This window comes from Perna viridis, chromosome 2 (genome assembly GCF_037379345.1).
Source record: "Perna viridis isolate PV_CMFRI_1.1 ecotype Kerala chromosome 2, ASM3737934v1, whole genome shotgun sequence".
Lineage (NCBI taxonomy): Eukaryota > Metazoa > Mollusca > Bivalvia > Mytilida > Mytilidae > Perna > Perna viridis.
In genome coordinates this window covers 8978676-9218362 of record NC_142446.1, presented here as the reverse complement: position 1 = coordinate 9218362, position 239687 = coordinate 8978676, and the positions used below count along the sequence as shown (strand labels likewise).

General features: G+C 34.3%; 10 protein-coding genes and 2 pseudogenes across 19 annotated transcripts; 6 read left to right on the top strand and 6 right to left on the bottom strand.

The window, feature by feature from the left end:
* Positions 1-7248: 7248 nt before the first annotated feature.
* On the bottom strand, positions 7249-9223 carry LOC148623556 (uncharacterized; annotated as a pseudogene).
* A 1212-nt stretch (positions 9224-10435) lies between these two features.
* On the top strand, positions 10436-50477 carry LOC148623555 (protein Smaug homolog 1-like). Of its 4 annotated transcripts, none has more exons than XM_088565439.1 (13): positions 10436-10591; positions 18693-18924; positions 23026-23427; positions 25175-25414; positions 25927-26036; positions 29138-29224; positions 30764-30923; positions 34979-35067; positions 38855-38967; positions 40007-40202; positions 41253-41328; positions 44422-44511; positions 46747-50477. In XM_088565439.1, the coding sequence occupies exons 2-13, from the start codon at positions 18723-18725 to the stop codon at positions 46761-46763; spliced, it is 1782 nt and encodes a 593-aa protein (XP_088421565.1). In that variant the 5' UTR covers positions 10436-10591; positions 18693-18722; the 3' UTR covers positions 46764-50477. The 4 variants fall into 4 exon arrangements, with proteins under 4 accessions (XP_088421565.1, XP_088421563.1, XP_088421566.1 ...); XM_088565437.1 differs by having other exon boundaries at positions 10458-10591; positions 46520-48473; XM_088565440.1 differs by lacking the exon at positions 10436-10591 and adding an exon at positions 10592-10715 and having other exon boundaries at positions 46747-50025.
* Positions 50478-72042: 21565 nt separating this feature from the next.
* On the bottom strand, positions 72043-79809 carry LOC148623554 (small ribosomal subunit protein uS12m-like). Of its 2 annotated transcripts, none has more exons than XM_088565435.1 (3): positions 79718-79809; positions 74772-74841; positions 72043-72512 (listed from the first exon to the last, which is right to left on the bottom strand). In XM_088565435.1, the coding sequence occupies exons 2-3, from the start codon at positions 74839-74841 to the stop codon at positions 72094-72096; spliced, it is 489 nt and encodes a 162-aa protein (XP_088421561.1). In that variant the 5' UTR covers positions 79718-79809; the 3' UTR covers positions 72043-72093. The 2 variants fall into 2 exon arrangements, with proteins under 2 accessions (XP_088421561.1, XP_088421562.1); XM_088565436.1 differs by lacking the exon at positions 79718-79809 and adding an exon at positions 77227-77264.
* Positions 79810-83643: 3834 nt separating this feature from the next.
* On the top strand, positions 83644-110726 carry LOC148623553 (mitochondrial 2-oxodicarboxylate carrier-like). The gene is made up of 8 exons (XM_088565434.1): positions 83644-83946; positions 91973-92105; positions 92656-92785; positions 97302-97409; positions 98984-99148; positions 102280-102461; positions 104708-104760; positions 106489-110726. Exons 1-8 carry the CDS (start codon positions 83856-83858, stop codon positions 106548-106550), a joined length of 924 nt encoding a protein of 307 aa, XP_088421560.1. The 5' UTR covers positions 83644-83855; the 3' UTR covers positions 106551-110726.
* A 7028-nt stretch (positions 110727-117754) lies between these two features.
* Positions 117755-118675, bottom strand: LOC148623552 (uncharacterized; annotated as a pseudogene).
* Positions 118676-126885: 8210 nt separating this feature from the next.
* LOC148623551 (RNA-binding protein 25-like) lies at positions 126886-158391 on the top strand. Its single transcript, XM_088565426.1, has 19 exons — positions 126886-127004; positions 130261-130327; positions 133007-133047; positions 135140-135220; positions 135829-135921; positions 137892-137949; positions 138816-138907; positions 140659-140944; positions 142009-142073; positions 143543-143623; positions 146438-146682; positions 150101-150206; positions 151363-151452; positions 153346-153419; positions 155116-155266; positions 156183-156459; positions 156725-156990; positions 157195-157341; positions 158023-158391. The coding sequence occupies exons 2-19, from the start codon at positions 130264-130266 to the stop codon at positions 158113-158115; spliced, it is 2310 nt and encodes a 769-aa protein (XP_088421552.1). The 5' UTR covers positions 126886-127004; positions 130261-130263; the 3' UTR covers positions 158116-158391.
* On the bottom strand, positions 153103-182352 carry LOC148623550 (uncharacterized). 6 transcript variants are annotated; one of them, XM_088565429.1, is made up of 14 exons: positions 182187-182352; positions 178771-179769; positions 178081-178122; positions 177384-177722; positions 176945-177037; positions 176631-176690; positions 176328-176378; positions 175993-176016; positions 174456-174518; positions 165072-165122; positions 164668-164826; positions 164402-164461; positions 162778-162834; positions 153103-153269 (listed from the first exon to the last, which is right to left on the bottom strand). In XM_088565429.1, exons 1-14 carry the CDS (start codon positions 182311-182313, stop codon positions 153238-153240), a joined length of 2157 nt encoding a protein of 718 aa, XP_088421555.1. In that variant the 5' UTR covers positions 182314-182352; the 3' UTR covers positions 153103-153237. The 6 variants fall into 6 exon arrangements, with proteins under 6 accessions (XP_088421555.1, XP_088421553.1, XP_088421559.1 ...); XM_088565427.1 differs by lacking the exon at positions 153103-153269 and adding an exon at positions 159839-160815 and having other exon boundaries at positions 182187-182350; XM_088565433.1 differs by lacking the exon at positions 153103-153269 and adding an exon at positions 159839-160815 and having other exon boundaries at positions 182255-182345.
* Positions 182353-191844: 9492 nt separating this feature from the next.
* Positions 191845-197672, bottom strand: LOC148623549 (uncharacterized). The gene is made up of 5 exons (XM_088571142.1): positions 197583-197672; positions 195650-195896; positions 194636-194931; positions 193251-193679; positions 191845-191920 (listed from the first exon to the last, which is right to left on the bottom strand). The coding sequence occupies exons 1-4, from the start codon at positions 197641-197643 to the stop codon at positions 193252-193254; spliced, it is 1032 nt and encodes a 343-aa protein (XP_088427268.1). The 5' UTR covers positions 197644-197672; the 3' UTR covers positions 191845-191920; position 193251.
* A 7718-nt stretch (positions 197673-205390) lies between these two features.
* LOC148623548 (uncharacterized) lies at positions 205391-206599 on the top strand. Its single transcript, XM_088571141.1, has 2 exons — positions 205391-205451; positions 206175-206599. Exons 1-2 carry the CDS (start codon positions 205391-205393, stop codon positions 206573-206575), a joined length of 462 nt encoding a protein of 153 aa, XP_088427267.1. The 3' UTR covers positions 206576-206599.
* A 4468-nt stretch (positions 206600-211067) lies between these two features.
* LOC148623547 (uncharacterized) lies at positions 211068-211928 on the bottom strand. Its single transcript, XM_088564862.1, has one exon. The coding sequence runs from the start codon at positions 211926-211928 to the stop codon at positions 211068-211070; it is 861 nt and encodes a 286-aa protein (XP_088420988.1).
* A 9188-nt stretch (positions 211929-221116) lies between these two features.
* Positions 221117-222281, top strand: LOC148623546 (uncharacterized). The gene is made up of 2 exons (XM_088571140.1): positions 221117-221197; positions 221937-222281. Exons 1-2 carry the CDS (start codon positions 221149-221151, stop codon positions 222269-222271), a joined length of 384 nt encoding a protein of 127 aa, XP_088427266.1. The 5' UTR covers positions 221117-221148; the 3' UTR covers positions 222272-222281.
* Positions 222282-228611: 6330 nt separating this feature from the next.
* LOC148623545 (uncharacterized) lies at positions 228612-230668 on the top strand. Its single transcript, XM_088564861.1, has 3 exons — positions 228612-228660; positions 229032-230235; positions 230413-230668. Exons 1-3 carry the CDS (start codon positions 228612-228614, stop codon positions 230666-230668), a joined length of 1509 nt encoding a protein of 502 aa, XP_088420987.1.
* The last annotated feature ends 9019 nt before the right edge of the window (positions 230669-239687 follow it).

Genomic DNA, 239687 nt, shown 5'->3' with positions numbered 1-239687 from the left:
ACGAAAATAGGCTATGTTCAGACCCCTTTTGGTAACAAGAGCAAGAAGATATTAATTAAATGTATGCATGGATGTGTAGTAGGTGCTCTCCACTGAAACATATCAAAAATAAAAATATGTAGCATATCTTTGTTTTTGGCTCATCTGCACCCAAAATCACACCCTGTAAGGACTTTTCTTCTTCTTAACGTTTTTCATACAAACTTTGTCCAGACCATAACTTGTTTGTCTTTTGACCTAGACTTCTAATATTTGGTACGTTGGTATATCCTCTCAGGGTAGATTGTTGCATACCAGAGTGGTAGACTTTTGACCTTGACTTTTAACCTCAAGGTCAAATAACACAAATTTTGGCAAAATACAATACATAATTTTATCTGTGTCATTATTATTTGGTCTTTTTACTTAGATACATGATCTTAGGCATTTAAGTATATCACACCAAGGCAGGGAGTAATGTTTTAGGTGGATGACCTTTGACTCTGACCTTTGGCCCAAGGACAAAAAAACATAAAAGTTTTGGCAAAATACCATAAAAAAACTTTGTCTTGGCCATATTGTTTCCTTTATCTTTTTACCAAGATATCTGATTTTTGGTATGTAAGTAAATCACATTAAGGTAGAGCGTAATGTTCAAGATAGGATAACTTTTGACCTTTATTTTCTTTTTGAAATATACAAGAATGTCAGTTAATTGTTCCTTATATAGATTTATAAGAAAATAAATTCATCTTTTATACCATTTTTTTTCTCAATAGTACCTGCAGTAGTGAAAACTTCCAACAGAATTCATACTAAATGTTGAAAAAAAACTGCCTGTATCAAGGTTTAATTACATTTTGTACCTCGAAATCAAGTTATCTTTGTTTAAATATTAAGTTTCTGAAGTATGTTCATTCAAAGTCATCTTTGAGAAAATCTGGGATAATCTATTTACATGAGCTACCTTTATATACATAATGTAACACAAACTATTTCCTGCATGGGCATGTGCAGATCCAGTAATGTATTTAAGGATGTTCCGGTCTAGTTTTTGCTCACTCTGTCCACATGTCGCACAAAATTAACATTATTTCCAACAGTGGAGGTTAAGTCGGCCCCGATCCCTTTCTCCTTTCTTCCTTATCTCTATACCACACTGTATTGTGTTCATGCGATAAAAACTTTTCAGCTAAAAGTTTTAATTTTTTTTATTATTTGATTTAAACCATATTACGTTTTATACAAAGTGAAAAGAATAGTCAGTAGACAAAGCCTATGTAAGCCCTCTCTCGGTAACAAATTTCTAAAAGAAAGCAATATATACATATACAAAGCATGATAAATTATTGTGCAACAGATAAAGAGAAGGTCAAATGACATACAAAATTTTGGCCAAGTACCATACCAAAATTTGTCTGGGCTAAAATTGTTTTGTCTTTTCACTTAGACATTTGATATTTGGTATGGGATTATAAAACCTGAAGACAACTGATATTTGGTATGGGAGTATAAAACCTGAAGGCCAGGCATCACATACTAGGGTGGATGACATTTGAACTTGACTTTTGACCTCATGTTCAAATAACATACCAAAGTTTGACGCCATTCATACAAAATTTGTCCATACCATAACGCTTTTTGTCTTTTTGACCTAGACTTCTAATATTTAGTATGTTGGTATATCCTCTCAAGGTGGAGTGTTGCGTACCAGAATAGATGAAATTTTACCTGAATTTGACTTGTCAACCTCATGGTCAAATAAGATACACATTTTGGCAAAATACCACCAAAAGTTTTGCCTGTGCCATAACTTTTTTGTCTTTTTACTAAGATATCTGACATTTGGTATGTGTGTATTTCACGCCAAGGTTGAGTGTCGTGTACCAATTAAGGTGTGTGACTTTTGACCATGACCTTTGACCTTACGGTCAAATGACATACACAATTTTGGCTTAAGTTAATGACTGATTTCATGCAATATTTCACCTCACAGTATGTCGTAAATGTAAAGAATCACTTGCCCTTTATCACCTGATTGTGCGTAACTCCAGTAGCAGTACTAATCTTTTACATCTGTTATGGAATATGGGTTCTCTTAAATTCAAAGGAGAAAAACTCTGAGCTTAAATAATTATACCCCACGCAATGCAGTTGTGCAGGGTATAATGTGTTTGACCCGTCCGTCTGACCGTCAGTCCATCAGTCCATCTTAAGTTTTCCGAACTTATTTTTAAACACTTGCAGATATTGAAATATTTTTTTGGTTAATTAGTTCACCATGATAAGTTAAAGGAAAAGTTTACTTTTCAATAATTTTTACCGAAGTTACAGGCTCTGTACTTATCAAAATTCACAGAAATAACCGTTTTCTTGACATTTTTTTTTTCTGAACATTTGCAGATATTGACATGATTTTTATTATAAATTAACCGTGATAAGTTACAATACAAGTTTGTGTTTGGTTTCACTTCAATGATTTTACTGAAATTACGGGCCTTGAACTTAGCAAAATTTACAGAAATAATCATTTTAAGGACTTTTTTCCTAAACGCTTGCAGATAATGACATGATAAGTTCACAATGATAAGTTACAGGTCAAGTTTACATTCTGTACCAATAGATGATATTTAATTTAGATTAATTAAAACTTAAATTAATCAAAGTCTGGCGTTTTAAACTAACATTCTGAATTTAGTTAGAAGAGGTTGGTTTTCTCATCGTATATTTCAGCTCATCTGGGACGAAGGTCATTGTGAGCTATTGCCATCAATTGATGTTCGTTGTAGTTGTCTGTTGTCATTGTCGACTTTTTCAAAAAAAAAAATTTTTTTAATTTTATTTTGTTGCAATCTTTTCTAATGGCTATAAAAATCATTTTCAAAAATCTTTTTTCAATTTCATTTTTGTTGCAATCTTTTCTACACCTGATTTAACACTCTAATTCCTTTTTTTCATCTAGGTCCTTCTAAATGTATTTCTCTTATCAGTCTACCTACATGTTTATGTCTGTGTTCCAGCATAGTTGAATATAGGAAAATATATAAAGGAATATGCCAAAGAAGACAAAAAAACTTATTTTTTAGTAAAAACATCACGATTTAGTACTTTTGGTATCATACCTCATTAAATATAAATGACAGGATTATATAACTGAAGTCATATACAGATACATTAGGATATTGAATCAGCATCCAAACAAAGTATGCAACCTATATTTTACATTTCATTTATGTATTAAAATTTACTTCTGATCTCATGTATGGGCAATAATAAGTAGAAAGATCATGTAAACTTATTGACTATAAATTAAAGTAGTTCGTATTTTACAATTATGCAATTTATTCTTAAATGCCAATACAGATGAAATATAAAATTTTAGGTTACCCATGTTTGGTTCTCACATAGTTTCTAGACAGCTACAAGTAATAGATGTAGGGTAACAGGCCAGTAAACAAACATTTGTTATTTTTAGCTCTCCTTGCCAAAGGCCATGTAAGCTTATGCTATCACTTGGCGTCCCTCCTCGTCGACAAATTTTCGAAATTCTCCTCTAGATAATTGTGCACAAAATGACTGTCGGGATTTATGATTCGTGAAAAAAACAGCCACCGTTACTAGAAATAGAACATAGCTGTCTAATGGCATTTTTTTTTTTAAATTACTCCAAAAACCGTTGCCTTTAGCGTAATTCTGGCAGGGGATAATATTGTCCAGGATTAAGAGAAAACCTATGCCGAAATTCTGCAAACGATATTTACAACTAACGTAGGAGTTATGACCCCTATAAAATTTTTTTTGGCATTCCTCATATGTACAACTTTGAAAATATTCTCCTCTAAAACAATTGTTCTGTATGGTATTCCACAAAAAAATAAATGTTGGGATTCTTGATCCATGACAAAAACATAACCCCTGTTACTAAAAATAGAACATAGGGGTCAGAAGGCAATTTTTTGTAAACAATTCAAAGATTGTTGTCCTTTTTTTGGAGGATTATATAGTTCAGCGTCATAAGATTGACCAATACCAGCATTTCCGAAACGATTCGTTTACTAATGTAGGAGTTATGGCTCCTGAAACAATTCTTAATTTTTCCACATGTGTATGTGCAATTTTGAAAATCTCTTAAACCATTTAAAATCAGTTAATGGAAATGAAGCATATTAATTCTTTAGTGTATTGTGCTCGAAATGACTTGTGTTTTTAATCCATTAAAAATGTATATGGCTGCCTATACTAAAAATGGAACATAGGGTCAGAAGAGTTTTTTTTAAAATAATTCAAAAACTGTTGCCTTCAGCAAAATTCTGGTTCAGGTCATAAAATGCTATTAAAAGCGTTTCCTGCATTTGACTATTCAGTTAATTTTAACTTAGCCTGTCTCATTGCCATTTTTATTCTAATAAGAAATTGGTAAACCAGGTGAACGATTCAGTCTCTCTTAAGCCTCTAGTTATCCATTTATAATTTTTCTATAATATATTATAAAATTTAATGTTGATTTTCCAATTGTTTTTATCTAAATTTCTGGCACAAAATGTTGAGTAAGTCACAGTATTGTGACATTATGTTTAAACAACAAAATTATAAAACATTTTGAAATATTGTGTAAACAAGAACCTACATGTTCATGTTTTACAAGAGTAAACATAGGAATCAAGATTCTAGAGGAAATCAAAAGAATGTAATCCTGGGACATTTTGATAAGAAGATGTGCATTTCAGTAAAACAGGAGTTAAAAAATGAAAATGGGATATAATGTCAAGAGTTGATCAACAAAATCAAGAAATATTATTCTTGGGTCTGATTGAATTCTCTCAAAATACAGAAATTAAAAAAAAAAACAATTTAGTATCAGTTATATGACATCTGTCCATGACACTCATCAAGTCAAAAGTTGATATGTTATTTGACCATGAGGTCAAAGGTCAAGTTCAAATGTCAACCAATCTAGTACGAGGCGCCTCACCTTGAGAAAACATAACCCCATACCAAATATCAGATGTCTAAGAAAAAAGACAAAAGAAAATTATAGCCCGGACAAAATTTGGTATGTCATTTGACCTTGGAGTCAAAGGCCAAGGTCATTCTAACTTGATATGATTTACTTAAATGTCAAACAGGTCAGATATCTAAGCAAAAAGACCAAAACGTAATGGCACAGAAAAAATTGCGTATCGTATTTTGCCAAAATTTGTATGTTATTTGACCTTGATATAAAGATCAAGGTCAAAAATCACCCACTCTGGTACGCGACACTCTGTCCCGAGAGGATATACCAACATACCAAATATTAGAAGTCTAGGTCAAAAGACAAAAAAGTTATGGTCCGGACAAAGTTTGTATAAAAAGCGTTAAGGAAAAAGAAAAGTCTTTATGGGGGTAATTTAAGGCCCAAATGAGCAAAAAACAAAGATATGTTACATATTTTTATTTTTAGCACCTACTACACATCCATGCATACATTTGGATAATATCTTCTTGCTCTTGTTACCAAAACGGGTCTAAACATAGCCTATTTTCGTATATTTCAAATTGTCATAAATTAAGAATTTTGGTTGCTATGGTAACCAGATCTTAACCAATCAGATTGATTTGTACTTTATTGTAAATTGTTTTCCATAATACACACTTCACTAATATAATTATTTAGTTTGGTAAATTTCCACCATTAGATATAAAAACATACATTCAAATTGTGACATTTTTGTGATTATTAGGCCCTAAATTGGTGGTTGATTAGGAGTGGTTGTTGCTATGGTAACGGTGTAAACATTTTTCATTTTTTTCATTTTATTCATTGCTTTTCTAATATATCCAAATGATGTAAAGTCAATTTGGATAAAATATCTGACATCAATAAATCACTTTCAGTGAAAATTGCATGATTCTTAGGCGGACTGCTACTTAAAATTTTGTCGTTTCTTCCGGTGATTGGATGTGTGCATTTCTGTCAAGGACGCGTACCATCATTTCGGTCTTTCGAGCTACCGCGGATACTCTAAACATGATGCAATTTCCCAAACATAAATTCCAGACATCCTGCACATCTACATATGATAATTTAACACAATCCATTTGCACCATGAAAACTGATTTATTCAACGGGTCATAGTTTTCCTTTCCTCGTTTGTCTACCCCGGACTTGACTTTATGAGCAACTCGGCGGGTGTTTCTAGAAAAGCAGAGGATGCTTGCCCTACTGGTGCACCTGGTCCATGCTCCCAGTTTTTAGTGGAGTCCGAGTTGCTCATTTGCTTTTGTTATTTTGTGTGTATGATTTTAGTTACTTTATGTTCTTTGTTGTGTATGTCTGTTTTTCATGTCTGGTCTTTGTCCCTGGATTACATTCTTTTGATTACCGCTATAACCTTGGTTCCCTTGATTACTCCTTGATTGAAAAAAAGCTCCCTTTAATTTTACATTAATTTTGAGCATTTTATTTTATGAGCTTTTGCATTTAAAAAAAAAGCGGGATGTTTTTTTTCTGTTTTAGCGGTCTAACTGAAAAACGCTTTCAGCGAATGCCACGAAACTTTTAGGATATTCTTTGTATCTATTGTCATAGGCTCACTTTTGTTTTCTATATAGTTTTGATTTCGCTTTATCCATTTTTGTGGCACTTTTTCATAAAAAAGGCAGGGTGGTTTGCCTGTTTTCGAGCTCATATTAAAAAACGCGATCGGCAAATGCCACAAAACTTTCAAATATTCGTGGTATCCATGGTCAATCATAGGTTCCCTTTCTTTTTCTATAAATGTAAACTTCTATTTCACATTTTTGATTTTCTGTGTGTGCACTTTTTCATAAAAAGGGGGAGTTAGACGGGCATTCCATGCACATATGGTATAGCTCTTTATTTCAATCAGAATATCGAAAAACGCCACATAACGTAACATCGCGGTTGATTGTTTTAGACAATGAAAAAATAGATAATAATGTTCTTAAGTGGTGTTCTTTGTAAGAATCATAGAAATTCTGTAATATGTGATACACCCCAAAAAGGCTACACATTTTTATTTTTGTTATTAAGTTGTTTTAAAGGTCTATATATGAAGAAATGTATAATTATTCATTATAATCTGTCTGCTTTTAGGAGATAATACACACAGAAAATCTAACAGTTTCTATTGTATTTTAGTGTCATTTACAGAGTTATCACCCTTAATTTTTAATTCTACAGTACATTCTACATAATTTGTATCTCCTAAGAACAAGCAAGCATAGACCTGTAATTAATTATTTTAATCATTGGTCAAAGACCCCTTTATGTTGACGCTTTGAAAAAAAATGACTTGATAGAGCTGCTATATGAAAACTTAGATTTAGTGCTCATCCTCTGATGAATGAAAGAGGAAGACATATAAGCATACCTAAACAGAAAGGAAATATACAGCACATTTATAAAAGTTAGCTATTTATATTAAAAAAGACATACAAAATAGTATAGCAGGTTTTAGCAGCTAATTGACATAATTCTTCACAATTAAAAATATAAATAAATTTATCGTTATCAGACAATGCATAAAAAAATTAATTATATTTACACGCTTCCTCAAATAATAAATTACGAAGATCTGCATATAATGGACTTAAAACATGTTTTCCATCTCCGATAATACCACAACAATTCATTGACAAAATATTTAACAATGAAGTTTCTGAAGCCACATTTGAATTGGCTAATGAGACAATAGACAAGTAATACTATATTCATCTTCTTGAACGTAGGAATAATCAGACACAACACTATTATCACATAAAGTTCTGTTTTGTTCTACAGTTGGACAACCAACATAATCATTAGGTTTATTTACAAATAATTGACCAACAATGTTACATGAAGAGTGTTCTCCCAGACTGTTCTATTGGACTGTAACATCTTGTCGCGGGGATGAATCCTGAATTGCTCGTTCCACTGGCCTACCAGGTGTTTTGTACAAATTTGGCACAAGCTGACTTTGATACGGAGAAGAGTCGAACACGACTTTGCTCACATGCGTAGATTTAGCAGAGACTTCCGTTGGGCTGTACAACCATCGATGTAAAGACGATCACGTATTAGTACAACATCCCGACGTTGTTGTTTTGCTTCTCTCGTTTTTGGCTAAAGATTTTTTTCTTCTTTCAACAATTTCAGCAGGGAACAGCTCGCTAATACCAAAAGGCGGACATTTTAGCTTGTATGCATTTTGGAGTACAAGTTTTAAGTCACTGTAGTAAATAAATCGTGCTACAATAGAACAGGCATCGTTTGTATTCCGTTTACCGAAACGATGAACGTTTCCAAATTCTATGTAGTGGTCAATTTCTAATTCCTGCTGTATGAAGGCCCTTAGTTTATTTTCACAATTTTCATATTGGATGTGACAAAGACCACTAAACACCAGTTTGTTCTTCATGCTTCTGTACTGGAGGTCTAATACTTTACTTTTGAGCTTCTCAACCTCTTGGAGAGTTCCCTGGGTTTGTAACTTACCCAAGTTTTCAATTGACTGTTTATTTTTTTGTTTCATTATCGAGCCATTAAACTTTTTTGCTCATTTCATTTACTTTTACTACAAGATGGTTTTTCTCTGCTTTACATTTGTCATACATGTTGCTCATAGCTTGTACACTGGTCTCGAGTTCATTTATCTCTTTTTCTACATTTTTTTTATTTATAGAAATTTCGTGAAGATCAGCTGACAGTAAGTTTAAGGATTTTTTTTATTGTTTCAATGTTGGTCATCCCAACAGCAATCTCTTTGATACTAGAATACTTCGAAGATTATCGCTAATACATCGGATTTATTTCCTTTTTCGATAACCGTTCGACTCTCTGCTATTAATTTTGACGTTTCGATTAATGACATCCTGTAAATTTACAAGGTAAAGTTTTGAGAATGTTTATCGAAGTTCTTCCGTTTCTCCACAAATACGTGTCGTAAATTCTTTTTGCATAGGGTTTTTACACTTTCGCCACTCGCCATCGGCTTTACATACATCGTTCCAAAGTACTGTCAAGTTTTCGTTCCACCACGGTTTTTTCATACGCCCTGCCGTTAATACAAACATATGTTCAACATAACATTGAGTGATCGGGTATGTGTTGTGGGTCAAAAGAGCCCACCGTTGCAATTTCGTTGAATAAAGTCCTCGCTCTTAAGACCTCAAAATTCTCAAAACATTGAAAATGAAAAACATTTTCTTTTGGAATATGAAACATATAATTCTCAGAGAACACTAATCAATGAGTAAATAGAAAAATATATCGACTAATATAAAAGTTATGTATATGGCAAGCTAAAGTGGACTTATTCATTATTTTCTACGTCTACCTCTGATAATAAACATTGGATGTAAAACGTTTGTGGACAAAAACAATGTTGTTTTGGGCTTTGTCTGCTGGTACGACAACATATTTGTCATGTATAGTGGACAATGTTTTTGCTACATCGGGGTCTTTGAAAACCGATGTATCCTTGGCACTCATTGACCTACTTAAAACTTTCATTCGTTTCAAAATTAAAAACCTCTGACAGAGAATCAATGTATTCTTGTTCTCGTTTTACCCATTTCCTTGCATAGTCCTCCACTGCATCCATAAGAACTTTAAAGTTATAATTCCAATTTATGGAGCGTGGTTCACGGTACTTTGGACCTTTAGAAAGGATATCGCAGAGATTCATTTTCGGTGATGGTTAAATCTTCTCTAAGGACGTGACCAGAAGGACCATATTTGAATGGAGAGTTTTAGCAAGAACAGTCAGGTGGTTTAGCCTTGATGTCCACAATCTCTAGGTTCTGCAATAGCCTTTTATAATTGAAAATTTTGGATGCAATGGGTGAAGTATAGGAATATGAAATAATTGGTATGGATTTGTCTTTGAAATATATTTAAAAAATCATTTTTTAATTTTAGAAAACACTCAATTTTGTCCACTTTGGCTTGCCATAATAACTGCTATAAAATACTAAGATTGACTTCCTCTTTCATCTTAAAATGTTTGAGCATCAGAAATAATCTATTATAGATGATGATGTACATTGTATCATCATGAATGTTTCAAATATGCATTTTCATGCATGTTATATGTCGTTAATTATAACTGTTCCTATGATGCTATGTACAGTAGGTCTCGACCATTTATTGTTTGTGTGTCAGTCAATAAAATACTGAATATTGAATATATGAAGGATACCGTCAGAATGTTTTGGTGCAAATCCGTAAAAGTCCGAAACAGTGCTAATAATGTGTAAATTGGTCGCCAACAGATGGCGTATGCTAGAGCACTTGTTAGGTCAAAGTTCATTGTAATTAATCTGACAACTAAGGCTTGACCTGTGTTGTATTAATTGTTTTAGTGAATTAAAATTAGATCCAAGTTATACCTATGATTATACTTTATAAAGTCTCGCAAAAAAACTATATTGTTACACATAGAAATGTCCGATTAATCCCAGACTTCTGTTTCTAATGTTATTACCGCCATAGTTGCAGTATCATGACGTCACTCATTTGTGTATTTTCGACATGTGGGATGTCAAAACAAAAAATTCCTAAGACTTAAATATTGAAATATCCTGGTGTTAAGTTTAGACGGTGATGTAAATATGAGAGTTGTTCGTAAGTAATGAAATATTTGTGTTTAGAAGATGAAGTATTGACGTTTGTAACCATTATGTCTCATGTAAACAAAATGGATGGTCCTCCTTGTCAACATACATGTATATAGCCTGACATATTCTCTGTAAGTTGTAGAGATTGTATATTTGCAAAGTGAATTGATGTTGAATGTGTTAAGTACTTAAGCTGTCGATTTGGATATCGCTTGACTTTAAAACTTTGACTCTTCAGACGTGCCTATGTGAAGACCAAATATTTTTGATGCATGTACATTAAATAATTGTATTCCTGTCATTTGCAGACAGGATTATTTTTGAAGGAAAGTTTTACTGTTCAGAAGTAGTTATTGCCAAAATTGGCAGAAACACTTTATTGGATAATTATGAAGCTGAAGTTGGTTGTCTATATAGAATAACTGAACTACATGTAGTAATCAACATGTGCTCAAATCCAAAGTGTTTTGCTGTGAAACTTGTTCACCTACATGTACCAAGTCTTCGTTCACCTATAATGGACCCACTAGGTACATGTTCAGTCACTACAATGATTATATTAAATAGGCATATTACCATGTATCACAAATTATAATACGAGTTAGGCACAGCCTACAACATACATGTAGCATGGCACCTATGTTAAGTCAAAGATGTGGTGAGATAGGATAGGTAAACAGTAATCCATTAAAAAAAAAAATAATTCAGCAACTGAGGGCTCGAGCGTCTTGAGAAAAACCTGGAGAAAAGTGACTTCTCTTTCAGAGAGACATCAGGAGTCTTGGGGGAAAAGTGAATGCATACACGTATTATTCACAAACACTTTTTTTTAAAAAAGTTATAATACAATGTATTTGTTATGTGTTGTTACATAGATGCACACAATAAGCTAGCATTTTTTATATGTTCACTTTTTAAAATTGAGACATATGTTACTTTTTGTTTCAGCTACATGCTTGCTTGTATGTAGGTACATTTGTTTGTTTGTTGGGATTTAACGCCCGAGCAGCAATATTTCAGCTCTATTCAGGAGATGAACATGAAGTGGATGATAAAATGAACACGAAATGATGATGAAATGAAAAATGGGTGGGACTCAAAGATAATGGGGTCGACAAATTTTGATTGCCACTGGCAATAGGGAGAGGTGGGTAGGGTCGGGCAATTTAGCCTCCTGTGGCGGAGCCCTATGGTTCCTACTCCGGGAGAATACCACAGTAGGATTCTTTAACATGCAAGGAACGTGGCATCTTTCCCAACACGGTGCATCAGTATGGTTTGTGGTCAGGTTTTCCGTATTATAGCCTGACAACTCCAGCATGTAACACGCTATGGGTACCCCATTCCACCACCTGGGGCACACAACCCAGTTGCTATGTTGGCAGAGCTCCGTAGCCCCCGGCTAAGGTTCTGAGCACTATTTAGTCGCCTTTTACGACAAGCTTAGCGCTGCTGCAGGCCTATTCTTTTGACACCCGGACCGGCACGGGGCTGTAGGTACATTTGTAAGTAACTAAATATCTTGGTCAAGATGAAATCAGCCTGCTGATTGAATGATTTACTGTATTATACATATATACATGAAATTGAATTTCTATACCTCTATCAGTTGCCAAATTTATTACAGCAAAATTGATATATGAATGAGCAAAGCAAAGCTTCTTGCAAAGCCTTGGGTATGACCTATTGGTTTTGCTATTTTTAGCAGCACTGTGCTTGTTGTTAACAATTTCCTCAGACACTACTTGACCAATTAAAAGCAAATTTGAGTATGAATGTCCATGGGCTTTCCCGGATAGAAATTAGGTGGGGATTTTTGATTAGTCAAAAAACATGGTCGCCATTACTAAAAATAGAACATAAGGGTCAGACAAGTTTTTTCGCATACACCTCCAACACCATTTGGTTTAAACAAATTCTGATATATTTAGCACGATGAGATCTACATGTATCTGTGGTCAAATTTTTGTTTTAATCTGCTAATGGTCTCACTAATTCTAATGTTTCCTGTAGACCTGAAAAAAAATGTGTGTTTCCGGTAATACCCTTTTCGAAAATAGGGTAGGTAGGTTTTTTTTTTTTGCGAACACTATAAAAAAGTTAGGGTTGTGAGGGGGGCCACAAACTAGGGTCGGTCGGGTTACCAGAAACATAATTTTTTTTTTTTTTAGGCCTGAAGAAAATGATAAATTGACACACCCTAGAACTTAAAATACTGGCCTATAATGCTGTGGTCCTTTTCACAAAAAATCGTAAGAGTAAAATTTGTCGTAAGTTATGATGCCATAGTAAATAAAAGTATTGTGACATCATAACTTACGACTAATTTTACTCTTACCTGACTTGATAGGGTCAGGGTTTGGGGAAACAAACAGTTATTTATTTTTGGCCTTACAAAAGTATGCACTTAATTATAAGGCCTATAAAAGTCTGCTAGGGATCAAACTTGTTGTACAACTTGGAAACCTCAGAAGTTGTTCAGATGAAAAGAAAACAAATAGGATGCCATCATTTGATGACGTGAAAGGTTCAGTATTTTGAGGAGTTGTGGATTAGAAGTTGCCCCTTAGTTGACCAATGACATAGTTAATGTTTCGTATGAGGAAAGCCAAATATTCCTTATGGAAAAAGGAGGTCTGTTCACAGTGACATCATGTGATAAGGAATTCGTGAAAGTTTCATTAAAGTTTATTCAGCAGTTTAGGAGTAAATGAGCCACAGATTACAAGATAGTTCAACATTAATCTATTAATGACATAGTCCATGTTTTAATTAAGAAACCCATTCACATAGAAAACAAAATAAAGGATGCATCATGGCATATAAAGTGCATCAGCCATCTCTTTATACACAGAAAAATTTCCATTACCATTACTTTAAGGGACAATACTCAACATTTAAAACCGGCCTAGCATATCTGAATACCATCAATTTACAAAAACATGTATGCATAAATCAACTTTCTTTTTAATAGAAGATTTGTACTAATGGACTTTTGTATTTGGCACAATTTTTCTGGAAGAGATTTAGGAACCAGTAACTAATTTGATAGCTTTTCATGTTGTTTCTTGTTTCTTTTAAAAGGTCTGAGGACTTACGGATAACAGTTGCTGACTAGCTTGTTATCAACAAGACTAATTTGTTATATGTCTGGCATAAATGAATTAATCTGTCTTTCCAATATTCCTTAAAACTCTTGTTGACTAAAGTTTTCCAGACTTTTTTTTATGGATTCTATAGTAGCTCCATGGGCAATGACAGGTTGTACATACTGTAGGTAGTATTTTCTTTATTGTGACAAACCAGCTGGTTCTATTCTTATCTTCCATTAGTAACTGGTGTGGCATAATAATCTCAATTGATACATATAAACACACTACATTTTAGCCCAGCGAAATTTAAAGTATTGAATATGTAGATCCTTTTTTCTAACATTAATTTAGAGGTGTAAAGTAGGGTTCATATAATTTTTTGACATACAAAATGAGTTAAGGAGTTTTGAAATTATTTATTTTCAGTGTGTTGCAAAGTTTATTAAGGCTCTTTTTGTCCCCAGTGATATGTCTGTCCAGGTTTCCACACTTTAATGCTTCTACCGAATGAGTTTTTTGTATGTAGCCTTATTATGAAGAGTTACAGATTAAGTTCGACTTTGGTTATGGTCTCACTAACCACTTCTAATGTTTTCAGTACTTTACATGTTAAACAAGTAATTTTCAATGTTTCATTGTGAATTCCCAGGACAAATGACACCTTAATGTTACATACCATTACAAAGCTTGGAAAATAAGGCTTTCAAAATAATTACTCAAATGGTATGATTTCCGTAGAAATTCTGCACAAAATTTACTTGGATAAAAAATACTGAAAATCAACATGATTACCTTTTCTGCTAACTGACAGCATGGAGGCAAATTAAAACACATTTAAACAATATTCATACACTTTTGTAGTAAATTACATATATGATTTTAAAGCACACATTCTCAGCTTTATTTTGACTATTTTTAATCAGAATACACACAAATAATGCACTTACAATGCATAGGTCTAGGTTCAGTATGTTTTTGGTACTACATAGGGGGAGTGGCCATTAGACCCGGAAGTGGTTAGTGAGACCTATGGATGAATGATTTTTACAGAAGTTACGGCCCTTGGACTTTTCCGTTAATTTGAAGTTTTCCACACTTTTTTTATGTACTGCTTTAATCAATTGATTTTATCTTTTGTATGTAGTCTTACTATGAGAAGTTACATATTAAGTTTGACTTTGGTTATGGTTGAAAAATTTGTACAGAAGTTACAGCTCTTGGTCTTAGAAAATTTCAGTGAATTTTAAGTTTGAAAAGTATCTTTTTACGTGGGGACATTGGAACGCTGTTCTTTTTTTTACAAAAAGGAGTGGCAAAGTTTGCCTAATATTTAATTAAAAGACCTTTGGGGGAGGGGGATGGTTGAGAGCCTTTTCATTATTAGAAGAGTCTAAGAATATTAACAGTCCGTTTTTGAAAGACGTGTTTTATGCTTTATTATCTAAACCAATACAAAAACTTTCAGATATCAATGAGTGGTTAAGCTTAGATATTTTAAATTTTGTGCCTTTACAAGATTTATCTTATTTCATTAAGTAGGAAGACTCGGATGTCAAATATCTAAGTGATCTAATTGACATAGTGGGGAAAAAATTCATCCCCTTTACAGAACTGAAATGCAAGGTACATACACAAAACTGTGAAATATTTCTCCTTACAATCATGTATTCCTACTGATTTGAGACCATTTATTAAAAAAAAAATATTTAGACAACACAGTGATACACACTGCTGAGGATACATTTTTGATACTGCTTGGTAATATTTATTTATTGTCACTTAGTAAAATTACAATGTTATCTTCCTGATGAGAAATTTTTGAAATGGGAAAGTAAATTACATACTGAAATTCTAGATTGGAAAAAATATTTGTTCTGAATAAGAAGTGTTGTAGTAATGCTTATCTTGGCAATTTCCAGTACAAGTTTTTACATCAAATATGTTTTTGCACAAGATTCATATAAAATATTCAAATTTGCGTTCTTTTTGTAATCAGAGCATAGAGACTATAGAACATCTGTTTTACCCTTGTCCATGTGTCTGTGTTCCCGTTCACAATGATTTTTTTCCGTCTCGGTTCTCTCAGCAGCTACTCTTCACAGTGGCTTGACATTTCAGGGGTGGAAATTAACATAAAATTTCAACTACATGTAGCCCGCAGGACCAGTAGACTTAAAAATGTACTGGTCCTGCAAAAATTGGATGTGAGAGAAGAAATGATGAAAATGATCATTTACTACTGCAAGTACATATCTTTTTAACAATCAATAACACATTCAGGATCTAATAAACTGAAAATATCAAGTTTATCTGTGACCTCATCATTATTGTCTTCTGTTTTACCATAAGGAGCCTTACTAGGTCTCCTTGGTTGTTGCCCTGAAACATTCCTGAGTTAAGCAACACTAGTGGGGTTGAAATTCTGAATGTCTAGGGTGTGAAAAATAATAAATAATAAATCGGATAACACATGTGGGCATGGCTTTGATATTCCAGGAATTCACGATTTTTTTTCCACAAAGTTTGGAATAAATGTTTCCGTTACTCCATATTATAGATCTTATTCTAGGTATGTCCATGGATCTGGAAACGGTAAAAAATGCAGGTCATTGACCGACAAATTTTGCAAATGACGCATGACAATTTTCCAATATCGGACATAAAAAATTGTCAACCCTTATAAATTACAGTCTGTGTGGTTTTATTAGTGTATAAACATCCTGTCTACCAGTCTCCTAATTGTTTATTAGAAATTAATTGACAGGTATGTGTCAATTTTAGCCGATGTGCAGCCACTTGTGACTCTGATTTACCTGTAACTGATTAGTTGATTGGATAATTTAATTAATGGTACATGTGCAGCCCCATTGCCTATATGAATTAATTGAAGTAACTCGGAGAATCCACCATTTTCCTGCCGATCTTTCAGCGGTAATGAAAGCGCGTGGAACTGAAACATGTAGTTAGTAATTATTAATTCGTCAATTGAATCGTTTTAACACAGAAGTCAACAGACCGTATAAACCAATATACAAAATGTGTTCGCGATTTTCTTTATAAGTAATCAACTTTTTTTTTCATCACTCAGAAGTTTTCGGCTGTTAGCCTATGTGATGAAAAAGTCTGAGAAATATGATGTTTTGTTTACATTTTAGAAAGTCCACGTGTGGTAGAAACCGAACACGTTCAATCGCTCTGATATTTTGTAAAAGACAGAGTATGTGATGAAATTACACACTTTCTAATATTTATTTTAAATAACTACATACAAACGTTTTTTAAGTTTATTTTCGATCTGAGCATGTAAAAGATGATGAAGTTTGATAAAATGTCCGGCATGGGCTATCAAAATTTCCGTACCCTTGGGTATGTCATATGGTTGGATACATTGTGGGAAAAATCTGAAAACAACTTCTTATTTACCAATAATTTATATCCTGATTTCTAGATCAACATTCCCCATAGATAAACTGTATGAATGTAAAGACTAGTAAATACTCTGCATCTATAAAAGCAGAACCTAATAAAGAAGTTAGCATATAGCCAAAAAACTTGATCTTTGAGTACAATTTATATTGGAAATTAAAGTTGTATTTTACATCATATAATCTTTGAAATTGACTGTGTATGCTTGTATTTTCACAAGGACCAAAAACCTCCAGTGCTAACAGCACTTTGATTTGTGAACTTGTAGGGATTATGGGGTCAATACATGTAAGTAATCTCTATATATCAGAAAATATAGTACATGTACTGATGTACATCTGTAACAGAATGTTTGCTGAATTTAATTTGATATTGGGTGTTGGCAAAGATGGGGAACATACTTTGGTAAACACTATCAAAGCTCTTTTTAACTGACCAATGTTTTCTTTCCTTAACAACTATAAACAACGTACTACACTATAAACGGTGTACTCAGCAAAATCTTGTGGGTCAGAATAAGGTAACAAAAAATTGTATCTTTTAATTTACAACAGTCTTCAGGATTTCCCATAAACCATCACTCTAAAAATATGTTTATCAAATTTCCAAATACATTGCATTGGCTGTGTCACATATTTATCTATTTTGCAGAAGTTACGGTAAGGGTGGCAATGTTTCAAGTTGTTTTTGCATTGCATAATATACAACATGTATGATGATTTTCCCCGGTCTTTCAAATCCAGATTAACCATTCCATTTCTTTTTTGTTCCCTGTCACAATGCAGAAGGGGACATATAAATACCTGTGTCTGTGTGTCATTGTGTCCGTCACACTTTGTGGATATAACTCCTCTGAAACTACTCAACAGATTTTGTTGAACTTTGTAGGATTGTTAGTCAACAAAGATGTTGATCATATTGGGCTGTCATTTTGATTTGGCAATTTTTAGATATGGGACCTCACCATGGCGGGGGACATATGGCTACAAGTAGCAATCTTGTTTACATATGTTACTTCCAATTTTGATAATTTCCACTTTATTGTTGGCTTTGTAATAATGTCTTGTAAACATTAAATCCCTTTGGGTAGTTTTCTCAATTTTTATAATGCATGTCACAAATTTTCATTTAAAGTATAATTGGGGAGATCATTTAAAAAGTATAAGAAATTTGTCCAACTGGTCAGATGAGTTGAGTTTTGTCTGAACTTAAATTTACTTGACCTAATGGGTTGAATAGAAAAAACCCAAAACATCCAAAATATGGTGACCCAGTTGCCAAGGTCTGTTTGACTTGCCCATCATGAAATTTGCCTGTGAGCCAGCTTGAGAGTGCTAATTTTAATCCTTAGGTAATAATCTAACTACTGACTGAACATTCAAGTGACACAGGTCTTATCCTTTTTAGCTTGATTGCAGTATTTCTAGTTTGGTTTGGATGAAATTACAGCCATGAAATTTATTTCAGCTTTTATGCAGTTTAATACATGTACTTAAATTGGTATTTATGTTTATTGATACAGTCTTGCATGATGTGAATTTAACCCCCAAAAAATTAATTGTCTATGTTTTGGTACCTTTTTATTTTTAGAACTGAATTGATGAAAATGTGACAACAACCATGAAGTCAAATAATATGTTTCGTGATCACATGAACACAGTATATAATTGGTTTGAGAACTGGAGTGAGTGTGAACAGACAGTTGCTCTCTATTCTTTGTTAATGAAAGCAACTACAACACAATGTAGATTCCTGTCACAAGTATTATCCCAGAGAAACTACACTGATATAATTGAACAAGAAAAAGAAGCTAATGAGTCAGGTATGTACTTTTTTAATTTTTTTTTTTTCTGATGCATTTAATATATATCACAGTATGATTGGATCTTCTCTTTTCTAGTTTTGTTCTCAGAGATGTTATTGGTTAATAAGCCGCCTTGTACCCATGGAATTGGATGGAAACTCATAAAATTACGTTATTGTCTGAAAACAGAAAAATTTAAGGTGGCTGGACAGTGGTGCAATGCGTCATGAAAAACAAATTATCCTGCTAGAGATCTAGAGATCTGTCAAACAGAAGAAAAAACAACAAATTAAAGAACTATTAGAGATCATATGTTGTTTGTCACAAAAATGTCAAGATTCAGACATAGTTAGAAAGTAGATTAAGTGCATTTATTTTAGTTCAACTGGCCAAAGGCCATGTAAGCTATTGCCATCACTTGGCGTGTGTCAGTGTTAACAATTTTTCAAAACTTTCTAAGAAACTACTGGACCAATTTTTACCAATCTTGGTATGAATGTTCCTCAGGGTATTCTGCATAGAACTGATTTTGGGATTTTTGATCTGTCAAGAAACATGACTGCCATTAGGCCAAACAAAAAATATGTGTGTTTACTGTCACATGCTGAAAAAAAAATAGGGTCGGTAGGTTGATTGTAGTTTCTTGACTAATAAGCTTCATAGAGAGAAACAGAATACACTAATGGTGCACATGCTCATCTGTCAGCTAGTTTTCTTTTTAAATTGCTGGCAGTGCTGACACTGGAGGCCGCCATTGTTGTTTAATAGGATAAATACCACTACCAGTGACGGAAAAGTTCAGAATTTCTGGAATTTCAGAAAATTGCCAATAAAAAAGTTAGGGTCGCGGCGATAAAATGAGGGTCGGTCTGGTAACCATAAACACACACATTTTTTTTTTCGGCCTCACTGAAAACAGAACACAGGTGTCAGACAGAAGTTATCTCACATATCTCCCAAGTTATATGGTTTAGGCAAATTCTGACATAGGGTGAAAGTGTTCAGTATGATGAGATGTACCTGTGGTCAAAGTTTAGTTTTAATCCATTAAGAAATGTTAGAGTTATTGCCCTTTTTCGACATTTTTGGGCTATTTTTAATGTTATTTCTTTCAAAAATCTCCTCTGACACTATTTGACCAATTGGAACCAAACTTTGTATGAATGTTCCTTGGGGTATCCTGCATAGAACTGATCTGGAAATTATTGATTTGTCAGAAAACATGTTTGCTGTTACTGAAAATGGAACATAGGGGTCAGACATAAGTTTTTCCCATATGTCTCCAAAACCGTTAGGTTTAGCCGAATTCTTCGAATAGCTGAAATGATCCTTAGTACTAGGACTACAAAAGTCTTTGGGATATAAGTTGTCAAAACAACTCCTTGTGAGTGTTATTGCCCTTGAAAGGGGGAAATGACTTTCTGAAATGATCCTTATGATAAGTCCTAACAAAGTGTTCTTGAGTCAAAATTGTTTGACAACTTCTTCTTTAATTTATTGTCTTTGAAAGGCAAAATTCATCTAGGTGAGCGATTCAGACTCCTGGGAGCCTCTTGTTTTGTCCCACCACTACCTATTTGTGGGGCAATTTTATTGGGATGAATTGGACTGAAATTGTGGTCTCGATAGTGCCTTTCATATCTTTTATGGCAAATTTAAAGCTATGTTTTATAACAATTGCAATGGACAAATAAAATAAAGGAACTAAAATGGAGAGGCCGAAGTGCTCTCCCTTGGAAGAATTATTGGAGTTAACAAAACAAAACTGGGCAAGAACAGCATAATGTTTGGAACTTATAAAGTAGATCATACTGTGATAAACAATTCTCAATACTGCACATGTAAAAATCCTAAATCATATCATATATCATATCAACTATCTTCAAAGATTTTTCAAGATTCATTAAAATCCAAACTGAGGTAGAGGTAAATAAACTGATCTAATTCTTACTGTACTTCCCATCAGTTCTGAAGGAAATAAAAATTAATGATTCAGCTGATTTTTTTTTTTGTATAGGCAGCCAGATTAAGGACTGTATCAGGGATAGTTCTGTGATGCAGAATTAACACATTTATTATTAAATGCCGCGCTGTCAAATTTACAATGCATTTCATGAATGCTTGATTTTCTGAAATGCCTCATCAGTAAGTCTGTTTAGAACACTTGCCTCCATGAAATTTGTATATGTTTTGTCATTGAACAGTGACATGCTTTTATTGTTGTAATTAGACTGGTTGCTTATTGATTCTCTTTTATGATGTTTGTAATGTAGCACATCTTGGAAACCAGCTTTGAATTTGTGGCAGTATTTCATACATTATTGAGTATCATCCGGACTTGTCTTGCACATTGTTTTAATGAACTCTTAGCTATCTTAAGTTATAGTTATGTAAATCTGAATGTTTTTTTAATTAAAAAAAAAAAAATAATTTAAAACTCTGCGTTTTACAGTGTCCCTCTAATCAAATAAACATGCCACAGAAAAGATAGCTGACACAGTAAAATTTGTTTTTGAACTCCACTAAGTTTTTGGTATTTGGCCAATCAGGAAACATAACTGCGATCAGGTGACTTGCATTTCCATGGAAGTAAGTCTTCAAGGTCAAAGGGTAAAAGTGAAATCATACTGACTGCATTGGAAAAAAGGAATTGTGTGGACAAGGATTTTTATAGTAGTAACCCAGTCTTTGATATCTAAGTTACAGACAACAAGCCCTACTCTTCATCTGAAAAAAATTGATACAGGATACATTGGCTTGGAAGCAAAATTTCTGCAGACCCGCCACTATTTTTACCAGCATTGGCTGGTGGGCTGGTCCCAATTTCCTAGGCTTGTAACCAAGATGAATTTGAAAGCTTTTTTTTTTTCATGACCATGTAAACTCCTGACAAGGATAAAGTTTTCAAATTTTCCATAACAAAACTTAATAGATACAGTAATCAGTGTTTAAAAAAAGCCCCAAATAATCTCCACCATAAAATAGCAGCCAGGAAATGGCTTCCAATCCCAAGAAAGAAACCTTGTAATTTGTATATAACTTCAAAGCTGTACTTTAACATTATATGAATTTGAATTGCGTGTATGGTTTTGCGTCCTTCAAGTTTGTTGTTGAAAATTACTACTATAATCTTTTTCAGTGAAGGAAGTTAACATGCATTTATATTCAATTCAGAATTCGAATTCAAAATCTTTATTTCTGATAAACGAGCCACAAGGGGCAATGACAAATATGACATTCCTGATTGAAATAATACATAACAGAACAAATTTTTAAATATGTTTCATAATTATAACCACATGTATTGTATTGATTGTTGGGGTTTAACGCCCTAGCAGCAATATTTCAGCTATATCCAGGCGATGAACATAAGTGGATGACAAAATGAACATGAAATGATAATGAAATGAAAAATGGGATAGGACACAAAAACAATAAGGTCGACAAATATGATTGCCAATGGAAATAGGGAGAGATGGATAGGATCGAACAATTTAGCCTCCTGTGGCGTAGTGCAAAGGTTCCTACTCTGAGAGGATACCATAGCAGAGTTCTTTAACGTGCAAGAAACGTGGCATCTTTCCCAACATGTTGCACTACTATGGTTTGTGGTCAGGTTTTCCGTATTATGACCCCATGTAGGAGGCCAGGGGTACCCCATTCCAACACCTGAGGCATACAACCCAGTTGGGTAGAGCGCTCTGGCCAGGGCCCAGGGTTCTGAGCACTATTTTGTCGCCTTTGACAACAAGCTTAGTGCATCTGCCGAACTATTTTTTTGATACCCGGACCTGCACGGGACACATGTATTTAAGAATCAGTGTTTTAGGATTATTGAAAGTTATAAGTTTACACAGGAAAATAAGTTGCCCACAATTAAAACCTACTTTCCATACCTAAACCATCCTTTCATATATTCAAGTTTTATACTTGCCAAGGGGAATGGAGGACATATCAGGTAAGTTTACCATACTAAAATTGCTCTTGTCACAGGTGATTGGAAAGTGAAATCCTAGAACATATAAGATATTTATATTATCTATAATGTTAATGTATCTGTTTATTGAGTAGCGTGCTAAGAAAATGAACTTCATATTTTCCTTTTTTTTTATTTTACAGCATACATTCAAAATCTTTGCAATGAGAGTAAGGATAGTGCTATTAGTAAACTGTTGGCTCACTGGCCTTTATTACATACAGGCAATGCAGAAGCCAAAAAAGAGTATCTCAAGTTGATTCCTATTATTTTGTCATATTCCAAAGAAAATGGAAGTCATATTGAAGATACAAGACAATTATTATCATACTCTTTAATCCATCCAGCATGCACAAGTGAGGAGAGGTCACAATTTACAATGTGGATTGGACAACTGGAGGAAATATTCACTTATGGAATTCATCAACAAAGTAGTGAGAAATCTGACACTAATAATTGGCAGGAAAAACAATCAGAAGAGAATCATCACACACCATTACATAGCACATACTCTGCACCAGCTAGATATCCTACCAAACCACCATGTAAGTACTCAAGTTAAAACATATCAAACATGGCACATACTCTGCACCAGCTAGATATCCTACCAAACCACCATGTAAGTACTCAAGTAAAAGCATCTCAAAGCACATACTCTGCTCCAGTTAGATATCCTACCAAACCACCATGTAAGTACTCAAGTCAAACATCTCATACAAAGCACGTACTCTGCTCTAGTTAGATGCCCTACCAAACCACCATGTAAGTACTCAATTTAAAGCATCTCAAACAAAGCACATGCTCTGCTCCAATTAGATATCCTACCAAACCACCATGTAAGTACTCAAGTCAAAACATCTCATACAAAGCATGTACTCTGCTCCAGTTAGATACCCTACCAAACCACCATGTAAGTACTCTATTTAAAGCATCTCAAACAAAGCACATGCTCTGCTCCAGTTAGATATCCTACCAAAACTATTTAAACCTTTGATAAGCTATAGGTAATTTAATCAAATTATGTAGATTTTACTTCTTAGATTATTTAGTTTATTTATGAAATACATTATTTTAAAATATTTAGACAAATATATTTTTCTTAAGTTCTGAATTATTTAATGTCAGTGTCAGCCATATATATAGCTTTTGGTGTACCCATTTTTAGCTCACCTTGCCAAAGGCCATGTGAGCTATCGCCATCACTTGGCATCCATCGTTTGACCAGGATAAAATTATTCAGCATGAAGAGATCTGTCTGTGGTCAAATTTTGGTGTAAATTTGTTGACCCATGGTGGAGTTATTGCCCTTTTTTGGACATTTTTTGCTGATTTTGATGTTATTACTTTAATAAATCTGATCCAGAGAAACTATTCTGCAAAATTCAATGAAAGTTGGCATTTTTGTTTCATAGGGTATCCTTAACGAAATGACTGATTTTTGATCGCTGAAAAAACCTGGCTACTGTTTCTAAAAATAGAAAAATGGGGTCAGACAGCAGATTTTTGCATACATCTCCAAATCTGTTAGGTTTAGCCAATAGCTTTCAATTGCTGAAATGATCCTTATTATAAGGCTTACAAATGTGTCCAATGAATCAAATGGAGTCAAAATTGTCTGACAACTCCTTATTAGAGTTATTGCCCGTAAAAGCCAAAAATTTAACCAGGTGATAGATTCAGGCTCCTGGGAGCCTCTTGTTGTTTCTTCACCTTTCCACCATGAACTGATGGCGCATGTGAACGTGGCCACTGTCTCATGTAGCAGTAGCAATCACCAATTCATTAACAAGAATTTGGACTTAAATTTACCTCAGCTCATATTATTGGAAGCTTAAAAACATCAATTAAATAAAAATTACTGCACTTCTTCTTCACAGAGATATAATAATACAAAGTCTGTACGCACCTGGCCCACTTATACTGAACATGACAATGATGTCTGACAGTCCAACTGACTTCGGAAATCTTTGTTGATTTCGAAGTAAGCACAAGGTTATTAAGGGTTGTCTTATTGTCTAAGAATTTTATTTATTTATTTTATTTTTGTTATTATTATTATTTTTTTTTTAACCATGAGTCTTCTACTTTTTCTGCTTTTTAGTTACCTATTGCCTTATTGTGCTTTCTAATTATGACTTCCTAGAGGAAAGTTACAATTTATTTAAGTTAGTGTTTTAAAAATTGTTAATGTAATTAAAGAGTTGAATTAAAATGCATCATTGATCAATAGCAATTTTAGGGGTTCTGAATTTATTTTTGATATATGATATGAACTATTGATTTTCTTTTCAGTAAGAAGAACACATGCCCAGTTAACTCGAACCTCATCTTTAGTACCCCCACCATCAACCTTAAATGTCACCATCAATGAATGGTTATCATCAAGTGACACACAAATTAGTCGCATAGAGCATGCACCATTATCTCCACAAAGTAGTATTACATCATCTGGTAGTAGTAGTGACACGCATCAAGAAGATGGCCCTCAGCCTGTCAGGAACAGCTTCTTAGAAGAGGGCAGTGGTATGAGAGGTAGGTGCATATCATTTTTTAAGTGTAAACATCATGTATTTTCAAAGAAGAATATGTGAATAATTAGGATTATTTAAATTGCAAATTCACAGTTTTATTATATTCTGCTATAAACAGTCCAGGGTGGGGTGAATTTATTTACCCTATCCTCAGTTCATCAGTTGGTTTAACTGTGTCCTGCTATCTATGCAGTGTATGGACCTTGTTGACAAGTTGATAAAATTTTAGGTTAAAAAATTAATTTTGATGTAAATAAAGCTCAGTTATTTGTATTTTCTAAAAAGACTCTATTCAGGTTAGAAATTCTTTATGTTTGTTTGTTTGTTGGGGTTTAACGTCCGAGCAGCAATATTTCAGCTATATTCAGACAAAATTCTTTAAAAGTTTTAACTAATTTCAGGATTGTGTAAGATTGGCTGATGCATTTTGAAAATAGTTCACATATTTTGTTTATTTTTTGTTCAAGGAAAATTTTATTTACATAATTTCTTTGATAAAATTTTCAATTACAGATGTTCCCATGTGGCTGAAGACTCTAAGGCTACATAAATATGCCTATTTATTCCAACAAATGACTTATGAAGATATGATGTCCCTTACAGAAGAATGGCTAGAAAGTCAGGTAATAAGTTGATATAACCCCTAAATTTGTTGGTCTGTGTACAATGCAGAATCATGTTTTACATTGTTATATATATAGTGTAATCCAGGTCCAGCAGTTGTAAAGATGGAATAAGTCCAATGTATAAAATCATATATATTATAGCTGCATCCACAAATCATCACCATCAGTTTGACATACAAAGTTGTTTATATTCTCCAAACAGCATCACTATCAAAATACAGGTATAGAATACAAATAAAACATAACAAATACGTAGACAAAAATACAAATTCACAACAGTCTGTGAGGGTAGGTGATAGTCGAATTTTAATTTAAGTTTAGCTACAACTCATATGTAGCTGGTTTCTTGTTTCCATAGCCTTTTAGTGTACATATATCTCCATTAACTGCAATGTTTTCTTGTTTCCATAGCCTTTTAGTGTACATATATCTCCATTAACTGCAATGTTTTCTTGTTTCCATAGCCTTTTAGTTACATATATCTCCATTAACTGCAATGTTTTCTTGTTTCCATAGCCTTTTGTGTACATATATCTCCATTAACTGCAATGTTTTCTTGTTTCCATAGCCTTTTAGTGTACATATATCTCCATTAACTGCAATGTTTTCTTGTTTCCATAGCCTTTTAGTGTACATATATCTCCATTAACTGCAATGTTTTCTTGTTTCCATAGCCTTTTAGTTACATATATCTCCATTAACTGCATCAAAACTTAAACTTGATCAAAGTTTTTAGATGTTTTGTACTCAATAGATAAATTATTAATATTCATTAAACGAGTTCACCAAGAATTACATCTTTTTATGGTATTGCAGCATATAAAAAAAAAACAAATTAATGTAAAAGTTTAACTTACCTCTTTGTTTTACTATTAAAAAAAAATCAGTGTTCTCCTACCAAGTACCTCCATACTCCAACCTTTCACTTCTGTCTCCTACCAAGTACCTCCATACTCCAACTTTTCACTTCCGAGTGCCATATTGCAAAATGCATGTTCCAAAAATTTTGACTTGGGGAGAATTATAGTAAAATATTTAAAGCTTGTACAGTTTTTTACTCATAAGTGTGGAAGTGATGAAATTAAAGGAAAATTTATACCCTACCTGATCAGAAAATTTTGCAATCATGGAAATCCTTTGCAAAAACAGTTTAAATAAACATTATATATACTTCTTTTTTTTTTTATGACAGCAAAAAAAAATTGTGATCACATAATGGTATTGCAGTTTAGTTATCAACACTTGTAGACTTTTTGTTTTCGTACCATGACTTGAATATTATTTGATTGATAGTTTTATTAACATGGTTCTGAACAACAAAGGAAGGGTTTTTTTAATTTAATTTTTTTTTTGGGGGGGGGGGGGCAATGATGTTATGTCCTCCAACTCTTTTTAAATCATTGGCCACAAAAGGGCAAAAGCAAGCATTTTTATTGAATTTAGTCCAATAAAAGCATATAAATGTCTATGATATTGCTCCACAATATTCTATACCAAAAAGGATAAACTGGGATGGATTTTGGGGGTTAAGATTGAACCATTTGGCAAGCTTTTTTATGCCCAGACAATTACTTGGGACTCTTTGAAAATGCCATACCATTGAAGGAAGGGTGGGAATTTGACTTAAACACCAATTAAAAACTATGGGCCAGAAACATGCTTTTCCTGATGCCCAGATCATAAATCGACTGAGTAAATACATGTAGATCACTTTTAGATTGTACTACAAGGTGCCATGCCACAACAAAAGAAATCCTGTAGTAAGCTTTATTTCATTCATTTGTCATGTCAAGTCAGCTGTGAATAAATATAATACTGGAAATACAATACCCAATGAAAGAAATATAATTATAAAAGTAATAGGCAGAGTAAATTAAAGATCACAATATAGTATGACAGGTGCCACTAAACTTCATAAAAAAAATAAAATGAAAAAATTATAATTGTTTGCACTACCCTTCCTGAATTTTTTTATACCCCCATGTAATACAGAGGGGACCCATCTCTTATTTGTTACTCCTCCTACACAGCTTAATGGAATTTGATGAATCTTTATTCCATATTCCCATTGTGCACCTCCTGTTTTAGATTTTGATCCAAATCAATTTGGGGTTTCACCTAGCAAAACAGGGACTTGGTCATTAATGAATATGTGGAATCCATCTCTTATCTATTACTTCTCCTAAACCACTGAAACTTCCACTGAACCCTTATTACAAATTATATTTGTGCACCTCCTGTCTTATTATACCCCTACTCAAATGGGGCTATATTGCAATCACCTTATCAGTCTGTCTCTCTTACACTTTTCTGGAACAGATTTCTCCGCTTTATTTGGGGGGAATGCTTAGATATTTAGAACATTGCTTTTGCATGATGTGTCTTTCCTTTTCAGGTCTGTTTTTCATCTACTTTCTGTTTACAGAACTACTTAGTAGTTTTTTGGGCCATATACAACAGATTTCTCAGCTTCTTTTGGAGGCATTTCGTAGATATTTCATATATTGCTTTTGCTTGATTACTTATTCTGTGCTTCCCCTTTCCAGGTTTGTTACTTTTCTACTTTCTATATACCATAGATAGTTGACTGGGGTATTCTTAGCAGGACGTAGCATGCAACATCTTGTTAGATTTTGATCTGGCTTTTTTTTTTAGGCCTCACATCGGCAAATGTGGATTTTATCATTCCCTAAAATTGGGTACCCATGTCATATCTGTAATGCATTCAACCAAACTGACAGAAATTTTATGAAACTTTTATAGAAACTTTATTACATACTTCATTGTGCACCCTTTTTTAAAATTTTGATCCAGATCAATTTATTGAACATTGCTGAATTTTTTTCTTGCCAAAAAATGATTTGCCTTGTCAGTCTTTGAAAACCTTGTCACAAAATTATTAACAGAATATTTTGTTCTCTTGAACAACCTCCACTCCTGATGAAAGAACCACATGTATGGATCACACTTACTTTATACTTACTTTGAAAATTAGACCATAGACCTGCAATTCAATATCATTGGAAATCATTGTAAAAATACATTTAAAGAATTGTTAAACAGCTGATTACTACTAAATGTGTCACTTACTTTTACAGAATGTTACCAAAGGTGCTAGAAACAAGATTGTGCTAAGTATTTCAAAGCTAAAGGAAAGACAAGCAAGGTTAAGGGATATGGAAAAGGTACTCTATTATGGAAAATAACTCCAGCTATTGTTTGTTTAATATGTTTGTGTATTTAACAGAGTAGCTGGTAAACCACTTAAAACAGGGGGTGATGTATCACCTAGAAATTTGACCTGCGGGTCAATTAAGTGCTGTTAAGCTCTTTTGAACAGAATGTACATGTGAGCTTTTCCTGTCAACAGTGTTTGTCAGTAGCATTTTTTAAGTTGATAATAATTAGCAACTTCTTGCACTCGTAAATTTCATTACTGATGAATGAAAATTGTTAAAGAAAAATATTCAGGAGATTTTCAACAGGACAATCATTTTCCAATTCAAATACATTGAAACCAACTTGCACTTCAAGAAAATATAACTTGCATTGCAATATGAAATAAGGCTATGTATGGCATAAGCATTTGCATGTATTTCAATAAAAATGTGGAGTGTAAGTTATAGATGTACTGGTCAAGGAGTAGTTCTCTCTCAACCAAAAACTGTGAGTTCTACTCTGATTAGTAATCATTTAGTTTATCGTTTTGTGTTAAAAACTGATTTCTTAGGGACAAATTTTAGTGGTTTCATGAAGCACAAATTTTTTTTAATTGGAATGCACTTCTGATGCAAGCTCTCTGATTTGCCATATTTTTCTGTGTAAACCATAAAGCTTGTAATGGCTGATAATCTATTGAACATAAAGTAGTATTGTTTGCTGAAAGACAAAGTATTTTGAATATTTGCTAAGCTCATCAATTCTGTCTCAATGTTATCATTTCAATATAACAATTGAATATCTGTCTTCCAAGCCCACGGCTGATTCTGATGGATAGGACTGGCCTACAATTATTTATGTTCTTATTATTTCAAAGTATCTAACAAAGATCCAGTTTTTCTATTTTCTGTCAGAAGTTATAATTGACAAATCTTCTAGTTATTTCATTTCTTTTCTTGTTATTTGTGTATTAGTTTGATTGTCAAATTTGACATATCAGAAAAGGTGGAATAAATCTATTTTGTACAAAATAATTTTCCTTGGCCCATTGTACAAGGTTAATTTGGATTTTACTTGTCCATCCGATTTTTACTCTGGTATCGGACAAGCATTATTTGCCAGTCCTGTTTTATATCCTCCATAAGCAAATTTTGGAGATGTAGGAATCACTTTGTCTCTCTGTCTGATTGGTCTGTCCATGCAATTTTGTTATGAATGGCTAAAAAAATTCCAGAATGAAGTGAAGAATTTTGTTGACACAGAAGTAAACCATTGCGCAAGAGTGGAGGGGTTGTTTTGTCTGAAATACGACAGTTACCTCCTTTCATCATAGACATAGCCTTAAGTCATATTATAAATACTACAAATTTAAATTAAGGCAATGGTAAGTTTATGCTTTTTTTTTTTGCAAAAGTGAAATGAAATATAACAGTGTCAGAATTATTGGCAAACAGTATTCATAATTGCTGCTTGGTATGCAACTTATTAGTGTTAACTAGTTGAACTTGAATATCTGGGCATTTTAAGTAGTACCCATTTGATTAATTTAAATTGATTATTTTAAGGAAATAATGGATGGTGCTCCATTAATAGATGGTTTAAATGAGATGAAATCCATGTTGAATACACCTATTAAAGCCTTCATTCATCAATCAGATGTTGACAGTACTCTTGCTATAGCAGAGAATGACATACCATCTCAGTTTACAAGAACTATGGGAAAAGGTAGGTTATAAATCAATGAATGTTTGCGTACTAGTATTAGGCCATCAAATGGCACTGTAGTAATGCCTGTTACTAAAGGCCTTAATTGCTATATTTTTGCAGTAATCAGAATTTTCCTATTTCTATTCTTTTTAGCTCACGCTGAAGGCCACGTGATCTATTGCCATCACTTGGTGTCCGTCATCGTCAACAATTTTTCAAAACTCTTCTCCTGTGACAATACTAAATCAATTGTAACCAAACTAGGTAAGAATGTTTCTAGGGGTATCCTGCATAGAAATGATGGTGGGATTTTTCACCGTTGAAAAACATGGCTGCCGTTACTAAAAATAGAACATATGGGTCAGACAGTAGTTTTTCACATATATCTCCAATACTCTAAGGTTTAGCCAAATTCTGAAAGGTTTAAGTGTTCAGCATGATGAGATTTATCTGTGGTAATTTTAATCTGTTAAGCCATGTTTGAATTATTGCCTTTTTTGGCTGTTTTTAATGTTATTGATATCCCAAATCTTCTAATCTGACACTACTTGACAAATTCAAACCAAACTTGATATGAATGCTCCTAGGGGATTCTGTCTTCTGGCAGCCTATTGTTATCAATAAAAGATTTTAAAAAAAATTATCTAGTATTTTGTGTCAGTTTCAATATATTGTTGATATATTGTAAAAAGTTTGTTTTCTTTTTTGTATGACATCTTTTCATTTTTGCCGAAAAACGTAATTTTTCTTTCACAGTGGTAATGTACAAAATTTTTGTCACATCTTTATGTGCCCATCAAATTTGACAGGACATATTGTGTCATTTGTATACAAATAGTATACAAATATCTAGCCTCCATCTGTCAGTTGTAAACATGTCGCACCATAACTTGAGAACAACTTATATAATTGTTTCTGATGATAGTTAAACAGTCTGTATACTTTTAGGTAAATATCAGATTAAAACTTTTTGAGTTACAGGACTTTGTAATTAAAACCTGGAGTGGGGGGTTTCACCCCTCACAGCGTATCTCAAAAACAATTTATGATTTTTTCTTAAAACTTTTGTTAAAACACATTTGTTAGTTAAATTATTCTAAAGTGTATATTTGTATACTTTTTGGTTATGATTTAATATTTTATTGCCTGTAACCGATAGTTCAATAGATTTAGAAAATTTTTACAATTTATTTTCTCGAACGGGCACCATTTTTGTTTGAATTGATGTCAGAAGAGAGATAACTCAGGTCAAACACTGCTAAAAGACGGAGTACATCATGGGCAATGTCTGAAAATGAGAGGGCGACTTCACTTCGCTTTTGGTGTCGTCTGAGGGCGAAGTTAGCAACTTCAGGGCGACTATTTCACCCGAATCACTCTGTAGTGTGAGCCCTGCTAGACCAATCAGAACTGAACTTGGTATGAATGTTCCTTGGGGTATATTGCATGGAACTGATGTGGGGAAACATTATACCATGAACAATGAAACATGTAACAATTTTTGTTTCTCTCTTTCATCAACTTTCTGTTTTATGGACTTTGCAATTTATGTATTGACATGGAAAATTTTCATTGCAAAACTTATTTGCTCCCTGAATCAGAATTATTGCTTCAATTTAGTGTCATATAAAACATGTTGTTAGCAATTTTTGTCTGTATTTTATATAAACTTGTGGCATTTGCTGTTGTTACTAATCACAGGTTACTGATAATTTGTACTAAGGGTGCACTATACAATTACATAAAGGCACACTGTTTCGCACACCAAGTTACCCCTGTCAAATTTTGTAAAACTCAAAATTAAAAATTGAAATTTGGTGGATATATTGTTTAAATGTACAGTCTCGGGTCAAAAGTATTTCTGCAATATGGCCGACGTCATTCAACGTCATTTACTTTATACCACTAAATAAATCAATAAAAGGGCATTTTAAAGACAAAATAAATGAGATACTAACTTTAATATTTTGTTATTGCACCATTGGCTCTCAATACACGACGAATTCTAGTTGGAATAGAATTATATAATGTCCTTATATAGACTGGTTCAATGTCCATCCACACACGTTTAGACTCCCTGATCAAGTCCTCCTTCGTTTTGATCCTGTGCACCACCTTCTGTAACCGGATTTTAATGTACCTCCAAACATTCTCAATAATGTTGATATCTGGGCTTTGCGCAGGCCACACCATTCCTTCGATATCATTGTCTGCCTTCCATCGAATCGTGTGTCTAGATCGGTGGGGGGTAGCATTGTCATCTTGGAAGATCCACCTCCCTGTTGGAAAAGTTTTAGCCACAACTGGCCAAAGATGTTTATCCAGAATGTCTGTATATTTCTGTGAATTAATTGTCCCATTCACTGGTACAAAAGTTCCAACACCGTCAAATGTTACACATCCCCAAAACATAACACTCACAAGGGGACCGGCTGTGTCGTCACCCTTCTCTCCAAGGCAAGAATTAAACCACTTTTCATCGTCTCTCCGCCAAATATGAACTTTGCTTTGCTTTACTATACATATTTGAGTCTCATCAGAGAAAATTATATTCTTCCAGTAATTGTTCACAGTCATATGAAGCTTTGATCGACACCAAGCCCTCCTTTTGAACCTGTTTCCATCACTGATCACAATTTTCTTCTTCACAACTCGTTTTTTGAATCCATAAAACTTAAGCCTCCTCTTAACAGTTGATTCACTTATCTTAACTGGTGTTCTTTCATTCAAAAGGTTAGTAACATCCTTTAAGTTCTTTCTACGCTCCGTTTTCACAATCCGTAGCAACTGCCTGTCCGTCCTGGCGTCACATTTTCTGGGTCGACCACTTCGTGTCCTGTTCTCTTCATTTTCACGGATCCGATAACGTTTTAAAAACTTTTGAACTGTAGAGGGATTCAAACCCAACATCTGAGCGATTTTTCGTCCACTATGTCCATCTTCATCTAATTTTACAATGCATTTTTCGTATCAACACTCATCTCTTTTCCTCTCGGTGCCATTTTTTAGCAGACGACAAGTAAACAAAAGAGAGACAACTCTATGCATCCCTTCGATTTCCGGAAAATATTCTATAAATAGACCTTTTAAAAAAACCAAATCTATTTTCACTTTGTGACAGGTCATGACCAAAATATCGGCATTTGGTTCACACACCTGTCGGGCACGGATAACGTCGGCCGCCATTGTGCGGAAATACTTATGACCCGAGACTGTAGTTAAACGTTTATACATAGACATATGTAATATGTGTTGTGGTAAACAGGTGTAATTTAAATGGAGAATGGTGTCCGAAAGTCTCTTGCCGTATTAGGTTCTCTCCTCAGCATCAGGTGGCTGATTTTCAAAATACCTTATTTCGCACGGACTGTTGAAACTAAAAATGCCAGAGAATGAATCGAAAAGATTCTTATTATTATTACCCTTTTTCCACCTACTCCATGCATGCTCTCATCCTGTGGTAGTGTCTAAGTGCCTGATATTTTATAAAACATAGTATTTATCTGTTGGTTTTGGAAAGGCACCCCTTAAACTTGGTAATATTTTTTCAGTATGTTACCTTGGCTACTGGATTTTAAAACAATAAATACTAAATTACTTATAAATGACTTCAATGTCACTTGAACCTCCACACACCAAGGATTTCAAAAATATGCACTTTTTTTATGACAAAACACTTGAAATTTCTGTGTGGATTGCCTCAAAACAGCTTTATTTCAACAAAATGCGACAAAACTTTTCAGAAATGACCTAACTGTATTGTACTACCTAAGCTTCCTGTGGGATGTTGTATTAGCTTCCTGTTTGCCAAAATAAAAACATGAAATTTCCATATATTGTGATGGATGGAAAATTGGGGTATTGCAAGTGAGTCGTCACTCAGATTACTTGCAAAGGAAGATTCTCAAATTTATTTGTTTTATTTGTTAAATTTTCCATGCAGGTGAAATGAAAATTACTCACTTCATAAGATTAATCACAATTGAAAAGTGAAATTTTTTTGAAATGTATTGAGTCATGAAAGCCCTTAAATCAAACAGACACAGCAATTAATTATAGTTTAAATATTTCAGTGTGTACTCAGTTGTCAGTGTGCAGCCATCCAGATGACCAGTGTTGTAACTCATACATGATTTTAATAGAAAAGTGTATAAATCATGAAGTAAGTAACATTAGAGTGGTTGATTATAAATAAATGGACTAAAATAACAAGCTAGTTATATCTGAAGACGGCCTGACTGTTAGGTCATAAGGAGACAAAAAGTTAAAGATTTGATAAAACTTGCAATAAAGTGACAATTTCTATGTAAAGGTGTATGTTGGATTTAATTTGGCCCAGTACTCAAACTTCAGTATGGATATTGAATATTATTATATAGATAACAGTGTTTTATCGAATGTTCCCAGTATAATAAATTTCGATAATTCAGGCCAACATTTTTTTATAATCTGTTTTACGGGACAGCTGACCCTATTTTAGCCAAAAATAAAATAAAAATAAAAGAATGTGAAGGTCGTTTTATTTTTGTAAATTACGCTGACTCCAGGAATATTTTTCGAGAAAATCCCATGCTAAAAATAAAAGAAAATAGAACGCAAGTTTTCATTGGACAAGTAAAAAAGAAGCGACCAATCAGCGATCGTTTTATTTTAGTAAGCTATCGGAAGCTCTCGGCATGTATCATTAGTTAATGAAAAACACTGAAGGTCAATGGCTGGCCACAACAACAATGCGTTTGATTATTTCAAACTCGTTATTATTGGGGAATACAGGAAGGTGAGTCTTTCTCTATCTGTCAACAAAGTAATTGATGAGATTGTCAATGAGAAAGCTGCGGTTGTCATAACAAAGGTGTCCTGCCATGGTTCCATGAACATTTGTATTATGCAAACAGCTTCACAAGTATTAATATATTTAATATATATGATTATGAAATAATTGCTTATTAACCAAACAACATTCTCGTACACTGCCCAACACACCAGCGAGCAATATTAGTTTAAAAGTTATGTCTAAATCTCAACATATCACAGTAAAAATGTTCTGCACATAAATTATTTACATTTTTCAAAGCAAGAGCTGTTCAACATCCCACCTCTACAATTGATACTGATGTAATCAACTATCTCAATACCAATTGCAAATTCAAAATAATCATCTTATCTAGAAAACACTCCTATCTAACCACCAAGTGATAAGATTATCTTCTATGGATAAATTAAAGGAATCACATATATATATACTGTACTGGATAATCATCTTGACTATAAATTACCATTTTTTTCATTGTGAAAACAGTATCATAATTAAAGAAGTGAAATGTATATCAAAATTGTGAATCAAAAGCTTTTATTTTTCTCACATTTAGAATATAGCAAAAAAAAAATTTTTTTTTCCATTGACTCACCAAGATTTTGACTTTATTTTTATTTTTATTTGCTCCCCTCCACCCAATTTAAAAAAAAATCCTGTAAAGCAGATTATAAAAAAAAGTTGGCCTCACACTGTGAAATGAATTTGATGATTTCACTCTCATGCTTTCTCCTGCCAAAACATCACAACTTTGATATCAATCCCCCAATTACAGAATTTAAATTTCATATTGAAAATATTGATAAATTATGAAGAAAATTTATACAATAAATAGAATAATCAATTGGTTATCGTGAATAATCAAAATATCACTTTTGCCAAGAACATTGGAGGATTTAACTCGTGCACAGTACAAGTTCCACACACTCGTAAAATCAAGGCGTTCTTTGGCACTCGTGATAATATTTTTTATCATTCACTTTTTCTAATTAATTATCCTATTAATTATTTATAGCGTTAGTTGTGTTTATATTGCCAACCAAACATTTTTCTGTAGTTCATCCACACCTAACAATACATTAGTGCAAAATGAAGCCAAAATTTGTAAATTCTGCCAAATTTGGGGAAAACATTTGATTTCATTACACTTTTTTTTTGGAGGAGGTTTTGGCCACGTTTCGACAAATTAAATTAAAATATTTAGCTTGTTAAAGCCTGTGGCCGAAATACTGCTTGCATACCTTCAAATTTTGTAAGAATGAATGAATTTGTATAAAAACAATATTTTTGTAACTTGACTTCAACACATTTAAATGTTGTAACAGCTTGTACAGCTCATTTGTCTGTGTTAAGTAATTGTTTTTATATGACTGCATATTTTTTTCCCGTCTTCTTTGATTATTTCATAGTATTAACCTGTTGTGGTCCATTAACTTCTGTTTATTTCAGTAATTTGTGTAGATCTTTTTGAACCTTTATCACATTGTTCCTAGGGATATGTTGGAGGGCCCAATAGTTTTCTTTGGTTTTCGCCCCATCCCTTTTGAAAATAAGGGAGAAAACAGTTTTTATCACTAGAGTTAATAAAAATGATAATTGTTAATCCAACTTTAATGATTCAGATGTCAATGTGTTTCTTTTTAAATTCTATTATAAATTTTAAAAGTATTTTACAAGGTAGACTTTTCATGAACTGTTATGGAGTTAAGGAAGAAATTGGGCCATGCCCCAAAAATTTTACTTTATTTTTTGTCGGGTTTTAATTTTTTTTAAAATTAGATTCCTTGTGAAAATTACTGCCTGATGTAATCTATCTGATTATTACTCTGTAGAGAGATTGAAGGTCTTTGATTAGCACCCAACAGCAGAACTATTTTCACCTTTCATTGAATTTCAAATTTTGTGCTACATGTATATTGTGTCCAAACTAGTTGTGTCCATAATGAACTGTGAGTCCCTTTGCTTAAGTGTATCAAAAACTAAAATTGTGTCCACACTTGCCCCAAAGGAAATGAGTTCCACATGCTTGGTCATATAATGCTGAACTCTACAAAGCTTTTTTTTTAATACATATGCAAATAAGTTTTTTTAGTGGGTAAGCTAAAATTTTCAGTAAATAATAGGGCCAGAAACGGGACTGCTTTAATGCAGGGGGAAATAACTCCTTGGATAAAAAAACAAAAAAACATTTGTCAATGGAATCAAAGTGAAGCCATTTAGAAATTTTCATGCTCTATTGGTCACTTTGAAGGGCCTATTGGTTCCCTTGAACAAAAATTTCAGGACCATAGTAAAGAATACCCCTTCCAAAGTGATCTCTGTAATGGGATTTATTTCAAAATCTTGAAAGAAGTATTAAATATTGATTAAATATTGGTCTGGTTAAATAAACATGAGACTTGATTGGGCCTGCAATAGAGTCTACATTTAGGTGCAGTATGAAATATCAGTGAATGTAAAATTAATATTTAAGGTATCTTAAAGTGTTAGTTGCTACTATTTTTATTTCTTTGAAGGACGGTTAAAAAACAGCTATTATCGATGATAATCTTTAAGAATGATGACTTGTCAAGCTATAAACATTCACACATTTGTAAAATAATATAAATAAAAACTAATGAATCCCTTGTAGTTTGCCTGATCATTTTATTAATAATTAAGTATCAGCTTCTGAAAGAGCATGTGTAAAATGCTTTTTGAACCAAATTAATATAGTACTGTATTACTTGAGAATAAAAACCAAAATGAACAAACAAACAACAATATAAGACTTGTTGACAGTAGTATTCATTTCCTGTTCTTTCTTTCAGTGTCATTTTGAATGATATAAAATACACTTGCATATCAGCTTAGTATATACACAACTGTTACACATGTGCCAGTGTCTTCTTAATTCTTGAAAATTGTTTAAAATGTCCTCAAGATGTTCAGATTCAATCATACAATCAGTTTTACACATTAATATTACTCATAAATAAATTACACACACATATAAACTGGACAGGCTTACTTTGTTGCAAATCTGAGAAACTGTAATTGTTTCTTCAGAAATTAAGCAATGAATAGTATTGGAATAGTAAAACAGCAATATAAATAGGACCATTTGATGGTGTTCTATGTTACAAATATTTTACAGGCTTTCACTGACAAACAGAAGAAACTTTTGGCTTCATGGAAACTACAACTACAGAGAGTATGGCAACCACAAGGATATGGCAAATACTGTCATGACAGAAGAAATAAGATAGGGTAGGTACTATAATTAATTAAGTTGAATTTGTTAACCAAATTAAATCCCTTGCTGAGAGATAATTTAGAAAAAATGTGCATTGTGGATAAGTGCATTGCTATTTTCATTTAACATGTTTAAATGCCAGCAAACATGACAGTTATATAATATCATTGTTGTTGCCCAAACACATTTGGATTATTGACAATAATTTGTGTATTATCAGGTTTTTCCCTAAAACAATGGTGTTGTGTCCGATTGTTTACAAAAATGATGTTTAAATTTACCAAGCTCGTGTATTGATATTTGATATCTGGAAACTGTTCATCAAGCGGATTAAAGGATTAGTGACAATTGTTTTCACCTTTTAAACTGAACTTTTGTTATTTGAAAATTAAATGACAATGGTCCCGAGGACAGGTTGGCACTACCATCATTGTGTATTTTAATGCTCCACCGCACACAGTTGAAGAATCTATAATTAGGAGGGAGTGTGTTGAGAGAAAAATAAGAAGCCAGTCATGGTTTTTAGTGCAAACTATTAAATGCAAGAAAACGGCATTGATTGATAAAACAACTATTAAATAGCAGTAAAACTTTATTTGTTTATTTCACATAAAACTGTTCTCAAAAATACAAAATGGCTTGATGTTGTCTTGCGTTGACGCCTTCTGTTCTGATTCCAGAGAAAGATCTAGAAACTCATGGTTTTGGTGTATACCACACACTCCCCTCCTGGAACAAAAAAATGTTGAAATAAAGTGTGTGGTATACACAGAAGAATACAGTGTGTTTAGAATTTGAATTTTTAATAGCCATTTTTGTTGGCCAAAACCAGGTCTAAAATTCAAAATTGAACTCTATTAGTGCTGCAGTACATTGTATGTTGAGTGTAACTCTTAGTTCAGGTTTTGTTTTTGATCCCTGGTTTCAAATGGTTTATTAAAAAAAAGACTTATAGGATGGTTACTAGGCTGCTGCATTGCTAGCTAAATTTAAGATGATTTCAATCATCACAACATCATGTGAATAAATTCCTTTCTTTTTTTTTTAATGCAGGTGGGGAAACACATTTCCTATGGCAAACCGTGGAGGGATCGTCCAAAAGCCAGTAGTAAGACTTCAAAAGACTGGACCTCAGTTTACCATTGGGCCAAAGAGGTCTATCGTAGGTGGTACAACAAGTGGACATGCACCTTTACAGAGAAACAGTTCCTTGAATCCTGATATGTTTACACAATCAGTTTTACTAGAGGTAAAAACTTACACACAAAAAAACTGTTTTTCAGGAGATTTCATATAATTGATTGGACAAAAAAATAATATCAACAAAAGTTTCTTGATAACCTAAATCTATATATATATAGTCAAATGTTCCAGTGCATAGTAAAGTTTCTTGATCATACAGAATCTGAAATGCATATTCCCATTATGCATCTGTGTTTTAAAAATTTATTTCAAATTAATTTGGAGGTTTCATGTAGCAAAACATAGACATTGTCATTTGTGAGGGTACAGAAAAAAGTAATGAATTCATGATTTGACAAGAAGCTGTTTGTTGGATACATTAACTTTTTTATCAATTGAAATCATGTTAAAATATTTTTTTTTCTTTACACCCAATACATTTAAACATATTTATCTCTTGTATTTAATATTGAATTCAGACTTTATGATGATAGCATTTCTCTCATTTTGGTACATAATTTTTAAAATTGAAATTCCTCAAAAGCTCTTTACATCTATTTAAACACTATGTAATACAAGGTATATATCAAAGGAAAAAAATACACTTCAGCTGAACACTTACTGGTCCTTAACTCATTGTCAAGTATAAAAGGACCAGCTTCATGCAGTATTGCTTTTAAACCAATACAAAGTATTCTGCACTACATTCCAGTATCAGACTTGGTCACTGACCATTTTATCTAAGTCATAAAATTATGAAATCATCTAATTAGTAAACCTTTGTCCATGTTTAAACCATGATGAAAACCTAAAATAAGCTAATACCTTCACATGTGTTACTCATTTGTTATTAACTTTTTTCATTTTTTTTTATATCTGTTTATAGACCACATGACCAATTTAAATATAACTTCCTTGTTTATGTGTTGTCCTCTACAGTCATGTTCAATTGAACAAGCAAGTTTTTATAGTTAACATCCATGGAACTAGAGACACAGTTTCAATGCTATTGAAGGTTCTCCTTGGGTGACCTTTCTAATGTTTCATTAACATTCTGGATATATCTGGAGTGATTCAGGCTCCTCTAAACTTTCAACTCTTGTTTGTTTTATTTAAGCATGGCAAAACTCCTGTGACAAGAACTTATTCTGCTCCTCTGCGATCAGCAGCTAGTTATGGACTAACTATGTCAAGTAAGTAGGATATATTAATAGCGGTGTTACTTGTATTTATAAACTTAAGTAGCAGACCAGGAAAAAAAGGTACATGTCAGTTATTCATTGAATCTGTCTTTCTATCTGAAAAGTTCAGGTTTTTTTTTTTTTTTTTTGAAAAGTCTTCTCTTGAAAGTCACTTATGCCAATTTTGACTGAACTTGGAAGGTTGATGACTTGGTGCCCTTCTATTAATGTTTAACATATGTTTTTTTTTTCAGTTTGAACAAATAATTGGCAATATATTCAAAGATCTATTTCACTAAAATTACATACTGTACAATTTTGCATAAAGTCATTTGTGCACAATCCACCCCAGAGAACATGAAAAAATCTAATGCTTTTAGGGCAAAGGTTGATTGCTTAGGCTGAATAATGAATAGTCCTGCAAATTTTGACACTGTTTAAAGCTTGATAAAGCTCTGATTTTCTATGGCATGGCACAGCATTAGATTGTGACCCCCAAAAAATCTTAAGAATTTTTCATTAGACATTTACCTGATAAGTATAAGGAGAATAGGTATACTGTATATGTCAAAGAGACAACAACCCCACCAGGATGAAAATCTAAGCCCAAGGCCATCCATTGATCTTCATTTAACAACTAGGAAATCCTTATACCACAGGGCAGGCTGCAGCTGGCCCCAAAAACATCGTTACACACAGGTACAGCAAAAGAGTTGTCCCTTTATACTCAAGGAACATAAAAAATTAACTAAAGATGAAAAGGTAACAAAATGTACAGATGCCAGAAATTCCTGGCTTGTGGCAGGTGCAACAATGTGGCTGGGTTAAAGTAGCTATTATCCACAACATAGAGGTAATGTAGGAATCACCAAGTCTAAATTTATCAATCTATTAACTGACTAAAAATATTCAAATTGGCCGTAATCAAGTGCCAAAGGAACCGAATGGAAACTTTTATGCCCTGCCCTTCTAGTGTTGTCTTTACTTGTGTATGTCTGTCCTATTAGTTTTGTGGCAAAACTTCTTTATTATTACCTCACTGCGCCAGCTATTGCCATCACTTGGTGTCGTCGTCCTCATTAACAATTTTTCAAAACTCTTCTTTTCTGACACTACTAGACCAATTGGAACCAAACTTGGTATGAATGTTCCTTTTGGTATCCTGCCTAGAACTGACATGGAGATTTTTGATCCATCAAACAGTAGTTTTTCGCATATATCTCCAAAAGCGTTAGGTTTAGCCAAATTCTGACATGGTAAAAGTGTTTTGCATGATGAGATCTATCTGTGGTCAAATTTTCATTTTAATTTGTTCAGCCATGTTGGAGTTACTTCCCTTTTTCAACGTTTTATTTGCTATTTTTATTGTTATTTCTTTCAAAATTCTTCTCTGACAGTACTTGACCAATTGAAACTAAACTTGGTAAGAATGTTTTTTAGGGTATCCTGCATAGAGCTGATGTGGAGATTTTTGATCCGTCGAAAAACATGACCGCCTTTTCTTAAAATAGAACATAAGTGTCAGACAGTAGTTTTTCACATATATCTCCAAAACTATTAAGTTTAGCCAATTTCTGACATCAGGTAAAAGTGTTCAGCATGATGAGGTCTATCTGCATTTAAATTTTCATTTTAGTTGGTTTAGCCATGTTGCCCTTTTTCAACGATTTTTTTCTATTTTTAATGTTATTTCTTTCAAAAATCTCCTCTGACATTACTTGACCAATTGGAACCAAACTTTGTATGGTGTTCCTTGGGGTATCCTGCATAGAACTGATTTGGGATTTTTGATTTGTCGAAAAACATAATACTGCCATTACTAAAAATAGAACATAGGGGTCAGACAGCAGATTTTCACATATAACTCCAAACAGCACCACATCAGTTCTATGCAAGATACCCCAAGAAACATTAAATACAAAGTTCCGTTCCAAGTAGTGTCCGTAGCAAAAAAACGTCGAAAAAGGGCAATGACTCCAACATGGCTTAACAGATTAGAACAAAAATTTAACCACAAATAGATCTCATCAAAATTTGGCTAAACCTAACAGTGTTGGAGATACATGTGAAAGACTACTGTCTGACCATTATGTTCTAATTTTAGTAATGGCAGCAGTATGTTATTTGACAAATCAAAAATTCCAAATTAGTTCTATGCAGGATACCCCAAGTAACATGTTCTATTTTAGTAGCGGCGGCCATGTTTTTCGGCGAATCAAAAATCCCAACATCAGTTCTATGCAGGATTTCCCAAGAAACATTAGTACCAAATTTGGCTTCAATTGGTCAAGTAGTGTCAGAGAAGAAGATTTTTGAAAGAAATAACATTAACTCCAACATGGCTTAACGGATTAAAGCCAAAATTTGACCAGAGATAGATCTCATCATGCTGAACACTTTTACCCCAGTCAGAATTTAGCTAAAACGGTTTGGAGTTATATGTGAAAATCTGCTGTCTGACACCTATGTTTTATTTTTAGTAACGGTGGCCATGTTATTTGACAAATCAAAAATCCCCATATCAGTTCTATGCAGGATACCCCAAGGAACATTATTACCAAGTTTGGTTGTAATCAGTCAAATAGTTTTAGAGGAGAAGAGTTTTGTACAATTGTTAAGGACGGACAACGACAACGGACGCCAAGTGATGGCAAAAGCTCACATGGCCTTTGGCCAGGTGAGCTAAAATCGGAGAAAAATTATTAAATTTGTTTTTATAATTTCCTTGATAGTTGGAAGTATGAACGAAATGAAAGCAGTTTTTTTCTGATTGCATGTAAATGAATATCATATCAGTAGAATTTCAAGATAATCGTATATTTACGGTATCAACGGAAAAAATCTACTTGATAGTCAAAGCATTTCAATGAAGTGCAAAACAAAACTGCACATCCTCGTAGTGGCCAACGCATTTATGCATTGCTATTGGCAGAAAACAATCATGTCTAACCATCGCAGTTCAGCGTGATCATATACGCACTTCGGCGCGACCATCATATCTCCGTGTCCCATCACAGTTCTAAGTCTTACATATTAAATCATAGCTCTTTCATAATTATGATTTCCTACAATAATCAGTCAAATATTAATTGTTTTTCTTTACAGACTTTGAGCAGCCCTGTGACAATGCTGAAAATTATGCTCAGCTAGACTCATTGTGTCTCAGTGTAACTGAACATGCCCTTGGCAGTCTAGGTAAAAATTAAAAAACAAAAAAAATGGTTTTCTTTTTTGGAGAAGTTCTGCTCTGTAAGTAGCAGTAAGAGTTCGAGATCTGCAACAGGTTACCATATTCTTCTGTGTATTCCGAGCACTCCCCTCTTGGCAAGGGAGATCGGCAAAAAAAGTTAGTTTCTGTGTAAAACACGCACAGGGAAGCGAGGAAAAAGCACCAGCAGAAGACTACATTGATATGAAAGGATTCTGGTAAATTCCCCGAAATGCGTATCTTTTCATCATTAATTTTTTAAATAAGGTATTTTATATGTTTCCCTGCGTTTGCAAGCCATTTATTAATTAAAATAGTTTATAAATAGCAATGTATTGGATCTGAGTCGGCTGAAATGTTTTTATCTCCTGTTCAAATACAAATCGGGTAATTCACTAAAACAATGGCATTAAGTCCAACCGTTTATAAAAAGATGTTTTAATTTGCCAAGTTGTGTATTGATATGTGACATCTGGAAACAGTTTATCAAGCGGATTAAAGGTTTAGCTATAATTGTTTCACCTTGTAAATTGATCTTTTGTTATTTGATAATTAAATGACAATGGGCCCGAGGACAGGTTGGCACTCCCGGTATTGTGTATTTAACGCTCCACCGCACACAGGTGAAGAAGTTATAATTAGACAACTTGATTTAAGAGAACAATAAGAAGCTAGTCACGGTTTTTCGTACAAACGATGACATGCAAGGAAACGGCATTGATGGATAAAACAACTATTAAATAGCAGTAAAACTTTATTTGTTTATTTCACATAAAACTGTTCTCAAAAATACAATGGCTTGATTTTGTCTTTAGTTGACAACTTTGGTTCTGATTCCCGAAAATTACGGACCTGAAAATTATGTCTCTAGAAAAAGAAATCTAGAAACTCATCGTTTTGGTGTATACCGCGCATCCCTCTTCTGGAGCAAACAAAAAGTCGAAAAAAGTGCAAGGTATACATGGAAGAATACGGTTTATTGAAGTAAAACAAATGCACATCTGAATAAAATATTTAATTGATCAATGTATGTGAAGTAAGATCAAGACCAGACAAATAATTTATAAGTTAACTCATCAACCTTTACAGTGTTCTAGGATATTTTTTATTTTCCATTTCCATTGGAAAACTTCAAATGAAAATTAACTTTGCCATGATTAAAGTCCCCTAAAGTTTCCAACTCACAAATCCTTTCAGAAATTCAAGTCAACTACATGTCAAAAGGAAAGTGAAACATACTAAACAACTTTCCTGCATCAAAACTGCATTTTCTCTGGATGAGGGAAATGTGGAATCCTAGAACACTGCATCTATTGAAAGGTTGTTTGATGATAAATACAGTCAAACTTCACTTGCTCAAACTCTGATGGCTTGAATTCCCTGGATTTCTCTAATACTTTTTAAAGTACCAACATCTACTAAGGCCAAAAAAACAAAATATATGTGTGTTTACTGTCACATGCTGAAAAAAATAGGGTTGGTAGGTCAGGTTTTTTTAATAAGTGTCATATAGAGAAACAGAAGACACTGTAATGATGCACATGCTTGTCTATCGGCTAGCTTTTTTAAATTGCTGACAGTGCTGGCACTGGAGGCTACCATTGTTTAATATGATAAATACCGGTATCAGTGACAGAAAGGCTGGGAATTTCCAGAATTTCAGAATATTTCCGATAAAAAAGTTGCGGCAATAAAATGAGGGTCAGTCAGGTGACCGTAAATACGCATATTTTGTTTTTGTTTTGGCCTAATATGTAATTGATGTAATTGACTCAAGATTTCTTAAACTTCTATTTCTTGAATATTGGAATGAAGTTGTTGGTCCCCACAGTAATTAATCATAGAAAATAAACACTTGCTAATCTTCAAGCTTCAGTTTCATGAACTACAAGTAACTCAAAGACAATGTAATAGCCTCTTAGAGAAAGAGCTACCAAAGTTTGACTACATACCAAATGTGTGCTGGAAAAAAAATTCAAAATATTTTATTTTTAGAAAAACAAAACAAATGGGAGACAAGATTGTCAAGGGGTGAATGGGATCGATAAAGAGACTGGGAGACAAGATTGTCAAGGGATGAATGGGATTGATAAAGAGGCTGGGAAACGAGATTGTCAAGGGGTGGAATTGGATCAATATAGAGCCTGGGAGACCAGATTGTCAAGGGAGGCTACTGTTTTCACTTAATTGAACCTTCTATATTTAACATTTATTTTTTGCAGATCTAAATGACCGATGAACAAATAACAGTTTAACCACAGGGTAAACAAAAGAGTGCTCAATAAAGGTGCATATAGTACCAAGTCATTACTGTTTAACAGGTAGTTAAACTGATTTGGATGGTATTAATGACCAGATTTTGCCAAAACCTTAGCGTCCTATTTTGTATGGTTGTATTTTGTATATTGTATATACATTTTTGTTGATCTCATGTGCCTTTAAATCAGTCTGTTAAAAAATCAAAATATGCAGTGTTGACTAACCATGTATTTTTACACACCATGTTGTTTTGCTTGGTTGGTGCATATCGTAACTCAGTAATGTGCTTAATGTATTGCTCATTAATTATATTGATTTAGAATTGTAATTTGTTCATAAAACCAGTCAAACCATGTTGTGCCATTGTGAAATAGTTGACATTTTTGTGCCATTGAAGCCTTTTCCATATCAGTGATCAAAATGTTCTGTGAAAGTTGCCTTATGATATTATTATATTTTGTGTTGTATTTTAAACTGAAGTCAATTATCTTCTTACATCAAGGCAAAAAATAAATTTCTTTGTAATTAAATTTAAATGAAATTTGTTTGTTTTTAAATAACGTATTATGTCAATATACTATTATGCATTTAATTGGAATCCATTTAAAATATGATCTGATGATAATTGTGCATTTCATTCTTTTCTCTTACTATCATATCAATGGTCTTATTGCTGCAAAAGAGTCCACCAGTATTATTTTGGAACTTGTTTAACATCAATTCAGCCACTTTCTGCGAATTAACATGAGTATCAGTCATTTCCCGAGAAGAGTACTTCAGAAATAGCTTGGTATCTGGACAAAATGTCAGGAATAGCTTTTAACATTTCATAAAAGTAAAGACTACTAAAACCTCATTGGGTACAGTATGAAATTAAAATTCATTGATCCAAAACCACCCCAAAAATTATTGAAAGTTTTGGTTAGTCTGTGTCAGTATGACAAAAGGCACAAATAAATAGAAAGAAAACTAAAAAAACTGCTGGTTCAGTTTATCCTGGTCAAGGCAGCTTTATATGTGTGCCTTGATAGGCATTTCAATCAAACCTAGTGAATTAGATATCTGAATATTTGTACTGGAAATTAAATTACTAACATATTTGTATGATTGTAATGGGTACAACTATCTTGTTTTTGGTGTACTGCACTATACATATAGTGAACTGTTGAAACTTTTGCTGAATTGTTTGCCTTTGATAACAAATTTTGCAGTGTTTGTAATTCCTGTTTATCTTATCAGGAAAAAAACCCTATAGGTTTCAGAAGATTCCATCATTCTTTTTACACCCAATACAAAAGAGCTTTTTATATATGGAGTATACAGTCGAATTTCACTCGCTCAAACACTTGGGATTTCTCAAACACAATTCAAAGTACCAATATTTTCTCCTATATAATCAATATAAATAACCTTGGATTTCTCAACCTCGATTTCTAGAACACTTGAACTGACTAGTCGGTCGTTCGGTAATGAATCTTGGAGAACAAGCCTCACTAACTCGAACTTGTCAGCCATTTGTCAGCTTGGGTAATAAAAGGTGTGAAAAATTTAAACCCTTATACTAATCAATGTCATTTTAGATAATAACAGGTAATATTCAAGTCATCACTAATTAGGTAGTTTTGATCTTAACATAGTACTGAAGTTCGATAATGTTCTGAAGTCGGCATGATAAAAGCATCAAAGAAAATCAAATGAAAATAAATTATTGACCTACGTTTTTGGAAAGCAAACACAGCATTTTTAATGTCCACAAGTCAACATAATGTTTTGAAAGCAAATGAAAAATATCCATGAACTTAACTTCGTATGAAGTAGGTAATTTTCTAAAGATAGAGTTGAACTCAGACCGGCCATGAAAAAAAAATTCGGAAATATAAGAATTTCAATTTCTCAAACTCCCAATAACTCGAACACATTTTAATGGTCCCTTGAAGTTCGAGCTACTGAGGTTTGACCGAAGTTTTGTTTTGTTTTTTTTTTTTATTTTCGCTGCACTGCCAACAGTGAAAGCAGATCTAATAAACTCCATCTGTCAGTCCGTCATGCTTAGGGAGTATCTGCTTTGTGTAATCTGTAGCTCAGAAAGTATTGTATCATTATTATTACTATTCAAACTTTGCACATTTTTCATTATGCATATTGAAGATATGCACTTCATATCATGGAGAAATTTGACAAATGTATTTTTCTACATTTTTAGTAAGTTGAACTTAGCATATTATTGGTCACTTAATGTTGTGAATGCTACCTAGTACTTACTGTAATCAGAAAGTCAAAAATCATTCATCCAATAATATTCAAACAGTGTATATACATATTGAAGATATGCACCTCCTTTAATGAACAAATTTTACGTATATAATAAATACCTGTAGAACTATGCGATATAATTTTCAGCAGTAAATGCTATCATTGGTACATACTTGTGGTTATATGTAACACACTGTAGTTTTTTTTAAACTTGCTTAGTGTTTTATACATATTAAAGATATATGTGAGTGGTGACGCAGGTCCAGTCATGTTATGGTCTTGTTTTAAACAATCACATTTTTTTTCTTTTTCTGGTCAGCATTGAATTATTGTAGTTGTTATTTATTGACCAAATAAACTGAATAACATAATTAAATGTTTTCGTTTGTTTGGATTTTTTTAATTGATATTTGTTAATTTTCTTTCAACATTGGTACATGTATCTTATCTCAATCATTTTCTATCAAAAGAAAATATTTATGTATAATATTACTAAGTGAAATACAAGTCAATGAGATTATTAGGAAAGCAAGAATAATAAATTAACTGTCATCAAAACTGAGTCATTGATTAAGAAGTTGTTTTTTTTATTATTTATTTTTCCCCAATTTTTCAAGAAAAAAATTAAATGCAGGACTTCATTGTACAAATTAAACTTTAGTCCTGAAGAAGTAATTCTTGATGTTTTCCTGGAAATGAATTTTGTTTAATGTTTTGCTCAAGTTTTGAACCTTTTTTTTATTTTAAATACCCCAAAATGTATGGATGTATTGATAAGACATGTAATATCTTAGTTACTTTTTATACTGATTACTATAACAACTGCATGCTTTCTGATGAAATCATGTTCAACAGATTTAGAGTGTACACTTATTTATAATACCTTGTAGTACAAGTGTAATGAGATTTGTATTAATCATTTAATATATGAAACGAAAGTGACTGACTGGCTCTCATCAGTTATATAATTATAGTTATATCACAGAAAATGCTACAAAAGTTATTTATTGAGAAAAGCTTGTTGAAGGTTTTGTATGTAATTGATCAGTGATCTTGATAATGTCCAGCAACATTATTAGTGAACTGTGCTATTTAATAGTGAATTTATTCATAAACCTGTTAATTTCTATGTTCTGTTTTAATTTAGTGAATTTGAAGAACTAGGGAGTAAGAATTGCTATCATCATACTTCAGTACGTAGATATCAATCATTTGACTATACCTTCATGGCCAGTTTATTATGTTCCCTTGAGAAAATGGTTCTACTTCTGTTAAAGAATTGTAAGTTTTCTGTGTATTTTATAATTATCAGAAGGATTTATGCATTACATTCAAATGTAAAATTAGAAGTCGAACAAATGAGATATTGAGTGGTTTCATGTTAGTGTTTTTTTTTGTCTGTTAGTTTTGTTTTGTTCAATAAGACGCACATGAAAAAAAATTTGAAAATTAATTATTTTATAGCCATCTACAACAAAGTGTCGTGTAGGAATTGGATAGGATATTCTTTGTAGCTCACCTGGCCAAAGGCCATGTGAGCTATTGTCATCAGTTGGCGTCCATCGTCATTAACAATTTTCAAAAATCTTCTCCTCTGACACTTACAAATTGAAACCAAATTGGTATGAATGTTCCTTGGGGTATTGTGCATAGAACTGATGTGGGGATTTTTGATCTGTTGAAAAACATGGCCGCTGTTACTAAAAACAGAACATAGGGGTCAGACAGTACTTTTTTACATGTATCTCCAAAACCGTTAGGTTTAGCAAAATTCTGACACGGTGTAAAAGTGTTCAGCATGATGAGATCTATCTGTGGTCAAATTTTCATTTTAATCTGTTAAACCATGCCGTTACTAAAAATAGAACACAGTGGGCGGACAGTAGTTTTTCACAAGTGTCCAAAACAGTTAGGTTTAGCAAAATTATTTCTATAGCTGAAATGACCCTTATTATAAGGCCTTCAAAAGTCTTCAGGGATCAAAATTGTCAGATGACTCCTTGTAAGAGTTATTGCCCTTGAAAGATGAATTTTTACAGTTTTCAGCCAATATCTTGAAAACTATAATCGATAGAAACTTGCTATTGCTGAAATGATCCTTTTGATAGTCCTACCAAAGTCTTTTTTGAGTCAAAATTGTTGGACAACTCCTTGTTAAATTTATTACCCTTGAAAGACAAACTTTAACCAGGTGAGCGATTCAGGCTCTTGGGAGCCTCTTGTTTGTGATTGGTAGTTACATATTTAATAGGATTGCCACTGAGAACAATAAAAAAATATTCTTATAAAGAATAGCTTTAAGAAGATAACATAGAGTAGTAATTGAAAGATTTAAGAAATATTTTCTAAGTCATCAAGTAGATCATATGTAAAAATGTTTTTTTTCTTTACTTGTTATTTAGTTCTTTGTATGTTTCATCAGAACTAAATGTGGATATCCTTTGTACATATGGTAAGTGGATGGTATCTTGACTCGAGAAGGTATCTTGATTTGTATCGGTTTTTATTTTTATCTCTGGGAGATCCTAATATCAAATTTATAGGCTGAAATAGGGATTCAGTAAAATGAGCCCAGTTGCCGAAGTAGTGTAGACTTTCATAATATGAATACACATACAAAATAACCGCACACAAACATATTTATATAAAACACATTTATTTAATTTGGCCTGTGTAACATTGTTCTCTTCTGGTTTTATTTTTCTTATTTCAAAATCATCAATTACTAAATTTTGTTGAGTGTTAAGAAAATTATTCATTGGGCAGATATATTAAGAAATAAGTCACTGAGATTTAAGTGATTGGTTAGTTATATATAGATACCAATGATATCCACTTTTCTGATGATTTTGTTTGTTGAATCTCTTATTGTTAATCATGTTTAAGACAATTTGTTTGTTAGTTTTTTATATGTAGGATCATTATTAGCATCTTTTTTTTCTTTTTAACTTGGAACATTTTCTACGAAGTAGATTTTTTGGAGGGGTAGGGAAACATGACAATAATGATTCTATTATTTCAGTCCTTCAGTTTGTTTCTCATTAAATAGTAATATATATAACACTTGTATCTCTACAATATTGTCAGTTTTAGGCCTTGATCAGAGTGCCCATCATCACCACTCACGATTCAGTTAAGAAACTTGATTTAGTATATTGCAACTATGATATAAAAAGTTAATTAAATCCTGTGAATTAAGATTATATACCAAGTGTTATTCTATTTGTTCCTGTTTTTGTTTTTTTGTTTTATTTTAAATGTGTATGCACCTGTTGGCAATGAAATTGTTCATTAAATAGATCAACTTGTATTTTTTTTTTTTTTTTTTTTTTTGTCAGTCAATATCAGTATTTAGCAGACATGATTTTCTATCGCTTTATAGCAGAACTCTGCTTTTTCAAATCTGGATTTTATCATTACATTTAATTTTTTAACTTAATGTTTACTTCCAGTATCATCAATTTCCACCTTTTTTGTCGACTTAGTAAGATCATGTCTGATCTGTATTTTTTTCAATGAAAAAAAAAAAATCTTTTAGTGAAGTAGACTGACATCAATTTTTATGTGTACCCATTTGTGTGTATATTACCATTGCAGTGGTCATAAAAAAAGTAGTTGATTATGTAAAAAATTGACATTAAAATGTTACAGAATAGATTTCACTGTTAGAGTGTCCAAAGTTTGCAATGCAGTTAATTGTTTTGTTTTTTGTTTTTCTTTTGAAGCTTTAATGTGAGAATCTGACAATAATGAATAGATACTTGTGTTTTAAACATGTGTGTTATATCAGTTATAACTGATACAGATATCACTTAGATTTATACATGCAAAGCATTGTCTTAATTTGGTTTTTGAGGGAAATAAATAAAGAAAAGACTGGAGTATTTTTTTTTAACTAGAGTTGTGTTGTCTTGATTCTGTAGTTATTAGGCAGACAAGATAATAGCTAGGTCATTTCCAAAGGGTTCCTGGGAAGATGAGATTAAAGCAAGGACATTTCCAAAAAGGCATGGTCCTGAAGCCACTGGGAGAACAAGACAAAATCAAGGTTGTTTCCAAAAGGTTCTGTCCTAAAGCTACTGGGAAGTGGGCTATTGACATGTAAAAGGGCTTTGAGTTATCTCCCTAAACATTGATTTGTCATTCTAACATCAAGAGCAAAAACTGCAAAAAAAATTGCAGTTGTATAATAGTATCGTGCTTGTTGTTGACATTGCCTGTAGATATTTCATGTCCAGACAACAGCTTGAGAATAAGTGTTTAGATCTTTATGAAATTACACCAAAAAAAAAATTCAAAACATGTTCATGATGTCGGACAGCAATTTAATTATATGGCTTAAGCATGAGGACTTGTACCATGTCTCCCCTTTCCAGCTTTCTAGGTCATCTACTTCCTGTTTTTCATATACTTGCGTGCGGTCTTGGGAAATTTTCTCAGCACCCATAGGAAGGAATGATTAGTTTGGTGATACAGTGATTAGATGAGCCTTTAAGATATTTCTATATACAAATGACACCTTTTATAACATACTATTTAATTTATTCAAAATTATAGATAAATTTGGAATGGATCTCTTTGAAATTGTTCCACAAGTGCCATGACCCCAAAGGGAGGCTGGAATTGATTACAGAGTTTGTGCTTTTTGAGGAATAAGCGGCCATAAAGTAGCCACTGTGATTCTGATCTAATTCTTTTCCTGTGTCAAACATTTAATTGCACTCAAAATTCATAATTGTATCAAGCTTGAACTGCATTTCCATATTATTTGCCCCAACTGTTTAGGGTTGGACCTCTGCAGTTCATACAGCAGTAAAGCTGGGCCCTGCTCACCATCTTATTTCTGAATAGAAGATTTAAATGAATTAAAGATGAATTTTCAATTAAATTATTAATATTTATGATTCAATTTTAAATATTAATAATTCAATGATTAATATGTATTAATTTGGCAATTATAAATATTTATAATTCAGGCCAAAGTGGACAAAATTGCCTATTTATAAATATTCATCAATAATTACAAATATTTACAATTGAATTATAAATTTTTATAATTCATTCATTAATATTTATAATTCAATTATAAATATTTTAAAACTGAATTATAAATGAAATAAACATAATTATTCATAAATATTTATAAAATAGGCATTTTGACCACTTTGGCTACTAGAGGGCCTGAATTGCTCACCTAATAAGAATAATCTTTTTAGCTTTCTGAATAGGTCAACAGATATTATGAACATTTCTGCAATGGTGGGTCTCAAAATGCTGGTCAATTTTACCTGTCAGAATTTGTTTTAAGAGTCAATTCCAAAAATTGTCAATTTGACCCACTATGGTCTATTTTAGTAACATTGACCAAGGTTTTTGCCAAATAATAAGTCCCCACATATAGATTGTTAAGGATATTTAAGTTTGGTAACAATCCATCCAGTGGTTTGGGAGAAGATTTTCAAAGTTGGAATTACAAAAATTCTGGAAAAAAAATCATTTCAGGACCCACAACTCATTCATCCATCACTGGATCTTTTTGAAAAATTTAGCATTTTTCCAACTCATTATTTGAACAATTTCAACCTTTGCCAGATTCTAGCTAAAACCAACTGTCGAGTTATGTACAAAATTCTGCAATTTGAACCCTATGGTCTATTTTTAATAACGGCGGCCATGTTTTTCGCAAGATCAAAAATCCCCACGCATGGATTGTTTACATGTAAATATGTTCTACAAAACATTTATATTAAGTTTTGTTACAATCCATCCAGTTGTTTCAGAGTAGAACATTTTCTAAGTTGGAAATGCAAATTTACAGTAAAAAAAAAGAACAGCGTTCCAATGTCCCCCGCGAAAAAAGTGCAGAAAACTCTAAATTTTCTGAAATTTTCTAAGTCCAAGGGCCGTAACTTCCATAAAAATCAATCAACCGTAACCAAAGTCGAACTTAATCTGTAACTGCCCATACTAAGACTACATACAAAAGATAAAACCAATTGGTAAAAGCATTACCAAAAAAGTGCGGAAAATTGTAAATTCACTGAAATTTTCTAAGTCCAAGGGCCATACCTTCTGTAAAAATCTTTCAACCATAACTATAATCGAACTTGATCTGTAACTTCTTATAGTTAGACTACATACAAAATATAAAATCGATTGATAAAAGCATTACAAAAAATTGCGGAAAACTTAATTCACTGAAATTTTCTAAATCCAAGGGGCGTAACTTCCGTACGCAGACTTTTTGTATCGCGCTAGAACTCTAACGAATAGGCTTCTGGAACAGGGTTATGTTGCCACAAGATTGAAGTCATCACTACAGAAGTTTAATGGTCGTCATCATGAACTCGTGGGTCGTTATGGTGTATCCATCAGCACCATGAGAACTGATTTATTCAACGGGTCATAGTTTTCCTTTCCTCGTTTGTCTACCCCGGACTTGACTTTTTATGAGCAACTCGGCGGGTGTTTCTAGAAAAGCAGAGGACGCTTACCCTACCGGTGGACCTGGTTCATGCTCCTAGTTTTTAGTGGAGTCCGAGTTGCTCATTTACTTTTGTTACTTTGTATGTATGATTTTAGTTACCTTATGTTCTTTGTTGTGTATGTCTGTTTTCCATGTCTGGTCTTTGTCCTTGGATAACATTCTTTTGATTACCGCTATAACCTTGGTTCCCTTGATTACTTTTTTTATTCAACCGTAACCAAAGTCGAACTTAATATGTATCTTCTCATAGTAAGACTACATACAAAAGATGAAATCAAATGGTAAAAGCATTACAAAAAAGTGCGGAAAACTGTAAATTCACTGAAATTTTCTAAGTCCAAGGACCATAACTTCCGTAAAAATAATTCAACAATAACCTCTGTCGAACTTAATCTGTAACTCTTAATAATAACGCCACATACCAAAAACAATCTTATTTGGTAACAGCATAATAAAAAAATTGCAGAAAACGCGGACGGAAGGACGCCCAGCATTTCCATGTCCCCTTGCGATGCGTCGCGGGGAACAAAAATCAATTTGAGGACGTCTAACTCATTAATCGGTCAACGAAACTTTCTGAAAATTTCAGCATGGGTCCATCCCATCATGCTGAACAGTTTTATTCTCTGCCAGATTTTAGACAAACCTTACTCTGTTCATACTGGGGGAGGGGGGGCTGGGATTTTCAATGTTACTAAATTTTTTTTCTACTCTTCTTAAAAGTATTTTATTTTTCTTCAATAGCAAAGGAATAATAACTTTTTTTTAGGAATATGGAAGATTTTTTTTGCCAGTCAACTTTACGATAAACAATAAATAGAAAATATTATATACATATCAAAGGATTCAGTTCAATCAGATGGTTATTCTAGATTTGCATCCCCTCCCGCTCCTAAAAAAATGACAATCCTTTAAAAAAATAGGACGGGAATTTCAAAATCAGGATTTTTGTTCGTCAGTTTCTTGTATTTAGACTTTATATTGTACAAATATTTCAATTCTTGTTGACCAAAATAATGTTTCTTCCCTGAAACCGATGTGGCTATGGATTTAATACATGTCTTTACATCAAATAGCTAAAATTAGGATTGCAAACATTTGGTAAGGAGTAAAAAACAAAAAAATAAAATCCTGCCAACCACCCAATATAGTTGGTGAGGGTTGGATGAATTTTACTTGGCCCAAACAAGACAATACCTTGTCTGTAACAAAGAATTGGACAAGGAGCTGCTTCTTTTTTATAAACCATAACAAAGCACGAGAAAGTCTGTGACTCGTGCAATCCAGGAAGCTTCCCATGTGATAGCATGAGAAAGTCTGGGACTCGTGCAGGTGCAATCCGGGAAGTTTCTCCTGGCGGATTCCACTCCCGAGAGTGTTTGGTAATATTGCTATCTGTGCGTCTTAGTATGTGGCCTATCCATCTCCATTTACGCCTCTTGATGGTGTCAGTAATGGGTGTTTGGTCGGTATGTTCCCATAGCTCTAGTAATTTATCAGGCCATCTGATCTGTAGAATCTGTCTGAGGCATTTGTTCACGAAGACCTGTTGGTCATGTTTGGTTTTCTTCGTCTGTTTCTAAGTCTCCGATCCATACAAAAGAACTGACTTAACATTTGTCTCGTATATTCTGATTTGTGTTTTGAGGCTGATGTTTCTGCTCCTCCAGATTGGTCTTAGGGTTACAAAAGCTTGTCTGGCTTGTCCAAGTCTCGCCTTGATGTCCTCATCGGCGCCTTCATTCTTTGAAAAGACACTGCCAAGGTAGGTGAAGTTGCTAACGTCTTCAATTGAATCACCATTGAGCATGGTGGCTACTGTGTTATGTGTGTTAACTCTGAGTGACTTAATTGGTGTTTCTCTCTAGACCAGTTGATTTGGCACTTTCGTACAAGGCCAATGTCCTCAGTTGTATGTGCTGGAACTGGTGGAATAGTAGGCTCACATCATCAAGTCAGTGTCTTCTAGCTTTGTATTGAGTGACCATTGCATTCCTCTAGGTAGTGACAGCAGTGTTCTCATAATCCAGGCTATGACTACTGAGAAGATAAGGGGTGACAGGAGACAACCTTGGCGTACTCCTGTATGTACATTGAAGGATGGTGAGAGTGTGGAATTGTAGATGACTTGACATTTGGTGTTTTTGTCGAATCCTTGGATAATATTTACTATATGACGGGGATTCCATAGTGTCTTAGTATATATAAAGTGTATTTCTGTCAACTATGTCGAAGGCCTTTTTGAAGTCCATGAAGTTGATGTAGAGGGATGATTGCTATTCTATTGACTGCTCGATGATAATCCGTAACATGGCAATATGGTCAGTACATGATCGACCACATAGTAATCGTGCTTGCTCATCATGGAGATTTGTATCTATTGCTGCCTTGATTCCTTCCAAAATTGCCAGGACTTTACTTGGAAGTGTAGCTGAATTCTTCCAGTTTTGGCAGTTGCTCAGGCTATCCTTTTTGGAAGCTTAATGATGTAACCCAAACTCCACTCCTCAGAGATTTCCACTGTTTCCCAGATATTGTAAAACAGTTCATGCAAGATGCTTTAGGGCCCCGGGCGGGTGTCAAAAGAAAAAATAGGCCCCCAGCAGCGCTAAGCTTGTCGTAAAAGGTAACTAAATAGTGTTCAGAACTCTAGCGGGGGCTAAAGGCATTCTGTCTACAGAGCAACTGGGTTGCGTGCCACAGGTGATGGAATGGGATAACCCTGGCATTTAACTTGCTGGGGGTTGTCCGGCTATAATGCGGAAAATCATAGTAGTACAACGTGTTAAGAAAGATGCCACGTTCCTTGTATATTAAAGAACCTTTCTCTGGTATGCTACCGGAGTAGGAACCATTTGGCTCAAGTGGAGTTTGGTCCGGTCTAGGGCCTTTTCCAGTCCTGATTCTCCAGAGCTTTTTTGATTTCATCCTTCGTGATTGAGCCAGTATCAACATCAAGGTCTTCTCCAGGAGGTAGATCAGGAGCATCTGGTATATCTTCTCCATCTAAAAGTGGTCGATCTAGGTTTGTTATCACAATGCCATCTTTGTCTATCACTGATTTGGATGTGTTGGTCTTTCTACCTGCCGATTGGTATGTGATGTTGTACGAAGTCTTGGTGTCATTTCTGACCATTGCATTCTTTGCTTTTGAAGCGAGCTCGTTGATGTAGGTTCTTTAATCCTGTTTGGTCTTTCTCTTCTTGTAACCTCGTCAACTATTTTTTCTTCAATTCTGTCTTGACTTGGTCAAACTGTATCTTAAAAGACCTACGCTTCTTAGTTTTCTCGATTGTATCGTCAGATAACTATATCTTGTATTCCTTCTTTGAAAATCCAAGTTCTTCTTGGCACGTGGTGTTATCTATGGATTTTACTCACGCTCCCATTGTTTGTTTTCTGTGCTTATTCCTTATGCTTTCTGCTTCTAATGTGATATTGTCTATTTTGGCCTGGCTATCTTGTTAAGCTCTACGTCTGTCATGCTCTCCATCTCCTGGCGACTGCAATGTACTCTATCTGGTTTCTAGTTTTCATGTCTGGAGATACCCAGGTTGTTTACATCCTTGCGAGGAAATGGTGTACTACTTATGACCAGATTGTTGTAGGAGCATAAATCTGCAGCGAGTTCTCCCATTGATTGTTACTAATTTCTTCCTTACACGTGATATGAGTTCTCTCCCTGTGTTATCTTTTTTCCGACTTTGGCATTCATGTCACCCATTACAATCAAGATGTCCCGTGGTGTTTGGGTAGCTTGGAGCTGGTTGTAAAACTCCTTTTTATCTTTATACATGATTGTCATGTCATAAGTACATAGGAAGTTTGTTGTTATTTAGAAACTGTAAAGGTTCCGAACTGTCTCGTACATAAGTTCTTTGGTGTTTAACTATAGGTAGTAAAAATTAGTCAAAATGTCTACATAAGTAATGCGTTGGGGAACCACAATAGAAAATGATCGGAAGGCCTGATATTCTTATCTTTTCTCGGTGGAGAAAAAATCTAAATTGGTTTTAATGTTTAGTGGTAGTTCGTGTATTTTTGTGCATCCTTCTAAAAAGCTTAACATAAATATAAAACAAACGCATCTGTATATTGATATCAATTTAGTTGCTCATTATAACTTCATGACTTTTGCGACTATAAACCGTAAAATGTTAATATTAAAGACATTTGTTACATACTTCTTCATACATAATTTAACATGCTGAATGGCAGTTTATGATACATTCACTATATGTACATGAGATTCCTCTCCTCTCCTTTTATTTTTTCTATTTTTTTTCCTTCCTAAACTTTTTTATGAAAAACATAATACAACATTATTTTTTTTTTTAACATTGTGGAACTTCATTTATTTTTTTCTTGCCAGAGAAAAAATATTTTTTTATATTTTTCTTTAAGGTGAAATTAATATATTTTTTAAAAAAATATCCAAGCCCTACCACCCCCCTCAATATAAAAATGGTCGGTGCCGTACTTACTCAGGTGAGTTAGGTGGTTCCATGAAACACGTACTAATATTACTGAGACACATACTCGATGTGCTCATAAGACCTTAATGACATGAACTACAATTTATAATATTGCTGATAGCCCAACAAGCATAGAAACACAAACTAATCCCCGAAATAACCTAGCTGCATTCTAAATCACGGACAATTTTTCCAGCCAGGTAAAAAACAGGAACAAGGGAAGAGGAAACCTATCAGAACCCAGTGTATGAACTGTCTCATAAGACCTACCTGGACAGTATATTGTGAAAAAATAAACTAAAAATAAAGTTTGAATTAGCTTGACTGCATTGGGCTACATAGTGAAACTAATGGAAAAATTGTCAACATGCTAAATATGTAGGAAAAAAGAATACAAATTTTGTCCATTTTAACACAGGCATTTGGGACTAGGATTTTTTTTTAAAATTTTCCTCAAAAATATCATTAAACCATTTTGTTTCTATATTTAAGTAATTATTCATTTTCTCTGCCATGTCCGCTTGCTATTTATTGCTGTTTATACTATGCATAGTTTTCATCTATATACTTCTCTATAGATGAAATCTAGTCATAGTTTAAACAGCAATAAATAGCAGTGGACATGGCAGAGAACACGCATAATTACTCAAATATAGAAACAAAATGGTTTAAAGATATTTTTTTAGGAAAATAAAAAAAAATCCTGGTCCCTAGTGCCTGTGCATTTTAGTATCTTCAGTATGTGTATAAATACTGTGTAGGGTTTGAATAATATTGGTTCTTTACTTTTTGAGTTACAGATTACACGAAGAAGGTACTGTCCACAACAGGAACAGACAAAATCAAAGTGCTGAGACACTGGGTCAAAGAAGACCTCAAAGTAATCAAAAATATTCATGTAACCAAATTGTAAGCTAAATAAACCGATCAAAACTTAGTCCTTTTAAAGAATAATCATTTGTTCACGCAGTGTATATTTATACAGTCCGTTTATCAATATATATTTTTGGATCTTCTTTTGTATTATTGCTTCTAGTATTCCTGGCTGTACACGTACGTTGATGACCCCAAATTTCCTAATACTTAATTCAGCATTTCTTGCAAAATATGAATTCCACTGAGAATCACTGACTATCAATATTATGAATTTTCAAAGTAAGAATGGACCCACACCTTGAAATTTCGGTTTAGAGATGCATGAAGTTTTGAACAAAGGCCTAATCTCAAGGGAGAAATGAGCAACAAACTTTTCCTTGCTTGTGCTCACTTTGATGTAGATTTTTTTGTAATAAATTAACACTAAATTTTTTCCTTGTCATTGTTGTCTAGATTAGGCTATGGTATGCACAATAAATGATTACCTTTCTCTAGGAAGTTTTCAGTTCAAACAAGGATAAAAACTCTTGTTGTAAAAATTACTATGCAGTTTAAAGATCATTAAACTAAAAAACAACTTAGTAGCTCATAGATTTGAGCAATTTAAGATTCCAATTAAGTGGGAAAGTCAATGGTATGTGGTGAATACAGGGAATATGATGTCTTAATCGCACTTGCACTTTGAGTATAAATCCATCTTTTTTTCTCTCCGAAACAAAAAAAGTTACTAGTAAACCCATACCCCATGAGTACCACTTTTTTATGATGAATCACTACTTGCTGATTGTTTTATACCTGTCTGCCTTCGATAATGTATGTGCATTTCTTTCACTTTTTTCTGCATGATTGTTTTCACAAATATGTATACGATTACAATTCAAGTAACTCTTATGATTTGCAAATATATAAGTGCTAATGTTTTTATAGTTTTTTATTAAGAGATGTTGACATATACATTTACAGTTGCTTCATGCTACACATACATGTACCTGCACTTGAGAATCATGAATTTTGTTTCATGCTTAAACAGTGTCCCAGCACAGAAATGGTCTGTTTTACTTTTGCTTACTTCTCACTTCATCAAGTGAAACTTCTAAGTGATAACCACTGAAAAGAAACCAAGGAAAAAAATCACAACAGTGTCTGATATATGCAAAATGTTACAATGTAAATTCATGAAAATATACATGTATTTCAACCATATGATATGGAGAAACCTCCTATTGTTGGGAAATATTGTTACATGTACATATAATTTCGTGCAAATCAAGCAAAAATAAAGGTTGGGTGGTTATAACAGTACCAGGTTTTACTGATTTTTAAACCATCTGGTCATTATTCCCACAGTGATCAATACTGGTCAACTGAAAATTTGCAAACAATATTTCTGTCATTATTCACAGTTTTTGTCCTACATTAAAAAAAGCTTATATAGTATATATCTACTTCAGAGTTCTTAGGTTTTATTCTTTTAATATGAAATAAACATTTCTATCTCTAAAATAATTCAAATTTATCTGAAATAACATAATAAACCTTACAAAAATGTACAGTGTATTTCATGAGCACATCTTTGTTTCAATAATTATTAATAACATGTAACATACATATAAGTAAGAGTAGAACAGGTTACGTTTCACCTGTCATTGTTAAAACAACATCCCCTCATAACCAGATAGATCACAAAAAGTGGTTTGAAGTGATGATTTAAAAGTCATTTCATTTACCAGACAAAAACCTTCTAAATACAGAAAATGGAAAGCTTGCTCAGGATATTGCTTTAGGGCCCCTTCCATGTATGATTTTAACTACCTGCTGAATTATAATGATGTTTGGACCCCTATTTCAAAATCTCTGGATTAATCCCTGACTGTTGGTTTATCTACGAGCAATTAATGTCATATTGTAAAGTTGATTGATTGATTGTTGGGGTTTAACGCCCGAGCAGCAGTGTTTCAGCCATATTCAGGCGATGAACATGAAAGGGATGATAAAATGAATATGAAATGATGATGATGAAATGAAAAAAGGGATGAGACACAAGGATAATAGGGTTGACTAATTTTTATTGCCACAAGAGAAAGGGAGGAATGGGTAGGGTCAGGCAATTTAGCCTCCTGTGGCGGAGCGCAAAGGTTCCTACTCCTATCGAATACCACAGCAGGGTTCTTTAACGTGCGAGGAACGTGGCGTCTTTCCCAACACGGTGCACCACTATGGTTTGCGGTCAGGTTTTCCGTATTATAGCATAACAACCCCAACAAGTAACACGCCAAGGGTACCCCATTCCACCACCTGGGGCACACATCCCAGTTGCTCTGCGGGCAGAGCGCCTAGCCCCCGGCTAGGTTTATGAGCACTATTTACTCGCCTTCTACGACAAGCTTAGCGCTGCTGCAGGCCTATTCTTTTGACACCCGGACCTGCACAGGGCCATTGTAAAGTAGAAAACAAATTAGATACATGTATTACTATATTACAAATATTATAATTTAATGTATAAAATCTTAATTGATATTGTGCTGCATATGCCAGTAACCATAGTTAGAGTACATGCACATGTATTTTTGTAGTTTTCAGTGTACATTTCTTGTTCACAGACATACAAATGTAAACTGCAAATTTTGCTAAGAAAGATGACATTTTCTACTCAAGCAATAAAAACAGTATACCTATCACCAGTTTTGAAAAATTTTAATAACTGCGTACATACAAAGTATGTAAATAAATAATGTATACCTTCAACACTTACCTAGTACATTGTACATGTAAGAATGTCCATGAAAATCAGCTCTTAGAAAAGGTCTACTTTTGGTATCCTTGATATCCAACACATTTTCAATGCACTTTCATGGACACAGAATTTCTAACATAACTATATTTCTTATGTCATGAAAATCTTGTTTCTCACTTTATGATCTGCATTCTAAATAAATGTATCTGGTATATCTCGACAATATACTAAAAAAGAACCATATTGATAATCAGTTATGACTTACATGAATATAATACACATGTACATGTACATTGTATTACTACTTCTTTAAATTCCATACTGAATAGTACATGCCAAAATCTGTATCACATGCAGAATCAACAGGATATTCCTATATCAACTCAAGGCCCACTGGCCCGCGGGGTTATATAGGTCGAGGGTTAATTCATACCAAACAGATTTGTGCATGTCATGTTCATTCTTTCATAAATTTTATCTTTACAATATGTACTTCAATTGTGTTCTGTGCAAGGTGTGATATATGATATGCAATATATGTCTAGGGATGTGATATAGGGTATCCCATATAAGTCTATGGGTGTGATTTTGAGAATGCGATATAGGTCCTATACGGTATGCGATATAGGTCTAGGTGTGATATAAGGGGTATGAAATATATGTCTGTGGGTGTGATATATAGGGTACTTGAAATGGGTTTATGGGTTTGATATACGGTATGCGATATAGGTCTAGGGGTGTGCGATATAAGTCTCGGGGTGTGATATACAGAAGACAATAAAGGTCTAGGGTGTGATATACAGAAGACAATAAAGGTCTAGGGTGTGATATTGAATGCAATATAGGTCAAGGGGTGTGATATAGAATGCAATATAGGTCTATGGGTGTGATATACAGTATGAGATATGTCAAGGAGTGTGATATACGGTATGTGATACAGGTCTATGGGTGTGATATAGGGTATGGGAAATAGATCTATGGGTGTGATATAGAGTATGCGATAAAGGTCTATGGTCGGCGTAGAAGTTTGGATTTTTGGAACATGTACATGTACAAGTGTATGTGTAATGTCTTGGCTCATATGTCCACTCGCGTCCCAAGGACATTACTTTATTTCACTGGATACCCCTCCTTTTTGATAGTTCAAGATTACCTACTGAATGTGATGAATATGCCACATGACATCCTTACCGTTGAAACAGAGACATTGTTTATGTCTCTGCTTTGAAATCATAATAATTTAACAATTCTGTTGGTTTTCTAATTTGAATACTTCTTTGTTTGCTACATGTATGTACATGTGTTTACCATTTCATATTATTTATGTACATGTACATGTAGTAATCAACATATATGTACACAGTGCTTGCATTTTATGTACAGAAGTTAAATTCTTTGGATCAAAATAATCACACATGAAATTTTAAAATAAAAAGGAGGTGTGCCAATCCCATGCACCCTCCCTGGATCCGCCACTGTAATACATACTTACTACACTAAAAAGGTTGCATTGCAGCTCCGAAAATCTGTCATCAGAAGCTCTCGACATCTTCATTAAAAGGATCAGACGAGAGAAATAAAATGGCAAATCTCGATTGAGCCTTTCTCCCTGCGAATGTTCGGGTCAATTTGACAAAATAGTCCAGCTCTCTGCGTCAAAATTTAAATATTTAATATCATATAATCATTGAAATCCTGCAGTTCTACACATATTAAATAGCTTTAATATCGTTACACGCCCATGTCGTACGAAAAGTATACATCACATATTTGACATGGAGTATGATCGACGGCGGAGCGATATCGTAATGCAAACTTGCTAAGAGAATAACCCGCGGAGTGTTATCTTTGTAGTTATATGTTGAAATGTCTATCCTGGTTATGTAATTTGGTTGCCGACGATCTCTAAGTCAAGTTCAGTCTATAAATATACTTCCTTGACAAAAACTGACAAATGCAACATTTGATCAAATTTCTGCATAACAGGAGGTGTTACATCTTCAATGTATATATGGTTTGAATAATATATGATGCAGTTAATAACTTTAACCCCCAAAAACCCAAACAAACAAACATACATGAATTTACAGGCATTGTCGTACTAGGCATATCCATACAGTGAACATCCCACGAAACATGTTGTTGACAGCATCCAAAATCGTTTAAACATATGTCTCCTCCATATAAATCCACATGTCAATCCATTGGGAGTTATGTACGGATGAACTGAAGGACAACATGATTCCTATCTACCACCCACTATATAAAAAGTGAATATATATTTGCAGTATTAAGCAAATATTTTGAAAGCCAAAATAGATAGGCAGTGGCTATTTTGTCAGACCTCATCAAAATATTGATTAATGACGAAATGCTGTTAAAATATTGTATACTCTTTAGATATATTGAGTACATTTCTATTTATTTATATGATTTTAGAAGAAGTATAACATTTTTAAGCACTAATCGGATCACCCTAAATAAATAATATAAATATTTGAATTAAACGTGTGACGAAAATATGCAGATAATATAGAAAAGAACGTGAAGTGCAGTTTATGCTTGGAATGGCAACATTTTTCTTGTACACCTACATGTATTAAACTACAGCCCAAAGCGGAATATAATGGTTCTGTATCAACTGCAAATAAAGTATTATTTTAAGCTATGTACAATGTTAACTTATAACATTTTTAACTGCAGCTCTATCAAATTTAAACATTTGGAATTCTTATTGTATTTTAATTTTTATGTAAAATTTTATCCATTTTATTCCTTTCTTTGACGGCCCCGTCGTGGAATAGGGGTCGTCAGGCCATAATACGGTAAACTGACAATAGGAAGCTAAATTATCCGACCCTACCCACTTCTCCTTATATCTAGTGGCAATAAAAATTTGTCGACCACATTATCCTTGTGTCCATCCCTTTTTCATTTCATCATCATTTTATGTTCATTTTTTCTTCCATTTTATGTTCATCGCCTAGATATAGCTGAATATTGCTGCGCGGGCGTTAAACCGCACCAATTAATCATTCATTCCAAACTTCAACTTATTTAAAATTTATATTTTTACGTAAAGAAATCTGTGTCAATTTTTAAATATTAGAATTTTTATTTTACTTTAATTAATGTGTAAAATTTTAGAAATTTTTATGTAAAATTTCAACGTATTTAACCATTTTTTTTTCACATCAATGATTAAAATTACTATTATACTTTAATTTATGTGTAATTTTTTTCACATAAATACTTTTCATTCAAAATTTGATGAATTATTATAAAAATTCATTCTACATCACATCTCCGGTTTTATAACAACTTTTATGTATTTAAAGTTTTAAATGTATGAAGTTTTGTATTTTTGTTAAATATTGACGGCAAAATAGCCAAATAACATTATATGAGCTATTTTGCCGGATCCGGCAATAGTCACGGCCAAACAGGGTCAACTAGATAACTAGACAAAGTGAATAAATTTCTGTAACTCGAAAACAAAATAACGAAATTATCCTAAAAATTAAAGAAAGCTTATCACAATGGAAATATTCACTTTCCTAAAGTTTAATTTCCACTAATGCAAGCGTTTTGGGGTTTTTGAGCGAAAGCTGGAAAACACCGCCCTTTTTATGGATAAATATTTGGAACACCCCCCCCCCCCCAAAAAAAAAAAATAAAATAAAATAAAAAAAATAAAAAATTGTTTTCAAATTAAAGGGAATTTGCAAATTTATGATATATACACTTCCTCTTCAGATTTATTATTAGTGCAAGATTTTTTGAGTAACTGTAAAGAAACCGAAAAACACCCATTTTATAAATAATTTCCGTTACAAATACAAGTAATTTTATTGGCTCCAACATGTTATATGAAAAAAAAAATAATAGCTTATCGATATGGATAAATTCACTTCCCAAAAGTTTCATTGTCAACTGATGCAAGTATTTTGAGATATTGAGCAAAAACTGGAAAAATTCCCCAACCCTCCTTTTTATGAATGAAAATATATTGCTCTTTTAAATTTCAATTGAACTGGTGCAAACGTTTTTAAGTTATTGAGCAGAACCTGGAAAACAGCCCCCACAATTGACTATATACTTTCCATTAGGCATTACATCAAAATGAAAAATTGAAATTATTCAAAATATCAAAGGAAGTATACTGCTATGGATGTATCGTATTCACTTCCTCCAAGTTTCATAATTGATGAAAACGTTTTGAGTTACTGTGCAAATTTTTTTCAAAAGATTAAAGAGAGCTTCTAACTGTTGATTTCATACTTTCTCTAAGTTTCAATTTAGTTGGTGCAAGTGTTTTTGAGAAATTGTAAAAAAAGCTTGAGGGAAGGACTGGGGTAAAAAAAAATATGCCCCAACTTTAAAAAAAAAAAAAAGATGATTCATTTACTGTTGAAAAATACTAACTCTTAAACTACAGACCTAAAATCATCAAGTTTTTGACCCCTCAGTTAAGTTTCATTTCAAATATAAGTGGTGGCATATTGGAGTTTCTGAGACAAGTGTAACGAAAAAATGTTAATATTTATTACATGTATTTAGTCATTATACAGAAAGTGGACAAGTGACAGGCCAGAACCCAATAAGTGCAGAAAGGGACCCTTCTCTAATGTTGCAGGCCAAATATCAAGTTCTAATGTTTATTGGTTTCCACAGACTCTTTAAACCAGTTTTGTGAAAAGTCAAGATGAAGAAAAACGATCATTTCTTCCACTACCGTTTGTCAACAAAGGTATAGATGCAATTAATTTGGCTAACATACTCCATCACAAAAACGTTACCAACAAAATTCCCCCATATTTCAAAGACAAATCCATACCAATTATTTCATATTCCTATACTTCACCCATCGCATCCAAAATTTTCAATTATAAAAGGCTATTGCAGAACCTCGAGATTGAGGACTTCAAGGCTAAACCACCTGACTGTTCTTGCAAAACCTCTCCATTCAAATATGGTCCTTCTGGTCACGTCGTTACGGGAGATTTAACCATTATCAAAAACGAATCTCTGCGTAATATCCTTTCTAAAGGTCCCAAGTACCGTGAACCACGCTCCATAAATTGGAATTACAACTTTAAAGTTCTTATGGATGCCGTCGAGGACTATGCAAGAAAATGGAAAAAAAACGAGAACAAGAAGACATTGATTCTCTGTCAGAGTGGTTAAAGGCCGTGAGGTCTTTAATTTTGAAACGAATGGAAATTTTAAGTAGGTCAATGAGTGCCAAGGCTACATCAGTTTTCAAAGACCCCGATGTAGCAAAAACATTGTCTGCTATATATGACAAATATGTTGTCGTACCAGCAGACAAAGCCCAAAACAACATTGTTTTTGTCTGTAAAACGTTTTATATCCAGTGTTTATTATCAGAGGTAGACGTAGAAAATAACAGCAGTGATAAGACTTACACTGCTAACACTCTCTCCAAAAAAGAGATTGTGGAAAACCATAAATCTGTACTATCCTCTATTGGTCTCTACCAAGGACGACGATTGTGATTTACCGTCTATGTACTGGATTCCTAAACTTCACAAGAATCCATACAAACAACGTTTCATAGCTGGATCTGCAAAATTTACTACCAAACCTCTTTCAAAACTTTTAACTTCTATACTCACAGCGGTCAAAGAGGGTCTACAGTCCTACCACAATACTTGTTACTTCCGTAGTGGTATTAATTCAATGTGGATCCTGAAAAATTCGAAAGATGTTTTGGAGACAATCAGTTCAAGACTATTATCTGAATATAATAGCATTAAAACCTATGATTTTTCAACACTGTATACTTCTATTCCCCATACTCAGTTAAAATCGCGACTTAAAAACATTATACATCGTTGTTTTTCCAAACAAGATGGTACACCTAGTTATAAATATATAGTTCTTGGTAGAGATTCCTCATACTTTGTAAGAAATAATTCCAAATCATCTTCCAAATATACAGAGGAAGATGTTTACAAAATGCTGGAATTTTTAATCGACAACATATTTGTCATGTTTTTCAACAAACGGTCGGCATTCCAATGGGAACAAATTGTGCTCTTTTACTTGCTGACCTATTCCTTCACTCTTATGAGGCTGACTATATAGCTGATCTGATCAGAAAGAAAGAATATCATTTGGCTAGATCCTTCAATCTCAGTTTCCGCTATATAGATGACGTATTATCTTTAAACAATCCTAATTTCGGGGATTTGATACATCGCATCTACCCAAAAGAACTTGAGATAAAGGATACTACAGACAATGTGAAGTCAGCCTCATATCTTGACCTACACTTAGAAATCGATGGTAAAGGAAAACTATTGACCAAACTTTATGACAAACGTGATGACTATTCATTCAGCATTGTCAACTTTCCTTTCATCTGTGGCAACATCCCTTCGACTCCTGCATATGGAGTGTTCATATCACAACTCATATGTTATGCCAGAGCTTGCCGAAACTACGCAGACTTTTTGTATCACGCTAGAACTCTAGTAAATAGGCTTCTGGAACAAGGTTATGTTGCTACAAGATTGAAGTCATCACTACAGAAGTTTTGTGGTCGTTATCATGAACTCGTGGATCGTTATGGTGTATCCATCAGTACCATGAGAACTGATTTATTCAACGGGTCATAGTTTTCCTTCCCTCGTTTGTCTACCCCGGACTTGACTTTCTATGAGCAACTCGGTGGGTGTTTCTAGAAAAGCAGAGGACGCTTACCCTACCGGTGCACCTGGTCCATGCTCCCAGTTTTTATTGGAGTCCGAGTTGCTCATTTACTTTTGTTACTTTGTATGTATGATTTTAGTTACTTTATGTTCTTTGTTGTGTATGTCTGTTTTCCATGTCTGGTCTTTGTCCCTGGATTACATTCTTTTGATTACCGCTATAACCTTGGTTCTCTTGATTACTCTTTGAGAAAATCACTACAACTAGACAAAGGGATGCCCCCACACTCCATTTTAACACAGCTACCCAATAATGTTTGGTTGTCAAAATTCATTTATGAGAAGATTGTTGCGTCAAAGAGATACATATGATGCCCTGCGTGTATTTTCTGACATAATATAAAAGTCAATTTATACTCGCAAGCTTTAATTCTTTAGAATGGCAACAATGTTATGATCAGAGAAAGAAGTTGAATCCATAAAAATGTCAAATATTGATAGAAATCAAAACCCTGATAATATGCATATCTTCAATCCATATATAATCATTCTGTATCAACTTCATACCCTAAATACTGTAGGAGGAGTTAAGCAGAATTACTATATACCCTGAATGGGATGGACGGACAGACAGGGATAAAACAAAATGCCCCCAACTGAACGTGAGGGCGTAAAAATATTGGTTTTGAAAGTGCTTAGAAAAGAAATTAAAGAACCTTAGTGAGCGTGCTCACATACCCTATACGTCTCCATGTTGGATACTCAAGTCAATTTGTTCGTAAGAGAAATACATTTAGAAGGACCCCGATAAAAAAATGAATCAGAGTGTTTTTTTATGCTTTAGACCTTTATCTTCAAACTAAATTCAGTTTTAGTTAATCCAAACTAAATATCATTGTAGCAGAACAAAACATACACTTGACCTGTAACTTATCATTTTGAACTTATATACCAAAAATCATGTCATAATCTGCAAGCGTTTAGAAAAAAAGTCAGAAAAACGGTTATTTCTGTGAATTTAGCTAAGTTCAAGGCCAGAAATTTTGGTAAAAATCATCGGATCGGAACCAACTACAAACTTGTCCTGTAACTTATTATCTTGAATTTCTGTACTAAAAATCATGTCAATATCTTCAAACGTTCAGAAAAAAAAGTCAGGAAAACTGTTATTTCTGTGAATTTTAATAAGTTCAAGGCCCATATTTTCGGTAAAAATCATCAGAGCGGAACAAAACGTTAACTTGACCTATAATTTATCATGGTGAATTGATATACCAAAAATCATGTCAATATCTGCAAACGATCAGAAAAAAAGTCTGGAAAACTTTTTTTTCTGTGAATTTTGCTAAGTTCAAGTCCCGTAATTTCGGTAAAAATCATCAGAGCAGAACGAAACGTAAGCTTGACTTGTAACATATCATGGTGAACTTGCATACCCAAAATCATGTCATTATCTGCAAGTTTTTAGAAAAAAAGTCAGGAAAACTGTTATTTTTGTGATTTTTTCTAAATTCAAGGCCCGTAATTTCTGTAAAAATCATCAGAGTGGAATAAAAGTTAAACTTGATCTGTCACTTATCATGGTGAACTTATATACCAAAAATCATGTCAATATCTGCAAGCATTTAGAAAAAAAGTTCGGAAAACTGATGATGGACTGATGGACGGGTCAAAAACATTATACCCTATACAACTTCGCTGCGTGGGGTATAATTACCTCTCCTCCACAGTAGAGCTATAATGATAAATAAGCATAATTAATATTTTGAGTTTTAATTTGTAAACTGCATGACAGTAATGTCAACACTTCATTTTTGTACCTTTTTCACATGAGCCAAGTCATATTTTCCCCGAACACATTTAAGTTTAACACCAGGAACATCTTGAAGACGTCCACCTCTGACAAGTACAATACTATGTTCCTGTAAGTTATGTCCTTCACCCGGGATAAATACTGTCACTTCCTTTCCATTACTGAGCCTTACCCTGGCACATTTCCTATTGGCTGAATTTGGTTTTTTGGGTTTTTTTATGATTGTTTTTAATACAATTCCTTTCCTGTATGGGTTTCCATCAAGTGCAGAAGAAGGATTTTTTCTCTTTCTAATCAAAGGTCCTTTCTTGTGTATATAATTTAGTGAAGCCATGGATCTGGCTAGAACAGAACATGTGAATGGATTATACTTCTGCAGAACATTATTTACAGGTTTCTGGAAAAACTGGAACTCTGCAATAACAAAACATTAACATCAGACCACAAAAGTAAAATTACTAGTAATTCAAACAAAAAGAGTATAGCACAAAGCATTAAAATTCCAATCAGACTCATTAATGTTTGTAGATTTTTTTACCTCTGCCCTCCTGTTATCCTGTGAATTTCTATTCCAATTTTCATATAGGTGTCATATAACAGTATCAAGTCATATATCTCAATTTTTGCAAAAAGAGACAAATTTTTATTAAAAATAATTTAGTAATACCTATCTTAACATAAAATGGGATCTGAAGTAACAAGACTAATGCCTAACCTATTCTATAAATACCAAATTGTTTCAAAATCCCATTTATTTTGGTCTCATATTCTTAAAAAGTCAAGTTCTGACCTGTTTTTTAGCCTTAACACTAGGGAGCCTCTTAATAATTTAAAATCTGTCTACTGATACAGCCTACTGCACAAAGTTAGAAAATTAGAAATGGTTAAGTTTTCACTTTTAATCAATAAAATAGTTGTAGGATAAAATTTCCATCACTCCTTGCGCTCACAGCTACCCCATAATGTTTGGTTGTCAAAATACATTTATGAGAAGATTGTTGTGTCAGAGAGACATATTTGATGCCCCTGGATGTATTTTCTGACATATATAGAAGTCCATTTCTACTTACAAGCTTTAATTCTTTAGAATGGTGACAAAACAATAAAGTCATTAGCATTGCAACAAAACACACCACATCAATGGTAAAATGACTAAGTCCAACCAGCCCTTAAGGAGGTAGACCTAGGGTGAGGGACATAACTCTTGAAGTCAGTGATATGTTTGTATCATATTCAATTTTACCAAAGCCTTTCAAGCTTTCCTTTAAAACTGAATGAAATCAGTCCAAGTTACTTTGATGCTTACATGAGATTTGATGTAAAATGGTGAATACAAACGTTCCAATGATTTGTAAGAGTTGTGTCCCTTACCCTAGGTCTACCTCCTTAAAACCTAAAATATTGATTAAAATCATAAACACTGATAATCTCCAGACCTTAAATGCTTTAAAATTATTCTGTAAATTATTTACTACCTATCTGTAGAAGGAGATAACCAGAATAGACATGTACCCTATTCCCTTAAAATGGTGACAAAATGAGTTCAACTATACATGAAGATGTCAAATATTGATATAAATCAAAATTCTGATAATATGCACATCTTCAATCCATATATAATCATTCTGCTAAGTATTAACTTCTTACCCTAAATACTATAGGAGGAGTTCAGCGGATTTTTTAGGATGTGGCCCCTAAGACCCCATACAATTCGAAAATGGTCCAAAACCCATCAAATCTGCTTGATACATTTGTTTACCAGAATTAAAGAAATACAATAAAAAAGAAATGATCAAAATCAGAAGAACATTCTACATTGGTTTTAATAAAACACCTATATTTACTCGTTTCTGCCCCTTATTCTAAAACGGTATATGCAATACAAGACTGATACCTACACTTAAACCCAATAGACATTTATAGGCCTTTTATAACGGTTTAGTCATTAACTGAAAGTTTTGTTATCCTCCATCCTTTGGAAACTTTTTGAGCCTTATCATAAAAAACATTTTATGGATTAAAGGAATTTTTCTAACCATCATGGTTTTCAAATTATTATCTTATAACTTGCTTCATGGAATGCACCAGGATAAACCTGCAGAGGTCAAACCCTGAACAGATGAGGCAAATATGGACACAAAATTCAAGCTTGATACTGTTCATAGTTCAACCACAGTGGTCACATCAAGCTGTGCCCTGCAAGGCATTTTATTTTTTCAAGATATAAGCTAAAAAATTAAAAAGCGCCATTTTGGCCTTTTGGTGTACATTTTGAACAAATGGATGCTTTTGTAGATCTTATTATAAGGATCATTTCAAAAACTGATGTATTATTTCTATCTACATTCAATAATGATTTAAAGATTTTAGCTAAATATTACACAAAGCATCATTTTTGGACTTTTGAAGGCTGTAAGTTTAACAAAGTGTTGACATATAAATTCTTATACAAGACTTTTATAGAGTTTTCAACAAGTCCAAGGGGAGACCGATTCATTTTTCAACATATCTTATGGATTTAGAGACACATGTAGAAATTGGCATAAATGAAACATTTTTCAGCAGATACCCAAAGTAAGCTGGTAACCAAATTTCATAGAAGTTCACTAAGTAGTTTCTGAGGAAATTACAATGACAACAAAGGACACAAAGTGATGACTCAGGAGTACTAACCTGATATCAAAGTATGTCTTGCCACACCAATTATGTTCTGAGCAAATCGTTGGCAAATATTATACAGCATCTGGAAAAAAATTGCAAAGTTCCATTAATTTACATGTACAAGAATGTATATAATTAAGCATGACCGTCTGTGCAGTAGGGGTAAATATGACCTAATAATGTATATTTGTTTGGATATTGGTTTACTGCCATATAACGTATGGCATATAATGTATTATCACAGTGGCAAATCCAGAGAGGGGTACCCGGGTTGGCACCATTTCCCACTTTTTATGTCTAAAACTGACCAAAAATGGCAAATAATGTCCTAACACCGCCCTTTTTTCTATGGAATCCCAGCTGGCACCTTTCCTTTTCAAAGTGTCTGATTCCACCCTTGTATCATTGGCTTGAACTTGATAATTATAGGTCACAATGTTTTGTTTCCCCTCTTTTTTTATTACCAGATTTGATGTCATAATTATTAGAAACACAGTAGGTTTCTAGAAAGGTAGAAAAGCTATACTGTTCCAATGCACATGGTCCATTCTGAAAGTTTTTAGTTTAGTTCAGGTTTCTAATAACTCTTTAAATTATTTTTGTTATATATGGTGTTTTGTCTATTTTCTTGGTCTAGTCTTTTATATTCTTCTTCTTCCAAACATCATCTCATGGTCTAGTGTTTTATATCGTTCCGCTTCCAAACATTGTCTCCTTGGTTTAGTGTTTTATATTGTTCTTCTTCCAAAGATCGTCTCCTTGGTCTAGTGTTTTATACTGTTCTTCTTCCAATTCTTGTCTCCTTGGTCCAGTTTTTATATTGTTCTTCTTCCAAACATCGTTTCCTTAGTCTAGCGCTTTAAAATTGTTCCGTTTCTAAACATCATCTCCTTGGTCTAGTGTTTTATATCGTTCTTCTTCCAAATGGCGTCTCCTTGGTGTAGTGTTTTATATCATTCTTCTTCCAAAGGACATCTCCTTGGTCTAGTGTTTAATATTGTTCTACTTCCAAACATCATATCCTTGGTCTAATTTTTTATATTGTTGTTCTTTCCAGGGTTATCTATATCACAAACTTTTAAAAGCATTAACTAAGTTTTTATCACTGTTACAAAACTTTTGATTCAAAATATAATGGCAATTGCGGGTTCTTCAACAAGAATAGTATTGCTTACAAAGTTTCATATTATTCTTTCAAACAAAATCCTATGGGTTCATCAACTGTCCTTAATAGATTTACATGTATTTGCAAAGGATTTTATTTTCAAATTATTGTTTATTCTTTGAACCCTGTTTTTTTACAAATTGAGATATTGAGCCCTAATTGCTTCACTACGTAAAAACTAAGTACTGCCCATTTAGCACTTGACATTACCACTCCAAATCCAGTCCACTAGTACTAGAACTGTATTGACCAATCATTTCTGACGTTAGTAATTTTGATGATATTGTCATTCTTTAAAATTGTTTTACACACATCATTCACTTGCATTCTCTTTTTTTTATATGTGTTACATGTATATGATGTTACATACATGTACATACACACACAATAAGCAAGCATTATTTATTTATTTATTTTCTTTTATTGAAAAAAATTCTCTTTACTTTGTGTAGGTAACTAAATATTTTATAAAAATTGAAATCAGCTGACTGATTGAGTGTATTATATATACATTCAATACCTCTACAGATTTCCAAATATATGAATGAGCAAAACAGAGATTCTTACATTTGGTATGATCTATTGCTTTTTTAGCAGTGCTTACTGTGTTTCAAGCAGAAACAACTCTTGAAATTTACATGTAGTTGTGTTTTTTATTCCTGACCCTACTTAATCCATAATGATTTCTTGATCAAATATCCAGTCTCTTAAAATAAGTTGATCATGAGTGTCAATAACATATTCTAATTTTTTTACTGACAAATCAAGATTGAAACTTGACAAATATTGTAGCAGTTCAGTATGAACTTGTCTCAAGCTGAAAAAATGTTCCATTGAAATTGAAAAATTACTCTTTCAATTATAAAACAAGAAAATAAAAGTGAATGCTTTGTGATTTTTATCAAAATATCAATTGAGATAATTTACAAAAAGTAACCGCATGACACATTTGCACATGTCGTAACATAATAGGAATGATGGAGCATTAATAATCGTAAGCTGAAGTGAAGAATGTTCATTCAGTATGCTGTCTTAAGTATACTCAAACTGTATAGTTTGGAATTGTCTTTATTTAAGGAAAGATTTATTGATGGAATTTGATGGGATAAAATCTGGCCTATAAATTATAGACTATGAGTAGGCACTGACCATTTTTATACTTAGGTATTGGGGAGGGGCAAAAATTTTTTTAGCATTTATTTTAATCAGCTTTTTGTAATGATGCTTAGTGGAAAAACCGAGTGATAATTTGCAACTTCAAGCTCATTTTACAACAGCTACTGGTCAAGAAGTAGATCTCACCAGCAAGTCGTTCTCGCCAACCAATATTTCGTTATCTCCTGTAAAACAAGTTCATGGCCAAAATTAAAGACAAAACATCAAATACAAGACAACAGACAATATTTATCTGCCCAAAAACATTTACAGTGAATTGTTATGGCATAGAAATAAACAATACAATGATAGAAACAACTATAAAGTAATATATAAAGGTAATGGTGTGACAGTGTTATTTGATGAGCTATGATTTGTTAAAAAATTGGATTGTTATACATGGAGATTGCTGATATTTTTCTTTCAAGAATGAGCTATCATAGGATTTATGCTGAGGAATTAAATTTTGGTAAGTTGATTGGAGAGAATTGCTTCTGTCTTAAAAATGGTGAGATCTACTCTCTGACCAATACATGTAAAGACAGAATCAACTTAGTTTTTATTTCACAACAGAATATTTAGATATTCATTTATTTTTCCCCTGCCTCATCTCTGTTGTACCTGACATCCCACAATTTCATACTATATTGTAATATGTGGTAAATCAGTCATGGTAGATCTTTGTTATGCACTTAAAATGTGAAGTTCAATGTAATGTGATGTTATGATTTTATATATGTAATGAATCATGCCCTCAAGGGCCTGTATGGATAATGTGTACTTAGTTCTTCAGTCCTTTTTCACATTTGTAAGGACCTCAGTCATAAAAGAGGGAGCAGTAACAGTGGAGGATATACATGTATACAGAATAGCATTTTTGGTATTAACATTGATTCACTCATAAGGTCTTTAAATAGAAATTAAAACGCTATTTTTACAGCAATTTTTGTATGACTTATGATGTACTGTGATTCTCAACCTTGCATGGGAAGAATTGGGATTTATTTTCCATACGATGGGGACATTTTTTGCACCTGTCCCAAGTCAGGAATTTCTGGCCTCTGTTTGTCTTGTTTTGTTTTCACCTTTAGAGTAGGGTATAAAATGTGTAAGCTGTACCTGTACCAACTTTTTCCTGTACTGTTAATAATGTTCTGCTAAAATATTCAGTATTACAGTATGTTAAGAACTGAAAATTGCATGAGATGTGCAAAAGTCTGTTTCAATTCATTTGTAGTCAAGAAAATGATGTATATTTATTTAATATTTCTTGTTTGATTGGTTTTCTGATTTCAAACGGTCTAAAATGTGTAATGGAAGTTACCGTAACAAACTAATAATTGACTATTTTATTACTTTCCTATCCGAATTTTATGTTTTTCTGTGAAGTTAAAACTTCACTTAAAGACTTCAGATAAAGTTAAGAAAGATTTAATATTAATTTTAAAAAGAAGTGATAGAGTTTGAATTCCATACCAATGTCATTCCATGTAACAGATAGTCTCCTAAACAGAGTCTTGTGTGATTTCAATTCATGGTTAATAATTATTTTGACAATATTATGATGTTTTAATTAATTTCAAATATGCATTAAAGTTGTATATATAACAAAACTATCTGACTTTGATTTAGGGTACTGGAATTTCGGGTTACACATTTTAGACCATTTAAAGGCAGAAATTCGAATTAAATCAAGTTTTTAGAAAAACATTTTTTAAATAATTAATTCTTGCCTGGTCATTGTGACATTTTTTTTATCGCTCTTGACTTCTAACAATAAGGCTTCTGAAACAGGGTTTATGTTGCTACAAGATTGAAGTCATCATTTCAGAAGTTTTATGATGGTCATCATGAACTCGTGGATCGATATGGTGCATCCATCTGCACCATGAAAATTTGTTCAACATGTCATAGTTTTCCTTTCCTCTTCCATCTACTTCAGACTTGGTCTTGACTTTTTATGAGCAACTTGGCGGGTGTTTGTAGAAAAGCTGAGGACGTTTACCCTACCGGTGCACATGGTCCATGCTCCCAGTTTTTAGTGGAGTCCAAGTTGCTCATTTACTTTTGTTCATTGTTTGTATTATTTCAGTTACTTTATGTTCTTTGTTGTGTCTGTTTTCCATGTCTGGTCTTTGTCCCTGGATTACAATCTTTTGATTTCCTGTAGAATCTTGATTCTCTTGATTACTCTTTGTACATGTGTACCAACTTTCAGCTGAAAATTTCAAGTTATAATGAAAAAATTGGGAAATAGTATTTGGGTGTGGGGAAAAGTTGGTATGGATAAGGGTACGTGTTACACAATTTTGACCCTACCCACCTTAATTTAGTTTATTATTTTTGTTACTCGAGTATAAAGGGCAACTTTTTGCTGCACCTGTGTATAATGATGTTTTGGGGCCAGCAGCAGTCTGCCCTGTGGTATAACGGTGTCCTTGTCGTTCATTGAAAACTTATGGGTAGCCTTGGGCTGACATTTTCAGTTTTGAGTTTGACATATAGACACCATATCTATTCTCGTCATATTATAATATTCTAGGGTGCATGTCAATTTTTTTAAGGCAAATCATGTGAAATTAATTTATGTGTGTAGAAGCCTAAATTTGTTCACAAACACATGCACAAGCCTTCTTACCCTTCAGCCAAAATAATGTTATTATCAGGGGTATTATAGTATAGGGGAGAGGAACCCATTACAAAAGGTGTGGGAGATTTTTTGGGTATTTAGTTATACCATTTCTGAAACGGACCTTTTTACTTGACTGACTAAACTACTTTAATCATTGCTATCTGACGGGGTAGTATAGACAAACAATTCGCCGTTCTAACAGCCTATGACATAGACTGGTTATAAATATACATTTCATGCTTCTTTACATGAATAAGGATTTTATTTTAATCAATACATATGACAAATATTTCTAAAAGATAGCTGTCAATATTCCTATTTTTCATGCCTGGTCGTTCAAATATTTGATTCTTGTATATACTTCGCAAAGTGGTTTTGTTCTTCCAGTTGTTACAGTCTGGCATTGAATTAAAAATTGGACAATTATATCCGTTAACTAAATGAATGGAATGTATTTGGATGCAGGGGTTCTGAAACGCGAACTCGTGCCGCTGTGACATCTATGGCAACACCGCCTGCACAAAGTCCAGCGCTCTAGACCATATCGTCTAAATAATAGTCAACAATCACTCTTACGGGGTGATGGATCGTTAAAAACGATGCAAAACATAACAATTAATTAAATAAACGTCTAAATATGTTTAACATCACCAGAAGATGATAAAATTTAAGTTGAATATTTCGGATAACTGATATCCTTCCTCAGCATAAAACTCATAAAACTATATGAGCATGAAACTCACAAAACTTAACTTAACAGATTCGGAAGCTCAATCGCGTACGCTGTGGGTGATTGTACCTTTATATATATAAAAGGGTCTGAAAAATTCCCAACGATGTTAGAACTGTCAAATTTGCGAAGCAAATTTTTGGTCGTTCCCTCCGCGGGACTCGAACTCGTACCGCTGTGACATCTATGGCAACACCGCCTGCACTAAGTCCAGCAAGTTTTATTAGGTGCTTTCTGCATTAGCGTTTGCCCCGGAACTCAGGAGTAAATTACGCTTTCCAAGGCATTGCATAACATGAACGTGTTATTGTCTCATGAAATTGTATGGATCGACCTCGATTGGTGTCAATGGTTTTCCTAAAAGTACTTCAACAACTGCAGATTTTTAAAATAAAACATCAAGTCGACTTGATTATTTTCCTTTTAAAATAAACTCTTGTAGTTTTTAAAAAGATTGTTTATGTTTGCTTTAAAATAAGTCTGATGATTACACCAAGATTCATATCACAGGGTCTGTCAATTAATACATGTCATGTCTAATATAGTCATTGACCGGGCTAAAATTCATTCATAAATATATATTTAACTTCTGTATTTATTCAGATATAAAACTTTATCACAAACATGTCCACGGTATGGCGAGTTAATTCCAAAGTTTATCTTCCTCCACATAAGACCTAAAATACAGAAAATGAGTTCAATCAATAAAGAGTAGGAAATCACTCAATCAAACATACCTACATTCAAAAAAGTCAGAATGCTTCAGTCTACACCATGGAAATAAGTCCAATTCATTTATTCATTTAAACAGTTCATCATGGTGTAGTAATCGTAGTCGTGTAACTGTATTTATTAACAATACTTTTAAATTCAATGTGAAAATATCAAATGGTATTATGCAATATTTTGATATGCAAAATTATCAGTAGTACTACATGATTTGACACTTAAAACATTTTACTGAAAATCAAAAATATATATTGTCCATATAAATGTAAATAATATAACTATAACATTATGACTTTTACATTAATTGTTTAAAGTAATTCATTCACGACCACTAAGACAGACAACTCTGTCTGAGCTGAAGGCATTAATTGCAACACAAACAAAGGGGGCAATTTGTAAACAAAATATACTGATCTTTACTGATGGTTTTAAAACGACAAAATTAAGTAGTAACACATTTCTATACAGTTAAGAAGCCATAGATATTGCAACGGAAGTGAAATTATACGAAGATATTCAATGTTATTCCGAAATTACTTTTCCGACAAAATTTGTCGTTGGAACTCTCCGTTAGTGTTACTCCCTATTATAACCAAAATTTCAACTGTTGATTTCGGTAATATACTTCATTGTACAGCCATAAAAAATAAATAGTTAAAATTTGTAAGCACATATAAATTTCTTTTCCCAAAACTAGCCTGATATATGAACGGAGTTAAGAGAAATCACACTTTTACCTCGCAATGCTAATCAAATAAAATTTTAATTATGCAATAATTGGTTCTTCAAAGCAATGTAATTAATCAAATCATTATTTTTTTCTTAAGGATGCTAATTAAAATGTTTTAAAGTAATTAGATTATATCTTATTTAATTTTGTTTCAATTCTAATGAAAACAATATATTTGACAGGATGGATTGAATTTTATGTTTTTATAACTTCTATTCAAAATTCAATATTCGAATTTCATTGGCAATCCAAAAAATGTTTTTATAATACGCTTGAAAAGAGAAAAAAACAGATTGAAAATAAATTTCGTATACCATTTTTATCTGAAAATGGTAAATTATCCATGTTTAAGGTGTGACGAGGTATGTGATGATGGCACAATCCAATTTAGTAACTGTGATCGTTGGGTACACAGTGCTTATGTTCCAATGAGTGAAGCACATCTTTCTGCATGGTCAGATGTGTATGGAGTTTCTGTGTCAGGATTGCTGTTTCACACAAAACCAGTATGACTCGACAAAGACACTGCAAAGGTCAGTTATCTATAATCTATTTTTATTCTCATTTCAATTTAGGTGAAGGTTCTTATCATGTTCATAGACTTAACTTCTATCTTTTTTTTTCAATCAAAATTTTTTCCTTATAATAATTTAAAATATCAATTCAAATTTGCTTTAAAAAGTAATTTTGAAATTTTAAATATGTATTTATTCGTATCAGTCAGTTAATTTTCATAACCATTTACCTTAATTTAACACTACAGATAATTGGATTAAAAGGCGTGTGCCCAAACCATCAAGGTAATTAACCTAAGTGTCAATATTTTAATTTATGACATGGTTTAATTTATTGATTATTATAGCACAATTAAAATAAGATTCTTTGAGGTTAAATACATTTTGAAAAAATTCAGGTTAACATTTTGGCCACTTATAATTATTTTCTTGGTCTAAATACCACAATTAAAAAAAAATGAGTGTCTTTCAGCTAATGACTGTCTTTCTGCTTTTCGAGGTACCCGTTGCACATTCCTGGTTACTATACTCGACAGATCGCAGTTAGGAAAACGCTTTCTGGCAGTGCTTTTGGGACTCACTAATTAGCAACAAGAAGCGATAAGAAGCGTCAAGAAGTGTAGAAAAAGCAACAAAAACAGTGAAATAGCGTCAAGAGTTATATTTAGACCGTTGCTATTCGACCATAACTGGTTGAATGTGCAGGCTCAGGGGCGGATTCAGACTGTTTGAAAAGGGGCCAGAAGGGGTTCCCCAGAAAAAGTGGGTACTAGGGTATTATTTACCATTTTTTGTCAAATTTACACATGAAACAAATTTTACAGTAAAAGAAGGGGTGCCTTCCCCCTGCACCACAAAGTTTTAACGTAACAATAGAAGTTCTGTTGGGTGGCGAGAAAGTCTTACATATGATAGTTTTGCTTGTGTTCCTCACTTTATCAAACGAACTAAAAGGTTAAATAATACTAAAATGACCTCACCTTACCCCCCCCTACTCTTTTTGCCAGACCCCATCCCCTTTATTCCTCTTCTTTGTTTTAGATTCATATCGTTCATGTTAATTTACATAGCCTTTTCCTATTTTTATTATTGTCATTAAGTAACATTTAATTGCCGTCATTTTGCGTTCCTTGTAATCATTGTATGTATGGGACAGGACCTACGTATTATTATAAATTTTGTTCTAATATTGAGTCCAATCCCCTTGCTTGTATTCTTGAGCAAATAAATACTTCTAAAGTAATCTATTACCCTGTTAACCTACTTAATATCAACAATTTATGCCACTAATACATAACTAAGATGAGCACAGGTGGTAGTCGTTGGTGATAGGCGTTTGTCTATATTAAAATCACGGCCACGGAGTTAGGGTCAATAATTAGCACACTGTGAGACCGCTCACGTTTAATTAGACTCGTAATTAAATTAAAAAGTTGAAAGATGACACCAACAAACTCGGTTGAAATTACTACTAAGCATATAAGCCCCACTGTTTTAGGGCTAATGCAATTTGCAGCAGGTGGTTGTGCAGGTAGGTACACAAGACAAACGCCCCGTGCAGGTCCGGGTTTTAAAAGAATAGGCCTGCAGTAGCGCTAAGCTTGTCGTAAAAGGCGACTAAACAGTGCTCAGAACCCTAGCTGGGGGTTAGGGTGCTCTGCCCACAGAGTAACTGGGATGTGTGCCCCAGGTGATTGAATGGGGGTACTCCTGGAGTGTTACATGCTGGGGTTGTCAGGCTATAATACGGAAAACCTGACCATAGTGGTGCACCGTGTTGGGAAAGATGCCACGTTCCTCGCACGTTTAAGAACCCTACTGTCGACCCCATTGTCCTTATGTCCCATCCCTTTTTCATTTCATGTTCATTTTATCATCAATTTCATGTTCATCGTCTGAATATAGCTGAAATATTGCTGCTCGGACTTTAAACCCCAACAAACAAACAAACAAAATCGGACTGAAGTCTTCAAAGTCGCTAATCGAAACATAAGCTGTGTAAAAAATTTAAAATCCTTATAAATAAACACAAGTCATACACATAAACTTAAATCAACATGACATACAAATTATAAATAACATGTAAGTAATCAAGCACACAAGAAAGCACTAAAAGAAAAGCAATGCAGACTAGATTTGAAAGCAGATGCTACTAAGCGGCTAAAAGCATTAAAATAAACATGCAAGCAAAATTAAAATAATAAATGAAAGATTTTAAGGAGATGATGTTGTATCTGTCAGTTGGGTAACCCAAACTATTGGCAAAAAGGCTCAAGAACATCCCTCCCCCTCCCACTAATTTATCAGACTTTTAAATTGATCAAGTCCCATGTACCCTCTTAAGTCATTTGGAAGTTGGTTCCATAGTTTAGCTGTCCCATAACTGACAGTGCAGGCTGTACCTGGTTGTGTGTGCTATTGGTACATTCACCAAGTTTATATACCTAAAAGAGTAAGAACTTTCTTTAACAGTTGTCATGTAAGTGTACAGGAGTAAGTTTGTTTATTATTTTATATACATGTGTAGCTGAAAATCTTAATCATCTAACTCTTAAGGATGGCATCTTAGACTTTATTAACAACTCTTTATATGTACTTTAATCATCATTAAAAATAAAGCATAAAGCTCTTTCTTGAATCTTTTCTAACTTTTTTGTACAGCTTTCATTACAAAAATGCCATACTAATGGACAATGTTGAAATTTGCTAGCATAAAAGAATAATATATTGTAAATTTACCAAATTTACTGAGATGATTACCAATTCTTTTTAATACATTTAATTGTTGTGATGCCTTTTTACATACATGAGATACAACTAGTAAAGTTCAATTTAAAATCAAATTTTATACCAAGTAGATTTACCTCATCCTCACAGAGGATATCATTTCCATATAAATTAAAAGTAATGTTCTCTTCTTGAATCTTACTACCGATCACAATAGCCTGAAACTTGTCAGGATTGGTTTTCATATGATTGTCTGAGAACCATTTAATTAAAATACTACTGTCCTGTTCCAGAGTGTTTACAATATCTTATAGATCATTGCTGCTAAATGATAAAGTATTGTCATATTCATATAAGTCACTTTTCGAAATAAAGTGAAATATATCGTTAATAAAGATATTAAAAAAGGACCGATCCCAAAATTGACCCCTGTGGAACCCCTTTATAATGTTCTAAAAAAGGACTGCATATAGAACCAATTTTAACACACTGCTTCCTGTTATTAAGATAAATATTAAGTAAAGATAGGCCATTCTCAGACAAACCATAGCTTTTCAATTTCAACAGGAGCAGATCATGTGGTAGACAATTAAATGCTTTTGACAGATCCATCAATATAGCAGCTGTGAACTTATTTTTATCTTATGATTTACGCCAGTTTTCAATAATTTTGATCAAATTATCTTGACAACTCTAACTGTACATCTGTCACTGATTCTTTCAACATCCGAAATGGCTTGAATGTGATATGCTCTAAAATCAGGTGACTTCCGCTTAAATTTTGGTTCCCTTGATATGATTGCATACTCTTTCATAACCATGATGACCGAAATGTTTTCAATTTCCCGGAACCAGATTAAAACAACTGGCAATGGTATATATATTGATATCAGGGTCCTGATAATATATACAAATAAATACAAATATTTATTCATTCAAACATATTTACAATGAATGGTTATGACACTATATGGTCACTTTTGGGGATATTTTGGTAGCGTCCCCTATCAATTGCAAGAGAGTGAGCACTAATCGTAAATTTACAAATTGTGGATCTGTCAGATTTAAATTTGGATATATTAACGTAAGCAGATCTGCAATTTGATTTGTATAAACTTTTATAAAAGCAGAGTTTATTATTTTCTCTTGGGCAGCTATATTGATTTTGAATATCGTGATCGAGTATTCTTTGTTTTACATTTGATATATTTCGTTTATGACCTATACATAGACAATTGTAACGAACCCTTGTGTTTGAATTGGAAACTGGGTAATATTACATAAATTCAATGCTAACCGATCATTTCATCTTTTAGTGTAAACTTCATGTTCTTATACAAGCAAAAAAACACACATAGACATGTGTATGATATTTAAAAGAGGTAAGTTGAAGCAATCTTTTGGTCGCTTATGATATTGTCCAGGGAACCAGAATTAGGAACCAGATTAAACAACTGGCAATGAATATTCGTAGATAGGTTACAGACCACCAATTCAACCAATGAGCATTTGGAACGTACGCAAAAATAGTCCTACGCAGAAATTACCCCTGTTCCTCATAGTGCTGTGAAAAAAGTTCTCATCTTATTTAAAAAATGTAAACAGTTTCTGAAAGGAAAAACATTTCTGTACATTTTATAGGTGCATTTTTCTTCTTGTGATGTGAAGCCTAATCTCTATAATGATTTTTAAATATACCCCTATCTTGTGAAAACACTGGGATTTCCCATGCTATTTATAGACCCTTCACTTCCGGTGACCAGTACTGCACTGCAAGTCTGCTAACCCCACATGCCATTCTGAGGATTGTGAGCTGACATATGTAGAATCATGCTGATATATAGTCCTCTGCAGGTTAAAGTTAAGGTAAAATCCAGAGAAGCCATTGAATATTGTGAAATTAGCATAGAAGCCTATGGGAAGTGGAATTAGTGGTTTTTAGCCTAGATATCGGGGCCGTGCTAATGCATATGACCTATATAGTATTGTAACGAGCCCCTGTGCCTGAATCGGAAACTGGGTAATGTTCAATGCTAACAGACCCGTGCAGGTCGGGGTGTCAAAAGAATAGGCCTGCAGCAGCACTAAGCTTGTCATAAAAGGTGACTAAATAGTGCTCAAAACCTTAGCTGGGGGCTAGGGTGCTCTGCCCACAGAGCAACTGGGTTGTTTGCCTCAGGTGGTGGAATGGGTTACCCCTGGTGTGTTACATGCTAGGGTTGTCAGGCTGTAGTACGGAAAACCTGACCGCAAACCATAGTGGTGCACCGTGTTGGGAAAGATGCCATGTTCCTCACATGTTAAAAAACCCTACTGAGGTATTCTCCCAGAGTAGGAACCATAGGGCTCTGCCACAGGAGGCTAAATTACTCGACCCTATCCACCTCTCCCCATTTCCAGTGGCAATCAGAACTATGACGCTTTGTTGGAAATACAGTAAAGATCTGCAGCATTACATGGAGTATAAATATATAATTATGCAAATCAGATGCGAATATAAAGTACTGAAATTACGAGTGCAAGAAGTCTCTAACAATATTAGCAACTTAAAAGTCAAAATATTATTGTGATAAGTCATCCATAACGATGAGGTACCCTTGTTTTAGTGCTATTTATTAGAGGCAGATCCAGGATTTCAGGTTTATGGGGAGCATAAATAGATGTAATCACCAAGTGAATGAGTAATCAATATTTTTTGGGGAGGGGTAGAATTTGTGAAGAATCATGATAAATGCAAAAAACAACTTCAGATTGTGTATGCTGGGTCTGCCCACAATGAATCTAATTCTTTTTACAGCATATGTTGATGAGATTTCAGGCTACTGTGTCAGCACAATAGCTGCAGAATTTATTTGAACTAATTTCTAAAATTCTAGACTTGTGGGACATTTATGGGGTACTGTTTCACAATTCAATGTATTTTATTTTAAAAATCTCATTTTGTATTATCAAAAATACATTTCTTAATATCAAAATATTGACTTGTGGTAAACATAATACACATAGTCTGATGTAAAAAAAATTTTTTCTGGTATCAGAAAATAAAATTGTTTTGTCTTTTTAAAATGTTCTGATGTCAGAAATTCCATTTAATGATAATAGAAACTGTTTTCTGATATCAAAAAGTAGGAGGCATTTAGGAGGACTTCTGATTGTTTTTCAATACTAGATCTCTTTTCCTTACAGAATCATTATCAGAAAATGATTTCTTGCAGATATGTCAATAGAAGCCGTCAACCAGCAAAATTAGACCGCTACTCTGTTTTCAAAAATGGGTGAACTCTTTCATAATTTTCATCAGTCTACCTGCTACTTTTTCTTTTTTCCTGCTACTTAAAATACTACTGAAATCACTGTCTAGATATTAAAAATCTATTTTCCGGTGCCACTGAATGCATTATTCAAATATTTATTTTAGAGGGATACATTAGGGACCTGTACTTATTTACCTCATTTTTACAGATTTTTTATTATGACTAAGATTTTTAAAATTTAACTTTGCTCTTATCTTTAAAAGGAAATTTAAATTCAATTGAAATTAAAAATATTTTCAAACACATCCTAAATTTTACCTCACTTGGACAGAAGGGCCATGTGAACTGTTGCAATCATATGGTGTCCATCGTCCTAGTTTTTTTTAAAAATCTTCTTCGCTGCACTACTGGGCCAATAAAAACCTAATTTTTTGGTATGAATGTTCCTTCAGCTATCAGTGTAGAACTGGTTTTTAGATTTTTGATCTGTTGACAAACATGACTGCTGTTACAAAAAATAGACTGTAGGGGTCTGTCACATTTTTTTTGCCTTTACACAAGTACGTAGGTTTCGCAGTTTGGATTTTTGTGTTTGGTTCATAACTGATCTAAATGTTTTATTATATACAATTAACAAAGGTATTTTCTTTCAATATAATTTTTCCTGTCATTGTCAAATACTCGCATTTCATAATATAATGGTATTTATCTCCAGCCGTGTTTTCATTACATGAAATACACAGTCTGTGTTTTCTTTTAAAGCACTTTGCCACTAACCTGTGTCAACAGGAAGTCTGATTCATTGTTCTGAATTGAAGAATGTAAAAATTAAAGAAAATAAATCATTTTGTAGATATTTAAAATGTGATCATTAATTATATAATTTTTTTTTTATTTTTGACCTTTTAATTTCTGAAAAATAATTATGAAATTCCATTCATTGATATAAAAAATATTTTCTAATGTCACACATATAAAACAAAATCATCTAATATCACACATATAAAACAAAATAATCTAATGTCACATATACATATAAAACAAAATCATCTAATGTCATACATATAAAACAAAATCATCTAATGTCACACATATAAAACAAAATCATCTAATGTCACACATATAAAACAAAATCATCTTATGTCACACATATAAAACAAAATCATCCAATGTCACACATATAAAACAAAATCATGTAATGTCACACATATAAAACAAAATAATCTAATATCCCAAATACATATAAAACAAAATCATCTAATGTCACACATATAAAACAAAATCATCTAATATCCCAAATACATATAAAACAAAATCATCCAATGTCACACATATAAAACAAAATCATCTAATGTCACACATAAAACAAAATCATCTAATGTCACACATATAAAATAAAATAATCTAATATCCCAAATACATATAAAACAAAAACCATCTAATGTCACACATGTAAAACAAAATCATGTAATGTCACACATATAAAACAAAATCATCCAATGTCACACATATAAAACAAAATCATCTAATGTCACACATATAAAACAAAATAATCTAATGTCACAAATACACATAAAACAAATCATCTATTGTCACACATACATATAAAACAAAATCATGTAATGTCACACTTATAAAACAAAATCATCTAATGTCACAAATATATATTAAAAAAATCATCTGATGTCACACATACATATAGAACAAAATAATCTAATGTCACACATATAATACAAAATCATCTAATATTACACATGAAACAAAATAATCTAATGTCACACATATAAAACAAAATAATCTAATATCACACATACATATAAACAAAATCATCTAATGTCAAAATCATCTGAATATTTAAAAACTGAGAATGGCTAGCTAGTAGTTTGTAGTTCAATTATGCACTATGTTGGAAAATTTTACATTGTACATTCATCTAAATGTTTGTTGTAAACCGATATCAAACCTGAATATTACATAAACTGGTGCACTGTTACAATGCATCATGAATTTTTGTGTGCATGTGTTTTTTAAATGTCCTTTGTAATCAGAATGAATTTAAAAATAAAACAAAGAGTTCAATATTAACCATTTATTACAATAAGCTTGTGTTGAGATAATTCAATATTAACCATTTATTACAATAAGCTTGTGTTGAGATACATTTGAATTTGATCCTCATACTTTCCTTTTATTCCGCATTTTCGCAATTTGACAATTATTTGAGGCGTAAAAATTCAACTGATCGATATAAATTGATTCAGTACATGAGTACTTTGATTTACTATTTTTTCCTCAACTTTAGAAGAATAATGAAGATGGAAGTAATTCGTAAGATAAACATGTTATTCTCAGTTCAGTATACTGGCTATATTCAATTTTTTTTAGGCTGCCATTTTGTGACCATTTTCACCAGTTGCTCAGGTTTCAAAGATTTTTGCTTTCTCTAGGAAAAATGGTATCAGTTGACTGGGCATGATGAAAACTTGTTCTTGACAGCCATTTTCCCGCTAATTTTGATACTTGCTTTGATTTCAAAAATTTTCTACTGTGAATCTGCTTTACCAATTTGAACCTAACTTGTTAAGAATGTTCTTAGGGTATTTTGCCAGAGCTTGACTTTTTATATCGCGCTAGAACTCTAACAATTAGGCCTCTGGAACAGGGTTTTGTTGCTACAAGATTGAAGTCATCACTACAGAAGTTTTATGGTCGTCATCATCAACTCGTGGATCGTTATGATGTATCCATCTGCACCATGATAACTGATTTATTCAACGGGTTATAGTTTTCCTTTCCTCGTTTGTCTACCCCAGACTTGACTTTATGAGCAACTCAGCGGATGTTTCTAGAAAAGCAGAGGACGCTTACCCTACTGGTGCACCTGGTCCATGCTCCCAGTTTTTAGTGGCATCCGAGTTGCTCATTTGTTTTTGTTTCTTTGTATGTATGATTTTAGTTACTTTATGTTCTTTGTTGTGTATGTCTGTTTTCCATGTCTGGTCTTTACGTTATTTTGATTACCGCTATAACCTTGGTTTCCTTGATTACTCTTGCGTAGAACAGATTTAGGGATTTTTAATCCATCAATAAACATGGCCGTTTTTACCAAAAATAGAACAAAGGGGTCAGTCAGAAGTTTTTCTCATGTATCTCCAAGAGGTGTAGCCAAATTCTTTCAATTGATGAAATGATCCTTATTATAAGGCCTATAAAAGTCTGCATCAGATCAAAGTTGTTGGACAACTCCTTGTTAAAATTATTTTCCTGGAATGTGTAAATGATATTTTTTACAGTTTTCAGCCAATATCTTGCAAACTATGATAGATGGAAAGAAATTTTCCTTATGATAAGGCCTACAAGTCTGGAGGATATTGTACAGCCATGATTTACCTCTATTTTATGTTCTTTCTCAGCATTACACCATTCATCAGTATGTGCTCTTTTCCAGCAATTGTTTGGTCAAACATGTTAACAAAGCATGATACCTTTACTTACTTAGTTTATAAGGCATTGTTAAGGCATTGTTTGCCAGGTGAGCTATTCAGGCTTTCGATGGCCTCTTGTTTTTTACTTCAGGTTTTGTGGAAGTGTCTATCATGCACCCACTGGACTTAATAAAGACCCGATTTCAAATCCAGAGAGGCCCAGATGATCCGAATAGATACAAGTCCTTGGCAGATTGCTTTAAGAAGATGTATAGGCATGAAGGGTAAGTATCTGTTGTTACTTCTAATATTTCTGTGTAGGCAAACTTTATCTGAATCTACTGTAGAAAATGAACTTCAAGTGAAGATATGTACCTCATAAGTGAAGATATGTACCTCATAAGTTGATAATATATAGTGCACTAAGACTGATATGTATTGTTTTTGTATGATCCTTGGACACTTTGTTTTTATCCATAGCTGAGTATTAGCTCCATTAGTATTTCACTATACATGTATGAAGGAAGTTTGGAGAACTTGCCGGTGCCTTAGTCAATTTTGAGTTAGTGCCAAAATTTTATTTTTAAACTTTGTGAAAATTCATATATCTTGACCAGTTTAATTGGGATTTGAAGTTAAAAGTTAAAATCATGTCTTTTGATGTTTTAAGTGTTTTTTTTTACTTGCATCCCCCAAAATGTTATTTTAGAAAGAATTTGAATGTTTACCTTGTATATTTCTATTTTATGTGTCCAAAAGCATTGCTGTATTTAATATTTATTCATATTTATCCAACTACTATTATCTGTTATTATTTTCTTTTTTTTATTATAGGGCTCTTTCTTTTTACAAGGGAATTTTACCACCTTTACTTGCAGAGACACCAAAGAGAGCTGTCAAGTTCTTCACATTTGAACAGTACAAATCAATGTATTCCTATGGTTCCTTTTTTTCTCAGGGAGTTGTAAGTTTGTAGTATCATAATTCTGCTTAGAGTAATTTGTTTATTTTCTGATTGTGGTTGTAGAATAGTTAATTTGTAAGAGTAATGTTTTTTTTTTTATTTTGGTAGATCAATTTCCTAGATTGGATAATGAATAATGTAATATCACTCAAATGCAATAAAGGAACTACATGTAAATACTATAAAGATTTGATAAGCATTTTTATATGAACACAAAAAAATCACAGTTGTATAATGGTATAATGCTATTGTTGTCCTCGTTCTTGTCATTTACATTGCCTTCTTTAGACACTTCATGTCTGGACAATGATTTCAGTTTAAGTGTATTGATTTTTATGAAACCCACAAAAAGAAGTCATGGATTGATTTTGCAGGATGTGGCTTGAACTATTTAGGAACTAGGGACCAAAAAAGGGCCAGAAAAAAAAGAATTTTCATGACTTGAGTAAATGTAAATGGATCTCTGAAATTCTGCCATAAAGTGTCATTCCAAAAACAGGAAGGTTGGGATAGATTTTTGGGGGTTGTGACCCAAACTCTACTGTTTAGGAATGAAGGACCAAAAAGGGGCAATAACCAGCATTTTCTGTTGTACCAATAATAACTTGAGTGAAGTGAATGGATCCCTTTGAAATTGTACGGAAGGTGTCATTGGGGGGGTTGTACTTATTCAGGAACAAAAAGGAACCACTGTACTCCTGGTCAAATTCTCTTCCTGTTTCAAAGATTTGTTTTCATTCAAAATCCAGAGCTGTATCGAGTTTGAATGGCGTGTCCATATTTGCCCAAACTAGTCAGGGTTTGGTTTCTGCTGTGGTATAAAGATGTTTTGTGTGTCATGCAAAGCATTTTATTTTAAGCATATAATGTTCCAAATGGTGCCATACTTGGGCATGCACAGTATTTTTTTACTTGGTAAATTTTTAAAAATTTTCTCAGAACTGTGCATAGTTGAGGGGATATTCATATAGGTGCCTGTGCATAGGGCAGAGGATATCCTTATAACTGACAATACGTGGGGGAGAGGATAACCATGTTGGTGACAATACATATGGGAGAGGATATCCTTATAGCTGACAATACATATGGGAGAGGATATCCTTATAACTGACAATACATAGGGGAGAGGATAACCATGTTGGTGACAATACATATGGGAGAGCATATCCTTATAGCTGACAATACATATGGGAGAGGATATCCTTATAACTGACAATACATAGGGGAGAGGATAACTATGTTGGTGACAATACATATGGGAGAGCATATCCTTATAGCTGACAATACATATGGGAGAGGATATCCTTATAACTGACAATACATAGGGGAGAGGATAACCATGTTGGTGACAATACATATGGGAGAGCATATCCTTATAGCTGACAATACATATGGGAGAGGATATCCTTATAACTGACAATACATAGGGGAGAGGATAACCATGTTGGTGACAATACATATGGGAGAGCATATCCTTATAGCTGACAATACATATGGGAGAGGATATCCTTATAACTGACAATACATAGGGGAGAGGATAACTATGTTGGTGACAATACATATGGGAGAGCATATCCTTATAGCTGACAATACATATGGGAGAGGATATCCTTATAACTGACAATACATAGGGGAGAGGATAACCATGTTGGTGACAATACATATGGGAGAGCATATCCTTATAGCTGACAATACATATGGGAGAGGATATCCTTATAACTGACAATACATAGGGGAGAGGATAACCATGTTGGTGACAATACATATGGGAGAGCATATCCTTATAGCTGACAATACATACGGGAGAGGATATCCTTATAACTGACAATACATAGGGGAGAGGATAACCATGTTGGTGACAATACATATGGGAGAGCATATCCTTATAGCTGACAATACATATGGGAGATGATATCCTTATAACTGACAATACATAGGGGAGAGGATAACCATGTTGGTGACAATACATATGGGAGAGCATATCCTTATAACTGACAATACATATTGGAGATGATATCCTTATAGCTGACAAAACACATGGGAGAGAATATCCTCAAAGGTGACAATACACATGGGAGAGGTTATTCTCATAGGTAACAAAACATAGGGGAGAAGATATCTTTATAGCTGACAAAACACACGGGAGATGATATCCTTATAGCTGACAATACATAGGGGAGAGAATATCTTTATAGCAGACAATACATATGGAAGAGGATATCGTTATAGCTGACAATACATAGGGAAGAGGATATCCTTATAGCTGACAATACATATGGAAGAGGATATCGTTATAGTTGGCAATACATATGGGAGAGGATATCTTTATAGCTGACAATACATGTGGGAGAGGATATCCTTAACTGTGATTGTAGACTATTGATTATTTTTTAACTTTATGCATAAGAATTAAGGTCATTTCCAAATCTTTACTGTTGTATAAAAATTGATTTATGAAAACTGGATTATTTGCATATCATTTATGTTATGTTGAGACAACTGGTCAATTTTCCTTTTGGTGTCTTTTAGTTATGTGTGTTCTAACATAGTTGTTTCCAAATACTAGGCAGTGGTAGCATTTTTATGCAACTTGGCAAGTGTTTCTATAAAAGCAGAGGATGCTTACCCTACCGGTGCACCTTGTCCATGCTCCCAGTTTTTAGTGGAGTCCAAGCTGCTCATTTACTTTTATTACTTTGTATGTATTATTTTGGTTTATTTCATGTTCTTTGTTGCACATGTCCGTTTTCTGGTCCTTAGCTTTTGATTTCTGCTGGAATGTAGGTTCCTTTGATTACTCGTAGACTCATGTATTTTTTTCTTTATAATTATTGTTAGAAATCCAAAATATTGGTGGCAATTTCTAATTATATCTTTTTTTATCATTTTATTAGAATTTTATTCAGATTTCAAGAAATATTTTGAAGCAGGCAACTTCTTTAAATTTCAAAGTGTAACCTATCATAAAAGAGGACCTTGGATTGAGGTAATTAATGCATTTTTCAAACAGCCATGGATTAATTATTGATATTTTTTAGTCAGATGACAGAGTAAACAAAATTACATACTTTACTACAACCAATTGTATTCATGGTACTACTGTATCGTAACATTAGGGCTGAGGAGACAGGAATAACAAAAAAATGAAATGTATTTATTAACATAACATCACTTTTTGAAAATTCATATTAGCCATGTATATTTTGCTAATGCAATATACATATAAACACAGACACCATTTGTTCTAAATCATATCTAAATGATATGCAAAGAATTTTGTAATTTAAATTTTTAGATATGCATTGGAGGGATTTTTTCCTCTTTCTTCAGAGGTAAATTGACTCCTTTTTTGTTCCTGTTTTTTTTTGTTTTTGTTTTTGTTTTTTTTATTTATTTGTTTTTGTTTGTATTTTAACCCTTTTTTACATTACAACCCTGTCAAAGTATTAATGCTTCAGCATGAATGTATGAACTTGATGTTGTAATGATGCTGGAATTTTTATTCTTTGTGTTTTGTCAGTTGAAAGGAACCAGTAGTTAAGCAATTATGATGCATATTTTTTACATCACTATGACCCTAAAAGATTACAAAACACTTTGTCATAACTTAAGTAGGTCTTAGATTTTGCAAATCAATTATTATGAGAGAAAACAACACATGAGTCATTGAGATACCTGATATAAGTTTTGGATGGCTATTGATAAATGCTGGATACTAATTGACTTCCCTCGTCACATCAAGGGAGAGTAATGATAGTGAAAGGATTGATAATACGTGTCAAATACGTGTCAAACTGTTCATAAACTGAGCAAGTTTGGGATGGTGAACAATTTTTATTACTTCTTTTACAATTTTAGCAGAACTTGAACTTTTACAAACAAGTCAACAATGTCTGTCAAAATGATTACCATTTACTCAGGATATGTAGAAATGCAGCTTTTATTTCAATAATCATTTTTTTTTCTCAGAAAATGTAATTCATTTTGTCTCAGTTTCTTTCACTGATTAAAGAATCTCTTTCTATTTTATTTTGACTTGTAACATCGAATGTGTTTTATTTTTCATCATTGATATTAATTGTCTACTAACTTGTTAGGGGGACGTTGGAGGAACATTGCTCTTTGTATTAAGTGTGTACTAACTTGTTAGAATGCATTGGGGGGCATTGCTCTTTGTATTAAATGTGTACTAACTTTTTAGAATACATTGGAGGAGAATGGATTATCAGTAATTCCTGATAATGGTATTAGTGCATCACTAGATGAAATGGTTACTTGGTCATGAAACTTGTAACAACATGCTTTTAATGAATGTGTATTTCAGTTTATTTCAGATTTCTTTTTTTACATATGTCTTATCTGAAGTTAACACATTGAAAATACCAGACACAAATAACTTGTCTATAGGATGGACAAAATATTTCAAGAAGGACCAGGATTAGCCAAATACTAGACAATATGATGAACTAATGGTGTCAATATTAATTCATATGTGTGAAACTAATTTTTTTCTTAGGTTTTCACATTAGCAGGGCTTTCATCGGGTTTGACTGAGGCTGTTGTTATAAATCCATTTGAAGTTGTTAAAGTCAAACTTCAAGCAGAAAGAAGTAAAGTGTCAGAGGTATGCTGTGTTGTTGTTTTATTTTGTCAGTATTTGATTAATCAAGTTTGCACTTTAAGTACTGTAAATTCAGAGAAATTTGTTTCACCATTTGCTATTGCAGTATTGCCATTTTAGAATAGAATTTGATATTATAGGAAATATGTAATATACAAGGGATGATATTCCCCAATTTTTATTTTGTATAGCAAACATTGTAGTTGTATTATGTCTTTAGAAAGCATTTTTATATGACCGCAAAAATTGTAGTTGTATTATGTTATGATGCTGTTTTTAACTATTTTGTCTACATGTGATAACTTTAGATGCAGTGACCTAAATGTCATGAAATTTTGATAAATTGTTACTTGCTAATAGAGGAAGCTTGCTATTTAAAATGGGGTTACTGGCCCCTACTTTTCTGCAAAAAATGGATGAAAAGGGGTAAAAATAGGTGTTTATTTAATTCTTTTTTTAATTTGTTTCTTGTAAAATTCTGTATGAAGAATAATGATTTAGAATAGGATTTAGCATTTTTAGTTTATAGAAGACTGAAGTGGGAAAACTATTATTTCCTGTCCGATTTTGGAATTTTTTTTCAGTTGGTTTCCTCATGGAAATCCATACATGCATTTTTCAGCCAATATTGAAATTGTTCTCACGGTTTTTGAGTAACATGGGATCAAAGGGGCCAAAAATGTCACATTTTGTAGGACAGGATTTTTCTAAATTTTAATCTGATTTATACAATTTTTTTTTGTAATTTTTTCCTCTTTACAAGGGCTTTATAATATGTTAGCATATTTACTCTGTCATTATCCATTTTTTAGATAATGGGGAACAAAGTAATCCCTGAAAGCAGAACTTTTTACTTAATTGCATTTCAAAATATTGTGTAATAATATTGTATCCAGATCTGTTTTCTGTCATGAACTGTAAGTCCCTATGTTTAAGTGTGTCAAACACTAATATGTCCACACTTGCCCCAAGGGAACAGAGTTCAACTAGCTGCAGACGTTTCATGTTGCGCCTAGAGAAGTCAGGTATAGTTACTGCTGACAGCATTAAATGCTATATTTTCACTAGTTCAGTAGGGGAATTAGCTGAATGCTCAATTTTGCTTGCTTTATGTGGTTAATTATCTATTACTGTACAATAATATTTTTATAACTTGATTATAATTGTACATATCATTATAAAATTGTACAGCATGGTGCTTTACTACAGAAGAACAACTGGGATTATCTTGAGGGCTGTGACTTTTACTGATTAGGAATGAGGGGTCAAAAAGGGGCCATAACATGCATTTCATTATGTCAGGACAGTAACTTGACTATAAGTGAATGGATCTCTTGGAATTTGTACTATAAGGAACCATACTGAAACATTGAGATTGATTTTGGGGGTTGTGACTAGGACTATTTTTAACAAGAAGCCACTTTGATTCTGTTCACATATTTATCCTGTGGCAAATATGCTATTGCAATAGAAATTCAGACTTTATCAAGATCTAATGGTTTGTTCAATCCAGGGTTCAACTTCAGCAGTTGTATCAAGCTGAAACCTTCAAAGCATTTTATTTTCTTCTTTTGTAGCAAAAGAGTACCTTCCAGACAGCTCGTGAAATTGTGAGAAAGGATGGATTGGGATCAAGAGGTTTAAACAAAGGACTTACTGGAACTTTGGGCCGTAATGGTGTCTTCAATATGGTTTACTTCAGCTTTTATCACAATGTTAAAGGATTAGTGCCAGAATATGAGGTATAAGGGAATTAAAGGTTGCCTAATGTTTCTCTTTGATGGATCAATATCATATACCCCTGCTTGAAAGGGAGGTGGTATACTATTTTACCCTTGTCTGTGTGTCCGTAACAATTTTTTTCTGTCACCATTTTCTCAGCAACTACTTATCACAGTGGCTTGAAACTTTATCACATTCTTTCTGTAGAAATGCCATATGGTGGGATCCATTTATGGAAAAATTTGACAACAACTTTTTATTTACCGAGGACTTCAGTTATGTTTTGACTTTATATTTTTGAAAATTGAAATTTTCATTGCATTTTTCTCAGCAACTACTCAACACAGCAGCTTGAGATATTATTATAGTCTTCCTGTTGGTATACTTTATGGTGGGGTCCATTTTTGGAAAAATTTGACAATAACTTCCTGTTTACTGAGGACTTGATTAATTTTTTAGTCCCCCATTGGCTAAAGCTTTTGGACTTTAGATTTGCACTCTGTACCTCAGTCCGTTCATCCATCTGTCTGTCTGACTGGAAAGAAAATTTGTTTTCCCACACTTTTTAGCTCACCTAGCCAAAGGCCATGTGAACTATTGCCATCACTTGGCGTTTGTCGTCGTCCATCATCATTGTTAATAATTTTTCAAAACTCTTTTCCTATGAAACTACTTGACCAATTGGAACTAAACTTGGTATGAATGTTTCTTTTGGTATCCTGCATAGAAGTGTGGTGGGGATTGTTGATCCGTTGAAAAACATGGTCGTCGTTGCTAAAAATAGAACATAGGGGTCAGACAGTAGTTTTTCACATTTGTCTCCAAAAGTGTTAGGTTTAGCCAATTCCGACAATAGTAAAAGTGTTCAGCATGATGAGATCTATCTGTGGCTAAAATTGGGTGAAAATCTGTTGACCCTTGTTGGAGTTATTGCCCATTTTGGACGTTTTTTGCTGTTTTTAATGTTATTATTTTAAAAAATCTCCTCAAAAACTACTTTACATAATTCAATGAAAGTTGGTATTTTTGTTTTAAAGGGCATCCTTAACAAAATGACCATTTGTATTTTGGATGTTATAAAGCATGGTTGCAATTTCTAAAAATTGAACATTGGGGTCAGATAGCAGATTTTTGCATATGTATCAAAAACAGTTAGGTTTAACCAAAATCAGACATGGGGTAAAATTATTCAGCATGAAGAGATCTATCTGTAGTCAAATTTTGGTGAAAATTTGTTGACCCATGTTGGAATTATTGCTCTTTTTGGACGTTTTTTTCTGTTTATGATGTTATTACTTTAAAAGATCTTCTTCTCAGAAACTGCTCTACTGAATTCAATGAAAGTTGACATTTTAGTTTTATAGGGTATCCTTAATGAAATGACAGATTTTTGATCGCTGAAAAAACATGGCTGCCATTTCTAAAAATAGAACAATGGGGTCAGACAGCAGATTTTTGCATACATCTCCAAATCTGTTAGGTTTAGCCAATAGCTTTCAATTGCTGAAATGATCTTTATTATAAGGCTTACAAATGTGTCCAATGAATCAAATGGAGTCAAATTGTCTGACAAGTCCTTGTTAGAGTTATTGCCCTTAAAAGGCAAAAGTTCAACCAGGTGAGCTATTCAGGTTCCTGGGAGCCTCTTGTTTTCTAAACGCTTGCAGATATTGAGCTGATATTTTATATGCGAGTCAACCTTGATGAGTTACAAATCAGATTTATGTTTGGTTCTACTTCGCTGATTTTTGTGTGAGTTTTGGCCCTCGAACTTTTGAAAGCTTAAATTTCGGTAAATTTTTCACACTTTTTTATCCAAATGCTTGCAAATATTGACCTGATGTTTGGTATGTGAGTCTACATATCAAGTTTACATTTTATTCTGCTCCGCTGATTTTTGTCCGAGTTATGGCCCTTGAACTTTGAACAATTTACCGAAATTTAGTTTTCCGCACTTTTTTTTTTAAAATGCTTGAAGATATTGAGCTGATTTTTTGTTTATAAGTCTACCCTGATGAGTTACAGAACAAGTTTACGTTTTGTTCCACTTCACTGATTTTTGTCAGAGTTTACTGAAATTTAAGTTTTCCTCACTTTTTTCTTAACACTTGCAGATATTGAGCTGATTTTTCGTATGTCAATCTACCTTGATGCTTACAATTTGTTCCGCTTTGCTGATTTCTTCCAAAGTTACTAACTTTAAGTTTTATGTGCTACACCAAAATTTCACTTTTACACTCTTTTTTTCTAAAGAAAACCTGTTAACATTATCTCAATGTGACAAAATGTTGATGTAACAAAAGATCAGATAATTATTCATTTAGATTGGTATGGAATTTAAAACGTAATCTGTCCAATGGTCCTTGCATAAAACTTTGCAAATCTGCATACTCTAAGAAGTGTTACTTTATATTTTTGAAAGTTGAAATTTCGTTGCATTTTTCTCAGCAACTACTCATCACAGTGGCTTAAAATTTTATCACATTCTTCCTGTAGGTATGCCATATGGTTGCATCTATTTTCGGACAAATTTGACAACAATTTCCTGTTTATCAAGGACTTTGTTTAGTTTCCTTATATTGTGATTGAAAGTGAGGATATTATTAGCAAGCCGTTGCTGACAGATTTCTTATTTTTGAGTCACCTGTGCAAAAGTAAAATGGCTAGGGTCTAGGTAACTTTGATCAATCATGTTTACCGGTATTCTCAAGAGAAAGAGTCAACATGTTATTGTTTGGTTTTAATTTTACTCAATAAAAGCAGGTGCAACTGACAAAAACGTAATATGAGCAACTTAATGATCCTGATAGTTTTTGAATAAAGATAAGAAAAAAAATGGGGAAAGACAAAATTAAAATATATATTTTGTATTGACTTCAGAACATATGAATTTCAATACCCTGCAAGTATAAGTTTAGGGATTATTAGTAGGTGTGCACAAAGAGAAAAACCAATATTGTCAAGTGGCTGCAAAAGGAATAATCTTACTTTATGTTATGTTTCAAATGTTGATGTGCATGAAGAGAGGTATTTATTGGAAAATGATTTTTGGAACCCAGCAAAAGTAGATAATTGAACAAGTGGTTTGAATAAGTTGAAAGAATGCAAAGGCTATTCTTTTATGCTTGCTCAAAGTATTTCTATTTTTTAGGACCCAGTGGCTGATTTTCTACGAAAGTTTAGTATTGGTTTAGTAGCTGGAGTACTTGGATCATGTATAAATATTCCTTTTGATGTAGCAAAGAGTCGTATACAAGGTCCCCAGCCTGTACCTGGCCAAATTAAATACAGAACTTGTTTTGCAACAATTTTAACTGTATATAAAGAAGAAGGGTAGGAATAAATTTACTTTCATTATCATATCTAAGATGTGTAAAATATTCATGTAAAAAATTGTTCCTGTTTTTGCAAGGTATATCATACCTATCACACTTTAGCACCTTTCTATTAAAACTTTCAAAGGGGTATAGGCTTGTATCCATTTCTGGCCCTGTTATAACATAAATTTTTAACTTACCCATTGTAAAGACTTATCCTAATGGTTTCTTTACCTAGACAAAAAGTTCTATAGGCTGCTGACATATGTTAATTTAAGACTTGTCAAAATTATGTTACAAAAATAGTTATCATAGAAAATAAGCAACTTGGTGCTTACGAGAAACTCCAATCCCACAGAGGATTGAAACATTCTTGATATCTTTATGAATTTAAGTATCTCAAATATTATATCTGTCTAGGGATAAATACTTTACTACATTTGATCATTAAACCCACCAAATTTCAACTTTATTTCTAAGTCAAAGTCAGTTTTGTGTACAAAACAAAACAATGCACCCGAAATGAACTGTGTAGTACAGCCTTACCTATGTTTTTTTAAAGTGTATAATAGTATGAAGCATTGTCCATGTCACTGTCATTGTCAGTAGGCACTGGGTTTTTATTTGAAGAATTAAATATTGGTTTGTGGATCTTGACAAAATTTTACATCTAAGTTACAAACCACAAAAGGGAATTTGGTATTGTTTTTTTGGAGTTATGGGTTAATGGTTTTTTTGGGGAGTTATGCGTTAACAGTTTTTTTGGGAGTTATGGGTTAATGTTTTTTGGGGAGTTATGGGTTAATGGTTTTTGGGGAGTTATGGGTTAACGGTTTTTTGGGGGTTATGAGTTAACAGTTTTTTGGGGGTTATGGATTAACAGTGTTATGGGAGTTATGGGTTAACATTTTTTGAGGGGTTATGGGTTAATGGTTTTTTGGGAGTTATGGGTTAATGTTTTTTTTGGGGTTATGGGTCAACCATTTTTGGGGAGTTATGGGTTAACAGTTTTTGGGGGTTATCAGTAAATGTTTTTTGGGAGTTATGGGTTAAGGGTTTTCAAATAAGGAACCAAAAAGGGAAAAAACAAGCATTTTATTAAATTTAACTATATGTCTCAAGCATACTGTTTTAGAATAGAGTCAAACAGGACCAGAAGCAAGTATTCTATAAAACTAAATCATGTAACTTAAGGCAACAACTATTTTATTAGCAATGGGGTGCAATGAAAAAAAAAACATTATTCCAAAATTTAGCAAAAATCCTTTTTTACTCAGCCATGGACAGAAATAAATTTTGATTCAAAATTTTCCCATTATCTAACAATGTAGATTTTCAAATTTAATAGTACATGTATATATTATCATAAATAGTATAATATATGACATAATTCAATATAATTTAATCTTTGCATACACCAGTATGAGGGACAGCTCTATTTGTACTAAACAGTTGACTGTTGATAATGCCCTACTATGTCTCAACCAATGGGAATATGTGAGATTTCCTATAATACATGACATGCGTCTGCATTAAGACTTCAAACAATCCCTTTATAGCTACATGCATCATTTCTGAAATATGTCACATCTGATATAATGATTTTTTGGCCATTTGTGTTTCAGAGATTAGGTAGGACTTCACTTGACTGTCCTTCTCTATTTACTTTGGCTGCTGCTGATAAAATGTATAATAGAAAAAAAAACAACAAAATCCAATGGTCCCATCCATAAGAAGAATATGATCTGTGCTAAAGTATATGTGTATGGATCCCTGTGAAATTGTATGATAAAGTTCCATACCACCAATGATAGGCTAGAATTTGTTTTTTGATGGTTACTGAAATCATGAAGAAATTCAGGGGCAAAAGGGGCCTAAAACAAACATCTTTCTATATGAAACAACTATATGAAATTATTAGGTACCATATCTTAAAGGAAGATTTTGATGGAAATAAAGAAAACCTTATGGCCTTTCCCCTAAAAGAATTAAGAGCCAAAAAGGAGTTCGAATAACTTTTTCATGATTTTTTAAATTGCTTAATTCTCATGAAATGTTTTATAACGGCAAATTTAACTGTTCTTTGTCAAACATTTTTAATTTCATTCCAATTTAAGAGCTGTACCAAGTTTGAATTTTGTGTCCATACAAAAAAAACTGTACTTATTTAAACTGTTCAGGATTTGATCTATGTGGCAGTAGCATGCTGTGTCCTGCAGAGCATTTTATTCAAGATCTTGTTTTAGATAACATGTTTTTCAGATATCTTGCCTTATATAAAGGGTTGCTTCCCAAAGTTCTTCGACTGGGACCAGGTAAGTGAATTCAATCAGTATTCTCCCTACAAATCATTTGTTTTGGGTTAGGATTGATCAATATATTGATATTGATCAATATACTTCATATGCAGGTTAAGTACTACATGCATATGGAAGAGTAATCAAGGAAACCAAGGTTCTAGCGGTAATCAAAAGAATGTAATCCAGTGACCAGACATGGAAGAGGTACATGAAGCAAGATGATATTAGTCTGATGCTGGCAAAATGTCAAAAAGGGGTACTGTAAAAGGGTTAATTTTCGTGATGTACTAATTTTTGCAATTTTTGTACCAGCGTAATTGATTTTCAACACCATATCAGGCTTGTCATGTTTTCAATCCGCAAAAATTGATACCCCTGAATATGTTTACTTGACAGAATACGTGAAAATTAGCAACCGCAAAAATTAATACCTTTACAGTAATCAATCTTCAAGATTTCTGAATAGGAGCTGGTAAGCATATCTCCTCCTCAAACTGCTCAGTAGAATTTTTATGAAACTTGCTATAATAATTATATGAAGGTGTTTATGAAAGAAAATAATTATTTTTTAATGGTTGCAAATTGAGATAATTCTAATTATTAAGGGTGCCATGTAAAGAATCAAAGCTTGGAGTATTCACTTTTTGATTTCACTAACAACTTCCAATTATTTTACATGTTAAAAAAGTTTCACTTTGAATTCCCAGGACAAATGACATCTTAAAGTTGCATACCATTACAAAGCTGGGAAAATAAGGCTTTCAAATTCATTATGCTAATGGTACAATAATTATAGAAATTCTTCACAAAATTTACTTGAATAAATAATACTGAAAGTCCACATTATTTACCTTTTCTGTTAACTGACAGCATGGAGGCAAATTACTCACACATGTAAACAATATTCATACACTTAGTATGTAGTTAATTACATATATGATTTTTAAGTACACATTTTCAGCTTTATTTTGACTACTTATAATTATAATACACACAAATAATGCACTTACATGCATATGTCTAGTTTCATTGTGTTATTGGTACTACATAGGTGGGGGGTGGCCATTTGACCTGGAAGTGGATAGTGAGACCTTTGCCATGTTGGATTTATTGCTCTTTTTTGACCCTTTTTTTTGTTGCTATTTTTAAATTATGCAACTTTTTCGACAGTTTCTATACTTTAGTCAAATTCTTTCATAAGCTGAAATGATCTTTATTATGCGGCCTACAAAAGTCTTTAAGGGATCAAAGTTGTCAGATGACTCCTTGTATAAGAGTTATTGCCCTTGAAAGGTGAAAAATATGTTTTTTACAGTTTTCAGCCAATATATTGAAAACTGATAGCTAGAATGAAACTCTATTGCTGAATTACTCATATGATAAGACAGACAAAAGTTTGTGGGAATCAAAGTTGTTGCAGGACTCCTAGTTAGAGTTATTGCCCTTGAAAAGCAAAAAAATTGTGTTTTTTAGCAGTTTTCAGCCAATATCTTGAAAACTATTATAGATAGGATGAAACTTTTAGTTGATGAAATGATTTGAGTCTTCTTTGAGTCAAAATTGTTGGACAACTCCTTGTTAGAGTTATTGCCCTTGAACCAGGTGAGCAATTCATGCTGTTTTCAGGAAATATAGGTGTTGCCTTTTTTTTTCCTGAAAAACCACAAATTGATACTCACAAAAATATTTGAATCTGAAGTGTGTACATTTATATTTATAATTGAGTTGTTTTTGCTCTTGTAGGTGGTGCAATAATGCTGTTAGTAAATGAACATGCCTTTGAGTTGATGAAGAAACACTTATGAACATGTCAGTAGTAATATATTGTGGGATAGTAATTGTGATGTTGAAGTGTGATTTATGGTCATTCTATCTGTAATTTAGTTCAAAATGTTAAAGTACAGTGTATAAAGCAAACAAAAACTTCTACATAGGGCTTGTAAAGTTAGTCATGAAACTCGGTGAATTTACGAGAATGGAACCTGATCTCCTGCCCAAAAGCATAGGACTGGACATAATTGTTAATAGAGTTTAGACTCCATTCTTATCAACAAAAACCAAATAAATATCGTGATAAAAATATGATGCTTAACTTTTTCTGAACTATAAAAAGTTTGATTATTATACAAAATAAAAAACTGTGACAACTATGCTTCATATTGATGTACCTGGAAGTTTTAAACTAAATACAAACCGATCTTTGGTTTTGAATGCTTTCACATAGAAATTCCTGATAAAAAATGAATTAAAAATGTGACTTGCAAGCCCTAAGACTCTTACCATACTGGTCTGATTTATAAGAAGAATTGTTATAAACCTGTTAATTACAGTTTTAATTGGCAATGCTTTAGATAAGATACAGATTCACTGTTAAGTTCTTTTTCATGGGATTTATATCTATTTTTATGTTGAAACATTATATTTTCTGTTGTGCTTCATTGACATTTGAATTTGGGTTATTAGAATTTGATCTTGTCCTCAATAACAGAATCATTTGATTGCAGCATATTTACTTCTGGAATTCTTTATTTTGTTACACATTTTGCTATAGTGGATAAGATCAATTTCTATTTGTGGAAGGCCATTTAATGCCTTTTAATCTCACCTGGCCATGTTATTGTCATCACTTTGCATACGTCGTTGTTGTCTATCGTCGTTAACAATTTTTCAAAACTCTTCTCCTCTGACACCATTCAATCAATTGGAACTAAACTTGGTATGAATGTTTCTTGGGGTATCCTGCATAGAACTGGTGTGGGGATTATTGATCTGCCAAAAACATGGCCACCGTTACTAAAAATAGAACAAAGGAGTCAGACATTAGTTTTTCACATATATCTCCAAAACCAAGGGGTTAAGCCAAATTCTAACATGAATAAAAGTGTTCAGCATGATGAGATCTATCTGTAGTCAAATTTTTGTTTTAATCTGTTCAGCCATGTTGGAGTTATTGCACGTTTTTTATGCTTTTTTGCTATTTTTAATTCTATTCCTTTCAAAAATCTCCTCTGACATTACCTAACCAAACTTGTTATGAATGTTCTTTGGGGTAGCCTGCATAGAACTGAGGAGGGGATTTTTGATCTGCCATAGGGGTCGGACAGTAGTTTTTTGCTTACATCTCCAAAAACGGTAGGTTTAGACTGGGTAAAAGTGTCCAGCATGATGAGATCTATCATTGTGCAAATTTTCATTTTAATATGTTCAGATATGTTGGAGTTATTGCCCATTTCCAATGTTATTTTGCTATTTGTAATGTTAATTCTTTCAAAAATCTTCTCCTCTGAAACTCATTGAACCAAATTTGATGTAAATGTTCCTTGGGGTATTTTTCATAGAAATATTGTAGAGATTTTTTATCCGTGTTGGCTGCTGTTACTAAAAATAGAACAAAGGGGTCAGTCAGAAGATTTTTCACATATTTCTCCAAAACCATTGGGTTAAGCCAAACTCTTTCAATTGCTGAAATGATCCTTATTGTAAGGCCCACAAAAGCCTCCAAGGGATCAAAAGTTGTCTGATGATTCCATTTAAGAGTTATTGCCTTGGAAATGTGAAAAATCAGGTTGTTTTACAGTTTTCAGCCAATATCTTGAAAACTATGAGAGATAGAATGAAAGTTATTATCCTTATGATAAGGCCTACAAATGTTTGTGGGGATTAAACTTTTCAGATGACTCTTTGTTAGAGTTGTTGCCCTTGAAAGGCAAAAAACGGGGTTTTTAGCAGTTTTCAGCCAGTTAACAACTATAATAGATAGAATGAAACTTTCAATTAATGAAAATTATTCTTATGATAAGTCCTGCCTAAGCCTTCTTCGAGTCAAAATTGTTGAACAACTACTTGTTAGAGATATTGCCCTTGAAGGGCAAAAATTTAACCAGGTGATCCATTCAGGCTCCTGGGAGCCTCTTGTGTTTCTGGATGATAACTGAGTAAAGGAGTTAAATGCCGTGAAATTGTACTACAAGGTGCCATATCCCAAGGGAGGTTTGGACTGGAACTATTTAGGAATAAGGGACCAAAAAAGAGACTACTTCGATTCTTGTCAAATTCCGATCCTGTGTCAAATGTCTAATAGTAATCAAAATTCAAACTTGACACATAAATTGACCCAACTGTATAGGGTCGTGCCCAGCTGTTCCCTGCAAAGCATTTTCTTTTCAGAGATTACAATCATTTAAAATTGAACAACCACCTTTTTTAATTGAAGGTTTTAATTTGTTATTTTGATTTTACAGCAGCTTGAATAGGGGTGATTCCAATTTAAATACAAATCTAGAAAGACTGCCGAGTAATTTAAATAACTCGCTTTTATTTTCTTTGGTTTCCTGTGAAAAGATATTTGAGATGCCCCATAATGCACCAGTAACAATAGAAATTTTAACAATTATTTGATTGGCCTTAGTGAGTTGATAAGTGAACAAACTAGGGGTCATCTCATAAGTCACACTGTCAACGTATATTTGTTCCTGATAATATATATTCCCAAAAGAAACAATGTTATAATAATATATGTTCTGCAGAATTTCTGTCATGGAATATTTTTTCCTTCAGTATTATATTTGTTCCAGTAATAAGGAACTTGTGTTATATTTTGATTGATATAACAGTTGTTCCTGATAAGCATTTAATTTTTACACCTGGCTGATTACTATTTAAATCAGAAACGTGTTTTAATCAAGGGTTTCATATTGACAATTACAGTGTAGGCAAAATTACGGCAGGGGATCTGGGGGCCGCTGAAGGCCCCAGCAGGTCCAGGAGGGCGAAGCCCCCCCCCCGAAGCTCCGAGGAGATAGCGTTTTGGAGCATAATTTATGCCTCTCCTGGATGTATTTTATCTCCAAAAAAAAAATGGCAAAATTAAGTGCAGGCAAAAGCTTTTTTGCCTAACTGCAGCTACGCGCCTGGTGTTCACTATAGCTATGAGTTATATGTATTGCGCACAGGTAAATACATCTATGTAAAGCAAACTGATGGAAGCTGATAAATATGAAAAAATGTTTGTTCTGAAATGATGGATCTTTTAGTAAATATCTTAACAAATTAAGTTGTGATATAAACCTAAATTAAATGAAAAATCTGTTTTACAATTTTGTTTACATGCAAACAAGTGAATAATTGTTGTTTATTTGTTGTTTGTTTGGGTTTAACGTCCGAGCAGCAATATTGCAGCTATATTCAGACGATGATTGTGATTAATTCTTAAGATATTACATTTTTACCATTCCAAATGAATACTATATTATATTATTACTATTCGGAATGAACGAAAGAATTTTCCACGCGAAAGGCATGCTCATCGACCATCTTACAGTTAGCACGAAAGGGTCTGTTGTCTAAAAGATCACACAGGTGTTCAATGGTATAAATGTAGTGCAGATCTATTTAAGCTACTCAATAGCCTACCTAGATTTGTACTGAAATCGAAATTACGCCTATTCAACCTGCTGTAATAAATGTTAGCTTTTATTGACTTACAATTAAAATGAATTTTAATTAAAATTGTGGTCCTTGAATAATGGTATTAATGGAAATTTCTGTATCCCAGGTTTCATAATAAACAAAAAATTGTATCCAAGGTTTTATAATAATCAACAGATAGAATTCTTCATATTCTCCAGAAATTATTGTGGCAAAACATAAAGTATATGTTCTTAAGCAGTGATGGCATCCTCCCAAGTCAGGGTTTGGAGTCCACCCTCGCTCCCTTAGAGCGAGGGTGGACTCAAAACCCTGACTTGGGAGGATGCAGTGATGGTGGATATGGGGTAATTCTTGGAATTTATTACTTACTTTTTTCCTTTCATCAGATTTTTATAGAATTTGGTTTCAGGATCCAGTTATATTTTGTTTAAAATGACCATCTTTTTTTCAGACAATCTTTGTGTGAAGATTTTAACTTTTAGAAAAAGTTAAGTGTGGTATTGTTTAAAAATGTGCTGTTATATTTGAATTATTAAAAAATAATATATTGATCATGTTTTATCTTCTGACATTTTACACTAACAGAATTGACTTAAGTTCCACTGACATATACGTTAAAGCAAATTTATATGTAATTTTTTTAGGGTGTGAATTCTTATAATTTGTAATCAAGCAGTCATCCAGTATTCAATCTTATGTTGACACATGGATAGGAATCTTGCCTTTAAATACTACGAAGAAGATCCATTTCTTACTATCACCCTAGGCGAAAGTCGGAAGAGAATGACGTGGACTTTTTCCTTTACAGTTCATGTCTGATGTTAAAAACATTCACTGAACAACAGTAGGTTTAGTCTGAATTTCTTCTGACCTTGCAACCCTCCTCTTTTATATGGATAGATGCAGGGACAGCGAGTTCAGACTAATTGTAAGGTAAATGGTAAGGGGTGCCAAATTAGTCAAAATTATCATTTTGTAAGGAGATCCTTAAATATTTGTGGCGGTCCTTAGTTATTCACGGACCTTCACAATTCGATTTCAGTACCTCCTTTATTGTTTTTGGGCCTCCACAATCAATTTGATTTCAGGACTTCAATATATACGGAGGAGCTCCAGAAGTCGAATTGTGGAGATCCTGAAATATTTGAGGACCTCCTGATATTTGTCATTTCTGGGGTTAGTCGAAGGTAGACTCAGGGTGTGGAAAACATCCGTTAAAATATCACCCCTTTCAAAATGCGTCTATTTTCACTTGTAGTTCTCGGTTATATTTGCTTGAAGTTCCAACACCCTTTTTCTTAATCTTATTATCCCAGTTTGAATATTTAATTCTGTGTAACATAACAATATGGCAAGCCGTTGTGGAATTTATTATCTATTTATTGATATCAATTAACCATTTATTAATATTAAGGATTAATTATTGATATCAATAAATCGCCTTGTATATAGCATATTTGATAATTTATTTATGTTAATAAATAAATATTGATATAAATAAATGATTTATTAACACGTTAATAAATATTTATCAACATGTTAATAAATAGTTATTGATAGCAATAAATTGTATGATTCATCAACCGTTAACAAATATGTATTGAATGTTATTAAAGCATTTATTGATATCAATAAATAGATGAATAATGAACGAATTGATAGTTTAATAGATTTGGTTTAATTGTGGTAAGAAAAGTGTTCGTAATTGCTTATTTTATTAGATGTTGCCCGGCATACTTAATCCAGAATAAGATTATAATAACACATTAATTTAAATTTATTAACATGTAAAAAATTCCTTCAATTAAGTGATATTTATAAATGATTTATCAATATGATATATCAGTAAATGGGGAATAAATTTCACCACGGCTTGCCATATAACAATAGTCTGTCTCTCCGTCACTCTTATGCTTAATTATATGGTTTCGTTTCGGTCAATGCATGATTTCTTACAATAAAATTAGAATTGGGGAACATGTCAAAAGACAAAATAATCAAATAAAATTCTAACCTTTTAAATGTATATACATCAAAAAAGGGAACAGATATGGTGAAACGCAAAAAAATCACCATCGTGAATTTCACCTTTATAAAAATGGTAAATACTTTCAGAGATCCACGGTAACAGAACGATGACACTTCTTCAAAATAAATTAAAAAGTCAATTCACGACACGAAGATACATTAATGACTAACATTGTCATTAGGTCGAACTCATTCGTTTCTAATCAAGTATCATGCTGCAAGCGCAACAGACAACTTGGAAATGGAGGACAAACATCCGAAATCGACAAAATTTGATTAAAGCAACGAAAAATCACCATAAAACATGCGTCATTTATCAATTACGTGTTTAAAATTTTGAAGGTTAGTGCTACTGGGATATAGGTTTGTTCAAATGACTTCTTCAGACTGACTTATTTCACAGATAGCACTCAGTATTACTTACGGTGGCAGAATGCGGCCATGCAAAAAAAAATTTCCGACGCAGTCGGTATAGTTTCGCTTGTTACCATTCTAATTATAAAAGTTAATAAAAAAATAGATAGTTAATAAAAAACACAAGATAGTTATGGTATCAACCTTGCATTAATTTTCCCAGAGACTTCTATATAATCTTGTGGGAACCACATATTATCTTGATGGAACGATGTATGTATCTTGTGGAAACGAAATAGTATCTTGAGGGGACGACATAATTTCTTGAGGGAACGAGAAACTCATCTTGTGTGAACTACATACTTTCTGGAAGGAACAACATTATTAATAAATATATGCATCTGACACATACTACAATGTATATGGGTTTTCTTAATTGAAAATTCCATGGCCAAAAATATGACTGAACACTTTTTATTTAAATCTGTGGTATGGAATATTGAAGGTTTAACTTCAGACAATTTTTCAACATTTTCCAGAAATAATTTCACAAATCCATATCATTGGTTTTGTCGAAACTTGGACTGCTGATATTGACCGAAATTTTAACATACCTGGATTCCATTTAATAGGTGAAAGAAAGAAAATGAAAAAGCTAGGCGAAATTCTGGCGGCATTAATCTATTTGTAAAAAATGCCATTGTTAAAGGAGTCTCAAGACTCCAAAAATCATACACAAACCAGTTCATTATTACGCACGCATCCATACCAGACTTCCATAACGAATTAAAGAGTATAGTGCGGCAAATATAAACAAAACTATGCAAAATATGTACATGCAAGTAAGTAACGAACCTGACTCGAAACTATCTAAAAAATGGTGATGTCCAAAATAATGCAATTAAAGGTTTCGATGTGAACTTCTTCGACAACATAAGAACGAGTACCCCAAATTATATTGCATGAGGAGAATTAACCGCCAAAAAATAACAGTCAATCAGAAAGTCTAGACAGTGCGACCAACTCAACCATGAGACGGAGATACCCGAAGTACTCGGAAAAAGTCGAAATCAAAAGTATGGAAATCCAACAGCGTCGTACGTCGTCGTCACCTATGTTGTCCATGTCCAAAAGTCTATGGTTAACTACCATGTGTTACTAACGATATAAGCCGCTAAAATTAGAATACATAATGAAAACATTACAATTATTACATAAATATATATAGCAAACTAATAATACACAATAACAAAATAAAACACACTATCACATACTCCCCCGGCCGCGAAATGACGACCTCGTCATTTCTCGGTGATAGGGAATCGAATCACATTTAGAATCGTCTTTGCTGTTTCGTCTTTGACGTTCTGAAATAATTTTGTATTGGCAAATGATATTAAAAGCTGTGCTTTCTCAAACCATTCAGCTCTAGTGTCTCCCCCTGCAAACTTAGCTAGCTGGTACTGTCCAGATGTCATCTAAGCTGATTGTTTCATTGTTCTTGTTGAACGTCTGACTTCAGCAGCAGATGATGAAGATAAGTCTCTGAAATATTGTCCCAAGTTTAATCGTCTGTCTCCTCTTCAACAGAAGGCCTTCCTTGATTATCTTGTTCATCCGGATCGACTTCAGTATGGGCGTCCCCATCCGAATCCACAGGAGTTGATGGTATGGCACTAGTTTCTGGTTCAATTATTGTTGAATCCTCCTGGTCATACACAATTAACTCTATTTCTTCCTCTGATGACACTGGGTATTCCTGTTTTTATTCTCCTACTTTTTTTGCAAGTTCTGTCATTTTAGACCTCTTGCTCGGCTTCCGTGTAGGTCGTTCGGGTTCTATAAGATGGCCTACCGGTAGTAACTGGTTTCTATGAAGAATACGTTTCCGTCCTTCACCATTCTGTCTTTTCACCGTAAATACGGGAATATTATGGTTTGGCTGCTCCAAAACAATATACGGCTCTTCCTCTCAACGATCAGCAATTTTGTGCTTTCCTTCGAAGGCTAATTTCCTCACTAAAACCAGATCGTCTTTGTTGACAGTGGCTCTTTTCACTTTGGTGTCGTAGTGTCTCTTTTATCTTTGTTGGGATTTTGTTGCTGCTTCCGCTGCTACTTTATGAGCATGTGTCAACCTCTCAGACAGCTCCTTGATGTAGTTTGACTTTGTTGAGTCTTTCATTAAACCGAAAACAACATCAACTAGACGCCTTGGCTGTAGTCCAAACATCAATTGGTGGGGTAAAAATCCCGTAGATTCATGGCGCGTGCAATTATACGCATGGACAAGAGGTCCAACGTAAGATTTCCAGTTCTTCTTCTTGGTCGAGAGTCCCAAGCATATCCAATAATGTGCGATTGAATCTCTCCCATTGGCCGTTACCCATAGGATGATAACTTGATGTACGAGATTTCTTCATTCCTGCCAAAGTGCATAATTCTTGGATCAGCTTAGACTCGAAATTACTACCCTGGTCAGAGTGAATTCGTTCTGGTATACCATATCTGACGATGAAATTCTGGTAGAAAGCTTCTGCTGTTGTTCTGGCTGTCTGAATTTTAGTCGGTAGTGCCTGTGTGAACCTGGTGAAATGGTCTGTTACGACGAGTAAATGTTGTTCACAGCCTTTAGAAGGTTCAAGGGTTAGGAAATCAAGACATACTATTTGCATCGGATTCGTGGTCTCAATACTGCAAAGTGGAGCTCTCTGATTCCTAACCGTCTTACGGCATATGCATCTCTGGCATCTGGAAACCCATTCTACGACATCTTTATGCATACCAGGCCAGTAAAAACGTTCCCGCAAAAGGGATAAAGTCCTGTTTTTGCCGGGATGTCCCATATCGTTATGGAGTGCTTGTAACGTTGGGGAGATAAGTTCTGCAGGTAATACCAGTTGCTTCTTGACCTCATTGTTGATGGTTACCTCTCTATAAAGTATATTGTCGATGATTTTCATGTTCTTATACTGACGCTTGAGTAGTGAATCTTCTTTCGTCGGTGATTCTTCGTTGATTATGGTATGGATCCAACGGCTGATGGTACTGTCGTTCATCTGAGCTTTCCTCCAATCCATAATGTCGGCAACGGATGTTCCTGGTAATTCTTCAGTTTCAACTATTTCTGTAGGGTTGACTGGTAACCATTCCACAAGCGGAGTTTGAACAACCGAATTACATATGGCAGCAATGGTGTCGTTCTTAATGTTTATGGATTCAATGGACTGCTGATGTAATCTACTTAAAGCATCTGCATCCGAGTTGGTTCGTCCAGGTCGATACAAGATATTAAAGTTGAACGTAGCTAGGTCCGAAAGCCATCTATGACCTGTTGCGTCCAGTTTTGCAGTAGTCAGAACATATGTAAGCGGGTTGTCGGTTTTCCGGATGGTGCTGGCATAACGTCGATCAGCGGTTTACTTACTTGATTGAAATTCTTTATGAAACGTGGGTAATAACCTGCAAGACCAAGAAATCGACGGACATCTTCAGGTGATGTCGGTGTGGGCCAATTGAATATACGGTCTGTCTTATCTGGATCTACTTCAACTCTATTCTGCGACACGATGTGGCCAAGAAACTTTACTCGTCGCTGAATAAACGAACACTTGTTCGGTGCCAACTTAAGGTTTGCCTGTCTTATCCGTTCCAATACTAATTCCAAATTTCTCAGATGTTCTTCGTAAGTTCTGCCAAAAATAATCACATCATAGATGAAAACAAAGCAAATTCGTAGATGGTAATCACTGAGCACATCCTCCATTAAACGTTGGTAAGTAGCCGGGCTGTTCGTCAATCCGAAAGGCATCCGATTATACTCATAAAATCCGATAGGTCCGGCAGTAAATGCTGTTCTTTCTTTGTGTTCTTCCATGATCCAGACTTCATAGCTACCGTGCTAAATATGTACTTCCTGCCAAACAGTCTAACAAATCCTCGATTCTAGGAAGGCTATAACTGTCTTTTTTTTTTTGGTGTTCAGGTTTAGCTGCCGAAAATCAACACATAGGCGAAGCGAGTTCTTTTTTTTCTGGCTAGAACTACATTTGAAGCAAACGGACTGTTGGATGGTCTGATGATGCCTGCATTTACAAACTGTCTAAGATGAGATCGGACTTCCTCATATGCTGTTGGTGGTATCCGACGATAACGTTGCTTAAATGGCTTCTCGTCTAAAAGGTCAATGCGGTGCTGCACTACTTTAGTACGTCCTCGTCTGCCTTGGAGAAAATGTCCACATAGCTCCGTATGAGATCAAGTCCAGCTTCAAGTTCTGTGTCAGTTAAGTCGCTCTTTGTAATCTTTATCTGGCCTAAAATCTTTTTAACTTCTACTTCTGATGGAACGGTAGGTGTTGATTCGATGGTAACAGGTTGTAGTTCGCAGATAATAGCTCTTGGTGGCATGCTTATTGTTCTAGCGGTAATGTTGGTCATGGTTACACTAACTACGAGTCTGTCCATGTTGATATGAAATGAGGGATGGCCTGACATCGAAATCTTCAGAATTTCTGGCAAACTTTCATTGGGTGAAGCATAGCAGATGTAGAATGATATGGTAATTCTAAAATAGTGGTGTTGGAATTCGATGAAGTTATGTCATTGTTACATTCCCCGTTCTTAATGAGTCCAAGACTTCATAAACTCTTTCTCTCTTAACAGAATACACCGAAACGCTAAGTACCAAGGAGTAGTTAGGCCATCCTGCTGTAAAAAACGGTCACCCTTTTCTTCTCTAAGGAAATTCATCATACAGGTTAAGGTATTGGTTCCTAACAGAAGTGGTACATGACAATTGTATCGGCTGTCTGGTGTCACTAACAGGATACATGGATGTGGTTTGTCGTAACCTGGCAGCTGTATATCGGCTTTGTCATACCGATATATGGAAGCTGTTGACCATCCGCACACTCTATATCCAGAATGGATTCAGTCTTGATAAGTGGCGTTGACAAATGTTTCTTGTAAAAACTTTCGCTAATTGTTGAAACGGATGAGTCTGTGTCGAGAAGTGCCTGTGTTGTAAGCCAATTGATAAAATGTTAACTTCTGTAGGTTTTCCGAAAAGTCCTAGCTGTGAACGAACATGGTTGATTTTGGGAACTATTTGTTGACACAAGCCTACGGTTGTTTCCCCTTCATAGGCTTCTCGGTGTTTAAATCCTGATTACAGTGGTCGAGTCTTGTGGTTGCTGCTACCAATATTGCTGTGGTTGCCATGGCTGTTGGTTTTGGTTATGTTTCAGTACCTGTTGAAACTGCTTCTCGTGTTTATCGAACCTTGTGCTGAGTTGGTTAATCATTCCTTTAAGTTCATCCATCTCGGACGGTTCTTTAACATCACAAGCTGTCTTGCAGGTTTGTGGCTTCGATGGTTTGGCAGACTCACGGTGACAATGGTCGCTCTCTATTTGTCTCAAAGCTATATTTATGGTATCGTATTTATATCCCGAGATGTCCTTAAGAGATGGTTCAAGTCCGGTCCACAACATCGAGTGTAGCATACCATCAATTTCTCTGCGGTGTACAAGACCACGTTCAACTGCTTTCCCTAAAATACCTTCCAGTCGACAGCTCCAACTTGTTACAGATTCATCTTCTCTCTGGCAGGAAACGTAGAATTCCGCTAAGAGTTCTTCTTTCTTGTCGACACTACTATAGATAGAATCCAACTTGTTGATGATTTCATGGATACTTGCTTCTAGCGATAGTCGAGGAGCTACATAACCAGCTTCTCCTCTGAAGGATCGACTGACGGCGATTAATATGGCGTCGGTTTCATAGGTTTCAACAAGCATTTGACTTCATGCTTCCACAACTCATAAGAAGTTTCTCCAAACATGGGTTTATTACCAGAAAACCAGGTAATTTTTGGAGGGTGCATCAAAGACATCTTTGACGATTTGGTATCTTTTGGTGTTTGTAGCAGTGACTCACTGGGTTGGGGTTTAATATCAGGTACCAATCCCTGTGATCTGAGGTGCTCTATCATCCAGTTATTGAGGTCGTCAGCGGTATCGCATTCCGGTTTTACACCCTACTTAAAACGTATCCAATAACTGTGCAGCCTCTGGTGACAACGGTTCTGCAGGCGATGTCTCCGGCTTGGAGGCCATGGTATCCTTTGTGTATTGTACTTACTACTATTTACTATATCTCACTATTACTGACACTAAACAACAAGTACTAACTACCTTTCCGACTTACACTGACAAAATATACAATGATAAACAAGGACACAAAGTCACTAACTTGCTATACAAATCTCTGGAATGAAAAATATTAACAATAAGAGTGAAAACTATATCAGGTATAGAATAATAAAATAATAATAATAATATGGGGTTGGGCAAGTACTGCGAAACTTTACGTTCACAGGATAATAACACAATAATAAATTAACCACAATGTGTAAACTTAACAGTCAGTCAAAGTAAAAAAACTACAACCAAAGAAAGAGTAAATTCCACCAGGAAACATGTCCCCTAACAAAACTGAAATTAACTACGCCTAACTTAAAAAATGAAAACTCAAAATGGTAAGCAGCATGCACTCTGAGTGTATACATGCAGGATAAGGTAGATTAAGGCTGTGTAATGTTAGTATAGCACTGTTAAATATATAACCCTACTATCAAACGATCTCTCTTCCTAGTCTAGTCTATTAAATGAGTTTATTATATTAACTTTTTTATCAAGTAAATTATAATTAGTGATAACTTACACTTTATTAGATCAATATTAAATTGAAAACCCAATGAACCAAGAAGTTTAAATCAAACTTTAAATTTAAGTTATTTATCTCCTTAATATGAAACCAAAACTAAGAAAAAATATATTTAAATTACAAAAGTATAACACTAGTCAACTAAATCTAGACTATAACTGTAAATAAATACAATGAGTAATAAATCAAACTCAAACAAAGTAAAATAAACAAAGCTAAGCAGAATATATGATAAGCAACCTGAAGCAAATCAAAGCACATGTTTATATTGATAAAACCACCCTATATAAATATATGACCACTATTCAACACACTAGGCTATGAAAGTATATCATCAATCACTAAATAAACAACAACCAAACAAAAAGTATTAAGCAATTGACTCAACTAAAAATTTAATGAGTGATTAAGTCAGACTCTACACAAAAAAAATGAAAGCTTGAAGTCGATGTAAAATGTAAAAAAATCAATTAACATTAACCACTTAACCAAAAAAAAAATGCACATAGCAACGCTAACTTTAAAAAAAAACAAATTTCCGTTTCCAGTTGACCTTGACCTTGAACGCCCCTTTTTCGGGAGGGACTTAAAGAAAAAAATATAAACTATGTTTCAATAAAACAAAGCAAAACAAGACAAAAATTACCAGAGAAAAGTACAAGTATGCAGTGTAAAAACAAATAAGTGTACCAAGTTACCAATGCATATTGAACTAAAGTCGGAAAACTAAATTGATATGCGTCTCAAAAATGTATTGACCAATCAACAAAAGTAAAACAAATAAACTACTCAAATATTAATGTAGAAGTCAGTTCGTCAGTTTACTTACAAACAAAAAATAAGTGCTGACGGCAAAGTACAATTTCAGAGCTAAATAATAATTCCATGGCCAAAAACATGACTGATCAATTTTTTTTTAAATCTGTGGTATGAAATATTGAAGGTTTAACTTCAAACAATTTTTCAACATTTTCCAGAAATAATTTCACATATCCATATCATTGGACTGCTGATATTGACCGAAATTTTAACATACCTGGATTCCAATTGATAGGTGAAAGTAATAGAACCAAACATGAAAAAGCTAGACGAAATTCTGGCGGCATTAATCTATTTGTAAAAAATGTCATTGCTAAAGGAGTCTCAAGACTCCAAAAAATCACACTCTGATATCCTATGGGTAAAATAAGACAAATCTTTGTTCCATCTGGTTAACGATATATATGTGGTAGACGCTAATTTTTGGGGTGATCTTCTAAACAAACGCTGTTAGGGTTCAATCACTTTATTAAGTTCCAGAATAAAAAGACACTGTAACAAAAATGAACATTTCAATATATAAACATCTAGCAAGTAACGGGTATAACATTAAGCGTAATACTCAGTTAAGTTAATCTAAAAGTTAAGTTAACTAAAAATTGCAAAAATACGAAGAAACGAAATATGCGTTCATTTCAAAAGAGCAAATGAAATAAATTCCTACATTAAAGATTCGACATTAATCGACGCTATCCAAAACTAATCATGGAAAAATCTAATGTAAATACCAGATTTCTGGTTGAATAAAACATACAGGTGCGTGTAGCTATATTTGCTTGCATTTTCCCTAAGGAGTAAATTACACAAGAAAAGTTTACCAAGAAAATTAAATAGCAGTTACCTCACATAATCGTGGAAGTGCTCCTACATCATAAACATAATAAGTTGAATGATGGAGTCACCTGACCATGAAATGCCTTTCAATAAGAATTGACCTATGATATAGTAATTTCTATACCTTTTTAGGAGAGTAAAAGTACCGGCTTGAATTGCTGTGAAAATGAACCAGTTTTAGATTTAATCATTATTGATAAAATTAAGCGTCGTACGTCGTCGTCACCTATATTGTCCATGTCCAAAAGTCTATGGTTAACTACCATGTGTAACTAACGATATAAGCCACTAAAATTAGAATACATAATGAAAACATTACAATTATTACATAAATATATATAGCAAACTAATAATACACAATAACAAAATAAAACACACTATCACATATATATATTGCAACAGTCTACATTTCTCCAGAAAATTCCAGTCACATTGGATATGGAATAGAAAAAAAAAATTATAAACAGCTTCTTTCAGATGTCACTAAATACAATAAAATCGGTCATATCATGGTCCAAAGCGATTTTAATGCATATACAAATACTCAACCAGATTACGTTTCCTCTAAAACTGACTTAGATAATCTATATATTAAAGATCAAATTATGCCCAGAAATAATCGGGATCACAAACTCACTAATAACAGTGGACAATACCTGCTAAATTTATGCAGAGAGTCAGGCATTAGAATATTAAATAGAAGAACCACTGGGGACCTTCAATGTATCTTTACATGTATCACTTATAATGGTTGTAGTGTAGTTGACTACATTCTGATCTCACAAGAATTGTTGAAAATTAAAGGAAATTTTGAAGTCCAAAACTTTACTTCACTTTTTAATCACTGTGCTATATATTGTTATTTATGCACTTGTTTCAACAAACAGATCATCAACCAATGCCAGCTGGATACCCTCCCAGAAAAATTTATTTGATCTACAGATGCACTTTGAAAATATGAAAAAAATATAAACAGATTAACAGTACAGAAAGTACAATAAAATAAGAACAATTTTTAACTCAAGATTTCATAGATGTTGACAGTGCAGTCAATGAATTTAATTCAATCCTATATGAAAATGCCAAAAAGTCAGCAAAAATCGTTAAAAAAATTCCAAATTGTGATAAAAAAAAAAAGAACCAAAAGAAAACCTTGGTCCTCAGACTCTTGTAAAGAGCTTCGACATAGTCATAAAATATGAAAAACTAGTTAACAAATTCCCTCAAAATGTAGAATATAGAAAAACGTTCTATTCATTTAGATCAAGATATAGAAGACTATGTACATTATGTAAAATTGAGGAGAAAACTATAAAGTCAAATTCACAAAAAGATTAATGATTGCACTGAGAAAAATCTCAAAGAATTTTGGGACCTCACATGCCTCATAAATAAGCTTGACAAAGATTCATGGAAAAGAAATCAGTCTGCAGAGAATCTGTCACAGGATTACTTTATTCAATTATACAAAAACCTGAATGAATCAGACAGGGAAATTAACAATTTCCTAGAAAATACCCTTAAAGATTTATTTTTTTTTATTGTGACCAAGTGGGGATCGATAGCAATTAATGGCCAAAAGAAAACATGAATATGGAATTACTTTTAACTCAGATTCAGAAGACATTGAAAAGATCTACAAAATAAGAACAAAGGGACATATAAATACGCATACGAAACAATATAATTATCAAATATATGCAAATTATAGAGCATTATTGCAAATATTCAAACAAATAACATCAAAACAGATTGAACACATAAATAGAGCATAACTCAACAATCAAGCAGTTAAATGTAATACCCACAGTTAACTATAATACTACACAAAATGACCATTTAAAGTTCGTTTTAAGTACTCACTATAACAAGGTACCTAACATCAAATCAATTAAACAGACTCAATGATATTCAAAATCAAATAATAAAAAACTAAAATGAAACTTGCTAAAAGTGCTAACTTGCAAAATGCCAGTACGAAAAATGAAAAGTTCATGGAAAAATGAACATCAAAAATACCTTATCTGCTGGCTATACTGCTTTCAAATATGTACATCTTGGCCTTCTAGTTCCCCATTGAAATACTGTACAAAACTCTGAGTATTTATACCAAAATAAAATACTACACACGAATGGAAAATTTAGGACATCCTACCCCTAAGTATAATTTAACCAGTAACAGTCAGTGAGCAGATTTTAGGCACAATGTGAAGTAAATGCAAAATGCATTGAAAGATATAGTAACTCAGACCACTGTAGAGAACAGATCAAATTTTAAGAAATGAAATATAATGGAAAACATAATTATTGAACTAATAAAAAATCAGCTTGTCCACATTATGAAAGAAAGAAATTATAATTGATGCGAATCACGATGAGGAAATCACTACTGATGAAATCCTTAAAGCAATTCACTCACTCAAAAATGGTAATAGTGCTTCTGCCGATCTTTTATCTAATGATATGGTGAAAAGAGCAATACGAGTTTTAATCCAACCACTGCATAAATTGTTCAATTTGATTTTTAAGACTGGGAAGTTCCCCAAAATTTAAAAGAATCCTTTCTGGCACCCCTACATAAAAAGGGAGACACCTTTGACTCAGGAAATTATAGAGCCATTTCTATCAGCTCCAATCTTGGTAAATTATTTAATAAGATTATAAATGGTAGACTCCTTTTATTCTTTAATAACAATTATTTAATAAGTTCAAATCAAATCGGATTTAAAGAAAAAAGTCGAACATCCGACCATATATTCACTTTACAATCAGTAATTAACAATTACAAACAAAAACATAAAAAAGTTTGTGCTGCTTTCATTGATCTAAAAAAAGCCTTTGATATCATTTGGCGAGATGGTCTCTTTTATAAGCTACTAAAACAAATTGTCCAAACAATATACAGAATAATACATTCTATGTATTCTGATACAACATGTAAAATCAAGTTTTTCAAAGGAGTCAGTCTACCATTTAAATCAGAACGCGGTGTAAAACAGGGCGATGTCTTGAGTCCTATTTTATTCAATTTCTTTATAGATGAGTTACAAAGTAATTTAACTAATAACGTTTCCATAAATTCTGTTGCCATCGGTGATGTATCTATTAATATCCTTATGTATGCTGATGATATTGTTTTGTTATCAGAAAATGAAGAAGGGCTACAAATTTGTCTTGATGAACTATTTCTTTATTGCTCAAACTGGTAACTTCAAGGGAATGCCAATAAATCCAAAGTTACAGTCTTCAATTTAAATGGTAGGACATTCTTAAATAAGTTTAGATATATTAATGATATCATTGAAACAGTAAAACAATATTGCTACTTAGGAATAGTACTAAGATATAATAGAAATGCAATTTAGCCATAACCACTTTAAGGGAAAAGGCTCGTAAAGCCTTTTTCAAAGTGAAGAAACAACTTTAAACAACCCATGTAAATTATTGGAAAACTTGTTGATTGCTTAATATCACCAATTCTTTTATATTGTAGTGAAGTTTGGGGAATATTTTGTTAAAAGACAGTGACCTATTTGAAAATCTACATTTGAAGTTCATTAAAAAATGTTGGGAGTTAAATGCAACTAAAAATCACAATCCTTGGGTAAAAACACTAAAGAATTCAATAGATTCTATTGTATTTTAGTGTAATTTACAGAGTTATCTCCCTTACTTTTAATTCTACATTGCATTTTACACAATTTTTTATCTCCTATGAACACGGGTTATATGAAAAACCAAATGTTAATTTCTGTTTACTAACGCATTTTAAACAAAAATAAAAATATGTAGGTTTTCCAACCATGTATCACATTTTGCTTAGCTTATTCATATATTTCCGATAAGAATATGACTTTCAAAAAAGAAATTGAAAGTGTAAAACAACGAATAATAGATCAAAATTTGCAATACAAAACTCTAAAATACTTCAATCTTCAAAATTAGACTTTTTCAGGACCACTTATAAGATGGCACAAAGACCAATATATGCAGATATTTGTAGTGATTGACACTTATATAAACATTAACATCTGCAGCGAGGTTTAGCCAGCTCCGATCTTCAGATTATGATGATTGATATTGTGGGAATATTGTCATTGTGAACATTCCATAGACCATCATTCTTTTAATTAGTTCTGCACATGTTAAGGTTTAAGTTAGGATTTTGATTCATTCTGTAACTAATCGAAGACCGTTAGAGGTGTAGAATAAATATGGTAGTTCATCACAGTATTTCTTTCTATTTGTAGTATAAGATACCACGATATTGTTGTAAACGTTTCACAAGTGTGGCTATTTAAAAAAAATGCGGACAAGCTCCCATTATCTTGTGATAGAAAAGGGACGACATAGTAATGTACCTGTTTCAGAACGTTTGTGTAGGGTATGCATTTTGAGTCATGATGAAAATGAAGAATATTTCTTACTTCATTGTCCTCATTATGAACAAGAAAGGTAAAGTAAATACTTGGTTCCTGGCTTTACAGATTACAATATTCGATCCAAAATCAATATTCTTTTAAATAGTAAATCAAACTATTTTGAGAATGTCCTCCACATTTATACTGAATTGCTTTAAAAGTAGAGATATGTCTCCAATAATACTGAATATGACAGAAATATTTAACCAGTTATAATCTTTTATCTTAAATTTATCATGTTTCACTGTAATGCATATTTATTGTTGTAGTAGTCCATAACCATGCACTGTAATTGAGTTTGTGCCAATAAAGTATTTGTATTGTATTCGTATATTGATTGGTATCACGTGGTCTTATATTTTTGTCCTAAATTGTATCAGTATGCCATGTGTACTTTAAAATCGTGTATTTATACACTTATTCAATATTGTTTGCACGAATATCATTTATCGCCATCACTTGTATATATTGTAACGTCTGCCTCTTGTTGCAGTTTTGTACTTTCTGAGAGAATTGAAATTTTAAAATCTTGTACAGAAGCTTATTCGGGCCACTTTTTGTAATATTGAAAAATTATTTTCTAATATTACACAAATACATGTTGTTTTTTTTTAATGTCAGAAAATGGATTTGTTGTATTCAGTTTCGATTTTTGATATTAGAAAATTCCTTTTTTTTTATTTTACAGAATGATTTTATAATATCAAAAGACTATTTTTCAATATTACGAATCCATATTCTAATATTACAAAGTCAATTTTTAATATTATAGATTATAGATATAGATTATGTCCTAATATAAGAAATGCATTTTATAATATTAAAAAAAAAAGATTTCAGATTTATTTTGTAATACTATGAAATCATTTTCTGATGTACACAAATATTTATTAATATCAAAACCTATTTTTTAATATTAGAAATTAATTTTGTAATGTTAAAAAATGTAACTGATTTTGCAATATTGCAAAATGAATTTTTAATATTAAAATTTCGTTTTCTAATATTACAAATTCAATTTGTAATCTTACAAAATATGTGATATTTTATAATACTATTAATTGAGGAATTTCTAAAAATACAAAATGAATTTCTGTATTAAATATATTTTTTAATTAAAAAAAAAATGATTTTGTAATATTTAAAATTTATGCTCTAATTATTACAAAATTTTGATTCTTTTGTCCACTTTGGCTTGCTATACAGCATGAAATAATAACCTTAGTAAAATATTTACCTATATTTTATACAGTCGTAAAAGTAAAAAAAAAGGTATTGCGATACCTAAAGATACATGTATATAAAATTATTTTTTAAGTACTCAGTAGGTTAATGCCAAATAAACAATATACACGTAATAAAGTCATTAGAAACGACTTACAGTCGTTAAACGTGCACGCATAAGTCCAATATTGTACCACTAAATACGGCAAATATTTGTTTTGAAAAACGGCCGAGCGGTTTTAAAAAGCTTAACTTTTTGTTACTTTTGTGAGTAATCCTAGTCGCTGCTTCTGAGGAAAAGGGAAGAATTACCCCCCTTTTCAGCCTTGACCTTGCCTCGTGATTCAACGCCATTTTGATCCGAAAGCGACAAACCGTGAGAGGTTTGTAACTCACAGAGGCTGATCAGAAGCGACATAAAGTAATTTATTTTTTTGTAATTGTAGATGAGTCTGATAACTTGCAAAATATATGTTTACTAAATTTTATTATCAATATTAATAAAAAATGGTATGTATTTGATCGATTGTTACGTACTCACTGTCGTTTCAGCATGTGTAGCGATTATTTGAACAAGACAATGTCAACACAGTAGTTAGTCGCTTGTCAGTTCAAGTCATACTGTATCTTATGTTTCGCGATAAATTTATGTTGCTGCCATAGAACAAGGTGTGAACAAGTCAGGAACTTGGGGATTAATTGTTGATTATAATTCCTCATTCAATGACTTGTTTCAAATCCGAAGCACAGGCTTTTGGGGAGAGATTATTTGAAGATTGTTGAGAGGAAAAATCACAAGCCTAGACATTATACATATGTAGTCATGTAAATGAAAGTATTTGTAGATCATATGATGTAGAGAAAAATAGTAATTCATTCAAGTATTTTTGGCACAAACTTAAGAACTTCGGAGAAAAAGGGATGGTACAATAATCAAACCAGTTTAAATTAATAATTTTAGAATCTGATCAGATCTGCTTTCATTTTTGTGACCATGGGAGGTGTCCAAAAAGTGGGGTGTTAACAGGTACTTTGCTTTTATTCGGGTGTTTCTTGGTATAAGTAAAAACATTTGTTCTAGAAGGTATGTCTCGCCTTGTGATTTATCTAGCAGGATTATTAGTGCCTTATAATCTTCCAGTTATATCTTTACTTGAAGTTAAAATGAAATATTGACATTTTGAAAGTCCAATTATGTGTAAACATAGGTATTGTGAGAAATCACTACTTGGTGACTCATTTTAGTGGAATATCATCCTTATTTGGGGAGTGATAGGAGCTGTATATTCACCAGTTTGGCAAGTGGTAATTTCAGGGCGAGTTATATTAGCTAGTTATTAGCCAGGACATTTTTCCTTTTACACACACCAAATTTACCTCTAGAAATTAAATGAAAACCATAATCACAACTTCTTTTAACTTAGCTTACGTTCTTGGTAATACACATGTACTATTCATGAATGAAACATCATCTTCAATCCCGACCTAGAGTCCCAATTTTAAGTCAGTACTTTTTTTTTCTTTTTAATTGTTAAATGAACAAGTCAGACTTTTTAAATACCATATAATATGTTAATTTGATATTGTTTTATTAAGAAAATACTATCTGAAATCTTAAAATACCATGTTAAGACTTTTGAACAGGCCTGTGCTTTATATCATTATGGTGGTCTGTAAGCTCATCATAAATTCACCATAGTTAAAATAGGTAAAATAGGTGATAATTTAAAATTGATGTTATTCAATTTTTGACAATTTAAAAAAAAATTATTATCATAGAATTCTGTTTTATGTATAATTTAACAAACTTAAAATAACATTTAGCATTATCAGTCTATGAGGGCCAAAGTAGAGCCACACCCTAAAAAATTAACTTATTTATTTATGTCCCGATTTTGAAATATTTTGGGGTTAGATTCCTTATGAAAATCCCTGCCTGCATTTTTTCAATCAGATTTCAGATATCTTTATCAGTTTTTGAGTAATTATGGGCCAAAGAGGGTCACACTCCAAAAAATCAATTTTTTAAATTTTTGGTCCGTTTTAAGAATTAGTTATTTGCCTCTATTTTCAATTGGTTTCAGATATCTTGTATGGTTTTTGAGTCTTAAAGGGGCCTTAGGAGGCCACACCCAATAAATCAACTTGTATTTTGGTGCAATTTTGATTTTTTTTTATTGAATTCTTTATGAAAATCCCTGCCTTTACATAGCTTTAAGAAATATACTTAGCAAATAAACTCTTTCATTTACTGTTTTGGAGATAATGAAGTACAAAGCAATCCATGAATGCACATTGAAGGAGATTTTAATACTTAAAGAGAATTTCTAAATATTTTGTAACATTGTGTCCAATTTAGCTGCTGTGTCTATGATGATAATGTACTGTAAGCCCCTGTGTTTAAGTGTGTCTTAAACTCATGAACAGTTTGTCATACATGTAAAATACACAACAATTTTAATAGGATGGAGAATGTACTTTCATACCTTAATTCAATGGACTTTATGCACCTCTTTTACAACGATGAATACATGTATTATTAGCTCACCTGACCAAAGGCCATCACTTGGCGTCCGCCGTCCGTCGTGGTCGTCGTTAACAATTATATAAAACTCCTCTGAAACTACTTGACTAATTAGAACCAAACTTGGTATGAATGTTCCTTGGGGTATCCTGCATAGAGCTGACGTGGGGATTTTTTATTTTTATTACTAAAAATAGAACATAGGGGTCAGACTAGTTTTTCACATATATCTCCTAAACTGTTAGGTTTAGCTGAATTCAGAGATGGGTAAAAGTGTTCAGCATGATGAGATCTATCTCTGGTCAAGTTTTGGTTTTAATCCGTTAAGCCATATTTGAGTTGTTACCCTTTTTCAACGATTTTTGCTATTTGTAATGTTATTTCTTTCAAAAATCTTCTCCTCTGACACTACTTGACCAAACTTGGTATGAATGTTCCTTGGGGTATCGTGCATAGAACTGATGTGGGGATTTTCGATTCGTCGAAAAAACATGGCCGCCATTACTAAAAATAGAACAAAGGGGTCAGACAGTAGTTTTTCACATATATTTCCAAAACCGTTAGGTTTATCTAAATTCTTTCAGTGGCTGAAATAATCCATATTATTAGGACTACAAAAGTCTTCAGACTTCTTGTAAGAGTTATTGCCTGTGAAAGGTGAAAAAATTACTTCTTTTTTTAAATAGTTCTCAGTCAATATCTTGAAAACTATGATTGATTAAAAGAAACTTTCAGTTGTTGAAAAGATCTTGTAATAGTCCTACCAAAGACTTCATGAGTCAAAATTGTTGGACAACTTCTTGTTTAATTTATTGCCTTTGAAAAGCAAAATTCAACAAGGTGAGCAGTTCAGGTTCCTGGAAGCCTCTTGTTAATGTACTTAAACACTGAAAAATGGTGTGATAAAAGGAAAATTACATGCCTAGAAAAGATTGAAATGAAAATTGAAGTTGTCTAAAACCGCTAGGCTGCAGCTTTTTTTGTTTTGTCTATTCTTGTGAAAATTAGAAGCTGATTTCCTACTAAGTATACATACTACATGTACATGTACAGTTTATATGCATCCTGTCTAAATGTAGAATTTAAGATTAGTGTAATTGATATGAACATATATGTATGAACCAATAACTGAAGAAAAAAAATTTAATTGTAGGAAATGTCATTTCCTCCAAGACCTCCAATTGGAATGCCTGGAATGGGCTATGCATATGCCCCAATAGGTATGTATGAATACCATTCCTTAGTACAAGTATAGATGTACATGCAACCCTGTGTTAGCAGTGGTAACAATTTGCATTTATCCCACTGTCATCTGGTGTGTAAACTTTAACCGTATAAAGTACTAGTTGCCGATTTAGGTAAAATTTTCAAAATATTGTTCCATATCACAAAAGGAAGGTTGGTATTAATTTGGGTTTTTCTTTACCCCACCCATTTAGGGATTAGGTGTCACAAACATTTTTCTGGTTTCATGGCAAAACTGTTTAGATCTCTATGAAATTGTACAACAACTTTCTATTCCCCAAAAGGAAGGTTATAGTTGATTTCACAGATTATCGCCTTTGGGAAAAAACAAGAGCATTTTCGTCAACTGTGTATAAATTTCTAGTTTGTTCTTTAGGTTTATTCCCAATTGTCCAACATTTTAAAATTATGGAGTTCTGATTGTCTAACAACAAAAGCTTTGATTGTCCTACTTTAATTGTTGTTAATTGAACATTGAACAATGTATGATCATCATTATAATTTGAGGGTAGCAAGGGGTTTCTATTGTTAATAAATTAAAATATAAGAAATTCTTAAAATAGATGAAAGATAATTTTGATTTGAAATACATATTTATTTTTATGCCCCTGCAACAATAAGTTGGTGGGGCATATTGTTTTACCCCTGTCTGTCCCATAAGTTTTCTGCACTTTTTTTGAAAATCCTTGAAGATATTGAACTGATTTTTTGTATGTGTGTCTTTCATGATTAGTTACAGATCAAGTTAAAGTTTCATTCCACTTCGCTGAGGTTTATCAAAAATATGGGCCCTGGACTTTAAAATTTTCATGGAAATAACAGTTTTCCGAACTTTTTTTGTAAATCCTTGAAGATATTGAACTGCTTTTTGGTATAAGAGTCTGTCATGATTAGTTACAAATCGAGTGTAAGTTTCATTCTTCTACGCTGAGTTTTACCAAAATAATGGGCCCTGCTCTTTAAAAATTGTATTGAAATAACAGTTTTTCGCTTTTTTTTTGTAAATGCTTGAAGATATTTGACTGGTTTTTGGTATGTGAGTCTGTCATTATTAGTTACAGATTGAGTATAAGTTTCGTTCATTTATGCTGAGTTTTACTCAAAACAACATGCGGGGCATCATTTGTGTCTCACAGACACAATAACACGTCTGACAAAGTGCTTTTTACAATTATGAGTTATGATATAGCTGTATGAAGGTTAAATACGGGCATCACTTTATCTAGTTTATTATATTGTTTTGGATATTTTAATATCAAAACAAATCATACTTTCTAAAAGAAAATATTTGATATATTTTTTTAAAATATTCAGTATTTTTAATGCTTTCGGGATCAAATACTATATGAATTAATAATGATTTTGATTTGAGTATAAATTCCAGCAATGCAAATTATTTAAGAAAATCATAATTGAAATATAATATATGAAGCTTAAGTGTACTCTTGTAATGAGTTGTAGCACTCCAAGTTAATTGCATAATGATACGTTTTCATTCAACAAAAATGATAACTGTTCTAGCCTAAACAGTCCAAGCTCTATGATTAACTGAGTATGGGATGCTGACAGAACACTCATCACAAGTGATAATTGTTAATAACTGTAATAGTATGTGCATTGCTTTAATATACATGTATAATTTCATGTTCATTTAATGAAACTAAAACATTTAAATATCACATGCATGAAAATTAAAGTGCAAATATGTTGCCATTTTTCATTTAAATGTCTGAATACATTTGTACAAACATCAGCTATCGAATACAGAAACATGATTGATTGATTGTTGGTGTTTAACACCTGAGAAATAGGAAGAGGTGGGTTGTTTCGGGCATTTTAGTCTCCTGTGTAAGAGCGCAGAGGTTCTAACTCCTTATTAATACCACAGCAGGGTTCTATAACATGCGAAGATCCAACAAATAACCATGACGTAATTACGACCACAAGAAGAGAAAACATACCAAAAATTAAAAATTTCATTTTTATGGTGAAAAAATGTTTCAGGTTGGCGCCAATATTTCAAGGTCGGTCGGGTGACCGGAAACACACATATTATTTTTTTTGGCCTAACCAACATGTAAATTTCTTATCAAAACATTCCCAATTGTCCAACATTTTTTTTACCCTTTTTTACCTGTAATTTTCAAATGTTGGACAATCGGGAAGACACCGCTTTTTATATCCTATTGCAAATTTTAAAGTTTTTTTCTTACCACTTCCAGTTTGCTCAGAAACTAAAGATGTAAACATTGAATCACACAATCCATATTAAAAGCTCTATCAAACTTGAATGTTGTGTATAATTGTCCGAAATGTTCTAGGTTGGCCCTATGTAATAATTCAAGCTGCTCCTTATGAACTATTATTTTCTAGTGATTTTGACTGTCAGTGGCTCACCTTTATGTAAATGTGCTACTACATATGAACTTAAAATTACTTTTCTCCATACTGCAACCTCTAGTACAATTTTACAGCAAGCATGCTCTGATATTGCATATCAGAGGCATTAAGGACTTACAGGTATATATAAGTATGCATTCTACACCAGGATGTCCCTATTTATAAGTATTTGTGTAATAAATCAATAAAAGATTCATACAGAAGAAAGCTGTTATGGTACCTACATTTGTAACCTGTGGTCTATTTTTTTCTAGGTATGATGCCAGTAAACATGGGAATGGTACAAACTACAACTGTAAGTTCTAATATATTTTTCATTTATATGTTCCCACACATTCCATAATTGAAATTCTTATTTTAGAACATTTTCTGATCATTAAATGTTATGTTATTTTACATGCGAACTACTTTTGCTAAGCCTTAATATGGTAAAAATCACAGATTTTAAGGTTTTGTTCATGTATTAATTATCATATGAAAATGTGCACATTAAGATATTCAGCATTAAATGGCTTGTGTGCAGACAGCAGTGTGTGATGGCATTTGACACATACTGCACACTTTTATTTGCAGGAAACATACTAATGCCAAGTCTCATGTCTTTATTTCTTGAATTTCTTGAAAAGATTCCATATTTTTTATTGAAATACCGAATTGTTTAAAAGGTATACATACACTTCTTGGTTGCAGACAAAATATTTATATAAGAACCAATAATGGTATTGAACAATTGACCAACTTGAAGGGACATATATGTGAAATGTATGGTAATTTTACTTGAAAAGTACATGTACATGTATTGCTTAAAAAGCATCACAACTATACTCAACGTCACATACAACAAATTTTCAAAAGGAAGCTCTACTTTTTAAACCGTCAGGACTTACCGCTAGAGTTGTCTCTTTTATTTAATCTGAAGATATTTTGCATATATGCATGACGTGTTAGTACCAATGAGTCGCTTATTAGCTAAAATCATGCGTAACAAATCCTTACGGGAAAATCCCATACTAATATCCGCCATGTTGGTTTCTACGGGACAATTTGTTTACAAACGAAGTTCGTAAGTTTCCGTCGAACTCCAGTAACAATCGTCTGCTTGATCAACTTCTCTGTATTGTACATTGTTCGCGTAGAATAAATCTGAGATATCCGAAATAACATTGAAATGAATTCTGGGTTCTTCGGTTTTTTGACAAACCATTTAAACGTAAACAACATCTAGCAACCCGATCACTGTAAACATGGCCGACTTTTTACAATGTAAATATTGGCACCAAGAATTAAAATCTGACCGGAATTTAACAATTCAATGTTTAGGGAGAAGCCATTTGGCTAAATGAATGAGCAAGTCATTTAAGACAATTTAAACGACGGTAGATGTCAATAAAGTCTTAGAAAATATTTTTATTCAAAGTTTAACAGTATCTTATTTATGTGACGCCGAGTATAAGTGATATTTATTTCTGAGGTGTGTAGCCAAACTTTATGTATGTGGATGTTTTGTTTTGTATATTTTCAACATGAACTATTAATTTTCATTCAACTCTTGTATCATGTTTTTCTGTTTTTAAGTTTGATATGTTGTTAGTTACTGCTTGAGAAAACTTGCTATTTAAAATGTGGTCACTGGCCCTTTACATTCTGCCAGAGAAAGGCCAAAAGGGTAAAATAGGTGTTTATATAAAATAGATGTGAAGGTTTACTTCTCTTTCAATTTTGACAATTCTTTTTTAATTTGTTTCTTATAAAATTCTTTTTAAAGAATATTTAACAGACTTTAAATAGCAATTAGTATGGTCAGTCTATATGGGGGGCTAAATTGAGGCTATACCCTAAAAATCAACTTTTTTTTATTTGGTCCTATTTTGAAAAAACAATGTCATTGGATTTCCAATCCGATTTCAGATATCTCATATGATTTTAGAGTTATAAGCGAAATGGTTTTTTTAATTTTTGGTGTAATTATGATTTTTATTTATTAGATTCCTTATGAAAATCCCTGTCTGTATCTTGAATCAGATTTCAGATATCTCTTACAGTTTTAGAGTTATAATGGGGGGCATGCCCAAAAATATTATTTTTTTTATTTTTGATGCTATTTTGAAAATGTTTTTTACTGAATTCTTTATGAAAATCCCTGCTTTTACATGAGCTTTAAGAAATGTGCATAGCAAACTAACTCTTCCATTTATTTACTGTTTTTGAGGTAATGAGGTACAAAGTGATCATTGAAAGCTTACTGAAGCAGAATTTCGTACATAAATTGAACTTCATAATATTGTGCAATATTGTGTCCAAGTGAGTTGTTGTTTAAACACTAAAGTAACCTTCCATATTAATTCCATCACTTAACATTTATCAACTTCCTTTAATGTTTCTTACAGGTAATGAGACCTATTGTAACCACTGTGGCAACAACAGTTGCTCAAAAACCACAGAAGCTTGTGCCTCAAGAAATCACAAAGGTGAAAGACTTTCCACTAAATATTAAAGGAATGTAACTAATATCTGAATATATTGTCTTATATAAAAAAAACTTGGTTCGATTTAGGCAGAATAAACTGAGAATAAGCTAACTAAAAATGCATTAGTTTTCAGACCCTCCCCACTCTTTTATAGATGCCTCATTACTGTATCATTTATTAAAAAAAAAATCTTTTTGTCATTTATTATTATTTTGATTCTAATATGACCAGTTTCTTCATATTTTTTTTGAATAGACGCAGCCTATGTGTTGCTCAAAATGTTGGTCGTGTTTATCACTTTTTTACCATAGCTGTAGTCTAAAAGAGCTTTGAGGCATGTCATATTTATTCAACCCAAAGGCATTTTGGATCATAACAACCCATAGTTCTTTTAATGAATGCCAGACTTTCCAGCCCATTAGGGACATTTCAGACCATGAAATTTAGGAAAATGCATTAGGACAATAAAAACTGCTTTTCATAACAATTTTTTCCCCATGTTGGAAGTTAATCAGAATAATATTTTACATGTATAAAATTATGAAATGTAGTTGAATTTATGTTTCTTTGGGAGCCTTTAATGTTTCACCTTCCTCGTATTATTGTAGGATGAAAAAGAAGAGAAACCACCAGTTACTACAGTTTTTATTGGTAATATCAGTGACAGAGCACCTGATGCTATGGTTCGACAAATGTTACAGGTTAGTTTATAATTTATACTTGTCCACAGTCCAACTAAGGGAAAAGCAATGTTATTGTTCCAGAGAAATCAACTCTCAGGTGTACTCAAGGACAGTAGTTTAAGGTACTGCCCTTTTATCAATGTTGTACATGTCATTCCCTTTTCAACATCATACTTGTGCCAAGTGAATTCAGAAAGCCATTTTGGTTGAAATGTATGAGTCTTCTCTATGTTCTCATATTTCTTGTGATTGTCATTTTTCTCTTTTTCGCTGAGTTTTTTTTTTTTTTTTTTTTTTTCTCTGGTAGAACATACCCTTTACTAAGTAAGGGAAAGACGTTGACTTCTTTTTCTATTCCCTGAGTTAAACATATTTCCATTGGCTAGAATTGGTAGATTGTCCAATGAAATCTGCCAATATGACGATGGTTTGTCTCTACAAAATTTAAAAAGGGCTCCATAGGGTAGTAACTTAAAAAAACTGACTTGTCTGATGAAATTTTAACTTGGTTGGGTAAGCGAACAAACTGCTATTTCAAACACTGCCATGGAATTTAAGGGAAATATATGAGACTCTAAATGTATGTCTTTACATGTCTGTCTGTCTGTCCCCATTATCATATCTCCTATACTGATCAATGAATTGTGATGAAATTAAAAAGGTTGATTAGGCATCATTTGTAGATGCACATGGATAAAGACAATTATTGTCTATCTGATGCCTCTAAAGTGAGGAAATGATACTTAAGGACTTTTTATGTTCAATATCTATAAGCCGTGTACAGATTTTGTTCAGTTGCCCACTTTTGCTAGAGAACAAAATGGTATCCAAATAAATCAATTTCAACAAAAAATTATCATTTGGCTAGCAGCAGACTGTCTCTACCAATTATCAAAATGTATATACAGCAGGGCCTGCAGAGATTGATTCTGTTCTTTGAACATGTTATACCATTCCCACACCATGATGTGGGGTTATAAGTCTTCATTATCTAGATACCTGTACTACTTACTGAATGGATTCAAATTTGGTATTTGGCTTTATATTAATGGGGCATACATTGTAATCAATTGTAGATTGCATTCTGATATAAACCTCCTGTTAGGCAGAAGATTTTTTTAACTCATCACTTTGCATCTGTCGTCTGTCATTATTATCATTATTATTTTTTGTAACCAAATTGGTCATCAGCATTATCAGGATATCTACTTTGAAATATTTTGTTCCAAGTCAGGAATTTCTGGCCTCTGTATGTTTTGTTTCGTTTTCACCTTTAGTTTATTTTTATGTTACTTGAGTATATATAGAGGAAATTCTTTCACTGTACCTGTGTTTTGGTCTAGCCGCAGCCTGCCCTGTGGTATTAGGGTTCTATTGTCATTCATTGAAGACCAATGGATGGCCTTGGACTGACATTTTCATCCAGGTGGGGTTTTTGACTTCTTGACATATACACCCTATTTGATTATGTTGATAAGGCAACAAACATAGCTACCATGTCTATTTATATATAAATAGACTACTTATTTCAAATTGAATCTGAAAAACTGAGAGAGATAGAGAAAATAAAGTTTCTTTCTCAGCAATTGTAGCACTTTAGTTTTTTTTCCCACAATTACCTGATGAAGTTAATACCGGTATCATTTTGGTAATTTGATATATTCTTTTATATGGTCAATCATTTTCTAAATATTGAATATAATTTCTATTTTTAACTTTTAATTAACAAAATACAATCATTCATTTATTTTAGGTCAAATTTATGGGTTGGTCCAAATTAAAAATTGGTCAAATGTTAAATCACAATCAAAATTCAGTTATCATGAATGACTTCCCACTGTTCATTGTTCAATTTCTAGTCTTATTTAGCTGTATCATTTGAAGCATTTGATTCTAAATAGTGCGAGGATGTCATAGTTTGTTGTTAAAATGTTTATTATTGTTTCATAAAATGAATACTTGATAATAAAAAAAAATCTATGTTTTAGAGATGTGGTAATGTTTTGAGCTGGAAAAGAGTTCAAGGTGCCAATGGTAAACTACAAGGTTAGTGTCTATATCACATAGTAACAAGGTAAAATTGGTCATATTAAAAGATGAATAGATTTTAACTGAAGTTCACAAAGAAAACAGGAACACTAAACCATTTAAAAATATATTTTCAGAGTATAGAACCATATTGAATATTTCAAAACTTCACTTGAAAAAGTAAGTTCATTAAACTCTACACATTGTTCAAATTTTGTAAAAAAAAAAATCATTTAGAAATAGATACAATGGAGGATTTACTAACTTACAAGTGTGAAATAGGAATTTGATTCAAATGAAAAATTAAAATGCAAAGTTGTGATTGGATGTAGTAACTCTAATGTCTTTATTTTATCTCTTCCTGAACATTTTAAACATCTTTTTATGTAGTTTCACTGAAACTGAGGGATACCATGCTTTGAAATTTCCTTAATATATTAGTTGAAAAAAATATATGCTCACATCTGAAAATGTTAGGGCATTAAGGGTATTCTGCTTTCAGTTCATACTTTTGTCCCATGATTTTTATCAACTCAAACTTAAGACCTTTGTGGAAATAACTTGAAATTTGGTATGCAGCTTTAGTTTGGGAAGTCTAACATTAGTCACAGCACAATCTGAAACCCTTGAATGAAAATTAATAGGAAGGTTAGTTTTGTGTAAAGTGCAGTAAAAGAAGAAAATAGTTATTGGATCCCTGCAAGGGGTTTAACGTGATTTAAGTGCAAGTGAAACAGGGGTATTCTTTTTTTCTCATTGTATTTCTAGTTCAATTTTAAAATTTGTATGAATTAAGACTAATTGATGAGGCAATAGGTCTTTGTATGCTGCTTATGGATATTGTATTCAGTATTGTTATGGTAAGTTTATAACAATTATTACAGCATTTGGATTTTGTGAGTATGAGGACCCTGAAGCCACGCTTAGATGCATGAGACTGTTAAATGAGTGGTCTATAGCTTCAAAGAAACTTGTTGTAAGTTCAAATTTTATTTAAGTAAACTTTCTATTTTGTTATTTGAGATAGCAATAAATACTTTGGAGTTTAAGGAATTTTGCAGCTGGTATAAAATGTCAGTGTTGAACATCTCTACAGAATTTTTACATGTCAGCCTTTTTGGCTCACTGTGATTTTTTTCTGTCTAGACTTCAAAACTGATGTTATTTTATGTACAGTATTTTTGACCTATAAGTTGATGTAAAGTATAAGTTGAATCGCTGAATTCCGACTATAATTGACAAAAAAAACATAGATGCATCGAGGGTCAGAGGTGCATCTTAAGTCTTTGATGTAAACTGTAGGTGTCAGCAGAAGTTTTTCAAATTATATTATTCAAGGGAAGTAACTTTAAATGATATCCTTTAGTTTGTTAGTATTTTTATTAAAGCGTATTTTGTAAATGAGTTTTTTTAGTTATATTTTATTCTGGGTCAATTGCTCTTACATTGAATCACAAAGATCGTGAACATGTCAGGTGTGGGCACCCAGATGTGAAATTAGTCTGGACAACCGGTCATAATTAAGACCTGTAATTAATAAACATTATAATATGGTATTCTAAATTATAATAAAGAATTGCTATCTTTAAATCTGGTGGGAATTAGCCAATTAGATAACACTATAATTGATTATAACTAGTGACACATGTTAATGTGTTACATCGTACCGTAAATGGGTATGAATTTGCATATAAAAGGACCTATAACTCTGGAATACACGATCTGATTAAAGATTTAGTAAACGTATCTTCAAGAGTTTGTTCATATATATTTTGAGGGTTTTGAAGAATCGCACTTCGGGATGACTAAATATGACATTATTGTATTGATTCACAAATGGATAGTGGATCAATTATCTTATGAGTTTGATCACCGGTTTGATTAGCATTGACGTCTTTTGTTTTCTTTAGACATGCGATTGCAGTTTACCCTATCTATGAATGAAAACAGTAAATATAATGTAATCAATTCTAGTGAAATCACTTGAAGATGAACTTTTGTCAAGAAAAGTCCTTATATAAGTCGAAGTGTACGATAAGTCGAGGCTGACATTTTGCTGAAAAAAATATCGACTTATAGTCCGAAAAATATGGTATATTCTGGAAAAAATACAGAGATGTTGTGAATGTTGACTTCATATTGCGCACTTAGCTTTTTGTTTTTAAACAAATAAAATTGCGGGACCGGACACCCCTCTATTTTATTGGGGCAAAGTAGAATTAGTTGAAACCCAAGAAAAAGAACAGGCCAAAGTCAATTAAATAGTTGACGAAAGTAAAGTAAAGGTTTTGTAGATCAGCAGAAAAAGCAAATATGGATTACCTGTACAAAAAGCAACTTTCAACTTAGTGTACCTGGAAGTGGCTAGTATCAAACTTTGTCAAACTTGAATGAATTTATTTGGGCAAGGATCTGTATTGAATAACTGTAATTTAACTTATATTTTAATGTTCTATCAATGTCTCAGCTAGGTTTTTTTTTTCCGACTGAGAAAGTTTAGGAACATTTTGCCAATTGACTCATCTGATAGTTGACCTGACTCAGTGAAAATCAAAGTTTATTGTACAGTAAATAATAAAAAGAATAAAAAAAATATACTTCAGGAACACTTAGAAAATTTATTATCATATAATAAAAAGGTTGTTGCATGAAAATTCAATAGCACTATAATATAAGGATAAAAATTTTGGTATTATCAATTATTTAAATCTGGTCGATACTTTAAAGGTCAAGGTAGATGCTAAAACTAAGACATTATTGGATGAGTTTAGAGCAAAGAAAAAAGAGGCGGCAGCAAAAAATGGTGATAAAAAAGAAAGTAAGGAATCAAAAGAAAATGGTGATGAAAAATCAGATGGTGAAGAAGGAGAGGAAAAAGATGACAAGAAGGAGGAAGGAGAAGCAAATGATGGCTTGGATGAGTTTACAAAGAGGGAAGATAGAGTAGCAAAAGCTGGGTTAGATGCTATCATGCGGGAATATATAACAGAACTGTCAAAACCAGCCACTCCAGGTAAATAGTGGATGTACTAATAACTTATGTATCATATGTTAATAATGCCTGTCTTGGTGTATTTGTGTAACTGTTGAATGGTGTGTCTTTGTCTAAATCACCTGTTGGTACTAAGGTTCTATGTAATGGCGTTATAATTGTTGCTACAGAACTAAAGTATAATCCTATACTAATATAGTTTGCCTTGTGTACTTTAAAATTAAAAATCTCATTATATAACATAGTCCTGTAGTTTCAGCACCAAAGCTAGAGATACATAACATTCAGTTACAATCTTCAAAATTCCTTAATACCAGTAAGTTTAAAGCCATTTAATATTTGGTATATAATCTCAGCTAGGGGTCTCAATGGGCTTACCAAATCTCGAAAACTCAAACTAATTTGACTGTCAGCAAAATCCCCTTATTGGAATACAATTTTACCTCTGATGACTCAAACTCCATTGAATCGAAATGTCAAAAAACTCAAGGTTATAAATCAGTCCCCTCAATAAGTCTTTGAGGTAAATTAACTCTGTTGTCTCGAAGTGAAGTAATTGGTAGGAAAAAGTGCAGCAGAAGGCTAAGGATTTTTAGAACTTAGAGGGGCCTAGAGGGTATACGGCTATATTGTATGTCAACAGAACGATAAATCCATTTAGTTCTTGAAAATCATTCTTTTGTAACTGAAAAGCGAGAAAGTTTTCAGCTATTTTGCATTAATTTGCGGAGGGGTCAAAGATCAAACGACCTCTTTGATAAGTAATTTTGAAGTGAAACCGTGTGTTGAAAGGAGCAGGAAATTCGTAAGATCACATGTAAAGAATTTCAAAAATGCAAAAAAACTAAAGTTGGCTATTTATCACTGAACAAAAAATGCCCCTTAAATTGGTTGCATTTTAGTGCATTTTCAATGATTAAGAGATAATAAGACACCATAGAATATTACAATGTATAACTAAATATTCTGTACTGAATAACAAATAAAATAAACACAATGTTCTTGATTTGATCTGCAACGTGAGGTTTGCAAAATGAGTTTGAAGTTGCAAACTTGAATGTTAAAGTAACTATCTTTTATTTTAGAGAAAGAAATAAAAGATGAGCCTAAACCCTTACCAAAGCCTAAAGACATGCCAATAAGAGATACTGTAAGTACATTAACTAGTTGTTTTCACTTATACAGGTACCCCTACCTCCTGTTATCCAACTTGATTAAGGCAATTGGAATTTTCATTTCTATTTAAATTTAACTTTTTTCCCAGGCCCAACTATATCCATAATGTTTTCTTGCTCTGGATGTAATTTGATCAAGAGTGAGACATATATGATGCAGTTGGTCTAAACTTGCCATAAGCTGACGAAATTTCCATTGAAATAGAGAATTTACTGTACAAATATGATTCAAGTAGATCAAATTAAAGGTTTAATTATCATTAAAGATCAATTTATCCTAGCAAGAAACAGGACAACAAATTTGCATGATTCATAAAGTATGTATGATAAGACATTAATTAATGAATTAGCAAAAGCTGGAGTGAAGAATGTTCATGTCTCCAACATTTGTTACGAAAAGCTGATTGAAATTTAATAGGTTTCGAAGGACTAATTTTTTTTCACAAGCTTGTGCAATTTTTGTTGTCAGAATAAAAGTAACTTAAGTCAGAATACTCTTTTAAGTTGGAGTTCAGTCCTGATCTTTGACAATTTCAGATAGTGAGGTGGTGCTTCTCTTCGCTTTTGGTTTCATCCTAGGGCAAAGTGAGCAATACTGCGGTGACTATTTCACCCAGTAACCTGAGCCCTGGATACACATTTACACCAACATCAGAATATTTACACTGAGTCAGAGGCTAAATTATTATCCAAAATCAGAATTTTAATTTCAAGTGATACTGAGAACATTTTGTAATCAGTATGTGTACCAGAATTCCCAAGATATACACCTTTAATGGTTTTTGGTGGATAGTGCCATGGGTATTATTGGCTTTTTATACCCCCACAAACCAAGATTGGGGTACATAGTAATAACTATATCTACCTGTTCACATGTCTTGTAAGGCATTAATCCTAACTCAAGGGATATAATATAATATTATACTTCAAAATTTTCATTTGTACAAAATTGCAATGTATAGGTTTGGTTGTCCCAAAAAATTCAGTGGACCTCAGCTATGTTTTGGTCCATATAATTTTTTGGGGGTGACCAACTGGTCCATACATTGCCATACGACCATCAGCATCATGAACTATTTGCTAAATAGAATTCGAATTAGGATCTCTTTTTAACTTGGATGTTTTTAAGAGTCAATTTTTATTTACATTCTTATAGATGCATTCAAATCATCATCCCTTGTTGGATATTAACTAGACTTGGTGCATACTTAGTCTGCAGGGCTCAGTAGTTCAAAACTTTATCTGTTGGATAAATATTTATCCACTGTATAACTTGTATAGATTGTAGTAGACTTATGCTGTGGACAACTTTTGTCCAGCAGATTAACTTTTGAACAACTTGGCCCAAGTCTTCTGATCCCACTGAGATCTAGGTCTTAGTTTAACTAACCATACTTGGTGTTTCCATTGTTCAGTGAGTTATATTAGAATGTATGTTTTATAGGGATTAGATGATATGGATTTAGAGGGTGACAAGAAGGATATCATCAATCGAGAAATCAAGTTTTTTAGAGATCTACACAAGGTAAGATTTGCTATGCGGGAACTTACTGCTTTAGTGATTATATTTGCAGTACAATCTTTTGTTCCAATGGGTTTTTAGTGGTTTTCTTCTTGAATGTAATCTTACAGCAAAATATCTTAATTCAAAATGTGAATAAAAGTTCTTTGTATTGGACTAAACAGGTCACTTGAGAACCTGTCAGTTTGGAAAATTCTTTATTATTTGTATATTCAACGAAGAAAACTATAAACGTGAATTGGGTAGATAACTTCCCTCTGAACGAAAAATTAATATGTTAAGAAATAATGTTACAAATAATGATATAGTCAATTTTTTTTAACACAACAAAAAATTAGCTCACATAGATTATGTAAAATTTTGTCATAATAGAACATATGGTCATGCATTATCTTCTTTTTTATATAGAAAGAGTGATGTTTATTATGAAGTCAACCAAACTTTTGTCTATGAAGAGATTCAAATGATCAATTCTAATTAAGTGTTTTTGTTTTGTGTTTGTTCTAAGATTAAATATGAAATCTGATGACTATTTTCTATATAAATGTATATGTCCAAATGACTGACTTTTTTTTTTTTTCAAAAATACACATAAAAGAATAGCATTGTATTGTTACATCGACAAAATTAAAAACATACAGACTTTTGGTGTTATGTGAATGTCAAAATAATAGGTTATTTCATTACTTAAAACATCCTATAGATTCTGTGGATGAAACAGAAAATATAATATTGTAGTAGAGACCCTAAGGGTAAGTGTTTGTTAATTGATAAGATATTTTGTAGTGGTCCACCTTTTAGGATGACCAAACTAGAAAGGTATGTATTAAAAAAAATGGCAAAATGTAAAGTTATTGTTAATTAAGCATTTTCACATGTTTAGGATCATAACTGATGACCTTGCTAAGGTAAGCATTCTGTTGATGAATATTTGTTTGCATTTTTTTTAATTTGTATTTCTGATGTCGTGATATTTAAAAGAATTTTTTTAACTTGACATAATCGGGAGAAAACCTGTGAGAATGATACTTAAAGATAAAAGGTTAGTGCCTCTACTTTACTTTTACGTACTGAGAACTCAAATTGCCAAGGTAACAGAGGTATGTGGATTTACTTACTTTTGTATTGTTTGTTATTGGTATATTATATAATAAAACCCCTTTAACTTTGTAGAAGGTAGGTTGTCAGGAGATACATAAAGGATTGTGTTAGAATACAAAGTTCACAATCTCAATTTTTACATATATTATAACAGTAAAGAAACTTTTGATTTAGTATGTCTCTTTGATATATTCACCATATCCATTCTCATTATTTGTATACGGAAAGTGGAGGCTCTATTCTTGATAATAACATAATTAAGTCTGTGATCGCCTGGGACCCTGCCAGAGTTTTATCTTGATTTACCCATCTGCTTCTCTGTTTCAATTCAACAAAATAGGATTCTTAGGCTTGTTTAATTTCTGACATAAAACTGCATGGGATTTGAAGGTACCTGTATTATATACTTCTGTCAAGATTGGCAGATTTGGTGTGTACAGTTAATTTTTCTGTTTAACAGCTAAAATAAAATACAAAACAACCATATTGATTGAAGCTATTGTGTGGAGGAGGATGAGAAGCAGGAGAATACAGACATCAAGTCAGATTAATGTAACAGTATATAGCTAAGGACAACCAGTCAAATGTCACATGTTGTGCTTATTTAGTCATTTTAGTTTATCTGAAAATAGAAGTTAAAATCTACATTATTACCACAAGGAATTGTCATTTCTTCTCCTTTTTGGTATCTTATTTCTATGGTATTGTAAGAGAAAACATGACTTTCAGTTTTCATGATTTCTTACCCAATAATCTGTTGTTTTCATTTATTTTTGTGGGAATCAATTTTCATGGTTGGAGGGACAAAACTTTTTTTTTGTGGAATTTCAGCATCACTGGTGCTTTTATTGCTGAAACAAAAGCTATTTTCCCTAGGGTTCAGAATATAAGTTAAATTTAATGGATTTTTTTTATTGACACCGACATTTAAAAAGTTTTTATGATGTTTATTAAGAAACTTAAGTTTCATGTCTATTTCCTTGTAAATGAAAAAAAAAATGATTTTTTGATTAAAGAAAAATCGTGTGAAAGTCATTGCTGCTATGGTGTTTTTAATGGAAAATGTTAAAAACATGAGTGTTCAGGACATTAATTTTATGTCACACTTTTCCTGGTGTGTATTCCCAAGTATTTACCACTTCACTTTGTATATTGTACCTGTACATGACATGGGTAGCTTTAAGGCTATCAAGGTCTTATGAACTGTTGAATTTTAGTTTGATTAAATAGTCAAGGCATCAAAGTATGTTTTGTGCACAATTTGGCTTCTGCCACCATGAAACTTCAACAGTACCAAGATTTAATGATCATTTAATTTGAGTTTACATTCCTCCATGAAGATTGTTGTTAATTGGTTTTTTTATGTGGTTCTAGATTTTTTTATAAAAAAAACATGAAAATTGGTACCCCAAGAGTAATTTCGAAATCACAGTAACTTCTTAATTGAGGTTAGACAATCAAGCTGTTTCTACACATACTGACATAAATACTACTGGAGTCTACTGATTTGACATTTAACTGCTTCCCAATTTTGAATTAAGTGCCTGAAGCATTGACATTCTCTGTATTATTACATTTCTGACAAATGGTAAACCTGTTAACAGTATGTTTTAAACTTGTTATTTCAGAGTTAGGAGGTAGTTTTAAACTAACGAAAGCTCAACATGTTTGGCTAGTTCTTTTTTGTTTATGGAGAAAATGTCTTTCTATTTGCAGGGAGAGGATGATCCTGAAAAAGAGCTTGAGAAAGAAAGAGAAAGGGAAAAAGAAAGGGAAAGAGAGAAGCGAATTGAAGTGGTAAAGAAACAAAGAGACAGAGAACGTGCTAGGGAAAGAGAACGGGAACGAGAATTAGAAAGGGAGAGATATGAAAGAGAAAGATATGACCGGCAACGTAGTAGATCAAGGTCTCCTGCTAGATTGACTAGAAGAGTTAGATCAAGGTCAAGGTCATGGGACAGGTAAGTTTTACACCAAAAAATTATCAATATTTGAGGAAAATTCAATACTTTTGATTTTTTTGCACTACAGAGATGATTTTTTTCTGCTTTGTAGCAAAATTCAGCTATTTCAAATCCACAATTTTTTTTTTTACTCTATATTTACATCCGATTTTGCCATTTTCGCTTTGTTTGTCTCATAAAATCACTCCTGTAGAAGTGGTTAAAGGAATACTTATCCAAATTCTGGGGTTTTCTCATTAGTGGTAATTATTATTGTTTATACTTTGGAACTTTCTATTAAAATCATTTACAGTCCATAATTCAAAATCAAAGTTGAAAATATTCCAGTTATCTGAGGTTTGAGTCATCAGAGGCAATTTATGATCCTTAAGGTCACTGTTCCAGTAATTTGTTATAAATTAAGTTGAAAAAATTCTTCAAGCATTGAATATTGTTATTATTGCAACTTAAATTGTCCTTTCATCAATATTAATTATGATAACTATCACTGTTCATTATATTACACAAACATTCCACTAAAGTAATGAATATAAAATTGCTTAGTGTATATGATGTATATGACAGTGGAGGCAGGCCTACACATGCTTTGGGGCTTGTTGCAATAATTTTTGTATGAACAATACAGGGTTCAAGCTACTTGAGAAAAACAGGGAGAAGCGACTACTCTTTCAGAAAGACACTAGAGAGAAGTGAACATATATGCACATCACTCATGAACATTTTTAAATAATTTGTATGTGTTATATGTTACTTACATGCATTCAATACATGCAGCATTTTTTTATGTGTTTATTTTCTTTAATTGTGATGAATGTTACTTTTTCTTTAAGCTACATATGTAAGTAACTATGTAGAAGATCTAATTTAACCCAACTCCAACCCACATTTGCACATTTCATGAAGAAATATACATTATAAAACATGAATTATCATAAGCTGGAGTGAAGAATGTTCATTCCATATCCTGTTCTTAAACTTTGAAATGAAAAGCTGATTAAATTGCTTGTTTGTAACCGAATATTCAATAAAATTTGAAGATTTTTACAATTTATTTTCTCAAACGTGCACCATTTTTGTTTGAATTGTTATCGAAAAAGAGATAACTTCGTCGATATACTGCTAAAAGACGGAGTACAGTCTCGATCATAAGCGATGTCTTAAAATGAGAGGGTGACTTCACTTTGCTATTGGTGTCATCTGAAGGAGAATTGAGTGATCCCAGGATGATTATTTCGCCCAAATCGCCAAGTAGCCTGAACCCTGACAGTAAATATTTTTTAGCTCACCTGGTCGAAAAGGCAGTGTAAGCTTTTGTTATCACTTGGCTTAATCGTTGTCTAATGTCTGTCATTACCTTTTCTTAAAAAATCTTGTCCTCTGAAACCTCTGAACAGAATTCGATAAAACTTGGTGACATCATCCTTGGCATGTGTACTCCCAAAATCGTATCTGTTATGGTCCCTAGCCAAAAAACATGGCTCTGTTACTAAAAATAGAACATAAGGAGTATCACCATATTTTTTTGTTTATATCCCAAAACCATAACAGATAGAAGAAATCTTAGATATCTTAGGCTATTTGGCTTGAGGTCGATCACTCTGAAAATTTTAAGATAATCGATTTACAGATTTTGGAGTTATTACGCCTTTTTGCTGATTTTATCAAATTTTTTTTTAATAGTATTTGCCTATCATTTAGAAAAGGAAAGCAGATTGATGATTAATGTAAATTGACAAAATGTTAAGTATTCAATATCTGTTTTTTGGTGCAAATTTCAGAAAAATTTGATGACACTTCTTGGAGTTGTGGCCCTTTTGATTGTCATTTTTAATGTTTTTCTCGGTTTTTTATATGACTTAAAAAAATTGGTGGTTGTTTATTGGTATAGCGCTGTTATCGTCTGTAAAGACTTTGTTTTCGTGCGACAACTTGAGTAATAGTAGGTTGATCTTTATCAAATTTTATAACAAGGTTACAAACCACAGAAGGAAGATTGTTATTGATTTTCAGGCCAAAAAGGTGATAAACAAGAATTTCATAGAATTCAACTATTCTATACCACAATGGTCAGACTTGGATTGATTTTGGGGATAATTTAAGCTTGAAGAAAAAAAAATTCAGGACTTAGGGAGCAAAAACATGCGTTTTCTTGATGTCCAGACAATAACTTTGACTATTATTTCTTTTAATGTCTGATTCCAATATTTTTATTGGATAGTTATAATATGCGCCTGCATTTTTCAATCAGATTTCAGATATATCTTATGGTTTTTAAGTTATAAAGGGTGAAAGGGGCCACACCCCAAAAATTTTACTTTTTTATTTTTGGTCCTATTTAAATTTTTTTTTCATTGGATACCTCATGAGAATCTTTGCCTGCATTATTCAATCAGATTTCAGATATCTTTTATGGTTTTCGAATTATAAGTGGTCAAAGGGGTCACACCCAAAAAAATTAACTTTTTAATTTTCAGTCTGATTTTGAATTTCAAGTTTTGTGCTACTGTGAAAGTACTATGTTCATGGGGTACCAATTTTCTTGGTTATTGTGGGTAGGCCAAACCATGAAGTTTAGTTACTAATGAAAAGGAGATTTCCATTGATGTGTGTACTGAAAACCTCAAAACCACGAATTAAAGAATCCACAAACTTGTGTTTCATCCCTATCATAAAAACTGGTATTCACGAATTAAAGTACTTTCACAGTATATTGTGTTCATACCAGTTGTTGTGTCCATAATGAATTGTATGTCCATATGCTTAAGTGTGTCAAAAACTAATATTGTGTCCACACTGGCCCAAAATTTTTAGGTTTTGACCACTGTGGTCATATCATGCTGCTCTCTTGGCAAAGCTTTCTTATTGCCTATTGATTAGAGAACAAAAGCTGATTGATGATTGATGTAAATTGATCAAATATTCAGTATTTCAGTATCTATTTTTGCGTCGAATTTCAGAAGTCAGAGTTATGGCGCCAGTAAATGTCATTTTGACCATTTTCCCCAATTTGCTTGTTGTTGATAAAACAATTTCAGATTGGTGATTAATGTAAATTGTAAAAAAAATATCAGGTGTACAAAGCTCTATGATTGATGCAAATTTGGGGGAAAAATCTGTTGATTGCATTTTTTAATGATTTTTTTGCACTTTTAGCTTATCATTAGGTTAACATAAGTAGAATGATGATTAATCTGTTTATCAAAAATGTACAGTATCATGACAAATATCATCTATGCAAATTTGCTTGAAGGTGATTGACCATTTTCAGTTTTTGCATGTATTCCAACTTTTTAAAGCTGTTAAACTAGGTGAGTGATTCAGGTTCTTGAGAGCCTCTTGTTTAAACATTGCATTGTGGTAAATAAAGTATTGTAGGTAGTAGTTAGTACTAAGACACTCTTGTTATTTTTTTAAGAGAGAGAAGGAAAGACAGAGACAGAGACATGGAAGAAGAGGAAGAGGCTTATGAGAGAAGAAAATTAGAAAAAAAATTACGGGAGAAAGAAGCTGCTTACCAAGAAGTGAGTTTGGAATGTATTGATATAAGTTTTACTGTCTGCTGTGGGGAATAAGCAATATGGAAATCTCCCAAGATTTTTATTTCCCAAAAACGCATTGAAAGATTTATAATTTCATTTTCAGAAATTGACTGGGGGTAGTTTTATCACACTGCAGAAAATAAAGTTTTTGGCAAAGGGCTAAAAGTACCATGCCTAGGAAAACCAGACTTCTAAGAGACTTTGATAGTCATACATTGAAATGCAAATATGAAATAGAATGATGGCATAAATAAACAATTACTTTATATAAATACTAATTATACTGACTGTAAGCAAATGATGAAATCGAAAATTAAATTTTCAAAACAGAATTTGAGGATTTGGAAGAAAGGAATGGAGAAAATTAAATTTAAATTTCAAGTTCCAATTGAATAATATCTCTCCCACTTTGGTGGTGAGACATATTGTTTTTGCCTTGTCTGTCTGTCTGGCTGTCACACTGTTGTGGCAGGGAGCCCATTTGTTTACACAGAAGGAGTTTTGATATCTAGTGTTTATGACAGGTATCTTGAAAATGATCTTAGATAAAAACTTTGTGATGACTAGAAAAATTCCAAAATGTAAAAATCTACATCCTTATAGTATATTAACGTTAATACTTTAGACTACTTGTATAAAAGCTACTGTTCAGATTTTTGTCTACTGAGCTACCATTATTCACATAAAGATATGCTATGTCAAGCATTAAATCATGGTTCAAAGTCAAATAAAGTGTTTAGTTTGGATATAGAGCCAATACTGTTAGATAATTGTAACATTTGTTACCAGGATTTTAGGTTGCACTGACACTTCTTTCAAGTACCAATCCATAAAAGTGTCAGACATTGCCAGTGATTCAAGGTGTAGAAAAAAACTTTCTGAACAAATGATGCTTTCCGGTCTAAATATGAAGTATTATTCATTCATCTTCCACTTTAATCAACCAAATCGATTAATTCATATGCAATAAAAATGTAACAACTGAATTACAAACTATTATCTGGTCTGAAGCAGAATTATGTGGTCTAAAACAGAAATTATGTGGTCTGAAATAGAAATTAAAGTTGGTGGGTATGGGACATATATGACTCCTGTCTGATTTTTTATGCTGCTTACAACTCCTCTGTTTTATTGATAGAGACTTAAAAATTGGGAAGCAAGAGAAAGGAAGAAAGCCAGGGAATATGAAAAAGAAAGGGAAAGAGAGGAAGATCGGAAACAGGAAGAGGTTTGTGACATGTAATCTGGATCTGACTGACTTGATACAGTCATTCAATCCTTTGTTATTCATATTTTGCATGATGACTCAGGAGCACTTCAAACAATTTCATGAAACTTCTGTAAATTGTTTTATTCTGTTGATAACTGAGTGTCTTTTCAGTTATCAGATATTAATATATGATATTATGTTTCCAATTTTCCTGAGACTTGATTAAAGTGAATCAGTGGTTTGCTGTTAATTGTATAATTTCTATGTATGAGACTGTAATCATACATATACAAGGGTGTATTTTTGCCAGTAAGTCATTAGCACTTAATGCAATTTTCATTGAACTTCGGTTTGTTGTTTATTTTTGGCAATGTAAGCTCCATTCTGTTAAAGAAGTTCAGAATTTATTATAGGCCAGCACTTAGCTGGTTGGTTTTAAAACTGTTACATGTTACTGTAAACGTGGTTACTTATCTGTAGACTATCATTGAGTTAAGCCAAAAAATATGTTTCCTGTTACTCAACCAACCTGGACTCAAAACTGCCAACCTAGAGATATTCTGATTGATATTCAAGAAAAAAAATCATTTCCCTGAGTAAGCTTGTTCCAAAGCTGTATAGTATGGTTTTCACAAGCACTAGAGGTATCCCAGTTACATGAACATCAGTAATCATATCAAGATATCATTTAGAGAATGTATTCATCTTTTGTCTAATCTTGTGTCGTATGGTTATTTGTGAAGTACATTTAGTCTAATTTTAACATAGGTTTACCTTCTGAAAAATTTCAAACAAAAGTGATTTAGAGATGATACCTTGATAACTTCATTGGATAACCAAGTTCAAACTAACACTGAAAGCTGTTTTGCAGTGTATATGCTGTCCTGAGAATACTTTCATTTTTGGCTGATGTATTATGGAATAATATACAGTTGGCCTTGTGCAATAGAACACTTGATCATTCTCAGTACCTCAGGACAAATGTTCTGGTCTATTGCATCCAACCCATTTAATTACTGTTTTATTACCTAATTTGTCTATGAGATATAATAAAGAATGGAAATGGGGAATATGTCAAAGAGACAACCATTCGACCAGGAATGGGAAATTGACCGCTCCATGTTTATGAATTGGCAGACGAGAATCACATCTACGTTTTTCACACGAGTTTTTTGTGTTTAAATTCCAATTCAATGAAGCGCTTAAAAAAAGTTCAACCAATCAAAGGCTTAGATAAAGGTCATTATGGGGTCAGTGCAATAGTACATCGACAGTGCAATAGATCACCCTGTCCTGAATATATTTTGAAAACAGAGAAAAATATGTGCATATTTAATAAACAAGATAAAACCTTATAATTAGGTAATAACAATTAATATAATTCCACATAGGAATTTCAATTGCATTTGCATACCATTAGTTATGGAGACATGTTTTTTTTGGGTCTAGCCTATACATTAGTGCTTGCACCAATTAATTTTCTTGTGTTCAGAGTGTTGAGACTTGACTCGCATACAAAAATGGGTTGATTTTCCATTTTTGGAACATAACTCAAAAATGCTTACAGGAATTTCCTTCAAACTTGAATTGTTGATTTCTGCTGATGCAAGCTTTCTTACAGTGTGTAAAAAATTCATTTAACAATAAAGACAAACTTTGATGAACTTTTATTAATAGTTCTACACACATAAATATTAAGGAAACATATTATGAAAAAAATCATATTTAAATAACAAAATAATGGATTACAGAATGTTGATTACATGCTTCTGCTTACACTGGTACTGGTGTTAAACATCTGTCTCATTTTTCCAAGTTAAATGGTTTCAGAAAACCTATAAAAACAAAGCAAAAATGGTACCCATGAAAAATAATGAAATAACAGTTAATGATAACTTATATCTTTCACAGGTACGAGAAGCTAGAAGACTAAAGGAATTCCTTGAAGACTATGATGATGAAAGAGATGATCCAAAATACTACAAGTAAGGTTAACCTAAAGAAATGCTAAAAAAGTTTTGTTGGGGTCTTTATGCCATATCAAAGATCAGATTCCATCTTAGTTTCTATTTTCTATCCACAAATTGTAAAATGACTTTAAGATGTTTTAAAAAAAATTTTGGTGCAATATTTATCTTTTATGTTCCATGATGATAGGACATTGAATATCATGTATTTATGGGGTGTAAAAATGGTGACATTTAAACTCAGTGACTAAACCCAGTATAAGTGGAATCCCTAAAATCCGAATGAACTGAAAACCAAATACTAAATAGCTTACTCTAGGTCTAAGGTTATTAAACCTTTGGTTATTGTGCACTTAAAAGTTGCCCGGTTAACTATTTTACATGTAACCTGCACAGATATTGACCATTTAAAAATAAATTCCATTCTTTGTGATGGCAAAAGTCGTATTCACACCTGAATCAGTTCAATGACTGTTCTGTTAACTTAGCAAAAATTCAGCATAGTTGGTTGCAATGGACTTCTTAGCTAACAGCAACATAGGACATAGGTCCATACCGTAAGTTACATCTTTTTAACCCTTGTATCAAAGCATAGCATAAAAACACTAGTTTCTATTAGGTAAAGCAATGTTTTAAATGTGTAGGAGTATTGGTAGTCCCCTTTAAGCCAGCACTCCACAGTATTGTAGAACTGCCTAATTTTGGTCTTGTAATCTAATGCTTTGTAACATTTATCACTTTAAAAAATTGTCAAGCATCTGTAAATCTATATATCTAGAAATAGCTCAAGCCAAAGCCTTCAGAATGCTGTAAAATTTTCTGGAAAAAATTTACCCACACCAAATAGGGTTACCATAGAAACCATGCAAAAATATGGGAAAATTTGTGAAAAAGTTGATAAAATCAGGTTTAAAAATACCAAATTTCCCACAAAATATCTTAAATTTTTATTTCATGCCCTGAAACTGTCAAACCTTTTTTCTCGGAAAACCCCTTCCTCATATGGGCATGGCCAGTTAGATTTTTAGCTATTTCACTTTGTAATCCACTTATCAAATTTAGCATGGTAAAAAAATTGACTTACTTTCACTTTTACAATGAAGTCAAATTGTCATTGAAAAAAAGCTCCTTCAACAGTGAAGATATATGAAACATTGCAGAATACTTTTAAAAGTCCCCTTTTTCAGAAAATGTTTTATCAACAATAGAATCTTCATTTTTAATCACTATAGCAACCACCAGTTTCCATTAATGACATCTTTCATCCCTAGCCAAAAGTGTGAAACTAAACTAAACTGTGGAGTGCTGGCTAAACCCAGTTTTAGTGGAATCCCTAAAATCAAATGTACTATTTAAAAAGATCAAGATGGTTCATTGACTGTGAGCAATTAATGTGTTTTGTCCAATGTTTTTTTTTTATGCCCCAACATGATTCTTGGATGCATTAAGTTCTAAAGCTTTTGAAAGTGTGTAAGTTTTTCCCATAAATGTTCATTGCAAAAATCTCATCAACCTTTCTTGGAATGAATTGAAATTTTGTACGCAGCTTCATCTTGAATGGTTGTACTAGGAATAAAACTTGTAGTAGCATTTTTATTGTGACAGGAAATGCTTATATCCATTCAATGAAAAGCAGACAGTGTGTCCTTATACAAGTATTGTTAACTGATTAAGGTTTGAACAAATATTCTATTTACAAATTTTTATGTTATAGAGGGAGTGGACTTATGAGAAGAATGAAAGAAAGAGAGAAGGAAAGAGAAGCAGATGCAAGAGATAGACAAAGAGAGAAAGAAGAATTAGAGGAGATCAAAAGAAAATTGATGGAAGAAGGGCATCCTGATCCTGATGCGGAACTGGCAAAGGTGAAAGTATTTCCCAAAGCTGAATTTTTGTTACAAGGATATATTTTTTTCTTCTCATGTATTCTGTGGAAAACTTGATACATAGTCATTTCAAATGTCAGTCTCCGCAAAAGTATGCAATGGGTGAAACATGGTAAGGAAAAAAAAAACATAATTTTTTATGTGTAATTTGACTATTTGCACCATCAGAATTCAAGAAAAAAGACAAAATTTTCCATATCATTTTGTTAAATTGGAGTTCTAACATTCTATTGAAATCCAGTGATGCAGAGATCATACAGTGGTCTTTTTAAATAGAGAAAGCATTCTTGAGTGAAAATATAATGTCAGATCAGTGGGTTTTTGATATGCATGTTTCTGAATTGTATTGTTACAAATATTTAAAATTAAGTGGCTATATTGAATTCACCTTGTGTATTCTTCCACAAAAGTATGAACTTATTTTTATATAGGTTTTTTATCATTGGCCAAAAACAAGCATTTTTCAAAATTAAACTATGTAACACAAGTATGCCTGAATTGATGTCCATTAAATTGTACCACAGTTTTCTACATCAAAAAGGAAAAACTTTTTTAATAGCAGGGTCAGAAGTAAGCATTTTGTAAAACTTTGTTAACTATATAGCTTTATTATAAGTGTTTGAACCTCTTAGGAATTGTACTACAAGGTTTCATACCACTTAAGTGAGGCTTTGATTTAGTTGTGGTCATATATGAAGCATTTCCAGGCCAAAATCAACCATTTTTCTGGTTTGAGTAAAAGTGTATGAATCTCTATTAAACTGTACTTCAAAGTGTCAGCTGGTCTATATTGTGCTTTGTCAAACATTTAACACAATCAAAACTCAGAGCTGTATTCAGTTTGGATATACATTACTTGCTTCAACTGTATAGGATATTGATTTCTGGTTTATAGATAGAAAAAGAGAGAGAAGAGCACCTTAAACCCAGATTACAGCTGAGTGAAACAGAGTCCCCCTCACCACCTGTTCTTGTGAAGAGAGAGGATGTTGTAGAAGCATCAGAAGAGGAGGAGGAAGAGACCAAACCTACTTTACCAAACATGAAACCAACATTACGTCCTATCTCAGTATCTAATAATGTCAGTCCTTTGACTGAGGAAGACAGTAATTTACCTCCTGCTGATGAAACTTCACAGGACACAAAGTTAGGATTCAGTGCACTGAAATTAGGTAGGTCTTAGATAGACATGTTTGATGACAAAAAAATTAGAATTTAGTTTAAAGTAGAAGCCTATTTGGAGATAAGTTCATGTATGCCTGGAGAACAACTACATTGATGTGTTTGGAGCTAGTGTATATTTTCATGAACTAATTCCTTCATTTATTGAATTTATTAATAAATACAGTGTTGTGGAATGTTTCTTTCTTATTTCTTTTTGTGATACTTATATCTTTGAATGATATGTATTGACAATGGTTTTAAATCTTCTTTCAGGAGCTACTAGTCCTACAGAAGGAACATCAAATAAACGCAAAAAGTTAACGATTGGTGATGTTTTTAACCAGGATGATGAAGACTCAGCAGATGGTTCAAAAAAAAGAAAACTGGTTCCTTTGGACTATGATGATGATAAAAATGATAAAAAGCAAGCAGCAACAGCTGAGGAGAAAAGAGCCAAAATAAAACATTTAATAGAGAATATCCCTACAGCTAAGGAGGAATTGTTTGCCTATGGTCTGGATTGGAGTATTGTTGATCAGGTTAGATTTATTGCCTTCAGAAATAGATGGTTTTTTTTTTTCATATATGAAAGCAAATTTTGGGACAAAAATTGAAAACTACAAGTCCTTATCACTTTATTTAGAACTGATTTATACTAATTTCACAATTTCGATCTTTGTAGAGGTAAAAGAAGTTTTAACATGTTAAAAATTTAAAAATGACTTTTAAACATTTTTTGACAGAGTTTGATGGACAAGCGAATTAAGCCATGGGTTAATAAAAAGATAATAGAATATATTGGAGAAGAGGAACCAACATTAACAGACTTTATATGTCAGAAGGTTATGGCTAGAAGTACTCCACAAAGTATACTTAATGACGTGGCTATGGTATGTTAGATAGAAATTATCTTAAAACTTCCATGGAAAGTGATGCAGAGACTTAGTAATACAAGCCCATCCATCAGTAAGGTTTTATGAGGAGTTATCTCAAAATTCTTCAGGAAAAGATGGAGAGACATAGCAATTATTACTTCAAAACTGTTCTTGTGTAACATGTTTTAATCATATCCATCCTAGTTATTGATAGTTTTTAAAGAATTGTGACAATTATGCCGATCAGATATAAATTGTGTCAATGCTCTTTTAGAACATGTTGGTATAATTACCAGTTCTCCAACCATTGGAGATTCCGGTTTTGATGGAATATAAGGGTTATTCCCCATATCTTGTAGAAAGGGGATGGAAATAAGCATTTTCTACAAATATATATAAATTGCCTATTTCTGAAGTATCAAATTGAAAACTTCTAAGTATTTTTAATACTATAATTCTGATCAGAATCAAATGCTGGGTCAAACATTTAATTACAATCCAAATGAACTTATTCAAGTTAAAATATTCTGTCCATGCTTGTCCCAATTGTTCTGGGTTTGACTTCTGTGGTCATATCAAGATGCACCCCACGAAACATTTTATTTTGCTTTTTGACTGTTAAAAATTTCATTCTAATAAATCTCTTGCTAGACACATATTAAAGTAATTTTATTCTATAGTTGTAACTCTTTTCAGGTGCTTGATGAAGAAGCTGAAGTGTTTATAGTCAAAATGTGGAGACTATTAGTATATGAAACAGAGGCCAAAAAATTAGGACTTGTGAAATGAACATTACATTTGTGCAATGTTACTGTATTTATAATGATTACTGAGTACTTGTCAATAATGGTGTGTGCCATGTGTGTGTGTGTGTGTGCATGTGTGTGTGTGTGGATTATACTAGTACTGTGTTGATGAGTATCTGTGAAGTATTAAAGGCAGCATTGCTGATGTGTTCAGCTACGTATAAGTGTGTATGAGAGGATATTTGTGTGATAAGTTGGTGATGACCAATAGTGTGTAATGAGTGTCTAATTAAGTATGAAATAAATTTTATACAACTAATTGTGAATATTTTGTCTCCAGTGAAAATCACTTTGACGGAGCTCTTTAAGTTGACTTCTGTTAGCCTTTGGTTCTTAAATAACATCATTTTCTAAAGGGACAAAAATATAAAATTTCAGAAATATATGGGTGTAAAAATGTTGATGAATGTATGATGGCATGTCACTGTCTCCTCCTAATATTTTATGAAATAACTCTCACAGAGTAAGTTCTGTTAGTGTACCCCTGTCTCCCTCAAAGATTTGTGGTATACTGATTTCCCATTCAATAAGTTACTACGGTAAACCACTATTCCCCTCAATAGGTTCTGATATTATACCGCTGTCCTCATCAATTATGTTTTATGTTATACCACTGTCCCCCTTGATAAAGTATAATGGTAAACTACTGTCCATCTCAAAACGAATGTCCCCTTCATTAACATATGTTATACCACTGCCCCCTTTCAATAACTAATGGTGATCCTTTGTCCACTTGAAAACACTTTATGGTATTCCTTTGTCCCCTTAAAAAAACGCATTAAGTTATTCCTTTATCCCCTTCAAAAACGCATATGGGTATTCCTTTGTTCCCTTCAAAAACTTCTGATATTCCCTTTGTCCCCTTTAAAAAAACGTTTTATGGTATTCCTTTGTCCCCATCAATAACGTGTTATGGTATTCCTTTGTCCCCTTCATAAATGCATTATGGTATCTTTTTGTCTTCTTCAAAAAAGCATTATGGTATTCCTTTGTCCCCTTCAAAAACGCATTAGGGTATACCACTACTCCCTCCCTCAATACGGTGTTATTGTTCCAAGTCTATTTTGGTATACCACATCTTTTGAATTGAGATTTCTTTATGGTGTGTAATTTTTTACTTTTGTCTGCATTTTAATGGTAGATGTATGAGATGGTTTAAGCCCTATTCAATTAGTTCGACATTGCCCGATCTATTGCACTTGTCCGAAGTCGGGAACCTCTAGTTTTGTTATGAGTAGTGATCCTGTCTTTTTCGCTTCTTGTATGGCAGAGCCTGTAAGCTGGTCGAGAGTTACATGGTAATATATCAAGTAATATTTATTTATAAGTCGACACATTATTAAAACAAATAACACAAGCTCTAATGAGCTTTAAAATCGAAGATTAAAAATATTAGAAATGACATTTGTACGGCAACTTGGTGGGTGTTTCTAGAAAAGCAGAGGACGCTTACCATACAGGTGCAACTGGTCCACTCTCCAAGTTTTTGTGGAGCCCGGATTGCTCGTTTACTTTTTTTTTGTGCGTGTTAATTTAGTTATTTCATGTCTTTAATTATTGTATGTACCAGTTTTCCCTGTCTAGTCTTTGTTCCAGGATTACATTCTTTTTATTTCTGCTAAAATCCTGATTCCTTAAATTTTGCTAAAATTTGCTGAATTTTGCTAAAGTAAGACCAAAATTTGTGTGTACTAACAGCATTAAAGTATAACTCATAATGATACTTTATTAACAAGAAACGACATGATATACTAAAAAGACTTACGGCAAATGAAACGCATGCATAGACATACATGGGTAAAGCAGATATAAGCTATAAGGCATGCCATACAAATACAAGCAAACTAGAATAAAAAGCATTTCATACAGGCTAAAATAAAGCATGCATATATGCTCCACCCGGTATGCCCTAGACTCTAAACGATCTGTGCTATCTGCTAGAACAGCATTTACGTACACCCCCTCCCACTTTCCAATGAGTCCCTTAAAATGCTCCAAAGACGCCCTTTCCCTGAATTACTGTGGTGAGTTGTGCCATAATTTCGGGGCAGCATACCTAACAGAATGTAAGCCATTTCCGGTTGTTCTTACCCTTGGTAATTCAGGAAGAGGTTATAGCATATATTTGTAATTGAAGGTCTCTGGCTATAGGTATGGTGAAGAGAATGTACTTCACGCGACAACTCTATGAATAAGATATAGGAACAAATTAACTGCAATGGCCTTGCGTAAAACAACAAAAGGTAAAACCCACAAAACACGGTTAAAATTACAACATACAATGTATTCCGAACCACAGTCTCCTAAGGCATTAAATGCATTTTTCAAAGTAATAGAAATTATTTGAAGTTCGAAATCTGAATAAAACGTGGACAGTAGATATTCACGGTTTTCATTTTTATACGAAATCATTATATGGCATGTGGATATATAGTTTACACTTGAGGAAGAGCATTCTTTCTAATAGCTTTTCAGTTTTTGTGTCCAAGGGAATTTCAATTTTGGTCTAAGAACGAAATTAAATCGTTAATGAAACATATCTCGGAGTCAATATTTCTTTTTTTAAAGGAGCATTCTACATAATTTATTTGTTCAGAGTTCATCTATTCCGTATCCTTTAATTCTTGTAACATCTTGATCATATGTGAGAGAATATGGGACGAATAAAGAAGTTGGTCTGTTTCTGAAATTAAAAAAAAAGAAACCATATCATAACCGTCTTACGAAAGGGTACAAACTCCCTTTCCTGACAATTATCGTCTTAGTCCCTGCACGTCTCTAAACATTGTAGGAGGAGTTAACCAAAGTTGTTAACTGTATACTCATACCTGTTATCGCTTAAAAAAACGGCGTACACCATTTTCGAAACAAATAATGGGGAAAATGCTTTGATATGTCAAAGGACTTAGTTTTCGCATAGATTCTTAATTAAAAAATTGAGACATTTCATGAAATAATGCGCAAATGCAGACTACAAACATACCATGAGTGCAAAGTTTAATAAAGTGAAGTGCATAAACTAGTGTTGGGGATTTGTATTTTCGTCAGTTTTACGTTTTACTTATACATTATTTCCTATATTTCGCTAGTAACGTTGTAGAGCAGAGATGGGGTAATTGTAATCGTTAATCAGCTGTAATTGATTATATTTCTTCAAGTAGTCATTGTAATCAGCCAAAACTCTGATTACATGTAATTTAATTTAATCAATTACTTTTCAAAATACCCTGTAATTCTGATTACTTATGATTACAATGGAAATTTTAAAGCTTCAAATGGTATCTATGGATAATGCATTATGTCAACAACAAAAAGAAGAGTAAAATGATTGTTAATCATTCACTGCTTCTTTGTGTAAATTTCTCATTTATTTTTTCTTCTTTTTTGTGAAGATATTACAAAATGTTAGTTCAATACCAATAAGTAAAAAATATCTAATTATTGTAATGAAAAAATGTTTGTAAGAGCTATCAAAAGAATCTATAAAATTGTTTTAATGAATTTGATAAGAAGTACAAAAGTAAGACCCAAGGGTATTATCATTAATTTAACCAATTACTTTCAGAAATGCTGTAATCGTTAATTTAATTTAATCATACATTTGACAAAGTAATTGTAATTTAATTAATTACATTGAAAGTAGTCAGACCCATATTTGTTGTAGAGAGGATGTAAGTTTTGTCTGTGTGTGATGATTTGAATGATTTATGTCCAAACTAACTATTTATCCATGACTGTACATGTATACGACAGAAATGTAGATGATGCTAGGATGCAACTGAATAAACGTATGATTATGTCTTTTCTATATTGGACTAACGTTTGTTTTGAATCGACAATGGATGGCTCAGAAAATGATTTTAAAATTCCCTAACAAAGGAACAAAATTTTGCTAAAATTAAAGAGTTATCTCCCTTTTTTTTCAACGAATTTCAATGCTTTCTATGTGATTTATTTCTCTTTAACTGTTGCAGTTAATCAAAAAAAAAACTTTTAGAAAGGATGCATTTGTCCATAAGAAATGGGTGAAATTTTTTTGAAAACAACATTTGTCAAGTGCATCCCACTGCATGAACTGGTTTTTGCAGGACACCCTCTTAAAAGTAAGACAGAAGTCCATGAATACTTAGAACACATAACAATGCAGAACAACGAAGGTTGCATATTTTGCATATTTCATTATTCGCCAAATTCAGCCAAATCAAAATCTTGCCGAGTTAATTTGAACAGATGGGAACAAGTCCTAAAATTACAGTGAACCTACATTTGGGGTACTACTACGTATATGGTGGACATTTTACCCTTTATAAAATGTTCGATTTTTTGGAAGTGGGAATTTTGTTGATACTGTTGAATTATTAAGAAAAATTACCCGATTGGATGTAATCCTGAACGCCCTCCGCCAAGACCACACTACCCAAAACTACCGACAAGTCCACGAAAAATGGTCTCACTGGACAGACATGACATTGAGTTCCAGAGAATGGATTTCTGGCAATTACAACTACATAATATCATCAATTTATGAAAAATGGCTTTTATACTTAAAGAAAAACTTCTTATACATGTAACCGATGGCAGCTGATGGAATGAAATTTTAATGCGATCAGCATCAAAAACTGAACTCATTTTTATAGCGACTGACCTTTCTTCGGTTTCTTGTCATTGTTTCTGTTGTCCGGTACTTTACTTTTGGGTACACCTGTACACAAACACATGCAAAGTGAGTATACGTTTTCTTAGCTTTTACAATTGTACTTATTTAATATGGGGAAACAATTCCTGACAAAAAAAATTAGGTTGTAAAGTTACCCTTTAAAATGTGTAGATTTTTTTTCAGGATACAAATTTCTATTACAATATGTCTATATTATATACCAAAGATTTTTATTGTCTGCTTTACGAATCCTGGTGTACGTAAAAAATAAAATGGTTTTACGCACCATCACTTTCCGTTATATCTGAAACTATTTTAATTTTGTATACGTCACTTCAAACGTTTTATAGTAGATTATTACATTAGCTAAAGATAGCGTTGTTTTTTTTCAAGTTACAAGTTCTTTGTGGTAATTGGAATACGTGAAATATACACTACGAAATCTTTAGCGTTCTATTAAGGTCAAGGTTGCAGGAATAAAATTAACCAAGGACTTCATTGGCGGCCTTCAACGAATGTTGACCCTCGCTTATGGCAAGCCAAAGTGGACAAAAATTACTGTTTTCTAATATTAAAAAAATGATTTTTTTTCATTTTTTAATATAACAAATTTGATTTCTAATATTACAAAACCCCTTTTTAGTATAAAAAAAATCATTTTTTTATATTAAAAATTCAATTGAATTTCTAATATTAAAAAATCAATTTTTAATATCAGAAATTGATTTTCTAATATTAGAAAATGGATTTGTTGTATTTGATTACAATGTTTTAATATTAGAAAATCATTTTGTAATATTAAAAAATGTGACTGACTTTGCAATATTACAAAGTGATTTTTTTAATATTACAAATTCATTTTATGATATTACCAATTCAATTTCTAATATAACAAATAAATTTTCTAATATTACAAATTCAATTTGTAATATAACTAAATGTGTGATATTTTGTAATATTACTAAATCAGGAATTTGTAATATTAGAAAATGAATTTTTAACATGACAAAATGAATTTCTAATGTTATAAAATATTTTCTGATATTAAAAAATGATTTTGTAATATCAAAAAAGAATGTTTTCTAATATTACAAAAAAAGTGCTTTCTAATATTAAAGAATGATTTTTTAATATTCGAAATTTATTTTCTAATATTACAAAGTCATTTTCTAATATTTTAAATTCTCTTTCTCATATTAAAAATTTGATTTCTAATATCACAAAACCTTTTTTTAATATTAAAAAAATAATTGAATTTCTAATATTAAAAAATTATTTTTTAATAATAAAAAAGTGATTTTGTAATATTAAAAAAATATTTTCTAATATTACAAAATATTGATTTTTGTCCACTTTGGCTTGCCATACTGGCTCGCAGTGAAGTTTCAGAACAAACTTAATTTGCAAAGTACAATATAACAAATAATTTATGTTACCTTCAGATCGAATTACAATATATGGACCTGTTGGTCTCTCACACAAAAAAATATTAAAGTACCTCAGCTACGCCATGGTGCATACATATTTTGAGCCACCCAACAGGTCCTTATATTACAACCTGAACTATTTGCTAAATATCTGTTTCTCGATCAAGTCACACTTGATTTCTTACCTGGCCATTCATCACTCCATTTGCCATTCCAAGAAATGACATTTCCAGTATTGCTCAACCCTTTAATGAAAAAAAACAAGATTCATTTCTTAAAGAAAATCATAATTTTTAAACCAAAACATTGCTGAACTATGTTTATCAAGCTTTGTGTTTCAACAGATAACATGCATCAATATGTTAACAAATAGTGAACATTAACTTGCTAATTCATTATATTTCTCAAATCTTACGAGGCAGACTTTATTCACAATACACACAACGAATACCTTTTCTTATCCAGCTGAAATTGTTTGAGTGCAAGTTACTAGTTCTTCCAAACTGTTTAGTCTTGGTTTGAAGGTTACTGGTTCTTTCAAATTGTTCGGTCTTGGTTTGAAGGTTAAATATGTTTGTCTCATTAAAGGCTTTGGTTTGACTAGGTTTGTCTGAAATTATAAAGATTTGAAATCTTAGTATCTTTTGTAATGGCATCGGTTAAACTTGGTTAAACGGTTTGACTTTAAAAAGATAGTAAGTTCTCACTGGTTATTATTTTAAACTTCAATTGCGATTTCAGTAAAATTAACCGAAGAACTATAAAGTGTTATGACACAGAAATTTTTGGACATTTCAAATATAGCATAGTCGTTAAATATGTTTCATAAGATTGTACCAAAAAGAATAAAATTACCTCCTGATGGCCAGGACCCATCCCATGTCTGTTTCCAGGACTTGTTAAGGTCTGCGAAAATATAAGGTTCAGGTATTAATAATAAGAACTACAGAAGTCATTAATCTAACGCATGCATATAAAGAAAGATATTATTACGTTTCTCAAGAGAAAAGATTCCTCGGATTAAACTATCGCTAAGCCTGATATTAAAATAACCACACAAATAAAAAAAAAACTATGATTGTGTCAAGATGGGAACTAGACAGTTAACGGTATGCTATTTACGTTCTTCTTCAGATATAGGTGTAGTTTCAACTATTTCTTCACTCCAGCTATATGATACATGTAAAAGTTTGTTTGTCAGTATGCGCGCATCAGCTAACATATTAACATCTAAATTTCACTATCGAGATTTAAGACGCAGTTTTCAAATCACTTGCTGTGAAATGAAGAGTTTTCCGAAGAGTAAAAAAATCACCTTTCATCTAAGAAAGTTGCAAACGATTTTAAATGCGTGATTAAAATACATGTAGATATATTTTACGCTGAAATACATTTATATTGTGTCTGTAAACTGAAAGAGTAATCAAGGGAACCAAGGTATTAACGGTAATCAAAAGAATGTAATCCAGGGTCAAAGGTCAATCATCATTTGAAAGGAAAAAAATAGTGTATTCTTTTTGTATGACTTATTTACCTTTGCTGGTAAGAAAAATTCCAAACTTTTTACATCAGATCAGCTCAAATTCCATCTCATACAAGAATCAATAGCTATATTTACGAAAAACTAGCAAATAGTGGCGTCTGCAGCAGTTTTTGGTAAACATGCCAAAAACTTTCAAATTTTTCCAGTTCAAAATGAAATCCGACCTTGACCTTTGAGGTATCGAAATGTAAAATTAGAAAGTAAATACTTAAAAAAACACATTCCGAAATTATTTTTTAATATCTAACATTTGCAGTAAATCATTAAATTTGCTATTTAAATAGCAGGTTTGAAAGTGTCATTTCTCCATTAGTCCAAATACAGTTCCCAATTGGTCCATTTTGTGAATATTTCGTATATTTGCAAAGACAATCATATAATATTAAGTAAAACTGTTTAGATCGTGTAAGTTTCATATAATCTTCTAAGTTTTGACAAAGTTTGAGATAAAAATGGAGTCTTAATAACTCAAAAGAGCACCAGCGAACCTGCCTATAATTTCTTGTTGTCCTGGCTACATCGAAAACTATCATTTCGTTGAAAAACGGAAAGCTTGTATTAAATTTGAAAAAAAAAGACAATATTAACAATGCAATAAATGCTACTCAAAGAAAAAAGCAGAAATAACCTCTCTTTTTCGGTCAAAGTTGATTTTATTGCACATAATGAAACAGTGCATTATTATATCCTAGTTGATTTCGTATTATTTTTTTGTTTTTATTCCATATCGCCGATATGCGCCTTAAAAATGCCAGTGCAAGCCAAAAGAAACAAACAAAAAATGCGACAAACACTACACCGCCAAAACACTTTTTCTGACCAGTTTGATTATTTCTGTCAGCGGCAAGTTTTTTTTCGGTTTGAAAAGCTTATTAGCCATTGCCTTGGAACCCTTTCTTTAAATAAAAACATAACTGTTACTAATAGTACCCAGATGTCCAAAGAATAGGTTCTTAACAGATTTAAGCTGTCGTAAACCGAGTAAAAGTATTGAATATTGTGGCAGGTAAACCCCGTACCCTTCACGTCTAACTCATAGGCAGGTAAACCCGTACCCTTCACGTGTAACTCATAGGCAGGTAAACCCGTACCCTTCACGTCCTAGGCAGGTAAACCCCGTACCCTTCACGTCTAACTCCTAGGCAGGTAAACCCAGTACCCTTCACGCCTAACGTTCATTTGTCTCTGTGTGTTCAGTTTAAGTTCTCTTTGATTCTAATGGTAAAGGAAAAATGACGTTTGCTACATGCAGCATCAAGTGAAACAACAATATTACGATTTCAGCCTGACATAGGTCTGACAATCATTAGTATGGTTTTTGACTGCTTTGTAAAGCGTTCGTTCGCTGGGGTATACAGTGGATTCCTGTTAATCGCAAAACTAATTTGTCAGAAAAAAAACTATGCAATCAACAAGAGTATGCAATTAAAATAAATGACCATTTTCCAGGGAGTTTACCTAATATTTTCAATGTTTAAGTGGGATATATTCTTTTCTCATGTTTAGATTCGTGTCTTAGTGTCTATTCAGAGGAAAGAGAAAATATTTTTGTAAAAATAACATTCTTAAGAAAACTGAGGTATTTCACTTACGATGTAATATTGTTATTTACTTTTTATGAGCAACTCGACGGGTGTTTCTAGAAAAGCAGAGGACGCTAACTCTACCGGTGCTACTGGTCCATGCTCCCAGTATTTAGTGGAGTCCGAGTTGCTCATTTGCTTTTGTCACTTTTTATGTATGATTTTAGTAATTCGTGTTCTTTGTTGTGTGTGTCTGTTTCCATTTCTGGTTTTTGTACCTGGATTACATTGTTTTGATTACCGCTATAACCTTGGTTCCCTTGATTATTCTTACCTATTTAGGTACATTTTCGAGTAAATTTTGAAAATAAATTATGCAGTTAAGAGGAATTTTTTACTTTTCGGTGTTAGGGACCGGTGAAAATTTATTTTGCCCTTAGGACCAGTGCAAATAGCAGTAGGACAGATACTTTTTTGATGCAATGCTTTTTGTTGGGACACCACCTTTTTACTGATTGTATCCATAGGACACATTTTTTACGAACAAATACTTTGAACTAATTTTTTATTAACTTAAAAAAACAAACTATTATAACAAAAATAGTTTACAACATATAAATGCAGTAGAAAATACAACTATTTAACATAATTCATTGTAATTGGAATAACTATATGTATTTAAGTAGAAATAGCTCTATATCAATACCACATTTGTAAGAACTTTAATACACTGTATGTGTTAATATATTATTTTCAAATAAAAACTTTATTAGAAAACCAGGACACAAACTTTTTTCTTCCCAAGTTTTCAAGGAAGAGAGTCATAGGGTTGCAACTTTTATTTACGCTCTGATTTTATTTGCACCGGTCCTATGTGGCGATAAATTTTGACCGGTCCCTTATGTTATGCAAATAAGAGTTTCTTTTTCTACATGGTTAAGATGGTCCAGAACTGTTTTTGTTCCTTGTTCTTCGAGTTTCTATGCAATTAACATTCTATGCGACTAAGTGGAATCCACCGTATCACGTTCGGTTACTGCATGCATAAGCGGCAGAGAGTTTTTGAATTGCCCAGACTCCTTGTTTCCTTGTTTATAAATTTTATAATGAGATAAGATTCGGAATTATGGTTTATTATAGGCTAAAAACCACTAATTCCACTTTCCATAGGCTTCTATGCTAATTTCACAATATTCAATGGCTTCTCTGGACTTTACCTTAACTTTAACCTGCAGAGGAGTATAAATCAGCATGATCCTACATATGTCAGCTCACAATCCTCAGAATGGCATGTGGGGTTAGCAGACTTGCAGTGCAGTACTGGTCACCGGAAGTGAAGGGTCTATAAATAGCATGGGAAATCCCAGTGTTTTCACAAGATAGGGGTATATTTAAAAATCATTATGGAGATTAGGCTTCACATCACAAGAAGCAAAATGCACCTATAAAATGTACAAAAATGTTTTTCCTTTCAGAAACTGTTTAAATTTTTTAAATAAGATGAGAACTTTTTTCACAGCACTATGAGGAACAGGGGTAATTTCTGCGTAGGACTATTTTTGCGTACGTTCCAAATGCTCATTGGTTGAATTGGTGGTCTGTAACCTGAAGAGTCACTTTTTGTCTTAGAAAAAAATAAGTAACTATACAGGTATCTTCCTACACACATACTGAATGCATTTGCAAAGTTTCAGTGAAATGTGACAAGCACTTTTTTAAATATTTGATTTTTAAATATAGGGTAACCAAGTTGTGCAAGCAAAAAAGTGACAATATTCTACCATACTTAAATGCTTAAATATTTGCAAAGAACTTTTTCTGACTTTTCAAATAAAAATTATCAATCACAACTTGTTTTTTAACAATATTAATGAAGAAATAGTTTTAAAAGTAATCATTTTCTGAGAAATTGGTCTATTTTTAAAAATTTATTTCTGATATGCCTCCCCCTTTTTCTTGATCACATGTCAAAAATCCTAAATCTTTAAATTTTCACAAAAGGTGATATACTTGGCTTTAAATTTGTAAATACAGTGTTTTCACATTAAAACATGACCAGTAAAGGGCACCTAAAGCAAAAAAAGTACTCAATAATGGATTTTCCATGTTGCCATAGGGGAATGCTGATATGGCCTTAACCGCAGTAATGAAAGTGAGTTTTTCCTCATTTCTAACCTAATTTTTGCTCACATCTACACAAAACTTGATTTCAAGTGCTTATTACCACCATATTTAGGTAAATATAGTCCTCAAAGTTTAATATTTGATATTTTTACTAAATTTTCTACACTTTTTACAAGATAGGACATAAAAATCAGCCAAAAAGACCAATTTTCCATAATTTGGACCTATAACTTAAAAAATTGCATATTTTGAAGGATTTTTGTAGTGTATTCCTCTCATGGCAAAGTTAACAAGATCTTCAAGTAGTTTAAAGCTATTTCAAGAAAGTTTTCATTTTGCCATGGCTTCAACTTAAGGCTAAAAACCACTAATTCCACTTTCCATAGGCTTCTATGCTAATTTCACAATATTCAATGGCTTCTCTGGACTTTACCTTAACTTTAACCTGCAGAGGAGTATAAATCAGCATGATCCTACATATGTCAGCTCACAATCCTCAGAATGGCATGTGGGGTTAGCAGACTTGCAGTGCAGTACTGGTCACCGGAAGTGAAGGGTCTATAAATAGCATGGGAAATCCCAGTGTTTTCACAAGATAGGGGTATATTTAAAAATCATTATGGAGATTAGGCTTCACATCACAAGAAGCAAAATGCACCTATAAAATGTACAAAAATGTTTTTCCTTTCAGAAACTGTTTAAATTTTTTAAATAAGATGAGAACTTTTTTCACAGCACTATGAGGAACAGGGGTAATTTCTGCGTAGGACTATTTTTGCGTACGTTCCAAATGCTCATTGGTTGAATTGGTGGTCTGTAACCTAAATATAGTTATGTTCATCACGAGGTACAAAAATAAGTATTTTAGAGAAAGGGGGTTCCTAGACGTCGGAAGTTTGAAAGACCATGCACACTGACTGCTATAATCCGGAATTAAAACGTATCATACTCAGATTGGTCCGAGTCTTATAAATGTCACTTGAAAAAAAAATAAACGAATATCCTAATAAGAACACGAATACAAAATTCTATCGAAGATTTCTTGCAAACTAAACAAAATAATTCCAGCAGAATAATTAGTACACAACATATCATTAGCAAAATGCAACAATACAAGAGTGTAATTTTAACTTAGCGTACTAGTTATTGACCTGCCACAATATGCGGTAAATTATAGGTTACAGACCACCAATGCAACCAATGAGCATTTGGAACGTAGGCAAAAATAGTCCTACACAGTGAAAAAAAGTTCTCATCTTATCTAAAAAATTTAAACAGTTTCTGAAAGGAAAAACATTTCTGTACATTTTGTAGCTGCATTTTGCTTCTTGTGATGTGAAGCCTAATCTACATAATGGTTTCTAAATATACCCCTATCTTGTGAAAACCCTGGGATTTCCCATGCTATTTATAGACCCTTCATTTCCGGTGACCAGTACTGCGCTGCAAGTCTGCTAACCCCACATGCCATTCTGAGGATTGTGAGCTGACATATGTAGAATCATGCTGATATATAGTCCTCTGCAGGTTTAAGTTAAGGTAAAGTCCAGAGAAGCCATTGAATATTGTGAAATTAGCATAGAGGTTACAGACCACCAATTCAACCAATGAGCATTTGGAACGTACGCAAAAATAGTCCTACGCAGAAATTACCCCTGTTCCTCATAGTGCTGTGAAAAAAGTTCTCATCTTATTTAAAAAATTTAAACAGTTTCTGAAAGGACAAACATTTCTGTACATTTTATAGGTGCATTTTGCTTCTTGTGATGTGAAGCCTAATCTCCATAATGATTTTTAAATATACCCCTATCTTGTGAAAACCTTGTAATTTCCCATGCTATTTATAGACCCTTCACTTCCGGTGACCAGTACTGCACTGCAAGTCTGCTAACCCCACATGCCATTCTGAGGATTGTGAGCTGACATATGTAGAATCATGCTGATATATAGTCATCTGCAGGTTAAAGTTAAGGTAAAGTCCAGAGAAGCCATTGAATATTGTGAAATTAGCATAGAAGCCTATGGGAAGTGGAATTAGTGGTTTTTAGCCTTAAGCTGAAGCCATGGCAAAATGAAAAGTTTCTTGAAATAGCTTTAAACTACTTGAAGATCTTGTTAACTTTGCCATGAGAGGAATACACTACAAAAATCCTTCAAAATATGCATTTTTTTAAGTTATAGGTCCAAATTATGGAAAATTGGTCTTTTTGGCTGATTTTTATGTCCTATCTTGTAAAAAGTGTAGAAAGTTTAGTAAAAATATCAAATATTAAACTTTGAGGGCTATATTTACCTAAATATGGTAGTAATAAGCACTTGAAATCAAGTTTTGTGTAGATTTGAGCAAAAATTAGGTTAGAAATGAGGAAAAACTCACTTTCATTACTGCGGTTAAGGCCATATAAGCATTCCCCTATGGCAACATGGAAAATCCATTATTGAGCACTTTTTTTGCTTTAGGTGCCCTTTACTGGTCATGTTTTAATGTGAAAACACTGTATTTACAAATTTAAAGCCAAATATATCACCTTTTGTGAAAATTTAAAGATTTAGGATTTTTGACATGTGATCAAGAAAAAGGGGGAGGCATGTCAGAAATAAATTTTTAAAAATAGACCAATTTCTCAGAAAATGATTACTTTTAAAACTATTTCTTCATTAATATTGTTAAAAAACAAGTTGTGATTGATATGTTTTATTTGAAAAGTCAGAAAAAGTTCTTTGCAAATATTTAATGCATTTCAGTATGGTAGAATATTTTCACTTTTTTGCTCGCACAACTTGGTTACCCTATATTTAAAAATCAAATATTTAAAAAAGTGCTTGTCACATTTCACTGAAACTTTGCAAATGCATTCAGTATGTGTGTAGGAAGATACCTGTATAGTTATTTATTTTTTCTAAGACAAAAAGTGACTCTTTAGGTTACAGACCACCAATTCAACCAATGAGCATTTGGAACGTACGCAAAAATAGTCCTACGCAGAAATTACCCCTGTTCCTCATAGTGCTGTGAAAAAAGTTCTCATCTTATTTAAAAAATTGAAACAGTTTCTGAAAGGAAAAACATTTCTGTATATTTTATAGGTGCATTTTGCTTCTTGTGATGTGAAGCCTAATCTCCATAATGATTTTTAAATATACCCCTATCTTGTGAAAACACTTGGATTTCCCATGCTATTTATAGACCCTTCACTTCCGGTGACCAGTACTGCACTGCAAGTCTGCTAACCCCACATGCCATTCTGAGGATTGTGAGCTGACATATGTAGAATCATGCTGATATATAGTCATCTGCAGGTTAAAGTTAAGGTAAAGTCCAGAGAAGCCATTGAATATTGTGAAATTAGCATAGAAGCCTATGGGAAGTGGAATTAGTGGTTTTTAGCCTTAATAGAAGCCTATGGGAAGTGGAATTAGTGGTTTCTAGCCTATACGCGGAGCACGTGAAATTCCGTATTTAAGCGGTAGCTTTTAGGTTACAGACCACCAATTCAACCAATGAGCATTTGGAACGTACGCAAAAATAGTCCTATGCAGAAATTACCCCTGTTCCTCATAGTGCTGTGAAAAAAGTTCTCATCTTATTTAAAAAATTTAAACAGTTTCTGAAAGGAAAAACATTTCTGTACATTTTATAGGTGCATTTTGCTTCTTGTGATGTGAAGCCTAATCTCCATAATGATTTTTAAATATACCGCTATCTTGTGAAAACCCTGGGATTTCCCATGCTATTTATAGACCCTTCACTTCCGGTGACCAGTACTGCACTGCAAGTCTGCTAACCCCACATGCCATTCTGAGGATTGTGAGCTGACATAAGTAGAATCATGCTGATATATAGTCCTCTGCAGGTTAAAGTTAAGGTAAAGTCCAGAGAAGCCATTGAATATTGTGAAATTAGCATAGAAGCCTATGGGAAGTGGAATTAGTGGTTTTTAGCCTATACCACCGATATTGACCTTTTTGTTTACTAATTAAAATACTTCTTACCATTACAAAAATTGAGAGTTCATTCAGAAGGTACCTGGTTACAAAATCTATACATTTAAACCCACTGTGGTCAATAAACGTGCACGAGTTTCATACCATTGATGAAAATTGGCTTAAAATTAGCACAAAAATACGGTCTGCAAAACTACGTCTATATTTTTTTTTCTTGCATGACAATATTTAATTAAAAAATCCAGCTTCATGTAATCCTTAATGCCTACGTTTAAAGACACTTAGATCATTAACATTTTTTTACGTTTTCATAATCAAAATTTAGTTTTTAACAGCCTGTATTTGTGAAGGAAAATAGGGGGCCATCACAACACCCAAAATTTTAAAATTTGTGACCACAATACATTTGAAAGTAGAATGATTTTCTAAAAAAAATGATACCAAATATAGCCGTATCATATTTCGGTGCATTAAACTTCGTTACTTGAAGACTTTTTAAACCTCTGCTATCCTACTATAACAGGTAAAATAGGTAATTACATGTTATGATAATAAATACTTGCAATATATCTATATATAAAAGATAAACTTCATAAATAGTTCATATTAAGCGGAAACAGGGAAATAATGCACACGAGTTTTTTAGTTATTGATGGCCATATATGACAAGGTCGGAGATTAGATTGCAGCGTACAAATATTCAGCGAGAACAGACAAGGATTTTTAGTGAGTGTCCGTTGTTATCTAAATGCTTTATTAAAGAAATTTTAGTGATATGTTCAGAGACTGACTGGATGTAAATAGAGTGTTTTAACTGTTGAAATTGTCTATTCTGTTCGAATTCCTACTTTCACCTCCCCGATGTAAGCAGGGAACAACAATTACATAAAATACAAAATGAATGTGTGTCGACAAAATAAAGGATTGATGACAATTATGTATGTCGATCTGTGATAGGCTATTTATTTTCTTTTGTTTTGTATTATGAAACATAACTTGACAGCAAAAGTAGTTCAGATTAATCGAACATGTACCTATCTGAACCGTAAGCACTTCTACACAAGAACCATACCTAGTTTCTCTTATCACAACTCAGGTACTTACTTTTAACTAAATACTGATTTGGGTCGAATTGACCAAGGTATCCAAGATCACCAGGAATAAAACCTGTTTTAAAGAATTCAATCTTTATAGTCCTTTTATATTTTTATGACATTTTGAATATAGTACATATTTTTGATGTTTTTTATATTAATTATTGCGTACATTATTATTTTACCTTTTGAGAAAAACTTATTCAAAGAGCACAGTGATGTATAATTTCGCAGCTATCTTTACGTCTGAATCTGTCTCCGATTGAATCTCTCTATCTGATCACATGACCAGAATTATACATTATTAGGAACCAACTACAGAAAATGTGCAGGAATGCCTTCACTGCTGACAATGAAAACTCCTTGGTGGCTTTCTACAGGTTGTCAATTTTTCCTCATCCAGATTGCATTCTCATTTCATTTTTTTTGTCAAAGAAACTTGTAAAATTGGTGTTTATGGACTTTGTCGAGTTACAGCGATATGGGCAACCATGTTCGTTTACGATATCCACAAAGTATATGAATACATGGCATTACACTTAATTGCAATGTACATAGATTAGAATCAACTGTTGGGTACTCAAGTCTGTTTTTTTACAAGTCTACCAAATTAAGACATATACAATGTATACAATAACCGGTACCTAAAGGTATGGATGGCGCAAAAATTGTCATTTTGTATTTTGTTAATTTTAACTCATATCTTTATGTTTAATGTGTATTTCCATTTTTTTTTTTTTTTTTTTTTTTTTTTGTTAAATATAAAGAATCTGCTAAAAAAATTGTACTAAGCAGGGCATGAACATGGATATATTACGTACAGGTTTACCCCGCTTATTCAATGCAGCCGTGCTACTAACGCTGCTCATTGGTTCATTTTCTATGCATCCGTTTCCTTAAAGACTATTATGTATTGGTTGACTGTGGCTTAACTCTCACTTGTCTTTGTATCACTTAAGTTAAATTAAATATTTCTGATACATGTTATTACGAATTCTGTCCAATATCTTGAGTTAGCAATTAAAATATGTTTACATCAAATTTTCAAGATACCACCCGGCGCGTCACACAGTTTTCTCTAGCATCGAGAAAAATTTGTCCAACGGAACAACGGACCCACACACACAAAATGTAACTTACGAGGAAAAATACAATATAAATACAAAATAATTCCCGTTTTGAAAATAAAAAAAAACAAAAAAAAACAAAACCAATTGGATATACTTTATTACAGTAACACGATGATTGTTAAGGTGAACGAGGCAATAGTCTTTTCAGTGATATCAAGCTCTGCTTTGCTAAAAAAATAATTAAAAAGTCTGTCTACATTTCATAAATCGGCAATTCAGAACTATAGGATTATTGACTATTGGTCAAACAAACAGCGGATTCATTGAATTCGGTTAAATATTAACTATTTCAAAGACTGTTTATTATTTTTGAATGAATTTGGAACAAAAGGCCTCTTCATATTTTTTTTTCAATCTGATAATTTGAGGAAGATTCGAACGTACTTTTGCGATCAATAAAAATGTAATGCTTCTTACCTGCTTCCGAACCCAGAGACCGCCCTGTAATAATAAAACAGAGACTATACACGAGAAACATTATGGTATAGCACCTGTATGTTCTAAATACTGTTTACAAGCTCCAAAACAGCGACCCGTGAAACACGCTGAGGTCGTTCTAGAAATTACACCTGTCCGTTGATAGTTTTCAGCCTATCATTATTATCTTTTAAGTATTTCTGTATGTCAATATCTTTCTCTGTTTAGTGACTATTTTGTGTTTTCGTGAATTATCATTTGTTGTCTTCTGTTCAATAAATAAAAGAAATATTTGATTTCCGGTATCATATTGTGCTTTAAAAAAATACACCTACCCGATAACGGAATAGAAAATTGGTTTCCAAATGTCCCTGTGGTTCCCCCACCTGCAAACAAAAATGTTGCAGACAAATACAAAGTGTTTAATAAGGAAATCGTATTTTCAATTTCCATAATATAAACCTGACGAAAACTTAATTAAATTATCGTTTCTAACGGAAGAGGATATATTATTGTAAATTTTATCAGTATTTTTTTTTTTTTTTATATATTTTCTCACATTTGATAAGATAATTGATTTAATAACTAGATTACAATGGCAACATGTAAAACTGACAAGCAAGCAACACTTATGGTACCGTTCATAAAACCCATTGGATCCATCATATTACTGCCTCCAGAAAACTTGGCAACTCCACCTGTAATTTGAGTAAAACTAGCTTCTTAAACAAAAAATCTGAACCACATTTTTTTAAATATTGTATACGCAAATAGGTTAGTACATCAAATGTCGATCATTTTTATCGCAAATATGTCTTCTATATGTATACTATTTGTTTGTAATTCGAAGGTTCTATTTCAGTGAGTATTGGGAGTCATCGAAAACTAAAATGTCATCAAGGGTAATTTGAATTACGTATACTACTAGTTTGACATTATCCGAAAAACCTACCAGTCATTGCCCCCAATGGATCCATAGGGTTCCCTCCTGACTGAGCTGAGCTCCCAGTTTGTGTTGCTTGTTCAGACTTGCTTGATCCACTGTCTACCACAAAAATCAACAGCATACAAGACACCATAGAGGTATTAAGCGAGAATGACAGAAAAGCATGACTAGCCACAATGCAAGCATTTGAAGCGACTATTTAAAAACGAATTTATCTACAGGCAGTGGCGGATCCATGGTTGGGGTTTCGAAAGTTGGACCCCTACCTTACCCCTTGTGATGAACAATTTTGTTAAATTGTGGAAAGTTAGGGGATAATGAGCAAATGATACCTGAAACCCCTACCCTCTTTTAAATTTCTGAATCGGACCTTCCCCTTCCTCTTCATTTATTTTTGTATCCGCCCCTCTACACTGATATACTAAACACAAACAAATATACATACTTGCATCTCTACTTGTTCCAGTGCCAGATCCTCCCATCGAGGTCATCATGTTCATAGGGTTAAAATTCTGTGAGCCACTTCCTCCACCCATTGATCCCATCATATTCATCGGATTTATCTGAGTACCACTGCTGCTGCCGCCACCAGAACCAAGCCCCGTGTTCATCACTGCATTAGCACCACCCATCATACTGGAGGATCCACCCATTACAGAACTTGCGTCCATTTTATTTGGCTCACCTCCTTTCGCACCACCAAACATGTTAAGACTCGTTCCAAGCTGCGCTTGCTTCATATTTACTGCTCCAGGATCAAACCCTCCATTGTTTTTATCACTTGCTATTTCAATATATTAATAAATACAATGGCTTAAGTCGTTATATTATAGCTCGACAGAATAATTCAATATTCGAAATGAGAGAATTTTTTACACAAGCAGTAATTTTGAAGGTTTTGATAGGTTTGATACCGACATTGTTCATCTTGTCTCAATACATCATTTGTATATCACTTCAGTTATGTTTAAGGTATCAATGATGTTTCATCCAATGTTGTCGGATTTCACAAAACAATTTAAAAAAAAAGATGAAAATATATTTAAAAACATGTCCACCTGCACCACAATTCATTTGTGTGTGAACTAAAATAAATGTTAACAAAATTGTCCTACGTTGGTTCAACAATAACAGTTTCTTACCACACCCTTGCTGTCCCATAAATTTGTTCAAAGTGTTGCCACCTGCAAAAGTGGGATAGTGTTCCATTATAAGACTAATTCTTAAACTAGATGCTACCATATCAATATTTTGTACAAAAGCCAGATTTATTGGGATTTTTTTTTACATTTAATCATTTCAGAGAACTGCAGTTAAATTTGAAATTGTACGGCAATAAAAATCAAAATGTTGTATATATTGTTTTGCTTTTACTTTCAGTTTACTATTTATGTTGCAAGAGTATATGGGGGCAGCTATTTCCCTTGACCTGTGAATGATGTTGTTATGGGGCCAGCTGCAGTCTGCCCTGTGGTGTGAGGGTTTGCTCGTCATTCACCCTGAGCTGACATTTTTCATCCCGGTGGGGTGGTTGTCTCTTTGACATATTCTCATATCCATTCTCGTCATTTTAACGAATTATATATATATATATATATATATATATATATATTTTAGGTTTTTAAGGTAGGCATCTCCAAGATTTCTAAAAAAAAACATCCGACTGAGTTAAATTTCTTGTTCATAAGATCAATATTCAGCTAAATGTTGACGATATTGCGACTTAAATAAGTTACTTAATGTAAAAAACTTGTCAGTTATTATTTGAATATCATTGTTGCAATCCTCAAATTACACAGGTAACTTATTACAGTTATATGGTAGACACGTACCCAATAATGGGTTTAGAGGATTAAACCCTGTTGTTCCTCCAGTATTTGCAGCAACGGGATCGAAAGACGTAGATCCACAGTTTTTGGATTGTTGAGATGACGTTGTTTGCTGACTTCCACTTCCGGAAAGGGAATTTGATGACTGTTGCTGTTGACCACTGCTTTGTCCAAAATTAGACGAAGACTGAGAAGCAGGTACTAAAGGTTGTTGCTGTCCTTTTGATGAACTTTGTGGTTGTTGATTTGAGGCTTGTCCGAATGTTGCAGAAGATCCTTGTGACGGTTGACCGAACGCTTGTCCGAATATAACAGGTCCTTGTGACGGTTGACCGGACGCTTGTCCAAATATAACAGGTCCTTGTGACGGTTGACCGGATGCTTGTCCGAATATAACAGGTCCTTGTGACGGTTGACCGGATGCTTGTCCAAAAGTGGAAGATTGTTGGCTAGAGACTTGTCCAGATGTTTGTGCTGTGCTTTGACCGGAAGAAGATAATTGTTGGCTTGGTCCAGAGCCTTGTCCACCAGATGGCATTTTCTGTTGTGCATTCAATCCCATACCATTAGTGAAAGAAGGTTTTGAGCCCCCTGATCCACCACTCATTCCGTTATTAGCTGCATTAGGGTCATATTTAGCGCCAGTGTTCACTACGTTGTTTGGATCATACTTTGGGATGCCACCATCTTGTCCTCCTGTTGAAATCATACTGTTTGGGCTAAATGACATACCTGTGCCTCCACCACTGTTCACTACACCGGATGATCCACTTGATGACTGCTGGGGTGTATTTTGTTGATTTGGTAAGTTATTTTGTTGTGACGTTTGTCCTGTATTAGATGATGGATTTTGTTTCTGCTGGCCTATCATAGTGTTTGGATTAAACATATTGCCGCCTCCAGTGTACTGAGACATCATTTGATTTGGATTAAAACTGCCGAACATTGATGAAACTCCAGTGTAACTTCCCATCATGTGGTTAGGGTTGAAAGACTGCCGAACTAAGAATATAAACTAAGATGTTGAGATAACGATTTACTATCGTTACTGAGCTCGTAGAAAAAATGCCTAGTCTATAATACAATCAGGCTTTATCTAGATTTACAGGTGCCTATCTCGACATTGTAAAATGATTGATTGATTGATTGTTGAGGTTTAACGCCCGAGCAGCAATATTTCAGCAATATTCAGGCGATGAACATGAAAAAGGTGATAAAATGAACATGAAATGATGAAAAGAAAAATGGGAAGGGATAAAAGGATAATGGGGTCGTAAAATTTTGATTGCCACTAGAAAAATGGAGAGGTGGGTAGGGTCGGTCAATTTAGCCGCCTGTGGAGAATACCACAGAAGGGTTCTTTAACGTGCGAGGAACGTGGCATCTTTCCCAACACGGCGCACCACTATGGGTTGCGGTCAGGTTTTCCGAATTGTGGCCTGACAATTCCAGCATGAAGCACGCCAGGGGTACCCAATTCCACCACCTGGGGCACACAACCCAGTTGCTCTGTGGGCAAAGCGCCCTAGCCCCCGGCTAAGGTTCTGAGCACTATTTAGTCGCCTTTTACGACAAGCTTAGCGCTGCTGCGGGCCTATTCTTTTGACACCTGGGCCCACACGGGGCCATTGTAAAATGCGTATAAAATATATTTGCTTTAAATGTTTGACATAACTATGCTATAATTCTCTCTGCATACTATAGGTGTACAGGATGTACAATTTTGTATAATCACTCTTTTAAAATAAAATATTGGCTTACCATTTTTGCTACATATAACCACAGAAAAAAGACTAAATATCAAACATAAAGTTTTCCTGAATTTCATGACAGTTCTCAATATTGGAAGAATGAAATAGCGTGAAGTTTCATTTATCAGTTGTTGATAAGCACGATTATGATTTTCATGAACTTAAGTCACTTTATTTCATTTTAGTCATTTCCTTTATCACAAGTATTGATATTGAATCTTCCATGATAAGTGGGTAACAAGTTTTCCAGTTTTTGAGGCATCTTTGACGACAATTTTCTGTAAATGCACAATATCGGGCTTTGCTCATTAAAATGATGATATTGAAAATGTGTTAGCCGAAAATTGTTTTGATTCTAGCGAAAATCATATTTTCAAAGATTTTCCAACATTATACTACATACTATATAAATCAAATCAAAATTAAAGAGGAAAGGACAAGTACAGGACAAGGATTCAGAAACTACTTTTGATGAACAAAATGTTGCACGCTACATCGTGCTTAAGAATATCTCCACTCAACCATTTCAGCCAAACCTGTGAGAGGGAGACATGGTACAAGTCATCATGCAGAGGCAATTTACCTAACATCTAGTTTCCTCCAATGGAAGCTGAGAAATCTGTTATGAACATTTCCTTTATGCACCACATAAGAAATATTATGTTGATTGGTAAACAGGAAGTAGATGAGTGGGGAACCAGAAAAGACGAGACATGGTACAAAATCATGCAACAGTAACACACTAAATATCTAAGCATTCCCTCCGATAGAAGCCGAGAAATCTTTTACAGAAAAGTGTAACGGACGGATAGAAGGACAAGGTGATTGCGATATAGCCGTATATGATAATATATAATGAAGATTGATTCTAAACGACAAAAACACAAGTGAGCAATCAAAAATAAAATGGAGAATGAAAGTAAAACGGATGTCTCCAAACAACAAAGCAGAACCTGGTCAAACATCATCATACAGTAAGTTAACTCTGTACTTCAAAAGAATGAAAGTAAAAGACATTCCGTATAAAAAAAACTCCAAACCAAAAGAAGGTGGCCATGATAGAAAAACTTCAGCACTCTGCATCTACATCAACAATTTTAGAGAAAAAAAGGCGTCTTGGTTGGGAAATGAATTAGAAAAAAGTAAAATTCATTCATTTCAGAAGGATGTTAAATTTATAACCAAAAAGGAAGAACTATGAGAGTGGTCAGAAAGTTAAGTACTTAACTCTTGTGCAGACAGTGCTCAGGGGAAACAACAGACAAAGAAGATATCGCATGAAAAACACCCTCTATAGGCGAGCAAGACGGCGGACAGCCATTGAGGAAATTCAGAAGAGAAAGAAGAGAATATCTAATGAAATAAGAAACGGAATTAAGAAAAAAAGTGAGTTGTTCTTATATGACGACCTTAACAGGCTTTGAGACCACAACTGTGGTCGATTCTCGATTGCTATATGAGCAGCACGCGACTTATTGGGCGTGGCTTGTGTGTGTGTAAATTACTGCCCACCTTAATCATGTAAACAAACACACGAGACATACAGATGTGTATCAGCTGTTTTCATTCACTTCAGTAGCGTGAATGAACATCAAATTCATATTTAATAAAAATATTAAACGTTATTTTTTTAGAAAAGTTATATTATATTCCGTAAAAATCACTTACACACATACTCGGTAGCGGCCATCATGTATGAAACCAAACAATAATCGTCAATGACTGAAACATTGTACCTGTCCATTTGTGAACACTCAGGCATTATAATGCAAACGACTATTGCCATATCTATCATCGTTCTACTTTATTCGCCCATTCCTTCTATTATGAATCAAATTACTAATGTACCGAATCAATTTATATCGATCGTTTGAGTTTTTACGCCTCAAATAATCGTCATATTGCAAAAAATATGGGATAAAAAGAAAATACTGTAATCGAATTCAAACGTATCTTAACTTAAGTTTATTGTTATGAATGGTTAATGTTGAACTCTGTTTTATTTTTAAATTCACTTCTTGATTACAACAAGGATTTATATATTGAACTCCTTGATTACAAAGGCCATTTTAAAAACACACAAATACCAAAATTCATAATGATTCGTAGCAGTGCTCTATTTTGCGTCATATTCAGGTTTGATATTGGTTTACATGGAATACCTAGAGAAATGAACACAAAACTTTTCCGACATAGTGCATAATTGAGTTACTAACTACTAGTTGGCCATTCCCAGTTTTTAAATTTTCAGGTCGAAATTCAATTTATCGACCTCCAGGTCGAGACTCTTTGTTAAATCACTCAAACTTAAGCCACAATCATTGATATAAATTGTATCTTAAGAAATATGTTCCTCTCACCCAGCTACATTTCTTAGTTGATAAGCTTTATAGCTCAAATGCTGCAAGTTATTCTATAGACACCTTTGGCTATGTGTCATGTGAAAGCGCTTAGTTTCTGGATACCTAGTCCAGAGACACGTACAATAACAAAACGATAAAATCTTATAATATAATCTCAGGGGCTTGCTCTCACTATCAAATATCCAGCCCGACTAGTGTATAACACGAAAAGGGGGATCCCAGATTTGGTGGTAACTCGCTTCAACTCATCCCCCCCGATAAAATCGAACATATTACTATTTACTGCTCTGCAACCAATCTATTAAATAAACCCAGGTATAACCACCAAATACTTCGAATTATAAATAGTCGGATTGAATATTTTATACTGGGAGCAAGCCCCTGTGATATAATTTCACCAATCATGCCTGGTGCAGAAAACATTAGCTATGCACATTTAAGGCCCTGGAGCACCTACAGCTATATTTTAATAACATATACATGGCCAAAACAGTCAAATAGAATGATTATTGCAAAAAGCAATAACACCAGACCAAAAATGTCACAATGCCCGAGAAATTCATTACCGAAATTCCTTGGCATTGTCTATGCAAAGTTTCGATTGTATTTGCCATCTCCGGTATCACGAGGCGGTAACCGTATTTTAAAATACACGATACAGTGAATGATACGTCAGGGTGGTTTCGCGGGTTATGCTAACCTTTTGTAACAAAACGGTCAAAAGATGAGCTGCAAAAATAGCCTGAAATTCTTTTCTTTATACAAGTTTCTTGATCGGAACCACTGCCCCTTTTATCCGTCAAGGTCTGCATGAAATATCTGGAGAGAGTTCTTTCAATTGGTAATCACCTCTTTATATTTCAGTTCTATGATTGAAGACTATTTATAGTCTTGCAGGGTTTGCATTTCTAGCTAAACATCAAATGGTTTTTATGCGTTTAAAAATAAATAGGCAACTTGAATGTATCGACACTGAATGACTTGTTTATTCGGGTAAATGCATATAGATAAATAGGTTCTGGTAAGAGGTCATCTATTTTTAATTATTAACCAAATTAATCAACATATTTAGTTCGCAGTAAAAGTTGTTTATTGGGTTTGTTTATTGGCGTCAATATCACAGAATTGAAATTTACATAATATAAATACCTACTAAGTGGACCTAACTATCTGCATGTGAGCCTTAATGAGGTGTGCCAATGGGATTATAATTACAGATGCTACACCAGGCTTTACAAATTTAAAGGCTCTGGAGACTGCTATATCAATTCTGATCTTCGATCTAAATTGATAAAAATACAAAGCAAAGTTTCACTAGCGACCATTTCAACTAGCGTAAAGTGTACAGCCAAATATTGACAAATATGCAGTTTAAAGTTACCGTAATAGGTCACGAAAATGTAAAAAAAAGTACCGTTATTGTCCTATTGGAATCGAAATAAATCACGGAAACATCATTTTATCATTGTTTTACCACGGGCTGACCGTTTATGCTGATATTTTACCCCTCGCTTTAACTCGGGGTAAAATAATGCGGCATAAATGGTCAGCCGTGGTGAAACAATGATAAAATGGAGTTTCCATGATTTATTTCTCAATTTTACTGTTTCATATAGTTCATGTAGTTACGGAAAAAAAACTGGACTTCCCTATTTGCTATCATACCACGGTTTTTCAGAACTATTATATATACAATTTATAGATATATTTCATAGCAAGTCAATTTTGTAGAGTCCGTAAGTCTTCCGCTCAATTTCCTAAAAAAGCAACATATTTTGTCCATTAATTGATAAAAGTAAAATTAAAAGTTTATGATAAAGTTAGTATGTGTAAGTTAAGTTAGAGATAGAAAAAGACATGCTTATTAAAATTTTGAAATTAATTGAAAACAGAACAATAAATCAACAAAATTTAAATCAATACTGATCTATGAATATTTTTTTTCAAGAAATCTTATATACTTACATTAAACTGTATAATTTCAAATATTATATGTCATGTTTGAAAATCAATGTTAGTTCGGATTTCAAAAATGCAAGTTTGTCAAATCATGTACTTGTACTTATGTTTTATGTAGAGTCCGTACCCTAGTCACTCTAAAGATTACAACCTGTTTTGTACGGAAATTCTGAGAGATATTTCCATGGAACGGAGAAAATGTTCAAAAAGTGATTAATTGTGACACTAAAATTTCCACCCTGATTATGATTCAGCCGATTATTCATTTTTTTGCAATAATGTTTGCTTTTAATAATTTAAACCGTTCCTTATAACAACAACTTGAACATTCATGTGCAAAAAATGAAAAATATGGTTGATATCAGAAAGGTTAAGATAAAAAATGTATACGTTTTCACTGCAATTTCACGACACACAATTTTTTTGCTGAATTACTGAATAATTTACAAATTCAAAATTAAAACTAAAATGCTATTTAAATAGTGAAAATTAGGGAAAAATAAATGGCCGATATGATTTTTTGAAAAATTATTAAAAAAAAATATCGATTAATAAACAAACTTAATTTCACTTCTGTTTTGTCCCCGTAGACTTCTGTTAATAATTAGTAGCATGGCGGTTTGTAACACGATGCGTATGCTTGTACACCCTGTAAATGTTCCAAGGTAAAAGAAACTCCGTTCTTTTCATTGATGCACCATTTATATTGAATACTCACGTAGTTAAAAAGCAAAATCGGTGTAATTATGACTATGTAATTGTTAAGTATTCGGTCTGATTATTACCACGTTATAGTTAGAATTCATTCGGTCTGATTATTACCACGTTATAGTTAGAATTCATTCGGTCTGATTATTACCACGTTATAGTTAGAATTCATTCTGTCTGATTATTACCACGTTAAATTTAAGTATGCTTTCGGTCTGACTACTACCACGATGCAGTTACGAATTCATTCATCTGATTTTTATTTAGTATTCATTCTGTCTTATAATTTCCACATTACAAGTTAATCATTTGTTCGGTCTGATTATTTCACGTTATAGTTAGAATTCATTCGGTCTGATTATTTCCACGTTATAGATACGAATTCATTTAGTCTGATTATTGTTTGAAAGTATTTAATTCGTCTGATTATTACCACGTTGTAGTTAAGTACTCGTGTGGTCTGATCATTACCACGGTATAGTTCATACACATTCGATCTGATTATTACCAGGTCTGACAAAGTAAGTAATAAGATCTCCCCCCAAATATTGACAGCTCCTCTTCAAATTATCTTCAACAAATCTTTACAACATAATATATGGTACATACCGAAATCTGTAACCAGTACCCGTATCCAAATACTCTTTTGTCTATTTCTTCATTATTACGTGATATTTCCAGCTGATAATTTGTACACATTTACAAAATGATATAATGGCCAGGCTTGAATCAATGACTTAAATAGTTTTTCGAAAATTCGATTTTTATTCGATTTTCAGATTTCAAAAGTACCGAAACGTGTAACCCAAATTCCCGTACCCAAAATCGAAGTACGGTATTTTTGTTATTTATACAATTTTATATATTTCACATTAGAACACCATTATTATTCAAGAGCGATAAATAGAAATCACAGAAGATTCTATTTATGAGACTTTCTTTTTCATTCTCGATAAGATCGTATTCATTCTTTAATTTGCTGGTACGGGGATTCGTGCTACAGTACGGTATAGAATTAAAACTCCGGCATTTCTTTTTATAAATTAATATCAAATCTTTCAAAATGTCCAAAGTCTTAAAGTGAAGTTTTAACCTCTGAATGTTTTCAGAAAAATATATAATTCGGACTGGAAATTCATTTATTAATTCAGTACGGTAACTTCCGTTTACACATTACTTTTAACTAGTTTTAACTTCAATTGGTATAAAACAGCATTCAAAACTTTGGGACAAAGTTTCAGTATAAAAATCCTAATAATAATAGGAAGATTGACGATATAGTGATTTGGGTACGAGGAATTTGTTAGGCGTACGGGTACAGTTACACATTTCGGGGTATACCAAAATATATACTATTCTGATTGAAAAGGTTACTGCTATGCCTAAAAAGGAGACAAATCTATTCCCCCAAACTATCGCCTTGTAATCTCTTCTAGTATTGTGGGTAAAATTATGGAAATAGTAGTTTATAAACTTGTTTACAATCTCGTCGGTAACAAATCAAGCTATGAATATCAATCAGGGTTTCTACCTCAACAGTCAACTGTGCACCAGCTGTTAGAATTGTATGACATAGTTCTGAACTCACTGGAGTAAAAAATAATACAATTGTTTTGTCTTCTGTGACTTCTCTAAAGCTTTCGATAGTCTATTATCGTGGCCTTTTATGTAAATTAAACTCGTATGGTATTAAAGGAATGTTGCTAGAAGTAGTGAACAAATCTGCATTTTATTCCTTCGCTACTGTTCTAGCTGGGGTCACACCAGGGATCTGTACTGGGACCTTTGCTATTCCTTATATATACATAATATATATATATATATATATATATATATATATATATATATATATATAACGTCTCAGAATGTGACGACTCTATTCGCTACACTGTTCCATCGGATCAAATTGATACAGGGAAGATATGTAAACGTATAGAAAGGTCTGGATGTTAGAACTGTCAAATTTTTGGTCGTTCCCTCCGCCGGACTCGAACTTGTGCCGCTGTGACATCTATGGCAACACCGCCTGCACGAAGTCCAGCGCCCTAGACCACTCGGCCAGCTAGGCTATAAAATATAGCTTTCGCTGGCCAAGTCATTACTCCTCGTAGGATTAATCTAGGGCTGTAACTTAGTACACGATGTATGGTAGTACGGGACAGTTCATTTAGATGTTATTATGTAGGATAGAGGATCAAATTAATGATGCATGTCACAACAAATCAATATTATACAAGTCTCAGAATGTGACGACTGTTCGCTGCCGAGTGGTCTAGGGCGCTGGACTTCGTGCAGGCGGTGTTGCCATAGATGTCACAGCGGTACAAGTTCGAGTCCCGCGGAGGGAACGACAAAAAATTTGCATCGCAAATTTGACAGTTCTAACATCGTTGGGGATTTTTCAGACCTTTCTATATATATATAAACGTCTCAGAATGTGACGACTCTATTAGCTACACTGCTCCATCGGATCAAATTGATAAATGGAAGATAATGCAAGCATAGAAGGGTCTGAAAAATTTCCAACGATGTTAGAACTGTTCCAAATTTTTGGTCGTTTCCTCCGCGGGACTCGAACTCGTACCGCTGACATCTATAGCAACACCGCCTGCACAAAAGTCAAGCGCCCTAGACCACTCGGCCAGATAAAATATAGCTTTCGCTGGCCGGGTCATTCCTCCTCCTAGGATTAATCTAGGGTTGTAACTTGGTACACAATGTATGCTAGTACGGGACAGCTCATCTAGGTGTTGTTATGTAGGATAGACGATCAAATTAACGGAGCCTTTTACTGAATCGTTTAATGGGATGCAAATACAAAATACAGCTACTCACAAGCATCTCGGAGTAACATCCTCTGATCATGGTAAATGGAATATCCTCATTGATAACCTTATTCTAAGTGTATCCAAACACTTGTTTGTACTTCGAAATTTAAAATTTAGGTGAAATAGGAAAAAAATCTCAATAAGTTATGTCCTGTCTTTATATACCCGATTTTAAAATATGACAGTGAGGTCTGGGATAACTGCGATATCACTCACTCTAACAAATTAGAAAAAAAAACTGCAATTAGAAGCCGCGAGGATAGTAACAGGTCTTCCAAATATGTAGTTCTCGGTAGAGATTCCTCATACTTAGTAAAAATATTTCCAAATCATTGTCCAAATATACCGAAGATGTTTTCAAAATGCTCGAATTTTTTATTGATAACATATTTGTCCAGTTTAGTGTCTTTGTCCCAAGATTACATTCTTTTGATTTCCGCTAGAATATTGGCTCTTATATTACTCTTCCAATATTTATGAAATGTAACTATAAATACGACGAAACAGGTTGGAAAAAATTGTCTGACCGGCAAAATAAGAGTAAATTACAAATGTTTTACAAAATACAAATAAGCCATCTCCATGAACTTATTCCAGTCTTGTTCAGACTAATGAATCGATCATTTATACCGTCTTCTATAAAACAATGGAACAACTTAAATGAAGACGTGCGAAATGTAAATTCAATATCAAGTTTTAAACGTGCAAAGCGAAGACAGACATTTTCGATATTTCAATTACGATCCTCGTAAAATAAACGTTTGTTTCGCCTAGCTGCGAAGTTCGGTGTCTTTCTTTAACTACGATCTACATAGAGCTCATATTGTTACTGATCCTTCGTGTGTTTGCGGTGATGTCTACCATTATTTTCTCGAATGCAAAACTTATACAGAAAACCGTACTATACTATTTGAGAGTTTGTTCTTAACTCGTTTAAGAATGTATGTTTCACTGCTTACCAGAAGTAGTACTGGTCTAATGTACGAAGAAAATATTCCTATTTTTGATGTCTTCATATTCAATAAAAGATCAAAAAAGATTTCTGATCTAATATTATGGATGTAAAATCGGTGTCGTGCAAGAAAGAAAACAGCTCATCTATTCGTCCCCTTTATGTTCCTCTTCAGTTTTGTACATATATTTCTCAAACTTTTTAATGGTTTTCAAGTCGCTAATAAATTCTTGCACTCGTAATTTCAGTACTTATTATTCGCATATGGTTTCCCTTAATATATATATTTAACGCCACGTAATGCTGCAGATCCTCCCCGTATTTATCGCCATAGCGACACAGTTCTAGCTTCATTCGAGATAAAAAAAAAAATATACCTTTTAAGTATCATAAACATGTGTTTTACGTGTGTTTCTTGCTTGTACGAGAACGGGAAGTTTACATGAAATGGTCGGTTAGCTTTGAACATTGCCCAATTTCTGATTAATGCACTGAGGCTTTTTACAAGACTATGTAGGTCATATTTCAATTTGATGAGATTCCTGACATTTGATTGGTTTGTTGACAAAAAACGTTTTTGTGACAATAAATTATTAACTAACTTTATGTCCGCCGGGTTTATGTCAAATTCCTGCTTTAATAACTTTATCTTCAATTTTGGAAAATAACTGAACATTTCCCAGTGATGAAATGACAGCGTCTTACTGCTGATTTTAAAATGGCGACCAATTTGTTTGCTAGAATTACTACATGGCGGGAAAATTAAAGTTACTGTTTACTCAGTGTTAATAAAAGTGATGGATATGTCAATTTTTTTTTATTTTTAATTAAAATATAATGAATGTATTCAATTTCTGATTAGTTTATACGCTATAACCTAATTTGGGTCCGTTCGCGGATTATGTTTCAGCGTAAACGGACCCAAATTAGGTTATAGCGTATAAACTAATCAGAAATTGAATACATTCATTAAATATACATTAGCATGCCCGATGTTTATGAATATTCATTGCCAGCTGCTTAATCTGGTTCCTAAACTGGTTCCCTGGTCAATATCATAAGCTACCCAAAGATCACTGCAGCGTACTTTTTTTTAAACGTATCATACACGTGTCTATGCGTGTTTTTTGCTTGTATTAAAACGGAAAGTTTACATTAAAAGATTAAATAATCGTTTAGCATTCACCATTGAATTTATGTAATATTACCCAGTTTCCGATTCAAACACAGGCGTTCGTTACAATTGATTGTATAAAGGTCATATATATTTTCAGGACACCGATATCTATATTTATTATAGATAGCAGTGTTTTATCGAATGTTCCCAGTGTAATAAATTTCTATAATTCACATTGTGAAATAAATTCGGTAATTTCACTCTTGCACTTTCCCCCGCCAAAACGTCACAACTTTGATATCAATCCGTCAATCACAGAATTTAAAATTCATGTTGAAAATATCGATAAATTATGAAGAAAATCTATATAATAAATAGGATAATCAATTGGTTATCGTGAATAACCAAAATCGTGCCAAGAACGCTTGAGGATGATATATATCATCACGAGTGCCGATAAACGCCTAGATTTAAAGCGCGTTCGGAACTTGTTCCGCGCACGAGTTAAATCCTCAAGCGTTCTTGGCACGATTTTGGTTATTCACGATAACCAATTGATTATCCTATTTATTATATATATATATATATATTTTGCATATTCACTCTTTCCAATTAATAGCCATTGCCAGTTGTTTAATCTTGTTCCGGATGATTGAAACCATTCGGGTCATAACGGTTACGGAAGAGTACGCAATAATATCTAGGGAACCAAGATTGTAGCGGAAGTCACCTGATATTAGCGCATATCGCATTTGTACCATTTCGGATGCTGAAGGTAAGCCATTCAGTGACAATGAATATTTCACGATTAGCGACTTTGAAGACTTCAGTCTTTGATTTTTTTTCTCATTGTCCTGTTAAATCTAATTCAAAACTGTCATTTTTAATAACGCATGCCCTGAATGTTGTAATTCATGTATTGTATATTATTGTTGTGACAAAAAATCATAAGTTGGTAAAATTTGTGTCCTGTTAACAAATAAAGTTGTAAACCAAAACTACTAAATATAGTTAAGTATTCTTACCATGTTACAGTAAAGTATTCTTACCATGTTACAGCTAAGTATTCTTACCATGTTACAGTAAAGTATTCTTACCATGTTACAGTAAAGTATTCTGACCATGTCACAGCTAAGTATTCCTACCATGTTACAGCAAAGTATTCTTACCATGTTACAGTAAAGTATTCTGACCATGATACAGCTAAGTATTCTTACCATGTTACAGTAAAGTATTCTTACCATGTTACAGTTAGGAATTTTTACCATGTATGTTACAGTTAGGTATTCTTACCATGTTACAGTTAAGTATTTTTTCAGATTCTTTATTAATCAACTTGTATTCATTCGGTCTGATTAATACCACATCATTGTTCAGGGGAAATAAAAAAGAACATTGTGTGGTATTATACTTTTAAAAACAATCTCATATTATACAGCTGTCCTTGAAACACGCACTGGAAATAATTCCTTTACCTGAAAAAAGACAACAATGATTAGAAATTGTTAATTCCAAGTGATTAGACTAAACATAAATCATGCAACCGATAAACAGCAGTCAACTTTTATACTGCATGTGCTTTTGCCGATTTCCCATTAAAAAGAGAACCTTTCATGTGGGAGTAGTTTCAGTTACTTTTATTGCTTGCGATGATCAAGTCTAAATTATACCGTGGTGAACAGAGAAATGACATAAATTAGAGGTTTTATAGTGAAAGCATTGTTTTCTCCCATGAAGTTGTAGAAAACTAAGCGAAAGAAACCTTCACGAAAATTACATTGAAATGTACAGTATTTATGCTGCGTTAACACGAGTGTTCAATACGTTTCGAAAACTATCAAAACGTATCGAAAACGCGTGTTGCGTCCACGCGTCAACGATAAACGATTCACCTTGAAACCGTTTCAGCTGAAAGACATTAGCATGAGTTTTCTAAAAACGCTTTCGAAACGTATTAAGTACTATTTTGTGTATCGGCTATGGGTGGCACGTCATAATTCTCAATTTGTTCTTTTTGCCTAAAAATATTACATCAAGAAAACAACCAAAAAGCTATTTAAATTCATCCTGAAGTGTATGTGACAAAGATATTTTTTGACTGCTTATATAGGAAAAAGGTGTGGGAAAAAATTCCCTCCATTTAACCATAGTACCCTTCAACTAAATTTGATCTATCAATATCTAAAAATGGCTAACTTTACAAACACTTTGACGGTTATTTCTGGAGGTTACTGAGGTACCAATACGGTTTTTTTTCTTTATGTACCACACCTCAAACAAAGTTTGCTTGATTTGAAGACATATAATATTCAGAGACTGGTAGAGGCAAAACACAACTAACAATGTTTTTGTATATATTTTACGCAATTATAGCCGTTTCTGTATACATGCATTCACATCTCGATTAAATGAACCAAATCAATGACGATATTTCTTCGTACACGGTCTATATAATTTGTATCTTAAAATGGACCAACGGAATGGCTAAGACTGAATGGTCTGTAACCTTTTCCGAATAAGAAACAAAGGTGAATTTGGCGAGCTTTTGACATGCACAAAAAACCAATATTGTCTGATTTTTATAGACTTTCATAGAATTAGATTGCTCTATAATAGAACGGTATTTTGTATTTTTAATCACCGCCTGACTGTAACATGCATGCATATAACACCACTTGGATAGAATGGAACAAAGTGAAAGTTCTGAATTTGCTATTTTCAAACTGCTGTTTAAGTATTTTTAATATTACAATCTTCGACTAAAAATTAAAAATTCAGTTTTTTCTAATCACGATTGGGACGAACCTTATTTTCCAAGTTGGTTTTGTGGATTGAAAAAGTTGAAAGACATAGAATTAAATTGATCAGGGTCGAAGCCAGCCCCTCCTCCGCCGCTGGTCCCTAGTTTTGATGATGAGGGGTCTAACATATTGGTCTGTAGTTGATTGACTTTGTTAGCGTCAAACTTTGGGGGTTGTCCCCCGCTATTTCCACCACTACTACCACCGCCACCGCTGGTCTGAGCCTTGGGGTTGAAAAAATTAAATTTCATTGTATTAAACTGGTCAGGATTGAACATTGAGCCACCGCCTCCACTTGTTCCAAGTTTAGAACTGGATGGGTCTAACATGTTAGACTGTACTTGATTTACTGAATTCGGATCAAACTTTGGCGGTTGACTTCCACTGTTAGATCCTCCACTGCTGGACCCACTCTGACTTGCCTGTCGTCGACCTAAAACAAGGCAATGTGGACTTTTTTCAAGGAATGACTTTAAAATCTTACTTTTTATCGAGTAATCACTCTATTTTACATAGAAGATCATGTTAAGTGTGAACATTACAGATCTCTAAACTTTATCAATGTAGGAAAACATGTATGAACTCTAAGTTGTCTTTTTCATATGCGAATTATATTTTCTCGTAAGCGAAAATCGGTTTAGCTCGTTTGAATATCATGGCAAACGCGTATTACACACCAAACCCACTAAAAAAGAAATTTAGGCAGGCGCGTAGCTGCCGTTAGGCAAAAAAGCTTTTGCCTGTACTTAATTTTGCCAATTTTTTTTTTTAGATAAAATACATCCAGAAGAGGCATAAATGATGCTCTAAAACGCTATCTCCGCGGAGCTTCGCCCCCCTGGACCCCCTGCCGTAATTTTGCCTACACTTCAATTTGGCCTCAGCTACGCGCCTGTTAGGAGTGGAAGAAGTCGCTGATTGTTACGGAAAATATCGTTTCATTTTAGTTTAGAGGAGTTCAGTAAGTCATAGTTAGATTAAAACTACCTAATTTTTCTAATGTTCAACATGAATCACAAAACTTATTTTTTATAAAAAATATTTTCACCCTAAAAACATTTGTTTGGTTTTAAAATTGAAAAATAATATTTAGACGTCTACTATACATAGCAATATCCCTTCTATTGTCAAAGGTAAATTACTAAAATACCTGGTCATTGTGTTGAAGAAAAAATCCTTTATAATCTTCTATCGGAAAACTATGGTACCGATTAAATGAAATACCGGTTTAAATGGGGGTATCCTTAGAGAAATATAAAATACTATTCTGTTCATGAAAAAAATAGATTTTATCTATTTACTTATGGACAATAAACATTAAAAATAAAGATAAAAATATCGTCAAAACTTTATATGAAGGAACAAATGTGTTAAATATTGAATACGTACGTCTGCCTGCAGTCATTGCACTGGGATTGAAGAAACTGAATGACATACTATTGAACTGATCAGGGTTAAACCCACTTCCCCCTCCTCCTCCTTGTCCAAGCTGAAGTTTAGAAGGGTCTAAGAAACTGGCTTGAATTTGATTTACTTTGTTCGGATCAAAGTTTGGCATCTGTGAACCCCCACTGCTAGATCCACCTGAACTCATGCTGCTGGTTCCTCCAGAATTACCCCCACTGCTAGATCCACTTGAACTCATGCTGCCGGTTCCTCCAGAACTCCCACCACCGCTTCCACCACTTGTTAGGAACAGAGCAAGCAAAACTTGACATGAAAACCAACCATGTTTGTCACAGGGATTGAAATAGTATTCAGATACAATTAAAAAAATATATATTTATCCCTTAGCCGTCGCTATTAGACCGATATGGAGTGTGACCCTATGTGCCAATATCTAATATAATTGGCGACCTCGGACTAAAATCAACTGTATGTTAGAGGGATGAACTTGAAGATTTGGCAATTTCAAGATAATTGGTGAACTCGCCATTGACGCCAGGACTACTGGAACATGAATATGATGCTTATAGATTAAGTAGTCCTAAGGGCGGTACGCATTTACAATTACCTGGCAGACCAATAAAAGTGTCCTATATAAATATGACCAGTGAACCCTTCACCTTTGTCGGATTTGACATTCAGCGAGCAGAAGAGCTGGTGTCCTGCAAAAAGCAGGAACTGCTCAAACTGAAGGAGCACTCGGGTTCAACCTGGGTTTTAGTGGGATACGTGCATTTCGTTTTTTAATGTGTACTCTTTTGTTCTTATGTGTTGTATGTTTTGTTCTTCGTGTGTTTCCTATGTTGTCTTGTCCCAGCATCCCCTCCCTACGCGTTTGCATATTCGATCGCGTCTTCATATTAGCTCGTTAGGATAAAAGGCAATTTGTTTAGGATGCATAACATTATTTCCAACTTAATTTTAGAAAACATGTTAATCGACCTATAGAGATTTTACCCAGACTGACTTCCTCCTCCAAGAAATTGAGATGGGTTTGTTAAAAATGACGGTGGCTGAAGATTTTGGGAAAGTGAGCCACTTGAACTTCCACTCGAACCACTACCACTCTGACTTGAACCACTGCCACTAGGGCTCATCGACCCAGAACCACTGCTACTAGGGCTCATCGATCCAGGACCACTGCCACTCTGGCTAGAACCACTCATTCCGGATGACCCACCACCGGATGTGCTGTTTGACTGCGCTGTAAAATACAATGTTATATCAACCATTTATAGTTAAAATATCACTCAACATAATCCAAAGTGATTAATATGGAGTAGGCAATGTCTAAATCAGCGAGCACCATGAGCTTTACCATACATGTACCGTCTGTGTGAGACTCGTAAAAATAATGAAGGACATTACAAAGAAGTGGGTCGACACGGAGGAAAATTTTTGCTTCTGTCTTGTTAATTAATGGGGGAGTTTTTTTCAATAAATGAATAACTTTTTTTTTCTCCAAAATTCCAATCCCTTACCCCTTTCCCCTCGCTCTCAAAATGGTCAATAACTTATAGCACTCCGCAATACTTTACATTTTTGATCCCTTAAGGGCATCTCTAGCAACATCCATTTCAGTTTTGGCCGGTCAGATCAATCTGTACAGATACCGGAAATATTACAGTTTTCCACGGATGGTGGGAATATTTTACACATATCATGTGACGTAAACATTCAGACGACAGCTGCTAATACCAAACACGAAAATGATTGCCTTTCCTATCTTAGAAAAGCTATGCTTCGATTTGGATAATACAATCGGAGTTATATTTTTTCCAAGGCGGGTGAGGTTCTTGACAACAGCAACAGTGGAACAGCAGAGATACACGTACGAACATCCACCTGTTTCCCGAAGTTTTTAAAAACACCGCATCCACATCTTTAAATAAGTAAAAAAAAATAGAAAAAGACTTGAAAACTATCAGAAAAAGATAATTTTATTTTACTGAAACGTAACCTTAACCTATATTTATTTTTTTTATTGAAGGAAATGAATTTTCTCCGTAATGACAGTCACTTTTTGTTACTTCCGGGACATGACTTTTTTTTTCGTTAGTATATTGGGGGTAATCTGGTTCACTGGTCCATATCATAAGCGACCCTAGGATCGCTAAACATACAGACTCAGGTCACGGATATGCACAATAGGGTATGTAAGTCTCGCCAATGTGACCCCGTGATTTCACAAGAATGGGTCCTAGTCTACCATTCAAATGCATGGAGATAAGTCATTTAGAGAGCGTTGAGTTCAGTGTCAAGGGCAAAATATCTTTTTACCTAAAAATATCGATAAAAATGCATTGGTATATAGCGTTTCGAGTTCCCGGAAGTAAACAATTAAATGCAGACCGGTCTTCGGTTTTCAGTACGTTCTACGTCGGAAATTCCAGTAAAGAAAAGGAAACCAGAACGAGACTTACACACCCTATATATGAATAAATTGCCGCTTATGAAATAAAGTAAAAACCTAGATGAAATTAGCCAAAATAACTTATTTATTGTGCATTTGTATCGAAAGGTAATCTAAATAATTTGAAAGAAATATTTAAACGTTGCTTTTTTTAATTTGTAAATTAGAACGAATAAAATGAATAAAATAACGTCATATCCACTCAGCCAATCGAAAGACAGAAGACGTCACTGGTGACCTGGGGTTATATTTGATAGAAACTTGTGGAACGAAAATATTACCCCTGCTGCCAGGTTATATATTGGGGAACCTTAAGGGAAATTTAGAAAGTACACGTAATAACCGTAGAGCTCACATCGCTTCGCGGTGCTCGCTATAATCTGTAACTTATATCAATGTTTTATGATTAATATGTTTATCTAACTCTGTCGAAAGTTTTTTATCGTAACATTTCTTGTCAAATACATTTAAACATACCTTTGATAACCACTCCATCAAAAGCCAACAAAAACCCGAAAATGGCCGTCTTCCAAACCATTCTCTATGTGTATGTCCGGCTATTCTGTGACCACTGGTGTTCTATATCATGTCAAAGATAACGAAGCAGGTGATTCTCGATCCCAACTGACCAATATTTATCTACAGTTCACGATTTCCGTACATAACGATGTCAATTGGCACCTGCCAAAACATCTAAATAATTGAAGATGGGGATATCAGATATGCCTGTTTCATTCGATGATTTAGTCGCCAAATATAGAGATCGCTTGGTGAACTTTAATCATAATGTTCTTTGAATGAAAATGACATTTGGCTAATTGGCTATGCAATAAAACCAAGTAAAACAGGGTGTATCGTAAGAAATAACTAGACTGTTTTTACATTTACACCAAACAGAAGAGATACAAAAGGGACAAAACCAAATCAAACGTGGCAACTATAATAGAAAACAGCAGGCCAGAATTGAAGATATGCAGAACGATGCCTATGGCATAATTACACATAGAAAACTTATACAGAAATTGATTAATCTTTATCAAAGTTGGAAAGCGTCGAAAATTTAACGTGCTCGGACTGATCAGCACTGTCGTGATGACCATGTCCTAAAAAAGGACCAACTTCTCTTTCTTCTGATTGTTGATAGATTCCCATAATCTGTTTCATCATTTCATAAGGGTTAAAGTTCACTTTGTACTTGTTCACCGCTCTAGGGTCAAATTTCATCTTTGAATTTTTGTCTTTCGTGTCGCCTTGCAATCCAAATGAATTCTTTTTCATCTGTCTCTGGTCGTTCGAAATATTGACATGCAATAATGCAATTGGATTGAACAATATTTGAGTTTTAAGGTTACCTGGGTCAATACCATCTCTACCGTCACTTCCCCCAGTGAGAAGTCCCGGAACGAATGTATGCTGTGTAGAGTTGTCACTACTTGTCTTGTTACTGTGCAGAAAAGGTGGCGTGAAAAACATATGTACTTCGTTCACTTTATTCGGGTCAAATTCGTAGCTTTCCGCGACGGTCTCATTATATCCGGGATTTTTATGAAGCATGTTAGATGGGTTGAAGTTCATTTTCTCTCTGTTGACTTTATCGGGGTTAAAGTAAGCTCTGTTAACCTCCGATGGATTAAACATTCCACCAAATGAAGACAACGCTCCAGTACCGTTACTGCTTTTGTCGAAGTTTGCTTTAGTTGGGTCAAAACTTCCTAAGAACTGCGAATTATCAAACATCCCCTTTGAAGGACTATCTCTACCGAAATTAGCATTTTTCAGTATGTAAGCAAAAGCATTTTGGTTGACTTCATTAGCGTTGTAAATCATGCTCAAATTATTTTGTGGTTGAGGAGAGCTTACAAAGGTTTCTACGCCTTGGATGTTATTGGAAGGATTAAAAGACGCGAGTTCCATGTGAAATCCATTAGACATTGGTTTTAAGCTTGTGTTTTGTTTTGATGACTTAGTGTGGTCAGTACCAATTGTTTGTTGATTGATCTTAAAAGGGTCGTACATGCCGCCGTCTATCATCATTTGGAATGTTTTACCATCACCAGTAAGTGACCCAGGCACAAATCCATGTATAGGATTAGGCTGACCAGGAACAAATACATTGTTAGACATGTTAGATGTTAAAGGTGATGGCGGTGTTGGCATGGGCGTGGAAAGTAGACTGGTGTCGTTCAATTTTTTTATAGCTGTGTTCATTGGGGTTTGGGTCAAAATGTTTTCTTTCAAGTTTCCAATAGTTTCATTTTCTAATTTCCTTGATACATCATCTGCAAAGTCTGCGAGAGATGAGAAATAAATATTCGGTTTAGATTCTCTCTGTCTAGCATTGAACATCGACACATAATCATTGTTTTTGTTACTGATACTAAATAACCCCGGAAACAACATATCAGAATCAAAAATAGTAGATGAAACATCAGCTTGTAGCGCAGATTCAGCCACTGGTGTCAGGGTTGGTGCTGTTTGTTTTGTCTTCGCATTTCTCATGAGCATTTTATTGAGAATATCTGCATTAAAGAGGAGACGTCCCGATGCAGATGGTGCTTTCAAACTAACCGTTGGGAACATTTGTCCAGGTTTAAACTTGCCCTGGTAATTATTAATTTTGTCTGCATCGTATGATACATGTCCCCGGAACTTAGATGTCTCACTTCCAACAGGCATCAACAAAGCATTTGGCGTAAAATTCACATTTGCAAAACCGATAGAATTTGGAATGAAGCTGACACTTTTTTGTTGATTCGTGGGATATAACTGCTTCTTTTGACTCTCATATGCCTGTGGAAGCAATTGATCGGGAAAAACATTCTGTTTCAAGTTATATATTCCAGTTCCTACATTGGAAGTAGTTGAGGACATCAAGCGCTGCATAAGTGTATCAGGGTTGAACAGTTTAGTACCACTACTAAATGTAAAGACTTCTGTAGGTTTCTGGATAGATGAGACATGTGACAATGATTGTCCTGATGACATCATGTACAATGGACTGATCTGTTGCTGACTGTTATATTGTTCTGTGTTGTATCGTTGATTTGTATTTATTACATGTTGATGTTGTTTGTTTACATTGCCTTGCAGATAGTTAACGTTATTACTGTGTAGATTGTTTATTGTGGTATTTTGTGTAGCAGTAGGAATGTGTAATCCGTTGGCTATAGATTTTGAACCTTCCCAATCTGAGTTCGAGGTTGTTGGTTTTAATTCATGTGCTACTTTTTGCCTTCTTGGAAAAGTTCCTTGTAATATAATAGATTGTCCTTTATAACTGTTTTGCATAGTGCCTGATAAATTTACTTTTAAAGCTTGTAAAAGTTGGAGAGCAGACATTTTTGATAAAACTCTGGCTACCGGAAGTAGATGACTAAGCAGTTGAGATCCACTGGGGGATTTCCTTGATAATTCAGGTTGTTTCGCCCCCATTCTTCCTTCGTTGTTAGGCTGTTTTCCTAATCCCGATGTGGGTTTGCCAATGGATGTGTCAGGAATTATGCCAAATGTCTGCGAAAATTCCGGATCAGTCTGTAAGCCTTGTAGACCAGGTAGCGAGATACTGGAACATCCTATGAAAGAAAAGAAAGATGTTCAGTCTCAAAATAAGATATGTTGAATTATGACATACGCCAGTCCCCTGCCTATGGAATGTAAGGTACGGAATATCTGATTTTCGGGGAGGGGGGGTTGAAATATTTAGAAATAGAAATTCTGGCTCTGATGATCTTTGTAAAAAATATATTATAATGATACTTTGACCGGCACCTGTAGTGATAACAAATATTCTTATGTATAGATTTTGGTCATGGGAAAATCAACTTTCCCAAAACATTTGCTTGTATTAATCATTCAGTAAAAAGAATTCCAGTCCTCCCCCATTCCCAGAAAATAAATGGACCGTGCCTGATACATGACTACTCTTACAATAAATAATGCGTTGTGGTTTCGGAAAAAAGGAACGAAGTGTCGAATGTGCATATACAATGTAATACTACCCAGGAATCATCTGACCATATGAAAATAGGAGACGCGGTATGATTGCCCATAAAACAGTCATCAAACAAATACCATGCAACAAACAATTAAATTTCTGCGGGTCTTCAGTGATGGGTTAAACCCATAAAGCAAGCTGTAAAAAGCCCCAAAACAAATGACGTACCACTTTTCACAAAAGACGAAAATCGACCTAATCTTTGTAGTAAAAACGTAAAACGAATAATAAAGAACAAAGAACAACGACCACAGGTTCCTGGCTTGGGACAGGCATATAAAGTATGTGGCTGGGTTAAACATGTTTGTGAGCGCTCAACCCTCCCCTAACCTGAGTCAGTGGTGGGAATATACAACAATAAAACTAGCTATAAAAATCTGTCCAGTTTGGATTTAACCCTTGAGATCAATACTGAATACAAACATCTTAACAAATAGGACAAAAGACAATTTCGAAAGAGTACTCGTTCTTCCTGTAAGCTAGTTCAAAATCCAAAAACAACTGATAAGCTCACCAATTTCATTCAAACAAAAATATCTATAGAAACACGTCCAATGGTATTTAGTGAAAATATATCTTAAAATATCTAATTAAAACAAGGTCTTCGTGCAATTCGTGGGATTCGTTAATCTTGAACTTTGTGAAAGAAATATTAAACCCTATCGGCATACTAGGAATATAGTACCTTTGTATAGAGTTAACTATATTTAATTTATTAACAAGAGAGTTGATATTAGAGTCAATAAAAACATAATTCAAACATTAAACAATGACACAGTGAAGATATAACCCTTACGGATAAGTTTATTCAAACATTTTTCCTCCAGACTACAAGGGCTCTATTTAATTTATTAAATAACCTTAAAAACTAGGATGTAATATCCCTTTTTTTTTTATTAAATTGCGACAGGAACAACCAAACTTCAGCATCAAATCTTTATATTAATGGAAGAATTTAGTAAAACTCTTTTCTTATTTATGGTAACGGAAACCTTGACTCAACAAGTCTAAAACCTCGCTACAAACACGGACATATCGAACTAGTGAGAAATATTTACACATCGTAGGAAGGAGACAAAGGAAAGTCGCAGTGAAGGGAGGGGAAATTAAACATGGGGATGACATTCTGAAATCACTGAAGATTTTTAAATTTGTACAAATACTAAATACATTATTATAGAACTTACGTGGTTAAAAATACTGAAATTAGTCTGAACATATGAATTTTAAGAGTGTATTATTGATAAAAAAAAACATACCCGAATAGAATAATCCCCAAATAACAAGGAAAAACATTGTCTTTGTTAACATTGGCGTCTATAACCAATATGGGACTATTTTTCACCTGTTCGTGGATAACGTGATATCTAACTACATGCCTATCCCATGTTTTCAGCGTCACTACTAAACATCACAAGAAAAAAAATTATGTTAAAACCCGAGCTAGAACACCAATACCAACTCTCATTTCGGTTTTTCTAAAGGCATTCCTCACAAAAACCGTTCTTCTACCAAATCAATATTACTTAAGGAACAGACCAATTTCTTTGAACTGCAACTCCTCTGAAACCCATACAATGTCGAATATATTTGTGATATGAGTTATATGTAGTGTTGTGTTCTTCCTAAACTTGTCTTTGAAACAATCTTTTTACCACGGAAAACGCGATTTTTTGGAAAATATCCCAATTCGGAGACCGTCATTGGTCCTTTTGCGCATGCTTAATCGTCGTACTGCCAGGATTGTACGTTCATTATTTGCTTAACAAAACGACATCCACCATTATTCTGAGGTGCAAAACTGTCCAGACATGGAAAGGCGTAGAATAAGTAGAAATACACCTCCACCCTTCTATGTGGAAACATCTGCACCCTAAGTCCGGACTTCTCCCCCTTTCTATGTGTACACTTTCATGACTGGTAAACCCTTTGTTTTGAGTAAAATGTAGAATTATATAAAATTTAAGAATTTAGTATGCACCTTTTAACTGGTTGGAGCAGAACTTTCAGAAAATTAAAGGGTGTTCAACCCAGGCCCCCCTTCCCTCCCATGTACCCTACCCCCATCCAAAAAAAAAACGTCAGTATCATCAATCACAAACAACAGGAAATGACATTTTCACCGTGGCACATTTAGATGTAGTACCAAGCCTGAAAAGCTTATAGTATACATGTAGTTGTCTTTCTTTTATTACATTGTACGATATAAAGTTCTGTTCGAGCAAACTGCACAGTTCAGATTAAGTGTGAATGAAGCCTTAACTTTTTATTATGTATAAAAATTCAGTTTAGTGTCCGTCTGTTTGTCTATTCGTCTGCCGGCGTGTTCCATTTGATAAACAAGACTTTGTACAGTTGTTGAGCACAAAAATGCATGCAAGTTCGATTTTGAGCTAGATGAAAAAATCGAGTTAGCAAGAGACCGCTTTGATAACCTACTTGAAACATTATTGAGCGTAATTCTTTGATAACTTACAGGAAATTTCGCAGAATAATATGACAAAATGCTATAAAGCCCCCTTTCGACTTTTCTCGCCAATTCAACCATAATAACATACGAGCGAACAAGTCCCAGTTTGGGGGTATATTGCATATTTGTATATACATATTAAACGGTGGTTACGGAGTGAATGTGCGTCTGAAAAAAAACTCTCACGATACATTGAAAATAACCGATATCATGGAACAGGGCTTTAATGCCTCTTGATGTTGTATGAGGGTCTTCAACAATTAAAAAAAAACCGTTAGCACCCTCAAACCAGACCAAGAAGGCCCCCTATAACGTGCACAGAAGCAGAATTCTTGATAAAATAAAAATCAAGGTTACTCTCTTGCTGCCAACTGGCCATGGAGTGAAGCCTCAAGATAACCAGCTTATAGCACCAGGGTTACAGGTAGATACTGCAAATCTTGAATTAATCGATCGCTGCAAAAATACGTCAATGGAGCAACGCATGTCTGGAGCAGTCAGACTGCTTATTGCATGTGTATTTTAATGGAGTTTATTTTTCCTCCATGGGCCATATTAACCTTCAAAGTCTTCTCTTTGCGTTTGTCGGTGTCGTCATCGCCGTCGTAAAACATCAGCTCCTCTCATATCCTTGGGTCAAATTAAACCTTGGAACAGTAAAACAGCTTCTTAGTTCCAGATTTAACCAATTTTTTCCAGGAAAGTGCATTGGCATGAGGATATGAAACTTTGCTTACACGTGTTAGTGACGCACCATTTAACTTCCGAGGGGCTTGTTTTTTTTGTTTTTTATTTGCTGTTAAAAATGTTTTGATCCAATGTTTATTCTTGTGACAGAAGGCTTATTGTCATTGCCGTTTTACCCCTGAGTTTTCGATTCCTTAACTTTAGGCAACAGAAAAAAGCACGCAATATTGGTTAAGACATTTACCTATAATACACCACAGACATTTTAAGTACCAGTCTTTATAAAAATCAGACAGAAGTAATTCATGCATGTAAAAAAAAACCCACCGAATTCAGTTTTGTTCCTTGTTCAGAAACAGTTACTGATGACATAACCTGTCTTAGTTTTTCATTAGGAGGTTGCGCTTTTGAGATAAAAATTAATAGCTAGATTGGACATGAAATTGGCTCTTTGCAAGACTTATCGTTCTTGCGTTTTGTTTGATTTGGCTGATTTAAGTGGAAGATAAATGTAAGCTTTTCTCAAAAGTGCAGATCTGAATACAGAAATAAACATCGTCATGTCAATAGATACCATATGCAGATTGAAAAAGTGTTGTTTGTTCGATGTTTTTTTTCTACACCATGAATCACTGTACTATTAGCAGTGTCTGAATTTTATGTGGATTGGTAGTTAAGTCAGTTGTCTCTTAATACTTAAGAGACAACTGTTCAGTACTTGAAGATTTGGAGGCGCCAATCGTGGGTGTGGTGGTCACAAATTTAGTTTTGGCTTCTACGTTGATAGTAAACAGTTATTGGCGATCGTCAAGTATGATATAATACGCCAAATCTTCAAAGCAGTTATCACTGTTGAATACTGCGTTACAATTCATAAAAAAAGTATGATCTGTACTAGTATAAAAAATAAGAGGTCAATTGTGAAATTGATATCCTAAAATTTAAGACAGTATCCAATGAAATTCAGAATTACAACAAATAATGCATCATAAATAAGTTGGACCGAATCCAATTGTTTGTTTCAATGCGCACGCATTTTAGTGGTTACTATTCCATACTGTACAAAATATTTCTGTGCCTTATCAGGGTTAAAGAGTTATGACACGGTGATCCTGGTAATTCTTGGTTTCCACAATGAGAGCGTGTGTATTGTTCGTTTGTCTTCTTTCAGTCTGTTTTTCTGCACCACTTGAAGGTATGGCTAAAGATATAAAACTGAAATAGGTGTCTTTAGACAAAAATGTTTGTTTAGAAACTAGTTCATATTAATTTCATCTATAACAATTTTAAAAATATATTATATGATTTAAGTTCTAATTTTGTAAAGAAGGGCACGCTTCAATTGCAAGTCTTTTTTTTTGCCTTGATGACTATGTTACAATTTCGGTTTTATATTTTTTTGACAAACTTTCAGGAATACGAATCTTGTAAAAGTAAAATAGCGTTGTAATTGTTCTTAATGTACAATTATCAAATGTTACAGTAAAACATTCTTGTGATTGCCTGTGTTTTTCGTGCTCAATTTATTTCTGTCATTGCAACATGTTATTATTTAAGATATTAATATTTCTATAAAGGAACAAGTCCTCATTACATTTAATATATATTCTTAGAAACACTCAGGGCCCGATTTCAGTCTGACATGAAGTTATATCCTATGGAACTCAACCCAAATGACCGAATAGTTCCGAGTGTTAAAAACAATAGTTTCGTGTCTTCTTTATTATAACATAACGTTTATAATAAAAGTTTATTAACTGTAGTCTTGACAACAACCCATTTTATTGAGAAAAAAAAACTATAGCCATGTCCGGAAGCAAATATTTATTCACCAAACAACATGGCAACCACGTGATGGTACTGAATAGTTATTGTTTTATGACAAACACTACTTAATACTAGTAGTTTCTCATTTTAGATGGCACATTTGATCCAAATGCATTGAATCAAAATTTTGGATCCATTGGATTTGGAACAGGCACAGGATTTGGCAGTGGTTCGGGAAGTGGTGACTTCGACCCAAATAAGATTAATCAGGGATTTGGAGGAGTCGGTTTCGGTCAACAAACACAATCATTTACTACCTTCGCTGCTTCAACATTTTCTCCAGAAGGAACAACAGAGACATTCGATCCGAACAAGCTCAATAACTTTGGAACAGGTGGTTTTAGCGGAAGCGGCTTTGGTACAAGTATGGGAGGCACAGGTGGATTTGCTTCAGTATCAGGATCTAGTAGTGGTACTTTCGATCCAAATAAGATGACAAATACTGGTACCTTTGATCCGAATAAACTAAACAACTTTGGCACAGTTGGATAAATTTCTCCAAGCTTCTTTTGTGTCTTTTTTTCTTCTTCCTTACTGTACAAAACTCAAACCAAAGACTTAATTAAAACATTCGTTTATTACACCTCTGCTTACAACACCTCCTACACCACTGAATGGAATTTGATGAAATTTTAACAAAATTTTAATTGAATATTAAAGATGTGCACCTCGTATTTCAGATTTTGATCTGAATGTTTTTTTTATTCGGTGGGAGGTCTAAAGCAAAACATGGACTTCGCCTTTCTTCAACATAAGGTACCCATCTACTATCCGCAAATCTTTCTACACGACGGAATGAAATTAAGTGAGATTTTCACATAATCTTAAACTGCGTATCCTGTGTGACGACTAAATTCGTTCATGGATCATAGTATTTGTGTGGAGGGGAACGGGTGTTCTTTTAAGCGAGCTTTGCTCGCATTAAGTACATGCTTTTTATATACGTTTAAATGGTGATGGGAGATTCTTGACAAAAATGTTATTGTCAGTTTTATTCAAACTTTACAACAACAAAATTTTTAAAAATTAACTCATCAGAATTAATGTATTCGGATATGAGAAAATGCAACATATATTTCATAAACGGATATGAGAAATATCATAGATTATGAAAGGATATGGAGAAATATCATACATTGTATTGCGTAACCGTCCAAGTATGCATTGCCCCTCAATTAGCTGATTACGTTCCCGTTTTGCATACCAGACAGGTATTTATCAGTTAACAGAACAGACACAATGAAATCTACGATCATCGTTGGTAAAATAAAATTTAAACCTACGATCAACATTGAGCCCCCACCACCCTTTTGTATCTCAATTGTTTTCTTCTTGTGCCATATATTGTTTATCATTAAGGAAAAGTCTCCAATGACAAAGTTTACAACAATGCTTCAAAAATCTGCAAAATAAACTGTAAACGTGGAGACGGTCAATATCACCGAATCTTGGTCCATGCTAGACACACACAAATAAAGGGTCAATATCACTGAATCTTGGTCCACACACACAAATAGACGGTCAATATCACTGAATCTTGGTCCACACACACAAATAGACGGTCAAAATCTCGGAATCTTGATCCATGCTAGACACACACAAATAGACGGTCAATATAGTAGTTTCAAAAGGCCGATTCTGCCACAATTGCCATTTTCATTCAGAAATTCTGCATAGGACCCTAACCCCGACGGCCAAATGCAAACGGACGGCATTCCTATTGAGCATAGGGTAAATACGAGAATTATGACTTTCGTACACAATGGATTCGTTGACATCCCCACAGATGGGGATGACTTCATCAGCGAAGACGCCTTCCAGGAGAAGCTGCAGGATCAGAATCAGGAAGCACTCAAATGGAAGGACTTACCCACCGGTGTGATCTATAAGATCTTGGAGGTGGTAGAAGTGGATGGAAAATTCGGCAAAAGTAGAATCCTCACCCTGAAGGATCGAGACGGAGAGACCACCAGGATATGGGCCTGCCCCTCGCTCAACAAAGAGAAGGGTCCTTTGCAAGGAGCTTTCGTTCGGAGCACTGGATTCAAGGTGAACAAGAAATCTCAGCAGCAGTATCTCTCCTATGATCTGGTGAGGAAATAATAAAAAAATAATCGAGGGCTATGGGTAAGGGGTTCGAAATTTCCCAATCCAAATTACTGTGCCTGGACTCAAATACAGACCACGACCACGAGGTTTCACACAGCATACTTTCCCACCCTTCTTGAGATATAATCCAGATCCCACAGCCTTCTGGATGGCTGCACTACCCAAACCGCTCAATATACCCACGCCCAAAGCATGTAGCACGGTTTTGGCCAGCATGGGTAGCGCAGCAGAGGCAAGACCTGCTAGCATGGGGAGGAATCCACCTTTCTGCATATTATACCTCACCTGCTTCGGACTCATCTCCAAGACCATACCACCCTTCCCACTCTGCAAGAGCTTGGTGATGCGCTGGATCTGGCGGTGAGTGAGGAGCATCTTATGCTCACCGGATAGGTTTGCATGCAGCAATCGGACGCTCACGGGGCAACCCTTCTTCGCCGCACGCTGGATCTTCTCCCCTGACCTTTCGTCAAGTTGAGACCGTACTCTTGATAATCCATTTATTTATACCTCGCGCATATGGAAGCGGATGGTGAGATTCTCTCCTCGCAGATCGATGGGGCGGCCGTCTTGATCGGTCAGATACGTCTGCATGCGGTCAATGGTCTTCAGGGTCACGGGTAAGTAGACGAGATTCTTGGGGGTCTGGATGATCTTCATATCCGGATCGACAGCGGGAAAGAAGCTATAGATGGTGGACTGCTGCGTGCCGTTGACGTAGCTTCCGTGGATGATATCGCTATTCACCAGGATGCTATTGATGCTGATGATATTGACGATATTCTCACCCTCCGCGTAGCCGTTGGTGCTTCGGTCTAGGTATACGTCCAGCGCTCAAATCCAAGCACCGTACTGATGCTATTGGACACGTCGAAATCCACTCGATAATTTCTGGCGAGGGTGAGGGTTGCTCTCAGCGTCGCACGATTGGCATCGAGAAGGACCTTAGCCTGATGCCTATGCAGCCGCAGTTGCCTCTGGATCTCATCGTTGATATCGTCGATGCCGTAAGAGCCGGTGCTCAGCTCGACGGAAAACCAGTTAGCCCCGTCATCGGGAGAGTAGCGGAAGGAATTATTATTTTATTTTCATGAATATTGGGGATGGAGTAGTAGGTCTCCAGATTCACTAGGGCCATCTCGTAAGATTTCTCCTCACGCAATTGGAGGGGTGGATTGAAGCGGGTCAAGATCTGGCTATCGTTCCCAGAGACGATGAAGGAGAACCCATGCTTGGGTTCGGTATTGGTGGCGATTTTTCGCAAAAGTGAAGCGTCCATTTATCTATCCCTCCTCAGAAGACGACGCTCATCTTCTGACCGTCGGATTCGAATTGGAGGATTCGATCGGAGATGACCAGGGCGAAGGCTTGGGTATTGGCAGGGACGTTGCGCTCGAAGTCGGCTCGGATCTGGATATCCACCGTCGACTCTTTCAGCCGCTCAGACTGATGGCTCACGTCGATGACGAATAGGGGATAGAGATCGATGAAGTCGGAGGGATTGATACCACCATTGCTCAGCAGACTTTCCATGCTGCGGAATTCGGCGGCCTCCTTATAGACCCTGGCAACCCTGCACTGGGTGAAGCCGGCATTGAAATCCACGGCGGGATATCGCTCCGCATTGAGGGTCGCGTGGATATTTCGCAATCGACAGTGGTCGAAGACGGCGGCATTATTCAGCTGGTTATTACCCCTATCAGTCTGGAAGGCGACGATGATCCATCGCGGTTTCTCACGTCCGCTTTTAGCGGCCAGACCCCAGTGGAATTGCGAGGTTTGGGGCACGGTGATGGAGTCGCACTGCCTCATACGAAATCCGCAATCGATCTTGGTCTTGCTCTGGATGGTCTTATAGAGCCGCAGCTTCTTTTCGTCGGAGGGGATGACGTGGGGGACGAACCAGGAGACCTTGCTCAGGATTACCTTGGCCACGTCGTTGACGGCGGCAGCTCGGAGGATGGCATTTGCATCCGAATCGCGCACCAGGGAGAGTTCGTGCTTGAATCCATAGACGATCTTATCGTAGTCCTCGGCAAAGCCAAAGATGTGCTTGAGCGGGATGGAGAAGGAGAAGGATCCCTTATTAGCTTGCCGTGGAGTCTTTGAACCATAGCTGGTTGAGGCCTTGGGATTTGGAGAAGTCGCCGGGGTACTTCAGCATACCCAGCATGGTGGTAGCAACGCCGGGATCGTTGAGGTGCACGATCTGCTGCCCGGAAAGTCGGTAGCTGATGCTACGAAATAGATACATGGCGGCGTTATGGACGAGCGATACCAGATCACCGTCGGCATACGCGGTGCCATCGTTCTTCTGAAGTCGGCCTTCGATCAAGAGATAGCTTTCGGCGGGGTGGAGGAAGAGATCTTGAGTCTCGATATTGATGCGTATCTCTGCACCGGCATTATTCAGCTGCGCCCCGGCTTGAGGTTCGTATTCGTGAACCTGATACTCCTGGAGACTTTCATCGAAAGTCAGTGCTTCGGTGATAGTGAGCATATCGGCCATCATATATTTATCTATAGCGCTGGACGAAGTCATGGATGGTGGCGATGCCCCCACCCGAGATGAGATTATTGAGACGGACCTGCTGCTGTGAGGTCCTCTTGACCTTGGAGGATGGTGCTTGGGGAGCATTTTTCTTGCGAGTCACTCGATGGACGACGTGGTCAACGGCCTTGACCGCACCTTTCTCCACATCTTTCAGGGCTGCATTGGAAGCGGCACTCAATGCCTTGCTACCCAACGTCTTGGCGGTGGAGGAGGTAAGCACCCGTCCGGCAAGATTGGCGATGGTATCGAAAAGGCCTCATCCGCCGACGGCATATCTCCGGTGATAACCGTGATTCACTACTAAAGGCATCGTAAATTTATCTAGAGGAGCCCCCGATGCAGCTTCTTGTACTCATCCCTGCTGATATGACCGGACTTCCTCATGGCGTCGAGGATGGCCACGATTTCGTTGCGCACCCCATTATTTCCAGCCTGGTAGGCGGCGGCGCAAAGATCGAGACGATCTAGCAGCTGGTTGAAGAATTTGGGGAGGAAGACGGTCGGCACCCCGCTGCCATACTTATCTTGCTTATAAAGGTAGGATACGACCTCCTTCCATTTGCGGCTTCTGTTGGCCTTTGGGGTCCTCGATAGGACGGAGTTTCCTTGATACATGGCATCCGACGCTCGAAGGATATCACCATAGGTATGTAAGTCCTCCACGTCGAAATCTTTGGGATGCTTCAGGATCATAAGCTCCCACAGGCCGGGGGTACCCTTATAGCGCTTGCCATCGACGAAGATATCGTCTCCGTCGAAGGTGACGGGCAGACTTCCGATCATGATGGAGCCGTCTTCTACTCGCAATCCAAAGATATGGTCGGCCTGTGGAGTCGTACTGAGCTGAAGATAGTGCGTCGCTCGCGGACTGAGGCTGGTACTCAATGCTTGCTCGATGGGCAGTGGGTCGTCATCGTCCTCAGCGGTAGAGGTAGGAGGGGGAAGGGCAGGCATCGGGACGGGCAGAGCAAGTGGGATATCTTCGATCTTTTTGGTGATCTGGGAGGCAGTCTCCTTTTGCGTCTCGACCACGGGCTTGAATATCTTTGAGAGGTCGCGGCTGAGTACGATCTTATCTAGGCGACGCTGCATATCGCTAGCCTGGATGCTACGCTTGGTCTCCTGCAAGTCCCTAGCAAGCGCCTCACGCTGCTTGGGATCGGTGATCTTGATAAACGTCATTTATTTATAGCTTCACCATCGTCCCATCGCCCCATAGCGTTCGGCCCATCGCCTCCCATCGCCCCATAGCGTTCAGCCCATCGCCCCTTAGCGTTCAGCCCATCGCCTCCCATCACCCCATAGCGTTCAGCCCATCGCCCCTTAGCGTTCAGCCGAACGCCCCATAGCGTTGGATCAATCACTCTCTCATGCTTTTTGCCTCTTGCCTCAGCGGGATGCAAAAACCGTGGATTCCGGAAGTGATGGCGGATCCTACGCACTTTCCATTCATTTGGAGGAGCAGAAAGGCTCGTGGCCGATCCTCCTCTGGGCTTTGCGGAGATCGTACTCTCCCAAAATCCTCACTTTTATGCCCGACCAGAGGGTGGTAAATTTGGGTACGTATATTGTCCCCTCGTGGATACGGTGCAAGACCTTGCCGCGGGCAATCTTAGCGCCGCACCGATAGCATACCTCGGAGAAAAGCTTCAAATGTCTCTTGCACTTATCACTACCCGATATGGAGGGATACGTGCACTGATGGCCGCGGACGGTCTTGATGCAGCACGGGGGTCCGGGCGGCTGCTTAGGTTTGCGGGAGGGCTGGAAATTATAGGTCCTTCCTTCGAAATCCTGATCATCGATGCGGCGAGCGTACCTTTCAGCTACACATCTACTACAGCAATACCCCGGGGTATCGCCATTAATAAGCACGCGCTCCCACCGGTGCTTGCATTCAGGGGGTGGTCGTGGGGGCTTGGGGGCATTCACCCAATCCAAGTCCCGTTGATTCTCCAGGAAAAAATCCTGCAAGTGATCCATTCTTTATCTTAGACTCGATAGAAATCGTCTAGATTGCATCGATATTTCCCAGCCGTCTTGGGGCTTGTGAGATCGATGGTCATAAACCCGTGAGGCTTGGCCCTTGCAGTGACCGCATAGGGCATCGAATTGAGCCGGGGTGAGATCGCCGCAATGGTCCCGGCGGTTATGATCGCGATTTTTAGCATCCTGCTCAAAGAGGCAGATGAAGTTGGCATTCTTCCGGATCGATTGCCGCGGGAGCTTGAAGTAATTTTGGCAGAGGTAGAAGCAGTCCACATTATTATGGCGACCGCGCATGTAGTAGTCTTCGCACTTGCTCTGCTTGCTCAACATCAAGTCGTCGAAGACCATGAGGTTCTTGCGGGTGGGATTGAGCTCTCGACGATCCGGCACTTCGCTCGCCTGCTCAAAGAAGAAAGGTTCGATACCGCTAGGCTTGGTCGGCGGCTTCATCATCTGCACCAAGTCGACCAAAGAGTGGGGGCAGCGATCCTTGATGGAGAGAAGGTCGCGGATATCGTCTTTCGAAAACCCCTTTCCCAGCGCCTGCCACAGCAGCTGATAGATGGCCTGGTGGAGCGATTTTCCGTAGACGTAGAGGCGATCGTAGTCGAGCCATCCATCGCACAGGAGGATATTATTCAGCAGCGTCGTCTTGCCGCAGTCCGACTTTCCGATGATCAGACCTCGGATGGATCGCTGCGGGAGGAGAAAGTGGTTATGCCGACGACTCGCGGTGGGCTCATCGTAGGTAAGGTCTTCAACGTCCATTTATCTATATAAAATGGGAATGTATTGCAAGCGGCCGACCGAGACAGAAAGTCGCTATGAGACCACCACCAGCAATGGGAGGCGGCGAAGGGGTGGGCTATGCGCCGTATGCGGGGCTAGGAAGTCTCAGTTCCTCCGAGGGAGCGAGGGTTCGGGGCTCGTAAAGATGATCAACCATCTGCCCGTGGAGATGCATCTGCCGGGGCATAATTTTACAGGGCCGGGCACTCAGCTCCATAAGCGTCTAAATGCAGATGGTACCCCAAGGTTTGGTCGAAGCCCATTAATCGGGTGGATCAGGCTGCCTATCGGCACGATCTCTGCTACGCCAAGCATAAGGATACTGCCGCTCGCAATTCCATCTGCGATAAGGCCATGCTAGCCTCACTGGACGCCATTCCCAATCCAACCGTCCGGGAGCGCATGGACCGCAGCATCGTCAAGCCCATCATCGGCACCAAAGCACGATATGTGCTGGGAGTGCGGAAAAAAAAGTACGATGGTCGGACGAACTAGCCGAAGAGCTGCATCAGCCAGTCCGACGCAAATTTCAGAAGCGTCGTGTGGTGGTAGGTGGGGTGGATGAGACCTGGGCTGCCGATCTCGTGGATATGAGCGCCTTCTCCCGCGATAACCGAGGCTTCAAGTATCTCCTGAGCATAATCGACGTCTTTTCAAAGTACGGCTGGTTGGTACCGCTCAAGGATAAGAAAGGCACCACGATACGAGATGCCTTCCGGACCGTCTTCAAGGATCGCACGCCCGAGAAGCTGTGGACCGATAAGGGCACGGAATTTTACAATCGTGAGGTGAAGGATCTGCTCCGGAAGCACGACGTCGATCTCTACTCCACCGAGAACGAGGAGAAATCAAGCGTGGTGGAGCGCTGGAATCGTACCATGAAGGAAAAGATGTTCAAATACTTCTCGGCCAATTCCACGCGGGCCTACCTTCCCGTCCTGGACGATCTCGTCCGCCAGTATAATACCACCAAGCATCGATCCATCAAGATGACCCCTACCGCCGCCAGCCAGAAAGAGCACGAGTCCAAGGTCTGGAATCTCTACGGAGACCTCCCACCCATGCAGCCTCACGATTCAACGTCGGCGATAAGGTCCGGATCAACAAGAAGAAGGGCATCTTCGAGAAGGGATATACTCCGCGCTGGACGGAGGAAGTCTTCACCATCGCCCAGACCCTAGCGACGCAGCCGCCCACCTATCGTCTCAAAGACTATGAGGGTGAGGAAATCAAGGGATCCTTTTATGAGCCCGAGCTCCAGCACACCGAACAGGATATCTATGGCATCGAGAAAGTCTTGCGCCGGCGGACCCGAGGAGGGACGAAGGAAATCTACGTCAAGTGGAGAGGCTACCCCAAAGAATTCAATTCCTGGATCAAGGAGTCCGACTTGCAATGATCCCCAGCAGGCTTTCCGGTCTCGATCAAAGGAGACCAGAAAGTCTTGATTTACGCATGCTTCAGTTCGACGAAGAGCCTTAATGCGTCTAGATCCTATTTCAAGCGGTCGTAAAGTGCTTTTGTGATGGACTCGTTATCCTTCCGGGGGAGTGGGAGATTTAGCAGGTGATACTTTCGCATATCTAGATCCGAATTCACCTTACCTTTCATGCTGTCTTTCAATTGTTGGCTGACCCATCGCTTCGTCACGGCGTCCGAGCTGTCTCGGGGCAAACCGAGGCTGGTGATCCGATGATCTTTCATATCGAGATCCTGAAGCATCCGCCAGACGGGCATGCGCTTTCTCGAGTGAGATCCAAACTTATCCATTTATCTATGGTCCGAAGATCACCTCGAGCGTCCGACCTTCCGATAAGAGCTTCAGGACGTGCAGGCAAAAGTGCCCGCAGACCACGTCGTCGCGCCGCTGGAGCTCATCGGTATTATATCGAATTTCCGGCTGCAGATAGTCGACCATCTCGTCGGGTGGAGGCAGGCCGTAAGGGTCGAAGTAGACTTTGAATCCTCCGCGCTTATGCCAGCATGTCCAGTGCGTGCCCTGACCATGACGATCGTCGTGATTCAGGATGCCGCACTCGGTAGGATGGGGGATGGGTTGTAGGGCATCGCGCATGAATATTCCTCTGAATCGAGGGATGCCTAGGGCCGTGGCAGCTTCTTCCAGCTCTACGTTGGAGAGGGGCTTGTGGGGGAGGAGGATACCGTGCACTCGTATGCTGCTCATTTATCTATGGATGGGCAGGTGAAGCCGACGAAGTCCCGCACCCGTCAGAGCCTGACAAGTGCAGATTTTTCACGAGGCTCATAGGCCTCGAGAAATTCTTAGTGGAGGGGGATGGGTTGGGGATGGTCGCCTCAGTCGCGGGAGATTCGGTAGTGACCATGAGCGAGGGTGCTGATACCGTCGGGAAGGATGTGGCGCTTATCGTCCTTGGCTGAGAGAGCGATCTTGTTGATCTCCTCGGCGTAGATCTGATGGAGATGGCTGCGAAGGATGCTCATCGGTCGGTGGATCTCCTGCTAAGTCTCAAGGCATCGCTTGTAATCCTCGAAGGCGATGCTACGCTTGATGACGCTCTTGGTGACTCCCTTCTTGGTGGTCTGACCGTCATCCATCTTGAAGGCGTATAGCTTCGCCCGGAGCCCCACGAATTCGGCCATGATCTTACCGCCGCATTCGTTCTTGAACATCCCGATGACCTTCTTATTCACGCCGATGGGGATGTCGGAGGGATCCTCGGCCGGGTAGTTGGACGTATCAAATTTTCCTGCACGTGCGGTGTGATATTCTTGTAGAAGTCGGCGGTCTGGATCTCGTAAGCCAAGCTATCGATGTCGGTGAAAAGTAGTCGGGCACGATCACCGTACATCTCCTTCACATAAGGAGCTTCGAGATGTCCAATATGCACGCTCCCAGGTAGACGGGCTTATTGAACTTCAGCTTGGTCTTCTTCATATGAACGGCTGCTAGATTTTCGGTGAAGACGACGCGACGATCGAAGTTGGGCTTGGCCATTAGCTTCAGGGCCTGCTTCTCGGTGGTGACCAGCCTGACGTCGACGCGCTTCCGGATATTCTCCATGGTCTTGCCAAAGACCGAATTAGGTCTCACTAACCACTTCCGGGTCAAATGGCCACCCCCCTATGTAGTACCAAAAACACACTGAACCTAGACATATGCATTGTAAGTGCATTATTTGTGTGTATTATGATTAAAAGTAGTCAAAATAAAGCTGAGAATGTGTACTTTAAAATCATATATGTAATTAACTACAAAAGTGTATGAATATTGTTTACATGTGTGAGTAATTTGCCTCCATGCTGTCAGTTAGCAGAACAGGTAAAAATGTGGATTTTCAGTATTATTTATTCAAGTAAATTTTGTGAAGAATTTCTACTATGATCGTACCATTAGCATAATGATTTTGGAAGCCTTATTTTCCAAGCTTCGCAACGGTATGCAGCTTTAAGATGTCATTTGTCCTGGGAATTCACAGTGAGACTTTGAAAATTACTTTTTTAACATGTAAAGTAATGGAAACGTTAGAAGTAGTTAGTGAGACCTTATTCATGAGCTTGAAGAAGTCCTTCTCGGAGTCGGTCTTGGCCCGGGCGCGAAGAGTGGTATTCAGATCGATGTATTTCTTGAGCCATGGAGATTGGCTGAATCTGATGATGCGATGGACTTTGGTGAGCTTCATCCCCCTCTCCAGATACATCTTGAGATTTCGATAGTGAAGGGTATATTTCTCACGCTTGCCCAGGTGAGGCACGAGCTTGTGCACTTTGCCGATCTCCACGTTCTCGGGCGCGAGAGGGTAGTCTTTGTGGGCGTCGTGAAGATCTTGAGGATATTCCAGATCGCATTCCACCATGGCGCAGTACTCGTGGTCGTCGGGATATCCTAGGATCTTCTCGATCTCCTCCGGCTCCATCCACTCAAAGTCTCCCGTGGGAAGGGACTGCACCATCGCCAACCCGTAGAGATTGTTGGCGTCGAGGTAGGTCAGATACTTGGTGGGCTGGGAGGCGTCGTACGTGGTCATGTAGGGGTTGTTGGCCTTGCCGTAGCGGTGGGTGATCATGGCGACACCCCCTCTGGTTGCCCTCTCGAACATCATCAACATGTCTGGATCGGAGAGCAGCTCCAATCTCACCTCCGTGGTTTTGAGGGCGGCGTCGTAGGATAGCCCGGGGGATGTGAAGTAGTGGGCGAGATCGAGTCCGTAGTGGGTCAAGCAGATATCCCTGAAATCCTCAAAGATGTCGGTCAGCAGCAGCACGTCAGTCTCGAGATAGAGGTCGTGATAATTGCGTAGGTTCTTGCACCCGAAGGTCTCCCAGACCCTCTGAGCGTGTGCGTAATCCTCATCACTGATATGCTCTCCGGAGAGCGTACTGAAGAAGGCTTCTTTGGTTGGGAGCTGAGTCTCTTCCAGCTTGGCCGGTCCATCCATATAATCGTAGGGAAATACCCCCTTCCGAATCATTTGCTCGTGGCGATTGCCGAATCTTGCCTTCACGGTCGCGAATTGGTTGGGGTGAGATTCTTAGCTAGGGTATCCAGGCTGTTGAGCATAAACCTGCACGAATCGACGAATCTCATCTCCAGATCGTCCACCTGCTTGGAGAAGCTGATATACTTCTCGTCGGTATTAGGGATGCAGTTGATCTTACCCTCGGTGTGGCCAAGCTCCTTCACGAAGATATGGGCGTCGTATCCGCTCAAATTGTGGAAAAAGATGGGGACGTGCTTCGGAAGCTGGAAATCTAGATTGCACTGGTTGTGTGCTGCACCGCGATATTTCCCGGTGAGATGGTCGTGATCCCGGACCTTATCCCCTCTCAATGCATTGCCACAGATGTGGCAGCGCGTGCTTGCTTGGAAGCGCGCCTTATCGTCGTCGGTCATCTCCATGGGCTTATTCTCCTTTTATAATTTGGAGATGGCACACACTTCTTCCTCTACGCATTGCACAAATTTCTTGGCCGCATCCTCCCCGCAGTAGACGACTGGATCTTTGTAGTCGCCGTGAGCGTATTTCACGTAATAGCAGAAACCCGAGGGTCGCTGCAGTTGATAGGCCTTCGTGTAGGAGTGTGATGGATCCGGCTGACAGGTGTTGAGCCTCTCCGTGAAGCACTCGAAATCCGCGTATATCGCGAAGGGGACTCTCATCATCTTCTTGAGATTATGGAAGGTTATGATGGCTCCTCCTTCCGGCATCTCGATCCTGACCGCCTCTTTCTGGGTGCAATACTCCATGTGCTCGTCCAAGATGTCCTGCCTGGAAAAGTGGGAGAGGCATCTGCGGCAGAAGAAGAGCTCGTGACCATGCTCTGAGATTTGCTCTTGCAGAACTGCCCCTTCTTCCTCTTGAGTTCGACCCCGCAGGTGGTCTTCTGCTCCCCTGGTTGATGCTCAAATCGCAGCTTCATTACCTCTGCATCACAATTTTGACACTGCGTGGTGTGTTCATCCACCTGCGTCAGGTTGGGGGCATTGCAGCACTGCTGCTGCATTTTGGGGGTTGGGGCTAGGGTGCTATCTTCCAAATTTTGCACATTCTCCAGGAAGAAATCCTGATAGCGATCCATCTTATCACTATTGGATTCCATCCTTTTATTTATTTCAATCTGTGACATCCTTCCCTTTAAGGTGTCCTTATCCCCACTTTTCTGTGGGGTGATCTGACTTATGCTCTGTACGAAAGACATAATTCTTGTATTTACCCTATGCTCAATAGGAATGCCGTCCGTTTGCATTTGACCGTCGGGGTGGGGTCCTATGCAGGATTTCTGCTTGAAAATGGCAATTGTGGCAGAATCGGCCTTTTGAAACTACTTAATATCACGGAATCTTGGTCCACACAGCAAAGATAATGAAACAACCAAAATATTACGCACATGAAAACGGAAGTAAATGAGCAACCCGGGCTAAAACCTGTGAGCATGGACCAGCTGCACTATTAGAGGAAGCATCCTCTGCATTCTAGGAACATCCACCGCGTTGCTCATAAAATGCCATTTCTGATGTAGACGAAAGATGAAAAGTATGATACGGTGAACAAATCAGTCTCATGGTGCAAATGGATACTCCATAACAATCCACGAGGTAAAGACTACGACCATAAAACTATTGCAGTGATGACTTGAACATCCTGTTCCAGGACCCTAACTATAAAATGTACAGCATGGTACAAAAAATGCGGGTTTTTTTTTTTGGCAAAATCATGCGTATTGAGTTGTGATAGCAAAACTTCATACACAGGTGCTGAAGCGATATTGCCACAGATACGGAACGAGAAGTCATCGCGTTTGTCGTATACTTGTATCATTAGTTTCTCTTTCTATTTATCTATAACAGTAGGTCAACCCATGAGGCTGACTTCACAGTGTTTGTAGTATCCTCCATCTCAAGTTCTTTGGGGTAGATGTGACCCGAATCTTCATGATGGACACGGAGATCAAAGGATCTGGCTAAACGATGAACGAGTATGGTATACGCGTGTTTGTACACACATGATCGGTATTCTAATTTACATATAACACACTGGATAAATGTTATGTCGATAAAAAGTTCCAGCATTTTGACATCTCCTTCGGTATGTTTTCTGAGGTGATTCTGAATCGTGTGAATCTGCCAAGTATAACTTATTTGTATCTGTAACGATGTATTTGCATTCGGGTCTGACTGAACATGTGAAATAGTAGTATAAAGAGTTGGGAAATCATAGGTCTTGCTATTATACCGGTATCCAGATAACAGTTTCCAGATCTTTCGAATTTTTCAGTAATAAGGGTCGTTGTAAGACTGGAAACCCTTATTGACAGCTGTAATTATGGAATGTGATAGTTTCGATGTCAAGTAGTGCATTATACAGATATAAATAGTGTGTATGTTGCTGAGTTTTGGAATCCAATGCATGAAGACGGAAGACCACAATCATAGTGACGTTTCGCTGTATCTCCTCAAAATACCTACAACAGACGGAAATGGTAAAGTGCACGTACCATATACTACTGTACCACAGAACTAAAACTGTACACAAAAAAATAGCCGATTACTGACCTAAGAAGGGTCCACTTCAGTCATTTTATATATATCTATCAACCAAAATTGTTGAGCATAAAGGGGACGGGCCGCCATGGTAAACATAATTCTTATTTTTCTTGAGCAAAAACAAATTGGGCCCTGGGTTTGCCCTCCCCACAAAGTGCAAATGTCTGGATCCGCTAGTGATGGATTCTGCAATCTATACTTAAATAAATAAAGAAAGCAGAAGTACGAAAAGCTGCTGATTTAATTAATATTTAGAGGACATTCTTAAAAATGCGTTTATTGTAGTTTATTATCAAGTAGAATGCACTTTATAAAAGCAAATATGTTTGCAAAAACCGTTTTTTTTTCCCTACTACTGACTAACATGAGTTTAACAGTTCATAAATCTAGACAACAAAACTAATGTCACGCAAATAACAGGGTCAATTTAATCAGTACCATACCGCCTTATCAGTAATGGCCATGACCATTAACAGATCTGTTACGTTTCCTTATAACACACTTTATCAATAAGTTCTGAGTAACATTTACAACCGAATTCTTATCTGACCTATATACCGATTGGTACTTTAGAGTTAAGACGGATAAGGTTGAAATAGTATGAATGCTCTAATTTCGGTTCTTGTATTTTTGCCAGCATGTTTTTGTGGTAAGCCGTCTTACATACTTTGAATACACTTTAATACGACCGCAAAAAATGTATACGTATAATTGTATTATTCTATCGTCGTCGTATCCACGATAACTTGATCTTTGGAATTTCAACATATTGCTCCTACATACATGGAGTTGGATCCTATTGTTTCTAAAGGGCCAATGGTTGGCACGCATAGAAAGTCTATTTTTCTTTTTTTTTTTTGTCCGATTTTGATATTTTTTATTAGATTCCTTCTGAAATTTTCAATCAGATTTCATGTATCTCTAATCAGCTTTCGTGTTAAGGGGCCAAAGGGAACCAGCTCCGTCCGTAATCAACTTTGATCCGATTAAAAACAAAGTTGGATTTCGTATGAAAATCCCTGCCAACGTTTATAAAATATCCTGTCTACCAAACAAGTAGCAACGACGCCTCAGGAAAATAGCGAACTATGTGGATCTTGATCAAAAGTAGCTTTACGTCGATGCAACCGGAAATGCAGAGAAATTCGTCATATTCAAACATCCAACGAAATGTCTTTTTTCCTCTAAGCACGAAAATTTATACCTTAATAATATCAACAAGTGTCCGTTAAGGTTTCACGTTTCGAAAGGGTTTCTAACATTCTTAGAACGATCTATTATAGATCTGTTTTGTTTTATGTCTAGAGTGCTGTCCCTTTGGATTTTCACAACTGAACAGTCACTGCGTAAATATTTGATTTAACTTTTTTTTTCATATTATTTTTTAGCTTCAGTAAATTTATTCAATCCTTCCGGGTCAACACAGTTTCAGCCAGATCAGATGCCAGCGGGACAGTTTAGCCCTAATAGTGGTGTAGGGACGTTTGATCCAAACACTATCGGAGCCGGAAAGTTCGATCCGAACTCATTGGGTGCTGGAAGTTATAATCCCAACTCCATGTCGGCAGGATCTTTCCAGCCCAACACTTTAGGAGCTGGATCATTTTCTCCTAATAATATACCCGCAGGCTCTTTCAACCCTAACTCATTTGGGGCAGGAACTTTCGATCCCGACAAAGCACCGTCTGGAAATTTCAATCCAAGTTCTTTTGGAAAGAAGTAAACATTTTAAATACTGGAAATTAAAGTATATAAGTTGTTTTAATACTAATAAATTGAAGTTGTTTTAATACTAATAAATTGAAATATTAATCAGGTTCAATGTAACACCCGTGACCCACATTTACAGGTAACACCTTCCCTTACCAACATTTCCGCAGCGACCAAGTTTTGCCCCATTGTCCCCCACACAAGTTACAAACGTTAACATTGCCATCTCGGAGTTTAAACTGAATAATGCAAAAACATGTCCACTCTTAACTATGGCAAGCCAAAGTGGACAAAATGAGTACATTTGTATTTTCTAATATTAAAAAAAAATGATTTTTTGATATTACAAATTCATTTTCTAATATTACAAATTAGACTTCTTATATCACAAAACACTTTTTAATATTAAAAAAATGTTTTTTTCTAGAAAATGGATTTGTTGTATTCAATTACGATTTTTTAATATTAGAAAATCATTTTGTAATATTAAAAAAATGTGACTGATTTTACAATATTGCAAAAAGATTTTCTAATACTACAAATTCATTTTCTAATATTACAAATTTTCTAATATTACAAATTCCATTTGCAATATTACAAAATGTGTGGTGTTTTATAATATTACTAAATCAGGAATTTGTAATATTAGAAAATGAATTTTTGATATTACAAAATGAATTTCTAATATTATAAAATATTATCTGATATTAAAAAAAAAGATTTTGTATTATTAAAAAGTATGTTTTCTAATATTAAAAAGTGATTTTTCAATATTACAAATTCATTTTCTAATATTACAAATTAGATTTCTTATATCACAAAACACTTTTTTTAATATTAAAAAATCGATTGAATTTCTAATATTATAAAATTGATTTGTCGTATTCAGTTACTATTTTAAATATTAGAAAATCATTTTGTAATATTAAAAAATGTAACTGATTTTGCTATGTAGCAAAGTGATTTTTAATATTACAAATTCATTTTCTAATATTACACATTCATTTTGTAATATTACATATTAAATTTGTAATATTACAAAATTTGTGATATTTTAAAATATTACTAAATCAGGAATTTGCAATATTAGAAAATAAATTTTTATTATTACAAAATGAATTTCTAATATAAAAAAATGATTTTGTAATTTTAAAAATTCATTTTCTTATATTACAAAATATTGATTTTTGTCCACTCTGGCTTGCCATACTTAACGGCAGTTATTACAAATGTGAACGAAATCATAGATAATATACTTTCAATACCAGTTTTGTAGCAACGTTTGTCTTGTTTGATTATATGCGAGCAAAACTTTTAAATGTATAGAAATTTGTCGAAACATTCATAATGCTGACACTTGAGAAACTTTCGTCAAAGCAAAACACTACAACGCGATCCATCGACGCTGTAAAAATGGAGAAAATGCAGGCTAGACAAAACGTTTAAAAGACACATATGCTATCTAATCGGAACTACTCACATAATTTTACAAATGTTGGAGTGTCCTTTGCCGTCCCCCTCTAATTACTGATGAAAAAAAAAAAACAATAAACAAAGTTGCTTAAAATAGTAAATATTATGAAGTCTGATTTCGTGAAAAGGGAACCTAATACTGAATACTGAATCGGTGCAACTTCATGCACAGATGTGCAGACAATTCGTGGAAATACATATTTTGTCCGAAAAACATCGATGTATACAGGAAACGTTTGTAAGAAACCTCATGAAATACCATTTTATCGGTTATAGCTAGAATATTTAAAATCCCAAGAAACACCGATTGCGTTCAGCTGACAAAATTCAGAGAACTTTTTAATTAGAGTTACAAATATACCTGAGCAAGGTGGGAGTAAAAATATTCTAAATTAGGGGAAAAAACCTGGTGAAATCTGAAACACTCATGAAGAAACAAAATTTTATCCCCTTTTTAGCTGCTTGGTCAGAAATGTTTTTGGAACCAAAATGTACATTCGTAAGGAATTACAGTTAACACTAATAACTTAGGCGCCATCATTCTGTTGACTATTTATAGGTCATTTTTTTTTAAAAGCTTTGATGATTATAGAATGTTCTCCAAGGCTGTTTATAGTACACGAAAACAGACGCTATCTTAAAGCTGAATGAACGTACAAACCCGATAATGTTACTTATTATCAATTTAGATCGAAGATCAGAATTGATACAGCAGTCGCCAGAGCTTTGTAAAGCCTAATAGCATCAGCAATTATCTTACACTACCGCAGGAAAATAGTTCCATTGGCATACCATTAAGGTTTAAATGCAGATAGATAGGTCCACTTTGTAGGTACATGTACTTCTAATATATCAAATTTAATGATATGTTATCGTGAAATTTCCCAGGACAATTTACTGAATCAACAAAAAAGCATGGTCGTGAAAGTTTTTTAACAAATGGAACAACCTTCGTCTCTCCCATTATTTATTTATGATATACCGTATTAAAAAGGGTAATCAAAGGAATCAAGGTTATAGCTGTAAAGAATGTAATCCAGGGACAAAGACCAGACATGGAAAACAGACATACACAACAAAGAACACAAAGTAACTAAAATCATACATACAAAGTAACAAAAGTAAATGAGAAACTCGGACTCTACTTAAAACTGGGAGCATGGCCCAGGTCCACCGGTAGGGTGAACGTGTTTGCATCGTCCAGAAACTCCACCATTTACTGAAATCAAGAATTGAATTATGCATATATATATAAATATATATCAACATATGTTACTAAATATCTACTGATATTAATAAATGTGTTGAACTTGCTATGTCATTTGAATAAGGATTGGGCATTCCACTTAATGTAGGTTAGCTTGGTAAAATTATTGGCTCTCTGTTTTTTTTTTTTTTTTTTGGTTTTTTTTTTAGATTAACAGAAACCAACAGTGTGGTATCTGTCAGTTACATGGATGGTCCTAATTTAAAATGGTAGGGACCATAAACAAAAATGTTAAATAGGAGCAATCATTAATTAGTAATTAGTAAAATCATATAAAAATTTCATAACAATTGGTCAACCATAACTATAAAGTCATCGCACGAAAATCAAGTGAATATGGACGACGACGACAGGGACGCAGCCGATGATTTGGACATGCTCCATTTTCAATTCTCTAAAAAGCCTGTCAATTACTCTTCCTTAGGACCAAATTAGTAGTGTATGATTTGCTAAGAATTTACTTCTATAATGTCTTTGTTCTTACATTAGTCATAGTTAAACAGTTCCCTAACAAAGGAGAATAAAACTGCATAATGGAAAATTTTCCCACTTACAGTCATGTACTCAACGAAAAACATTCGAAATTCTTATGTAACAAAAAGACAATAACGGTATATAAAGGACTTTAAGGCTAAATCCATCGGTACTGACTCACAATTAACACTTCAAAATCAATATTTCATCTAAATCTTGTGTAAAAAATTGTATCTAATTCTAAGTAGTCACATACATTTGTAGCCTAAAAATGTTTCCTTGGACAAAAACTGTATACTTGTTTTGCAGCTGTATAAAATATATCAAGAGGCTCTGCCAGTATCATTTGGTTTCAGAACCAACATAACGTGTATGTACATTCAGCACTTCACAACAATGTCATTAACTTTTCTTTAGAATATTTATTTGTATATATATAGACAATTGATGTAAGAGGTTGGAATTCCGTTCTTTCATATCCCAAGCCAAGTCAGAAAAAAAGCTTGCCGGACAATCTTTAGCACTACTGGAGTAATAAATAAATCATCCGTTTAGGTCTAAAAAATGTTTTCGGTCACTCTACTGACCCTCCTTTTGACCCTCTACTCATAAGTTTTTATTTGAAATTCTGAAGAAAAAAAATATCGTAAACATTCTACCGATTGTCTTTCAGAAAAAAGAAGAAAATTGAAACCACACATGCCATGAGTGTGCTCTTGGTCATGGATAATCCCTTCTTGGAATTCGGCACTTTAGATATTTTTTGTTTTTACCACCTCCGTCAAAACAAAAAGAAATTACTCATGCGCCGAATCCCAATAACATCTTTGTTTTTTATCCCCAAGAACACTCGAATTATCTCCTAGAAGCAACGTTGATCTAGCTTTATAATGCACGAAACGAAGGATGTAACGAATATACGGAAAGTGCACGTGTTTCGTTCTTATAATTCAAACTTATATATGAATGATGCGTTATGAATGGTATAAAGTAAGCGTATTTTTAATAGATTTCACCGATTTTTTCGCTTTCTGGGTGTATTTGCCAAAAAAATATGTGTTTTGATATCAGATATATTTGCCATGACATGCCCCGATTAAAAAAAAGCGTGCTTTTATACAGATTTTCTACGATCATTGCATGTAGAATTTGAATTTCGAAAGGTCACAGCCAACTTGAATAAAATCAATTACAAACCGACTGACTGATGACATTTTTTAAAATATCTATTACCAATAAGGTCTGCATATTCACCCCTTTACAAGCTTTAACGGCTCTTGATTCATTTGGAAACAAATAATCGGTACAATTCTATATAAATTTATCTTGCAACTTATTTACGGACTACTTGGTTGAGAATTGTGTCACGTTTATTTCCGCCCACTATGTGCACAGCAGTACCGCAAGAAACTAACAACAGGCCAGAGTCATTTAATACTCATTACGATGAACAATATTGTTATTTTAAAGCACGAATTATTCAGTCTCTATCATAGCTATTCATACATTCATGGAGACCATTCAACATGTTCAGGTAATGATGCTCCAGCTGCTACAAATTAAACTACAGACAAAAATTACAGGTATTTTGGCGCAATATTAATGAACTACATTGCATGGCACAAAAGGATGATACCAACATCTAACGAGAAATTTCGCACTCGAACTAACTGAAATTATTTGGGTACAAGTACCATGCCAGAACCAATCCATAGGCATTTTCTTGATTACATACCAAAACCTATTTTGTACCTGTTATTTTATTGCATAGTATTATTTTATGGTGCTCCGTGTCCTTATAATTACCGTGCACTTCTGTGAATTAGCAGGAAGTTGATAAATTGTGTCGACAGTTTATGTGTCAAAGTAATCTAACACATTTATAAGACGTCAGCGGTTATCAGTGAAGATTAAGGCACCGTAGTCTGGCAGATGTTTTAGACAGTGTACATGACCATCGTAGTAAGGTCAACCTCTAATTATGAAACTGACAATTACTGTGTTGGTCTTGCTTGTTTCGGTGCGCGGACGGCCAGCATTTCAAGAGGGTAGGTTATATTGTTCGGATGTAATATTAACTTTTGCATAGCTTAACTCTCGATTCAAAGAGTCACATATTGATAATTTACTTGATTGATATAGATTAAAGTAGAATTGTATCAATTGTAACAAAAAAAAAAAAAAAAAAAAAAAACGAAACAAAACCTCACACAATTTCCGTCGATTTTATGCTGAAGTGGTGTGAATATTTCAAAAGAGTATATATACTACATTAGTTAACCGAAAGAACAGAAATCCCATTGATAGTAAATCCAATTACATTCCAGAATTACATTGGCAACTTCCTTGGTATTTCAGAAACTAAAACCAAAGATCCTGATTTGTTCACTTTTTCTATCGCAGTTCCATCGGGCAATAATTCATGTAATAAGTTGTTGCATAACTTAAATCCCTTTACACTTTTATACATACAGGCGTCTATAGACCATCTTATCTTTTTTAAAGTTTTGTCCTGTCATTTATAATTTTCAAGTTTTAAGCGAAAATAGCATAAATTATATCATTCTTTTTTTTGTCTTTCCAAAAGCAACAACTCTTATATGTACATGTACTTTGACCGAGTTTGTACTTATCAAATATCTGGTTATCAGAAACATTTCATCAAAATGTTTCTATCCTTATATATACGACCAGCGAATGCTATATTTTTATATAGCCTAGCTGACCGAGTGGTCTAGGGCGCTGGACTTTGTGCGGGGCGGTGTTCCCATAGATGTCACAGCGGTTCGAGTTCGAGTCCCGCGAAGGGAACGACCGAAAATTTGCATCGCAAATTTGACAGTTCTAACATCGTTGGGAATTTTTCAGACCTTTCTATACGTTTACATATCTTCCTTGTATCAATTTGATCCGATGGAGCAGTGTAGCGAATAGAGTCGTCACATTCTGAGACGTATATATATATATATGTGTGTGTGTGTGTGTGTGTGTGTGTGAATCTTTAACCACTGATATTATCTAGTTTATCTGTCAGTGGCAATAACCATAAAAGTTGTCCTGAATTTGACACTTGAATTGAATACTTTTTTAAGCCTAGTTTGGTTAATATCTGCTTCTGGACCCGTTCATTGAAGTAGAAATGCACAACTGTAACACATTGACCATTTTGATCTTGATTAAAGTGAAAGGTAAGGACAAATTTCTCTGTTATGTTACCCAGGCGATCGCCGAATGTAATTGAAAGTAACTTGCTATCATTGGTGGGTGTTACTGTCTGGATTTGAGACTGTAATGTTCACATTCGATATTTCTACGAGTGTAGTGCTATATGGCACAAACTTTGGATCCTAATTACTCAGTGTTACTGTATTCTATGGAAGCCTAGGTAACCAGGGTTATCATTGAAGATGATTTGCAATAATGGATGGAACTTAATAACTCTCGGCAAATCACTTTTACACACAAACCTATACCACAACCATATTTCAGTTCACTGTAAATAATTTTTTGTTGCTTCATATTGCTTCAAAATGAATAAAGGGGTTTATTGATTTTTCAGATTATGCTAGAAGAGAAAACAACGTTGGAAATTTTGATCCAAATGCTCTATTTCAACAACAGTCCCAATCATCCCAATCTTTCCTGAAAGGTTCTGGTAATGTTGCATCACCCAGTGGATCGTCTGGGCAAACCGGGGGGTCAAGTGGAGGATCAACCGGAACTTTTGATCCAAATGAATTGTATAAACAACAGGCCCAACAAACTAGTCAATCATTAACATCAACATCACTCCAAACCTCTGGAGGGTCGAGCCAACAGTTAAGTGGAGGAAGTGCAACATTTGATCCAAATTCTGTCAACACAATGGCTTTACAACAAAAGTCACCAGATGGCATGACGGGACAAAAAGACGGGAGTGGATCAACTGGTAATTTTGATCCGAACAAAATTAACAATCAAATCAAGCAGCAGCAAAGTGCCGGTGCATCCGGGAGTGGATCAAATGAAGCTAAATTCAATCCAAATCAAATAAATAGTCAAATTTCGCAACAGCAAAATGGTGCATCGCAACAACAACCTTCAAGTGGTCAGACATCTGGTAGTGGTGGATTTAACCCATCTATCTTAAATAATCAAATGTTGCAAAACAATTTGCAGCAAGTATCAAACAGCAAACCGAGCCTAAACAGTGGAACAACGGGCAGTGGTAGCGGCACAGCAAGTGGTTCGACAGGAGGTGGATCAATGTCCGTGGGAAGTGTATCTGGTGGAGGTTCTAGTGGGTTCGATCCTAATAGTCTAAACAGTCCAGATAAAAACAAAATAGATCCATCGGTTTTTATGAGCGGAGGAACAAATGGTTTAGTTAATATGATGAAAGGAGGTTCTAGTGGTTCCAAAACAGGGTCGGGGAGTTTACAGATGGGGTCTGGTGGTTCACAGATGGGGTCAGGTACTTCACAAATGGGGACAGGCACTTCACAGACGGGAACAGGCAGTTCACAAATGGGATCAGGCAGCCCACAGATGAGTTCAGGGAGTTCACAGATGGGGTCTGGTGGTTCACAGATGGGGTCAGGTACTTCACAAATGGGATCAGGCAGCCCACAGATGAGTTCAGGGAGTTCACAGATGGGGTCTGGTGGTTCACAGATGGGGTCAGGTACTTCACAAATGGGGACAGGCACTTCACAGACGGGAACAGGCAGTTCACAGATGGGATCAGGCAGCCCACAGATGAGTACAGGGAGTTCACAGATGGGGTCTGGTGGTTCACAGATGGGGTCAGGTACTTCACAGACGGGGACAGGCACTTCACAGACGGGATCAGGTAGTTCACAAATAGGATCAGGCAGCTCACAGATAGGTTCAGGGAGTTCACAGATGGGGTCGGGCAGCTCACAGATGGGATCAGGCAGCTCTCAGATGGGATCAGGCAGTTCACAGATGGGATCAGGCAACTCACAAATGGGACCAGACAGTTCACAGATGGGATCAGGAAGTAGTAGTGGTAGTCCGAGTAGTGGATCCGCAAACTTTGACCCAAATCGACTAAACAAGCAAATGATGTCCCAAACCAGTATGATGAATCCTTCCCAATTCATGAGTGGATCAAATGTCGGTGAATCCTCTGGATCAATGGGCAATGGCCTCAAGTATAACATATTCAACCCTAGTCAGTTTCTTGGCAAATAAACCTTTAATGTATCTAAGGTTTCTACATTGGCTAAAAGGCATACAATAAGATCTTTCTCTTAATAATACGGTATAATTGAGTAAGAAGAGAATAAAAACAAATACAAATTTTGAATTCTATGATAAGTTAAAATGAATAAATACTATTGTTAGCCTACATATTTCAAATGATGCCAGTCATGAATGCTGTAGATACAATTAAGAATGTCATAGTCAAAAGCCAGAAGTACAATATTCATGGCGCCCTTTGATTTTCTAACGTGTTTTCAACTAGATTCATGAGATTTTAACTACCATAGGCATTTTATCGCTTTCAAATCCATATAGCTAAAATGGTGTTTTATGTATAAAAATATACAGTGTAAGTCCCGGTATGAAATCTCAACAATTTATGCAAACACTTTCCTTTTAAAGTTTAGAAATTAATTTGTAAATTATATTGACAAATCAGTATGGCAGGATAGATATCTAGTATACAGTCTTTAGTTATGGCATTAAATGAACGGCAAAGTTTGTCTAACAAAGGATAAAAGTAAGCCATGTGTCATTTAAAGGAAATTTTAAAAGCTATATACATATTTGCATTTCCTTTCATGTTTGAGTATTTTATACTAGTAGTGTGGAATTTTAGTCAATACAGAAATGCATCAGCACACAAAGTAAATACAAGCTTCCAGCCTTTTCTAATCAATAATTCTTGTATAGTTCTTATTTGAAATAAATAAATTAATAAAAATACGCGAATATTGGACAAAACAATAAATTCCTTTATGGCTGTTACAGTTGGTAAATAAAAACTGTGACGGAACTGCTGACTCAATACATACTACAAATGTAGTAAGCATTCTTTTACTGTTAACTTGTTTTTGTCAAACTGTAATTTTGTTGGATTCCATCACCTAGTGCTGTCTAGTAGTCATATTACTAACTGTAACAGCTGGCGAGGAAAGTCTGGAGTTTTTAAACCCGCACTATTAAGCAGGCAATAAATGACTAGAATATCTGTTCATTCGTGCGTCATGCTTTTGTAGTTCTTAATCCTCTCAGGTAATGAATATAAGATGATGCCATTGTTCAACTGCAAGTGTACTTTTTATTTGGATGAATTTGAGGTTTTCGTTGGTATAACACGGTCTTTGTCATTCACACAATTAGGTATACAATTTATCCTGCAACTATGATTTCCACTATACAAAGAAAGAGTGTCGAATAACGCAAAGCTTTATTCCGCCACTGCTTATCGTCTACCTTTTCAGTTATGAGCGACATAAAAAAAACGGAAAATAGGTAACAAGTTTAAAGGCCTCGCCGGCCGCTGCGCCCAAAACATTGCTGACAAAAAACTATTTTGGACGAATTTCGGATGTTTTACTTAGAAAATGTGGTTGCAGGATAAAAACAATACATGAACATTGCGAAAAATATCAATATATTTATTACACGCTTCGAAAAAAAGTCAGATAAGATCGGAGAACACTCGTCGCAACCTGTCTGTACCCTTATTTCCTAAAGCTTGTCAAATAAATTTGATATTTTCCGGCAATTTACATGTAATTATATATGTATCTAAAACTCTTCCTTCATAACTTTCGGAGATATTGTGTCATGGTATATCGCAGTGCAGCTGCTATCAATCAAAGCTAGTACTGGGTTTCCTTTGACGTACCATTGACAATTTACTAACGATTCCGAAGTGATGGATTGATGGACTTTAGGACATCGAAATGAAAAAATTTACAACTTCCTAGTAAAAAAAACTGGACACTCTATCCAAATCAATTTAGCAATGTCCATCATCGCCTATCACAAATTTATAGCCTCAACCCCTCACATCATCGTCTATCACAAATTTATAGCCTCAACCCCTCACATCATCGCCTATCACAAATTTATAGCCTCAACCCCTCACATCATCGCCTATCACAAATTTATAGCCTCAACCCCTCACATCATCGTCTATCACAAATTTATAGCCTCAACCCCTCACATCATCGCCTATCACAAATTTATAGCCTCAACCCCTCAATATCCATTTGAATAATTTCATAAAACTCATACCAAAGCTGTTTGTGTTTTGTTTTGTTTTGTTTTTGTTTGCTTTTGTTTTTTTTTTTTTGTTATTTTTTGTGCACCTGTCATTTTTATTTTTGATTCGAATGAATTTGGAGTTTCCATTTTCATAACACGGGATTGGCCATTAATTTAGGACGATGGATTAGAGGTTCTCTTCCTTTCTAACTAAACGAAACTCTGAAGGAATTATTAAAATTTAATTTTTTTTTGGTTTGATAATCATTGCACTGATTTTGACAGATAAAATGTACATATTATATGTAACCGCCTGATGCTTAACTTGAGGATTCATAATATTAGGTTTTGCAATTGATTTAGCTCGGGTTCCATTTTTGCATCTCGGGGACCATTTACCACATGAATTAAAACTGCGGGACTAAATGAAAATTCTTAAAAATATCTATGGATAGATGAAAAGTTATGATAACTGTAATTTTAGTGACCTAGGACCGTCTAGTTGTATTTTTCTAAAATATTGAGCATCGGGTTATAAAACCTTGAGCTATTGACGAAGTGCCACTTTGTGCTATTGAGGTTGAACCGACTTGATCTAACGAGGATGTACCACCCTGAACTTTACAAAGATTTTCCACATTGAGCTAACGAGAATGTTTCACCTTAAGATATCGAGCATGTACCACCTTGAGATATCTGCGATGTACCACCTAAAGAAATCAAGGATGTACCACTTTGAGCTATCGAGGATGTACCCCAGGGTACAAATTTGAGCGAACGAGGACATACCATCCGGAAATATCGTGGATGTACAACAGTGAGCTGTCAGAGACCCTTATCTTTCGTTTAGGTTATTTAAATGTTAGATAACACATTAATACACAGTGTATGATTCGTTTTTTATAACCATTTAAAGACTATTTCATTTTTGTTCATATGCAATTACACTAAAATGTGATGTACAATAAATAACCGGCGTTGCGTTTTTACAAAATATCCAATATGCAGAGGTAATTACTATTCACATTTATATGTAACAGAGAGTACGTTTGCTTTGCACAAAAATAAATGATAAGTCCATAAAACAAATATCTAAAACAAAAGTTTTGGTAAGAACTATATGTATTAGTTATACCGTCAAAGCATCATCGTCAATGAATTCGTCGCTGAATATTTTCAATCTATTGAATTTGTTTAATACATTGTCACTACAACTCAATCTTTTAGACAGAACAAATGGTTTTGACAGACGTGTCTCAGGTTCTAATCTGTGTGGTTTTCGGTCTTTAATTCCGACAAGATGATGGTCGTAAAACCTACCACAGAAAGATTCATTAGGTTGTACATCTGACAAACCTTTCATCCCGATAGCCTCCGTTGAATATGCTTTGAATTTTCCTAACGAACGTTTTCTCCTTTTCTTTGTGAAATTCATTCTGATAGATACGAAAGGCATTTCATCCATGTTAGGATATTTCCTGAGAATACGTTTTAAGTCGTCCTCGGCAACTGCTTTTTTTCGTCTAGCAAGTTTTAAGGCTTCATCCTTGTATTTGAAAATAATTTTCTCTTGAACATGAAGTTGCTTCTCCAGCATGCAGTTGATCACTTTAACTTTAGCTCTGGCATCAGAATCCAGTTTATCATAAATTGTAGGTAAGCAAGCATTGTTTATCGGCGGAGCTGCTGTACTCAAGCCTCCTCCAGCCTCGAATACTGGTGAATTTAAAAAAGAATCTTCCATATTTCCAAAAATCACATTCTTCGGTAATTAAAGATAAAGTTTTTAATCAATGTTGCTATGCTAACGTTAATGATTTTATCTTCACTTCGCATCTCATTTTAATGTAAATATATGTACAACTAAAGAAAGTCAACAAATAAAATGGTAGATATTTGCCTTTTCACAGTCAGAAAGATTATTGGTTATTGAGTTGACGTTAACACTTGTCCTATCTCGGCGGCTTTCTAATTACTGACACCGTTATTATATCAACAGAAATACTTCTAATAAAATTTATAAAAAAAATCTGTGAAACACACGGTCTGTTAGTTTCAACATTTTACAAGGTATTGATTGATCTTAAGTTGAGATAGCATTTAACTTGTTTCATTGAATGTGATAAATATGAAAACATAAGATTTTTGACTTGTTAAAGTGCACTTAGATGGAGATTAATGGTGTTCGTAGGGAATCTATACCGTGTTATAAAGCCTTAGATTGGTCTTTTGTTGGTGAAATATAACCCGATTTTCCCGTTATATTCATGCTTTAAAGATACAAACTAAGAAATATTCCCTCTGTACTATAATCTTTAAAATGTTAAAATAACGGAGTAGGGATTGTAAACAGGTTAATGACCGCTTCTTGCATTGCTTTGAATGTCAACATATAACCTGTATCCTATACCTGAATGTCAGCATTTAACTTGAATCTCAGACTTTGTATGGCAGCAAGTAATCTATTTCCATACTTTAAATCCCAACAAGTAACTCGTATCTCAGACTTTGAATGTCTCCAAGTATCCTGTATCTCAGACTTTGAATGTACAGTAACCCGTATCTCAGACTTTGAATGTCAACAAGTGACTTGTTTCTCAGACTATAAATATCAGCAAGTTACCTGTTTCTCAGACTTTGAATTTCAACAAGTAACCCGTATCTCAGATTTTGAACGTCAGCAAGTTACCTGTATCTCAGACTTTGAATGAAAGCAAGTAACCCGTATCTCAGACTTTAAATGTCAGCTGGTAACCCGTATCTCAGATTTTAAATCCCAAAAGATACTTTGAATGTCAACAAGTAACCCGTACCTCAGACTTATGTCAACAAGCAACCCATATCTCAGACTTTGAATTTCAACAAGTAACCCATATCTCAGACCTTGAATGTCAGCAAGTAACCCGTATTTCAGGTTTTGAATGTCAGTAGTAAACCCATATCTCAGATTTTGCAATGTCAGCAAGTAACCCGTATCTCAGATTTTGAATTCAGAAAGTTATCCGTATCTAAGACTTTGAATGTCAATAAGTAACCCATATCTCAGAATTTCAATGTCAGCAGGTAACCCATCTCAGACTTTGAATGTCTCCAAGTAACTTGTACCTGAAATTTTGAACGTCAGCAAGTTACCAGTGTCTTAGACTTTGAATATCAGCAAGTGACTTGAATCTCAGACTTTGAACGTCAGCAAGTTACCTGTATCTCGGACTTTTAATGTCAACAAGTAACCTGTATCTCAGTTATTTAGTTTAGGTGTACATAAATTACTTAGCTTAGCTGCTCGGCATCTCTCTGTGATATTGTCCATTATTCAGTAGGTGCCTACAGACTCTTTCAGGCACAAGAAAGTATGTCTTTCAAAATATCGTCTTTTAAAGATTGTCTATCATGAGTGAGCCACCTCGTTTTGAAATATTGTCTATGAGTATGTGAAGTAAGTCGACTCTCTTTGTGACACAAAGATTTTTTCTTTCTTGAAAGATTGTCTATAAGAAGGAAACAACCTCGATTTGAAATACATGTATTTTCATTTAGATGAAAACAACCTCGGTTCGAAAGATTGTCTTTTCTAACTAAGTTGTTTCTCGTTGTGATATTTTCTATTGGAAGTAGGTCATCTTTTGAAAGATCGCATTTTTTTGAAGATTGCTCTGAAATAGTATCTGTTACAAGTAAGCCGTGTATATTCAACATTATCCTTACATAGTAAGACATCTGGCTTGTCAAGATCGTCTATATGACAATCTGTATTTTGAAATATTGTCAGAAAGAGTTTTCTCTTAATGGCACATTATCTTTCAGAAAAAAAAATGTATTTCTTTGTTGGATCTCTTTTTTTAAAAGTTCGTCTGTTAGAAGAAATCCACCTTACTTTAAAAGGCTGTTTCCTTGAAATCAAACCATGTCACTTTTGTGAAATTGTTCATAAAATGTTAGCGTCTCTCTTTCAAAATCGTTAACTTGAAGTAAAACGACTTAATTTATGCTTTAAAAATCGGTCTCAATATGTGAAATATTTTATTAGAAATTTATTTGTATCTCTTTGAGACATTGTCCACCAGAATTCTTAGCAGAAAATGAAAGACATAGTCTATACGATGAACATAGCAAATATCTTTTATGAACTTCTTGACATCGTTAGAGTGTTGGTCGTGTCTGTGTAATATTGTCTATCAAAAGTCAAAAAGTCTATCTGATTGTACATCATCAGTAAGCCACCTTTGTTGTCAATCAAGAAAAAAACCTAAAAGGGTACCTAAGAGGGTATGTCACCTCTCCTTAAGACAATTCTATTGTCGTCTCTCTTTTGATTATCACTGATTTGGATGTAAGCCGTCTTTCTTTGAGACATTATATACCATAATGTATAAGCCATATTCCTTTGCGATATTTTGTATAAAGCAGTAAGCCGTTTCTCATAGAAACACTATTAAAAGTATGCCGTCTTTTTAAAAAGGCCCAATCCATGTTCAAGTTTTTTTTCGCCTAGAAGTAAACGTCTGTTTGAAGCTATTGATCAAAACGAAAAAGTCTTACGAAATAGCTGACCGTGGTTTATTGTGTGGTTTCTGTTTAAAGGCAAGTGACACATAGATGACAGTCGACGTTTGGCATAATACAAATTGTTGTATAAGAGTTGATTTAGTACGAGAGATTTGAGAAGAAAGTTGGAGTATAATGTACGTCCTAGATCTCTAACCTTTTTATCTGTTCATGTTGCACCAATCTTATAATTATAAAGCTCAGAATTTATAATAAAAAAGTATATTTTTTGGCTTTTGAAAATGACAATATTTATATTAATTGATTGAATTTAAATGTTAGATTTTGACCTATGCCATGTACATGTGCATTTCTTAATCTTACGTTCAAACATTTAAATTTCAGTATTAAGGAATTAAATCTCGTATGGTATTCTTTTGTTCATGAAAAACAAGAAAATAATTGCTAAATGATTGAACGACTTATACAAATCCTTTTACATAGTAATATGATTGACATACAGTATTTATGGTATTACTTTTTAATTCGGCTTACAGAACAGCCCATTATAGAAGGGATTGGCCACTACTGCAGATTGTACAGGGAGAAATCAAGTAGAAGTACGATGTCAAAATGATTTGAAAATGTCAGGAAATCGTGTAATAGATACATTCAATGCATGTGTTATAATAACTGAGTGATAAACAAGACTGAAGCAATGGATTTAAGAAGTAGTCAAGTGTATTCCGATGTTCTAAGGGATGATCCATACAGGTCAGCACTTAGTGCAAGAGATACATACGGTCTTTCTAAACCTCCAGTGTTTGTTTACGATCCTTACGCTAGTGAACTAGATCAGTTAGATAAAACCTTATTTCTAGAAAGAAGGATGAGAATTCAAGAAAGTATTATTAACAGGCATAAAACAGAAGCAGAAAGAGTTAAAGACAAAGACAAAAATGGAAAAGTTCTTTCGAAAAATTTAAGTTCTAACGATATTCGCTCAGGAAAAAAGACATATTCGGGCATGTTTAATAACAAACAAAGCAATACAGGATCTAATAACGGGAACGATCTCGCTACGGATGGAAAGATGTGGCTTCCGAAAGAAGCTCCCGTTCAAATTCAAGGGAATGGTTTAGATTATCCGGTTGTCGAAACATTAGACACAGCTCGAGGTAAAGCCCGATATGCTCTTGTGCGAATCAATAGCACCGGGTCCAGTCAGATGCCTCAAATGTATGTGGAAAGTGTTCATTCTATGGGTCTTTTGAAAAGGAACTCGATCGGTTCAAATGTAGATACCGATCAGTCCGTATATAGCAAACAACAAATACTTAAAACACAGGCAGTTGATCCGAACAATTTTATAGGACCAGACAATCAAGCAATTTTAGAAAAGGTAAATGGTGATGGTGAATTCAGACCTTTTGATTTAATGAAGGGTGATATGCAGGGAGATAAAGCGATTAAGAAGTTAACAAAGAAAACGTCAAAAATAACTCTAGACGACCTAAACGAAGAAGAAATAAAAAAAAATCCTTTAACGTCACGGAAAACAAGACAATCACTCAAAACGTCTTCAACAGAAAATGGTTTAGACAAAATAGGTCGCAAAGATCTAGATTATAACAGGAGAGACAGCAGACACCCATCACGAGATACAAATCAAACCGGTTCACGGAAAGGTTCTATTATTACTAGTCGTCAGTCGAGCAAACATTCTCAAGCAACAGGTTCTACAGATACACCTCTATCATTAAACACCATCGATTCATTTAATGGTTCATTAAGCCCCACACATAAGAGGGGACGACACAAGAAACTCAGGAAATACAAAAATATCACTGAAGGCACCCATCCGTCCAATGCCAATACAAAGGAAGTAAGTGAAGCTCAAATACCGGTGACGAAAAATGTTATTAAACAAACACCTTCCATGGAAGCCCAAGAAACTAAAACAAACACTAGAGAAAAACTAAAGATGTCTCAAAAGAACACCAAGTTAAACGAAGCAAAAGCCAAAAACCAAGAGGGAAGACAGACACCCCCAAAATCTCAGAAAAAGTTGGTCTCGTCTGTAACAAAAACCAATGATTCCTCACTAAAAGACGGAGGAAAGGTATATAATACTCATGACATTGATAAGAACAAAAACAAAGTTGTAAATAATGAAAACAAAGGATATGCTGCCAAACATCGGGGTTTAAGGAAAACGGATTCTTTTAAGATGATGGGAAATAGCTCACATTTCTTTGGTTACATCTCTGCCGAACAAGAAGTGAAAAAACCAAAGTCTATACTAAAGAAGCCAAAATCTGATCCTGAGAGACCCGATACCGCGTAAGCACTTTGTCACTCATTAGCTGCCGTGAGGCCTGATATTGCGTAAATTCTATGTCACTCGTCAGTTGGTGTGAGAACCAATACAGCATAAACTCTATATCACTCGTCAGTTGCCTCGAGGCCTGACACAGTGTTAACTCTTTGTCAGTTGCCGTGTGGC

Bases quoted from the DNA above. Each gene is read 5' to 3' on its own strand.
- LOC148623546 (XM_088571140.1), top strand. From the start codon at position 221,149: ATGAATGCTCTAATTTCGGTTCTTGTATTTTTGCCAGCATGTTTTTGT. The intron at 221,198-221,936 runs GTAAGCCGTCTT...ATTATTTTTTAG, and splicing joins TTTGCCAGCATGTTTTTGTG to CTTCAGTAAATTTATTCAAT.
- LOC148623555 (XM_088565437.1), top strand. From the start codon at position 18,723: ATGAAGTCAAATAATATGTTTCGTGATCACATGAACACAGTATATAAT. The intron at 35,068-38,854 runs GTAAGTAACATT...AATATTTTACAG, and splicing joins AAAAGTGTATAAATCATGAA to GCTTTCACTGACAAACAGAA. The intron at 40,203-41,252 runs GTAAAAACTTAC...GTTTTATTTAAG, and splicing joins CACAATCAGTTTTACTAGAG to CATGGCAAAACTCCTGTGAC.
- LOC148623545 (XM_088564861.1), top strand. From the start codon at position 228,612: ATGCACAACTGTAACACATTGACCATTTTGATCTTGATTAAAGTGAAA. The intron at 228,661-229,031 runs GTAAGGACAAAT...TTGATTTTTCAG, and splicing joins GATCTTGATTAAAGTGAAAG to ATTATGCTAGAAGAGAAAAC. The intron at 230,236-230,412 runs GTCTGGTGGTTC...GGGATCAGGCAG, and splicing joins ACAGGGAGTTCACAGATGGG to TTCACAGATGGGATCAGGCA.
- LOC148623551 (XM_088565426.1), top strand. From the start codon at position 130,264: ATGTCATTTCCTCCAAGACCTCCAATTGGAATGCCTGGAATGGGCTAT. The intron at 140,945-142,008 runs GTAAATAGTGGA...CTTTTATTTTAG, and splicing joins GTCAAAACCAGCCACTCCAG to AGAAAGAAATAAAAGATGAG. The intron at 150,207-151,362 runs GTGAGTTTGGAA...TTTTATTGATAG, and splicing joins AAGAAGCTGCTTACCAAGAA to AGACTTAAAAATTGGGAAGC.
- LOC148623548 (XM_088571141.1), top strand. From the start codon at position 205,391: ATGAGAGCGTGTGTATTGTTCGTTTGTCTTCTTTCAGTCTGTTTTTCT. The intron at 205,452-206,174 runs GTATGGCTAAAG...TTCTCATTTTAG, and splicing joins TTTTTCTGCACCACTTGAAG to ATGGCACATTTGATCCAAAT.
- LOC148623554 (XM_088565435.1), bottom strand. From the start codon at position 74,841: ATGCTGTATAATATTTGCCAACGATTTGCTCAGAACATAATTGGTGTG. The intron at 72,513-74,771 runs GTTAGTACTCCT...TTGTTATTGCAG, and splicing joins AAGACATACTTTGATATCAG to AGTTCCAGTTTTTCCAGAAA.
- LOC148623549 (XM_088571142.1), bottom strand. From the start codon at position 197,643: ATGGTTTGGAAGACGGCCATTTTCGGGTTTTTGTTGGCTTTTGATGGA. The intron at 194,932-195,649 runs GTAAAATCTCTA...GTTCCTAACAAG, and splicing joins GGAGGAGGAAGTCAGTCTGG to TGGTGGAAGCGGTGGTGGGA. The intron at 193,680-194,635 runs GTACGTATTCAA...GCCTTGTTTTAG, and splicing joins TGCAATGACTGCAGGCAGAC to GTCGACGACAGGCAAGTCAG.
- LOC148623553 (XM_088565434.1), top strand. From the start codon at position 83,856: ATGACACCAACAAACTCGGTTGAAATTACTACTAAGCATATAAGCCCC. The intron at 92,786-97,301 runs GTAAGTTTGTAG...TTTTTTTCTTAG, and splicing joins CCTTTTTTTCTCAGGGAGTT to GTTTTCACATTAGCAGGGCT. The intron at 102,462-104,707 runs GTAGGAATAAAT...CATGTTTTTCAG, and splicing joins ACTGTATATAAAGAAGAAGG to ATATCTTGCCTTATATAAAG.
- LOC148623550 (XM_088565427.1), bottom strand. From the start codon at position 182,313: ATGATAGATATGGCAATAGTCGTTTGCATTATAATGCCTGAGTGTTCA. The intron at 178,123-178,770 runs GTACGTGTCTAC...CCACTTTTGCAG, and splicing joins TCCTCTAAACCCATTATTGG to GTGGCAACACTTTGAACAAA. The intron at 176,691-176,944 runs GTAGGTTTTTCG...CTCAAATTACAG, and splicing joins TCCATTGGGGGCAATGACTG to GTGGAGTTGCCAAGTTTTCT.
- LOC148623547 (XM_088564862.1), bottom strand. From the start codon at position 211,928: ATGACGTTTATCAAGATCACCGATCCCAAGCAGCGTGAGGCGCTTGCT.